General features: G+C 42.1%; 1 protein-coding gene, 1 non-coding gene and 1 pseudogene across 7 annotated transcripts; all 3 read left to right on the top strand.

Moving 5' to 3' along the window:
• The first annotated feature begins 99,304 nt into the window (after positions 1-99,304).
• Positions 99,305-99,411, top strand: LOC142460360 (U6 spliceosomal RNA). Its single transcript, XR_012786574.1, has one exon. It is a non-coding gene; the product is annotated as a U6 spliceosomal RNA (small nuclear RNA).
• Positions 99,412-103,200: 3,789 nt separating this feature from the next.
• On the top strand, positions 103,201-242,044 carry LPAR1 (lysophosphatidic acid receptor 1). Of its 6 annotated transcripts, XM_075560303.1 has the most exons (5): positions 105,106-105,335; positions 110,605-110,709; positions 170,921-171,073; positions 189,173-189,920; positions 239,484-242,044. In XM_075560303.1, the coding sequence occupies exons 3-5, from the start codon at positions 171,029-171,031 to the stop codon at positions 239,783-239,785; spliced, it is 1,095 nt and encodes a 364-aa protein (XP_075416418.1). In that variant the 5' UTR covers positions 105,106-105,335; positions 110,605-110,709; positions 170,921-171,028; the 3' UTR covers positions 239,786-242,044. The 6 variants fall into 6 exon arrangements, with proteins under 6 accessions (XP_075416417.1, XP_075416419.1, XP_075416415.1 ...); XM_075560302.1 differs by lacking the exons at positions 105,106-105,335; positions 110,605-110,709 and adding an exon at positions 103,201-103,674; XM_075560304.1 differs by lacking the exons at positions 105,106-105,335; positions 110,605-110,709 and adding an exon at positions 103,697-103,827.
• A 19,210-nt stretch (positions 242,045-261,254) lies between these two features.
• LOC142460402 (U6 spliceosomal RNA) lies at positions 261,255-261,354 on the top strand (annotated as a pseudogene).
• The last annotated feature ends 27,004 nt before the right edge of the window (positions 261,355-288,358 follow it).

The raw sequence follows: 288,358 nt of genomic DNA, 5'->3' as shown, positions 1-288,358 counted from the left end.
CTGTGACTTTTAGCTTCAGAAAGACGATTTACAAGGTTGATCCTTGACTGGTGTCTTAGGATTTGGATTTCAAGTGGGCTCTCATCCTACCCAGAACTGCTAAGGGTGGCTTACTGGCCTTGAACTGTTAGTACAAGCAAGACGGTCTATGCTGGATAACTACTTTACCTCTGTGAGTATGGAATCTCAGTATGAGCTAGGCACTTGTTGCAACAGAACAAGTGGGCCCTGCTTATTCTAAAATCAAGAAAGCTGTGCAGCAGGGTTGTATCGCTTCACCAAATTTATTCCGTCTGTATGCTGAGCCAATAATCCAGGGAGCTGGACTCGCTGGACTAGAATGTGGACTGGAGGAAGACTCATAAGCCACCTAACACCCTAAGGACAAGAACAAAGGCAGAGGGTACCTATGTGCTCAGCTCCCAATAAATACCTGTGAGTGCAGAATCCCCGAGGAGCTTTTCTTATAGATAAAATTCTAGGCCACTTGCAGTTGATTGTTAAAGGTATTCATTGTGCTCTGTGTGACCCCACTGATGGGAGGCTCTTGGAAGCTTGTCCTTGGTTTCCTTCAGATTTTGCTTTGCTTCTTTTGGCTATAATAAGTATAGCAAGTGAGCATGCCTATATGCTCCTAGCCATGAGTCCTCCTAGCCAATCATTGAACCTGGATGACTTTGGGGCCCTCAGTACAATGTGCCAACTACATTTTTATTTTGTTGAGTCTCTTCTCACAAAATTGTGCCTTTAAGTCACTATTAAAAAGCATGTAGAAGCTGTTTATAGAGGTGTAACTATAGGCATGTATATATGTAAATATATTAATTTATAATGAAAGGGGTAGAGGCCAATATATTTACATGTTAAGTATTAAAATAGCAAATGGACTTTGGGCTTCTACGCAAGGCCTCCCTTAACACAAGAACACTTTGTTCTGATAACCTGGCACTCTTTGATATTCACCTTCCTGAAGACAAAATGAATGCATAAGCAAATGTGGTGAAGAAAAGTGGATGGTGCCTGGCTATCAAAAGATATAGTGTCTGGGGTCTTAAAGGCTTGAAGTTAAACAAGCAGTCATCTCGGAGGGAAGAAAATAAGTCCACATGGAAGAAGCACACCAGCCTGTATGATCATGAGGTGTTGACGGGATCCAGTATCAAAATATCCCAAACAAACAACTATATCAATGTGAATGCAGGGGGGGGGGCTGGTGGAGACCCAAAACCCATCTGCAGACAATTGGATATCACCCCCACAGAAGCGGTATAAGGAAGGGATGATTTAACCAATGTGCAGTATAGATGAAACACACATCATTCCTCTAGTTCCTGAGTGCTTCCTCCCCCCAACTACCATGACCCAGCTTTACCTTACAAATCTGGCTAGACCGGAGAACACACATTGGTTCAGATAAGAGTTCTTGACACATGGAATTCGGGACAGATAAACCACTCAGGAACAGTAGTGGGAATAGCCTTATCATGAGGGTAGGGAGATGGCCAGGGAGGGGGAAGGGGGAGAAAGGGGGGACCCATTGCAAGGTTTGATATACCTCCCCCCTGAAGGGGGTGAATAACAGAAATGTGGCTGAAGGGAGACAAGGACAGTGTAAATATGAAATAATAATACATAATTGATCAAAGATTCATGAGGGTGGGAAGGGAAAAAAGAGGAGCTCAAGTAGAAAATGTTTTAGAAATGATGATGGCAACAATGTACAAATATGCTCGATACAATTGTTGTATGGAATGTTCTAAGAGTTGTAAGAGTCCCCAATAAAATGATTTAAAAATAAATAGAATAAAATGAAAGTCATTTATATTTAAGATTCCCTGGGGAAAAATAGACACGCTATATTTCAATGAAATATGATATTAGATTATTTTGCCTAAGGTAAGACATAGAAGTAGTTATGTTTATTTTAGTTACAATAGTATATGATTGGCTTTTTTGGGCACTGATGGTTCACAATGGCAATATAGTTGTATTTGAAGAGAAAAAACTCACACATATGTGGCAGGCCACCTCAAAGCTGATAATTTCTACCGCATCGTATTTTCCCAAAGGAATCTCAAGTGTCTATATTAACTGTAAACGCCAACCATGATGCTTTGTTGTCTAAGCAAATTTACTGTACAGATTTTTAAAGTTAAAAAGGCAAGCAAGGACTTAAAAAATTCATTGTCCCAGATGAAATAAAAACAAACAAAACCAAAAATTGATATAATTTTTGTGTTCATCTTGGCAAAGTAACTTTGCTTCCTTATCTTTTATGCGCATACACAGCTTTTTATTTTAAAAATGATTCAAATAGGTGTATATAATCTTTGTGTCCTTGTACATTCTGATTTACTCTTTCCGAAAATAAAGAAGTAGTTCTTCCTAACTCATATCTAAGGGTAGCATAAGTCTGAAACTAAAACTCCCATGTCCTCATTTATAAAATGTGAATATGGCACTTAACTCATAGGGCCATTTTAAAGTTTAAATAAAATAAAAATACAAACAATACTTGACACATAGACTCATTTAATAAGTGGAAGCTTTTCCATAAACCACAGCTGTAGCTACAGCTTCTGGTTCCACTATCATTCTTATCAAGGGTCCCAACTCTTCTGGCCATTGGGACCAGTAACTTCTTTCCACACAGAGACTGCTAAGACTAGAACGCCCATGCCTCTTTTTCCTTTAAAAACAACCAAGCCATAATTAAAGTCATATTGCTTCTTTCTTACTCTGGAACAGGTCTTCTCTAACCCCTCCCTGCCTCTTTCTCCTCTTGCTATTTTCTCTAGAATCCCCCCCCACCCTTGTCGAGCCAGCATTAGCTCCACCGATAGTTGACTTTTTGCCTGTAATGGAATTCTAGTTCTAAGAAGACTTTCGGTTCATAAACTCTACGTACCCTAGGACAAGAGGCTGGGACTGATACCTTCTTTGTTCGTCGCTGTGGCTTCTATGTCTCCACAATCTACGAAAAGCCCTCTCTGATGAGGCTTATTCTATTACCTCTATACTATTGCTTGCTACCATGTACCAGCTTTCCCAGTCAGGGGCTCTGGTGGCACAGTGGTTATGTTGGGCTGCTAACTGCGAGGTCAGCAGTCCAAAACCACTCGGAGGGAGAGAGGAGGTGTGAAGAAATGCACAGGGGCACTTCTACCCTGTGCGGCAGGGCCACCATGAGTTAGAATGGACTCAATGCCAGTGGGTTTGGTTTAGCTTTTTGGTCCCTTCTCACTGATCTAAACATTAAACTCTAGTGAGCCTTCTTCCCCATCCCGATTCTTTACTGGAGCACTCACTCTGTGGCTGTAATGTTTGCTCGCCCTTGTCTCTACTTCAGCCATAAAGAGCTCAGCTTTCTGCTCTTGTGCAGACTTACAGAACCCGAAACCCCAAGGCGCCCTCCAGGGCCACTATGCATCAGAATCAGCTCAATGGCTCTTTTGCTTTGGGTTTATTTTGGCGGTCATCTGCTACCACAGGGAGCCCTGGTGGTGCCGTGGCTAAAGTGATCAGCTGCTAACCATGAGGTTATGTTTTGAATCTACCAGCCACTCCGTGGAAGAAAGATGCGAGAGTCTGTTTCCCTAAAGACTTCAGCCTTGGGAACCCAGGCCGGTGTTCGCTGTCTTACAAGGTCATTACGAATTGAAATGGACCTGGTGGCAATGGGATTTGCTTTTTGTTGTATCTGCGACCACAGTCTTCTTGCCTTACAGTCGCTTGTTCAACATCACCACCAGAGTGTGTTTCAACATCTGCATTTCCTTCTTTGTTGCGGTTTACTTTAAAAACCCTCCTTCCTGTGGCCAGAATTATTTTACGTCTCGGTTTTATACATCATCTTCATGGCCACTGCAGGGATCCACTTCTCTGTTCCCTCCATGTCCACACAAAGCGCTACTGGGGGAGTCACACAATGGGACGAAGGGTTTATCTGTAAAAACCACCATTTGGGTCATCCGTGTTCTTACTTTACACATCCATTTCTACGCTGGTTATTTCAAACCTCCTGATTCGCTTCCCCCCGCACCTCCCACCTGCCCATTCTAGTTCTTGCATGACCAGGGTTCTGAAATCTGGGCCCAGCATTGGGTGAGAAATAAAGAGGCTCAGTTCAAGCCTTAGCCTCTGTTCATAAATGAGGCAAGTCAATGGAATCCCCTTCGCCCTTGTTCCTATAGGAACAACACATGCCCCGTGCCCACTTTTACAAGCAGAACCAGGTTCTTACTCAGCATCGCAGGTAGGATGTTGGTCTTTCCCACGTCCTCACAGGGCATTAAAATCTCAGCTCCAAGGGCCTGCATCTTATTTGGTTTCTCTATAAACTCTCTGACTGTAGATTTCTTTCAATGGGAGAATATGGTTCTCTCTTTTATACTCTAACATTTCCCTTTCTTTGTCTCTTAGTCTTGCACTGTATGCTTGAAACATTTTGTATGGAGTGCTTATCTTTAGTTGGAATAGGAGAGGATGATTTGGAAAGTATGCCGTTTGCCATCTAGAAACTGGAACCTCCCTTTGTAGCAGATACAATTGTCTTTGTAACAGATGCAGTTATATATTTGTATGATTATTTAATCCATGCTATGATCTCCACTATATTCTAAATTTCTAATTTTGCTCACCATTGTGTCTCCAGAATAGTACACAGTCCTGGTACTTTATAGTTACTCAGTAATTGATTAAGTAGAGAGAATATTTTTATTATTATATGTCTACGAATGTCGTTTAACACTGTAAGTGACTGCTGTTCCTAGACCTTTCCTCCTATGTGGTTAATTCCAAACTTCTCCTCCCCTAAGAATCAAGCTGTTTGGATCAGCCCATTCTAATCTTCTGCTTGTCATTTGCAGATTTAACTCCATGTTAGTTACTTACTGTTGTGAAAACATATTGTCATCATCTGAAATCACACTTGAACCATTTAGTATGCATTTATCTGCAATGTATTTATCAAATCAGCTTGATTTGACTTAAAGAATACGTGAATATATAGTTCACATAATAAGTTGATAGTTAAGGTGCCTTCAGGTATATCCATCTGGGCTTTGACTTTTTTTCTGCAGGTCTCTTGGGCTCTGTCCCCCTCTATCTATTGTCTTATTCTATAAATTGGTAGCAAGATGGGTATAGTGGTTTCTGGCCCAAATACCCCAAGACTACAGCACTCAAAGGAAGAAGAGGGATTCCCTTTTTTCCTGTGCCTCCTTTATTTAAATGAAAAACTTCCTCAGAAGTCCCAAGGCAGACTTTCCACCATGACTTTACGACTAGATTACAGGCCTAGTTCTAAATCAATGTTTGGAAGGGAGAATGAGATTACCATGCTTGGCTTAGAATCAAAACCAAGTTTAGGCTCTGAAGATGGGTTAGAATTCACAAACATTTTGACGTTCACCACTTTACTTTTAAAATCTGATTTGGAATTTCAGTTACGGTTGTACTTCCTTTTCTTTGACTTTAAAACAACTTCTCTACCCAATCCAATTTCTTCCTTGTCTTCACGGGGCCCTTTAACCTACCAACCCAGCTCTCTACTGCTGATAAGCCAGCCCTCACCTGGCAGCCCGGCTTCCCCTTTCTATCCTGAGTCCCTTCTACAGGGCTCTTCTGCACCGTCAGTTCTCTCACTCCCGTCCTGTTTGAGCCATAGAAACCCAATCCACCCTGGGTGAATCCAGCCCTTCGCTTTTTCCACTCTTCTTCTGGAGTTTTCAGGCCTCGCGTAGTTCTTCAGACGCATACCATCACACATTCATAGGTGGTAGGCTGCAAATGGACCTGCGGCCAAAGCAGTCGTTCTTGACTTCTTTCTAGCCAATTCTGATCAGAACCCAGTGGGCTGCGTCCTGATTCTACAAGTCACTGGGCTGTATGACATCGGGCAAGTCACTGAACTCCTCGGAATCCCAGTTGTTGTTGTTTTTTTTTTAATCTGGAAAATGAGAATAATAGTACCTACTTCAAAAGATTATTATTATTTTTAAAACAATTTATTGGGGCTGATACAATTCTTTTCACAGTTCATACATATACATACATCAATTGTATAAAGCACATCTGTACAGTCTTTGCCCTAATCATTTTTTTCTCTTTTCTTCTTTTACATTTTATTAGGGACTCCAACAACTCTTACGACAATCCATACATATACATACATCAATTGTATAAAGCACATCCATACATTCCCTGCCCCAATCATTCTCAAGGCATTTGCTCTCCACTTAAGCCCCTTGCATCAGGTCCTCTTTTTTTCCCCCACTCCCTCCCCTTTCCCCCCTCCCTCATATGCCCTTGGTAATTTATACCTCGTTATTTTGTCATATCTTGCCCTATTCGGGGTCTCCCTTCCCCCCTTTTCTGCTGTCCCTCTCCCAGGGAAGAGGTCACATGTGGATCCTTGTAATCAGTTCCCCCTTTCCAACCCACTCACCCTCCACTCTCCCAGCATCGTCCCTCATGCCCTTGGTCCTGAAGGTATCATCCACCCTGGATTCCCTGTACCTCCAACCCTCATATGTACCAGTGTACAGCCTCTGTCCTATCCAGCCCTGCAAGGTAGAATTCAGATCATGGTAGTTGGGGGGAGGAAGCATCCAGGATCTGGGGGAAAGCTGTGTTCTTCATCGATACTACCTCACACCCTAATTAACCCATCTCCTCTCCTAAGCCCCTCTATGAGGAGATCTCCATTGGCCGACACTTGGGCCTTGGGTCTCCACTCTGCACTTCCCCCTTCATTTAATGTAATATATATATACACATACATATATACATATACATATACACATATATACACATACATACACACACTTATATCTTTTTTTTTTTTGCATGATGCCTTATATCTGGTCCCTTGGGCACCTCGTGATCGCACTGGCAGGTGTGCTTCTTCCATGTGGGCTTATTTGTTTCTGAGCGAGATGGCCGCTTGTTCACCTTCAAGCCTTTAAGACCCCAGACACTATCTCTTTTGATAGCCGGGCACCATCAGCTTTCTTCACCACATTTGCTTGTGCACCCATTTGTCTTCAGCGATCCTATCATGGAGGTGTGCAGTCAATGATATGATTTTTTGTTCTTTGATGCCTGGTAACTGATCCCTTTGGGACCACTCGATCACACAGGCTGGTGTGTTCTTCCATGTGGACTTTGTTGCTTCTGAGCTAGATGGCCGCTTGTTTATCTTCAAGCCTTTAAGACCCCAGTCACTATCTCTTTTGATAGCCGGGCACCATCAGCTTTCTTCACCACATTTACTTGTTCACCCACTTTGGCTCCAGCCGTTGTGTCGGGAGAGTGAGCATCATAGAGTTCCAATTTAATAAAAGAAGGTATTCATGCATAGAGGGAGTGTTTGAGTAGAGGCCCAAGGTCCTTCCGCCACCTTAATACTTGACCTATAAATATCGACACAAAGATCTATTTCCCCAACCTCCTATATATATTTGCATGTACATGTCTTTGTCTAGGCCTCCATGAATGCCCTTTGACTCCTAGCTCTTTCCTCCATCTCCCTTGACCTTCCTCCTGCCCTACTACCATGCTTCATCGCCACCTGGGCTAGAGTATACCTCTTCTCTAAGCAACCTTACCCTTGATCATTTCCCACCAGGCCTGCCACTCCCCCTTCTCTACCCTTTGGGGTCCCATGTTTTTCCCTTGTCCCTGGGTTTGTTAACACCACTTCCTTACCCCCCCCTACCCCCCACCCCAAGTCCCCCCGGAACTGTCGGTCCCGTTGTTTTTCATCCAGATAGTTCATCCAGCCTGTCCTATTCAGACAGACCTGTGGAGTCACTAACATGCATGAACACTAGACAGAGGAACACAAAGCAACAGTATACAACCAGACAACAAAACAACCAAAACAAACCACTGAAAAAGAACAGAACAAAACAGTTCACAAGAGAAAAGCTTGTAGTTAGTTCAGGGATCTTTGCTGGCCCTTAGGAGCGTTTTCCAGTCCAGTCTGTTGGGGCACCATGCCCTGGCCCCAAAGTCCACTTTCAGCATTCCCTGGGGACCTTGCCACTCCATTCCCTTGCTGTTCCACTGCACTCCCCCAGTGATTTGCCTCGGTGTAGTGGGATCAGGTCAGGTGCAATTCCCACACTGTGTCTCCGGTGCTGTCCCCTGTATCGCCCTTAGTCACTGAGGGGCATCATGTCTCATAGTAGGGCCAGCCATGTTGTTCTCTCTGTGGACTGGCTGCTCTACTCAGGAACATCATCATCACGGCCTGGTGGGCCAGGCTGTGCTCCACTCTCTCCTCCTGCCCTTTCATCTGCTCCCGTGTGCTCTGATCAAATATGTCCATCTCCCATAGCTGCAGGGTCAATGTCGTCCTTTGGAACCAGTTCTTTTCGGGGGAGGGGCAGGAATCCACTTAATTTATGGTGCTGGGGCCAGCCTCCCAGACCTCTCCACCGGTTCCGTCCTCCACGCCGGGATATTGCATTCACACCTTGCGACACTGGGTTGAAGTCTGGTCCCACTTTCCCTGTGGAGATATAAACCATACCCTCCCCTTGGGTGGATTAATGCCCCATTTCTGTCATGCTGATTGTACTTACCTCAGGGGACTCATGTTGTACCTGTCCCTTTGGGTCTGGCTTACCTCGCTTAACATAATTCCTTCCAGCTCTTCCCATGAAATAACGTGTTTCATGTGCTCATCGGTGCTTTTTAGTGCTGCATAATACTCCATTGTGTGTATGTGCCAAAGTTTGCTAATCCACTCGTCTATCGATGGAAACTTAGGCTGTTTCCAAGTCTTTGCTATTGTGAATTGTGCCGCAATAAACATTGGAGCGCATATGACTGGTCGTGTTTTATTTGCTGCTTCAACCGGGTATATGCCCAGTAGAGGGATGGCTGGGTCGTAAGGTAGATCAATTTCCATTTTCTTTAGGTATCGCCAGATTGCTTTCCACAGTGTCTGTACAAATCTGCACGACCACCAGCAGTGGAGGAGGGTTCCTATTTCACCACAGCCCCTCCAACACTTGTTGCTCTCTGATTTACTGATCTGGGCTAGCCTCAGGGGTGTTAGGTGGTATCTCATGGTTGTTTTGATTTGCATTTCTTTTATGGCAAGGGACTTCGAGCACTTTCTCATATATTTATTGGCCATATTGATCTCCTCTCTAGTGAAAGTTCTTCTCATTTCTTTTGCCCACTTCCTTAGGGGGTTAACTGTTTTCCTCTTTCAAAAGATTATTTTAAGGATTAAAAAAGCTGTGCACATGAAGCAAGTTGGCCGCTGGCTGAGTTGCGTAATGCTCACCTTTATTTCCGTGACAACAGAGCCTACACTGTGCTCCTCTCCCAGTGCCCTCTGCTGGAACGGGCTCTTCTCCTCCTTAGTCCTCTCTCCTTTGAGCAGGTAGCTAGACCTGATGGAGACCAGAGGGTGGCATCTCTGGGTTTCCCCATTCCTCTCCAGCTCCAAGTCTACCAGGACTCCAGGATCTGTTTTCATTTTTGCACCCCTGGTGGCTAGCACCAGGTCTGGAACGTTAAAGTGTTTGCTTCACTCGAATTTAAAATGTCCTTATTTCCTATGTTTATTGCATGAGTTTGGAAGAAGATAAGTGGTGGGAATCACAATGCAATCGTTTGGAAATTAAGCTAAATATTTGCTAGTGGTGGTTCATGAGAAATGAATCTCTAATTATCAAAAGCTTCCGGGTGGGGACTTGGGAATCAGGCTGTATGTAAATGAAAAGACTCAGTTCACACAGATCACTATCAACGTAAACAAAACACGAGTAAGCAGGATTTCTTTGTGAATAACCAAGTATGGTTCAAATAACGTGCCCTCCGTGTCACAGCCGTCCTTCCTCCACATTGCGGCATCGCTCGAAGATAAACAGTGAAGCCAACTGACTACAGACAATAATCAACGTGTTTTATGATAGCACTAAGGAAGAGGACAAACATTCCTCTCCTAGCTAAACACAGCTAACCAAGCAAAGCCATTTTAACTTTGCTTGGGGCAGCGTCAGAATATAAGAAAGACGTTTCTCAAAATATGCTCAAATTGGATGTCGATGGCCAATTCTAACAGGAAATTACTTTTCTTTTCACAAAGTAAGTGTGGTCGTAGAAGAGCATATTGGAATGGCATTACTTTCTTGAAAATAGTTATTTTAATTTGTTAGATAAATTGTTTTCAGCTTAGATCTTGGTGCGGAAACCCGAGGCTCATAATTTTAGCAACAGAAGCTTACAGATTCCAACTCCTTTATAAAAGTATTTTTTTCTGAACAATCCAATCCCATCCCACCCCATCCTAAATCATCATTTTATTTCGCTTCTATCAATCTGAGTAGGTAGAGTTAAAAAAGTTTTAATAAGGTTATGAGGGAGGAAGAGGCGTCTGCTGCCTTTGCAGTGTGACTACACAGGCAAAGTGAAATCAAATTGGTTGTGCATCCAATACCCCGCCCTTAAAAAACATCCACATGAGACTGTCTACTTGCCTCATAAAATTTTATATGCAGAATGTAGTGGATGATAACTACCTATATGGATTTAACAGTTACCTGCTTTTATAGTCAAAAGTTGTGGCCCACTTCTACCCCATGTCTTTTTATGGGCTCTTCTCCATTCAGTGACTATATATATAGTTTCTTCTTTATTATTAATTTTTATACTAATTACTGTAAATTGAGAAGAAAACAATATTACACATTCTAACCATGCATTACTTTGTAGAAATACGTTGACTATAATTCACTGCACACACTCAAAATGATGACCAGTCAAGTTTACATTCTTTTGGCAAAATAGAAGAATTTGCTTGAAGGGTGCTAGGAAAGTTCAAGGCTAATTAATATATGGTGGGGATTCAGGAGAGGACTGAGCAGGACCTGCTTCCTGGGTGTTCCTTCTCCACCTTTTCCCAAGCTATCGTCGCACGTCTCTCTCCTTTATTCCCCTATCCTACTGCTTCTTGTCTTGCACTGCCTTTTCAGATCCCACTGGCAGAACAGAAAAGGAGGGTTCATTTTCCAGAAAAGGTATTGGGTTAGGATGACCCAAAAAGTAGTTGTCCACTAGGAGTCATTATCAAAATTGAGGAAATGTCTTCATGCATTTGAACTCATGGCCTGAATTCTGTTTCTGGTCATGACTCTGACTCGGATTTGGTATCCAAAGTGGCCCCAGGGTTAATTTTCAAGATGGGAAATTGTGGTCAAGCGGGCTCTCTAACTTCATAAAAGTGATCTTTATGTTTCTGAGTCGAGTGGACCATGAACAACGGACTCTCTACAGCCAGCTGGTGCCTCATGATTACTCAGTCTTCAGGGGCATGTCTGATCGCAATGTGGTGGCACTCCTGTGTGCATCAGTTATCTCCTGGCATAAGTGAGGGGGCTTCATAGAAAAGTACATGGGAAAATTCCATCATATTTTTATGCAGGTTTTGAAGACACCTTGTATCTGATATACAGCTATTGATCCAGAAAATAACACATAGTAGCCATTTACCTTCATTTGGCAGTTGGGGCAGTGCTCCTTCACAGTCTTGGTTTCATGTCGAAACTCTGGCTTTCTATTATCAGACAGCCTGGAGAAACTCGGATGTCTTCACAGTCACAGAATAATGGGGGCTAGCTATTATAGGTAGGACTTTAGGCTAACGTAACTTGATCAGCGTGATTTAGAAAGTCCCTGAACTGCATACCACATGATGAGAAAGCTCTGTGAGTGTTCAGGCAGCAGCTCTGGGACGTGGAATTAACCATATTGACAGTAAGGCAATTTGGCAGATATGAATGGACCTTGCAGAATGCTCAGAGTCTGTGAAAATAGGCATGTTCCACAAAATGGAACAGGAAGTGCTTAACAATCAGGTGAACAAGATGACCTGTACAACCCATTCCCTCAAGTAGCTTGCCTGGTGCACATGTATACAAAGTGATGATGTTGAGAGGAATGTAAGTTATGCCTGGGTTCAAGGTTCTGGACTTTCCTTATCAAGGCTAACTTGGCTGCTGCTTTGCTGTTTGTTATCTTAGTTATTTAGGGCTCTCATAGCAAAAATACCACAAACGCGAGACTTAAAAGAATAGAAATGTATTTTCACTTTTCAAGAGGCTACAAGTCTGAAGTCAGTGCATGGTCTTAAGAGGAGCACTTCCTTCAGTTTCTAAGTGCTATTGGCAATTTTCAGTGTCCTGACACTTACGGATACACCTGTCATCTGTCTGCTTCTACCCTCCTGTGTTAGTCTCCGTGTCTCTTCTGCTCTTGTTATAATTCAGAAGTGATAAGGTTTAAGGCCTATCCTCCACTGGTATGACCTCATTAATCTAGCATCATCAACAACAAAAATCCTATTTCCATCCAGGGCCATATTTATAGGTACCCACGCCATTGATTCAGGTTGATTCCAACTCATAGTGACTCTAGAGAGGGTTCCCAAGGCAGACGTACTTAGAGATAGCCTCTTCTTTCTCCCTCCGAGCAACTAGTGGATTTGAGTTGCCAGTCTTCGGGGTAATGATCCAATGCTTACTTGACAGCGTTACCAGGTCTCTAGTTATATGTACAGGTGTTCTAATTTCAACCTGTATTTTACGGGAGACACAGTTAAGCTCATAACAATTGTCTGCCTTTTTGGTAACATAGACCAATGTTAATGACTTGGTATGGCACCTGGGATCTAGGATCACCATCATGGAAAAATCAAAACCAAACCCACTGTGCTGGACACAATTGATGGATGTATGGATTGTGATAAGAGTTGTATGAGCCCCTAATAAAATGATTTTTCAAATAAAATATATAAACAAAAAGAAAAAGATCTCCTTTGAAATGTGTATGTTTCATAACAGTTTCCAAACCCAAATCTTAGTATATTCACCATCAACGGGATGAAACTCAAACTCCGCTTGCAACATTAAACAACCAGCTATAAGCAGGAGGATGAGGGGGCAGGTGGGAAACTGCTTGTTTTATTTTACCTTTTTTTTCTCTTCTAATTCTCGTGTGTCCTTGGATTTACAGACTTGGGTGGCATCATCTATCTCAGTCCTCTTGTGTTCAGCTTCGGTCATAAGGATTTTGTAGTTAAGGAAGATTGTCAAGTGAGTTTAATGGTTTTAAAAGATTGGCTTTCATGGATCTAGATATGAGTATATCCCAGGACAGGCATGATCCCTGGAGATTCGGAATGCGTTATTGGATAGGGATGCTGCTGACCATAAGAGCCTTGTTGGCAAGACCGCGACTGCCGTAGATGCTAGCTGTGATCTAGAACTCAGAGAAGACAATCCTGTATAGCAACAGGCCAACAAGAGGATTTAACACTGGGCTACCTCATCTCTGTGTACATTTTAGCAAACACGGTGGGTTGAAGGGAGTGGAGGGATTAATGTTGGTAGGCAGAAATCCCAATTGCATCTCCCCTTCTACAGAACTTTAGTCCTTGAAAGTATTTTGAAGTTACAAACTGTATGATAGAACCTGTGAGCAATAGGAATCTTTTGCAAACCTTACGGAGATGTTGTCCCAGGAAAGTTAAGTGTAGGTCAATAGCACTGAGCAGAAAGTGCTGGGTAGATACTCTGACCGGGTACTCTGCTCCTGGTGTTAGAGAACTTAGGTCCAACTCTACTTGGCTGAGTGTACATGTTCACTCTTCCTCTCTGGATCATTCTCTCCTCTTCTGCGAAACAAAGTGACCGAGGTTGGTTGCTTTAAAAATTATTGTAAAGCAATCCAAACACACTGCCACTGAGTCAATGCTAAGTCACAGCGACCCCTGTGGGTTTCCGAGACTGTAACTGTTTACAGTCTTTGTCCGGTGGAGTTGCTGGTGGTTTCCCACTGGGGACCATGAGGATTGCAGCCCCTTTCCCAGCCACTCCACCATCTGGGCTCCTGGATTAGTGAGAAGGATATAGCACACACAATGTTTATCCATAACAGGAGCTCAATCAATGTAAGAATCCATTCCTCAGTACAGTCTTGAGATAAATATCCAGGATAAGGATGCTCTTAACTATGTGGAGCATGTTAGGAAATTCCTTCCGTATATTAGATGGGATTATTGGTTTGTTTTACAGAAATGCACAAGATGGACTGTTCTGGGAGAGCTAATATTTGGAGAATGATGAGGGCCATGAATGTACAAATGCGCTTTACACAATTGATGTATGTATGGATTGTGATAAGAGTTGTATGAGCCCCTAATAAAATGTAAAAAAAGAAAAGAAAAAAAGAAAATGATTAGGGCAAAGAATGTACAGATGTGCTTTATACAATTGATGTATGTATATGCATGGATAAGAGTTGTATGAGCCCCTAATAAAATGTTTTAAAAAAAAAAAAGATGGACTGTTCTCTGCATGTTTCTGCTCTGTTTCAGCAGTAAACCATTGGGCAATCTGAAGAAGAAAGATGTGTGTGCCTTTCACCTCTGCTGGGTTGGGAACCTTGGAGGGGCACTGGGAAGCAGCATCCCAAACTGATCAATTATCTGGTGGTCATGTTAGGAGGGGCAGTAAAGGAAGTCCTGAATAAATGTGGTATATAGAGGATGCAGGCGTATGCATGTCTAATAGATAGACTGTTGCTATTTCCATGCAATGCATTTTTCTTTTTTATTTTAAACATTTTATTAGGGACTCATACAACTCTTATCACAATCCATACATATACATACATCAATTGTATAAAGCACATCCGTACATTCTTTGCCCTAATCATTTTCAAAGCATTTGCTCTCTACTTAAGCCCTTTGCATCGGTCCTCTTTTTTCCCTCCTCCCTCCCCACTCCTGACCTCTGTCAAGAGCCCTTGATCATTTATAAATTGTTATTTTGTCATGTCTTGCCCTATCCGGAGTCTCCCTTACCCCCCTTCTCTGCTGTCCATCTCCCAGGAAGGAGGTCATATGTGGATCTTTGTAATCAGTTCACCTTTTCCAACCCACTCACCCTCCACTCTCCCAGTATCGCCCCTCACACCCCTGGTCCTGAAGGTATTGTCCACCCTGGATTCCCTGTGCCTCCAGCTCCCATGTGCACCAGTGTACAACCTCTGCCCTATCCAGTCCTGCAAGGTAGAATTCGGATCATGGTAGTTGGGGGAAGGAAGTATTCAGGATCTGGGGGAAAGCTGTGTTCTTCATCGGTCGGTACTACATCGCACCCTGACTGACCCATCTCCTCTCCTAAACCCCTCTATGAGGGGATCTCCAGTGGCCGACAAATGGGCCCTGGGTCTCCACTCTGCACTTCCCCCTTCATTCACTATGGTATATATATATATATATATATATATATATATATATATATATATACACACACACACACACACACACACACACACACACATATATATAGATAGCAATGCATTTTTCACATCACCTTTGCTAGGGGTAGAGATACACTGGAGTGCCTGCCAGGAAGATACTTATAATTCTGAAAGTGAGACATGAAAAGAAACAACCACAACAATTCAGTAGGATATGTTCTTGGATAAATTTGCGCACATGAAGCTTTGGCTGCTCAAGGGACAGAAGGGGGATCCAAGAAAGCTTCCTGAACATGGGGACTCCCAAGTCATGAAGGGTGAGCTGCAGCCAGGTACACCAAGTGGATGGGGAAAACTCATTGCATAGATATTTTGGGGTGTGCTATATAAAGTATGAATTAATTTATCAAGGCAGATATTTGCAAGGAGAGTGTTCAATAATTGTTTGCTGAATGAGTGGATGAGAACTTTGTTACTGGCCCTGTTAAAGCGCAAACAAGTGATTTATATGGTCTTTCCATGATCAAGTTATCTGCAAAGTCCGTTAAAACAAAAAGGCAGTTAGTTCAGCATCACTCATTTTAATATCATCACAATGGTCTTGTTGTTGTTGTTGTTGCTAGGTGTCATCGAGTCAGTTCCAACCCACAGAGACCCTTTGCGCAACAGATCAAACACTGCCCGGTCCTGTGCCATGCTCCCAATTATTCCTGTGGCCGGGCCTATTGCCACAGCCACTGTGTCGGTCGGTCCACCTGGTGGAGGACCTTCCTCCATTTCGCTGCCCCTCCTTCACCCAGTGCGATGTCCTTTCCCGCGGACAGTTTGCTCCTAACGACATGGCAAAGCCAAATGGCCTTGGTGATCACCCCACGGTTTTTTAGTGCTTACCAGTCGTTCTTTTATTAAGAATCATTCATGAAACCCTTTGGTTTAGGATTTGCAGAATCTGTCTTTTTCAGGGTTAGGATTTCTTTATCCCCCCACATTTATTTTCCACAATTCAAAGATGTGCTGGTTTAGAGATTTCATATTTGGTTCACTTAGATCTGATAGATAATCATTGCTCTCTATTAGCCAACAGATTGCTCTGTATTGATTAGGTCCACACAGTACTTTTTCAGAATTATGGTAAAATATGGATTTGGGGAACTGGGTAAAAGCCCAGTTCTTTTACTTACTATGTGTTCTTATGTAAGTACTCTCTGAGCTTTAATAAACGTATTCAATGAGATTACAGCTCATAAAATAATTTCTGATTTTCCTTTCCCTCTCTCTCTGGTTAGTCAGACCCTGTTGACTTCTCTTTTTTCACTACATATACACACACACACACACACACACACACAATTATTTAGCACATGCTCTTCCCAATTAACCCATTCAGTGGTTTCCTTTTTCTCCCATATTTTATTTGAATTTTTCTCTGTATTCAGCTCTCTTATCTTATCATCAACTTCATGCTAGTATTGTACTGCTTTAATTACTTTATGAAATGTTTCACTTAGGGATATATTTATTGAAAACTTTTAAAATGTGTTTCATTAAATCTAGAAATCATTTTGAAAGTGAATTTTAATTAGTTATGTGTTGATAAGCTGACCACCACTTTGTCTATGTCTACACAGATCTGCAACTCTCAGATTTTTTTTCTTTCCACTCACCTATTTTGTCTTCTTTTTTTCTATTATTTTATTTAATCATTTGATTGGGGGCTTATACAACTCTTATCACAATCCATGCATACATCCATTGTGTAAAGCACATTTGTACATTCCTTGCCTTCATTCTCAAAACATTTGCTCTCCATTTAAAGCCCTGGCATCAACTCCTCATTTTCCCCCTCCTCCCCTCTGCCCCCTCCCTCATGAACCCTTGATAATTTATAAATTATTATTTTGTCATATCTTACACTGTCCGACTTCTCCCTCCACCCACTTTTCTGTTGTCCATCCCCCAGGGAGGAGGTTAAATGTAGATCCCTGTAATCGGTTCCCCCTTTCCACCCCACCCTCCCGGCATCACCACTCTCACCACTGGTCCTGAAGGGATCATCCATCCTGAATTCCCTGTGTTTCCAATTCCTATCTGTACCAGTGTACATCCTCTGGTCTAACCGGATTTATAAGGTAGAATTGGGATCATGATCGTGGGGGGAGAGGGGGATGAAGTGGGGGAAAGGAACATTCATAGTTACAAAGGTGTTCCTTTTACAAATGGAGAAATTGAGACTCAAAGGGATTCAATAGCTTGTATCTAGAAGTGACACAGCTGTATCCAAAGTTGATTCCACTCCGGCTTTACTGTGGTTTCATGCGCTTTCATGGTATTTATTCCTCTAGATTTTTATACCTTTACTGCAAATTTAGCATTAACTTAATTCCTAGCATTTTTCTGTCAGTTAACAAATCCCCTGTAGCCTACACCAGATTTAATAGATGTTGATTTCATGTCATGGTTGCTTCAGAATTTTTTTCTCTTAAAGAAATAAAATGTAACTCATGCATCTTCTCTCTTCCCACCCTCTCCGGTTCTCAATATGTTCATGCAAATCTTTTACAATCAGGTGGATCTCTAACCAGTGTAATCTAACGTTATTCTAAATATGGATAATGTAGCCATTTCCTCATATTTAGCAGAATTGGGCATAATTTCATCTTGAATTCAAGATGAACCAATAAGCAGATGTGTCACGTAGCAAAAATGTGGGAGTAAAATTTACCAAAAGGATTACATTTACACCAGATGTTCTGGCATCTGAACCGATTCAAAGAAAAGATGGTTTAGAAATTACAACAAACCTAAAAGAGAAGAATGGTCACTTTAAAAAAAAGTCCGTGTTACTTTATATTTCACAAGGGAGGGGTGTTAAAATATTTACTTTGGTTAAAACGGATCAAGGATGGAAAAACTGATTCTAAAGGAAATAGAATTTTAAAACAAACAAACAAAAAGCCACCTAAGGAGACGTCTGACGTGCTTTGCAGTCCTGAGACTAAAGGGTTTCCTGGCAGCTCTCTCCCAGACTCTCACTGGAAGAATCGCTGAAGAAACAGATGAGTACGGGGCATTTCTCCTTTGTCTACTTAAACTCCTTGAATCATGGACTCTTCAGTATACAAGGAGAGGCCCTGTCACGGTGACTCTGGCTTCTCAAGCAACGAAAGCAACTGGGTTGTAGCTTTGGGAAATGTCTGTGCCTGGGCACACAAAGGCAATGTACCTACTCCTCACCTATCAACTGTCTCCTCACCGGACACTCCAAATTTAATCTAATAGTAAAATATCTATTTTACACATCAACCCGCATTTTCCTCCCTGTGCCTCACTCCCAGGCGTCCTGCCAGCCACCCATGTGTCAGGCCAGCAGCAGAAACAGCCTGTTCTCCTGGAGGCCTCTTGCAGCCCCCTGGCAGCTCATTCTGAGCCAACAGCACAGAGGCAGAGTTTGGGTGGGGAGGCCTTCCTAGACGGACTTCTCGACTCGGGTACCCTGGAGGGCCCGGAGCCTGCAGCAGGCAGGATACTGGGGTAACTCAGAGTCTGGGGACACAGCGCTCCCCTTCTGCAGCCTCTGTAGCTGATCCCTTCCAAACAGCTGTTCATTCCCAGGCTCTGGCCTTGGATTCTGAGCCCAGCAGTGCATTGTTGGTTTCCCTGGGGTCCTCCTCAAGCTGTGAGGGGTGGGGGTGGGGTCATAACAGCAGGTGACTGGGACTGGAGAGGGGGCAGCTGCAGTGGGACAAGAGCACAAACAGCAACCCCCACTGACTGTCTTGATCCTTAGACCCCACCGGTGGCTAGAGCCTCAAAGCCATCAACTGTGCCTCTAGCCCAGCTGCCAACCTCAGGTCTCTGACATGCCAGCTCAGAAGGCAGGTCCTGGAGGCCCAGGGCATGGAGGTGCTAAGGCACAGCAGTCTGGAGGACCTGCACTCTAGGCTCGATGTCTCCTTCCCCTGCCTCCTCCTCTTCCCTCTTCCTGCTCACTTTTGTTTCTCCTCTTATCCTCCCCCCCCCCCCCACTTGTCCTTCTCCACTTCCTCTTCTTGCACAATGCAAGTTTTGACCTGATCGTGGGAGCATAGCCGTGTTGACAGAGGAGAAGTAATCCCTGGTCCCTCGGGTACATTGCGAAGTCACCCTTATTCCACATTGGGTCCAATTTTAATTGGCGTCAATTTACAGCACAATAAACCTTGTGAGGATGCACAGGATTGGGCAGTGTTTCGTTCCATGATCCATAAGGTTGTTATGAGTTAGAACCAATGGGATGGCACCTAACCACAGCAAAAACTATGCCGTGCTGTGTGCACTGGAATCGACTCTAACCCCAGGGCCGGTGACACGTCCCCAGAGGGTTACAGGGCTGCCATCTTTACAGGGGCAGACACCCCACACCACAGGTCTTTTCTCCTGCGGAGATGCTAGTGGGTCCAGTAGAGGACCTTCCAGTTAGCGGCCAAGTGCTTAACACTTTTGCCACCATCATTCCTTAAATTAAATCATAGACTTAGCAAAAATAAAGTTAGGGTGAAGGGAAACACCGTTTAAGCGTGCCTATAATTCTTGTATGTGTGTCTTGGACATATGTTGGCCCTGGCCCCAGGCTCGCTGCTACAGAAAGGACACGTTGGGGCTGTTCTGTGGGGCTGGAGGATTCTTTCCAGAGGGAATGCAGTCTCTGGAAGCCAGGAAAGATAAGGCTGGAACTCAGGTAGTTCGTGCCTTGGAATCTGAGACATGACAGGCCATCAGTCCTCTAGACAGTGGTGGTTTTCTCTCTATAATTGTTGCACAAAATGAGTCCAGGTCTCAACTTCCAGACCCTTTCTTTAGGTTTTGAAATGAGGGGAATCTCTTTTGATGAATCTTAGAATCATGTATTCAGGGCTATAAATATTTTGACCCTTTATGGCACATGGTTTGGGGTCCTCATTCAGAGATGAAATATATCACAGTCATTAGGATACAGATTATGTCTAATAGGCTATTGTGTCTCTGGGGGAAAAAAGATCTGGATTGTCATCATCCTCCAAGCAACATAGTTTTGGAAGCTAAAAATGTAGAAAGTTGAATGGCAGCTAACTAGACCAACCCAAAATTCAAAACCCTCATCAGCCAGTGACAGGGTAAGCTAAGACATGATCAGAATTATCCCACAAACCTCTTTGATTCTGAGCAGACGGCTATGGGTGTCAGTGAATGCCTAACCTGGTGGCATAGCAGGTGACAACTAGCTGGGTGGTCTAGAGAAACAAAACCAGTGACACACATATGTGTATAGGAAAGAACTTTATATCGCGAAGTAGTTTTATATCAAGAACACATCCCAGCCCAGTTCAAGTCCAGTCCATGGGTCCGATGCTAGCTGGAGCCCTCTTCAGACTCACACAGCTGTAGGTTGATGATGCAGAAGTTGAAGCAGGAAACTAGGAGCTCACAGGCTTCACCTTCCTGCTGTTAAGTCACTGGGAGAGCTGCCAGAGACACCGCCATTGGACCCACGCAACTCTGCACCCGCCGGCTGTGAGCTCCTTGCATTCTGCATCATTGCATGTGGTTGCATGTCAAGAGGGCTGTATGGACTAGTATCGGACTTCCAGTCTAGTATCAGACTTACGGACATGGTCTGGACTAGGCTGGGATGCTTCCTGGATATATAATTCCCTCTTGATATAAAGCCCTCTCATACACACATATGAGTGTCGTTCCGTTTTTCTCTAGCCAACCCGGCCTAACACACTAACACAAGTAGGTTCTGACATAAGTATCTCTTTTATTTTTTCCAGTTTTCATTATATTATTGCCTTTTTATTATCTGATTGTATAAATTTGACCTTTGAACATCTGTAAATGAACATTTACAAATGACAAACAAGTGGTATTTTCAGTCGCCTTGGGTGCATGTGAAAGTTGGACATTGAATAAGGAAGCCCTAAGAAGAACTGATGCTTTTGAATGATTGCCCTGGTGAAGTTCCATATTGAAAGTAGCTTGAACTTCCTAAAAAACCCAAGCAAATCTGTCTTGGAACAGGAACAGCCAGAATGCTCCTCAGAAGTGAGGATCGCAAGACTCTCTCACGCACAGGTTCCTAGGAGAAGACAGTCTCTGGTGAAGGACATCATTCTTGGTAAAGCAGAAGGGCAAGAAAAGAGGACGATACTTGGCAACATGGGTGGAAACAGTGGTGGCAACAATGGGCTCAAAAATAACAATAATTCTTTGGAGAGATGAGGACTAGGTAGTGTTTTGTTCCGTTGTACACGGGGTTGCTGTGAGTCGGAACCACCTGGAAAGCATCTAACAAGAAAATGAACAAGTGAAAGTGGTAACATCAGCAAATTATACATTGCAAGATTATATGTTATATAGATGCATAGCTGGATGGAAGATTTTTTTTAAAAAGTGGTCTTAAGTCCATTTCAGCCCTGTTCAAATATACTGTCATTCAAGGACTGCCTGTGTAGAGTGATCACGTTTGTCCATCTGACAAGGATGCTTGGCCTACGTAGTGAGTGTGGCTGACACTCACCCCTCCTTTGCTCACCACATAAGGGGACGTCCTTCGTACTCCGTTTCCACAAAGGGGACAGCTTTTTCTAATTCGTGCAAAGACGGCTCTATCAGGACCCATGCTGACCCAGCCTGGGTCTTGTGGGATGCTTCTTCCTGGCATGCTTTATCAGAACCAGTTCAGAGGATTATCTTAAAAGCCTTCCAGACACAAGCTCCTTTGTCCATTTCCTTCTTGCCCAGAATGGCACCTGCCTAGAGTCTTGGAGGATGCTGACCCCAGAGATGCACTTTCGTCCTGCTGAACACCCAGACTAAGTTCTGGAATGATCCCATTCCTGTATTCATACCTTTTCAGCAAAAATGAGGTATTTGTTTTGTGTATAAGAACAATGTGTTTATAGTATTGTGTATATGTTTAGTGTTGGCAAAGAATATTTTAAAATTTTTAATCATTTGATTAGCGACTCATACAACTCTTATCACAATCCATACATACATCAATTGTGTAAAGCACATTTGTACATTGATTACCCTTATCATTCTCAAAACATTTGCTCTCCACTTAAGCTCCTGGCAGAAATTCCTCATTTTCCCCTCCCTCCCCGCTCCCCCCTCCCTCATGAACACTTGATAATTTATAAATTATTATTTTGTCATATCTTTCCCTGTCTGACGTCTCCCTTTACCCACTTTTCTGTTGTCTGTCCCCCATGGAGGAGGTCAAATATAGATCCTTGTAATCGGTTCCCCCTTTCCAACCCACCCTCCTATCTACCCTCCCAGTATCGCCCCTCACACCATGGTCCTGAAGGGAATCATCCACCCTGGTTTCTCTGTATTTCCAGTTCCTATCTGTACCAGTCTAGCCAGACTTGCAGGTAGAATTGAGATCCTGATAGTTGGGAATAGGAGAAGCATTTAGGAAATAGAGGAAAGTTGTATTTTTCATCGTTGCTACATCACACCCTGACTGGCTCATCTCCTCCTCGATACCCTTCTATAAGGGTATGTCCAGTGGCCTACAAATGGTATTTGGGTCTCCACTCCACATTCCCCCCTCATTCACTATGATAAGATTTTTTGTTCTAATGATGTCTGATACCTGATCCCTTCAATACCTTGTGTTCGCACAGGCTGGTGTGCTTCTGCCATGTTGGCTTTGTTGCTTCTGAGCTAGATGGCCACTAGTTTACCTTCAAGCCTTTAAGACCCCAGATGCTATATCTTTGATAGCTGGGTATCATCAGCTTTCTTCACCACATTTGCTTCTTCACCCGCTTTGTCTTCAGCGATTGTGTTGGGAAGATGAGCATTATAGAATGCCAATTTAATAGAAGAAAGTATTCTTGCATTGAGGGAGTACTTGAGTGGGGGCCCAATGTCCTGCTACCCTAATACAAAACCTATAAATTATGCACATAGATCTATTTCCCCCTCCTCCTATATAAATATATTTGCATATGTACATGTCTTCAATTAGACCTCTATAAATGCCCTTTGCCTCCCAGCTCTTTCCTCTATTTCCCTTGACTTTCCTCTTTTCCCACTATCATGCTCAGTCTCCACCAGAGTGTCAGCAATTTCTCTTTGTTACATTACCCTTGCTCATGCCCGACCAGGCCTCCCACACCCTCCTCACCACTGATTTGGATCACTTGTTTTTCCTTTGTCCCTGGGTTTGTTAACACCACTATCCTCCCCGCCCCCTTTCCAGTGTCCCCCTGGAACTGTTGGTCCCATTGTTTTCTCCTCCAGATTGTTCATCCAGCCTATCTTATTTAGACAGACTTGCGGAGATAATAAGATGCACAAAAACAAGACAGAGCAAAACCAAGTAACAATATACAACAAAACAACAAACCACTGACAAAGAACAAAACAAAACACAACAAGAAAGAAAAGCTTGTAGTTAGTTCAAGGACTGTTTGTCGGCCTTTAGGAGTGTTTTCCAGTCCAGTCTGTTGGGGCACTACGCCCTGGCCCCAAAGTCCACCTTCAGCATTCCCTGAGGACCTCGCTGCTCCATTCCCTTGCTGTTCTGTTGCATCCCCTTCGTGTTTTGCCTTGGTGTGGCAGGGGCAAAGAATATTGAATAAACCTTGGGCTGCCTGAAGAACTGTCTTGGAAGAAGTGTAGCAGGACGTGCGACTGGCAAGATGTCATCTCATGTACTTTGGGCTTGTTATCAGGAGGGATCAGACCCCGGAGAAGGACAGCGTGCTTGATGAAATAGAATGTCAATGACAAGGAGGAAGTCTCTCAATGAGGGGGTCTAAAACAGTGGCTGCAACAGTAGACCTATTGTGCAACAAGAACAGCAGAAGATGGCACAGAGCAGGCAGCGTGTGTCCTGTTGTCCATAGAGTCACTAGGAGTCAGCGTCAGCACAATGGCACCTACCTACACAAAAGGAAGGGGTCTCTCATAAGCCAGATCAATAAACAGCTGACAAGCACCCAACACCCACTGAGGCACACTCATGAATGAGTAGATACTAGTGTAGCTTTTCTCTCTCCATAGCCAGATAACCCCAATCACACACACTCCAGGCAGTAACTACTCTGTGTCTTGTCATGGTTCCTGCTGGTTAGTCTCCCATTCAGAACTGCAGCTCTCACCCAGAATCTGACCCCAATTTCCCTCTCTCCTGTCGCTTTACTCTACGGGTGTCAATTGGTCTCTGCACTTGCTGTCTTTGGTGGTAGCAGTGGAGTTGATTCCGAGAGAATTGTAACTGTGTGTCTGAAAGAATTGTAACCGTGGAGTTTTCCATGTGTGTCCGAGAGAATTGTAACTGTGTGTCCAAGATATTTGGAACCATGGAGTTTTTCATGGGTGTCCGCGAGAATTGTGTGTCTGAGAGAATTGCCAAGTGTGTCCGAGATAATTGTAACCGTGGGGTTTTCAAGTCTATAACTTTTAGAAAACAAATAGCCAGGCCTTACCTCTGAGGTGTTCCTGGGTGGGCGCGAGATACCTACTCTTGGAGGAGTGTTCCAATGCTTAGTCATTGGTGCCTCGCAGGATGCTCGTGCCTAAATGCCTCCCAACCTTTCAGTTCTTTTAATGGCACCCTATGCAGTAGTTTCTTCATTAAGAAGCCTTTTGCAAAATTTCATCAGAGAGTATGACTTGGGTCCTGTTGGGCCTCTGGATGGTACCCGCATCATCATGAAGTTGCAGGACCCTAGGGGTAAAGAGTTTGGTGATGGAGGAAGGAGCCCTGGAAGCACTATTAGGTAGGCTTTAGACTACTAACTATCGGGTCAGTGTTTCAAACTAACTGTTGCTCGGCGATACCAATGGGTTTGAGTTTTGTTGTTTCAGGTGTGTGAGTGAGGGGCTGCTGGGAGGGAAAGAGGCTGGTCGATAAGTAGTTTGTCAAATCATCGGAAGGATTTTGTATTTCTCCACATCAATAAAGGAAACTAGACACCAGTGGAACAATTACTTGCGAGTTCTGGATGAAAATTATTTTCAATCTAGAACTCTATTCCCAGTCAGAATATCCATCGAATATGAGAATAAATTGAACAACACATTTTCACACCTTCAGGTGGTCTCGGAATTTATCATCCAAACACTTTCTCAGGAAGATCCTCCGGGGCATACTCCACCCAAAATGAGAATACTCAAGTCAAAAGGAGGGCATAGAACTCAGGACGTGGAGACTCCATGGAGGACGATGAAGAGAATCGTTAGAACAAGACCCAGGGCGATGACGCAGGGATGACAATTGCACGGCAGGCATAGGGAAAATGGATCCTGTGAAAACAGGTCAGCAAGCTCCACCCGAAAACTCCCAAAGAAGAAATTGCTAGAACATTGAAAAAAGGAGATCGCTTCTGTCTTTTGGCTAAGATCATGTGTAGACGATTGGGGAGAATTGGAGATTGTATTACAAATACGGTCAGAGAAAACAAAGTAAAAAATTTAAAATCACTGGTACGTCTCAGATGACCTTAATAACTATCCAAGGTCACAAAGACTAGGACCGTATTCATGCTGTATTCAATTGTTTCTTGAGGTGACGGGATACAGCCACTCAGGTCATTTGCACAATCAGAACAGAGCCAACAGCGACTTCATTGTGTCACCGCCCTCTTCCTTCTTGTGTGGCTGGTTTCCCAGGGCTAAATGGAGACTTCATCATGCCCTGGCTTTGTTGCTGGCCATAGGGACATCTATAGCTGACATTTGGAAGCTATGAGAGCATGGGTGTGTGAAAACTGAAACTATTATTTGTTTAGACACAAGGACATGGAGAGGGTGTGATCTCATAGGGTGGATTAAAACTGGCAGGAATCTTTGAAAGTCAATCTTTTGGGTTGTCTACATCTATGACCCCATTCCATAATGCAGCTCTCCCCAGGAAAAATCACTGCACATTCATCAGTTTGACATCACAGAAGAAAAGTTTCCTGAAAAATTGTTTTTCCTTGTAATTCAACGTCTACTTATTCAGGGAAATATTTCTGAGAAAGGCTTATATTTCCTAATCAAATAAAGTGTGACAGACAGTTTTTAGGTCAGAATGAATTTGACGGCAGTGAAGTGGGTTGGTATGTGTAATTTGATGAAAATACTTTTCCCCAAGTCATTAGCTTACTAATAAAACAAAACACTACAATAATATATTATCTAAAAGTCCCTGTTCTACTCTCCACTGCAAGGATTCATCTTCTCCCCTCATAGATGAATGGATTTTCCTCTTGACTCACCTATAGCCTAAGCATTAAGGATTCCCAAATATATACTGACTGTCTAAATTTTCTCCTGAAGGACCTACTGCCATTACTTCTGGGTCTTGCCATTCAACTTGCTATTTGACTAACTAGCTGTTGTCAAGGTCATTCTGACCCTTAGTGACTTTACGTGTATCAGAGTCTAACTGTGCTGCATGGGGTTTCAGTGACTGATTTCCAGGTCTTTCTTATGAGGGCCACTGCATGGCCTTGAACTTACTGCCGCGGTCAGCAGCCAAGTCTGCTAACTGTGTGCTACTTAGGAACTCTTAAACTTCGTAAATGCAATTCTGTGCAAAACTTGGGTTCTAGGTAACAAGCCTTAGAATACTAATTTGCCTCGCTTCCCAAAGAAAGACTATTCTGTGTAGCATCTACTTTTCTCCCACCCCAGACCCTAAGCCCTACTAATCTTCTGTCTTACATACATTTATTGGGTATGCTTTCCCTTTTCATTCTCTAAAAGCCAGGTCCCAAACATCGCTGCCAACCTTATAGCCTGTGCTGCCCAGGTGTCTCACTTTCTCTGGTTCTGGTAGTACCTCCTTCTTTCAGTGGAACTCCAAAGGTATCCGAATGAAACCTTCCAACCTCTGCAGTATGGTTTTCTAGGACCCTACCCAAGAATCACCTCTTCTCACATTAGCATATTCATTGCCATAACTATTTACAAACAATTTGCTGTTTCTTTTTCAGCATGGCCTCATGGTTCTAGTTTTGGTGTCTATACTTCGCTTATGTGCACTCTATCTTTCTGGCAGATTTATTTGAATAATAATTATGTTTATCCCAAGCATTGTATTTAGTGAAGAAATGAATGAAGGAATGCATTCCTCCCTTCATCCAGTCCAAGGAAAACGAAGTGAAGCCGTCTCACCTGTTGTTAGGTGCTGCTGAGGCGGTTCTGACTCATGTGCACAGAACCAAACTCTGCCCGGGCCTGCGCCAGGCTTACGGTTGTTGTTATGTCTGATCCCATTGTGGTGGCCACGGTGTCAGCTGTAACGCTGGGCATACACCTTCCATCAGAAATGTGGTCAGCAGTGTTTACCTGGAAGCACAATCCACCTTAGAAATAAAGATTTGGATCTCCCCATTTAGAAGAGATTCTGAACAAAGAGACCTCTTCTTTCCTAACATTCCCCATTTGCTCCTCGAAGAACACCCCAGTGCTCCGGCCTGACAGCAAGGGAGCCATCTGGATTCAATGAGGCTGTACTGACCACTGGATTTTCGGTGTTGTTTTGTAATTATATGTGATTTATTTTATTTTTTAATATGTGTGATTTTAATTATAATTTGGTGATAAGAATTATAAAATTTCTCTCTAAAATTAACACTGGCTCCATGTGATCAGTCATTTGATTTGCCTTCATTGAAGTTTCAACAAGGGGATCAATTGGCTTACATATCCAACGAGGGTGTTGCTAGGCACTCTAGAAAAAAAGTCTGCATTTATCGACATTCTCTGAGTACTATGGAGCTCCGTGCAGGGGGAGGTTGCTGTAGAGAACCTCTCCTCTGGACAGAAAATATTTCACCAGCATTCCAAGTAGCTTTAGCAGAAGCTGTCAGACTGGGGCCCTGCTGTAGGCTGCACCAGAAAACTGGGAGCAAGTGAGGAAGGATCCAGCTAAAGGAACAAAGACCACAGGAAGCAAATTAAGGAGGAAAAATCAGAAGCCTGCTGGGATTTCATTTCCTTAAGTGCTCCGAACAATTGTGGGTTGATTTACTAGGCTCTGCTGATGTCATCAGGTGGCCCTACTAGTGCAAATTCTCACTAAATGTCAGCTGCAGACATTTGAGAACACCCACTGTGACAGCCAGTGTAGTGGGGCCTCTGACCTGTAACCCTGGGGCTACAGGGAATAGAGATAGAACTCTAGGACTAGTAATGAAGGGAGAAAGTCCTAGCCTACATTTTCTAGCTACATCCGAGATGACGTAAACAGAGATGAACACAAGATAGACACCAGCATAGGAGAGTGCACATGGGGATGTGTTCCACCATGTCAGATTGCATAAAATAAAATTCAGAACCGAGAAATGCTACAATATACTCCTGTTCTGAATGTCCCAGAAATCATTATATTAGCACCCAGGATTCCTGAGGGCAAAAGCAGGGAGTGAAATTGGAGCAGCTGATATCAGACTGAAGAGTCCTGGTGGCAAAGTGCGTCAATCTTATATGTGTATGCATATCGAAAGATATGACTAACGTTGTTGTAGAAGTGGGTAAGTCCAGTCTGGTTCAAGTCTATGTCAGAGTTGGATATTAAGTTGGAGGCTTCTCCTGACTCATGTAGCTAAGGGATTGATAAACTATGAAGTCGGAAGGTGATATAGGAAGATCACAGGCTGGTAGATGCAAAGTCAAATGAACCCAAAATTTACAGTCTGCAGATGGCTCTTGGGACTGGCAAGCAATATGGCAGGAGGTCAAGGAACCAAACTCAGGATCCAGACCCTGCAGAAGTGAGAAGAAGCCTTTCCACAGTCTTCTTTTAAAGGAGTAGGCCACGCTCTTGAAGAGGCTTTCTTCCAATTGCATCAGGGCTGTGACCTGATCCCGGGGCCCGCACTCCACCATAGCTGCCGCCTGCTCATAGCATTGATTACATTATGTTAGAGCCTTCGTGGAGTTGATTATGTTGTGTTGGGTCATCAAGGCCAAACTATTGAAAACCTTGGCCCAGCCCCAGTTGACACAAAACCCAATGATCAGGATTAGCAACCATTACTTAACCAGCATGCCCACCAGGACGCCTTTATGAATGAATCACGTGCTTATTTTGATACCGAGGCAAAGAGAACCCTTATTGTGGGCAATACTTACTGAGGAAGGCAAAAGTATAGGCTGGTTACTGTGGGAATTTGAGTAGAGGCAGGCCCAAATTTGAGTAATGACTTTAAACTTTCTCATTTGTAAAGAGAAGCTAATAACAATCCTAAGGGCTGGGCTACACAAATTCCACAATATAATATCTATCATACTTAAAAATATTTACTACATGCCAGGGACTGTTATAATACTGAAATGAATGTTCTTATTTAATCTAATAATGTACCTATGAACTATCAGTATTAAATATGTGTGTCCTTTGTTAGGAAAGTAAGATATGCAGAAAGTATCAGAGGATTCTTTTAATTTTTTCCTTGAAGATGATTGAGGTATAATTTACTATTAAAGTCATCCTTTTTAAGAGTAGAGCTGTCAGAAGATCGTGCACAATCATGTAACCACCATCAAAATCAAGATAAAGAATATTTCTATCGCCCTGAAAAGTTCCCTCCTGCCATTAAAAATATGTTTTTCTCTGTCTTTTTAATGCCTGTTTATTTATAGAGCATTTATTGCATTCTTAAATAGGACCAGGGGAAGACAAGGGAAAAGCTCTGTTATCTAGATGGAGAGACCATTGCCATGGGGCAATAGTGATGTCCAAAGGTTTATTGATGAACAGAACTTTAGAAAGGACATGAGAGATTAAGGAAAACTGGGGAGAATTCTTTTAAAATGTCAAACCCTTTCCCCCTTCTGTAGTGACTTAATATCATTTGATTTACAAAAGCCTTGTATGATTTGTCTGCACACTTTATAAAAACAGCAACTTTTTATTGTGAACTAGGTGAGAGCTTACAGGACAGATCATAGTTTAACATGCAACAATTCACACACATTCTGATTGCACTTATCCACTGCAATTGCTTATCCCACTTCCTAGGTCTCCTGTTTCCATTCCTCATTCTTCCCTTTCTCAGAATTTTGTGCGTGGGCAAATGCTGTCATTTTGATCTTAAAAATAAAAACAATTAAAAAACCACAACAACCCAGTTTTACTGACATATGATTCACACAGCATACAATTCAATGGCTTGAATATATTGAAAAGAATTGTGCAATCATCACAATTTTAGAACACCTTCTTCATTTTCATATGCATTCTTATGAGCGCTCCATTCCCCCCACACCTCCCCTGTAATAATTCTAAGAAAGTATTAAGCTAGTTACTGTCTCTGTCTCTGATTTACCTATCCTGAATTTCATATCAAGAAAATTTTACAAAAAACCCCAAAGCAATAACAAAATAAAACACAGCAAAATCTCAGTCCAAAGAATGTTAAAAATAATAAAAAGTAGAACAAACTAAAAATGAGTCAAAAGGGAAAACAAGGGATAGAGTGTTAAAGTTTAACCTAACTGTATCTGCGTCAATCCACTTTCTAATGCCCTGCGAGGGCAAGGCTAATTGACATCTCTGGGCAATGGTCAGAGGGCATTCACTGGAGGCTTCATCTCCTTGGGGTCTCTGCAAATGAATTTTGGGCTTTCACTGTCATCCATAGCCTTCTGCAAACTGGGGGCACAGAATTTCATCTCTTATACAATCCCCTCCTCCAGGCGTAGATATATTATTTATAATCACTGGATAACACAGGCTGGTGTGCTGCTTCTAGTGGACTTAGTTCACCCCTCACTTGTTTTAAGAGAAGTTTTTAAGACCCCAGTCACTACTCTTTTTATTCCTCAATCATTTTATTAGGCCTCATACAACTCTTATCACAATCCATACATACATCAATTATGTAAAGCACATTTGTACATTCATTGCCCTCATCATTCTCAAAACATTTGCTCTCCACCCAAGCCCCTGTCATCAACTCCTCATTTTTCCCCTCCCTCCCTGCTCCCCTCTCCCTCATGAACACTTGATAATTATAAATCATTATTTTGTCATATCTTGCCCTGTCCGATGTCTCCCTTTATCCACTCTTCCATTGTGCATCCCCCAGGGAGGAGGTTATATGTAAATCCTTGTAATTGGCTCTCCCTTTCTACCCCACCCTCCCTCTACCCTCCCAGTATTGCCACTCACACCACTGGTCCTGAAGGGATCATTTGCCCGGGATTCCCTGTGTTTCCAGTTCCTATCTGTATCAGTGTACATCCTCTGGTCTAGCCAGACTTGTAAGGTAAAACTGGGATCATGATAGTGGGGGGAGGGGAGGAAGCATTTAGGAACTAGAGGAAAGTTATATGTTTCTTCGTTGCTACATGACACCCTGACTGACTGTCTCCTCCCTGAGACCATTCTGTAAGGGGACGTCCAGTGGCCTACAAATGGGCTTTGGGTTTCCACTCCGCACTCCCCCGCTCATTCACAATGATTTGATTTTTTGTTCTGATGATGCCTGATACCTGTTCCCTTCGACACGTCATGATTGCACAGGCTGGTGTGCTTCTTCCATGCGGGCTTTGTTGCTCCTGAGCTAGATGGCCGCTTGTTTACCTTCAAGCCTTTAAGATACCAGATGCTATATTTTTTGATAGCCAGGCACCATTAGCTTTCTTTGCCTAATTTTCTTATGCACCCATTTGTCTTCAGTGATTGTATCATGGAGGTGAGCACACAATGATATGATTTTTTGTTCTTTGATGCCTGATAACTGATCCCTTCAGCACATCATGATCGCGCAGGCTAGTGTGCTTCTTCTATGAGGGCTTTGTTGTTTCTGAGCTAGATGACCGCTTGCTTTCCCTCAAGTTCTTAAGACCTCAGATGCTATATCTTTTGATAGCCAAGCACCATCAGATTTCTTCACCACATTTGCTTATTCACCTGTTTTATCTTAAGCTATTGTGTCAGGAAGGTGACCATCATAGAATGCCAATTTAATAGAAGAAAGTATTCTTGCATTGAGGGAGTACTTAAGTGGAGGCCCAATGTCCTCTGCTAACTTGATACTAAATCTATAAATATATGCACATAGATCTATTTCCCCATTCTCATATATAAATATATTTGCATATGTACATGCCTTTAATTAGACATCTATAAATGCCCTTTGCCTCCCAGCTCTTTCCTTTATTTCCTTTGACTTTCCTCCTGTCCCACTATCATGCTCCGTCCCCACCTGAGTTTTAGCAGTTCCTCTTTGTTACATTACCCTTGATCATACCCTACCAGGCCTCCCACAGCCACCTCACCACCAATTTGGATCACTTGTTGTTCCCTTGTCCCTGAGTTTGTTAACACCACTACCTTTCCTCCCACCTCCCTGTCTCCCATGTTCCCCCAGAACTGTCGGTCCCGCTGATTTCTCCTCCAGATTGTTCATCCAGCCTATCTTATTTAGACAGACCTGTGGAGATAATAACATGCACAAAAACAAGACAGAGCAAAACCAAGCAACAATATACAACAAAACAATAACAACAACAAACAATGACAAAAAACACAACACACAAGAAAGAGAAGCTTGTAGTTAGTTCAAGGACTGTTTGTTGGCCTTTAGGAGTGTTTTCCATTCGAGTCTGTTGGGGCACCAAGCCCTAGCCCCCAAGTCCGCCTTTGGCATTCCCTGGGGACCTTGTCGCTCGGTTCCCTTGCTGTTCTGTTTTACCCCCTTAGTGTTTTGTCTTGCTTGGTGTGGTGGGATCAGATCGGGCAGAATTCTCACACTGTGTCTCCAGTGTTGTCCCCTGTAGGGCTATGGGTCTGTGAGGGACGTCATGTCTCATAGTGGGGCCAGCCATGTGGTCCTCTCTGTAGCCCAGTCACAATTCTTTCTGACAGCCAGGCACCATCTGATTTCCTCACCATATGTTGCTGTAGCACCCATATTTTCAGTGATCCCATCATGGGGTAAGTATTGAGCAGGGCCGCATTTTAAGAACTGATTATTTTTAGGATAGGGCTTATGGCCAAGTGTGAGCTTAACATTTATTCTTACATAGAAAGGCGTACGTATACCCCAGTTCCCTTTTAGTGGCAGCCATTTGGGCTTTCTGAGAGGTAATACAAGTAATCTTCATGGGGCGTTGCTGATAATGGTGGTGCTCAGCTAGCCGGTGGGATAGGATTTAAAATACCACATGGAGATGAGGAGGATATTCATATATGGAAATCATTTTAGATTAAAATACATGGCTGTTCCCTTACACATATTAAAAACAAAAAATCAAAAAGCTTAAACAACTGAGTCCTGTTTAAGAAAATAATAAGAGTTAGACAGGGCACGAATTTCAAGAACACTGATTCACCACGTCTCCAGAATTAAGGCATGGCTTTAAAAGGTAAAAAAAAAAAAAAGAAAGAAAGTGGAAAGTATATAGTATTCTGAAATATCTTATTATTGGTAACCCTCAAAAGCAAAAATTTTGTACCAAAGCCCAATGACCAAATCCATGACCATGGTATCGCAATTTTCCTCTTGGTTTCTCCTTAGGGAATTACAGTCCACAGGAAAACTCAGTTCCTTTTATCTGTAACAGGTGTGTTTAAGAAAAAGTATGGTTCACGTAGTGAATTTTCCAACCCAGATCCTTCTGATGTGGCTCATCTAGTATGCTGTACACCATGAGAAGACAAGATCTAAAATCCAGGTAGCCTATAATAGTATGGGTGCTGAGTTCCCAAGGGCTGAAATGACAATTTAAGGTACATGCTTAACTATCCAGTGCAAGGGAGATTCTCCCCTTCGGGCTTCCATAAACTCAATGTCAAATGTTGTCTCCAAGGGAAAGTTGACTTTCCCTCCCTCTTCCCACCAAAAGAAGTGAGTTAATCTTCTTTGAGATAGACACTTTCTCCCTACCTGCTTTGGTCATGAATCTCCACTGGAGTGCAATGAACACCCATGTAGGACTGTCCACCCAATAAAGGTGGCTATAGGGCCTGACACATGCCATGGACTACTTGGTCCTCTCATTCTCAACTCTAATAAACTGTCCCCAACTGAGGTTACACCTCCTATGGAGAAGTGGTCTTTCTGATGTACAAATACCATAAGGGAGTGATTAATGAGTTACAAACAAGTCTTATAACCTCCTGGTCTGGGTGGCTGTGTTGAATGACTACATGGCTTGGGAGCCACTGCCTGTCTTTTGTCCTTAGGGTAGTGAGTGGTTGTGTTAGACAGGGTTTTCTAGAGAGATAAAACTAGATTGCTGATAATTATATATATATGTATATATATACATACATATATATCACAAGAAATGAACTGTTAAATTATAAAGCAGTACACATGGCTCAGTGCAACTCACTACTATGAAAGAGTTGTAAGACACTGGCAGTCCTTCAAGTCTTGAGGGCCACCAGGTAGTCCTCTGCAGAGAGAGCTAGGCTATCCCAGCATAGGCAGCAAACAGCAAGGCAGGTCACCAACTGTCAGCCAGGTCACCAACTGTCAGTCCCTAGCTCCAGAGATGCACATTCAATTCTCTGACGAGGCAAGTCTTATAGGGACCTCAGATTACAGCGACACAGTTCACAGGTTAGGTGTCCCACAGGTAGTATAGCTTGCAAATTGAGACACAGAACAAGCAAGGCACACTGGTCTGATGATCAAAGAGTGAGAGGCAAGAAAAGTGAGGCTCACTGAGCCATTTATCTCTCTGCCCTTCAATTAATCCCACATGTGTTTATCAGCCAGGCTGGCACAATAAACTATCTCAGTGGTCTCATAAAAATTTTTCTTTTTGTTGTTGACTAACTTTGCTCTCCATAGTGTTCTCCAGGTCTGACCATGCCGTGAGGTGCTTCATGGTTGCATCATTGTTTTTTAGTGAAGCCCAATATCCCTTTGTGTATATGTACTAAATATTTTTATTCATTCTTCTACCAATGGACTTTTGGGGCTATTTCCAACTGCTTACGATTGTGAACAGTGCTGTGATGGACACAGGAATGCAGGCATCTATTTGTGTCATGTCTCTTACTTCATTAGGTACATACAAAGCACAAGCATTGCTGGATTTTAAGGGATTTCAAATCCCAGTTGCTTTAGGTACCATGATATGAATGGCTGTACATGCTTCAGGCTTTTGATGAAGTTTTTTGATGCACATAATAGTCTTACTTCTAGTAGGTCCCAGTCATCCTTTTTTCCTTCTGCTCTGTGTGGGTTTCCATTTTGATGCTATGTCTATGCCCTCTAATAGAACTGTTAAGTTTGTTCCTATAGTCTTATTGATTGTCATTATAGATCTGGATTTACATTTAGGTCATTGATTCATCTGGACTTCATTTGTGTACCTGAGGTGAGTCATGGATCCTGTTACATTCTTTTGCAGACAGAGATCCAATTTTGCCAGCACCATTTATTGGAAAGATTGCCTCTTTCCTATTTGATGTTTTTCGGTCTTTTGTCGAAAAATCAGTTGCCTATTCTGTTCCATTGGCCTGATCTTTGGATCAGAACTAGGTTGTTTTAACTACTGTAGTTATGTAATCAGTTTTGAGGTGGGGTATTTTGAGGACTCCTACTTTTTTCTGTTTCTTACGGAGTTCCTTGTTTATCCTGGGTCTTCTCCTTCCTTATGTAAAGCTGGTAATTAGTTTTTACATTTCTTGAAAGAATGAAGAAGGAATTTAGATCAGATTGCACTGTATTTGTAGATTGCTTTGAGTTGTATTGACATGTTCCCAGTATTAAGCTTCCTATCCATGACATAGACTATTCTTCCATTTGTGTAGATCTCGTTTGGCTTCTTGTAATAGTGTTCTGTCATTTCTTTGGTAGAGTTTTTTTGTTTCTCTGAATATATTTATTCTTAAGTGTTTCATCTTTTGCATGGCTATTGTAAATAATAGTTTTTCCCTTGATTTTTTTCATATGTATAAAGGAATGACTGATTTTGTGTGTTAATCTGGTATCCTGCCATATTGCCAAATGTTTCAATTGTTTCCCAAAATTTTGTGTGTATGTGTCAAGTCTGGGGGATTCTACATGTAAAGTCATGCCATCTATGAATAGTGAGCGTTTATTTCTTCTTTTCCCAATTGCATTCTTTTTTTTTTAATTGTCTAATGGTTCTGGCCAAGACGTCCAGGATAATGTTGAATTAGACTGGTGGGAGGGAGTATCCTTGTATATTTCCTGTTTACAGTGGAAATGTTTTCAGTCTTTCCCTATTGATCAAGAAAGATATTGGCTTTGGCTTTTCATATATGGCTTTTTTATGTTGAGGAATTTATCTTGTCTTCCTATTTTGTTGAGTGATTTTAATCAGGTATGGGTATTACATACTGTCAAATACCTTTTATGCATGGATTGACACAATAGTGTGGTTCTTATTTTTGGTTTTGTTTATGTGGTACATTACATTGATTGTTTTTCTAATGTTCACCTGTGTACCTGAGATGAATCCCACTCGATGGTGGTATACATGTTTAATATAGTGTTGGATTCTGTTGGCAGGATTTTGTTGAGAACGTTGTATCTGTGCTCATAAGGGATATTGGACTGTCCCGTGGAGTTGATCTGGTTTTAGTGTCAGGGGTACGCTCACTTTGTAACATGAGCTCGGGAGCTTGCGGTCCCTTTCTGTATTCTGGAATAGTCTGCGGGGAATTGGTGACCACTCTTCTCTGAATGGTTGGTAGGATTCCCCTTCGAAGCCATCTGGTTTTGGATTTCTCTTGGTTGGAAGTTTTTTTAATGATCTGCTCTCTCTGTTTTTGTTTTGGTTTGTTTTGTTATGGGTCTGTTAAGGTTTTCTACATCAGTCTGCATTAATTTGAATAGTTGGTGTGTTTCTAGAAATTTGTTCATATCTTCTAGGTTTTCAAACGTTGAGTGCCACCTCTTGTAGTAGTTTGTTATTCTTTTTATTTCATTTGGGTTTTTTATAATATCATCCTTTCCATCTGAGTTAAAGTTTATTGTGCCAACATGGCTCAGTGAGTCTTGCCTTTCTAGTTCTTGAGTCTCTTGCTCTCTGGTGGTCGGACCAGGGTGCAATTGCCTTAGCCAGTTCCCTGCTTCAGCTGGCAAGACTCACTTCCTGCAAGACATCCCTGAGGAGAAGCCACATGGATCTATCCTGATGCAGCCCTGGGTGCTGGAGCAGCCGTGTGGAGACCCCTGCCAGTGCTGAGATGCTTACATCACGTTCACTGATTCAGCTTTCCTCCTGCAGTCAGAGTCACTGTGTGTGTTTTGTGAGATGGAGGAAGACTTTGTGGATTGGTGTTGGACATGTGGGTTAACATTGGATTTGTGGGCTTGGGCAGCACTGGGTTGGGATGTTTTCTTGAATGTGCACTTAACCTTTATATAAAACTCTCTCTTATACATAAGAGTCTGTGGATTTGTTTCTCTAATGTACCCAGACTACCACACCATCTCTAATTCTAGATATTTGTACCTTTTTTTCCTTTAAATTATTTGCCAGTAGTTTTTCAATTTTGTTAATCCTTTCAGTGAGCCAATTTCTTGTCTTATTTTTCCCAATGTTTTTCTGTTTTCTATTTCATTTTTTACTCTAATTTTTATGATTTAGTTTTTCCTGTTGTTTGATGGTATGTTTTGTTGATTTTGTTCAAGTTGTTGTGTTAGGGTACTGATTTTTATTCTCTCATCTTTTTTCATGTGTGTCTTGATTGTTAGAAAGAGCCCTCTGATAACTGCTTTTGCTGTGTCCCAACGGTTTGATATGTTGTGTTTGTGTTCTTGCTTGTTTCAATGATTTTTAAAATTTCATCTTTTGATCTATTACCCAGTCATTCTTAAGTAGTATGTTTTTGAGATTTTTGTCCTTGTTCTTTTTATCATAGATTTCTAGTTTTATAGCATTGTGGTCTGAAAAAATGGGTTGTAGAATCTCAAAATCTTGAAATTTTATTCAGGCTTGCTTTGTGGTTTAACATATGGTGATTCTTATGAATGTTCTGTATGGGCTGGAGAAGAATGTGTACTGTGTTACTATAATTGTGTTATTTAGTTCTTTTGTGTAATTATTAAAATTCATTCCTGATGCTCTATCTTTCTTTAAGAATGGTTATATTGAAGCCTCCTACTATTATCATCCTACTGTGTTTTTCTCACTTCAGTGCTGTGAGAGGTTCATTGATGTTTTGGAGGGTCTTTCATTAGGAGAGTATATGCTTACTATGTTATATCTTCTTGTTGTACTACTCTTTTAGTCATTATGTAATGTCCTATTTTGTCTGCCATGATATTTGTCTGCCATGATATTTGCCTTGAAGTCTATTTTATCAGAGGTTAATATTGTCGTATGTGCTTTTAAAAATTGCTATCAGTTTGATATATTTTTGTACAGCCCTTGAATTTGAATCTAATTTTGCCTTTCTGTGTGAAGTGTGTTTCTTGCAGGCAGCACATGGATGAGTCTTGCTTTCTTATCCAGTCTGCTACTCTCTGTCTCTTGATCTGTGCATTGATATGTGTGGTCAAGAGAAAGGTGCCACCACAAGAATGGTGGGGTGCTTAGGTGGGTTTGGGAGCAGTTGCGATCTATATCCACGGGCAGAGTGAGCAGCCAAGTCAGGTGCTGGGCTGGTCAGGAATAGGCTTAGATGGAAGGCCAGCTGGAGGCCAGGGCCTCAGGTAGGTCAGGCTGGAGTGGAATAGGCACAGTGTGTGCTGTTGAGAAGGTGAAAAGGTCCAAGCGGAGGGGTGTGCCGCAGGCTGTTTGGGAGCAGGGGAGGTCAAGCGGGATGACCTAGGGCCGAGAGGACAATGCTTGCACCATGTAAGATATAACAAAGCCTCCAGAGAGGCCCAAGGAGGAGGGAGCAAAGCACCATTCGGGAGGAGGGGTTGTCGCTCAGCATGGCCCTGCTTGGAAGGAGCTGGTCACACACCTTCGGGAGGATAGGCAGTCACTCTTGGCAGCCTGGAGAAACTTGGGACAAAGGGGGAAGGGACACAGCTTTCAGAGAGTGAAGTGGTCAAACTCCTGCCATCTGGGAGGAGAGGCTATTGCTCAGGATGGCCTGGGGCTGTCTAAATGAGGTATTGGCTGGGAGGCCTAGCAGTTTGGCACAGGCTGGGATCTGTGGCGTAGGCTATGCAGGCAACCTGGGGCTTGAAGGGAGTGAGATGCTTGGTGGCCAGGAAGCAAGGCGGTCATTTTGGCCATCAGAGCATGGAGCGCATGACATGCGCACTGGCCAAGGGTGGCCACACATGCTTGCCATGAGTCCCATGGGCTGGGCTGCTAGAGAGGAGGATTGGGCATCTTCTGGGCACATTGACTCAGACCTCTTTCTTCTGCCTGCTCCCACTGCCTCTGGTCCTAGGAAGTCGGGCTGCTTATCTAGTCTGTCTTTTTACATGATGATTTGCTCCTTAATTCTTTTTTCTTGATGTGTTTCTCCTGATTTTTGGAAAGGACATCCACTCTCTGTGTGATTAGTGGGCGATCTTGAACTGAAACCTGTCTATACACTTCAAACAAAACAAAGCAACAAAACCTTTTTATTGGGAACTGGGTGAATGTTTACAAAGCTGAGTAGTTTCCCTTTAACGATCCATATACATTTTGTTTCATCTCATTGATTACAATTTCCCCAATAGAAAATCACTAATCCCACTTCCTCCCTGTGTTACCTGTTTCCCTTCACCCTTTTTCTTAACCCTTCTGAACTTTGTCACTGGCTAAAATGCTGTCCTTTTGATCTCAAATGGTTGATTGCTCAAAGGAGTGCCCGCCAGCTGAAAACTGGAGCCACAGAGTTAGATTCATTTCCAGACCGGAAGAGTAAATAAGGATCATCGTTTCAGAAGTTCCCCCAGTCTTTATCTGACCAGTCAGACTGATGAATATATCATGAGTTTGAATTTTATTCCACATTGTCCCCAACCACCACCCCTACACACACACTTTACCCAGAACTTTCTAATGTGATTCATCGCAGAGCATCTACACACAATGACATCTACACATTTCTATGGCAAACCATATTTATAGATTCTAGGCTTTACTCGTTTTCCTTCAAGTGGAGGTCATCTGCTTCTCCTAATCCTTAATCAGTCAAAATCAGGGAGCAGCAATTTAAGTCATAAAATGTCTCTTTCTCAGGACTTCCAGCCTGGTGCTCACCAAGAGTGGGCTGCTGCTAATGTTCCTTGGACAACTTGGAGTTGAACTTGGCAGAGTAGCTGGGCACAGGCAGGTCTTGTTCTTGAGAATTGTACCATGCACTTAGATCGATCATTTCCTCTTTCAGCAACATCTAAAATGCCATCTTTCACTTTTGCTTTTTTCCGACTCCCTCACCCAGCATCTCTGGGTCTAGACATGCTCTTCTTTCTCTCCCTATCACCATCATCGTCTGCTCTGGATTTTTCAGTCACATGAAAGCAATGATTTATCAAAATCTCATACAAAGACCAAGAACATCAACATCACAAAAGAAGCTGGTAAACAATGCTGATTCTAAACCCCATTTCAGACTTACCAAAGGAAATTTTTTGAAGGCAAGCCTTTGGGAAATTATATCTTAAATAAACAGCCTGATTGTTACTTTGCATATTAATGCTTGATAACCAATGCAGAAAAGTAGACAAAACTGTTTTTCCTCCCAGAGTAGTGAGATCGTAAGAGACACAGTCACCCTATGTTAAAAAGGTGTTAGATGAAAAGAAGAAAAATAGCTTTTTGCAGCAGTAGTTCTCTGCTCTGAGTTTATATTAAAATCTCCATGCCTGGGTCACACTCCAGATGAATTAAGTCAGGATGTGGGGGCAGGGTTCCCAAACCCCAAACTCACTACTATTGAGTCAATTCCCTGACAGTGTTCCTCAGACTGAGTCGTTACTGACGCAGACAGCCCATCTCTCTTGTGCAGAAGGGCTGCAGAGTTGAACCACCACCTTCTCGCTTCACAGGAAGTGCTTTGACCATTGTCTCATCCGGGCTCCTTGAGAAAGGCAACAGACATCAGTGTTTCCAAAAGGTTCTCCAGGACTGTAAACCTACAGAGGCAACAGCTTGGGGTTATGACAGGGGAGACTGGGAGGATTGGAGATGCTATTAATAATGGATGTAAGAACGAATAAAATGTTTCAAAATTGTTTGCGGTACAGATTGTGCATCTCTTTTAGCTCCACCGAACCATTGATTTACAGGATATGTGAATTATAGGTTCATAAAATGGTTAAAAAAAAGTCAACTTCTCCAGGATATTCCAATGTACATTCAAGGTGAAGAACTGCTCTGTGGAATGGAAGGGAGATACAAAAAAAGTAGAGTGGTATTTTTCAAACTTAATGTATTTACCAATCACCTGGGCATCATATTAACATGGACATTCTGATTCTGGGACTTTGGGGTATTGTCTGAGATTTGCATTTCCAACAAGCTCCCAAGTGATGTTCAGGCTGTTGCTCTTCCAACCCCCCTTTGATCAATAAAGCAACTCAGCCCAAGTTCTTAAACTTTGGTGGATATTGGAATCACCAAAAAAGCATTTTAAAATAACTTGAAGCCAAGACTTACTCCACTTTAACTAAATCAGAATCTGTTGGATTAAGACTCGGCCTTCAATAGTCTGTTAAGCTCCCCAGGGAATTCCAATGCAGGGTTTGGTACCAGTAGAGGAGGGGATCAGTAAATGCACAAAAAATTCCAAAGAAGATAGGAAGCTTAAGCCACATTGAAACACAAAAGAGCAGAAGAGGCTTATCCCTTAAAAATGATGCCAAAATTTAATATAAATGCAAAATTTTTTTAGTATCAGTTTGCTTAACTTGGTTGATGGAAAAGCTCTTCTGTTCTTCCTTTAAAGGGACCTTGGAAAATGGGACAATACATAAAATTATAAGGGAGGAAATAACAGTGTTACTCCTGAACCCACTTCGTCACACACTTATGGTGAGCACCTACATCCTTCTGCAGTTTCCTGGCCCAGAATTGGGTTTACCCCAATTATTAGGTCTTGTCACATGACTTTGCTCAGACATGCGCTGTGTTGGCTTTCTAAAACAGTTATGCGGTCCAGAAAATTTAAAGACATGTGAGGTCATAAGAATCTGTTTAAAACAAACAATTTGGTGCTCATGGAAACAAGAAGTTTGATGACATTGTCTAAGAAAGCTGTCTGGAAGGACTTCCCACAGATCTCAAATCGCTTCTTAGTTATCAGTTGTTGGGAGCGTCCCAAATGCCTGGAAGCACATCAGTTTGGTGACAGGTAAGGGCTACTCAACAGAAAGTTCTAAGATTGATGCTCTGTGTTTAGTGACAGGGGGACAGGCATTTCATTTTTCTCCTGGTGACCTAACATAAAATTGGTGGAACTTTGTTTTTCCACTAAAAAAGTCCTAAAAATAAATTCATATACCACAGCTGTTTGTCTTGACCTTATTTTTCCTCATGGTGTGCAAAGATGGATCTAGTCTGAGCTCTTCAAGTGAACTTCATTGCTTTGGTCCTGGGGGTATACAGCATCTATCATGTAAGTTGGTGAGTCTTATATAATGGTGCGTGTGCGTGTGTGCGTGCATGTATCTGTGGGGTGTGACCACCACTCTGACAGTTTGTCATCCTGTCATGGTGTGGTGGCTTATGTGTTGCTGTGAGACTGGAAGTCATGCCACCAGTATTTAAAATACCAGCAGAGTCATCCATGGTGGACAGATTTCAGCAGAGCTTTCAGACCAAGGCAGACTAGGAAGAAGGAGCAGGCAGTTGACTTTTGAAGTAGTAACCACTGAAAACTTTATGACTATCAAGGAAACATTGCCGAATTTCGTGCCAGCAGAAGAATGCCTCCAGTTGATGGGCATTCAGATTGGATTAGGGACACAGGGGCTGCAACAATGAACCGAAACATAACCATTGTCAGGATGGAGCAGGCGCAGGCAGTGTTTCCATCTGTGGAACACAGGGCCACTATGAGTCAACACACACGCCTCCTCACTTCCTTGCAGGTTTTAGTGCTCTGGCTTGTGTCTTGATATAAAGATCTCAGGAATGTTTGCTTACCGTTCACCTCCTCATAGAAACACACGGACAACAATGACATACTTCTTTTGAGAAGAGGGAATTCCATTGGGAAATGGGGCCACTCATATAAGAAGTTAGGAGACAATGGGACTGTTCTTAAAGCCTATACGTAACTTTCTTCATGGTAAGAAGTTAATCAGGACCAACGTACAAACTCAACACTCTTTCTTTGCCTTAGAAAAAACTTTATCCCTGCTGCCGAGACCTCTGAGAAAAAGGTCTTTCTGCAGTGCTTCGTGGTGAGCGTGTATCCTACACTGATCATAAGGAGCGATCCAAGTGCCAACTGGAAGTTGGTTTGACAGTTAAAATCCACTAATGTTGGCTTCATGAGAGAAAGGCTTTACAAAAAGTGTACAATAAAAGTTACAATCTTGGAAACCCTGTGGGACAGCTCTGCTCTGTTGTTACGAATTGGGATTGAGTTGGTGTCACACAACAACACACATTATAGTAGCCCAAGTTCCTTTGTCTGAGCTGAGCCATTGATGAGGTTTTGGATCATGAACCGGAAAAACGTGGTCTACGGCAGCTTCTCCTGACTCCTGGATTCACCAGCCTTTTTCCTTTGAGCTTTACTCTGCAGACTAAATTCTTTGTTCTCTTCTTTGGTCGGCTTCAGAATCCTCTCTCTTTCCCAGGGAAGCCAAAAAAAGGAAACCTGTAGTTATTCCACATCCTGACTATTAAAGATCTCAGTACAGGGAAGGTAATATGCCCAGAGCTAAGGGAAATGATCAGAATGAGGGATCGGGAAGAATTTATTTTTGAACTAAACTCCAACTCTGACTCAGAATTTCCTTTCCTGAATTTCTCTGACAGCAGGAATCCAGAATCCCTTAAGAGGATTAACCATGGTGCTGTTCTTTTGACTAACCGCTGGCTCTGACCTATGATTTTGAGGATAAGAACCTCCTGAACTAATCTGGGTGAGCTCTGTCACAGAAGTACAGAGTCACTGACATACCAACTCATCAATTCAATCAAAGTTTAAATGAATGCTTTTTCCTTTTTATCTGTCAGAAACAGTCTCAGAAAATTCACTGCACATTGGGTGATGTACTGTTTCTGGCTGTTAAGACAAAGTTTGTTTTTTATGCAACATACACTTATTTGTTAAATGCCTTCTATGTAGAAGATGCTTCTATTGCTCCTATGCACAGGAGACACATGGAGAAGGCTCTGCCCTGGTGTAGAGCATCCCTTTTGAGGGATGAAAAATGAGACACCTGGAAGGGGAGGGAGATACCCCTCTGGGCTACAGTGGTCAAGAGTCACTTCAGAAAGAGGTGGTAGAGAAATCTCTGAGAGATTAGGTATTCGTGGAGGTGTGGAAAGACAGTACACAAAAAAAAGGCTCTGATCTTTCATCTTAAAGCTAAGAAAGGACACTGGAGGTAGAGTCAGGCAACCTAAATTCCACCTGTGATTTCATGGCATGTGCGTGGACCGTGATTTTTCTCACTGTGGGTGACATGCTTCTCCTTTCTGACCTGTGCAGTACTTTTGGTGGTAAAATACAACAATATAAATATTAACATTTTAACTATTCATAGGGATATTCTTCAATTACTTTGAAGGCCGGTGAGTAGTTCCAAATCACTGGCTATGAGTGGAAAAAAGAGGAGGATTTCTGTTCCTATAAAGATCGACAGCCTCAGAAAACCCAGGGAGCAGTTCTGCTCTGCCCTTTACCGCACTCTGAGCTGCAGTTACCTCAATGGCAGTGGGAGGGAGGGTGGAGAGAAGGCTCGTTAAGTGCATTCACAGTGTTGGGCCACCAGCTTCATTCACTATATGACTCTGGAGTGTTTTCATCACTCCAAAGAAATCCCCCTACTTGCTAGGCTGGGGTTTTCCTTGTTCTCTCCAGGGACCCTGGCAAACACTAATCTGCTTTCTGTTCTTATGGCTATTCCTATTTCTGGATATTTATTATCAGTGGAATCAGGTGGCTTTTTGATCTGATTTCTCTCACATCGCATATTGTTTAGAGGTGTGTAAACATTGTATCACGGTTCAATGTTTGTTTCTTTTGGCTTTGTATGGTTCTACCACACTTTGCATATTTGTTTATCAGGTGATAGGTGTTTGGCTCCTCCCCACAGCCCCCAGTGTTGGCTACTGTGAAGTGTGCTATTATGAATATTTGGGAACAAGCTTTTGCTTGAACAATTGTTTTCAAGTCTTTTGGGTATATAACTGGAAGTGGAATTGCTGAGCCACAGGTAATTCTATGTTCAAATTATTAAGGAACAGTTGTTGCTTTCCTTTTTTAAAAAAGAAAATCTATAGCCATTCCAGTGGGTGTGAAATTTCATTGTGGATTTTACTTGCGTTTCTTTAGTGACTAATGACACTGAACATCTATAATATTTTATTGGTCATTGGCAACTGTCATATTACCTTTTGGATATCTTGGATTTTATTCTTCAAGACAATTTGTTTACTTCTGGAGCCTTTTGAGGTATTAAAAGAGTTCTGTTAGGCTGTACCCTGGTATCCAAGAAAATAGCTTGTCTTAAATCAAACAGCCATCTAAGGGAGGGGTCATTGAAGTCCACATGGAAAAATGCACCAGCCTGTGTGATCCAAAGATTGAAAATTATGAAATCCAAATCCAGAGGAGGGAATAGTATCAGAGCTTAAATTGTAAACTCTTGCTTTGCAGAAGGCTATGGATGACAGTGGAAGCCCGAAATAAATTTTTAGGGTCCCCAAAAGGATAAGCCTCTGGTGAATCCCTTCTGACTGTAATGGAGGGATGTAAATGGCCTTACTATCCGACAGAGAACATTATAAAGTCGATTATTGTCAGGGACCATGGGCCCCAACAGCCAAGACCTCACAAACAGGCTTTACTCTCAGCCTCAGGCCTCTGGCCAGGGTGGAGACTTTCCGTTTCCTTTGGCTGCCTGACAGAAAAGTCCAAATATGGCCTTAATCTTTTCCCTTACTTGTATTGGCTTACAAGCACCTTGTTAGCACATGTGCTGTTTCACCTAATTAGCATAAGGTGATGTCATTTTTGCGGACCTGATCGGAAACTGCTGACCTCTGGCACTGGGCTCACTTTTGTAAGCCTTCTGATTGGGTGTTATCAGTAGTAGCCTGATTTGCATGTCCCACGGGCACTTCCTTCCTTTTTGCCTATTTAAGCTGTGGCTTGTTGTTGAATAAAGAGAACTGTTCAGCTTCCTGTCTCATCTCCATTCTTCACGTCCTGCTCCTTCTATCACATTGCTGTTCCCGCTGGACCGGGACATTTTGGCGCCCAACGTGGGGCGTGGACACGAGGGTCTCAGTGAGGACAAGTACCCAGGGAAGTCAGCTGACGATTGGAAGCCTGCAAAGGTGAGAGGATAGGGTACTTAACAATGGGACAGGAATTAAGTTTGCACGAGGAATATGTACAGCAGTTAACGGAAGCATCGAGAACTCAAGGAGTAAAAGTGAAAAGAAAAAATGTATTTACATTTTTTTATTTTATAAGAGGTTTGTGTCCTTGGTTCCCCTTGGAAGGCACTATTGATATTTGTCGGTGGAAGAGAGTGGGGAGCGCGCTAAAAGATTATTATGAGGTTTTTGGCCCACGTCGTGTCCCTGTTACTCCCTTAACTTAATGGAACTTAATCAGAGATTTAATTGACAGTCAGGACGATAACCCTAAGGTCAAGGCTGTGGTCTCTCAGACAGAAGAAATTTTGAAAGGAACAAGTAGACCCCCTTCCGTGTGATCTAAACCTCCTTTGAACCCTGATATCCTTTCTCTCCATGAGGAGGGTGTAGTCGCCCCGGAAGAATCCTTTGCGGAGGCAGTAGATACACCTTCACAGCCTCTAGTTTTGCCAAAGCCTTCGTCTACAGATACCCCGCCACCACCTCTATCAGAACCAGGTGATTTCTCCGTTGACGAGCCTCTCCCCGACCCTTCTGAGGTTGATTGGGATGATTTAGAGGAGGAGGCCGCCAAATACCATGATCCCAACGGGCTACGTTCCTCCTCTAGGCCAACCCCATATGCTTCTCCGCCCCACAACCCACCTCTTCCTCCCAAGCCCTCTGCGCCATTATCTCCGGTTAATTTGAATTCCAAAAAGTGTCTAGCCCCCATAAGAAAGAGTACAGGCCTATCTCCTTTTTGACAGTCCTGTGTCACTTGGCTTTCCCAGTGGTTGTAGTTAAGAATGATGATGAGGAAACTAGCGGGGGCAAGGATCTTATCAGACGCCATGAAAGCTTTAAATTTATGCTTTTAAAAGAACTCAAAAAGGCTGTCTCCCCATACTGACAACTTTTTCTGTGCCAGCTTGGGTTGTGAATCCACGGGTAGTATCTATTGGACACCCCGGGTGCGTGGCAATTTTATCACAGTTGTTGGATTCATCTGAGGAAAGGAACCTTGGGTCAATATCTCCTTTACAACAGAAGAACAGGCATTTAAAAGCTGGGAAGACCCACAAATGTGGGGACTTAGACTTTATCAAACTGGATATGACCATGGGTGTCTGTTTAGTATTCGACTCAAAACTTCAGTCATCTCACGTGGGCCTGCTTTGCCTATCAGCCCCAATAAGGCTCTGGGAAAGAAAGTAGATGTTTTCAATAACACAGACACATGGCATAAACATCACCCGTATATTAACCAGGGTTGCAAATCCCCTTTGGGAAGTAATGGAAGGAACCTTTCAACGCCTTAATGTATCACGTCCGAACCTAATGGATTCTTGCTGGCTTTGTTACAACAACCAGCTGCCTTATTATGAAGGGATGGCTACTCTTGGAAGCTATAGTCTCCATAATGATTTGAGCTCTTGCCGTTGGGGTCATATCACAGGAATACTGACGTTGTCAGAGATCCAGGGCCAAGGCACTTGCATAGGTAAACCATCCTCCCCATATTTGCATCTTTGTAATAGTATATTGCCCCTCAACTCATCTGAAGGATTTTTTATCCCATATAATGACACCTGCTGGGCTTGTTCTACCAGACTGACACCATGTGCCAATGCCCAAATCCTAGAAAAGGCAAAAGGCTTTTGTGTCCTTGTTAGATTGTGGCCACATATAGTTTTCCGATCCAATAGAGAAATGATGTCAGCCTATTCGAACAGTGACCTGACCCTTAGGCAGAAAAGAACCCCTGACAACTTTTACTATAGCCCTCTTGTTGGGCTTGGGGGCTGCAGGAACTGGGACGGTGCAGCCTCCTTGATTTATCAAGAAGGTAATTACAAAATGTTAAGAACTGCTATTGATAATGATTTGAAAGACTTAACGGATTCTATTCAAGACCATCAGGAATCTGTATCCTCATTGGCTGAAGTCCTGCAAAACAGAAGAGGATTGGATCTTTTATTTCTCCAGCAGGGCAGCCTTTGTGTGGCTTTAAAAGAAGAATGTTGTTTTTTTGCTGATAAAACAGGCCTGATCAAAGAATCTCTAGCAAAAATACGGGAAGGACTGGCCAAGAGAGAACGTGAACGACAGGCTAACCAAAGCTGGTTTGAGGGGCGGTTTTCCCATTCACTGGGGCTTACTACGCTGGTATCTACCCTATTGGGCCCTCTCAGAATATTACTTTTACTCATTTCATTAGGGCCTGTGATATTTAATAAACTTAGGACATCCGTGAAACAGCAAATTGAAGCCCTCCAATTTAAGCCTATTCAGGTCCATTATCACCGCCTTGAGATGCTTGAATTGAGTGTCTCATACACATAGTTATGATAAGACCCCCTGCCCTTGTGTGCTGGACTGGACAGTCAGTGATGGGTAAGATCGGGTGCAAGTCATACCAACCTAAGACAGACATTGGTTTACCTTTATTTTAAGAAATCTGCTGCATTCCATTGATCAATGACGGGTAAGGATGACTTGTGATGCCCGACAACCTACGACAGACGCAGTCTCCAAAGGGTTGTTCTCTGGCTATTGATATATATAAAAAAGGGGGACCTGTCGGGGTCCATGGGCCCCAACAGCCAAGACCTCACAAGCAGGCTTTACTCTCAGCCTCAGGCCTCTGGCCAGGGTGGAGACTTTCCTTTTCCTTTGGCTGCCTGACAGAAAAGTCCAAATATGGCCTTAATCTTTTCCCTTATTTGTATTGGCTTACAAGCACCTTGTTAAAGGCACATGTGCTGTTTCACCTAATTAGCATAAAGTGACGTCATTTTCGCGGACCTGATCGGAAACTGCTGACCGCTGGCACTGGGCTCGCTTTTGTAAGCCTTCTGATTGGGCGTTATCAGTAGTAGCCTGATTTGGATGTCCCGCGGGCACTTCCTTCCTTTTTGCCTATTTAAGCTGCGGCTTGTTGAATAAGAGAACCGTTCAGCCTCCTGTCTCGTCTCCATTCTTCATGTCCCACTCCCTCTATCCACGACTCACGTTGGGGTTCCCGCTGGACCGGGACAGATTATGACTGATCAATTATGTTAAAATGTAATACCTTATCATTTAATCTCCCCCTTGACCTATTTTAAAGTTGTCAATTTTGAATGCTTTCTGCTTTTGAATTGAGTTTTTCTGTTTTGTTTGGTCATTGTTTTGGGGATTGTTGTTTATACACTCGAGACAGGAAGTGGATTGATAATTACCTAGACCCATGGCGGGGGAGGCTGGTGGGCAGCGGGGAACTAACAACAGTGCAGACTAGAAGAAAATGCTCAGGAATGGATTGTGGTGACGACTGCACAACTCTTCTTTTTTTTTTTTTTTTAACAATTTATTTGGGCTCATACAACTCTTATCACAATCCATACATATACATACATCAATTGTATAAAGCACATCCATACATTCCCTGCCCCAATCATTCTCAAAGCATTTGCTGCACAACTCTTCTTAATACGATTGAATGCTTATATTGTGTGATGTGTGAATTATATGCCAATAAATTGTATGCCAACATACTGTGAAGTATAGGCCAGTAAATTTTTTTTTTTAATTCTGTTAGGGCATGTCTGGGCTTTACTCCAGGGCTAATCCCAACTCCAGAGAGTGCTGGGGATGAGAGCTCGCCAGCAACTCAATGAGCGTACAGACCGGTGACCTGGTGCTATAAGCATTACAGCCTAGGATCGCTATTATTTGGGTCAATTGGTGGCAGACAGCAACTCTTTCTGCTAAAGTGTCGTCTTCTGGGGGCTCTGCTGAGTGCTCACCCTGGCTGGTTGCAACTGCATTTTCTCATCACATTATGCAAGCTCTGGGAGTTGTTTAATTTGCGGGTCCCCATTCGTTTTCTTTCCCCAGTGATTACTCTCGTGTCATCTCACCTTATCAAGGCACAGCTCATAATGCAGGCAAACATTCACGGTAATCTCCATGCAAATTTCTGAACCAGTTTGTCTACACAGCTCGCCCTATCTGCTACTCTACAAAAATTCCAATCACTTTGGCTTTCTGACCTCTGGTCCCTGTGGCCTCAGCTTATTCAGATATTTGGGCTTGGATTCTTCCACCTTATGTCAATGTCCAGTAAATGGCTCTCTCCGCAGAAAGCTGAGGTAATGGTTGGATTCACTGCATTTGTTCCCTTGCCTCGCTCCTGCTTCTGTGTTGTGCTGCCTATTTTGACAATGTCTGGAATCAATACTTTTAAAAAATATATTTTTCCTAGTTTCACAGTAGAAGGGCTTGTCTGGTACCAGTTCCTCCACCATCGTTGGAAGGGGAAACCAACTGTTCCTTTTGAGGTACTATCTGGAAAGAGTCAGCGAGCTTTCCAGAACTCCAGTTAATCTATAAATCTCTATAGCCTTTTAGGATGAGGGAGAAAAGATGCTTATTCTTGAACCAGTGCCTTGGGCTGTCAGACTGTGTCCACTGTAAACCAACGCCGTGGTCTTCTCATTGCCATCCATGCCGACTCACAGTGACCTCACTGTGCAGGCTAGAACGGCCCCTGTGGGTTTCTGAGTTTCTGAGACTCTACTACAGCAGAAAGCCCCGTTTGGGGTTGTTTTTTTCTACCACGTAATAGCTAGTGGTTTCGAACAGCGGACTTAGCAGGTGGCAGCCCAATGGGTCAACACAACGTAACCAGGGATGCTAATCACATGGCTGAGTGGATTCTATTCCTGATTTATTTAGTCTTTTCAAGTTTTCTCTTGAAACTGGATGTGAAGTCTGATAACGCATTCTACTTCCAGTGGAACAAGGCAGAGAGCTAACCTAAAGTTGGATGGTGACAGGAAGAGGGGAGATGGGATTTAGAGATCAATAACTAACTGGAGCCTTGGCGGCATAGTAGTTTCTCGCTGGGCTTGGAACCGCAAGGTTTGCAGTTGCTGCGGAAAGACAGGGCGTCTCCTCCCATTCACAGTATCGCCTTGGAAACTCACCAGGGCAGTTCTGGCCTGTCCTTTAGGGCCCTTATGAACCAGCGTCGGCTTGATGGCAGTGAGTGAGAACTACGAATGATCCTTTAATAAAGGATACAGAAGACAGCTCTGGGGACCTGATGAACATCTTATCCCCAGATAGTGACTCAATTAGGAATTAAATCTTGATGCAGTTGATCAATCTATTCATTAAACCTTCATCTAGTAGAGCTGTCTGATGCAGTTTGCTTAAATAGAACTTTATAATTTAAAAAATCAATGCACATCAGAAACATGGGTGAAAGGAGACAGTGGTTGGTATAAGATACGAAAATAATATTTTATAATTTATCAGTGGTCATGAGGGTGAGGGGGAGGGAAGGAAAGAAAGAGGAGCTGATACCAAAGGTTCAAATAGAAAGTAAATATTTAGAAAATGACGATGGGAACATATGTACAAATACGTTTGATACAATTGGTGTATGGATTGTTAGAAGAGCTGTAAGAGTCTCCAATAAAATGATCTTAAAAAATTAACTGATCTTGTTCTAATGCTTGTGGTAATCTAATGGATTAAGCAAGGCAGACACTATCTTCATTTTATAGATGAGGAAATGATCTCAGGAAAGTAACATATTCAAGAATGCATGGCTCATGCAGCATTGGGATTAAAATGCTATTCTCAGTGGGTTCTCCATAGACTATGCTATTTCTAATATTTCTTGAGTTATCTAAAGGTTTTGGTTCCCCCCTCTCTTGCTTAAAAGACAAGTGCCTGTGTTGCACATCTCTTTTCCTACCTGTCCAGCAGGACAGACTCCAGAGCTCCCTCATACACCATTTGGTTTTCGTTTCTCAATTTTACAGCTGAGCTCCTTTCACTGAGAATCACAAACCACATAACGAAAGATAAAGTGTTTGTTTTAGTCCTTTTCTGTGAAAGGTCGGAGGCGCCTGGGATAAGTTAGTGTTGTTTGATGACTTAAGATAATCAAAAATTGATTACTTGAATCATTTGACTCTATCATATCAATCTTTCATGCAAAATTAAGGATGGTCAGAGGGCAGGGATTGCAGTCAATAAAAAGCTGCAATAATATTTTTATCTACAAGTTTAAAAAGTAAAGAGAAAGACCAATTAGAAGACTGTGTCTTGGAAAGAATAAGTGTTTTGGAGTCTGAGACCTAACTGCAATCTCGACTCTGTGGCTTGGTAGTAATGTGGTTCTTGGCAAGTCACCCAAGTATTTGAGCCTCAGTTTTCTCATGAAAAAATGGGGCCAATAAAAAGCACTTGGCAGAAGTGTTTGTTTTCTTTTAGTTTTTATTCGATTTGGGTAAAAGTTTATGGGGTAAATTAGTTTTGCATCCAGCAATTCATACACACTAGATTCATGACGTAGAATGTAATCCCCACAATGTAATGGCGCTCTTCCCATTTCCTCCCTGTGTTTATTGTTCCCGATTCTCCTCCTTCCCTAATCTGTTTGTGGCTATCTCCGGAACTTGTTGCCCTTTTGATCTCAGGTTGATTGTTCTAAAGAGTTTACACATCCTTGTTGTTATTGTTTAGTTTATAAGTTTATCAATTAACCTATTAAAAGTTGAACCGTGGGTGAGAGTTCAGTACTAGTCTTGGAAAATGTCTAAAGGTTATTGTTTCAGGGGTACTACCAGTCTCTGTTGGATGAATAAGCTCGGTGTTTTTGGTGATTTTGAATCCCCCCTCCCAGGTTTTACTCCTACCCTATCCAGGGCCTCCCATTGAGATCCCTTTTAGAGGAGTCGGCCGGCAGTGATAACTAGTCACTATCTAGTTCTTATGGTCCTAGGAAGGTCATGAAGGTTGGGAATTATGTGGCCTGTGAATCCTTCAGACGAATTATTTCCTTGAGTCTTTGCGTCTTCTCGCTCTTTGTTGCTCCAGTTCCATCTTGTCCTATAGGGGCACTATGGATTGGAATTGACTTGAGAACAATTTGCATTAAAAAATCATTTTATTGGGGGCTCATACAACTCTTATCACAATCCATACATACATCAATTGTGTAAAGCACATTTGTACATTCATTGTCCTCATCATTTTCAAAACACCTGCTCGTGACTCAAGCCCCTGGCATCAGCTCCTCGTTTTTCCCCCTCCCTTTCCACCCCCACCTATGAACCCTTGATAATTTACAAATCATTATTCTGTCTTATCATACACCCACTTTTCTGTTGTCTGTCCCCCAGGGAGGAGGTTATATGTAGATCCTTGTAATCAATTCCCTGTTTCCACCCCACCCTCCCTCTAGCCTCCTGGTATCGCTACTCTCACCATTGGTCCTGAAGGGATCATCGTCCTGGATTCCCTGTGTTTCCAGTTCCTTTCTGTACCAGTGTACATCGTCTGGTCTAGCCAGATTTGTAAGGTGGAATTGGTATCATGATAGTGGGGGGGGGGGGAAGCACTTTAGAGCTAGAGGAAAGTTATATGTTTCATCATTGCTACCCTGCACCCTGACTGGCTCATCTTCCCACAGCCATTCTGTAAGGGGATGGCCCCAATTGACTACAGATGGGCTTTGGGTCTCCACTCCATACTCCCCTCATTCACAATGATATGATTTTTTGTTCTGATAATGCCTGATACCTGATCCCCTCAACACCTTGTAATCGCACAGGCTGGCGTCCCTCCTCCACATGGGCTTTGCCTCCAAGCTAGATGGTCGCTTGCCCACCCTCAGGCCTTCAAGACCCCAGATGCTACATCTTCTGATAGCCGGGCACCATCTATCTGCCTTCCTCGCCACATCCGCTCATGCACCCATCTGTCTTTAGTGATTGTATCAGGGAGGTGAGCACACAAGTTTTGTTCTTTGATGCCTAATAACTGATCCCTGCAGCACCTCTTAATCACACAGACTAGTATGCTTCTTCCATGTGGGCTTTGTTGCTTCTGAGCTAGATGGCCATTTACCTTCAAGTCTTTAAGACCCCAGATGCTATATCTTTTGGTATCTGGGCACCATCAGGTTTCCTTACCACACTTGCCCATTCACCCACTTTGTCTCCAGCAATTGTGTCGGGAAAGTGAGCATCATAGAATGCCAGTTTAATAGAATAAAGCATTCTTGCATTGAGGGTGTATTTGAGTGGAGGCCCAACGTCCATCCACTACCCCAACACTAAACCTATACATATATGCACATAGGTCTATTTCCACATCCTTACATATAAATATATTTGATATGTACATGCCTTTAATTAGATCTCTATAAATGCACCTTAAATACTAGCTCTTTCTTGTTTCCTTTTACTTTCCTCTTATCCCACTATCATTCTCAGCCTTCATTTGGGTTTCAGTAATTCCTCTGTTACATTACCCTTGGTCACACCCTACCAGGACTCCTACACCCTCTTCACCACCGATTTGGATCACTTGTTCCCTTGTCCATGGGTTTTTTTTTCCCCATCTTTTTTTTAACATTTTATTAGGGGCTCATACAACTCTTATCACAATTCATACATAACCAATTGAGTGAAGCACATCTGTACATTCATTGCCCGCATCATTTTCAAAACATTTTCTCTCCACTTAAGCCCTTGGCATCAGGTCCTCATTTTTTCCCCCTCCCTCCTTGCTCCCCCCTCCCTCATGAGCCCTTGATAATTTATAAATAATTATTTTGTCATATCTTGCCCTGTCCGATGTCCCCCTTCACCCCCTTTTCTGTTGTCTGTCCCCCAATGATGAGGTCACATGTGGATCCTTGTAATGTGTTCCCTCTTTCCAACCCACTCTCCCTCCACCCTCCTAGTATCACCACTCACATCCCTGATCCTGAAGGTATCATCTGCCCTGGATTCCCTGTTTCCAGTTCCTATCTGTACCCGTGTACATCCTCTGGTCTAGCCAGGCTTGCAAGGTAGAATTCGGATCATGATTGTTTTGGGGGGGGTGGGGGGAGAGGGAGGAAGCATTTAAAAACTAGAGGAAAGTTGGATTTTTCATAGGTGCTATATCACACCTTGACTGACTCATCTCCTCCCCTAGACCCCTCCGCAAGGGGATCTCCGGTGGCCTACAAATGGGCTTTGAGTCTCCATTCTGCACTAACCCCCTTCATTCACTATGGTAAGATTTTTTTTTTTGTTCTGATGATGCCTTATACCTGATCCCTTTGACACCTCGTGATCGCACAGGCTGCTGTGCTTCTTCCATGTGGGCTTTGTTGCTTCTGAGCTAGATGGCTGCTTGTTTACCTTCAAGCCTTTAAGACCCCAGACACTATCTCTTTTGATAGCCGGGCACCATCAGCTTTCTTCGCCACATTTGCTTATGCACCTGTTTGTCCTCAGCGATCATATTATGGAGGTGTGCACCCAATGTAAGATTTTTTGTTCTTTGATGCCTGATAACTGATCCCTTCAGAACCTCGTGATCACATCCGCTTTGTCTTCAGCGGTTGTATCGGGAGGGTGAGCACATATAATGCCAATTTAATAGAAGAAAGTATTCTTGCATTGAGTGGGTACTTGAGTGGAGGCCCAATGTCCTTCTGCTACCTTAATACTAAACCTATAAATATAGGCACGTAGATCTATTTCCCCATCCTCATGTATAAATATATTTGCATATGTACATCTCTTTATCCTAGCTCTTTCCTGTATTTCCCTTGACTTTCCTCATGCCCCACTATCATGCTCCATCTACACCAGGGTTTCAGCTATACCTCTTCATTACATTACCCTTGATCATGCCCTACCGGGCCTCCCACACCCACCTCACCACCAATTTGGATCACTTGTTCCCTGGGTTTGTTAGCACCACTTCCTTTCCCCCCCATTTCCCCCTCTCCCATGTCCCTCGGGAACTGTTGTTTTCTCCTCCACAACTGGTATTCTTAATTCAGCACCAGATCATTAAGAGAATAAAAACAGTAGACAAGGAGAAGTGATAAAGTGCATTTGGTAAAATGAGAACAATTATCAATCAACTAGGATTTTCATATACTGTAAATGCCAACTTGAAAACAATCTAAAATGGTTATTCAAATGAGCAGTTGTCAGTTGTGGTCAAGTCCGTTTTGAGTCATGTTCTCCTCATGGGTGCAGGATTGAACTTCTCCCTGTGGTTTCCAAGACCATAAACTTTCAAAGCAGTCAGACTTACCCTATCTTTCTCCCACACAGCAGTGGTGAGTTCAAACGCCCACTTTCCCAATAGCTGTTGGGCTGTCTTCAGAGGTCCTTCTGGGTGGGTTTCTCGGGTCAACCTCTTGGATTTGTCATCATTTGCACCCTGGGACTTCTAAATGAAGATTGCACACATTTAACTAATGTTTATCATAAAATATACAACTCTCCTAGTTTATTTGAATTATTAGGAACCTAGTCTTAGGAAGCTCATCCAGACCTATTTGGGAGTCAGAAGACTTATGGTAGACTTTCCAGAATGGCCCACTAAACTCCAAGGAGTCCCCGCTGATTATGTAGGGCAGCTTCTCTGAGTCCAAATCATTTTCTCAAGAGCAGGTCTTATAGTACTTAGAAGCTTAAAACATTTTTTTACCCTTGTATTCATTTTTCCTTGGAATCTATTTCTGCTTCAATGTACGTAGCCCAATAACAGACATCTAGGGCTAGCCATCCATGTTCCTTGTTTCACCATGCTCTAGAAAGTTGAAGGAAAATCCCACCCCAAAGTGCTCCTTTTAAATGACATCCTTCTCTACATGGCCGATGGCCTGACCAAAAGGCCTAAGAACTGGCCTCTAGCCAGCAGAGTATCCTCCCAAGAGCATGATTCCATTCTCTAAGTCGTCACCCCTCTGTCATCACTCTCAAAAGAGGTCACATCGTTCTAGCATGTTCGCCTTCTGAGCCTCTGTGGAGACCTTTGGGATAGGCATTTTCCATTAGGTCTCACAAAATTCTTCCCATAAAGGTCAGCTTAGCCTCTGAGAGCCCACAGGCTATCAGCCCTGTTTTGAAAGGTACTCTGCACCCACAGGCAAGTTCAAGTGTTCTATTTCTGTAACGTATGCCTGTTGCTTAGAATCAGTTGCTCCAACCATACTCTGGTTAAGTTAAACTTTCCTTCAGCTTCTCAAGTTTCTCCATAAATTCTTCAGTCAACAGCTGTCTTAGAGTTAAGATACCTCTCTGACATGGGCTGTCATTAATTTTTCAAGATAGACTACATCTTTCTAAGTTATCCCTTTCTCCCAGCCATCAACAAAGAAGGTGTCTGTGGTATTGGTAGTTTGGGGACTTCCTGAGAGTGTCCCCCCACTTCTTCCTTGGGCAAAGGTGTTACTGGATACAGTATCCCACTCCTGTACCAGAGAGGAAGGGCAGAGGAGGAGAATTCTGTAGTTGCCTTCTAGTGAACTATTATTGGATACAGCCTGCAATAACTTGGAGCCTCATACTCAACAGATTTGAAGTTGGAATATATTCAGAGAATCAGCTGTTCCACTGAAATATGCTGCCCAGTATGAGTTTGATATGTCCTAATTTTCCTATGGATCAAAAGGCTGTCTTTTTTTTATCATTTTATTGAGGGCTCTTACAAAGTTTATTACAACCCATACATCAGTTGTATGAGGCATATTTATACATATGTCGCCATCATTCTTTCTTAGACAATTACTTTCTACTGAGTCCTTGGTATCAGCTCCTCTTTGATCACCCGTTCCCCCACCCTGGTGACCCCTTGATAGATGATAAATTCTTATTATTTTCATATCTCACACCGACCACTGTCTCCCTTTCCCCCATGGTTTCCGTTATTCTTCCCCTTGGAAGGGGGTGTGTGTGTGATTGTGTCTTGATCATTATTATCGGTTCTCCCTTTTTCCTTCTACCCCCCAAAGGCTGTCTTCAGTATTTCCTCAAGGTCTGCCGATGCAACAGAGAAAAATATTTAGGGCTAAGTTCCCTCTCAAGTGGGATTTAGCTTTTTTAGGGGTGTGTGGGGTGGAGGGTGTTTATAGGCAATCGATGGGTGCTTTTATACTAAGAAGTCGTTGGCTTGTGGAACTTACTCTAAAAGTTGAGTGATACTTGAATGGGGATTGTGAATGTGCCTGAGGCTGAGCTGCTCTCCTGTAGTAAAAGCCATCTCTGGGGGCCGGGTTTGGACTGTGAACCCAGGTGAGAAAGAAGCGGAAGGGAGTAAGGGGAAAAAAAAGAGGAGGAGAAAGCGTGACAGGCTCCAGGTTTCCTTTGTTTTCCTTTCTGCAGCTCAGGGTGGAGTGCAATGGGAATGATCCGTACGACATCTACAAGGGTTACTGCTTTCAATGTCAGAGTTGGAATCCTTCAAATGAGCTGATACCAAGGGCTCAAGTAGAAAGCAAATGTTTTGAGAATGATGATGGCAACACATGTACAAATGTGCTTGACACAACGGATGGATGTGTGCATTGTGATAGGAGTTGTATGAGCCCCCAGTATAATGATTTTAAAAATAAAATAAAGTTATCTTTTGGCGAATTAGTTACTGAAATAGCTAGAGATAGCTGTAAGGTTTCATTCTCATTCTGTCTGAAGCATTATTTTACCATATATCCCCCAACCCTGATTCTCTTCATCCAGGGTTGACTTCGAAGTAGACCTGCAAGTATAAACCCCCAAAATATAGCAGTCTAGCTGAGTTCAAAAGTGACAGTGATCTTCTTTTTTTTTAACATTTGTTGTAGGTTTTCTGAGGAAAAATCAGAGACCTAAGCTTGCAGACAAGTAAGTGGTCTGATACAAGAGTAATTTTAATACAGGAAAAAACAAAACCACAAAACTATGACCTCCACGATTCAGATATAAAAAGGGAGAAATAATTTCCAGTCTTAACTCAGAGTTCAGCTGCCTTCTGCCAAGCCAAGGGCTTGGCTAGTAGTTATTTCTCTAAAAGTCATTTCTTGCTGAAAGATTTCTAAGGAAAAGGATCCCACCATTTTTAGGTTAATTTTTGTTGTTGTTAAATGTTACCAGTCCAAAGCTTTCAGCACCGCTGTGTCTGTGTTGGGGCAAACATTTCCTTGTTATGGAAAGACTTCCCCAAATACCCTCGTCTGGGTAGAGAGGAGAGGCCATGATGGTGTCGTGGTTAAAGTCCTTGGCTGCTAACCCAAAGGTCAGAGGTTTGAACATACCAGCTGTTCAGAGGCAAAAATATGTGACAGACTGTTGCTATAATAATTTATAAGCTTGGAAACCTTTCGGGTGGTTCTGCACTGTCCTAAGTGGTTTCTATGAGTCAGAGTCAAGTCAATGGCCATGAGTTTGGTTTGGTTTGGGGTGGACAGAGAAGAGTGAGACCATGTGGTTTCAAGGAATTAAAATCCGCTGCTATTCTTATGAAAGGTTGACTTTATTGTGGGCAGAGTTGGGTCTTTACTAATTTTTTTAAAGGAAAATCTGTGTAAAATTTTATTTAGACTGTATTGTTAGTGAAAATTATTCACTATTATGTGAAGTAAGTGTGTGTGTGTGTATGTGTAGTTTTGGATATATTTTCAATGTTATCCTAAAGCTGATGAGGGTAGAGAGTGGGCTTAGAATACTTCATCAAAGACCAACCACACTGGAACATATCCGAAGTCTTAGAAACGTTGTACTAAGAAACTTGGAGTGCGATTCCAATCAGGATAATCTAGATTGTGAGAAATATTTCTGTGTCTGATTATGGTATTCTGATGCCTTTGAATTAGAAGAAAAGTTTCTATTAAAGAAACTTCCCATAATCAAGAAGGAAAACAATACATTTCTGTATTATTACCAAATGAAAATATTTGGATAACAGCTTGCTGACATTTAATATATAATCCTCACTGCTGTCGAGGCAACACCGACTCATAGAGACCCTAGACGACAGGGTAGCTCTGTCCCTGTGAGTTCCCAGCACTGCAGCTCTTTACAGGAAAAGAAAGCCCCGTCTTTCTCCTGCAGAATGGCTGGTGGTTTCAAACTGCTGACCTTGGGGTTTCCAGCACAACGCATCACCACTGTGCCACCCAGGATCCTGGACATTGTGTTTGGAAAAGTGGAGGGGCAGTGGAAAAAAGGGAGGCCCTCCATGAGACAGACGGACCCAGAGCTGCCTCAGTGGGCTCAGGCATGGGACTGATTGTGAAGCTGGCTGGACCATGCCGTGTTTCTTTCTTCAGCACACAGGGCTGCTCGGGGGCGGGACCAACCGATGGCACCCAACAACAATAACAATATATAAGTTCAATTAGTTAAATCTAGAAAAATTAGATTACATGAGGAGAGAACAAAAGAGTTGTTTGATATTTAAATCAAAATGCGTATAAAAAATGACAGTAGTGGACTCACATTATTAAATTTGCAATTAATTTGAATTCTAGGAATGCCCTTTTCAAAGTAAGCCTCCTTTCACTTTTCACTCTGGTGACTTAAAATGGCTTGACAGCAGTTTGCAATTTCGTGGCCGCCTCGTCAAAATCTTCAGTCTCTCCTTGGGAAGTTGCCTCAGATTGGAGTCTTTGTAGAGCAGCGGTTTTCCACTTTCCTCAGGCTGCGACCCTTTCAGACGGTTCCTCATGTGGTGGTGACCCCCCCAAACCATAACATTATCTTCGTTGCTACTTCATCAGTGTCATTTGGCTACTGTGATGCCTCGTCATGTAAATATCTGATAGACAGGATGTATTTTCATTGTTACAAATTGAACATCATTAAACATAATTAAAGCACAGGGATTAACCACAAAACAATATGTAATTATATATTGTGAAATATTTATGCGTTTTCCGATGGTCTTAGGTGACCCCTGTGAAGGGTCGTTCGGCCCCCTAAGAGGTCGTGACCCACAGGTTGAGAACCCGTGTTGTAGTGGGTTGGCCTTCATTCCTGCTATAGACAGAAAGCTGTCATTGTTTTCCCAGCCTTCCTTGCAGCTAGGAAAGGATGCATGGCCTAATCTCAGATTATAACCAGAGTATGATTCTTCAATTTACAGATGTTCTCAAAGAAGCGTAGAATAGTGATTTCCCCCAGCTTATACGTTGCAATCATATGGAGAGGTATTTTTGGTTTGTTTTTAATGATAATGTAATGCTCCAGCCTTCCTAAGACATTCAACATTAAACCAATGTCTCTGTGGTCGGCATCTAGGAGACAGTTTTATTTTTAAAACTTTCAGGTGGTTTTAATGTCCCGCCAGGTTTGAGAACCACTGGTTTAGAAAGTTTGGCAAACTTTTTCTGTGATGAGCCAAACAGTAAAAGCGTTAGGCTCTGCGGGCCTTAGGATTGACTGTTCAGCTCAGCTCTTTCAGGGCAAAAATAGCCATAGAAAACACATAAACAAAGCAAAGTGGCTGTATTCCAATAAAACTTTATTTACAAAAATGAGAGTCAGGCCAGACTTGCACCACAGGCTAGAATTTGCCAAACCTTGAGTTAGAGGAATAAAAAGAAAAGCAAGGGGATTTGCTTTAAACTTTTGCTCGTGATTTGGGTGGGAGTTCAGAGGATAAATTGGTTTCCCATTGAACAAGTCCTGTGCATTTTAAGGCATGACGCTGATAGCAGTTTTCATACTCCGAGAACACTCTTCCCATTTCTTTCCTGTGTTTGCTGTTCTTTTCCGTTCCTTCCTGCCTTCTGATCTTGCTCCCTGGGCAAAAGCTGCATGCTAGATAGTTCTAAGGAGCACTCATCCACAGCATGTTCCTGAGTGCTACTGTTCATCTCACAGCTGCCTGTCTATTGATTGGCTGAGAGTTGAGCCATGAGAAAGAATTTAGGTCCAGCCTGTTGGGGCCATAGTCACAGAGGATCTACCAGTCTCTATCAGCGAACTAAGTCTAGTCTTTTCTTTTTTCTTTTTTTTTAATGATTTTGAACTTTGTTCCATAATTTTCTCCTACTCTACCCAAGGCCTTCTACTGTGATCCCTTTCAAACTGGTCAGCAGTGGTAGCCGGGCACCATCTAATTCTTCTGGTCCCAGGGCCAGAGACCCTGAGGTTGGCAGGAGCCAGAAGTTCTTTGGACTAATTGTTTCCTTGGCTTTTTTTTCTCTTCAAAGTTCATTGTTTTGTTTGTAAACCAAGAGATTTAAAGGAAAAGAAGTATTTCAACAAGGTTGTAGTTGTCCTCCTCTTTTCTGACCCTGTCCCCCTCTCTCATTAGCACATTTGACTCAGCCTGCTTTGACCATTGTTGTTTCATTGTCGGCTTAGAATCTCAAAATGATTAAAAACCATCAGCCTTAGGAAACAGCTTGGTGGCAGAGTGGGCTACATGTTGTGCTGCTAACCATAAGGCCAGCAGTTTGAACCCACCAGCCACTCCGAGAAGAGACAGAGAGAGAGAGAGAGAGAGAGAGAGAGAGAGAGAGAGAGAGAGAGAGAGAGAGAGCGCTTTCTGCTCCCCTACATATTTACATAGGCCTTGGAAACCCATAGGTGCATTTCCACTCTATTTATCATGTTGCTCTGAGTCAGAATCAACTTAGAGTTTGACTCTAATCTCAAACAACACAACAGTTGTGAGATAGTGCAGGACAGGGCAGTGTTTTGTTCTGTTGTACATAGCGCCACTATGAGCGAAACCCCACTTGATAGCACCTAGCAACAACCCAAACTGATGTAGTAGTTATGCAATTTGACTGCTATCCACGTGGTCAGCAGCTCAAAACCATTAGCAACTCTTCGGGAGAAAGATTGGGCTATTTATTCTCAAACAGTTAGTGTCTCAGAAACCCACAGGGGGTCACTAAGAGTCAGTATAGACTTAATGGCAGTGAGCTTTTTTTAAAAGGCATTTCTTGATATTAAATTATTATAATCATACTATCTCTTACATTAAAATGATAATTTTCAACATAGTGCATGTAGAATCTCTAGAGCTATATGCTGATAAACTGTGTCTAAATTGAGGTGTTATTTCAGTTTTAACAGTAACCATTATGATTTGGAAACATTCATAAACCATCAGCCTCAGGGAACAGCCCCACTATAGGTATTCATAAATATAGATGTTCAAATAGCAAACTAGCTCCCAAGATATGTGTGTGCGTCTTGAGGATCCCTGGTGGTATAGTGGGTTATGTATTGGGTTGAAAACGACAGGGTCAGTAGTTCAAAGCCACCAGTCATTACTCAGGAGAAAGGTGAGGCTTTCTACGTGGGAAATCACAGTAGCAGTTTTAGTCTGACCTACAGGGTCACTACGAGGCAGAGTTGAGTTGGTGGCAGTGCGTTTGGTTTATAGTATATCAGTTTGGAGACTAAGATGTGTCTGACCCAAACCATGGTGTTTTCAGTTGTTCCATATGGATGTAAAAGTTAGACCATGAATAAGGAAGACTGAAGCAGAATTTATGCCTTTGAATTGAGTATTCAATATACTAAGGATGGCCAGAAGAGCAACCAAGCTTGTTTGGGAAGATGTACAGGCAGAATATTCCTTAGAAGGGGGGATGGCAAAAATGAATTCTCATGTATGAGGAGGCTTCAAGATTTGTTTTCTATGAACTTAACGTATATTATCAGAATGGGCTGGATCCTGGGGAGGAATAGTATGCTTGGTAAAGTAGAGGGTCCGTGAAATAGAGGAAGGCCCTCAGTGAGGTGGATTGGCACAAAAGTCACAACAATGGGTTCAAACATGGAAACAATAACAACACACACACACACACACAAACAGACTCATTACTGTTTGTATCGATGACTAGGTCAGAACCAGGGACTTATAATATTATTTGTCTTTTACATCTGGGTGAAATTTAAGTTCTGAATTGGGGAGGAACAATTATTGAGCACTAACTATACATAACCCTTATATATATATATATTTTCAGGGCAGGCAATAACTTCTAAGCCAATTAGTCATAGATTTTAGTCTTTATTATACCCCTTTGACCGTGGGCAGATTAATTGGCTATTCTAGTTTCAGCATGTACAAAATGGGAAAAGCAAGTCTTCCTTACAAGATTTTTGTGTGAATTAAAATGAGACAGTTCTCTGACGTACAAGAGACTATTGTAGCTCCACTGTGAATGATGATTTTTCTCTATTAATAGTTCAGAACAGGGGTCATGGCAAACTGCGGCTCACAAGCCATGTGCAGCTCTTTTCTGTACATCCATGTGGCTCCAGAGAAAAACTGAAACCATGTAAATGATAGTATGCACAGAGTGGTGATTTAGTTCCTTTGTAAAATATATGTTTGTGGCTCTCGAATAATGTTGAACGTGTTGTGAGGGACAGGACCGGCTCTTTGTTTCAGAAGTTGGCCAATCCCCTGGGTTAGCCCATCGAAGCTTGGAGGTAGGTCAGGTGGTCATCTCAGATGGGGAACTTGGGCCAAGCTTACGTTTCCATTTTTTCCCCCTCTCTCATTACCACCTGTCACCACTCAAGTTCAAACAGCCCGGACAATCTGGACAAACCACTGAGCCCAGGTCTAGAGATTTCTAGACCTGCACAGAAAGCAACTCTATCAGGGAGGCTGGATGGCAGGTAGCCAACAATGGACCTGACTGTACATCACTTAATCCAAGGGTGGAATCAGAGGGAAAATAATTGTGCGATGTTGTCTGGCAGCAAATGGAATGCACCCAGCAGAGATAAGTGGAACAGGGAAGCCTTTTTTTGAAGAAAAAGAAGTGTGTCTGATAAACTCCTAAGATGGTGGATCTAAGTTTTGGAGTTTTGTGGATGAAAGCTATACCTCGGCTCGGAGATATTATGTCCCCTGTCATGTTCTGGACATTTCTGTGACACGTGATTGCAACTGTGGGCTTGCTGCCTGGAACTCAGCGCAGGAGCTCCAACTAGCCTGTGTCCCTGCCATCAGGGGCACTCTGAGGGCCAGGTGTTGTGTGAATCACTCTGGGGCAGATTTCAAGGACATTAGCCCAAGGTCCTTCTCCTTTGTTTTCTATGACATAATGTGTATGAACACGCATGCCTGTGTAGTGTCAAAATGGAGAGCCACGTGGCACGTGACTCTATGACCTTAACCAGCAGTTCTATCCAATGTGTGTAATGCCTGCCCGGCTCCTAGCAATCCTCCCTCGGAGCAGATGGGTTGACTTCTTGGTGTGGAGACCCCAGACATGGGCCCCTTTATGGATGTCGTGGCCGTGGTGGGCAGAGAGGAGCCAGACATGCGGAGTGGTGTGCTCTCAGGCAGTAGCTGGAAGGATCGGGGTCATTTGATAGTCCATCTTTCACAGTAAGGCACGATACCTCGCTCTCTATCCTCTCAGAACTGAACAATGTACCCACGCCTGAACACGGAAAACAAAAAGAAGAGCGTGCCTCCCACTCTAAGCTCTGGAGGGAGAGGAAAAGTTTAAGCAAGCGAATAACCGAATCGGTGTCAATGGTTGTCTATTGTGATCCCTTTGGGGGTAGCGAGGGAGAAAATACTGCATGATAGAAGGTAGATATTTAGCACATTCCTCCTTAGCCTGCTACAATGCAGGCTTTCGGACTTTTTCCAACTTGGACTTCAGATTACAGATTTTAATGCATAGTGCTCGACAGATCCCTGCCACAGGGACGGGAAACTGGTATAATCAGCAGGGAAAAGCCCATTTTATTTAGGATAAACAAGATGGGGAGAGCAATTTAATTGGTTCCTGATGTTTCACATAACACAAGCCAGAGCTCTTAAAGCATAGGGGCTTATTTTTATTTGTGAATATATTTGATTTTTTTTTTTTAAAAATGGGTTTTCCATCTGTGTTGGTGGAATTCCAGTCAAGAAACTTCAATTGCCGCTGCTTTGATCTGGTGCTCACCTTTCAAAGCCATTAAAAGGTCTTCTTTCTCCTTTATGTAAAAGTACTCCCCACCAATATTTAATCTGAAAGCGATGTTATCAGGCTTCGGATGGGCACAGTGAAGCGACTCCAGAGGGGCTGCTTTCCTTGTTCTTGGACTCTTTCTCGGGGTCACAGGCCCCCTCCAGCCCCTCCCCACCTGCCCCGCCTCTCCCCTCTCTTTTTTTCCCCTCTCCAAACTTGGGCCCTGGCATCTATTTCCTGTGGTGGGTTTGTTCAGCTGGGGGAGGAATAGGTGGCAATCAATCCATTTATTATGAAAGTGGGTAAAGCGAGCAGAATAAGAATTAGCGGGGCATTGCTGTGGAAGCCGTGCACATGAACCCATTTGCCAAACCTCTGACTGACAGTTGGCAGCAGTGATTCCTGTGGGCTGACAACTTCTGTACTGTATGTTGGCCAGATCTTGATGTGAATCTAGACTCACAGGCAGTATTTGGAAGACAATTCTCAGTGGGTGCTGCTGTGAACCTTTTTTTTTTCTTCCTTATCTCCTGGAATGCTGTCTATATAAGTTATTGATATTCAGGAAGTCAAATAGTGTTTTTTGGGTACTTTGGCAAACAAAAATTAAATTTGTTATTTGAAAACCCAACTAGCTATTGTGAAAGTGGATTTTTTTTTTCCTGAGTGAGAGAAGCACCGGGATCACAAAACCCAGTGATTTGAGTCAACTCTAAAGCAAATCCTAAAAACAGCTTTCAAAAAATTTAGTAGTAGCCTTATTTTTTTAGAGCAGTTTTTGGTTTGCAGACAAATCAAGCAAACAAGACTGTGAGTTTCCCTCTCCTTGTTGAAAAACGTTTATTTCAAGTCTGTTTTTCAGGGAATGTTTCTTATAAACTAAGATACTTGCTAATTAGTGTGTTTGTTTTTGTTTTTTTGATGTAAGGTAACCTTGGTTACAGCATTTGAGCTCCCCCTCCCTACGCCCGATTATTAAAGCAAAACACATAAAGAAAAACGCCTTCACTTTAAGAAAAGGGGATTGTTGATCAAACTCAATTTGCAAAGCAAGACACGTTGGGATGAATATTTGCACATGAAAAGCAACTCCTTATTGGATCAAACATGGCAGTTTAAAAAAATGCACACTCTGGGAATATAGTTTAAATATACTTTAAATACAGAAACATGAATATGCAATATTTCAGCAACAAGGCTGCAGTACCAAACAGTCTGTCTCTAAACTGTTTTCTTTCAAACTTTGGTCATCATTAAAAACAACAGCCACACATTTCTCTGTGTTTGCCACTTCTACAGCCAGCCGGTTTTGAAGGAATTTCATCATAGTCTATGAACTCAGAACTCTCAGATCACATGAAATAATATGCCTTTCTTCCCTCTACAGTCTAGAGGATGGAAGCTTTCACAGAAGATAACGAGTCAGTGAAATTGTGGAAAAGGATAAAAAAAAAGGCAGGACAATGTCAGCTTTTAAAGACCCATTTATCACACATTCCAGATGATGGAGAAATGCTAGAGCGAAAGGTCAGCTGTTTTAATGAACGAGGGAGGGGACCTTATGGATCCCAGCTGCGCCCACTTGCAGGTCGCCTGGCGCTGCCTCAGCAGTCTGCAGTCTCCACTTCCAAAGCCCACGGGAAATTTGAGCCCGGCAGCTCTTTCACAAGTTAGCTTTTTCCTTGGTCACTAATTTGTTTCATTTTTGTTGTGGTCGAAAACATACACAACAGAGGATACACTAATTCAATAATGTCTACATGTATCAGTACCAAACAGTGGCATTGGATAGATTCTTTGAGGTGTACAAGCTTTCTCTCCTTTTTTCCCCAGTTGCTCCTCCCATCTCCTAGGCTTCTTCTCTAACCTTTCCAGTTGCTATTGTCCATGGGAGACCATACAGACAGCGCTTTAAAAGGGCACAATGCGCAAGGCAGATAGCCTCTACTAATTAAGCTAACCTTATTGTTGGGTTTAAAGATTTCAAGGGATCTGTTTGGTCTAAAGTTCAAAGATTATCTTAGCATAAGATACTGCCAAGCATCCTGCTCCGATGTGCTTCCGTCTGGATTCCAGGTGCACAAAGGAAAGAGAGGTAAGAAGAAGAGAGGATGAGAAGGACAGAAGGGAGACTAGAAACTGGAAAGGGACCCCAGTGGGTTCCAGTCAGTTCCAAGGCAAGCGTGGAGTAAGACCAAGGGAGCAAAGAAGGAAAAGTAGCAAAGAAGGAAAAGGGAGCAAAAAAGAAAAAGGGTGGAGGAGAAATGAACAGTTTTATCTATCTCGGCTTCCTTTCTAGGTCAGTAGGTTTCAAGTTTTAGTGCAAACCATTACCATCTGGAGAGCTTGTAAAATGCAGATCCCCGGGATCTACTGAGTTTCTGATTTGTTGGAGCTGGTGAATGGTGACATTTGGGTGTGGCCTTCTGGAAGTGGCCTGAAGGTGGGCTGGGAAGTCAAATAAGCAGAAAGTAAGTAAACATCCAGAGGGAACTAGTCAAACATGGTCAGAGAAATGCACGATGAACAAAATGAAATGATTCCAAGATAGGCAATCATTTTATGTGTTTATTTTGAAATTGTATAATATTCAAGTTCTAGGCTATTATCTTGCGATTAGAATACTTTCACTTTTAAGTCAACTGATTTGTATTTTCTTTGATGGTATTAAAAATCCCCTTATATTTCCATTCATGTATTTCTAATAGTTTTGGCTTTAGATACTTCATTATGATATGATTTGATGTAACATGTTTCATTACTATTTCCTTTGTATAAATGATGTAACTTATTGATGTGAACTGTTCATGTATATATCTTTACATTTTACTTTGGCTATTAGTTATTGGGATCACAATGCCATCCATAAAGTTTTAAACTAGCATTTTCCTGGTATTTTCCCAGTCTGTTTATCTTTAAACTTCTATCTTATGTTTGTGTTAGGTATGCTTTTTATATATTACATTAATATTTTTGTTTCAAATACTCAAAATTTACTTTTAACTTTTAAAATTAAAATTATTTTCATCAATATTTCTGCCTACGTGCATCCCTCAATTATTTTGAAACATTTATGATACCGTGCTGTTTCATATTTAAATATTCCAATGTATATCTCAAAAAGAACTCTTTGGAAATAATGACAAATTGATCATTGTCCCCAAATAGCCACTCACAGTTCAAATTCCCCCAATTGTCTCATATTTTTTATGTAGTTCGTTTGTTTGGCTCAGGACCCAACTAGTGTCCATGCACTGCAATTGATCAATATGTCTCTCTTGACTTGTTAAATCTGAAATTCCAATGTTGTCTGTGCCTTTTTAGCCTTCTCCACCACCCACTGACTAGCCCAATTGCCCACCGGCTGGGCTGGGCTGCTCAGAGAATTCTTGGTCTTACATCTCTGTCAGTTACCCAACCAAGGAAATGGGAAGTACATTTCACTGGCAGCCTCCTACTTCATTTACATTTCTGGGGCTTCATTAACATACTGGACCCAAAGCAGAAGCCACAATTTATCTGCTGCTTCTGCTGTGTCTGTAGATTTGAAATCGTTTCACTAAATGATACAAATATTGGTGAGATGTACGCACATCCATTCATTTATGTAAATTCCCTGAATATGTTACATTCCTTCTTTCTCCAATTGTATACTGGGGCTAAAACCCAGATTATAGGCCCACCTCTACCTTCAAGTGATTGTGATTCAGAGCAACTTTATATAGATTTTCCAAGGTTTTCTAAATCTTTAAGGAGCAGGTAGCCTACTCTTTATCCCACAGAACTGGTGGGTTTGAACTTACAACCTTGTGGTTGGCAGTACAGCATTTACCAGACAGTGCTACCAAGTCTCCTTTGGTTAACAATGGTAGACCTCCTATAAAGAGTGAGGCTGCTATGAGTCCAGCAACTACTCAATGGCCCGGAGTCTGTTGGACTTTTTTTTAACTACAAGTCTACTTGTAGTGAGACCCTGCTTGATATTGTCTCTCTCTTAAACAGCAGGGACTCGACCCCTCTTAATTTTTAGCCACCAACCAGAGTTACCCATTATTGTAAAACTGGACAAGTTTTACCCAACACCCTCTTGGATGCATATAGCATTTCATTTCCTATATATTGCCTCCGTATTATTCCTCTTTTCCTCTAAAATAGTCTACTTATTTTCTTTCACATTATATTAATAATAGATAATATTTTTTCAGTATTCTATGTACCAGACAGTATTTTACATAAATCAGACCATTTCATTCTCATGACAACCTACAAAGAAGATATTATTAATTCATGGATGTGTCAGTCTGGGTACTTTAGAGAAACAAATCCACAGAAACTCATATGTATAAGAGAGAGTTTTATATAAAGGGTAAGTGGACATCAAGAAAACATCCAAACCCAATGCTGCACAAGCCCACAAATCCAACAACCCATATGTCTGACACCAATCCATAAGCCCTCCTCCATCTCACAAAACACATGCAATGACACCGACTGCAGGAGGAAAGCTGAATCAGTGAGTGTCTAAGCATCTCAGCTCTGGCAGGGGTCTCCACACGGCTGCTCCAGTACCCAGGGCTGCATCGAGGAAGGTCCATGTGGCTTCTCCTCAGGAATGTCTTGCAGGAAGTGAGCCTTGCCAGCTGAAGCAGGGAACTGGCTAAAGCAGCTGCACCCTGGTCTGACCATCACAAAACCCAGACCCAAGAACTAGAAAGGAGAGGCTTACTGAGCCATGTATCTCTCTGCTCTTCAATTGCGCCATCCTTACAAGTGCTATTGTGTTTACGTTCATTGTTGTAGCCACTACACCTGTCTACCTTGTCAGGGGCTTCCTCTTTTTCCCTGCCCCTACACTTTACCATGCTTGATGTCCTTTTCCAGGGATTGGTCTCTCCTGATGACATGTCCAAAGTACCAAGGGTGGGAGGGGGAAGTCTCTTGGCTTCTACAATATTCTGGCTGTACTTCTTCCCAGACAGATTTTGTTGTTGTTCTTTCAGCAGTCCATGTGCTTTCAATGGTTTTCACCAGCACCATAATTCCAATGCATCCATTCTGCTTCAGTCTTCCTTACTTCGTGTGAAACTTCCACAGGCATGTGAGGCAACTGAAAACACCATGGCTGGGTCAGACGTCTCTTAATCTTCAGAGCAACACCCTCACTGTCCCACATTTTAAAGAGGTCGTGTGCAGCAGTTGTACCCAGTTTAATGCGTCATTGGGTCTCTTGACTGCTGTTTCTATGAACACGGATCCAAGCAAGACAAATTCTTTGGCACTTCAGTCTTTGCTCTATCATGATGTTACCTTTTGGTCCAGTTGTGAGGGTTTGGGTGTTCTTTCCATTGAGTTGCAGTCTACTTCGAAGGAGGCCATTCCTTATCTTCATCAGCAAGTGTTTCAAGACTTCCTCACTTTCAGTAAGCGAGGTTGTGCCATCTGCATATTGAAGATTATTAATAATCCTTCCTCTACCCCTGATGCATTTTTCTTCATACAATCCAGTTTCTCTGATTATTTGCAGTGTACAGATTGAAAAGGCCGATGAAAGGATACAACCCTGATCCTCACTTTTTCTGATTTGAAACCATGCAGTGTCTCCTTGTTCTGTGGTTCAGAGCATAAGGAAGTGTTCTGAAATTCTTAGCCTTCTTAAGACTGTATATAATTTGTTATGATTCACACAGTTGGATGGTTTTCACATAGTAAAACACAAGTAAACATCTTTCAGGCACTTCCAACATCAAAATAAAATGGAGGGGGAGCGGGGAGGGAGGGGAAAAAAGAGGACCTGATGCAAAGGGCTTAAGTGGAGAGCAAATGTTTCGAAAATGATGAGGGCAATGAATGTACAGATGTGCTTTATACAATTGATGTATGTATATGTATGGATTGTGATAAGAGTTGTATGAGCCCCTAATTAAAAAAAAAGAAGAAAAAGAAAATGGAAAGAATCCCCCAAACAACTAGTCAACATGCAACCATTTCAGGAGGTAGTATTTGGGCAAGAACCAACGATACTGAAGAAAGACATCCAAGCTGCACGGAAAACATTCACTAATAACCAGGCTCCAGAAATTGATGGCATATCTATTGAAATGGTTCAACAAGATGAAGAGGCACTGGAAACACTCATTGATGCCAAGAAATTTGGACAACAGCTACTTGGCCAGCTGACTGGAAGAGATCTATATTTGTTCCCATTCCAAAGAAAGGTGACTGAACAGAATATGCAAATCACAGAGCAGTATCATTGATAAAGCATGCAAGTAAAATGTTACTGGTGATCATCCAACAATGGTTACAGCAGTACATTGACCGTTAGCTGCCACAGGTTCCGGCTGGATTCAGAAGAGCAGGTGGAACAAGGGATAGCATTACTGATGTCAGATGGATCTTGGCCCAAACCAGAGAATCCCAGGCACATGTTTACTTGTGCTTATTGGTATACTGAGCTCTTTTGTGGTAGAAACTTCCATTTGGCAGAATATTTGATTCCAGAATATTTGATTCAACTCTTTATGTTCAAAGCCTTTCATACAGATTTCTCCAGTGTATCTACTGGGGCTGTCCTCACCAATTGAAGTCTGAGACAAACACCAGAGTACTCGTTTTGAGGGGCACACAGTTTTGGATTTATACTCATTTTGTGGTATACAGGTTCATCATAGTGCTAACTATCCTCATGACCATGGCTAAGATAAACTGTCCTTTCCCTATGGATGGGATATAGCTCTGGACAGATGTGTTTTATATTATCAAAAACTCCCCTCCTTTTCTATTATAGGGTATTGAAAGGGAGAAGGCAGCTGATCTGAGGTAGGCTGCCCTGCCAGCCCAGTGAGGAAATTTGGGGAAAAGATGTTTCATCTAAAATGGGTTGTGCTAAGAAAATCAGACTCTCAGTGCAAATGTGGGGACTGCATTAATCTCCCCAATTTGGTGAATGGATACATCCTGATTCTTATCCATGAAGTTACTGATGAACCATACAACTTTCTGAAATTAAAAAAAATAGAAAAAGCCAGATATTTTTTGGAAAATATATCTGATTTCTTTCTTTGCAGTGAGGCATAGTGAAAGGACATTAAAAAGTTCATGGAAAAACTGAATTAAAAGATCAAGGAATTTGTCCACAACCATTTTGAAGCATCCCATATAGGTATTTTGTTATGAAAGTTTTCAGTGAGAATAAGGAACAAAGTGGGTGAAGATTTCCTCTAGGTTAAGATAGATTTTTTAAAAACCATGAATTCAGACAGGCGAGACTTTTAGGAATGAATCAAAGTGTCATTCTGAGGGCTGAGGTATTTCTCCTTTAATATGGAACATTCTTTGAGCAGAGATGTTTTCTCAGATGTTTCAGTTGACAAAGTCTCAACTTTGTTGTGAGAAGAAAGCAATAAGAGGAGAGCTGGAATAACCTATAGAAGCAAAGAGGGATAGAAAGATCCTCGCCAGATGGCATGCGATAAAATAGACATTATGGAATGGAAATAATCTGTCTGAAATGGTGAGAAGGCTATGACAGACAATTCATAAAATACTACAATAGGTATTAAACTTCTGTCATAAAGAGGCCCCATTGGTACAGGACTTAAATAGTGTATAAGTTTATTTCTCCATCTGGTACTGAGTTATTGAGATTAGTTGGGTTGCTCTCCTCTTTGTAGGGAACTGGGAAGTGGCTCCCTTGATTCCTGTGGTGTTGGCCTCACCTCATTGAAATTGGATCGAACAAAAAATGAGAAAATGTAGAGATGGAGGGCAAGCAATTTCATTTTAAACAAATAACGTAGAAGTTCACACATTTCTTCTCTCATAAGACGTCCTGGTGACCCTTTGGGGTAATTGTTACACTGCTAACTGTAAGATTGGCAGTTCAAACTCAACAGCTGTTTTGAGACTCTCTCCTTCCATAAAGACCTATAGTCTTGAAACCTCAGGATTTCTATGAGTCAGAATGAACTAAAGGTGGGTTTGGTTTTTGGTTTGGTCTTTCATTCCATTGATGAGAACTAACCACATGACCATAACTAAATATAGGACTTCCCCATGCAAGGGTGTCTGGGAAGCTGTGAGTCTAGCTGGACAGACAAGTGTCCAGATAAAATTCCACTGTTAGGTAAGAAAAGAAGAGGGGTAGGGGTGGAAAGGTGGCTGCTAGCAGTCCATCACAGCATGTAAGGCACAAATCTCTTTAAAAAATACGGAGATACAAATCAGTAAGGTTTCAACTACAGTATCCAAAGCTATGTTGGTGGTTTTCTGGCCATAGGGTTAGTATCCTGAATTCTGACCAACAATACAAATGGAATCTCTTGGTTACCACCATGAAACTTCAACTATTGTTAAACTGGATATCTCCTTCCTCTTTATCCTCTAGGTTTCTATTTCAAAGACTCTAACATTTTCTTTGCTTTCTAAAAGAGGCAGTGTAAGCTTAATACCCTGAAAGATTATCTCTGCTTAGAAAGGTTCTCAAATCCCAACCAACTCTTTTGTCCTCTGCAGCACTTTTCTGATTGCCTCCCTTCACAAAGCAGCACAAGGTAAAGTTCTCCAAAGGTGCCCAGGATGCAGTATGCTCTCCTTCCATCAGCTCAATCGCCTCAGGTAGTAAGTTCTAATAAAAATAATAATATGCTTATGTGAAGGTTGGGATTTATTGGCTTCAGTAATTTGTCCATTCAGGGGCAGAATATAAGCACACCTTGAACATCGGGCCTCCACTCAAGTACTTCCTCAATGCAAGAATACTTTCTTATATTAAATTGACTTTCTATGATGCTCACTTTCCCAACACAACTGCTGAAGACAGAGCGGGTGAATAAGCAAATGTGGTAAAGAGAGCTGATGGTGCCCAGCTATCAAAACATATAGTGTCTGGCGTCTTAAAAGCTTGAAGGTAAACAAGCGGCCGTCTAGCTCAGAAGCAACAGAGTCCACATGGAAAAAGCACACCAGCCTGTGAGATCACGAGGTTCTGAAGGGATCAGTTATCTGGCATCAAAGAACAAAAAAACATCATTGTGTGCTCGCCTCCGTGATATACTCACTGGAGACAAATGGGTGTATAAGCAAATATGGCGACGAAAGCGAATGGTGCCCATCAAAAGATATAGCATCTGAGATCTTAACGGCTTGAAGGTAAACAAGCGGCCATTTAGTTCAGAAGCAACAAAGCTCACATAGAAGAAGCACATCAGCCTGTGTGATCACGAGGTGTGGAAGGGATCAGGTATCAGGTACCATCAGAACAAAAAAATTTTACCATGGTGAATGAGGGGGAGAGTGGAGTGGAGACCCAAAGCCCATTTGTAGGCCACTGGAGATCCCCTGGCAGAGGGGACTCAGAGAGGAGAAGAGCCAGTCAGGGTGCGATGTAGCAATGATGGAAAATACAACTTTCCTCTCTAGTTCCTAAACGCTTCCTCTCTCCCCCACCCCCTACACTATCATGATCCGAATTTCTCCCTTGAAAGTCTGGCTAGACCAGAGGATAGACACGGGTACAGATAGGAACTGAAAACACAGGGAATCCAGGGCAGATGATCCCTTCAGGACCAGTGGTGTGAGTGGCAATACTGGGAGCGTAGAGGGAGGGTGAGTTGGAAAGGGGGAACTGATTACAAGGATCTACATGTGACCTCCTCCCTGGGGGACAGACAACAGAAAAGTGGGTGAAGGGAGATGTCGGACAGGTCAAGATATGACAAAATAATTTATAAATTATCAAGAATTCATGAGGGAGGGGGGGTAGTGGAGAGGGAGGGGATAAAAATGAGGACCTGATGCCAGGGGCTTAAGTGGAGACCAAATATTTTAAGAATGATGAGGGCAGTGAATGTACAGATGTGCTTTACACAATTGATGTATGTATGGATTGTGGTAAGAGTTGATGAGCCCCTAATAAAACGATTTTAAAAAAAGCACACCTTGATGCAGAGGTTTAAGCTATGCCATCCATGTGTTATGTTATTTGCCATCTCCCTGCTACTTTTCTTGCCTCTCCTGTGTGGCGGTCTCTAACAAGGTCGGAGAGTGGAGTGCTTTAATTCTACCATTACTAGTGAATGTGGCCTTTTCTCAAAGCTCAAGCAAAAGCACACAAGAGTGTAGATTATTGGCTAATAGCATCATTGGTTCATCTTCGAACCCATCTATGTTACCATCAGATTGAATCCTTTCATGAGCAGGATGATCCAATAGGCTCACATCCAAAGCAGAGGGTTAAATCAATACTCTATGAAACAGTAGGAAGGAATATCAGAGTGCCGCTAAGAGAAAAGAGCACAGTTGCTGGCAACAAAGTAACAAATGCCTGGTGGTGGTGTTCAGACACATAGTTGAAGACTCTGACCCAACAATACAAATGGAACCTCTGAGTTACCACCATTAACTGTCAATTGATTCTGACTCAAACCGTCCCTGTCCACAACAGAACAAAACAGTGCTCCGTTCTGTGCCTTCCTCACAATTGTTCTTATGTTGGAGCCCGTTGTTGCAGCCACTGTGTCCATCCCTCTTGTTGAGGGCCTTCCTCTTTCGCTGGCTCCTCACTTGACCAAGCACGATGTCCTTTTCCAGGGACTAGTCTCTCCTGATAACTGAGTATGTGAGACAAAAGCTTACCATTCTTTCTTCGAAGGAACATTCTGACTATACTTCTTCTAAGACAGATTGGTTTGTTCTTTGGGCACTTAATAGTACTTTCAATATTCCTCCCCAGCACCATAATTCCAATGTATTGATTCTTCTTCGATCTTCCTTAATCAATGTCCAGCTGTCACATGCCTAGAGAGAGATTGAAAGTACTATGGCTGGTCAGGCTTGGGTCCTCACAGTAACATCCCTGCTTTCCAACTTTTAAAAAGGCTTGCGAAGCAGATTTATCCAATTCAATGTGTTATCTGCCTTCTCAACTACTGCTTCCATGAGCACTGATTGTGGATCCAAGCAGGATGAAAACTTGACAACTTTGAACTTTTCCCCATCTATCATTATGGTACTTACTAGTCCAGTTGTGAGGATTTGGGCTTTCTTTACAGTGAGTTATAATCCACTTTGAAGGTGGTTATCATTGATCTTCATTGGCAAGGGGTTCAAGATTCCTTACTTTCATCAAGCAAGGTCATGTCATCTGCATATCACAGGCCATTGATAGATCTCTCTTCTATCTTGATAGCACATTCTTCATGCAGTCCACCTTATTTGATTATGTGCTCAGTATACAGATTGAATAAGTATGGTGAAAGTACACAAACTGACACATACTTTTCTTGATTTTAAACCATATTTTAAACAAGTTCTCTTCTCATAACTGCTTCTTGATCCATATACAGGTGCTGCATGAGCACAATTTCGGGTCCTGGGATTCCTGTTCTTCTTAAGACTACCCATATTTATGAAGGTCCACACAGTTGAATGCATAGTCAATAAAATACAAGTAAATACATTTCTGGTATTCACTGCTTTTAACCAAGAGCCATCGGACATCATCAATGATATCACTTACTCCATGTTCTCTTCAGAATCTGGCCTGAACCTCTGGCAGGTCTCTATCAGTGTGCTGCTAAAATCATTGTTGAATGATCAGCAAAATTTTACTTGCACCTGATATTTATTATATTATTATATAATTTCCTCAATCTGTTAAATTACCTTTTGGGGGGAATGGGTACAAATATGGACCTCTTCCAGTCAGTTGGCCAAATAGTTATTTTCCAAATTTCTTGGCATAGATGAGTGTTTCCAGTGTTTCATCAATTTAATTGGTATTCTATGAAATCAATGTCCAGTATGTATCCATATAGAACTGTAGAACTGACATATCCAAACTATCTTAGTATGACTCATGCACACATGCTCTATAGCCCCATAAACTACTTAATTTCTCTAAGTCTTCCAGAAAATGCTTGTGTATAAATGTCCACACATCCTTTTACCTTGAGCACAGGTATTTGTCTTCCCCCTCACACACTCCCTACCCCTCCCCTGCCACTGCCAGCACCTGATTATAAGTTATATCACACTATTACCAATTTCAATGGAAACATCTTGTACTTTCAACTTTACAACTCACTTCCAATTTTTCTAATGCCAAGCCAGACTTTACTTCTAATGCAAATGAATTCTTTTTAAATTTAACTACTCTTTTGAGTTAATGTGGGGCAGCAAGAATAGGGTAATTTTGCAAGTATCTCGGGGAGAAAACCTCACTTATTGCCTAAGTATTTGTGCTAGACAGGTTGACTACAGAAACAAATTCAGAGACACTCATGTGCGTGTAAGAGAGAGCTTTATATCAAAGAGCAATTGAATACTGAGTAAACAACCCAGCTCAGTCCAGATCAAGTTCATAACTTGTATATTAGCCCATCTGTTGAATACCAGTTCATAAATTCCTCTTCAGACTCATAGCATCTACAGTGATGCAGAATACAGAAAGATCACAGGCTGGTGGATGCAAAGTCTTGTGGATCCAATGGTGGTGGATGCATCTTGAGAGCTCTGACTGCCATCAGCCTGGCTCCATGTGGCCCTTCAACAGGAAAGAGAAGGCAGAGAGAGAGAGAGAGAGAGAGGAAGGAGACGTCTGCCTTTCCTTATGGCAGAATCAAGAGAGAGGGAGTTCCCAGAATCCTCTTGAGAAGGCCACCCCACCAGGGCATCATCAGGCTGTGACCTGATTGACAGACCAAACTCCACCCCTTCACTTTATTTATCAAGTTGACATGAAATTATATAAGTACCACAATATTATGATGGGCATCTTCAAGAATTAGAATAGGCGCATCCTATTGATCAGTAGTTAGACACCCTAGGCTATTGTTTTAGGATTGTGAGAGACATTTGCCAAAGCAAGAGCAAGAGACCCTGTTCACATTAATGAGAACTAAGAATGGGGTAAGGAATCTCTTTTTACCATTGCTCTTTGGGAACAAGAGAGATTAAGAGAAGCTTGCACAATACAGTGTGTGGTGAGGGCATTATGCAGACTCCGAAATTCTTCTCTCGGGGTTGGAATCCTAGTTGTATCACTTGTTATCCATTTAATCTTTGCTAAATTATTTAATATTACAATTCTTACTTTCTTCGTTAGTAGGAGGGAAGTAATAGTACTGATCTCATGGAGTTGATGTGATGATTATATATCTGAGCTAATCTATACAAAATGTTTAAAAGCATGTAAGAGCTATGAAAGTAATACAAGCAGTACATAAGCATACTAATAGCTATGCTCAAGATTCTATTTTAAAATGAATATTTATAAAAAACCTTCAATTAAAAAAAAGCAAAAGAAGTGTTATTCAGTAGCAAGTTCCTTGAAGAGACAACCAAAACACAAAACCCACATTTTCTTTTTTATAAATCCTGCTACAATTATTCACGTCTGAGTAAGAAAGTGGGCATGACATACTGATGGAAAAATGGGCTAATAAGCCTACCTTTGTTTCACATTCAAGGAGCGGAATAATTTATGGGAAAGCTCTCAAAGCTTCTAAATGCTGCAATCAGACCATTATATGGAGAAAGCTACAAAATCAAATTCCAAACAATGAAAACATTAGTTCTTGATGGAATAGCTCCAACCATCTGGCATTCATATGTTGTTTGTTGAGGCAGTTATTATGCAGACATAATGACGAATCCCACCTCTGGGCCAGACGCTTTCATGAAGCAAGTTTACCCTGGCCACTTGTGACTGCTTAACATTACCAGGAGGGTCTTTTTACTCTTGCACCATTCATTTCCATTTTATCTCTTTCTCAAATGAACCCAAGAAGAGGGGCTTTAACTCCACTTGTGGTGTGCAAGAGAGTGGAAAGGAGATTTCAAGGAATCAGGATTTTTTTCAGAGCATTTTTATTAGAGGTTCCTGTTACACAGGCTGGATACATTCATAATGAAAATTAGCTATCTATCCTAAGTAGATTTAGACTAAATCTGAAAAATTCTTTTACAACACTCAATATTGGGTTTAAAATAAAACTTACCACACAGTAAGGAATATCACTTTTTTTCTTTTATCAAACTGCTAGTTTTGTTAATTTCTTATATTTTTCTTTAATATAGAACTTGACCTATAGTCAAAGGTTCTTTACTCATTCAAAATGAATTCATACAACAAAGATTTACTGAGTTCCATCCACTAAGAACCAGATACTGAATTATGAATCTTTAATATTTAAAAAGATGTTTTAAAGGGAAAGGCAATATTTTTAAAAAGGCAGATTTGTATGAACTGCTAATAGCAGGAGAAAATTTATTTAGAACACATAGTAGAACATGATGTACTGAAATATGTGGGGGAACCAATCACAATGATCAATATATAACCCCCTCCCAGGGGGAAGAATAACAGAAAAGTGAAGGGAGACAGTGATTGGTGTAAGACATGTAAAAAAATTATAAATTGTTAAGAGTTCATGAGGGAGGGAGAGTGGGGGCAGCGGGGTGAGCTGATACCAAGGGCTCAAGTAGAAGTAAAATGTTTTGAAAATGATGATGGCAAAATATGTACAAATGTGTTTGATATAATGGATGAATGTGTAGATTGTGATAAGAGCTATCAGAGCCCCCAATAAAACAATTTTAAAAAGAAAAAGAAAAACACAAGACAAAAAAGAAATACAAGACAATTTAGAATGCAATGTAAGTTAATCTACATTAGGTTGACTAAAGATATAAAGTACTGGAAAATACGATCAGTAATGTGGGTTTTAAATAGTATAGACTCTCAAATATGGGTAAAAATGTCAAAGAGATATTTTTCAATGCCAAGAGCAACTAATGTAGAATAGGAAGCATAGAGTGTGTTAGACAGGGTTCTCTAGAGAAACAAAACCAGAACACTAATAATTTTATATATATTTATACAAATAGACATATAACATAAGAAATAAACAGTTAATTAAATTATAAAGCAGTACAAATAGCTCAGTGCAACTCACTCCCATGAGACAGCTGTGAGACACTGGAAGTCCTTTAAGTCTTGAGGGCGGCCGGGCAGTCCTCTGTAGAGCAATTCACATTATCCGGGCACAGGCAGCAAGCAGCAAGGTAGGTCACCAACAGTCAGCCAGATGACAGGGTCCGACAGTCCCCAGCTCGAGACGTAAATTCCAATGGTGTGTCGAAGCAGCTCTTGAAGGAACCTCAAATTACAGCGACACAGTCCATGGGTTAGGTGTCCCACAGGTAGTGTAGCTTGCAAATTGAGGCACAGAACAAGCATGGCAGCTTCACACTAGACCAATGATCAAAGAGCAAGAGACAAGCTGAGCCATTTATCTCTCCGCCCTTAATTAATCCCACATGTGTTTATTGGACAGGTTGGCACAATAAACTAAGCACCTCATAGAGTAAATGTAAGAACAGGCTATTCTTGAAGGAGACAGAAGTGAAACTGAGACAACAATTAAAGATAGAGTAGAAGAAAATTCTCCTGAAGTATATGAAGATTTATTTTGAAATGTGAAAGGGTTCCTAGTTTATAAGATAGTTTTATTTCTTGCCTTCTTTTCCAAACAGAACAGAAAACACTAAAAGAAATGTCAAGTCTAAAATATATCTCACTGCCATGTCCCTGTGGGTTTCTGAAACTGTAATTATTTTCTTCCTGCTTATATTTATAGCAGTCTTTTCCCCCCTCCTTTATAATTTTTTTATTAGTTGTGATTTAATACATACATCATTCCTTATTTCATCAAGTAGAATTGTACAATTGCTACCACAATCAGTTTCCAATCAGCCATTCTTTTTCTACATGGACTCCCTGACATCATCTGCCTTTTATGCCCTCCTCTCCCCGACTGTACCCCTCTCCCCCTGAACCCCTTATTTTACTTGCTGTCTCTATGGGAGTAGCGAGCCTCCTCTTTCTCTGGAGGAATAGCTGGTGGTTTCAAACTGCTAGCAGAACAATGTATAACCACCATACCCCCCTGGACTCCTTTAAAAAAACCCACTCATGAAGTCTTGTTAAGAGATGCAAAGATTACCAAGGTGAGAGCTTTTAACAATTGCTATTATAAAGATAATAATTTCATTTACCAACCAATTTAGTTAAACCTCAGACACTGAGATTGAGTTATGGGTATAAAGGGTTTATTGCAGAGTAAAATTTATGAAAGGATAAGTTAGAGAAGCAGAATGGAGCAGAAGGTATCATCCGATCATGAAGCAGACCTTCAATGTCTCTGCCACTCCATTAAAGGAGTCCCTAGTTCAGCGAATGATCAATCTACTAATGGAGGCGCATTAGACCACCACCATGCTTAGTCATTGGCCTGGGCCTACCCTGAGAAGAGCATACTCTTGATTATCCCATCCTTATTCAGTCTTCAGGCTTAGAGAATTCCCCAAGAAAACTCTCGCCCCAGTTCAAAAGATGTACCTAACTAAGACCCATAAGATTTTCAGCTGTCCAAGAAGTCCCTTTTGAGAAAGAGGATCTGAGTGGTACGTCTCTATGTCTGACATACTCTGCCTTTGTTCCATGTCATAGTTACATAATGTGGTGTCCATTTGGGACTTGAGAGGATTAAGAGTGAAGGGGTAGAGTCTAGTCTGTCAATTGGATTATAGCCAATGAGGACGCTGTGTGAGCATGGCCTTCTCCTGAGAATTCTGGGAACTCTGGCATTTTCCTTCTAGGATGTGGGAGATACACTCTCTGCTCACTCCCTGGGAGACATTGCAGCTGACAAGACACATGGAACTACCCTAGTGTCCTGAGCTGGAGAAGTCACATAGATCTACCCTGATGCAACCAGACCTCTAAAGCCAGAGAAACCATGTAGAGACCCCTGACAGCGCTGAGATGCTTACAACATCACTGGATCCAAAGACTTTCTGCCCACTGGCCTGTGATAATCCTGCATTTGGTGTCATTGCATGTGTTTCATGAGTCTGAAAAGGACTTTATATATTGGTATCGGACATTTGGGCTAATATGGGATTTATGGACAGGGTTGGGATGCTTTCTCAATCTGTAATTGTTCTTGTATATAAACCTCTTATATACATATGAGTGTCTATGAATTTGTTTCTCTAGTCTACCCAGACTAACACACTCCATATGGATCAAGTTTTCCAAGTGTGTTGACACTGCAGCACCTTGACGTGTCATGCCATTCATCCATGTGTACCTGGTGTTAGCATTTGGCTCCCTAAGCTGCCTCAGTAGTTCATCTTCTAGAGATGAGCACCCAATCCCTCTTTTCTCTCCTTACCATTTGGAAGAGTCATGAAAGAGGAGTTCATTCAAGTTTACTTGGAGTGGATTATGATACTCAATTCAACATTTGCCAAAACCTGACTCTCATGGGTCAGATCCACATTCCCTAAGACCCAATCTCTACAAGTCAGTACGTATTTCTCTCTGGGAAGAAGTCCAGTGATTGTTAGTGTTGTTAATCATTCAGAAACCTAAAGTTCCAGAAATGGCATTTCCCACCCTGTCCTTTCTATCTCCAGGAAATGGGAGATAAAGATACTTCTTCCGTAAATTCTATTCTTTCTTTCTTCTCATCTCCCTGAATCTCCCCAGGGTTTTAAAGAAGTGTCCTGTGTGACCGATTTAGATGTAGCCCAGTTCATTGATACTTTACTAATTAGCAATGGTTTATGCAAGGTTGCCTCATCTCTACAGAGTAATCCTCGCAAGGTTCTGATCATTCTCTTAAACGGAACTGATTGCTATTTTAGAATTTGGAAATCTTTTCATGACGCAGACAGGAGGTCCGTGAGGACTACTATCAATCTCCACCTTCAGTGGCTATGAAATTCAGTCTATAAAAGTGGATATATTTTCTATATTTCAGACAAGCTTTCCCCCCTGGCTTTTCCATTGTTGAATGTTGGTGGGAAAACATGACCTCAGTTCTTCTAAAGCTTGCTTCCATTCTGTGAGATTTCATTACACACCTCCCCAGCCTGGGCAGTGGTCCAGAGTTTTACACAGTGGCAACATATTGGAGAGGGCCCATTTGGCATTGATCCTTAGCAGTCACTTTGGAGGCTTCCTTTGTCCAAGTGTTTTGCTGCTATTGCCACCCATGGGGCACAAATGTCTGCTGCTAAGCTAGTCTATGGTCCTATCTACCTAAAGACTTCTTGTGGCTATTTCTTCTCTGGACGATTATTATCTCCCCCCAAAGCAGGGCAGAGTTACACATTGCTCTCTGGACACACAGAGCTCTCTCGGTCACTGCCAATCAACAGTAGAAAAGGGGAAGATGGAAAATACAGGGAGAAGGAAGCATGGGTTAAATATTTCAAAAACACAGTCCTATAATATATAACTATTAAGCTTCATTTTTTTTGTATTTCCCCTTCGTTAAAAAAATTTTTTTTACTGAAGCAACTTTTTAATGGGTCAATAGGAGGATCAAATAAGATGTTATGTTTTTTTTTACTGTAAAGCATTTTATTGATTTTGAAAATAGATGCTATTTAAAACTCCCCTTTAGACCAAGGGGTCATATAATCTTTTTTTGGAAATCATTTTATTGGGCCTCATACAACTCATCACAATCCATACAAACATGAATTGTGTAAAGCACACTCATACATTCATTGACCTCATCATTCTCAAAATTCGCTTTCTGCTTGGGTTCCTGGAATCAGCTCCTCATTTTCCTTTTTCCACTTCCCCTCCCTCCCCGCTGCTCCCTCCCTCATGAACCCTTAATAATTTATAAATTATTATTTTATCTTATCTTAGCCCAGTGTCTGCCTTCACCCACTTTTCTGTTGCCCATCCCCCAAAGAGGTTATATGTAGATCCCCGAGATCAGTTCCCCCTTTCTACTCCCACTCCCTCCCGGTATTGCCACTCTCACCCTTGGTCCTGAGGGGTTCATCTGTCCTAGATTCCCTGTGTTTCTAGTTCCCATCAGTACCGCTGTGCATCCTCTGGTCTAACCAGGTTTGCAAGGTAGAATTGGGATCATGATAGTTGGGGGGAGGAAACGTTTAAGAACTAGAGGAAGGTTGTGAGTTTCATTATTGCTACACTGCACCCTGAGTGACTCATCTCCTCCCCACAACCCCTCTGCAAGGGATGTCCAATTGTCTACAGATGGGCATTGGGTCCCCATCATGTACTCCCCTCATTCACAATGCTATGATTTTTACCCTCCAGCCTTTGTTGCTTGAAAACTGGTCCCCTTGGCCCTTCATGATCACACGTGTTGATGTAAGCTACATTAATGATAGATGGCACTATATACTACTGATTATAGAAGTGTATTTTGTGGTTATGTAAAATTGGAATGCCAACCACGGGAAATCACACTTTATGCATAGATATAAAATATTGATGAATTTATTATACACTTAATAAGTAGCCATGTTTACAGTAAGTCCCTTGTCTTTACACGGGGGAGCAATAATTTTCTATGGGTATCTGTCAATGGGCAGTTAATCACAATAGTAGCCCCCAGAGGATCTGACTGGATATTGTTCCATGTTAGTTTTCTTCTCTAGAAATATCATGTGGATAGACATAAATCATTTCACTTGCAATTAAAAGTATTTCAAGGTAGAAAATGCTTTGAGAATGATGATGACAACAAACATACAAATATGCTTGACATGATGGATGGATTGTGATAAGAGTTGTATGAGCCCCCAAAAAAGGATTTCAAAAGGAAAAAAATATTTCAAGGTATAATTAACAAACAATAAAATACATTGCTCTTAAATATTCAGTTCAATGAGTTTGGACAATTATATACACTGTATACCCATCATGCAGCTCATTCTAGAAAGTTTCCTAGCTGCCTTTTGAGTCAATACCCAATTCATAGTCAACCACTCTGCCATTTTCTAACATCACAGAATGGTTTTCTCTGTTCTAGAATGTCATCTAAATGAAGTCATATAGTGTGCATGATTTTGTGCCTGTCCTCTTTTGCTTTCCATGTTTCTGAGGTTCATCTAGGTTGTATTGTATATCCATAGCTTGCTTATTTTATTGATGACTTTTATTTCATTGATTTTTTTGGATAACTTTTTTGTGACCAATGGAACATAGATGGCCGACCTATATCTTCTTCCTCTGTTTCTTGGTGAGAAGCTGTGTTCCACTTTTAATCTATGGTGTTATCTGACAGAGACCAGTACAACTCTGTAAACCTGAACAAATGACCCCCATGCCAACATTCACCCCATAAGAAGACCCTTGGAACATATGTGTCCCACTAATTGTATAAAAAATCACCTTAGTTCAAATCCATCCGCCGCTCATGGGAGAAAGAAGCAACTTTCCATTAAGTGTAGAAAATTTCTCCCTATTCTTAGTATGCTAAGATGAAAAACAAAAAGCATAAATTGTTTTACTTTTCCCTCATCTATTAAAAGACTTTATTATTAATTGAGAGTTGATACATTCATTATATCATTCCGTAGTTCAATCACATCAATCAGAATTGTACAATTGCTACCACAATCAGTTTCCAAACATTCTTTGTCTTCCTGAACTCCTTGACACTGTCTCCCTTTTACCTAACCCCCCACCACTGTAACCCCCTGCCCGGAAACTCTTATTGTACTTGATGTTCCCGTAGGTTCATCAATCCTGGGTTTCATGTACCAAAACACAGAAAAACAGAGCACAGCTTCGTGAGGTGACCTCTAATGACATCCTCATATTCATGCAATCACCTGATATTCTTATGATGTATTTTAAAAAATACATTGTTGAACTTCGCTTGATAATACTGTGTATAAAACTTTTTTTCTTTATGAGGATTGAATTCTTTTCCACTCTCTGTATTTACCTTAGTTTGGTATCAAAATTATAATTTATCAAATGACTGGAATGTCTTCATTCTTTGAAACCATTTGAATAAAGGTCATCTGTTCATTAAGATTTTGTGAAAATCATGCCTGCCAACATTTTTATAGGTAGATTTAATAATGCAAGTTCAATTTATTTAACAGTGCTAGTAGGATCTGTGTTAGGCAGGGTTTCCTAGAGAAACAAAAACAGAACTCCTATGATTATATCTATGAGGATAGGTTTGTGCAGCGAGAAGAAATATAATAGCTAATTGGTCTACACAGCAGGACAGAGGGTTCTGTTCAATTCACTTCTGGGGAACAGTTAATATACTGGAAGTCCTCAACTCACACGGTTGTGTCCAAGGTCAAGGAAGCAGACAGTGGAGTCCTCCCTTGGGCAAGGCAAGCAGAATCTGCCCACAGGCAGCAAACAGCAGGGTGGGTCACCAACAGTCAGTAGCTTGGGAGTTTAGCAAAGCAGGCCCAGATGGGATATTGAACGCAAGCAATGCAAGGTGGCAGGATCCACCAGTTTCAAGCTCAAGTGATGTACGCACCAGCAGCGTGGCTAAGAAGGTCTTGAAGGAGCCTCAAGCTCTAGCTGCACGATCTATGGATTGGCTTGACGCAGAGGTAGTGTAACTCAAAGGTTGAAGCAGAGAACCAGCAGCAGCATGCTCTAGCATATTTATATTTCAGTAACATTCACTCACTAAGACAAAACTATTAGTCTCTATGGAAACTTTTTATCAGTCAATAAAACCAAGTTGCTAGTGTAAGGTGGCCTCACAAGCAATAAAAACTTGAACAAAGTCCAACGACCTCAAAGTCTATGACCTTTGGGAAGGTAGCCTCTGTTTCTGCCCACTAAGAGTATCTCAGCTTCGGGTCCAAATGGATCCTTCAGTTGTTTTAATATGTGACACATGTCTAAGGTTTAATATACTTGTTCAGGTGCCTAGAGATTAGTCAGGAGAGCAAAGTTCATCCTGTGCCAGTCAATCTTAACAAAACAAACTCACTGCCACTGAGTCAATTCTATAAGACAGAGTGGAACCATAGGTTTCTGAGGCTGTAAACCTTTGCCTCATCTTTCCCCCATGAAGTGCTGGTGGGTTTGAACTGGTGACCATACAATTAGCAACCCAACATGTAACCCACTATGGCACAAAGGTCCCTTCCTATACCAGTTAACTTTCAAGTGAGTTTCCTGTAATATATCAAATTGATGTCCCTTTAATATATATCCCTGGAAATCAGTCAGTCCAAGGGATTAAAAGCCTCCATCACCAGTGAAAAGTGGTATGATATTTTGCAAGATAATTTAAAGTCTTGGTGGTTTAAGACATAAAAGCTCCTGGATCACCAAAAGAAGAAGGTAAAACATCGAGAGAGACATGATTCACAAGATGATACGCAGTGGACTCCACCAGTTGGAGATCTGTTTTTAAAAGGCTAAGTGTTCTTTCCAAAGAGCCCTGGTGGCATAGTGGTTATGCGTAAGACCAACAGTTCACAACCACCAGCTGTCCACAGGATAAATATGGGGTTTTCTGCTCCCATAAAGAATTGCACAGTCTCAGAAACTCCCCAGGGCAGTTCTCCCCTGTCCTATAGAGTTGCTGTGAGTTGGCATCGACTCAATAGAAGTGAGATGGTGTTGGCTCTTCCCAAGGAACTCTGAAGGCATCGTGCATTATGTGCTGGCTGCTAATGACGCAGTCGCCATTTCAAACCCACCAGCCACTCCACTGGGAAAATATGAGGCTTTCTGCTCCCATACGTTTTTTACAGCCTTAGAAACCCACAGAGGCAATTCTACTCTGGTCTATAGGGTCAAGGTGAGTTGGAATCAATAGCATGGCAGTGAATTTTGAGAAATATTCTACTCACGGGCAAATTGCCCTTCCTTGGTTCACCCGCCAATAGTTCTGAGTCATTTTCTCTGCCAAACTCTGTGACAAACATTTTAGTTAAGCTGAGTGTTCCAAGAATTGTTCACTGCTCTCATGCATCTTCTCTTCCTCTGGTCATGAATTTCCATGGAAGTGCAGGATAAGACCATTTGCCCCTTACCCCCCAAAAACACACCACAAACAAACAAACAAACAAACAAACAAACAAGTGACTCAGGTGAAGCTGATATTCTCCAAAGACCGAGTTTCAAGCTATGCAGCAAGGGGATGACCGCTTGACTATGAAAACTAAACACATTTCAAACAACATTGCCTTGAGGACCAAATAAAATGATTATTGATCTGCCTTGATACCCAGTCCAATTTTAAAAATTTTTATTTATTTTATTTTTTTCCCAGTCCAATTTTTTATGAGAAACTATTTCTCTAAATAGACTGAAGTCTTTAAAGGAGCCCAATGCTCAGAGTAAAATGGTCTCGCCAGTTTTCTGGGTCATTGTTCAATTAAAAAATGGCTTTGAGACACTTTTTTTTTTAAGACTCAAGGTTTAAAAGGACCCTTAGGGACAATGGTTGTGTGGGCTACCCCAACTTCCATTGTGGCCAGAAGTGGAACAGAATAACGTCAACCCAATTGCCTGAAAAGCCCACAAAACTAAGACCCTACGGTCTCTGTAGGAAGTCAAGCAGCATGACGCATTTGCTTGTATGTAAAGAGCATCACTAGCAACTGCATTCTGTGAAACCACAGGTTGAACATTAATAAGCCCAAATCTACAGGTAAGAACAACAGATCCATTAGTTAGACAATTTAGGAGAAAGGAGAAAAATGATTTCTTGCATCCAGAGCAGAGAACTTTCAATCAGCTGTGACAGTCCCAGGAAATAATAATTTAATCTATTAAGTAAATTTACTCCTTCCTAGTGATTTGGGGATCAGTTTTAATTTGTGAACCCCATCACCTTCTTCACAGTTCTGAAAATCTTGATTCAAGTTCAAATTATCAGCCTTTTTCATAAGTCCAATATCGACCATCTTTTGTTGGAATATTTTGCTCAAACTTTACAGCAAGACAGTGAAATGAAAGCTTATCTATTGATGACAAAATATGGCCATCATAAACTTAGACTATTTTTGAGTTGAAAGACCTGATGGGAATTAATTATGGAATGATTACAAATCCAAATAGTCAAATTAAAATTAGAAGGAACGTTAGACAAACATCACTAAAAACAATGATCAACCGTATTTCTAAAGAATTTCAGGTATAACACATAATAATTCTATTACCCTAAAACAAGTTTCTAACCAAATTTCTAAACACTGAAACCAAGCTTTATATAAGTAGAATAATTCCCCCAGTTAAACCCACTGCCTTTTGTTTCAGTAGACAAAAAAGAAACAAATATGCAACCAAGTTAGCAATTAAAGTAACTAAAATTATGACATATTATGTGTTTGTTGCTTGGTATTATGTAAACATCATGAGGAAACATGAATATGTAAATTTTAACCCCAAAGATAATCAAGCATGTCTCTTCATCAGAATCGATAACCCATTGAGTAAAACTTTTAGTACTTTTCACATAAAATAGGGAAGATATTTTGTGCTTTTCCTTGAACTTTCAAATTGTCAGTAATTTATGATAACTTATTTGGAAAAATCACGTGAGCTATTTTAACTAAAATCTTGAGGTTAAAAGCATTAGCTTTTTTGAAACTATGTGTCTTAGTAAACCACCTGAACTCCTGCTCCAGAAGTACATAATATAAAGAATGGATTAACTCGTCAAGCTGTAATCAAAGAAACCCAATCATTTGGTCTAGATGTTATATAATCTTAAAACCCCTGAAAAAGTAAACTCTAAAACTTTAGCCTGATGGATTAAACGTCAACTATAAATACGTGTCTTTTAAATAAGTCTTCTAAACATTGTTCCTGTTGCATATCTTTTATAACACTGCTGCTGTGGAGTTGACTGAGACGCACAGGAACCTGTAGGACAGAGGACAATTGCTCCATTGGGTTCCTGCAGCTGTCTGGCTTTATGGACACAAATAGCCTTCTCTTTCTCCCCAGGAGGGCTTGGTGGGTCGACACACTGAACTCGCTATGTACATGACAGCACCCCATCTGACCCCTTCTGGCGTCTCTATTGTCATAAGGCTGGGCTCACGTATGCCTTGACCCTCCATCTTTCTTTACCCTATTCTGACACCAACCATGCCTCCCATGGCACTCTGCTTCCATGCCGAGTTCACTGATTTATTGCAATGGCCACACAGAAACTCACAGATAATACTCATAATTATGGGGGCTTATTAGGGAAGTTAATAGTTCATTATCACATGTCAGTATCACTAACTAGTGAGGAGACAGTCATTTGTCCACAGCGACACCTCGCTTTAGCCAGCAGCCAACTCTCTGTCCAATCCTCAGCCTCTCAGTCTTACTGTCCCTTGATCTCCGTCTCCCTGGATCAGAGAGCTCTGTCTCATAGTTCCACACTCTTGGCACTGTTCCTCTGTTCTGTATTGTGGTTTCCTTGTCTTAGCCTCTGGTCTTGGCCTAGCTCCTTTGCTCTGTCCCATATTTTCCATGCCTCTCATCGCAGTCTCAGTAAGTGCTTCAAACAGAGATTTCAAATGTGTTTGTCTTCCAGTGGTTCTGGGAGTTTCTCTCTCTTCTTCTGCTTCAAAAATGGGTCATCTATGAGAGCTATGGGAGTGGCAACTAAGACAGACTCATCCCCTTTATTAGTATTACACATGTCCTATTAGCCAATCATTTGGTGGGAGTTACAGAGATACGGATGAAGCCATACTAAGAAATTTCACATAGTAAGAAATTTTATCATATCATGCCAACAGAGATCCTATCTCATGATATAACCCATTCAATGGCAAAATTGAACCCACTTATAAGCAGATTTGAGTATATACATCTTTCTCTAAAAACCAAAGCATATTAATTTTACATTTTAACAAGTATTTTAACTCAATGAATTACTTAAATATATAGAAATTGTCTGGATGCCACACAATATAATCACAGATGAGATAAAATTGGTTTAAATATTCCACGTTTTCATTCACACTTTTACCTAGTTTCCCAAATCTAAATTCAGCATTTGAAGATTTCTTAAAATGTCTACAGCTAGTTAGGAGGGCTGTTTCCAAAGTTTCTGCCTTGGCCTCCCTCTCTCGGGCTCACCTTCAAAGACTAGAATGAGTGATCCTAATTTATTTGCATGTGTTTAACCTGGCCTGAGGATTTTGAAAGACAATAGATAACCAGTTTATTTCCCTTTTACTATTTTCTCTGTAAGATATTTTTTTCTTTATCAGAGCTATGGGAGGAAAAGCCCAAGGCTACAGCCAAGTTTTCTTTTTTTAATATTTTTATTGGGGGCTCCTACAACTCTTATCACAATCCATCCATCCATCCATTGTGTCAAGCACATTTGTACATTTGTTTCCCTCATCATTCTCAAACATTTGCTTTCTACTTGAGCCCTTGGTATCAGCTCCTCACTTCCCCCCTGTTCCTGTTCCCCACTCCCTCATGAACCCTTGATAATTTAGAAACTATTATTATTTTGTCATGTCTTACACTGTCCAACGTCTCCCTCATCCACTTTACTGTTGTCCATCCCCCAGGGAGGGGGTTATATGTAGATCCTTGTAACCGGTTCCACGTTTTTTTCTTTCTAAGGTGTGTTGTTCAAAGCCTGTGGGAATACTAGTTTCACAATCAAAATCACCGCTATTCCTTAAATCAATTATATCTTCTAATGTCTAACTTGAGTTAGTTGGAAAAAATTTGATTTTAAGGTTTTTTTGAAACACAAAACATGTTGAAAAAAACTCCTTTGGGTTAAATTAACTCATTTAAATACTTCTTTATAAATATCAAATCTTATTTGATACAGTTCTTGTTAGGTGTCATTTAGGTGCGACTCTCTGCACTGCGGAACGAAGCCCTGCCCGGTCCTGTGCTGTCCTAACAACAGATCAAGCTGGTGTCCACCACTGTTCATCCGCTTCCTGGGGGCCTCCCTCTTGTTTTCAGCCGCCCCTGCACGTTACCAACCATGGTGTTTCCCCCTAGGACTGGCCTCTCCTGACAACTGCCCAAAGTATGTAACACAAAGTCTCACCATTCTTGCCTCTCAGGAGCACTCAGCCCGGACTTCTTCCAAGACTGATCAGTTTGTTCTTTTAGCAGCCCATGGTACTTTCAAAATTCTTCTCCAGCACCCCAATTCCAATCTGATGCAGTATAATGGAGTAAAATATTTGTGGTGAAGTGAAATTATTTGAGATGGCTCTTCTATCTGTAGTTCTTATAACTCCCTCCCAGTGACAGGGTGTGAGCCTCTAAATATCTTTTGTTGTTGTTAGGTGCTGTCTAGTCAGTTCTGATGCATGGTAACCCTATGCAAAACAGAATGGTCCAGTCCTGTGCCATTCTCACACAATGGCTTTTGTGCTTGAGTCGATTGATGCAGCCTCCGTGTCAAATCCATCTTGTCAAAGGTCTTCCCCCTTTTCTCCGCTCTGTTACTTGATCAAACATGATGCTCTTTCCAGGCACTAGTCTCTCCTGACAACTTGTCCAAAGTACATGAGAAAAAGTCTCATCATCCTTGCCTCTAAGGAGCACTCAGGCTATACTTCTTGCAAGACAGAGTTGTTTGCTCTTTGATAGTCCATAGCACTTTCAATATTCTTCGCCACTACCATAATTCAAATGTACCGATTCTTCTTTGGTCTTCCTTATTCACTGTCAAACTTTCACACGCCTAGAAAGAGACTGGAAATATTGTGGCTTGGGTCAAGTTCACTTTAATCCTTAAAGTAACATCTTTGATTTTCAGCACTTTAAAGAAGCCTTGTGCATCAGATTTACCCAATGCAACGTACCTGCTGCTTCCATGGGCAACGTACCTGCTGCTTCCATGGGCAACGTACCTGCTGCTTCCATGGGCAACGTACCTGCTGCTTCCATGGGCAACGTACCTGCTGCTTCCATGGGCAACGTACCTGCTGCTTCCGTGGGCATTGATTGTGGAAACAAAGGAGATGAAAATCTTCAAAACGTTGGTCTTTTCTCCATGTAGGGCTATCGGTCTAGGTGTGAGAGTTCTGGCTTTCCTTACATTGAGTTGTAATCCATGTTGAAAGCTGCAAACCTTGATCTTCATCACTAAGTGCTTCAAAGCCTCCTCACTCAAGGTTGTTCCTTGCATATCACTGGTTGTTAATAAGCTGCATTCTTCTTCATATAATCCACCTTCTCTCTTCAGCATACAGATGGAAAGGTACGGTGAGAGGATGCAAGCCTTACACACACCTTGCCCGATTTGAAACCACGCAGCATTTCTGTACTCTGTTTGCACACATGCCTCTTGATCCATGTACAAGGTCAACAGGAGCACAGTGTAGTTTTCTGGGATTCCCACGCTTCTCATGGTCATCCAGTTTATTCGTTCCACACAGCCACATGCCTTAGCATAGTCAATAAAATACAGGTGAGCATCTTTCTGGTGCTCACTGCTGTAGCCCAGATCCATCGGACATCAGCAATGATAGCCCTTGTGCCATGTTGTCTTCTGAACCTGGACGGACGGAGCCTCTGGTAGTTCTCTGTAAATAGACTGCTGTAACTGATGCTAGATGATCTTCAGCAAAATTGTACTTGCACATGAAATTATATTGTTCTGTAATGTGAGAATAGTGTTCAGTCACCTTTCTTTGACCTGAGTATAAATAAGGTATACAAGATTCTAACCCAGGGATCAGTCAATTTGACCATTCAACTGGATACAAAAGCGAGCCATCACAAAAGTAGGAACAGACGTCAAGAACTAAAAGCCACCAGTAGGACTTGTGTGAGATCCTTGCCTGAAGCTGCAGAATTGAAACCAGGAGAAAGAGCAGAGGCCTGGCACCAAGAACTTGAGCCAGAATGGTTGGTGGGCTCTTTGGCTCACGGAATGAGACAGAGGCCAAATGCACGAGACTTAGAAGCCAAGGACAAGAGAAACATGGCTGCTGGCGTAGGCCGAGAAGAGAGGAGCACAAGAAAGAGCTGGACCCTTAAGGTTGTGTAATATGTTGTAACCCCATCATCCTGCTGTGTGGCTACTGCGATTAATTACTGAAGTTGGCAGAGAAGCAGAATGTTGTGGGAGTGATGGTTGCTGGGTAAAGGAAATTCCAGGATGGAGAGATACTGACCTCTATCATGGGAATCAACCTTGGATATATATGGATTTGGATTCTCTTTCTCTTTTATGGAGCCAGAAGAGGTCACGTGTGCTTCCCATGTAGTTTCTACCGATATAATACGAAATATTTATTCTTTATAATATCAAAAAAATTTAGTTCCTAGGCATCAACTTATCACTAAACCAAATCAGAGTGTCTTGAAGAAATGTTATCTAATTTAATAATACCATTTGGAGGTAAAATAAATGTTTATACCTGCTTTTCCTTGGATAATTTGTTTTAAGGCCTAGTTATACTAATCAAAATAATTCCCCCTGCATTTCACTCTTCATACAGACTGTCTAATTAATAAGACAGTAACAAGAAGCAGTCTATTTGTCTATTTGCAGCTGAAGCTCAGAGTGACCTGAGGGAAGAAAAATAGATTTCGTAATTTATGTTTCACTAAAGAGTGTCTCAGCTAAAATTTCAAAGGTTTATGGTATTCTCTTAGTATTATAAAACAAATGCCACCAAAACTACACTTAGAATTTCTCATTTTTACCTTTTTGTTTTTTTATGGCAAGTCATCAGAAATTGAAGTGTTTTATTACTGTTTTATAGAGTCAGTTTTTAATTTTGTTAGCACTTTCTATATTTTTTGCATGTCAGTCTCTTTTGGTAGTCTTGGTAATGTGGTGGTTATCTATTGGTCTGCGATCTTCATGGTCGGCAATTCGCAACCTCCAGCAGTAGTGAGGGTGGGAGAAAGGCTGGGCTTTTTTACAGTGTCAGAAATCCACAGGGGCTTCCTATGAGTCAGCCTGGACTGATGGCAGTGAGTTTAGTTTTTTGGAGGTCTAAAATTATATATACCATTATAAAACTAAATATATATAGAGAAAGCACACATGCTCCCTGGTGGCACTGTTGGCTATGAATTGGACTACTAAACTTTAAGATTGGCCGTTCAAATTCACCTACCACTCCTTGGAAGAAAAGTGAGATTGTCTACTCCTGGAAAGATGTCCAAAGTCTTGGAAACCCCATAGTGGGAACTATGAGTTGGATTCAGTTGCATGGTCATGACTATCAGTTGCATGGTCATGACTATCAGTTGCATGGTCATGACAGCCTGTCTATCTCAAACTTGCTGCTGTTGAGCCAATTCCAACTCATTGCAATCTCATGTATTTCACAGTGGAGCTGTGCTCTGTAGGGTTTGTGATGACTGTGTGACCTTTCATACATCGATTGCTAGGCCTTTCCTCTGAGGTGGCTTGATCAGATTCACCCAACTTTTGCACAATAGCTGAGTATTTAACCATTGAAACCACCTAGTAGCAAATAGGAAATGTATATGACATATATATAACATATATATAACTTCTTTTGTGCATTCAGCAGTGTTTTATAGAGAATATCAGTTTTCCATTCAGTAATTCATCTCCATTTTGTTTCATATCATTGATTGCAATCTCCACAATGTGGTATCACTTATTACATAAACTCCTTCCCTGTGTTTCTGGATTTCATTCCTTCTCTTTCATAATTCTTCTCAAGTTTGCCCTTGGGTAGGTAGTGTTGCCCTTTCAATCTCACATGATGGATTATTCTAGGGTGTTTGTAACTCCAGAGGGCTATTGACTTGGCTATTGTTTGGCCAAAAACTGAGCCATGGGAATGAGTTCATTTCTAGACCTGAAAACTGACTAAGGTAAAAGTTTTTTTTTTAATTTTATTTATTTATTTATTTTAATTTTAACAATTTATTAGGGGCTCATACTAAGGTAAAAGTTTTATGGGTACCTCAAATCTCTATACAACCAGTGATTCTGGTGTCTTCTTTGATTTCAAAATTTGTTCCACATTTTCCTCCCACTCTATCCAGAACCTTCCAATGTGATCCCTTGTAGAGCAGTTGGTAATGGTAGCTGAGCACCATCTAGTTCTTCTGGTCTCTGTTATTTAGACTCATGTTCATGTGGCCCATTGCACTAATTATCCATTCATCTTTAATTTCTTCACTCTTCTTTCCTATGGACACAGAGAGACCAATGGTTGCCTTAGATGACTACTATGGTTCTTTCTCAGATCCTAGTTGTTACTCACCAAAGTAATACATCATGACCACACACACATATCACTCATTCATGGATGATTTGTATTAGAAATGCAATTAGTACCATCAACTGAATAAAAACTCATATTGATTAATGCAGAAAAGAACATTTGATGAAATACAACACCCATTCCAGATAAGAAATACTCAGCAAAATAGGAATAAAAGAGAAATTCCTCAACATAACTAAGGGCACCAGGCCAACATTAGTCTCAAAAGAGAAATATTAAAAGCATTCCTCTTGTGAATGAGAACCAGATAAGGATGTCTATTTTCACCACTTCTATTCAATATTGTACTAGGATTATCACTGGACAATTCTAGCAAATGTACAATTCTACTGAAACCATTGCAAAATATAGAAATGGAATGAAATTCTCTTGAATTCATTTCATGAAGAGAACATATCTCTGATATGAAAACCAGGCAAAGACATCACTTAAAAAAGAATATTATAGACTAATATCCCCCATTAACAAAGACAAAATCATCAACAGAACCCTAAACAATAGAATTCAACAACCTATAAAATTACATTATGACCAAGTGATATTTATGAAATATATTAATATGTGTACATATACTTGTCTCATATATATACTTTCCTTTTAAAAACTAGTAAACCTTTTACTTGGGTGAGGGAGATAGAGAAGGTCAACTAACTCTTGATGGAGTTCAGATATTACACTGATCATTATGCAGATAAATATGGTAAGAAAAGTGACTTTCTGAAGGGTTAAGGTAGTTAACATATAGAAACAAAGCAGAAACAGTTCTATTCCTTAAGAAAATGTGAGACAAGAGGAGTATATTGGAAACTTTATATTATGGTGTAGGCAAGAAGTATTTTCATATTCTATTTTTTCTTTATGGGGAATTAAAAAATAGTTTGTTGGCCAGTTACTATTTTAATGTTTTCCTTGCTCTCTTATGACATGTATTAATTTCATAATCATGGTCTGCCTCTGTGAATTAATTTTACTGACAGCTTTGCCCTATCACCAACCCCTATTGTTTGTGCAAATAGTGAGCAGTCACTTAAGAGTTTAATCTGTATCAGTCAACAATCCATGTATTGCCATCTGAGGATGGCCTATACTTGTTTATTTTCCTTTTCTTAACACTGTTTTAAATTCTGTACCATTGGCTGAATTAATGACACCATCAATAGAATTACCTTATGCCCCAGGGGGATGATTTATAATGTTCTCTATCATAAAATGATAATGATGTCACTAAAGGGACTAGATACATATATAAACCATAGATATATACATGGATTTTGGTGCCAACCTATGAACAATTAGTTCTTAGGACATGGTCTTGCTTGATATTCACCCTCACGAAGAGACCATTGAAGATGTGAATGCTAAAGCAAAATGTAAAGAAACCAGACGGTGCCCAGCTATCAGAAAGAACAGCATCTGGGGTCTTAAAGACTTGTATTAAGACAAACAGCCATCCAAATGAGGTGTCCACTAACTCCACACGGAAGAAGCTTACCAACTGGCATGATCCAAGGAGTGTAGATACTAAAACCCAAAGCCGAAGGAGAGAATGGGATCAGAGCTTGAACTGTGGACACCTAGTTTGCAGAAGGCTATGCATGACAGGGGAAGCCCAAAATCCATTTGCGGGGTCCCCCATGGATTAAATCTCCGGCGAATCTCGGTCTGATCATAATTGCGGGATGTTAACAGCCTTGCTATCAGACGGAGAGCAATTTGAGGAGCTTTGGGCAGATGTGGTTCGGTTAAAATGTAACACCTTATCATTTGATTTCCCTGTTGGCCCATTTTAAAGTCGCTTCAGTTTTTAATAATAATAAAGGGCTCGTGCTCGCTTCGGCAGCACATATACTAAAATTGGAACGATACAGAGAAGATTAGCATGGCCCCTGCGCAAGGATGACACGCAAATTCGTGAAGCGTTCCATATTTTTGCAACAAGACCAGAGATATACCAAGGTAATAAATGCTGTTTATGATTCCTTGAAAAAAAATAATAAAGGGCTCTTGGAATCACCTTGTTTAAGGCTTTCGATTCCTTGCAGCCCAGTCTTCATGCAACAGCTGTAGCACACACAGTCCCAATCTGAAGCCCTCATTGTGAGAGTCTCCTTATGACACTTGGACCCTTCAGAGTGGTACTTTTAGTTGTTGTTGCTAAATTGGATGTCCACACCTCTGCCACAGGCCTTTTAAAATAGAAAGGTTTTCTAAGGAGAATCCTTTCTTTCTAGCCAAGGGGAAAAACACCAGGGACTTGCAGATAGCCCACAATAAGAAGGAAGAAACCCATGCCCCCGAGGCACAGGTTAAAACACTTCCTTGAAGGCTGCCTTCTCCCTGGGTATTGTTTCACCTAAATCTAGTTTGAACCTATCTGTACTTTAATAGACTGGAGGGAAAGTTTCCAACCGATCTTTTCTGCTGATAATTTTGATGACTGCTTGAGTAGAAATTTTAATGACAGTTGCCAGACAGAAGGGAAAGTGGGGAGGAAGAGAGAACTGGCATGACCAACAAACTCCTTTGAACAAGGAATCGGGCCACAGGCAGTGACAGCCAATTTTTCAATGCTAAATGCTTCTCCAATTGGAGTCCTTGAACCATCAGATAAAATCAACACTCTGACAGTCTATAGTGCCCTCTAAGACACCATTGTTAATGCCACTTGAAATAGCCCTTATCAGCTTATCTTTATTTCACTGAAGATATTTTTCTTCATGTGTGACAGTACCAGTGGTCTTTGGGGTTTGGGCACTATTGAAGTCATCTGAGGAAACAAATTTAGAGCACCACTGGTTGGGGGAGCATGGGTTAGAATGACAGAGAGCACCATAATGGCAGTCTAAGAAAGAGAGTCAAACTGAATGACAAGAAGGCTACAGACTACTAAAAACATTAAAGAAGACATATTAAGGAGCTCTTTGCTTTTCTCGAAATAATGTCATCCACTCTGGTGTTTTAAAAGAAACTTCCAAATAGATTATCTTACTTTAATTAAGTCAACTAGGAGCCCTATAAAATAGCGTCATTTTTTCATTTTGCAGAAAAGCTCATTATGACTTAATACTAATTTTGATGATATAATTTACATGCTGAACTGGACTCTATATATTATATTCCAGCTTCTCTCTCTGTTTACCCTGACTGCCTAGCTCTCATCTGATTTTTAAGTCATTGACCTGAAGCTGGCTGCAGAAGCATCCCCACATAAACAGGTCAGCACTTGTCAGGAAGATGTGTCTGGCCAGGCAGACCTTGTTTGTGCCCCATTTCATTTGAGGCCATGGGGGACCAAATAAAGAGGAAATAAAGTGTTTCAGAGAAAATAACTTATATCTCCTGAATGCAAATAACAGTGTGGACAGAATTTCTCATTTAATCTTAGAAGAGAACACAGAATAGTTACCAAGCCAAAGCCAACGCCATTGAGTCAATGCTAACACAGTGTCCCTATAGGGCAGAGCAGAATGACCTCTTTGTGTTTCAAAACTGCAAGTCTTTACTGGAGCAGCGAGTCTGTTCTTTCTACCTTAGAGAACCAATGTGTTCAAATTGTTGACCTTATGGTAGCAGCCCAATTTAATCCACTACACTACCTGGGCTCTTCTGAATAGGTGAGATAGTGAACATAGACAAAGCAGAAACAGCTCTATTCCTTCAAAAATAGACAAAAGGAGTATATTGGAAAATATTTATACTGTGGAGTAGGCAAAAAGCATTTTCATTCTCTACTTTTTCTTTATGGGGAATTAAAATATAGTTTTGTTAGCATATAATTCACATTATCATACAATTTAATTTCAGTAAGGTAATATTAAGTCGGCTAATGTAATAATCACCACAACGAATTTCAGAATATTTTCTTCTTTCTCATACTCACTGCTGTTAGTTCCCATTCCCTCTACCCCCCAACTTTTCCTGCATTGTCCCTTGGTAATTATTAATCTAGTTACTTTCTCTAGATATCTATCCTGGATTTCATACACAGAAAATCATACAAAACAAAAACAACAAACAACCCAACAATGACAAAACAAAAAGGAGTACAACCTCAATTGAAAAGAGAGCAGAAAATATTAAAAACGGGTACAACTTTAGAATGAGTCTAGAGAAAGATCAAATGATAAGGAGTTACACTCTAACCTAACTGCTATAACCAACTTTACAATGCTCCCGGTCTGATAGCAAGGCCATTCACATCTCTCGACTATGGTCAGAGGATATTTACCAGTGGCTTAATCCCTAACAGGACACTACAAATGGATGTGGGGTTTCTGCTGTCATTCCCAGCCTTCTGCAAATCTGGTTTTCAGAATTCAAGCTCTGGATGGCGTTCCCTCCTTCAGATTGGGGTTTTATTATTTACCATCCTTTGATCACCAAGGCGGGTGGGCTTTTTCCTTGTGGACTTAGTCGATGCCTCAGTTAGATGGCTGTTTGTTTTAAGACAAGGTTTGAGGACCCCAGACTATTCTTTACGATTGTGGCACCATCTGCTTTCTTCACCAGGCTTTGCTATCGCACCCGTATCTTCTGTGTTCTCTTCATGAGAGTGAATATTGTGTAGGGCCAGTTCAGAGGAACGAATTATTCTTAGATTGAGGCTGGAAATAAGTGAGAGTACAAAATCCATTCCTATATCTATGGTTTATAGTTGTCTCTGGTTCCCTTTGGAGACATCATTGCTATTTGATAATAGATCCCATTATAATTTCTCTTATGGGAACATTCCTAATATTTACGTTTTGAAAGATTCTTGGCATCAGATATGGAAATATTGGTATTGAGAACCCTAAGGCATGAGTCACAATCAACTTGACGCCAGTGAGTGAGTTTGAACAGTAAGTAGAGTGTGTAATGGGGAGGAGACAAGAGAAAGCTGATTACTAAAGCTCACAGTGAGATGGATTGACACAGTGGCTGCAACAATGGGCTCAAACATAGGCAAGCTTGTGAGATGGTACAGAATCAGGCAGTGTTCTCTGTTGGCCATAGGGTCGCTGTGAGTTGGGAAGGCACAAGGCACCTAACAATAATGTGGTTGAAAAGGAAATCTCTTCAGTATATATTTTTCTTTTCTTATAGCGATATAATACTTAGACCTTATAGTGAACATCCCCCCATTCATCCGAATACAATATTTTTTAAGAGTTTCAAAACCAATCCTTCCAATTATTTGTGAGACAACCCCCAAACCAAACTCACCGCCATCAGGTAGATGCTGATTCATAGCGGCCCTGTGGGACAGGGTAGAATTGTCCCTGTGAGTTTCTGAGAACATAACTCTTTATGGAAGGAGAAAGTACTGTCTTTCTCCCTGGGCGCAGCTGGTGATTTTCAAACTGTGGACCTTGTGGTGAACAACTCAGCGAGTAACCCTTACACCACCATAGCTCCTATTGGTGAGCTAAGGGAGTCGCTTTTTATTTCTAGGTTTATGTATGTGAACTTTCTGCACGAGCATGTCACACTCGATATAAACAGTTGTAATTTCTCTTATTCTAAGGGGGTTAAAGGAAACGACTCATACGCTGGTAGAAAGGATGGGCAAGCCGAAGCAGGGAAAGTTGCTTTTCGAGAAGGGAAAGGAGATTATTTAAAAAAGGAAACGGCTTTAGATAGTCCTGACTTGCTGCCAGGGCGCAGCCTGGAGCATCCGGTGAAAACCGCTGGCGAGCTCGGTCAAGGTTCTGAGCAGTCCACTGGCAGGAGATGGTCATGGTCCCTTCAAAGCAAACCTCACTGGAGGCTTGAAAACTTTCCATCTCCTTCCTGAAGGCCTGCCCTCGCGGCCTCTGCGGTTTACCGTGCCCTCTTCCTCCGGCGGGGCCCGCGATTATCCGGTCACCGCCACCGCGGCAGCCCGCCCCGCTGTCCTGCATTTTCTTGCGGGTCCCGTCGCGCCCCCTTGGCGCTCTCCTCCGCGTGGTTTCCTAGGAGCTGCGGGGAGGAGGGGGTTCGCTAAGCCGTGACTCCCATCTTGCTGCGAGGGATGTGCGGCGGCCAAGACAGCGGGGCTCGGCAGCGCGTTTCCAACGCTCCGGAAATCCCGGGGAGCCAGGGGTGCAGGGTGAGTGGGGTGCCGTGGCCAGAGAGCACCCCCCGACGGACGCGGCGTTGCCAGAGAACCTGGGCGAAACCCGGCGACTTGTCCTCTCCAGAGAACCATCCCGGGCCTCCGCCCACAGCCCCAGGTGCGCGTTCTGCCCTTCGCCACGACCTTTTGGCCGGGGCGAACTTGGCCCTGGCAGCGCGGCCGGGGCGGGTCCGGGAGGCGTGGGGAAGCTCGGCGACGAGGCGCGAGGGGAGCCGAGCCCCTCGCCGGGGTCTGCGGACTCCGCGAAACGGTAACCGCGGGCCCCCAAAGACTTTTTCACCTTTCCAAAAGCAGCGTCCCTGACTTCTCTGCTGCCTCCGCCCGACTAGGTGCCTTCGGGAAAGTTGAGAAACTGTATTCCGAGAGAGAGACAGAGAGAGAGCGAGCGAGCGAGCGAGAGAGACCCCTCTGGAGGGGGTGGCGTGTGTGTGTGTGTGTATGTGTGTGTGTGTGTATGTATTGGGGGTGTCCGTGATGTGTGTGTGTGTGTGTGAGAGAGAGAGAGAGAGAGCGAGAGACCCCCTCTGGAGGGGGTGGCGTGTGTGTGTGTGTGTGTGTGTGTGTGAGAGAGAGAGAGAGAGAGAGAGAGAGAGAGAGAGAGAGAGAGAGAGAGAGAGAGAGAGAGAGAGAGAGAGAGAGAGAGAGAGAGAGAGAGAGAGAGAGAGAGAGAGAGAGAGACCCCCTCTGGAGGGGGTGGCGTGCGTGTGTATTGGGGGGTGTCCGTGATGGTCCCCGGCGCTCCCCCGAGGCGGGAGCAGAGCGAGACAGAGCCGGGGCGGCCTTGGGCGGTGCTGGCCGCGTGCGGGGGGCGGGGGGCGGCGGGCGCGGAGGGGAGCGCGGGGCGGGGGCGCCCGGGCCGGTGGGGGTGGGCGAGGGAACGCGCGGCGGCGGCGCGGGCGACCCGCCCCCTAGGCGGGCGGCGGCGCGGAAAGTGGGGCGGGGGCAGGAGGGGGCGGGGGTGCAGGTGAGCGGGCGCGGCGGGCGCGGGGGTCCGGGCGGGGGCGGGGCGCGGCGCGCGGGGAGGGGGGTTGTCGAGGGAAAGAAGGCGGGGAGCCCGGCGACCGCGCGGCCCTCCCTCGGCGCCCCCTCCCCCGTCGTCTCGCCCGCGCGCCAAAGCCGGAGCAGTCGGGCCCGAGCGCGGCGGCGGCGGACGACTCCCCGGGCCCCTGCCCAGCGCTGCCGGGACCTCGGGCGAGCGGAGCCGCGGAGCCCTGCTCGGCAGGGCGCGGAGCCGGGCGGGGCGGGCGCAGAGGGCCGAGCGGCTGCGGGGCGGCCGGAGCGCAGGTAAAGGGGCGGGCAAGGCGCGGCCGGAGGGTCGGCGCCCCGGGGGTCCGGGGGCCGCGGCGTGGCGGGTGCGCGCGGCGGAGTGCGGCCGCGGGAGGACGAACGTGGCACGAGGCGGCCGGCAGGAGGCGAGGCTCTCCTGCGCCCTCACCCGCCGGTGGCCCGAGCCCTGGGAGGGGAGCCGCCGCCTCAGCCCGGGCCGCTGGCCCGACTGCCCCGGGGCCAGGTTAGTGTGTCCCGCTGCGCCCCAGTGACACGTAGGAGGTCCCCAGTTCCTTGGGGGTGCTCACGCCGCCCCCTCCCTCGCCCCCCGCGTCCCGGTGGCCACGAACCACCTGGTGGTCCCCCTCGCCTAGGGGTGCCGAGCTGCTTGTTGGCGCAGGGCTCGGCCACCATCATTCGTCCCTTCTGGACCGAGGACTTCTACTAAGCTTTCTTCCCAGAGAAGAAACAGGCTTAGCAAGTAACAACTGGGTAAGGCCAGGGAGGGACCTGACTTTGAGTGGATGGTTTTGAAATCGGTGGGCTCCTTTGGTTTGCGTGCAACTAATTGGTTGTGAATGGAATTTAAAGTTGGTTCTTGCTGCCATTTGGCCCCTGATGTGCAAGACCGCCGCGTCCAGGGCTGCCTGCCGCCTTGCAGACTGGGGCCTGGGATGGTTGCCCCTGGCGGGGCACCTCCTTTCTTTCAGTTGAGGTCTATGGGTTTTCCGTAATGTGAGTTTCCAGTGAGTGCTAACTTCTTACGGTTTCACTGTGAATGCACTGTTTCCCCTGGGAAGCAGATATGTATATGTAAACATGCATTTTGAAGATAATGTAATTGCAGTCATTCTAGAAACTCTATTCCTCCGGGCTAGGCCAGTCTTTGCTTTTCATCTGTTTGCATAAAGCAGGGCAGTGAAGAGAAACGGTTGGGATTCCGAGGCCACAGCTCTGGTGAAAGGAAACTGAAAACGGGGACGTTCTTGCAAGAAGGCAGCTATTTGGCAGAGGGGGAGAGTGATTCCCCAAGGGAAAAGGCAGTGTATTAGCATTCTGGTTATTTGGTTCAAACTATAGTTGAAATGACAGTTAAAACAGACACACAGAGAGATACGATGCCACTTCGTTGTTTGTGTTCTTCATTCTCCAAGTCGGGGCAGGCAAGCAAGCATATTGGCCCAAATGCAAACTCAGAGATATTGACCAGATATGGTAGGTATGTCAAGCGACATTTCTTCTGACGTTGCTTAATGTTGCAATGAAGGAGACACCTACCGAGCAAGGGAATAGGTCGTGTGGATTGGGAAGGCCGGGGCTGAGGAATGAGGCTGGAGGCCAGGGTTGTCAAAATTTGATTCCTTGAGTGGGGAGACCGTAAGAGCCCTGGTGTTGCATAGGGTTACCAGTTGGACTACTAACCACAAGGTCAGCAGTTCAAATCCACCAGCTGCTCCGTGGGAGAAAGATGGGGCTTTCTACTGGTAATACAGTTAGTCTTGGACACCCACATCCGGAAATATACCCAGTCCTAGCTGAGCTGGAATCGGCCTGATAGCAGTGAGTTTTTAATGAGTGGTGGGACAAGCATGTCAGTTGGTAGTCCCACGCAGTCTTGCTTCCCTCCTCTGGAAAATGACCGGGTTTGCTGCTCTGCACTGTTCTTTGGAGCTCCCCAAATAACTCAGAACTGGTGGACGAATACCCCAGGTGAGAACAGGAATAAGTGAGCATGGAGAAACATGGCATGTTTGGTTTGGGAGGGACGTGAGGGAGGAGGACCAAGATGGAAGACAACCAGCCAGACAGGATGCCTGGAAGGAAAGGGCTATGCATTGGGAGTCGATTCTTTTTCTCCTCCTCTTTCATGAACTGTTCTTTCTCCAGGAGGGACTCCTCACAACAGTTCCGCCCTTTCCATCAGCCTTCGACTCCTTTTATTTGAACGTGTGCGCCTGCTTACCCTTCACATTGACATGAAGTCTGGCTTTTAGGTATCACCTATATACTTTCCCTTTCACCTCTCCTCCTCTTGGGGGATCTGCTTCTGCGCAGTGCTGCAGGTACTGAGGAAGGCGGCTAGTGTCCTGGTCGCTGATGGGGTGGCTGACAGGTGGGCCATGCGATTGGCAGCCCTTTCAATAGCCTCCAGTTTGAAATTTCTATTTTTATGTGGAGCTAATAGTTTCGAAGAAGTTTCTACTGACTCTAGTCTGACTGTTAGATTTGGTGAAAAATCCAAAGAAAGTAAAATTTCACTTGCTACATCTTGTGATACACAATGATCTTCAGTTTGAAATTTCAAATGCTTAGTTAGAAACGTTGCAATCTGGACAGAATATGCTCTATCATTTGCCTGGGCCAGCTCCAAGCGTTCCCCAAGTGACACGACTTATGAAATGTAATGTGAGGTCATGATTCTAATATCCGTGCCTGATAATAAGATCTGCTTGCTTTCCTTTTCTTTGTTGTTATTATCTTTGGTATTAAAATGCATATATAATTAAGGAATGTGATTTATTTTAAAAGTGAAATGTCCTGTCATAAAAATGCCAACATAAGCTAGGGGCTTAAAGTCTGAAATTCTACTCCAGTTTTGCTCACTCCGCATTATACTACATTTTGGCTTCATATTTTGACATATCATGTTACCCCATGAAGTTACTATAGTGTTATTACTTAACTATAACACGGAGAATATCTATGGACACTCACATGGTTGGGAGAAGAGGATGAAATTTTAATTTAATAAGCAATCATTAAATTCCTTTTTTGTGTGTGGCAAATACAAGGATGATGGGGAGACTTTAAACCATTATTGGGAGTTCCCGAGCGATGCCAATGGTTACTGTTTGTGGCTGCTCACCAAAAGATTGGGAGTTTGTGTCCACCTGGAGATGCCTCCAAGTGAATGCCTGGCAGTCTACTTCAGCAAAATAAACTTTGAAACCATCGAATATCTGCAGCGTACAATTTTACTCTGACACACGTGGGTTCCCCTTTACTGTTTGTGGCTGCTCACCAAAAGATTGGGAGTTTGTGTTCGCCTGGAGATGCCTCCAAGTGAATGCCTGGCAGTCTACTTCAGCAAAATAAACTTTGAAACCATCGAATATCTGCAGCGTACAATTTTACTCTGACACACGTGGGTTCCCCAGGGGGTGAGATCTATTGGACAGCACCTGGTTAGACAAACTATGACAGTGCAGGGGGCAAAAGTTGTAAGTCACTTCAATACATAGCATCTGCATAGCACTCAGTGGTCACTCCAAGAGCCAAGAAAGCTGGCAGGCCAGAGAGTGGTGCCGAGAAAGACCTAACAGATGCATTTCTGAAAAGATGAGAATGTGAAAAGCTAAGATCCAGAGGAGGAGGAAGGTACTGTATCCTAATTCCAGGGAGAGGAAGCTGGGAAAGGTACAAGGTGTCCAATTATGGGGAACATTTGGATGTTGTTTCAAGGCATTGTGCTGTTGGAGGAGCCCTGGGAGCAGTTGATGAAAGCATTCGGCTTCTAACCAGAAGGTTCCAACTAGAAGTTTGAGCCTCCCAGCTTCTCCAAGGAAGAAAGATGTGACCGTTTTCTTCTCTACGGAAGGAACCTTAAGGGGCAGTTGTATTTTGTGATGTAGGGTCTCTGTGAGTAGATTGACACCATGACAGCAGATTTGGTTTAGATTTTGGTGCTACTGGGGGGTGGGGGTGGGGGGAGTACTATTTAAGCCTGAGATGCAGGAAGACAACTAGGTAACACATATTGAGGGACTGTGATGGGTGAAACAGTGGAGGGATGACTGGGCTTTTATTTGATCACATTCTTCAGTAATTTCTTGCTGGTGGGTTTTAGGAAACTGCTACCAGATGGGTCTGGATTATACAAAGGAGAAAGAATGAGCTAATATATGGTTTCTTGCCCTATGCCTCCAACTTGATGGTGCTCTTTATATGTTTGAAATACTTAATGTAGCCAAAAATTGATGCTGATATTTTGAGCTTGATGGTTCATATCCATCTATAGTTGTTATTTATTTTTTATTTTTTTTGCTGAACAAGGCAATATTTGTTGTTGTTCTGTTAGGGTAAGAGCCTGGCAGTTTATGCTAATTTGACATGACTCCTTTGACAACGTCATTTTTGGTCTGCTTCTCAAAGCCTGCTGGCAGTGTGGGTTAGACTTGGGCTGCTGGCTGCAAGGTGGACAGGTCAAACCCATCAGCTGCTCTGATCCCCAGGAGAAAGCAGAGGCTGTCGGCTTCCTTAAGGTTTTACAGTCCCAGAAACCTGACCAACGGGAATCAATTGAACCACAGTGGTTAACCATTTACAGTGCAGAATAGAAGTTATTATTATTAGTTTTCAAATGGGATTAATAATAGTATTAACTGTAAAGGATGAAAAACCAAACCCTGCCCCCCCAAAATAAACAACCCAAACCCACTGCTATTGAGGCAATTCCAACTCCAAGCACCCCTATATAGAGTTTCTGAGGCTGTAAATCTTTGCAGGAGCAGAAAACAATCTTTTTCCTTCTGAGCGGCCGGTGGGTTTGAATTGCTGACCTTTGGACAGCAGTCCAGTGCCAGCAAAGCTCCAGATGGTCAAGAATGGATGGGGGGGGGGTGGGTTGCGGAGGATAGGGTGGGAAGAGGGTGCTGATCCGTGTGCCCCATGAGGACCGACACAAAGGACAGCCTTGATTGAGCTGAATGGCCAGTAGAAGTAGCTTGCACAACCCAGTAGAGTGATACTCTTTTAAGAACAGTTTTCCCCTAATCATTTGTGTTTTAAAAATTTCTAAAACTAAGGGGTTTGGCTCATTATTTCTGTGGGGGTCCCTCTCACAATCCTTAGACCTCCTTGTCACAGGTGGGGTGGGGGGCCTATGAGAAATGTGGGGCAGATTTAAGTAAGCCCTCTAATTGTTCTTCAACTTGGAGATGCTAGACTGCTAAGGAGACAGGTGAATAAAAGAGACTGGAGAAGGGCGAGGCTGTCTGCTCCTACAAGATGAAAAATCTCAGAAATCCACAGGGCAGTGCTCGTCTGTCCTTGAGGGTCGCTGTGAGTCAGGACTGACTTATTGGCAGTGGGTTTGGTTTCGGAAGTCCACCTGCCTCTTGTCTTCTGAATACAGTTTGCATGATTTCTTGGCAGTCTGTATTACTTTCTCAAGCCATCTTGGGTTTGTCATGTTTAACAAACTAAGTCCAAAGGACCCAGGATGAACATAATTCATTTAGAATGACGTGGGTTTGTTTTTTTGTTTGTTTTGTTTGAGGGTAGAGGGGTGTTTAATTTCATTCCCTGGTATTTGTTTCTTCCAGCAGGTTAGTATGCATTCAAACACGTGGTTGTTATGATTATTTATCTCCTGTGGATAGATCAAACACATGATGAAGCTTGTCTGACTACTTTGACATTAGCGCCTGTTGGCTGATCAAAGCTATACATTTGTATCTGGAAGTTCATTTAAATTTCGCATTTCTTTCTGAAATGCAAGAACATGGTTTGATTGCATGCATGGACTTAGATTATAATTCATTTTATTTTGATGGAACTGTTTTAAAAAAATAATATAATGTAATGACAGGGTAGACTCTTATCTTTAGTCCAGTGCTAAAACAAACCTGTACAAGACTGCATGAGGTAGACTGGGCTGTGTCTAAACATTTAAGAAGAATATTCTCCTTCATATCAAAACCGAAGGAGCAAGTCTGATTGTGTGGAAGTCTCCTGTACTCTGTTTCCTTTTTATGTTCAGTTGGTTCCCTGTGACCAGTTCCTAAGATGACTTCATCCTGAAATTCTACCCCACCATGCCTGTCCTTGGAGGAAGGTCTGTGAGCAGACAACCTAGGTAGATCAGGTAAGCATAGGCTTACGTGTGCTTAGTTACCAAAGTGTCATGAATAGTTTCGTATGTTTGTTCACTACAGATTAGTAAATCCACACAAGTAAAGCCAGGCTTACCTGTTTGCTGAGCAACCCCACCCTGGGAGCCAAGGAAACAAACTCTCTTCAGCTTTGGGAGCATCCAATTGACAGCCTGCTGCATTCCAGCCGCCTGGCCAGGCTTTAGGCTATGGGAGTGACATAGCAGGAGTCTTACCCTGGAGGAAGAGCTCATAGACCATCCTGCATCACAATTGTCTTGAGATATTGACACTCTGAGAGCACCCAGGAAAGGCACCTGACCCTGAAGTGTTGGGCTGTGAGGGTGGAGGAAGTTTCTGGAAAGATAGGGATCTGAGAAAGGGGTGGGTGATGGGGGTAGTAGTAAAAAAAGGATCAAGGTAAAAGGTATTATGAGACTTTGTATCTATCTCTGGTTTTACGGCTCCCGGGCAAGTAAAAGTGCCGTTTCCATCTGCAAAATAGGACTAGAAAGGGACATTACTCTAGTTTCCATTTATTTGCTCCTTCCTTCATTCATTCCACATTCAGCTGTTTCTTGAGCACCTACCATGTAGCAGCGGCCAGTAGAAAGAGGCCCCTTCTCTCTCTCCTCATAGAGATGAGCCCTGGCTGGGTAGTGGCTGTGAGTTGGGTTGCTGACCACAAAGTCATACGTTCTAAACCACCAGGTCCTTTGTGGTTGGAATTGACTCGATGACAGTGAGTTTGATGGTACATTTTTTGGTCTCATGGCGGGTGAATTCTGTCACATGATGTTAAATCTGAAGTTCTCTTCCAACGCCTTCAAAGTCTGGCAGTGTTCTTCACTTGGAGTCTTCAGTGTTGGGAGTACTTTCTTCGGACGAGCCTCAGTTCTTTGAGGTCAGTTAATTTTTTCCCTCTTAACACAGAGAAGGAGACACAGATTGGTCCTCTGATCTTTATTTCCTAAACCGGACATGTTTTGCTCAGGTTTCCCTGTTTTGCAAAGCCTACAGGCAGACACTGCAGTGCCTTTATTTGTAAACCTTCTTATGTTCATGTAATTTTGGGTGTTTTTGTTTTCAGCCAGTTTGTATTTGAGTTTCCATGTTCGGCTTATGGCTGGCTTCCTAGAGTAATCTGCATCATTAGAGAGAGACAGGCTGCTTAGATCAAGAGAGCCAGTCGAGTTCTCTCGTAAGCCAGACTGATTGTGAGGTCACGCTATCTGATACTTTGCGTTTAAACAAACGTATTGTGATCTTGCTTCAGTCTCTCAGTGACGGAGAGCCACACAGGAGAAAGGGTCCCAACTGGAAACGGTAGCCCCGTGCCAGGTTCTGTCCACAGCTGTTGCTTTAATTTCAGTCATTTTATCGATCAAACCTTGCAGATCGCTGCATGATTCAAACAGTGTAGACATGGTGGTACAAATAGCTACACACCGAGAGGTTGGCAGTTCCGATGCACCCAGGGGCATGCAGAGAAAAGACCTGCCAATGGACTTCCTTCTGACTGCAGCCCTTGAAAACCCCATGGAAGGCTATACATCCTCGGTCCCTGCACATGCTAAGTAAAATAAATGTAATAATCTCCCTTTGCTGAATCAACTTTACCCGTCTGGTGTAACCCCTTTGTAATCAGTTTGTTCACATAGCTTTCCATACACGCTCTTTTGCTTACATAAACCTGCAAAAGTGTCTGTGTATTATGTAAGTGTTTACATGTGTGTGGGATGAGTGTATGATATGTGTGCTTATGTGTTACATATGTCTATGAGTGTGCGCACGCGTGTGTGCAGGCCTCCGCCCTCTACTCCCATCACAGTAGAGAGACGGTTACTGAGGCTGCTCTTGCTGGGTGGGTGGGTGGGTGGGTAGTGGGGGAGACATCTGAAGCCAGAGGAGCCTGCCCGGGCCCTCCTGGATCAGCGCAACCCGACACGACTCAATTAAGTGTTCCTGCCAGTGATACCAGTGGCTTGCTGTTGGGAAAACCACTTCCAGCTGTGTGACGACCGTGCCAACCAGTGTCACCGCACAGTGTTACTCCCACGAGGGCTCTGCTTCGTCGGGCTCTCCAGCCAGGGGCCCAGAGGCTTTGGGGGTGTGTGTGCAGATTTGGCATCAGTGAGCCTTTTGTTAGGCCTTCCATCCGTGCCTGGTTTTCTACCGATCAACTGCTTCTTCCGGAGCAGGGCCGATAGGTGGGGCCACTCAGACGGGCAGTTTCACTGCGGGAGTATTGTCTGACCCTGTCAGACTCAGCAGTCACCAATGATAAGATGGCGGCTCTTCCTAAGGGAGGCACGCCACTGAAACAGAATTGCCCTTTGTTAAGGGGTGGCTTTGCCACCGTGACTATGATTTGTTGGGAGAAACGGAGGCATTCGTTCTGTCCCCAGTGCTTGCTGGTGTTCACAGAGACCTGCCTGCTGTACTTGACGCAGCGGCCTGCCGGGTCCAAGGCCAGCGCGGGATCCTGGGCTTCTCTAAATTCAGCAGGCTTTGCCCTGTGAGCACTTTACAGGGACGCTGTCAGCTCTGTTCCGTGTAGCTGGGAGCTTTGAGCGTTTCTGTGCGCAGGTCACGGTGCGCGGACCGAGAGCCCTCGTGCACAAAGGAGAAAGAAAGAGGAAGGGAGGGGAATGGAGGAAAAGGAAACCGAGGCACGGCCCCGGATGACTAAGAGCAGGCAGACTGTGATAAATATTGTGAAGCGAGGTCTACACAAAGTGCCGTCTCGGGATCTGTGGATAGCGAGCGTCATTCGTACTTAACATAGGAGAACGATGTGTGGCACATGGTAGCCTGGATGGGCAAGCAGACTGAGAAGCTCCCTCCAGGCAGCAGACAGAACACGAAGGAAGCCCAGAGAGCTGTGTGTGGGCGAAAGGTGCTCGGCCAGCGCCTGGAACATAAGGCCTGTGGTGATGTCTTTTGGGTTAGTCAGGAGGGTGACAGAATCGAAGGTTTCTGGAGCCTGTTGGGGACCCAAATTAAACAAGGAAATAAAAGAAAAACACCATGTTAATGCCACTAGCACAGAGAAGGGAAATTGTCTGAGAGTTGTTGCTGTGAATTTTAGGATGTGTAGGAACCAAACGGCTAGAGAGCGCCAGCTGGAGGCTAGACATTTGATTTTGAAGGTCAGCTGGGAGGTCAGAACATGCAGTGCATTGGGATGATTGTTACACGTTGAACTAACTCGCTCCCTGCCATCGAGTCAGTGCTGACTCATAGTGAGTCCCTTTTTTTCTGAGACTGTAGCTGTTTACAGGAGTAGAATGCCCAGTCTTTCTTCCTCAGAGCTGTTGGTGGTTTTGAACTGCCAACCATGTGGATCACACAGCCCAGTGAGTCACCACCACATTACCAGGGTTTCTTCCGTTGAAGTAAACCACTGCTGAAATAGATACAATACGATCTTTAGAATAAGAGGACTCGGATATGGACAACAAGAATTATTTGATTCCTTTAGGCTATGTTTTTTATATCAGACAAATTCTCAGCACTATTGACATTTTTGGCTCATAGTATTTTCTCTTCAGTGATTTTGAAAGAATTCAACTTTATGTCAAATTTTGAATCTAGCTGTTGAAGGAAGGGATGTGTTCAATATCCAAGTGGCATTTTAAAAAGTAACTGGGCAGAGGGTAGGGAGGAAGGCAGCCATGACCACTGCCTGAAGGCACACAGCAGGGTCGAGGGGGAGGGAGGCAATCGACCCACTGATCACCCAGATGTGAAAACATGCACTGTGTAAAAACACTGGGAGGGGGCAGAAGAGGAAGTTTCAAAAGAGATTAAAAGGGGAACCTCCTCTGACTTTGGGGGTGATTCAGGGCTTCCCTGAGGAAGTGACATTTGATTAGATCTGCAGAATAAGAACAGGTTCACTCTTGTAACGGGCCACGCAGGGGTATGTGTCTGAGATTGGAGGGTCATGGTGGGAGAGTTATGGAAGGCACTCAAGGATGTGAATGACAGGTAGAAGCAAGCCTTTTATTTGGATGAGTTTCCACTTTCTGAGATACTTAGTACACTTCCAAGTTGTTTTTATTGTTTCTTTGTGTCACTAGATGGGCATCAGATAGGAATTTTTAAAAGTGTATACGCTGAGTAGGTTTGTATTGCATCAGCATTGAATGACAGTGATGTAATATATTGCTGGAGTTGTGCGTGGTACAAATAGTTCATCCTTCTGCTTAGCTGCTAATCAAAAGGTTGGGGATGTGAGTTACCCAGATGAAGGTACCTCAGACAAAGCACTTGGTGACCTACTTTAGGAAAAGCAGAGACTGAAGACCTTGTGAAGCACACAGCTCTACGTTTGCACACATGGAGTTGGCGGAAACTCGACGGCAACTTGAGCATTTGCTCTGTCAGGATGTGTAGGACCACTTAGTTGTGTTTGGATTAAAACATTCTTGTATAATGTTGCTACTAATTTAGTAACTCTACATAATTTTAAGTAATCATTGTTGTTAAGTCCTGTTCCGTATGCACGACAGAACAAAAGACCACCAGCTTTCTGGTTTTTCCCAGTATTCCTACATTCGTACCTCATGCAATCCAGGTCTGATTATTAACGGATGTTCGCATGTGTCTCTTCTCAGGGTGACTTGTGCCCTATCAGCAAATGAAGAGCCCCAAAGCTTTACTCCATCCAGGTCACAGGTCACAGGGTAGAGGAAGAGAGGAAGGCCTTGAAGTGATGCATGGACACAGTCGCTGCCATGATGGGCTCAAACGTAACAACCGTGAGGTGGGCACTGGAGCGGACAGCGCTGCCTTGTGTTGTACGAGGGTCGCTGTGAGTCGGAGCCCATTCAGGGGCACCTAACAGTCAACAGCAGAGAGGAGGCAGCCCTTCCCTGGTCATCTTTTGATTGCCTTCCACCCTCAGGGTCTCACTCAGAACAATATTCACTCTTTCTGACAATATCCAGATTTCTGAGGTTTTTCTGTGGCTAGTTCTCCAGGAGCGGATAGTCCTTCTTCATATTCCTGTTCTTAGTCCGGAAGCTCAGCTGAAACCCGTTGACCATGGGTGACCCAGTTTATTTGAATTCCTGGTGATACAGCTTCCAGCATCATAGCAATGTGAACGGCACCTCAGCATGACAGACTGACAGATGAATCGTAGTTTAAGGAATTAGAACTTGGATATTAAATATGGGGATGTGAAGACCAGTGTGGGTAAATATGTCCTTCCTTCTAGAAGCATGACTGCTCCATGATTTTTTAAAATCTGATTTTCCGTGTAGAGTTTTGTGGTTGTTGTTAGGTACCATGGAGTTGGTTCTGACCCACATGGACCGTATGCACAACAGAACGGAACACTGCACAGTCCTGAGCCATCCTTACAATTGTTCCTGTGCCTGAGTCCATTGGTGCAGCCACTGTGTCCCTCCATCTCATTGAAGGCCTTCCTCATTTCCACTGCTCCTCCACTTGACCAAACATGACCTCCTGCTCCAGGGACTGGCCTCTCCTGACAACAGGTCCAAAATCTGTAAGATGAAGCCTTGCCATCCCTGCCTCTAAGGAGCACTCTGGCCTTATTTCTTTCAATACAGAGCGGTTTGTCCTTTTGACAGTCCATGGTCCTTTCAATATTCTTCTCCAGCATCACAATTCAAATGCGTTGATTCTTCTACGGTCTTCCTTATTCACTGTCCAACTTTCACATGCGTATGATGCAATGGAGAACACAGTAGCCAGGGTCAGGCACACCTTCCTCCTCAAAGTAGCATCCTTGCTCTTCAATATCTAAAGAGGGCTTGTGCAGCTGATTTACCTAATGCAGCTCGTCACTTTACTGCTTCCCTGAGCATTGATTGTGGATCCAAGTGAGACAAAATCCTTGACCACTCTCACCTTCTCTCCATTTATCATGAGGTTAGCTATTGGTCCAGTTGTGAAGATTTTGTTCTTCCTTACGTTGAGTTGTAATCCATACCGTGGGTTACACGACTTGAATTTCATCAGCCAGTGCGGAGACAGGTGGCGACGTAGGGTTTCAGAGGTCATCTCCCCTTCCCCCTCCCCCCTCATTCTCACCCTTAAGGTTATGTGAAGAGGTGATTTAAATATTTAAATCAGAAATCCAGTAAGTCAGTTTAGGTCCATTTTTGCGAGCAGACCATTTGCTAAGTACCAGTTTTCCCACTGCTGCCAATGGGACCATTGAAAGTCCACAGCCTTTCTAGGCTTCTGAATCCTTGTCTTAAAACATCTCTGATCTGTTATCACAAGTCATTCTACTAGTCCTGTTATTCAGTGACTCTCAATGTATGTAAATCTATATATATGTGTGTGTATATACATATATACACATCAGCGACTCTCAATATAGATTTATAAATATGTGTGTGTGTATATACATATATACACGTTTGCAGTGTGAATTAGAAAGTTTAAAGAGAACATCCTCAGTTTTACATAAAAGATGCATGCAGCTTCTGTGACAACTCATCCTTGGCAGTCCCTTCAATGTACCCTCACTTATCCCACTTCCTCTCTGGATTTCCTGTTTCCTTTCCTCTTCCTTAACCAGCTCTCGGAACTTTGCCCTTGGGTCAGTGCTGCCTTTTGATCTTAACTGATTGACTATTCCATCCCAGGGGAAAGTTTAATTCCAGACCGAAAGAGTAAGGGGCCATAGTCTCAGGGGGCCACCTAGGCTGGATTCACCCAGTAAGACACGTTTCTCTTATGACTGAGTATTGTTCTGCATTTTTACCCAGGATCTGCTCAGATGATCAGAGCAGTTGGTGGTGGTAGTTGGGCACCGTCTAGTTCTTCTGGGACTCTGTTTTTTTATTTTTAAGTTAGCTCTGTGGAGGCCATGTTTGATCCCAGGCTCATTGGTTAATTTAGTCCACAGGGTTAAGGCTAAACTTGCGAGAATTCAATGGGCTTGCATTTTGATGCCTACGACTGGCTGCAGTAGAACAAGCACCTTTGCGTTGAGCAGCACTGCTAATGTGGATCTTCACAACAAGGAGGAGGAGGAGGCAAAGCTTAGAATTTTCCTGAGCAGCTCTTTAAGATTTTGACCCCGTTTCTAGTTTGTTCACATTTGGAATGAATTTTTTTAACCTTTCAGTTGTGCGTACCTCATTCAGGTTTTATAAAACCATGTTGAGCCGTAGGCAGTGCTATCTCAACAAGATTTGGAGGGCCCGGCAATCACCTGGTGAGTGAATTCCGTCTTAGTGACGATTGCAAACTTGAGGTGAGTTTGTGAGGCATGAGCTTATGTGGGAGGGAATAAAAGGCAACTCACCTTTTTGTTCCTCTTCCAATTCAGCCGACTCACACATTAGAAAATACCTTTTCATAACCTTGAAATAATTTTCAGTCTTTTAAGTTTTTATTTCAATACAGATACTCTATTATTCTTGTTAATTGATTATGGAGAAAAAAAATATGCTGTATCTTTTGTCTAACCTAGATGGTTTACCTCATTCTTAACAATTGTTTCGTTGGGAAGTCCAGGTGGTTGTGGGCATTTCACTTGCTGTGTTTGGTCCCGCTTCATCGACTCATATTCCTGTATCTGCTGGTGAAAACGTTCTCCTGAAGCGTGTGTGTGAAATCCTGGCCAGGACTTGAGGCTCTTGATCAGAAACAAAGCAGGGTCAGGTCACACAGGGCTGGGCAGCATTGGGATCAAGTGAGGTCTACGTTCAGGTAAGTAGTAGGCACGGGATTGTGCAGGCTGGCACTAGAAATAAGCTGGCAGAGGCAGAGGGTGTTGAAAGCTATTACTAGGAAAAAGTTGGGTCAGGAAGAGACAGAGGGTGTTCCGAGTTCCAAGAAAAGACATGCTGTGGAGCCAACCACAAGACCGAAGCTATGTAGTATATATAGACAGAGTCCACAGCTCTGGAAGACTTCATTTCAGAGTGGAAGGCATCAGATGAACTGTTTGCTTTTTCTAGAGAACCTTCACAGACCAGCAGGGCTTTTTTACTATGGTCTTGGGAAACCCATTCCTAACTCCTTCTCAAGCCTTTGATCTCCACAAAGTGGAGGATCATACATCACAGTTTCTGATCTGGATCATGGATTTGTTATAACCAACCCACACCCACTGCCACTGAGTACATTCTGACTCACAGCACCCAGGAGGGTAGAGGCGAGCTATCCCAGAGTGTTTCCAGGACTAATCCTTACAATGCCAGGGGGGAAGCCAAGGGTTTAGTTAACTTTTTATGACCTAGGAGCAAGAGACAGTCCAGATTTCATGTCTAAATATATTATTTTTGAGAGAGATTCACTGTAATACATATATAACATTCTCCTAATTTGGGAAAGAACAGTATTAACTTTGGCCAGTGGATTTCATGGCAGATGCTAGAAAACGACTGTGGTGTATTCCAATACAGCAGTGGTTCTCAACCTTCCTAACCCTTTAACACCGTTCCTCATGTGGTGGTGACCCCTCCCAACTATAACACTATTTTCGTTGCTACTTCATAACTGTAATTTTGCTACTGTTATGAATCAGGCAACCCCTGTGAAAGGGTCGTCACCCCCCCTCCCAGAGAACCCACAGGTTGAGAACCACTGTAATATAGGGATAAGTAGGAGCCCTGTTGGCATAGCGAGTTATGCCCTGGGCTGCAAGCTCAGAAGTTTGAAACCACCAGCCTTTCCACTCCCATAAGGATTTTTTGTCTCAGAAACCCACAGAGACAGTTCTACTCTGTCCTTTAGGGTCACTATGGGTCAGAATTGGCTTGATAGCAGGGAGCTTGAGTTTGACCCCATTGTAATGTCAGGATGACTCAGCAGGTAAAATCTGTCTACTCAACACATCTTGATTTAGAGCTATTCAAGTATTTAGCACTATTCAGCTCATTCAAACATATTTCTTTAGAAACAGAGGAAAGAACTAAGAAGCAAAGGACATTTATCGAGGTCTAAATATAAGCGTGTACATGTGTAAACATATATGATCAGATAGATCTATGTACTTACATTTATAAGTTAAGTATTAAGGTAGCAGAAGGATATTGGGTCTCTATTCAAGTATTCCCTTAATGCAAGAAAACTTTGTTCTAATAACCTGGTATTCCATGATCCTCACCTTCCCCACATGATCGCTGAAGACAAAGTGGGTGCATAAGCAAATGTGGTAAAGAAAGCTGATGGTGCCCAGCTATCAAAAGATATAGCGTCTGGGGTCTTAAAGGCTTGAAGATAAACTAGTGGCCATCTAGCTCAGAAGCAGCAAAGTCCACATGGAAGAAGCACACCAGCCTGTGCGATCATGAGGTGTCGATGGGATCAGGTATCAGGCATCAAAGACCTAGAACAAAAAATCATATCAATGTGAATGAGGAGGAGTGTGGAGTAGAGACCCAAAGCCCATTTGTGGACAAGTGGACATCCCTTTACACAAGGGTCACAAGGAAGAGGTGAGCCAGTCAGGGTGCAGTTTGGCACTGATAAAAATGCGGCTAGACCAGAGCATGTACACAGGTACAGATAACAGCTGGAAACACAGGAATCTAGAACAGATAAACCCCTCAGGACCAACAATGAGAGTAGTGAGACCAGGAGGGTAAGGGAAAGGTGGAGGGAGAAAGGGGGGAATCAATCACAATGATCTACATATAACCCCTTCCCAGGTGGATAGACAACAGAAAAGTGGGTGAAGGGAGACATCGGTCAGTGTAAGACATGAAAAAATAACAGTAATTTATAAATTATCGAGGGTTCATGAGAGAGAGAGGGAGGATGGGGGAAGGAGGGGAAATGAGGAACTGATATCCAGGGCACAAGTAGAAAGAAATGTTTTGAGAATGATGATGACAGTATAAATGTGCTTGACACAATGCATGTATGTATGGATTGTGATAAGAGCTGTATGAGCCTCTAATAAAATGATTTAAAAAACACAAAGCAAACAACCTAATCCCCTGGGTAAATCTACTGCTAAATATTTCTTTAAAATATTAAAAAAACAAGAGGTCACTTTCAGGACTAAGATGCACTTGACTCAGCCATTGTATTATCCGTCATCTCGTGTACATGGACATTGAATAAAGAAGACTTAAAAATCCAAAAAATAAATATATAAAAAAGAAAATATTTATTTATGTAAAACCCTGCCTAGCATAGTCCTAACATGTTTTAAACTTATTTTTTGAAACTTATTAACACAGTTTTTAAACATATAAACTCAGGTTCCTAATGCAATGTATTTTTCATTTAATGGTATTAGTTTTATGGTCTGCTTCCATTAGGGTAGAGTATATGGCCACTTTTACCTAGAGAAGACAAATGACTCTTTTGTTTCTACTGATCTTTTTTTTCCTAGTTCCATATGTAATTATAAAGTCTGAATAATTATATTTTGAGTAAACTACAGTCCACTAAAATGTTAAATTGTTAATAATTTGACCATTGTTCTACATTTGGACATTTAGTTTAAGTTCTCATTTTCTTGTTAGTTTAAATACATTGTATTTAACTGCTTTATATGTATTTTTTTTACTAAAAAAGAAGTGGCATCACTAATTTAAGAGTAATATTAGATTTTAAAGTAGGTTTTAAAAAGGATAACTTTTTATTTTATTTTTTGAAAAGGAAAGATTTTCCTAATTTTATTTTGTTGAGAACATACATAGTAAAACACAGTTTCTACATTTACAATTTAGTGATACTGATTATGTTCTTGCAGTTGTACCACCACTTGCCCCTCTCTCATAAACAAACTTATTACCCCATAAAGTCTCCATTTAATCTTTCAAGGACGTGTTGTCCACATGACCCCACAGAGACTGGTGTTCAAATAGCACAATGCTCGGGCAGGCAGGCTAACTTTAAGATGACTCCAGGGTATATTTCTGAGTGAAGAAGAACGATTTTAATAACATTCCAGGTAAGTGAGTATTTTAACTTGAGAAGTGTTCTCTGTAGAAAAGAAAGCAATAAAGAAGGGAAAAATAGCAGTAACTCTACAGCCCAGAGATTACTATGATAAACTTTATGATACATCATTTTTAATACTTTCACTGGATGTTTCACATAGTTGAAATCTTGCTGTGTGTAATCACTGTCTTGTCCTTTCTTGTAATCGTGTGTGATAATTAGTGGTGATACAGTAGCTTAGGCATTAGGCTGCGAACTGCTAGCTTGGCAGTTCAAACTCCCTAGCAGCAACTTAGGAGAAAAATACAGCTGTCTGCTTTTAAGAAGATTTATAGTCTCAGGAACCGGAAGGAGCAGTTCTGTGGCCTGTAGGCTCACTATGAGTTGTAACTGACCTGCAGCAGTAGGCTCAACTTCACTCAGGAGTCCTGGTGGCATAGTGGATTAAGCATTTGGCGGCTTACCAAAATGTCAGCGGTGCAAAGCCACCAACCACACCACAGGAGAAAGATGAGGTTGTCTGTTCTGGTAATGCTTTTATTATAGTCTGGGAAATCTCATGAGTCACCTACTCTGTTCTGAAGGTTGCTGAGTTGTAATTGAGGCAGCAACAGTGGGTTTGGCTTTCTTGTTGTTTCTTTTTAACTTCATTCAGTTGCTGCATCTAACTTTAGTAAACACCTTTGTATACAAGATATTTCCCCTGCATTTCGGAGATTATTATTATTCTAGGGTAGATTCCTAGTACTAGAACTGACTGCTCAAAAAACCAAGGGGGATTTTTATGGCTGGTGATAGGACTGATTCCTCTGATTTCCAAAACAAAGCAACTGCTAGGTGACCATTCTTGCTTCCGCCTCAGAGTCCCAGAAAAATGAGAAATATCAGTTATTAGAAGCAAAATGTGCATTTGTAGAATGGGTTTTAGAACTTGAAAAAATAACTTGAGTAATGGAAGGTGTTAGTGATAGAATTAGTCCCGGGGGCTGCCTAGACCTCACTGCCACATGTTGTTCTCTGTGCCCGGGCAGCACCCTGCACACCCCTAGGTGTTCATTAGCGCAGAGTTCTGCCCGCTCTGCCTTCTGAAGGCACAAACTTGAACATGTCACAAGAGTGTTGGTATTCATGATCTCCGTTGTGTCCGGTAATGGTGGCTTATCCCTGGTTAGTACACGTCTGAAAAATAACAGGTGCTTGCTAGTCAATACAACCAGTGCTCTAAAAATGGGGAGCAAACATGAGAAACAAAATTGCCTTTGCACCTGCCCTTTCTGGTAGTTGTTTGTTTCTGACAAGTCAGTTCTGACTGCTGGTGACCCCATGTAGGTCTGCTCTGTGGGGTTTCAAGGTTGTGATCTTTGGGAAGCATATCTCCAGGCCTGCTTTCTGAGCCATCGTAAATGCAAGAGCTGAGGATCGTGTGGCTGTCAAGGAAAAAGAGCCACCAGCGAGCATGTGTGAGATCCCGGTGTGCAGTGGCTGTGGCCCAGCTTGTGGTGTGGTGGCAACGCAGCAGAAGTACCAGCTGCTGCAGCACCACGGCCAGGAGACGGAGCAGGAGGCTTCCCAGTACTTCTGGGTGCCTTAGGGCAGAAGGCTGGCCTGCAGAGTGAGGTGCCCTTTGGGCGTTTATCAGCATTAGAGGAACTTTGTAACTTTGGCCCCAGCAGGGCAGAAGTCTGGGAACTGTGTGGCTGAGAGACTGGACCTGAGAGAGACATGTCTGCTGGCATGGCTGAGAAGAAGCCTTGCTGCAGACAGCACTGCACCCTTACAACGCTTTCTGACCTTGACTTGGGGTAACCCGTTGCAGGGCAGTGCGTTTTTTAAATAGAGCTCTTCTAGCTTTGGTACTTCCATTAGATGACCTTTGTTTTCCTGATGGATGTGGGTAAGAAGACAGGGGAGATGATGATTGGATTATATGTCTCTGTTGTGCGTGACTGTGAACAGGGTTAATTGTGATGGTAATCCTGCGGGGTATAAAATGAGCCATCTCAGAAGCAGGAAGAGGGAGGCACGAACTCCCAGTACAAGAGGAAAAGCCAGGAGGGGAATATGTCCTTTGGCCCATGTGATCCCTGTGCATTGAAACTTCTGGATTCAGGAGACAGCTTTGACACCAGAGGAGGATCAGGGGAGCAGAACAAGGAGCCAGAGCATGAGAGAGAGCGGTGGACTTTCCAGCCTACAGACCAAGCAAAGCCGGACGCTTTCATACTGGAGGCAGTCTTGTGGAGTGAGGTGCCTCTAGGCACTTAATTGGGGGAGCTGAAGCTGAATGCATGTGGGTTGAGTGCCTTACAGTGCAGTGAAATTTATTGGCAGCCTGAAAAGATCTTGTCACATACACCGAGCTGGGCAGAGGCCAGAGAAGGGCCTGTGTGCACAACAGAGAAGAAAGTGTTCTGAACGAACAGCTGTATCCTGCGCATTTCTCACCTGCATTGTAGCTTGTTAACATCCCTAATAAACCTCAGAATTATGAGTATCATCTGTGAGCTCAGCATAGCCATTGCAATGAATTATAGGACCCAGCTGAAGAGCACAGCGTGCGCCTTGGGAGGGTGAAGGCAGGTTTGACCTCTACCTTGTGGCAATCAGTTTTGGGACACAGAGGAGGTCAGACTTGTACAGCCCCCCCTTCCCTCCCCACCACATTAACTTCCCTAATAAAGAACAAAACAAAACCAAACAAAAGCCAAACTCATTGTCGTCCAGTCTATTCCAACTCAAAGGGGAATAGAATTGCATCTGGATTTCCAAGACTGTAGTCGTCTATAGGAGCGGAAAGCTTAGGCTTTCTCCCTCATGGTGGCTGATGGTTTTGAACCGATGATCTTGCAGGTCACAGCCCAAATTGTAACCAGTATGCCACCAGGGCTCCTAACTTCCCTACCAAACCAAGCTCACTGCCATCGGACTCATGGCAACCTCCCCTGTGGGTTTCTGAGACTCTCGCTGTTTCCAGGAGTAGAAAGCCCAGTCTTTCTCCCAAGGCACTGCTGGTGGTTTGGAACTGCTGACCTTATGGATCGCAGCCCAACTCATTACCATTGCACCACCAGGTCTCCAAAACCAACATCCCTAATAGACCCCCCAAATGGTGAGTATTACCTGTATTATCGAACCCAGCAGAGTAGTGTCGTGGGAGGGAGAGTTGGTTTCAAAACAGGATAAAGAAGGATGTAGGTTGGAAGCATGTCTGACCTCTGCTTCATAGGAATCGTCCTGGAGCAAATGTGAAATTGGATTCTCCTTGCTCCTGATGCTGATGGAGGTCAGATGTGGCCCTCAGCTGTTTTGTTCTAGGTATTAAACCCTGTACCCACAGAAGGGTTGCATTTTCAAATTGAGGTGAAAAGGTAGTTCATGCTTGTTGTCATAGTTTCAGTGATGGCTTCACAAATTTCCTTTCCTTCTTCTTCTGTATTATTATTATTTTTAACAATGGTCCTGACCCTGGATGTATTTATCTTGAATTGGGGGTCTGCTGCAGCTGCAGATGTCAATCTATAGTACACATCAAGCAATTTTACTTTCTCATGTAATTTCATGACTTTTTTCTGATTTTTGGGGGGCACTTCCAACAGATCTAGGGACATTTTGTATGGGTCACAAGATATTATTCAAGGTCGAAAGTGTTCTAACAGGGTGAAAAATTATGCAATAGTTACGAGAGGTCGCTTTTTACTTTGACACTGATTTGAGTGATTAGCATCATGACATTAAAAATCTGTGTCTAAGGGGACCCACATATTGCAGACTTGTGTTATTTGGGGGTCAACTATATTGTGTGATAATGAGTAGAAGTATGTAGAAAAAGAGCACCCATTTCACTGTACTTACTGCTCTTCCTACTAGTTGGTGCAAAGCAGGAAGCTGGATTCTCTCTGGATGATCCTCCGAATCTGTGAGAGTAAAGACTAACCAGAGAGTACAACTCTTCATGGTATTGAAGGCAGAGAGGGTTTAGCTGATGGCTCTTCAAACACCATTTTACTGCAATGAGTGATGTCTCCCAACACAGGCTTTACAATGAATAGGACAGGGGAGTTGATGGTTTCTTTTTTATTTTATTTTGAGAGTAGAGTTCAATGAGATTGATGGTGCAATGGCAAAGCTTAGGTGCTCAGGTAAAGCAGTTCGTACCGGTAGCGCTCTCTGCTGGAAGATGCTTTTGGAAGGGCTGCACTGTCCAAGGTGTTTATTACTTAAAAATTTCATATCTCTGAATATTTTTGAACAGTTAATAAGTAGTAGGAACTGTAGGGCTATACAGCCCGACACTGCAGACATTCCTAAGATCAGTTAACTGTGCATCTATGTGATTTGAGAGCCAGTTCAGCTGAGGGCATCAGTGAGTATCAACCTGTGACCACAGGTATTCTAGGCTAAGAGAATACCCACGGGCAAACTCAGGAGTCTTTCCACATTAAGGAGTAGAAAGAAGAGAAACAAGGCCCCACCATTTTATGCCTTTGCTCAGAGTTTGCACACTAACCCACTGTGGGCTGAGTGAATTTGGTCCCCTGTGCATTTTATTGTTTAGCGATAAAGCTAAGCATGCGTTATAATTGGTCCCAGTAAACGTAGACCTAGTTTCTGTGTCATGTAAATTGAGTGTCTGTTTCTTTAGGCACTTCATGTGCCTATGGTACTCCTGTGGTCTCTGTGGGCATTTGTGTTTGTGACACCTGCCAGGACCGTCCCAGTAGGGCGTGAAGTATGTATAAGTGTCAGAGGCAGCATAGAATAGGTAGTGATTACTGTATACACTCGAGTATAAGCTGACCCGAATATCAGCGGAAGCACTTAATTTTACCACAAGAACTGCATTAAAAATGTGATGAAAAGCTCGGCTTATACTCGAGTATATGTGGTAATCTGGGTGGGGAGGAGGGTCATGAACGCCTTCACTGTGGGGGTGATTCTGAGGCTGGGATTAGGAGGGTCATACGGTGTTTTCTTGCCATATGGCTTGGACAAGGGAAGGTATTGCAGGAAGAAGCAGATGTGTGTGCAAAGATCATTGTATGAGTAAGCATTATACGTTAGGGGAATTCTACAAAGTTCCGGAGTTTAATGAGCAAGTGTGTCATAGGTGAAGCAGGAAGTAGTGTAAGAAATCTGCTGGCTGGGCTTCAGGCACTGGGAACCATGGCAAGGTTGAAACAGAGCACTGACATCTCAAGTTTGTGTCTCAGGAAGACCCTTTTCCACAGAAACCCACAACTCACTGCCATTGAGTCAGTTCTGACTCATAGTGGCACAATTGGTTCCAAGTTGAAATACTAATTACAAGGTCATCGATTCAAACTCAACCGGGTACTCCCTGGGAGAAATATGAGGCTGTCTGTTTCTATAAAGATTTACAGCTTTCGAGACTCTGGGAGCAGTTCTCTTTTGCCCTGCAGGGTCAGTACGAGCCTAGTGTCCACATAACCAGTAGAAAAGATTATAGGGAGAAAGGACTGGAAAATTCCAGGAAAGATACTGAAGTCCTTAATGTGATTTTGGAGCAAAGGATGATGTGAAAAATATTTAGGTGAAAGAATTGATACGACTTAGCAAATGTGTGGTGCAGTGGTTACTGGCTGAGCTGCTAATCGCAAAATCAGCAGTTCAAAATCACCAGCCTCTCCTCGGAAGACAGACGGGGCTTTCTACTCTAGTCAACAGTTATACTCTCGGAAACGCAGGTTGCCATTAGTCTGCCTTGACTCTTTCTGTTTTCAGCAGTTGATTTAGAAGGGGAAGGTGATGTCGTTGACTGAGATGGAGCAGAGGGGCATTCTTATACCCATCCAAGGGTGAGCGGACTGGTGAGTGTGCAGAGTGAGTGAGAGAAGATAGGTGAAAGAGGAGCCCAGATCATTCAAATGGTAGGTGGCGGGGCGGGTGGTGGTGAGTGGGTTGGAGAAGAGAGTCTTTGAGCGAGCTCCCGCTGGTGTCTACTGATTTCTCCATTACAGACTCGATGGCATTGAGGTGTCTTTGAGGAGGTGAAAAGCTTGGAAGAAGTGCTGTCAGAAATGGAGGCGAGCGGAAAGAAATGCTGCTATGGTGGGCTCAGGTGAATGCATAGATCAGTAGTGATACCTTCACTTTGCCCTAAAGCTTTCAGCAGGGACTTCTGGAGGCCAGGAATGCCATGGAACAGGCAGTTTGGTATTTGATCAGGACTGAGTTGTTAAGGACACTTAGCAGAAAGAACTCGTGTGTGTGAGGGAAAGTCAGGGGGTGGACTATGGCCTTTAGGCTGGGCCTTGAGCGAACTGAGGCAAGATGGGCTGATGAACAGGGGTGTGTTAGTCTGGGTACTTTAGAAAAACAAATCCAGAGAAACTCATGTAGAAGAGAGAGTTTTATATAAAAGTTAAGTGCACATCAAGAAAACATCCCAACACAGTGCTGCCTAAGCCCACAAGCCCAACATTAACCCATATGTCTGACACCAATCCACGAAATCCTCCTCCATCTCACAAAACATGCACGATGATGCCGACTGCAGGAGGAAAGCTGAATCAGTGAGCGTGTAAGCATCTCAGCACTGGCAGGGGTCTCGACACAGCTGCTCCAGCACCCAGGGCTGCGTCGGGCTAGGTCTATGTGGCTTCTCAGGGATGTCTCGCAGGAAGTGAGCCTTGCCAGCTGAAGCAGGGAACTGGCTAAGGCAGCTGCACCCTGGTCTGACCATCACAAAGCAAGAGACCCGAGAACTAGAAAGGCGAGGCTCACCGAGCCACTGATCTCTCTGCCCTTCAATTGACCCCATATGTGTTTATCGGCCAGGTTGGCACAATAAACTGCCCAAAGGGGAAGATGGGGCGGGGCCAGAAAGGTGGATAACCGGATGTGCTAGGGCACCTGAGTACAGGTGAGTGAGAGCAGGTGTACAGATGAAGAGCTCCAGTTAGAAAGGGGGTGTGAAGTGCCAGGGGGAGTTTCTGGAGATGCAGGTCTAAGTCGAGTGGTCAGTTGAGGAAGTCACTGAGAGGCCAATAATTGGATATATTGACATCACCCTTAAGAATGACTCACTTGATGATCATGTTCTTTGGAGGAGAGGATGGAGGGTAAAAGGGGCTTCCTATATGCCTTTTAGTATTTCTCCATGTTTAAGATTTAATAAAGTGCTGTTTTGTAGAGGAACTGCTTTTTTGTTTAGGAATCACAGAGCGGAGCAAAATAATAAAAATAATCCAATAAACAGTCTCATTTTTATGATTTGCCAATAATCGTACATATTTGACAGAGAATGGCCTCTATAAGCACCACTGAAATCCATTAATGACTGATTCCTAGAGTTCAAAAAGGGTCAAATATTACATTGGCCAGAAAATTATTGCCTCTATATCACCAATTTGGCTCACCATGGAGCTGGCCTCAGTAGGCGAGGGGTTTTTAATGTTTCTCAGGTGATATTAACTCGCTACATCTTTTACCATACAATAATGGGGCATTGTTGTGACACTTGTCATTTGGGGTTTGGCTTATAACCTTTTATTGTGGATTTGTTGGTCCTGGACATTTCAGATTTAGCTTTGTGGTAGGATGTTTTGTCTACAGTGTGTATCTGTATTTGGAAATGGAATGGGGTGTAATTTTTAAAACAAGGGCCCAAAGCAACGGAAAGAATTTCTTTGAGCACAGTTTGTGTTCAGTTTTAGGATTTCTTCTTGTTTTATGAGAAAATAAATTCGATATTCATTCTGGAATGTAAGAATGATACTTGATTTCTTTTTTGTATTAAAGGCAAATATCAATTACTTTCATTGTGACTTTAATACGGAAACAATGCTCTCTTAATCATAAAAATTTGTTATAAAAAGTTAAAAATTGAAATTCTAAGAGTGAAATTTCAGAAGTTTCCACGAAGTTAAGGGCAGAATCCCAGTAATCTGCTCTTTAGAGTCACAGGAATTCCTTGTCTCCACTGTTTGGTGGTTCTCTCCTTCATTTCTCTCTTTTCTCCTTCCTTCCCTCCTCTTTCCCTTCTTGTCTTTTGGAACATTCCTCTAAATTCAGCAGCTTTCAAAAATTTTTTTTTCTTTTTCCCATCTACCTCCAAGAACCAAAGTCCTCATGTGAGTGGAAAAATTCCTTAGGCCATTTATTTATCCAAATTTAGTGCTCTCCAACCCCCCTGGGCTGTCCTCACCCTCCCAGCACATCCCACATATGTCTTTGTTCTTAGGGCGCAAGAGTGGACTTGAACTAAAAGATGTAATCACCAGAGCCTGGTTGTAAGCCCGGCTTTACCATCAATGGGAATCAGTGCCAGATTGCCCTAGTCAGTTCATCTCTGCCTTTGTCCACATCAGACTGAGAGAATATACATGTATGTGTTAAAGCAATCAAAGTTCGACAAGGTGGCGTAAGGCTTTTCTTCCTGTGTTTTACTGTGCATCAGCATCATCAGAATATATATATTCCAAAACCATTGCGAGCTAATACAGATATCATATTGTATGATTGTTCACATTAAGCAGTTTGTACAATGGTTACCACAGTCCAAAACATTCTCTTCCTTGAACTTCTTGCTAACAACTCCCCTTTACCTTTCCTTCTCCAATGTACCCCAAGAACCCCTATTCTACTGGCTGTCTCTATAGGTATCTCAATCCTGGGTTTCATATACTGAAAATCAGAAAAACATTAACAAAAATTCAAGGCAGTTACCCCCACTGATAAAAATACCTCTGAGATAAATACCAATATTGAAAAACAAAACAAAACAACACAGAAAATGTTGAAAACCAGATGAGGTGTAACATGTATTAGAGAGGAATCAACTGACAAGGTTTTAGCCATTCAAGTCAGGTTTATCAATTTGATATCCTATAGTCATTGCTCAGTACACTTTTGTTAACCAGTTTCTTCCCATCCTCTATTATGGATAGAGGGAAATCATTTGGAGGCTTATTTTCTATGAAGATCTCACAAATATATCGTGGGTGTCCACTGCCATCTGTAGTCTTCTACAAACCAGAATCTCACAATTTGGGCTCTGATACTATTCTCTCCTTTGACTTCAGATGATATGATTTATAGCCATTTGGTCACTGATATTGGTGTACTTCTTCTATGGGGCAAAGTTGACAAAGATATATATTTATATTTTGGGGCCAGGGCATGACACCCCATCAGACTCAACCTAACAATACTCTGAAAGGTCAACAAACAGATCTGGAACTATTTATAGGCTTTTCTTTTTTGTCATTATTATTAAAAAATTTTTTGTTTTGCTCTGCCTTGTTTTTGTGCTTATTATTGTTTCTGTATGTCTATCTAGATAAGATAGGTGGGATAAACAATCCAGAGGAGAAACCCACGGACTGAAAGTTCTGGAGGGACATGGGAGAGTGGGAGATAGAAAGGAAGGGAGATATCAACCAACCCAAGGGCAAGGGAACAACAAGTGATCTGTATTCAATGGTGAGGAGGGCATAGGATGCCTGGTGGGGCTTGATCAAGAGCAATGTAGCTGAGAAGAACTACCGAAACCCGAATAAAGGCCTAACATGATAGTGGGATAAGAAGAAAGTAAAAGGAAATTGAGGAAAGAACTAGGAGGCAAAGAGCATTTATAGAGGTCTAAATGCAGGCATGTACATATGTAAACATAGCTATATATAATGATAGGGGAATAGATCTATGTACATATATTTATATGTTAAGTATTAAGGTAGTAGATGGACATTGGACCTCTCTACTCAAGTGCTCCCTCAACCCAAGAACACTTTGTTCTAATAACCTGGCATTCTATGATGCTCACCTTCCTGACAGGATCACTGAAGACAAATGGGTGCATAAGCAAATGTGGTGAAGAAAGCTGATTGTGCCTGGCTATCAAAAGATATAGCGTCTGGGGTCTAAAAGGCTTGAAGATAAACGAGCAGCCATCTAGCTGAGAAGCAACAAAATCCACATTGAAGAAGCACACCAGCCTGTGTGATCATGAGGTATCACTGGGATCAAGTATCAGGCAACATCAAAGATCCCGAATAAAAAAATCATATCAACGTGAAGGGGAGTGTGTAGTGGAGGCCCAAAGCCCATCTGTAGACAATTGGACATCCCTTTACAGAAGGGTCACAAGGAAGAGATGAGTCAGGGTGCAGTACAGCACCGATGAAACATACAACTTTCCTCTAGTTCAGTGGTTCTCAATCTTCCTAATGCTGTGATCTTTAATAGAGTTCCTGTTGTGGTGACTCCCAACCATAAAATTATTTCCATTGCTATTTCATAACTAATTTTGCTACTGTTATGGTTGACCCCTGTAAAAGCATTGTTCAACCCTCAAAGGGGTCACGACCCACAGGTTGAGAACCGCTGCCCTAGTTATTTAATGCGTCCTTCCCCCCACTATCATGACCCCAATTCTACCTTAAAAATATGGCTAGACCAGAACATGTACACTGGTACAGATAAGAGCTTAAAACACAGGGAATCTAGGACAGATAAACCTCTCAGGACTAATAATGAAAGGTGCGATACCAGGAGGGTGGAGGGAAAAAGTGGGAATTGATCACAATGATCTACACATAACCACCTCCCAGGGGGACAAACAACAGAAAAGTGAGTGAAGGGAGACATCAGTCAGTGAGACATGAAAAGAAACCAAAAGATAAATTATCAACGTTTCATGAGAAGGGGGAGAGGGTGTAGGAGGGAGGGGAAAATAATGAGCTGATACCACAGGCTCAAGTAGAAAGAAAATGTTTTGAAAATGATGGAAACATATATACAAATGCACCTGACATAATGTATGTATGTATGTATTGTGATAAAAGCTGTATGTGTCCCCAATAAAATGATTTTTAAAAAAGAGGTATATTTTAAATGCAGATTCCTGAGCTGGCCCATGAGATTCTGATTCAGAACTCTACTGGTGGACCACATTTTGTTGGAGAAGCAATAGATTTGGGGGTTTCAGTTTTTATAACTTTGATTCTTATAGCTTGTCCTATCGTGGTGGCTTGTTTGTTACCATGGTGCTCAACATTAAGGTACCATCATTTCAAATACTACTAGAGTCACGCAAGGTGAACAGGTTTCAGCAGAGCACCCAGACCAAAAGCAGACTATAAGAAGGAATGGCTTATCCACTTCTGAGGGATTAGCCACTGAGAACCTTATGAATAGCAGTGGAACATTGTGTTAGTCTGGGTAGACTAGAGAAACAAATTCATAAACACATGTGTAAAAGAAAGAGCTTTATGTACAAGAACAACTGAATATTGAGAAAACATCCCAGCCTAGTCCAGATCAATAACTTGGATGTTAGCCCATCTGCCCAATACTAGTCCATAAATTCCTGTTTATATTCACACAGCCATGCAGGAAGATCATGGGGCCAGTGGGTGGAAAGTTTTGTGGATCTAGTGGTGGTAGAAGCATCTCAGTGCTGGTAGGAATCTTGATGTGGTTCCTCCAGCTCCCAAGGTGCTGGTTGTATCAGTGTAACTCTATCAGGCTCCTTGTCAGTAATGTCTCACAGGGAGTGAGCCTGTGTCCCGCCTCCTTTAGCCTCTCCAAATGAGGTTATCAAGCTGCGACCTGATTGACAGGCCAGACTCCACCCCTTCACTCTTCAGTCTCAAATTGACCACAGCTTATGTAACTACCACAAACACCATCCGCTCTTTAGGTTGGAAGACACTCCAAATATACTGAGGAAGAGCTGCCGCCTCCAAGGAGAGTCGACGATAATGATGTGGATGGATGCAAACCGTCAAGACCCTTGCTGATAACACACATGCACAGCAAGAAAAGAGATATTTGAGCCCATTCTAAGAAATCGACGCAACGGTGTGGAATTTATTGGACATTATCATTACTATCACTTGAAAGTGAAATCTTCTCATGATTATTCAACAATGGTTACAGCAGTAACCGATAGGGAGCTGCCCGAAATGCAAGACAGATTCAGGACGATGTGGCATGAGAGTTATCATTGCTGATGACATGTGGATCTTGGTGCAAAGCAGAGAATACCCAGAAAGTTGGTCACTTGAACTTTATTGGTTATGCAAAGGCATTCCACAATGTGGATGATAAATATGGAGAAAAATGGGAATTCCAGAACACTTAATTGTATTCATACAGAACCTGTGCATGCCAAGGGCCAGTCAGTTGAGCAGGGAAAGGGTATATAAATTGTTTAAAATTAGGAAAAATATTTACAGGGCTGTGTCTTACCATATTCAATCTGTATGCTGATGAGAATCTGGACAACATGAAAAAGAACATGCCATCAGGACGGAAGGAAGTTTTTAACAATCTGTGGTATGCAGGTGATATAACTTCGCTCGCTGAAAGGGAAGAGGACTTGAAACATTTGCTAATGAAAATTTTAAAAACTTTAACCTTCAGTGGGGATTGTAACTCAAGTGAAGTACACCAAAATCCTCACAGTTGTCAACTTCATGATAAATGGAGAAGAGATTGAAGTTGACAAAGACTTAATTTTGCTTGGATCCACAATAAATGCACATGGAAGCAGCAGTCAAGAAATCAACCAATATATCGTATCGGGCAAATCTGCTGCGCAAGACCTTTTCAAAGTGTTGAAGAGTAAAGATGCCATTTACTTATTTATTAAATCATTTTATTGGGGGCTCTTACAGATATTATAATCCATAAATCAATTGTATCATCCAACTTGTACATATGTTGCCATTGTCATTTTCAAAACACTTTCTACTTGAACCCTTATCAGCTTCTCTTTTTCCCCTCCCTCCTCACCTTGTGAACATTTGATAAGTGATATATTATTATTTTTTCATATCTTACACCATCTGCTTTATTCCTTCAACCTTGTTTCTGTTATTTGTGCCCCTCATGGGGGGACATTCATCATTGCTATCAATTTCCCCTTTCTCCCCCTACCTGGCCCCCCTTACCCTTCCCTTACCCTCAGGGTATCGCTATTCCCATTACTGTTGCCAAAGGGTTTGTCTGTCCTGCCTTCCGTGTGTTGAAAGCTCTTACAAAGATGTCATTTTGAGGACTATGAAGCCCCTGACTCAAGCCATGGTGTTTTCTTGCATGTGAAAGTTGGACAATAAATGAGGAAGACTGACGTAGAATTGATGCATTTGAATGATGGTGTTGGTGGAGAATGTTGAAAGTGTTGTTGGCTTCCAGAAGAACAAATTGTCTTATAAAAAAGTACAGCTAGAATGCTCCTTAGAAGAGAGGATGGTAAGACTTCATCTAACATCCTTTGGATCTGTTACCAGCAGACAACAGTCCTTGCAAAAGCGATATTTGGGAAGGTTGAAGGTCAGCGAAACACGGGCAAACCCGGAATGAGATGAATTTGACACAGTGGTTGCGACCATGGGCGCAAACATAACAATTGTGTGGGTGACACAGGACTAGGTGGTGTTTCATTCTGTTGTACATAGGGGTCACTATGAATCAGACTGACTTGATGGTACTTAACAAAACAGTTTATATATTCATCTGATAGTTAAAATGATAACAAGTAAGAACTTGGATCTTGACTTACTCTGGAACAGTAAAAACCACCCGCCAAGAGTATTGTATCAGATTCCAGGGAGCATCCTTTAAGTATAGAATGAGTAAACTGTAGTATACTCAATGGGGCGTGGAGAAGGAATTGTACAGTGGGGACTATTTGTAAAATAGGAATTATGAGAAGAAAGAGAGAACTAAATGGGCCACCCAATCTCAATCTCTATCTGCCTGCTCATCCCTCCAGCATGAGATGGCTTCAAAGACTTCATAGCAAACTGGAATTAAAAGATAATGGAAATTTTCCATAAGCATTTTGAAGCCTCCTTGTAGTGAAAGGATAAAATTCGGTTTCATATTAGGAGACTAATGGACTTACCCTGCCAGAGTCCGGTGAAGGGCTGGTTAGGTTTGCTTGAACTACATTTCAAAGACTTTCAGTGAGTGCACTGTCCAAAGACTTGGTGAACCGTCCTGGAAGGCAGTGGGTTTCCTGCCACTGGAAGCGTCCCAGCAGGCACTGGAGAATGAATGTGGACAGAATTAACGCATGGGAGAAGTGCAGCTAGACCATTTCAGGAGTTTCCTTCTAGTTGTGAGATGCTGTAACATTTTGAGTGGTACACTTTGAGGACACTGCAAAAACCTGAGGGTAAGAGTAGTTAAGCTATAACTGGGCAACTGAACTATTAAATTATTAAAACCACACATACTTTTGCCTACAAATGACAAATGCCACGGTGATTTTGGCTCTCTGAAGTTTATTTGCAGCTATAGACGCTCTGAGTTTTAACTTGTAATGTTTCTAGAAGTGAAGTTCTCTCTTGGACTGTCCTTGATGATTTTGGTCTTTATACATTATGTCTGTTGAAAATTTGGAAAGAACTGTAAACCCCTTGCTTTACAGATCAGTGGAGCACTGGGCAAAACGAATGGAAAGTTTTGTCTCGATACCTTGTATTTTGGTTCTCTGGCTAGAGATCTCCCCTCAGAGCTCTGATAATGTGAGGAGAAAACTTTGACCTTTTGTGCAAACTCAACTAGGCATGGTGAGGTTTTGGTATCCAGTGACATATTTAAAGTCACATGAAAGTATGCTGTCTGCGCTCTGTGTTATTATTCCTGATGAAATTAGAGATTCATGTAGTATGTGGGTTCTAGCTCATCGATAGTGCACATAATAAATTGTGGAGTTGTGAAGTTGTTGAAGACGAGAAGGGGCAGCAGCCAACCGCTATGTTGTCTGGGCTGAGCTGGTCCTTCCCCTTAGCTGGAGAGGCCACAGTCAATGTTGGCTCTGCCCCCTACCTGCCTATGGTGGTCGGTTTTAATGTGTTTTAAGACAGGTGATTTCAGCCCCTACCTGATTTTCCTGGTTCTCTTGCTTCCACTACTCTGGCTCAAAATTGAGGCCAGATGTGTGTCACTATGGAGAAGCCCCGACTGGCTCACTTGTTCTCTCTCTTGGTATTAATAAAAGAAGGAAACCGTGACACCAAGCTCGGCCACTGTAACTTCTGCCCATTATTCCTTGCAGGTTCTTTACGAGATCTGCTTTATTTTTGTTCCGTGCTTTACAGTTTCAACAGTTTAAACTCAGTGCTTTCCTGTCATATTACAAGTCTCTGAAAACCTTGTCAATAGACTGCATTTTGTCTTCAGTTTTGATTATTTTAAAATATCTTTTCTTGAGTAAACTGTTAGTTGTAATTTTAGATAGACGTAACTCTGTTTATACATATATGTAATTTCCCCTCTACTTATGAAGTGATAAATGAAGATACATAAAATGTCAATATAGATAATACTGACAAAATGTATAACAAAAAGATATATGTTATTAATAAGTGAAAATTTGTAAAATATAAAAATTGGAAAGCATACCATTATTTAGCATCCACAATAAAACCATTTTTGATGTTTTAACGTAAAAGTTCTTTCTCTCTCTGTATTTAGATGTATAATTTGTTTGGTCACCAATTAGAAAATTCAAGTAAAAATGATCGAACTAGAAATATCAGCTGTTAACATTGTTAGCATGTTGATAATGTGTCCTTTTGTAACTTGAATACACCATCAACATTTCATTATAGTTAACATTTTTTCCTACTAGGAAAGTTACATCTACATATATAATTCAGAACCCTTGGAAAATATAAATGCTTAAATAAAAATGGACTAAAATCTTTCTACTAATAGAAGTTTATGATTTTGACCAGTTCTTCGAAATACATACCTTTAAATCTGTTAACCCAAACTTAAAAAAAAAAAAAAGACTCCAGACTATTTCTTGCTGAGTGTGTGTGTGTGTGTGTGTGTGTGTGTGTGTGTGTGTTAGGTGCCTGCTAAACATTTTTATGCCACTAAACACTCAACTGAATCTGTTTTGGTGTGGATTTCTTGTTGTTTCCTGAATTGGAGGATTCATGCCTGTTTACCAATTCAGGCATATTTTTTCCTTTATTTCATTATTATTTAAAAAAATCATTTTATTAGGGGCTCATACAACTCTTATCACGATCCATACATACATTAATTGTGTAAAGCACATTTGTACATTCATTGCCCTCATCATTCTCAAAACATTTTCTCTCCACTTAAGCCCCTGGCATCAGCTCCTCATTTTCCCCCTTCCTCCCCGCTCCCTCCTCCCTCATTAACCCTTGATAATTTACACATTATTATTTTTGTCATATCTTGCACTGTCCCATGTCTCCCTTTACCTACTTTTCTGTTTCCATCCCCAGGGAGGAGGTTATGTGTAGGTCCTTGTAATAGGTTCCCCCTTTCCAACCCATCCTCTGTCTACCCTCCCAGTATCGCCACTCACACCACTTGTCCTGAAGGGATCATCCACCCTGGATTCCCTGTGTTTCCAGTTCCTATTTGTACCAGTGTACATCCTCTGGTCTAGCCAGACTTGCAAGGTAGAATTGGGATCATGATAGTGGGTGGGGAGGAAGCATTTAGGAACCAGAAGAAAGTTGTATGTTTCATTGTTGCTACACGGCACCCTAACTGGATCATCTCCTCCCCACGACTCTTCTGTCCTTTATCTTTTTGAATAAGAATTTTGTTAGTTCTCAGCTTCCGTGTGTTCCTTTAGATGTGTGTTAGACCTTTCCACTATCCGCCCTGCTTTTGGACCTCTCTCATAATGCCTTTGTCCTGCATTATGTTTAATTTCTGAGTAGTAATTTTTGGCTTATCAATTTTCTATTTGCGCTCAGGGCTTTGAACTGGTTTTTTCTGGTTTGATTACCTTCTGAGATTTAGTCTTTCCACCCAGATGTCCTGGATGAGAATCTACTCCAAGTGATTCCTGTTAAAATATAGATTCTGATGCAATATATCTGGATCGAAAAGCAAAATTTCAGCAGGGGTCAAATCAGAATCACCTGAATCAGTGGCTCGATGTTTAATTCACTCTTTATTTTCCTAAATCCAAATTCTGTGTTTTCCATTCCTAGGAATCTTGTTTGGATATTTTTTCAAATTTGTGCATTAATTTGAAATTCATATTTTATCCTTGTAATTTTTTAAGCAGAGCTCTCGTGGCATAGTGGTTAACTATGGCTGCTAACTGCAAGGTCAGCAGTTCACAACCACCACCTGCTCTTTGGGAGAAAGCTGAACCTTTCTAATCCTGTAAAGCTTTATGGTCTCAGAAACCAGAAGGGTAATTACCTTGTCCTACAGGGTTGCTATGAGTTAGAATCAACTGGGAGCAATGAGTTTGTATTTTTAAGCATATTAAACATTTTTATTTTATAATTTGTATCTCTTAATTCTAGTACATAGACTTTGCAGGTCTGGTTCAGCTATTTTTTGTTTGTCTGATTTACTATGACTTTTGTATATATTGGCTTGTTTCATTATTGTTTTTAAATGTGAGTCATACTTATAATTTTTTCTGGGAATTCTTCGGGAGGTTAAGGGGAATTATTTCTGAAATACTTGTTTCTACCTTATGTCGTAAGGATACTAGCAACCCATTCCTACATCCGTTTAAATATTGAGCTTGAAATGTTGGCTTGATTCACAAAAACAGATGAATCAGGGCACTCAATCTATATGAGGCCAAATATTTGGATATAAATTCTCAGGGGAGACTTTTTTCCTAGCTCAATCCAACTCTGACAAAATCATTTTTCCTTACCATCTTCCTATGTGACGTGGGTCAGTCTCCCCCTCTAGTTTTCCTAATCAGGGGTACATTTGGGAACATCCTAGTTTATTGCAGGTGGGTCTTTGATCTGACTTCTTTGCTGCCTAAGTCAAAACTCCCACCTGGGATTGGCATAGAAGCAGCTGCCCGATTCAGTGCTCGTTACCCTGATTGATGCCTATTTCTTGACATATTATGGCTTCTGGGAAGATTCATTACTGGCTTTGCGTATTGGCTAAGCTTTTTACAAGAGTAGAAATGTGTGTATGCGTTGTGAGAGGCCACCTGTCCAGTCGTTATCGATGCTTTTGCACCGGAAGGGTTTGGATTTATTATTTTTTCCAGAATATTTTGCTAGAAGAATTCCTGGAAAAGAAAGTCTACAGGATGACTTCTTACCACGACATATTCCACCCTTGGAATATACTTTTATTTATTTAAAGAATTCCCTTCCTTGGACGCATCAGCTGGCTTTCAATTTCACTGTCACAATGTTGCAGTGGAAGTTCTCACATAGAGATCTTAGTGTGGATCTTTGGTGATTTCCTCGGTAAATATGTAAAAGTAGAATTGTAAGGTCAAAGGGGATGCTTGTCTCGTGCTTGATAGCAAACACGTGTGTGGTAACTGGATCGCGTGTCAGGATGATGTTTCCAGCAGAAACTCGTGATTTCAGGGATGGAAAGTACCGCTACTCATTTTAGAAAGCTCTGGTGCTGCAGTGATTAAAGCGCTTAGCTGCTACCCAAAAGGTCACAACGGTTTGAACCCGACAGCTGTTCTAAGAGATCGCTGGGAGTCTGTTTCCTTCAAGATTTCCATCCTTGGAAATCCGATGGGGCTTTTCTACTCTACCGTAGGCTGACTGGAGCTGGAATATAATCAGTGGCAGTAGGTGTAGTTTTGGTTTTAATTATAATTTTTGAAAATCAATATGTTGGGGGAAATGATACCTTAATTTTAAAATGAGATTTCTTTGATCATTAAAGAGGTTAAGCGGAACTTTGTCTTATATCCATTTATTTTCTTCAGCATATTCTGTTCATATCCACCAGTCATGTCTCTTTGGTCATTTAAAAAAGCTGTATAATATGAGTTTTAAAAAATTTTTAAGATAATCATGTTTCATATATTTATGTGATCTATGAGTCTTTTTACAATTGAGCATTTGTTTTAATTTTTAAGGTAAATAATGTCTTCAATGTCTAGATGACTACCTTTATCAATCTTATTTTGTTATAAAAGGCTTTTTGCTTCAATATTGTAGTAATTTAGCCTCTCTTCATTCTAAGCTTATGCATGCATTCTATTATGCTTTGTTTTGGATATCTTACAGTTTACTTTTCATACATAATTTTAATGCACAGAGAATTTGGTTATGCAATGTAAAGATCAATCTCACGTGCTGTAAATGTCTTACTTGCCCCGCTTTGACTAACTGGTACCTATTTGGAAATATGACTTGGAGAAGGCCACATCATTTGGGAATTTTGTGTCTATGTGTGGAGGCTGAGACCTTTGAACATTGAATTTGGCATGGCATGGGATTGGTAATGTTGCTGTTTCAATAGGCAACAGGGAACTTAAAATTTATGAGCCACAAATAACAGTATTAACCAGGAATGAGTTAAGACGCGTATTAAAGAAGGTTAACCCATAATGGCTGACTATGGGAACAGCATCTGCTTGCAGGATCATCTTTCACCTATTGATGTGTGTCCTTCTCCTTCCTAATGGCCATGGGGAATGGAATGGAACTTGTCTAAGTTCTTGTATTCCCAGGGTTTGCAATGACTTAAAGTTGAGAAATCCTTATATTTCTATCTCTTTGTGTTTCGGGTGGTAAAGCCTTTTTGTGGGCAATGGGTACTCAAATATTGGTTACATGTGTGATTGGATGATAGAGAGCCCTTGATCAGGAAATATGAGGGGGCTTCAGAAAGTTTGTGAAAAAATTTCATTTTTGAATTCCATTTTTCCAAGAACTTTTTGAAACTTCTTACGCAGATAATTTGAAATGTTTTGTGCTTTGGGGCAAACCATTTCTTTAGTTCATGTTTTCATCTCTAGTGGCCATGTCTTCGTAATTCCATTTTGCTGTGGTTATTCACCAAACTCTTTCTTGAGCCCTGTCTTTCTGTGAGGTTCATAGAGCCTTAGGCAAAAGGATGATTATGGTGCTGACTTTGTGCTCAGGAAATTGGAGGTTTCCACATAAATGCATAGAGTTCATGTGATAAATATGATCATTCACGTGCAAGGGCCAGAGATGACGACATCTAGAGGACACAGCCAGCTCACTGCTGTTGATGTCGTGAGTGGGTGGGTGCCTTACAAAGACCTCTAAAGCCATGTGATACTCAAACTGAATGTTAGATGGTAAATAAAGTTCACCACGAGGGTAGCAGTGGCAGAGGACATTTCAATGATGAAAGCAGAGTATGAAAGGCATGAAATAAATTGCATTTACCTAGGAATTCTAAGGGACTCATGGAAGATTTGCTCCTAGATGCAGCCCAGGCCAAATCATGGGACTCTCACGGTGTGTGCAAAGCAATCTGCATTTTGCTCCCTCTCCCTGTAGTAGCATTGGGAAGGATTGCCAAAGGGTTATTAAATTAGATCATTGCGGAGGGTTTAGGAGGTGAGTGAGTAAGCAGTGGAGTAGGCTTAGTGATAGAGACCCATGCAGTTGTCCGAGGTAGATGGCAGTAGGGGCTGGAAGAGAGAGCATGGATCTGAGTGCTGCTATAAGATATAGCAAACAGGATTTAGTGACAAACATACGAAAATAATCAATTGGGTTTGAGGTAGTTGTACCTCTGCGATTCTTACGTGGCGCGTGAAACTATGCTCTAGATCGGGCCTCCTAGTCCAGAGTCGTCAGCATGTAGGTGTGTGCAGAACCCTCGGAGTGAGCACAAGTAGAATTGAAAAGATCTAGTTAAGGCTCGGCTCCTAACTGAAAGCATGCCAATTTGAATGAGCCCGGCAGCACTGTGTGAGAAAGACCTTCTGGATTTGCACCTGTAAAGACGATGGCCATAAAGACCCTATAGGGCAACTCTACTGTCCCATGGAGCGACGAGCTGGAATTGACTGGACGGCATCCAGCACCATCCTGACACCTTGAGGTGATCACCAGCATCCCTCCCGGGTGGCAGAGGAGGGTCGTGCAAACATGCCTGGGAAAGAGCTGTCAGACAGTTGGCAAGTTTGCAAAGAGAATGATTTTCCACGTAAGATACCACTTAAAAGGTCAAGTCTGACCGATAAGGAGAAAGTCCCTATTTATCAGATCTTTTCTCAAAGCTTTGAGTGGTAGAGGCAGAAGCCATGCTGTAGAGTGTGAAGATTCAAAAGCACAGATGGTTCCGTCAAGTCTTGGCCATAAACAAGAGAGGGTGGGAGGAAGAAGAGCAAGAAAGAGATGAAGGGAGAGGAAGACGGTGATATCAAGGTAAAGTTTCTTTTTTCTTTTAGGAATTATTTTAGTATGTCTATATTATGAGGGCTGGCAAGTGAGAGAAAAAGCTAAAGGTACGGAAGAGAGGATAATTGAATGAGGGAAACTTTAGTTCAAATGTAGCCAATTGAGGACTAGGACTCTCTGTCATTGGAAGATTCAGGCTATCAATACAAGCTTTCATCAATGTTTATGGACAGCTGTCTATTGAGTGTATGATAGAGCCTTGATTATGGCCTCCTAGTATTGTTGGGATAAACAATATTGACGTGATTGTGACCTTTGATACCACTAACAACATAAGAACATTCCATCAATTGGAACCATGATAAAAATATTTGGAAATGTTACTATTGAGTCATTACTACTTATTCGAATGTTGATTTTTGTTATATTCTGATTTCTATGAGCCACCCAAATCTTAGGTACAATGGGAGGTTTGGGGTGATCACTCCTAAGATATATGCTTCTAATATCTCATCGTCACTGTCACAAAGGCTGGTTGAGATGCCATGCTGCAGTCCCAGGGGAGGGCATTCCTGGAAAGACGGGCACTCCTGAGCCCACCATATTGTGTTAGGACCTGGGTGGCTTCTCACCTCTTTTGTGATTGCTGCCATCATGTTTTTAGTTTTATTCGGTCCTTGCTTTTCTCCACCTTCCAAATGGAAGAGGTTTTTCTTCTAAGAAAACTTTTGTAGGCATCCTTAAAGATACCTGTGTTTATAACTCTTATCAGTACCCATAAGAGAGTCTGTACTTTAGATATGTGGTTTTTTTCATTGAGCAAAGTATATTAGGTTTCCCCAGACTCTAGGATGTACACCATCCTGATAGCCCTCTTCCTGGCCTTTCCATGAACAAGTCCTGGACATGAGTGCAGGCACCTTTGAACTCTCCCTTCCTGCCCTGTTGGACAGTGAGGATCAATGGTTCTCATTCTAAATAGGCTCCTAAGGACCTGCCTAGAACCCCAGAGTCCCTGATCTCTGCAAATTAGACTTCCTGTAACCAATACTTCCACATTTTAAAGAGAAGTTGCATACCCACAGTGTTTTAGACATCTGTTAGATTGATTTCTAAAACCTGGTCCTTGTCTTTCCCTTTAACTGACAATGTTGATTACTCCCTTAGCTGGAAATAGCCTTTATGCATGGCTGTAGTCCAGTTTGATAGAGATAAGAGAATAGCCACCTATGTGTCTCTCAGAAAACCCAATGGATACAGCACTGAGTTCACGTTCTTGTTACCACTTTGCACTGTGGGACATTTCTCCCACTTGAAAATTTCCTTGGGAAACGTGTTCCCATTTTGAGTGGTATTTCAGGCATTGTGTTAGATTTAGTACACAATGAGTATTATCTGGTAAAAGTAAGTGCCTTATTTTGCTTCAACATAACTTTGCTTCACTCATTATATTTCAATCATTAGATTTTGCCTCAATCATTATATTTCATTATTTAGTGTGCAGTCTGATATGGTTGAGATGTAAGTTTGAACATTGTTCTTTCAGAGGAATTTTACAAGGAAAATATAATAGGTCCATATGTAATTTAAATCCTATTCTAAGAAATATTATTTACAACAGCTCAGAATTTACATGCATTTTAATATATTAAAAAAGAAGAAAGCATACAATGGACAAAAATGATGTAGTTGTGATCTGATTAGAATGGGTTTAAAGTTTACGGTATTAGATGTATTAAGTTCACAGTCCTGAGTGGCACAAATGGTTAAGTGCTTTAAGCCAAAAGTTTGGTAGTTTGAGCCTACCTGGGTGCCTGGCAGACAGGCAGGCAAGCCCCTCTTGAAAGGGCACAGCTGTCCCAACCCTGTGGAGACATTCTGCTCTGCACCCATGGGGCCACGTTAATCCAGACCAACCCGGCAGTGACTGTCAACACCAGATGCCTGAAGTTGGGTGTAATTGTCTCCATAATGACAACCCTGTCTGCATGCTACATTTTTTTGTAGGAGAGAATATTACTGCCATTGTAATTGAAAAGTAACGTAGCTTTCTCTTATCACACAATTTTTGCGTGTGGCAAGTATGCCAGCACTGATCAATAAAAAGTGTCTGCCACGATGGGCTGTTCTGTTTCCACACTGACCACAGATGGCGGATAACGACCATATTTGACAATGCAGGTCTACACTGCAGAGGGGAAACCACCGCCCCTTCCCAGCTATGTAGCTCTTAGCTGCATTGAGAAGCCTTTTCCTTTTAGGTTGACCCTTACGGAGTGTGTAACTTGTTCCACTGTGTGTAGTGCTTCTGACAGGGGTGATCCCCACAAGTGCCCCCCAGGGAGAGAGAGAGAGAGAGAGAGAGAGAGAGATGTGTGTGTGTGTGTGTGGTGGGGGGATGGGGTGGGATGGGGTGGGATGGGGGGTGCAAAGTATACAAATGGCAACATCTGCCCTAAGATCTTGTCTTCACTGCTCTGTAGAGTTTCAGCTTAACTTTCAATTGAATCATTAAAAAGCTCCTTCCTAATTTTTTTCAGTCTTCACTATTGAAGCAGTGAAATGGTGCACATTGGAATTAAAACTCAATTTATTTTAGTTTTTTAAAAAGAATTTGTTTGTTTTGCCCTGGTATAAAAAACATGAAACATTTTAACCCCAAACTTTCAAATCTATACCCTCTCTGAAATAGAAAAGCTTGGTTCCATCTTGCAGGGGGACGGGGGGTAGGGGACACCATTATTTCCTGTTATACATCAATACTAACAGTCCTGGGCAGTGTAAGAGGATAGTTTTCATGTTAGAATTCTTCCAGTATCCAGGAATTTTAGAAGTGTCTGTTTCCTCATATGTAGGAGACCATAAGCCAGCCCAGTGCGTTACTTACTGTGCTTGATGATTTGCATGCGTAGGGGTGGGGAGGGAGGATTATTTTTACACCGAATTTCTGAATGCGATGGGAGAAGAGTGGATGATTGGCTGACGTGTCAGGACGCAGCGCCCCACAGACCAGGGTGCTTCTTGCTGCTCTCTTCTTCGGACCTGCTCTTTACTGGGGAAAAGGAGGAATCCTGGGGAGGTCTGAATTTCTAGCTGTTCTTTCTCAGCAGGCAAACATTCATTGGACAGTGATATCTTGTGATTCAGCTTCATAGCATGGTTTTTCATAGACCTTACTTCCCGGTTCTTATACTCGTAAATGGCTGCCTATTATTCTTGGCTGCAAAGCCATTTGGAGTTTGTCTTTCGGTTTGTTCTTCTGTGTGTTTTAACTGGAAATCAGGGTGGGGACACAGCAGGGAATTAGGGTTGACGCCTTCCTTTTCCCGAAGCTCGTTTATGACCACTTATAGGATTTATTCATTTAACCACATCTTTCAGTCCTAATGACTGACTGGTGTCAAAGTTTTTTGACTTTTGTATCGCCTGAAGGATTGACACAGCCTTCCCTGAGAATCATGGAGCTGCTACATTGTAGCACATAGAACTTATCTTTTGACCAATCAAATACCATTTCCTAATGATGTGAAGCCTCTGTAGAGCCATATTCCTCTACCTTATATATAATTCGATTTCATAACCTAAAACCTTTTATATGAATTAGATACTGCCTTCCAAGTTTGGCTGTGATATGATCTTATGTGTAAGAACAGGAAATGAATTTAAGAAGCCTCAGATGTGTTGACTACTCTGTTGCTATTGACTTTATCAGAATGAAAACTGTTGCTTTAGGCAGATACGTTTCAGCTTTGAAATGGACAATACCAAATAGCCTCATCCCACTGGTCAGTTCATAGCATGATGTGGTGCGTACATATTTTTTTTGCAGTTCTCCTGTTGCGGATATACACTGGAATGGAGTCCTATTCCAAACAGCATGTTCTTGGGAATCTGTGTGTGTGTGTGTGTGTGTGCGCGCGCAACATGTACAAATGACAGTGCCTGCCTGCCTTCAGATCTTGTCTTTTCTGGTCTACCCAGTTTCAGCTAAACTTTCAAGTGGATCAATAAAAAGTTCCTGCCTTTAAAAAAAAATCATTTTATTAGGGGCTCATAGAACTCTTATTACCATACATACATACATCAACTCTGTAAAGCACATCCGTACTTTATTTTTTGTCTTCACAATTGAACCAGTGAAAGGAACCTCACTTGGAATTAAGACTCGATTGATTTTACTTTTTTTTAAAGAAACGCCCAGCTTGGTATCAAAAGCACATGAAACTTTTAAATCAACAACAGTGGACATGTAGACCTTTGCCAATGATAAGAGACTTTAGTCTGAGATAGCTTGTTTTCTCGATCTGTCACAGACCATCTGGGGTGACTGGCATATTAAGTGGATGGTGTATGGAATGCTTCTCAGAGTGGGGTCTCCAGGTCAGCAGTGTTAGCATCCCTTGGGAACTTGTTACCGCACTGCCATCAAGTCAGTTCTGACTCATAGTCTCTCTTATTAGTGGGTGCACATTCTTTGGCCCACTCTGAACTCATGGCATCAGAAACTCAGTGAGATGGGGGCCCAGCCGTCCTTGTTTGAACAAGCCCGCTACTGGATTTTGATGCATGCTGAGGTTTAGGAACCACCGATCCAATGGATTTTCTGGAACAAAACAGGGCTTTCTACTCCTGTAAAGACGTACAGCCTGGGAACCCGATGGGTCAGTTTATCCTGCCCTGTAGGGTCGCTCTGAACCAGCTTTCACTCGTTGGCAGTGAGTTTGGCTTTTTCTCAATCCAGAGTGTGGCGACACCTGGCTTTCAGCCTAGACTCCTTTTGGGCAATTGCTAAAATACATTTCTTCAAGGCACACTTTCTACGTGAGTTGGCTCCAGAAAGTTTGGATGTGAAATTCTGTTCCATTGTGCCTCTTTTTTGATCAAGATTCTTCTATAGAACTTTTGATGAACATGTTCCGTGCGGATGGCCAGTTCCTTTGGCTCGTAGCAAAGAGCTGGATGCTCGCGGCTGCAGGTCATGCAGTGCTACTGTTCCTCTCCTCTTCCCGGCTCTTCTTTCTCGCCCCAGGAGAACAGACACCAATCGCATTTAAAACCTGAGGCAAATAGTTTAAAACAGTAATAGCTTCAAATAGCCAAAAAAGAATGCCTGGCTCGAGGATTATGCCCTTTGAAGAGCCGGGTTAGTGGGGTGGTGATGAGCTGGGCTGGGACCAGCAAAGCCAGCGGTTTGGAAGCACCAGCCTCTCCAGGGGAGAAAGACGGCTTTCTGTTCCCCTCAACAGTTACAGGCTCAGAAACTTAAAGCAGGCAAGACCAGCCGGTCCTATAGGGTTGCTGTGAGTCAGCATCAACCTGATGGCAGTGATAACTGGGTTTTAAATTACAATAGCGACACAAATATTAGGGACTAATACATTTATTTAATGGGGGAATAACACAGAAAAAATCACAACACTTGTAGAATGGTATCAGTATTACAGATTTGTACAGATAGAAATGGTTGAGTTGGTGTAAGTTTTGCTGTGTGTATTCTAAACAATCATAATTAATAAACTAATTCTTGGTTCTCATCCACCGCAGCCTCTGATTCAATAGGCCTGGATCAGATCCAAGAATCAACATTTCAATATTTTATGACACTGTGTCCTTGGGGAATCTTCTTTATGGCCTCATATCAGGGTAGATCCCTCAGCACTTACACACATAGGGTGTTTGTTCCCATGTCAATGCCCTATGGACCTGTAGTTTAAGATAATGGAACATGTCAGGGCTGTGTGTCAGGTCAGGATTACTTAAGACTCTGGATTCAACCAAATCAGAAGCTCAGGTTAGGAATGTGGGGAAGTGTTAGTTTTTGTTTGTGTTGAAGTTTCATGCATGGTTTATTCTTCAAGAACTATGGATTTTAGCTCCAGCATTCATTGAGGGTGGATAGCAGAAGTGCCCATATTAATATGTCTATATTTTGTGCAAATGAATAATTACTACTGAGATGTGATAGAAATCACTTTTCTCTCATGCTAGTTAATATGCAATTCTGCTTTATAAAGCATTTTTAACCAGAGAAATGTTGCACTCATTCTGAAAGGCCTGTTTCTGTAGTCCACTTTAATGGACTATGTTTGTTGTTTAGGAATACGCTTCTTTTAACAGGTTGAACATCGTTTCTCAAACCATTGGCCATGTTGAGGTTAAAGATTAGATGGGAACCTATTGGCCCTTTGGTTTGAAATGGGCTTCTTATTGGGAGAGCTTTTCCAACTCTCAGTCAATGTCTCCTTTGGGTCTTTTCTCTGTATAACGACTTAATTCAATTGCTAGCAGGTCAGGAAAGAGTTAATGCTTCCCAATACTAGGCACTGACATAGGCAGTGGGGAAAATCTGGTTCATTTTGTTTCAAAGCACACCCTACCTCAAATAAGTACAAACAGCTGCAGCGTGGGATCAGGGCCAAAAGAAATCACTGTGGTGCCATGAACTCCAACTGAGAGGAGTTCACGTAACATGGGCCTGTGATCAGGCTTCGTAATGAAACCATCAGGCCCCGCAGGAGAGGGGTCCTTACAGCTCACCCCAATCAGCTCCGCAGCCACGACCCAAAGGGTAGCTTTCCAGAGAAGCTGCTTTTGGCTTTTCCCTGGAGCCGGCTTTCCACACTGGGCTGAGCACACACCCTACCTCACGCCCTTGCAGCTCTGAAACACAGAACAGTGAACTGGAGAAGTCTAAGACTATAAAAATTTACAGCTATGTCTCCTGCTCCTTTATCCTCAGGACTTGTCTTAAAACCAGGACTTCAAACTGGTTCTGGAATCTTGTTAAAATTTAGTGCTGATTCAGTATATCTGGGGTGGAAATGGAAATTCTCGGCAGGGGGTCAAACCGGAATGAACCAGTTTAAAGCCCTTTGAAAACAGCAATCTCATCAACCCCAACCCTATAGCATTCCTCCTCAAGCCACAAGTACTTCTTGGCCATGTAGAAATTGTAAGCATGAAGCCTATTTGTTGTTTCTTCTTTTGTATTTGGGTAATATTAGTTTAGCAATATTTAATTTTCCCCCTTTAGCTCATGACTTTTGTACCATTGTGGTGCCCTGAATTACTTGGTGTGTTAGTCTGGGTCGACTAGAGAAACAAATCCACTACACACTCATATGTGTGTAAGAGAGAACTTTATATCAAAGAGTAATCGTATATTAAGAAAATATCCCAGCCCAGGTCAGATCAATTCCACAAGTCCGATATTAGCCCATAAGTCCAATACTAGTCCATAAATTCCTCTTCAGACTCACATAGCCACTCACAATGATGCCTAAAGCAGGAAGATCACAGGCTGGTGGGTGAAAAGTCTTGTGGATCCAATGGTGGTGGAAGCATCTCCGGGGCTCTGGCTGCCCTCAATGGGAGGGTGGCTCCATGTGGCTTGTCGACAGGCATGTGAAGCAGAGGGAGAGAGTGAATCCTGCCTCTAGGGAGGAAGAGAGGAAGTTCCCAGAATCCTCATGAGAAAGCTGTGCCCACAAAGAGGCATCATCAGGCTGTGACCTGATTGACAGGCTAGACTCCACCCCTTCACTCTTAATACCCTTAAGTTGACATGAAATTATATAACTTACCACCCTTGGTATGGCTCTTCCGACCACAGTCTTTGTTACTTCACCCAAACGACTTTTTGTTGATGGATCTGGGTAAGAGAAGGTGTGGGGATGGATGCTGATCAGGTTATATGATTCAGGTGTCAGTAATTGTCAACAGGATTAAGTGTGATGGTGAAAAAGTGGGATGCCAACATGGGGATGAGTCAAGTTTGCCATCCCACTCAGTGCAAAGTGAACCATCTCAGAAACAGGAGGAATCTCGCTACCATTAAGAAAGAAGAGCCACCATAGAGCACATTAATTTGCTGGAATCCCTGAGTGGCGAATCTCCTTGATCTTGGAACAGAGAGCTCTGGTATCAGAGAATTGGCAGCTGGAGAACCAAGAGCAAGATGTGAGGAAAGCCGTGTGCTTTAGGTCAGGAGGTGAACTTGTGAGGTGGGTACCTGCAAGGATTTAGTTAGAGAAGCTGGGTTTCTGTGGCCGGGGACACCAGCAGAGTGGAGTCCTTTGGGGGCATTTGGAAGCTCTGTAATATTGCTGGAGCAGGGCAGAATTCAAGGGCCCATGTTGTGGAGCGCCCAAGGACCAGAGAAAGGTGGGCCTGCAGGCCTGACCGAGAAGAGGCTGTCCTGATTGGAAGCGATGTGTCCTGAGCATTTCTGATCCTGAAATGTTACCTGTTAGCTTTCTGAATAAATCTTATACTTTAAAGTCTGGCCTGTGAGTTCCGTGTAGCCACTGCCATGAATTATTGAACTCACCGGAGACGTGGAGAGGGCTGCGGGAGGGCGAGTGTCAGGCCGGTCAGGGAGGTTGGAGGGTGGAGGCATGTCACTGCAGCCTCATAGGAATCAACCTCGGGCTGCAGAGTTGGACTCTCCTCTCCCTTGTGAAGTCAGAGAGGTCGAATCCGGCCTCCACACCCCTTTCTTACAGTCTCACCTCTCTCCTCCTATAAGCTTCAGCTCTTTGGGGTGCCCCGTTAGAAGCTTCCAGTGTGCCACATTTCATTCTGCACATGTCGAGGTCTCGTGTTTTCTTCTGCACAAATAGGACGGTATCTTCTAGGCTGGTGATTAGAAGTCTTTAAAGTGGGGGCCCTTCAGCTGGTTTTTAGGTCATGCCTCAGGTAGAGGGGCTTTGTGGCTACTTTGTGGTTTTACTATCTCTCCATCGTTTATAAAAATGGCTCCCCTTCTCTCCTATTTTCTGCTCCTTTCTTGATAAACAACTCGAACAATTATTTTAAAAAGTCTCTACTATTACATTTAAGGCCTTTCCATTAAAAATGAGTTTATGTTAATGAGAGGAACAAACAGGAAAAGAGGATGTGAACAGTTTAATGTGAAGACTATAGCCAATCTCACTATATTGAATATGTAGAAATTCTTGAATTGGCGTATTTCATATAGTTTATATTTTAACAACACAAGGGGGGGATCCCTTTCAGAAAAGCAAATCAGGAGTTAGAATTCCATCCACATGTGAGAAAGGGGCCCTTTTCCTTTGTTTTCATAGTTATGACTGTTAGGAGCAGAGAAGGGTCACTTAATTCCCTTTGTTTTAATTTTCTTATTCCTCTAACCAAGGTGAGACTGTTTGAAATGTTATCCATAGAATTATTATATTAAAGAATAAGACCAGCTTTGCCTTAATGACTTCGTAAGTTGGCAAAATCATGCTTCTGAAATCTCAGGAAGTTTGAGTATTTATATATCCTCAGCCCAGCTGGGAATAATTCAGCCTCTAGCACAATACTAGTTCTCTTTAGGGTTACACTTCCTTGTACTGGCTGTTTGTAAAAGAGTCTGTCTGAAAGAGGTATTGCCGAGAGGGACTTCATTGATGAAGAATGATGTACAGTAGAAACAGGAAAGGAAATGAAATTAAGCGCCTCGTTATTTTTCCCAAGGCAAAGTAGATAGGTACTAGGATTGTATTCCACAGGTATTTTTTTATCCCCCCCCTCAAAAATTTGTACAATGTTTAAGTTTAGATTTAGATGGTACACTAATGTTTTACAAAGATAACTGGAATCTTCATTTGCTTTAGAGGTTGGTGATGGAAACTTGGTTCCTAAAATTTGACTTTTGGATTTAGAAGATTGAAAAAAAAAACCAGAAAAAACCCCCCCAACCTCGTATTTTTGAATAGCGCATTGTGAGCCAAACAACATCTGGAAGAGATTATCCTCACTGGTCGGCAGAAGAAATTTCAAAATCTCTTTTCAAAAGTCGTGGTACCTTGTCACATTTCCCTTATTCTGCGGGCAAAAGCCCAGCACCTTGATGGAGCATCTGCCTCTTACAGTTTTGTATTGGATGCAGCTATAGCTCATGCTAATATGCGTGTGTAGCTTTTGAAAATGCAGCAGACCTTGCTGCCTGTCCCACTCACTGTGCTGTAGGCTTCTCCTTTTTCAAAAGACCCCCTTGGCTGGTGGCCTGTTATACGTTGTGATTTGTCTGTGATGTCTTTTCCTGTCTTCTACAAAATCAGACACATATGTGGCACATATCTGGGATAGTAATTTCAAACCATATTTTCTTTTTTAAAAAGGTTAAATTTATTCTTGGGCATGAGTAGTATTAATACACGAGCACCCTCTTCCAGCTAAAAATATTTAGAACACTTTATTGTATGTGATGGTTTGCTCCACTTTCCCTCCCCCACCTCCTCTTCCTGTTCCCTTTTCCCTCCCACCTTTTCCAGTCCTCTACCACCCCCTCCCCCTCTTCTCTCCACCCTATAGAGAAAAGGTATAAGTACAGTCACCCACTGCCAGCAAGCTAGCTCTGACTCACGGTGACCCTTTAAGGCAGGGTAGAACTGCTTCGGAAGGTTTCTGAGACCGTAACTTTAGGGGGATAGGAAGTCTCACTTTTCTCCTTCAGAGCCACTCCTTAGGACCTTACTGTTAGTGGCGCAATTCATAACCATCTGCCACCAGGATTCCTGTAAGGACACGCAACCTCGGCAAGAAATTGTGGTGATGTCATCTCTCTTGCTCTTAATGATAGTGATGTGTCTTCTCTCTCTTTTCCTGGCCAGTCTGGTTAGAAGACATAAAAATTCTTGAAGAAATAACTTGGTTTTATACTTGTTCTACCGTCTACTTTGCGCTGACTTTTACTACGACTTTTGTCCCAATGAAATGCTTTCTGAGTGTCTGAAGATAAAAGGCGAGGTTATTTGAGACCGCAGGCATTTTGTTCTAGAACACTCCAGTTCATCTCTCATCGCTTTCAAGGTCATTTGAACACACAGGACAGGGTAGCACTGCTCCTTTTGGTTTCTGAGACTGAATCTTTATGGGAGTAGACAGCTTCAACCATTGTCCCACAGGGTGGCTGCTGGGTCCACACCGCAGACCTCCTTTGATTAGCAGCTCAGTGAAGCGGGAAGAGGAGGTGGGGAGGGAAAGTGGAGCAAACCATCATGTACAATAAAGTGTTTTATATGTTTTTAACTGGAAGAGGGTGCGTATGTATTCCTACTAATGCCCACGAATAAATTTAACCTTTTTAAAAAAGAAAATATGGCTTGAAATTACTATCCCAGATATGTGCCAAATATGTATCTGATTTTGTAGAAGACAGGAAAAGGCATCACAGACAAATCACAACGTATAACAGGCCACCAGAAATCATGTCACTCGAATTCTTTCAAATTTATGGAGATTTGATTGTGGTCCATCTTGGTGAAGTTCTTTTTTGCACTTGTGAGGAATGTAGGTATTTTCTGTGGGTTTCAACCCTTAGCAACCCTATATGCAAGAGAATGAGACGCCACCCTCTCCTGGGCCATCCTCCCCATTGTTAGGTCTGAACCCATTGTTGCCGACACTATGTCAATCTGTCCCCTCGAGAATCTTCCTCTTTTTCACTCTCCACGAAATATGATGACCCTTTCCAGGGGATGGTAACTTCTGATAGATAGCATGTCCATAATACACGAGTCTTGTCTCCTCTCCTTCTAAGGATGCGCACTGGATTTTCTGCCTCCCAGACAGATTTGCGTGTTCTTCTGGCACTCCGTGTGTAGACCTTCAGCATTCTCCAGTGGCGCCATACTCCCAATTCGTCTTTGCTTCTGCTGTCTTCTTTAGGCAGTGCCCAGCTTTCTCCTGCCGATGTTGTGGTGGTCCATCAAGGGAGTTCACACTCCTGCGACCCTGTCGACAACAGAAGGAAACTGCCCACCCGGAGCTGTTCTCATCATTGTTACCTTTGAGACCATATTTGCAACCACGGGGCCACTCCCTCTCATTGGGCATCTGCCTTTCGCTGTCTCTGGCAAGCATGGCGCCCTTTTCCAGATCCTCGTCTCTCCTGGGACGCGTCCAACATAAATGAGACACAGTCTCGATATCCTTGCTCTAAGGAGGTTTAGTGGGCCCACAGAGACTCAACCAGGGGTGGGGTTTTGTTTGAAGGAATTTGATTTTTTTTCTCTAAATTTCTCCTCCATTCTAACCAGGCTCTTCTGCGGTAACCCTGATAAGAAAAGTTCAGAGTGATAGCCCGGCACCATGTAGTGTTTTTGGTCTCTCAGGTTAGAGAAGACTGTGGTTCATGCGAGTTTCTGGTTCAATAGATTCGTTTCCCTTTTCCACTCTGTGATTCTCTTCGTTCTTGTTTGGCTCCGCATGAGTGGAGGCCTGCAGTTGTGTCTTATGCCTGCTTGCTAGCTTGATAAGATCCAAGGTGGTACTTGCCAATCCACAATCCAGAACTTAATCTTTGTAAACTATGCTATACCAATTAACTAAATTGTCACCGAGACTATTATCATAAGCCGGGTAACCCACTAAGTTAGTGGCTTGGCTATTTCTAGGGATCTTGGTAACCACCCCTTACTGGTTTGTTATATGTATATGTGGATATTCAATTGAGTGTCACAGTGTTTGTGGAAAAACGGAATTCAAATATAATGGAATTTTCCCATGAACTTCTTGAAGCCCCCTGGCATATTCAGTTCACATAAACATAGATACACCTGTGCCTATAGATTTTTCTATAAATACATCTCCATTTACCTCCAAATATCTCTCTATACATATATACACCCATGTCTACTTCTAAAACTATGTACCCATAGTGCATGTTCCCATGTTTTCTGGGTATTTTTACTGTTGTTGCAAAATTGTATGTCATTGAAAACTCCCCTTTCACGTGTGTGCTTCTTAGTGTCTTCAGTTTCTTGGCTAGGTTGTCTTTACTTCACCTTGGTCTTGGTTGTACTCATTTCACCTGGGTTCACCTTTGGTCTTGGTTCCCTTCACCCAAACAACAAGTGTCTACTAGGGCTAAAGTAATTCCACCTCTTCCTCCCTTCCATTCAGTCCATGCACACGGAACGGTTTTCTACGTACATAGCTTTTTGCAGTTATCTTTTATAGTTTTCTTGTAGACGTCTTTTATGTCGTGGTTAGACTTACTCTTAAGTAGTTTATCTTTGGGGTGGACTATTGTAAATAGTATTGCAGTCTGGGTTGTTTTCATAATCCTCTTATTGGTGTAGAGCAGTGGTTCTCAACCTTCCTCATGCTGCGACCCTTTCATACAGTTCCCCATGTTATGGTGACCCCCCAACCATAACATTATTTTCGTTGCTACTTCATCACTGTCATTTTGCTACTGTTATGAACCAGGCGACCCCTGTGAAAAGGCCATTCAACCCCCCAAAGGGGCCGTGACCCACAGGTTGAGAATCACTCGTGTAGCAGAACCCAGCAGGTTTTTCTGTGTTGGTCTTGTACCCTGCCTCTTTGTTGAATCCTTCTATTAACTTTCTGATGAAGTCTCTGGGGTTTTCTATGTAAATTAGCTGGTGGTCACAAGTTAGGCTGCTAACCCAAGGTCAACAGTTTGAATCCATTAGCCACTTGCTGGGAGAAAGATGAGGCATCAACTCCCTGAAAGATTTGCAGGCTTGGAATTCCATTGCGGCAGTCCTCTTTAATCTTGTCCGGTCTCTTGAGTGTGCATTGACTCTGGCTGTGACTTTGTTTTGAGCTTTGACCATGCCATGTGAGCACAAGGATGCAGGTCTTTCCAATGTAGGTCCCCTTACTTGCGCCAATGGCCACGGGAAGCCTTTATTACAACGATGAGTAAGCGGTAAGAAAGAGCATCATCCTTTAGTCCTGCTTTCCAGGCACAGGCTTTCAAATTTTCTTCATTAAGAATAATGAGGGCTGTTCTTTGTGCATGTAGCCATTGTGTTCAGAAATTTCCCCTCTATTTATATTTTACTCAGAGATTTTATCAGGAAAAGATGTTGGATTTTCTCAAACACCTTTTCCGCATTGATAAGATGATCATGCAATTCTTTGTCTTTGTTCTATGTATGCTACATTACATTGATTGTGAATGTTAAATCACCCTTGCTTCCCTAGTATGACTCCCACATCATCATGGTGTATAGATATTTTATATGCTGTTGAATATTCTTGGTTATAATTTTGTTGAACTTTTGCATCTATATTCATGAAGGTCTGTAATTTCTTGTTAAGTGGTATTTTTGCTTTGGTATCATAAGTTGGCTGGATTATAATTAATTAGGGAGTAATTTTTTTTTCTCTGATCTGAAATAGTTTGAGTAGAATTGATGCTGCATCTTCTCCAGACATTTGGTTGAATTCTCCAGGGAAGCTGTGTGGACAAGGCCTTTTTGGGTTGGGACTTTTAAATGAGTGCTTCAATTCTTTCTTTTGTTTTGGGTCTGTTCAATTTTTTTGCCTTTTACTTGTAGAGTATTAAGCTTTTAGAAATTTGTCTGCTCTATTTCTTCAAATTTGTTGGAGTGTGATTTCCTATAATCTCATAAGTTCCTTTTTATCTCAGAGGTTCTTTTGTCATGTTATCTAATCAGTTATTTTGCTTATTTGAATCTTTTCACCGTCAGTTTGGCCAATAGCTTGTTGATTTTATTGATCCTCTCAAAGACCCAATTTGTAGTTCAATTGATTCTTTTTCAATTGTTCTCAGTTTTCTAATATTTCTGCGTATTTTGACAATTTCCTTCTGTGGCTTTCTGGTGATGGTGTGCTTCTTTGGCTGTTCCTGTTCTATTTGGAAGAGTTGTAGGATTAAGCTACTGATTTTGACCCTTTTTGCACTTATTGCTATAAATTCTTCTCTGAGTACTGCTTTTGCTGTAGCAGAGGTTTTGGTATGTTGTGTTTTCATTCTCATTTGATTCAAGATTTAAAAATTTTGTCTTTATTTTTTCTATTACCCAGTAGTAAGGTGTTGCTTCATACATACTTAATCTTTTCCTCATTTTTCCTGTTACCGATTTCTCGGTTTATAGCACTATGACTAGAGAGAGATGTTATGTATCATTCAATGTGTTGGAATTTTTAAGGCATGACTGTGGTCTAAAACATTATGGAGAATGACCCAGTGTATTGGGGAAGACTGTGTGCTGTACAGCCATTGAGTGGTATATTTGGTTTTTCTGTGAAGTCAAATTGGTTGATTTTGTTATTTAGGTATTTTGTATCTTAATTCAATTGTAAAAATACCATATATACTCGAGTATAAGCTGTCCTGAATATCAGTCGAGGCACCTAATTTTACCACAAAAACGGCATAAAATGTGCTAAAAACCTTAGCTTATACACGAGTATATATGGTAGTTCTGTCCATCATCAAAAGTGATGTATTACAGTTTCCTGTTATTATAACTGAGTATGGTGAGACTTCAACTCATGTACTTTGGACGTTATCTTGAAGAACCAGTCCCTGGCAAAGTACAGTCTGACCTGGTGGAACAAACTCCAAATGCCCTATGTTCACATTAAAAAACCAATAAGCATCATTTTTGTGGGGATTGGGTTACCCCTTCATTGATTTGGTATTAAAGTCTGTTTTATCAGAAATTATCATTGCTACGTATGTTCTCTTTTGACTAGTCTTTGCTTGACATGTATTTTTCTCTCCTTTGATTTTTAACCTATTTACATTTTTGTGTCTAAGTTGTGTCTTTTGTAGGCAACAGATTGATCAGTCATTTGCTAATCTCTGTATTTTGACTGGTGCATTTAAACCATTTATATTCAGTGTGGTTATCCATAAGTACAGGTTTATGATATCATTTTGCTTTTAATGTTGTGCATTGCTAACAGTTTCTTTGTTTTGCTTAGTTTCTGGGTGCTGAATTCTTTTTGTTTATAGGTTTTCTTTGAATTTTCTTCATTGTTGTTGATTTTATGATTACTGAATCTTTTAAAATGGTTTTATTCATTTTGGTTAACTTTTCATTGTGATTATCCGGAAACTTACCTTTATATTCCCACATTCAAAATTTTAAATCAGTTTGTTAAATCTTTCTGTCGTTGTAACTGTGTGGAAAGGTGTGCACCATTTATTCCATCTTTAATAGTTTTTTTTAAGATTCTAGTTTTGTTTTTTTTTACAAATTCCCTCTAACTTCTTATTATCATGAATATCTTACTTTAATATTGTCTGTGAAAGGCAGGTTTTGCTCCATAAGTTATTCTTGTTTGGCAATTCTTTGTTTAATTTTTTTTATTTAAGCCTTTCATACAAGAGGGCTTCAAAAATTAAAAGATGATGGATTTTTTCCCCACAAACTTTTTGAAGTCCCTTTTATGCATCCCACTGCCTTTTTTTCCTGCATGGTTTCTGTCAAGAAATCAGCACTTAGCCTTCTAGTACATTAAAATTATTTTCTTTCATGAGATACTTGCATAAGTTTGTCTTTGGTTTTGCCAAGTCTGAGTTTATTTCTTGGTGAGTTTCTTTTGAGATTTAGTATCAGGTTCATTGAGCTTCTTGATTGTAAAATTTATTATCATTCATGATGTTTAGAGGGAAGTTTTCTTTAAAAAATCATTTTATTGGGGGTTCTTACAGCTCTTATAACAATTCATACATCAGTTGTATCAAGCCCATATATAAATATGTTGCCATCATAATTTTTTAATTAAATACTTTTATTGGGGGCTCTTACATCTATTAGCACGATGCATACATTCATCCATTGTGTAAAGCATATTTGTACATATGTTGCCATTATCATTTTCAAAGCATTTTCTTTCTATTTGAGCCCTTGATATCCCTCCTCATTTTCCCCATTCCTCTCCCAACTTCCCTCCTCCATGAATCCTTGATAAATTATAGATTATCATTTTCATATCTTACATCATCCTCTGTCACCCTTCACCTCCTTTTATATTGTTTGTCCCCCTGGGAGGGGGCTACATGTTGATCCTTGTGATCAATTCTCCTTTTCCCCACCTACCTCCCCCTTATCCTCCTGGTATCTCTGTTCTCATTGTTGGTCCTGAGGAGTTTATCTATCCTGGATTCCCTGTGTTGCGGGCTCTTGTCTGTAGCAGTGTGCATGCTTTGGTCTAATCCGATCTGTAAGGTAGAATTGAGGTCATGATGGTGGTGAGGAGAAAGCATCAAAGAACTAGAGGAAAGTTGCATGTTTTGTCTGTGCTATACTGCACCCTGACTGGCGTGTCTCTTCCTGTGACACTTCTGTAAGGGAATGTCCAATCGTTTGCAGATGGGCTTTGGGTCTCCACTCAAGTCCTTCCCCCCTGCCCCCAATTCCCATTGGTATGATTTTGTTCTGGGTCTTAGATGCCTGATACCTTATCCCATCAACACCTCATGATCACACAGGCTGGTGTGCTTCTTCCATGTGGGTTTTGTTGCTTCTCAGCTAGATGGCCGCTTGTTTTATCTTCAAGCCTTTAAGACCCCGCTATCATCATTTTGAAAATATTTTCTTTCTACTTGAGTCCTTGGTATCAGCTCTTCTTTTTTACCCTCCCTCCCCTACCATCCCATCTTCATGAACCCTTGATAAATTATAAATTTTAATTTTCATATCTTACACTGTCTGGTGTCTCCCTTCACCCATTTTTCTGTTCTTTGTACCCTGGTGGGGAGGGTGGGGGTAGGGAAGTTTTCTGCAAGTAAATCTTCCACAATTCTCTCAGTACATCCTTCAAAACTCCCCATCCTGTAATTCTCGTTACTTTGAGATTTTTCTTCTTTATAGTTGTCTTCCTTCATAGGTTTTCTTCATTCTTTTCCCTCAGAATGGTCCTCAAACAAATTAGTACCAAGGGATTTGCCCTCTATTTCACTCACCCTTTCTTCTGTTAATTCAATTCTACATCTATGCTATTTCTGACATTTTAGTCTTATGGATTTCTAGTTTTTTGGTATGGTTTTAGTTGTCTGTTTATTTTGTCATTTTATTCTTGTATTGTTTTCCTGAATTCAATTATCTTTGGTTTTGTCTGTGTTTTCCTTGACCTCTTTTCAGGAAAATTTTCTGCGCTTTTATTTTGCTCATCTGTTTGAGCCATTTTCCCCCGTTTCTTCATATGATTTGTTATTATTTGTTGTCTTTGAGGCATTACATTTGATGCTCTCTGCTAGTACCCCCTTGCCGGGGTGGGTGGGGAGGGGCAGGAGTTCTCTGTATCCAGATTGAGGAAATGCTACACAAATGGATGGGGTATACTCACTGCACATGACATGTCAGTAGGTGGTGAGGTGCATCAAGCGGGGTCAGTCAAATGCAGAGTGCCTGCAGGTACTATTTGGATGTGGAATATGCTCCTGCACCTGGATGTATCTTAAATAAAGGCACTAGGGTGTCATTGGTGTCTGCCAGGAGATGACTGGCATTGGTAGTAAGGAGATGTGTCTGGCAGGTTACCTAGGTGTGGGTACAGGGAACTTTCACACTGGTCTCTGGGTTGAGTACTGTGTGTTTGCATTGCCAGATACCAGGTGATTAGGTCAATGGTATGTGGGTCACCAGTCACCAGTGGTTTGCATGGGAACTTGTATTGCTGGTTCTGAGCAAGCAAGACTGCAAGGGTTGTTAGAGTATGCATGGGCTTCTATTTAGAAGGTACCATGTAGGGGGAAAAGCAGAGAATCTAGTCCACTAGGTTGTGATGTGCAGGAGTGTACTCCATTGGTCTGCAGGTCCCTGGTGTGGTGGCTGGGCAGAGGAAGAGACATTGCTATGAACCAACAAGTTCATGGGTCCCAGTGCAAGGGACATGGTGATGGTAGTTGCTGCCAGTTCATAATTGCATGTGGGGACATGGGTTACAGAGTGGGACCACTACCAGTATGAGGAGTTGAGACGGTTCACAGTGAGGGAGGTGAGTGTATTTTGCTAGCCTGGTTCTGGCTCTGGGTATAGAGACACTAGTCCTTTGTAGCACCAGGTGATGGGGGCATTGACTGGGAATGTTGCCTGTTTTGTTTCAGTGTGGTAATGATGGACAGGTCTACCAAGGAGGATGTTGACAAGGCATCATTGTCCGTGTCTGCTGCTTTTGTACAGTCTCTGATTCTACCACCTTCCTTTTGCTGCTGATGGTTCCCACGTTGTCATCTATATGAAATTCACTTGTTTTCTTGAGATTTGTTATAAGGAGTATTTTATGAGGCACCTGACAATACTGCCATCTTGGGCCATCCTCTCTTTCTATGTTTTTGCTATTATGAATTATGCTGTTATGTAAAGTCAGTGTACATTTTCTTATAGGCATATATTTTAAATTCTCTTGGGTATTTACAGGCAGTATAGGAAGTCCCAGGTTATGAAAATTGTACTTATGTATAAATTATAAACTAACTCACATACAGCCTATTATATGAAACACTTAAGTATAATTTGTACCAGCAGTTTGTGATAGCAAATGGATGCTATTTTCAATGTCCACCAGAACATTGTTATTATAATAACTGCAGTATGTTAAAATGTTTCAGTATAGCTGGAAATGTATCTTTAATTCATAGGAAGGTCCACTCCATAATCTACATGCACACAAATATTTGTTATATGTGAATCATACTAACTGCTCAGACTTATATACAAGTGTGAGTTAAAGGCAGATTTAAGAATGAGAACATTTTTGTAATCTAAGGACTGCTTATTACCTAGTGGTGACATTGCTGGGGTCCTATTGGAACTGTATGCTTAATGTTGAAAGGAATTATTTGGAAGTTGTCCTCAGTGGCTGCACTAATCTGCAATCCCAGCAGTAAGATATAAGGTGTTTAATTTATCCATATCCTTCCCAACACTTGTTATCTGTCTTTTAAATTATAACCATTGTTGTGGCTTTTATTTTCATTTTCAGTTTTATAAGTTTCTAAAATCATAGGCTCTGGACTAATAGATATATGTGTGTGTGTAAATCTATACACACACATATATATATGTGGGGGGGTTACTTATACTTCTCTTTCTATAGTCAGCATGAAAACTGTGAGCTAGTTGGGTTCCCTCCTTTTAATGCATCAGCTGAGTGCCACAGCTAAAGAATGGTAGGTTTGGGGCCCAAATGTGGAATCAAAGGTCTGAAATGAGAAGCTGGAGAAGCAATTGTAAACACTGATCCAACCTATGTGCAGGGAAATAAAGCTTGAAGGGCATGAACTGTGTTGTCTTCTATGACTAGTACACTGACGTAAGAACTTGGACTTGATTATTTGAGAAAGAGAAGACAGTTTCTGGTGGAGATTGCATTTTAAAACAAGACACAAGGAACGTTTTATTTTTTCTAATGCCTTTTGTTCTAAATCTGCATGTGAGGCAAAGTAATCAGTGTTCACCATTCTTTTTTTTTTTAAACACATTTTATTAGGGGCTCATACATCTCTTATCACAATCCATACATATACATACATCAATTGCATAAGGCACATCTGTACATTCTTTGCCCTAATCATTTTCTTTTTTTACATTTTATTAGGGGCTCATACAACTCTTATCACAATCCACACATATACATACATCAATTGTATAAAACACATCCATACATTCTTTGCCCTAATCATTCTCAAAGCATTTGCTCTCCGCTTAAGCCTTCTGCATCAGGTCCTCTTTTTTTTTCCCTCCCTCCCCGCTACCCCCTCCCTCAGGAGTCCTTGATAATCCACAGATTATTATTTTGTTATATCTTGCCCTATCCGGAGTCTCCCTTCCCCCCCTTCTCTGCCGTCCATTTCCCAGGGAGGAGGTCACCTGTGGATCCTTGTAATCAGTTCCCCCTTTCCGACCCACTCACCCTCTACTCTCCCAGCATCGCCCCTCACATCCCTGGTCCTGAAGGTATCGTCCACCCTGGAATCCCTGTGCCTCCAGCTCCCATATGCACCAGTGTACAACCTCTGCCCTATCCAGTCCTGCAAGGTAGAATTCGGATCATGGTAGTTGGGGGGAGGAAGCATCCAGGATCTGGGGGAAAGCTGTGTTCTTCATCGGTACTACATCGCACCCTGACTGACCCATCTCTCCTAAACCCCTCTATGAGGGGATCTCCATTGGCCGACACTTGGGCCTCGGGTCTCCACTCTGCACTTCCACCTTCATTCACTATGGTATACACACACACACACACACACACACACACATATATTCTTTTTTTTGGTGCATGATGCTTTATACCTGGTCCCCTTGGCACCTCGTGATTGCACCGGCTGGTGTGCTTCTTCCACGTGGGCTTTGTTGCTTCTGAGCTAGATGGCTGCTTGTTCACCCTCAAGCCTTTAAGACCCCAGACACTGTCTCTTTCGATAGCCGGGCACCATCAGCTTTCTTCGCCACATTTGCTTATGCACCCGTTTGTCTTCGGTGATCATATCATGGAGGTGTGCAGCCCATGATATGATTTTTTGTTCTTTGATGCCTGATAACTGATCCCTTCGGGACCACGCAATCACACAGGTTGGTGTGTTCTTCCATGTGGGCTTTGTTGCTTCTGAGCTAGATGGCTGCTTGTTTATCTTCAAGCCTTTAAGACCTCAGTCACTATCTCTTTTGATAGCCGGGCACCATCAGCTTTCTTCACCACATTTACTTGTTCACCCACTTTGGCTTCAGCAGTTGTGTCGGGAGAGTGAGCATCATTGAGTGCAAATTTCATAAAAGAAAGTATTCATGCATTGAGGGAGTGCTTGAGTAGAGGCCCAAGGTCCTTCTGCCACATTAATACTAAACCTATAAATATAGACACATAGATCTATTTCCCCATCCTCATATATATATTTGCATGTACATGTCTTTGTCTAGACCTCCATAAATGCCCCTTGACTCCCAGCTCCTTCCTCCATCTCCCTTGACTTTCTTCCTGCCCCACTACCATTCTTTTTTAAAAGCATTTTATTAATTTCTTAACAACCATTGGATTGCATTTTAAAAAATTTAATAAATCATTTTATTAGGGCCTCTTACAGTTCTTATCACAATCCATCCATCCATCCATTGTGTCAAACACATCTGTACATATGTTGCTATCACCACTTTCAAACATTTTCTTTCTACTTGAGCCCTTGGTATCAGCTCATTTTTCCCCTTCCCTACCCTCCCTCCCTCATGAACCCTTGATAATTTATAATTTTTTTTATGTCATCTACTGACCACTGTCTCCCGCCACTCATTTTTCTGTTGTCCATCCCCCTTGGAAGGAGTTATATGTAGATCATTGTCATCGGTTCCTCCTTTCTCCCCACACCTTCAACTTACCCTCCTGGTATCACTACTCTCATTATTGGACCTGAGGGGTATATCTGTCCTGGATTCCCTGTGTTTCCAGTTTTTATCTGTACCTGTGTACATGCTCTGATCTAGCCAGATTTATAAAGTAGAACTGGGGTCATGATAGTGGATGTGGTGGTGGGTGGTGGGAAGCATCTAAGAACTAGAGGAAATTTATATGTTTCATCTTCCTTGTGACCCTTCTGTAAGGGGATATCTAATTGTATACAGATGGACTTTGGGTCTCCACTCTGCACTTGCCCTCATTCACATCAATATGATTTTTTGTTATGGGTCTTTGACACCTGATACCTGAACCCATTGATACCTCATGATCACACAGGGTGGTGTGCTTCTTCCACGTGGACTTTGTTGCTTCTCAGCTAGATGGCCGCTTGTTTATCTTCAAGCCTTTAAGGCCCTAGATGCTATAACTTTTGATAGACAGGCATCATCAGCTTTCTTCACCACATTTGCTTATGCATCCATTTTGTCTTCAGCAATCTTGTGGGGAAGGTGGTGAGCATCATGGAATACCAGGTTATTATAACTAAGGGTTCTTGCATCGAGGGAGTACTTGAATAGAGGCTCAATGTCATTCTGTTACCTTAATACTTAACATATAAATATATGTACATAGATCTATTTATCTATCATTATACCTAACTATATTTACATATGTACATATCTATATTTAGACCTCTATAGATGTCCTTTGCCTCCTAATTCTCTCCTCTATTTCCTTATACTTTCCTCTTGTTCCACTATCATGTTCAGCCATCATCTGGGTTTCAGTAATTTGTTTCGGCTACATTGCCCTTGATCAAGCACCACTAGGCATCCTATACCCTCCTCACCATTGATTTTAGATTACTTGGTCCCTTGTTCCTGGTTGACCACCCCTCTTTCTTCCCCGCTCCCATGTCACCCTGGAACCATTGCTCCCATTGTTTTCTCCTATGGATTGTTTATCCCTCCTTCCGTCTCCCTTTGCTCCTGTGTGCTCTGATCAGAGGGGCTGTTCTCCGGCATGAAGCAGGAAATTAATAGAGAGCTCTGTGGGCCCGGCCCCAATCTAACGGCGTGAACACCCCTGCTCCCCCCAGAGGAATTCACTTCAGAGGACAGTGTTCTCCATTCTTGCGGGATTGTTCGCCTGGCTGTTTATTGTGGGGACAGTGGGAAGGAGAAAGAACCTAGGAAAGAAATGTAGCATGCCCGCTCTTTTGTTATCCTGTTTTCTCTTTTTCCATTTTTAAAATTCTTTATCAACTTTAATAAGAGAATGTTTTGACTCCTTTTTGAAAAAGGTAGAAAGTTTTCTCCATTTTTTGCTGTCATATTTTGGGAAAATTTGTACCTTAGCTCATTAGAGTTGCCGTATATACTTGAGTATAAGTCATGTTTTTTTTAAGCACATTTTTTTTTTATGCTGAAAAAGCCCCCTGATTTTTTGTGGTAAAATTAGGTGCCTTAGCTTATACTTGAGTATATACAGTATGTGTATTTAATAGGATAGGTTTTCTTTTCTTTTAAAAAATGTTTTATTAGGGGCACGTACAACTCTTATCACAATCCATACATACATCAGTTGTATAAAGCACATCTGTACATTCATTGCCCTCATCATTTTCAGAGCGTTTGCTCTCCACTTAAGTCCTTGGCATCAGGTCCTCTTTTTATCCCCTCCCTCCCCGCTCCCCCTCCCTCATGAGCCCTTGATAATTTATAAATTATTATTTTGTCATATCTTGCCTTGTCTCCCTTCACCCCCTTTTCTGTTGTCTGTCCCCCAGGGAGGAGGTCGCATGTAGTTTCTTGTAATCAGTTCCTTCTTTTCAACCCACTCTCCCTCTACCCTCCCAGCATCGCCACTGACACCCCTGGTCCTGAAGGTATCATCCGCTCTGGAATCCCTGTGTTTCCAGTTCCTATCTGCACCAGTGTACATCCTCTGCTCTATCCAGACTTGCAAGGTAGAATTCGGATCATGATAGTGAGGGGGTGGGGGCGAGGGAGAGGAAGCATTTAGGAACTAGAGGAAAGCTGTATTCTTCATTGGTGCAAATTGTACCCTCTGGGTTTCTGAGATTATAAATCTTTACTGGAGCTAGAAACCCTCACCTTTCTTTTGCAGAGCAACTTGTGGTTTTGAACTGCCAACCTTGTGGTTAGCGGCCCAACATGTAACACACAACATGATAGTATTACTAAAAAGTTATATGTGCAGACTTGAGCAACTCTACACTCTTATAAAGCATCTTGCAAGATGGGAACAAGTTCAACTAAAGACTCAGAACTTGATATATCTTAAGTACTTTAGGGGAAGACACCCTTTTATTTTTTTGGAAAATTATAATACTAACAATCTGTATTATTGTGTATCTCAAGGATATGGCACATAAATCAAAACTGGGGACACATATTAAAGTTTTATAAGGATGAGAGTAACACAAGGCTCTCTGTGTCAGGGCTTGGGGAAAATAGTTACCCCGAACGACAAATGACCTTTACTCTCTGCTCGCTTCTGGACTGTGATATTTCTGCTTATAAAGACTCTAAGTCATTTCCATCTCTTTTTTTTTGAATTTCGCTCACATGGGGAATTAGTCTGTGGAACATTTGGGCTGTGGAGTTGATCCTGTGGTTTGGTCTCAGCACTTTCAAGTTTTTTAGCCAATGAGATGAGCTAAGATAAACTGCTTCAAACTGTATGTAAAATGACTCTTTCAGTACCCAACACCTAGTAGGTTTTCATTAAGTTGAACTTCTCTGCTTTCTCGGCATGTTAGCAAGAGACCTATAATGTGTTTATTTCGTGAGTCACACCCACAGCTATGTAAAACCCCTTCCTACCTGCAGGGTGCTGTGATTAGGTGCCATCCAGTTGGTAGTAACTCTTGGCAGCCCAGTGTTTGCACAGGGGAAGGGCTCCAACATTTTCAAGGCTGTGACCTTTCGAAAGCACATCACCAGACTTGTCTTCCAGGGCCCCTAGGGTGGGTTCTAACTACCAACCTTTTGGCTAGGTGATTACTTAACTGTACCAGCTAGAGACACCTGACTACAGTGTGAGTCCCTGGTATTCCCGCTTGAGGTAATTCTAGAAAACTAGTGCATATTGAAAGTAGTCTAAGCATATATTGCTCAGTGGCTTAGTTTAGCAGAAATGATATTGGACACAAGCATGCTATATGAATCTTAAGAAGGGAACTTCACCTAGCTGCTTTTTAAGTTACCCTCTAATTCTGTGCACCGTACATATAATAAGGCAAAAGGAAGCCAGTTATAAATACATGACAAGGAAGACACAGGGGTTGGGCACAGAATGATGCCTGGGCTAAGTTACGACACATGAGAAGGCCTAGAATTTTTGGTGGGTAGGCTCAGCACTCTAGCAACCATCATTAGACAGGAAAGGGCCGCCCATGTATGTAGATGCTTTTTCTGGGCTATTCATTACATTTGGTGGGATTTTTTTCCTCCCCCTCTGGAAATGGGGCCTACAAAGAACATCGATGTTTCTAAGGTTCCTCAAATTCTTGTTGAATCTCATTTCAAAATAGATGGACAGCTTTACTACATATTGCTTCATAAAAATAGTTTCCCTGATGGAGGGGAAGAACATAGGAAGTTATAAAATGAAAATGAAAATCTTCACAACTGTACTGATAGACGAGATTATGGTAAGTGGAGCCAAGTTTGAAGTTGTCAAGGATTCCATTTTGCTTGGATCCACAGTCAGTGGTCACGGAAGCAGCGGTAAGAAGCCAAACAGCACATTGAACTGAGCAGATCTGCTGCACAAGCCCTCTTGGAAGTGCTGAAAAGCAGGGATGCTCCTTTGAGGGGTAAGGTGCCCCACCCCAAAGCTCTGCTGTTTTCATTTGCATGTGAAAGTGGACAAGGAGTAACAAGCTGAGGAAGAATGGATGCATTTGAATGATGGTGCTGGCGAAGAATACTGAAAATACCATGGACTGCCAGAAGGACAGACGAACCTGTCTAGGAAGAAGCCAGCAGGCTCCTTGGTCTCATGAATGTTGGACATGTTATCAGGAGAGACCAGACCTTGGAAAAATATAGCATGTTTGCTAAGAAAGAGGTGTGAGAGGATGGGTGAAATAGAGGGAGGCCTTCAATGAGAGGGTTGACACAGTGGGTGCGGCCAGGGGCTCAAACATAATGACCCTCGGGGGCATGTTTTGCCCTGTTTTGTACATAATCTCTGTGAGTAGGAACACACTTGATGGCATCTAACAAGAATTCTAAACAGCTACATTGGAACCATAGTATGAAAGATAGTACACAAAGGCAGACTGAAAATTCAAATTTAAAGTTTAGGGGATTGGCTACCAAACCTCTGTCACCTCTGTGGAAGACTGTTCTTGGGAGGTTATGTGGCTCATTCAATGTCATCCAGCTAACCTGGAGCAGCACTCTAGGATTTGCACTGCCATTGTGAAGATGGCGAAGAACAAGGCAGTGTTGCATTCCATGGACCAGCCCAGGGTCGCTATCGGTCAGAACGAACTGAATGGCACCCCCAAACCACAAGGAAGACAAGGGTTGGGCATAGAATGATGCCTGGGGGAAGTAGCTACACATGAGAGGGCCTAGACTTTTCAGTAGGCAGGCTCAGGTAACCCCTCGGGATTTGGGGGTTAAAGAACTTTGACAAAATATCTGAATCTACCTCAACTATTGAATGGAGCTTTGGTCTTCTGATTTTGGGTCCAATACTTTGACCATTGTGAGAAGAATTGTTTTTCAAAGTCTAAAAGCTTGGGTGGTGTCGTGGGTACAGGGTTGGCTGCGATCGGCGTGGTCGGCACGTGGGAGAAAGACTGGGCTTTCTCGGAATCCCACAGGGGTGGCTGTGCGTCTGCATGGACTCAAGGGCAGTGAGTTTGCAGATGTGTTTAGAGATGCGCTTGTATACTGGTGAAGCTGGAAACCGTGTGTCCAGACATGGACTCCCTGAAAAGGGGCTACCTTTGCTCATGAGGCCCCTCGCTCACTGTAGCTGCTCAATAAATAATTTTTAAATAAGGGGAATGATATTGTTAGGTAGGCAAGCACTCTCTTAAAGTAAACCTTTTAAATGTTTCTCCTCTAAACTAAAGTGAAGTGGGACAACATCACTTCTGTCTTTTGACAAAACTAGGTGATGCTTTACTGTAAGGAATTTAGATTCTTTCTGAATTTTCTTAATATAATAGTAATGGGTGTCATATGCTTATTGTGGATACTCAAAGGATTTTAGACTTTTCTCACACATTAGAAAAACGAGGCTTGGAAAGACGAGGCTTTCTATGCCCATAAAGAGCTACGGTCTCAGAGACTCACAGGGGCAGTTGGTGCTCTCCTACAGATTGCTGCCAGTCAGAATGGACTCCATGGTAGTGAGTGAGAATTCCTTATTTTGTAGCTCTGGTGTTTTAAGCTTCCCATCTGTCTATCCAAGTGCTTCCCTGACTCACTCCTTTGGCAAACTCCTCTGACTTTCCCATGTCTTCTTGCCTTTTAAATCTTGAAGTGGTAACTAAGTTCCTTGGGGGAATGTCATCATGGAACATATTAAATTATGTTTCATATTGGTCTGGGAATTGGGCTTCCTAGTTCTGCCATGAATTAAATGTGTTCTAGTCCTTTCTTATCTGCAAAAGGACAGGGTTGAAAGGGGTGGGGTTTTAAGACTCTTGATGGCATTATTGTCTTTGTTCTTTGTGCATAGAACAGTCAACTCTGCACTGTCCCATTCCTTTCTTGATTAACAACAGGATGGCCTCACCCCTGCCCTTTGCCCAACCCCCACCACGTGAAACGGCCTCTCAAAACATGAAAACATATCCATTTAGTATCATTTGGCAAAATGGGACAGGATTTATGGTTTTATGTTTCAGAAACTGAAATATAGATGCTACCTACGATTCAGCATCTAAAATTTAGATGCTACTTACCAGAGTCAATCTTTAAATTGACCTGAAATTTTCTTCGGTTAAAGGGATTTTGCTTCTCACCAGTGAATTAATCCTTGTAGGCTAAATTGACTTTTCCTCTTTTTTTTCTGGTCCTTTTTTCAGGTACACAGTTTCTCCTGGCATGACTGCACTCTGAGTAGCAAAGAGAGAGATTGAGTTCTGTGCCCAGAGCTCTCGTGCTGGAACCGAGGCATCTCCATTAACACAACCATGGTGGCCGACCCTACTTCAACCCCTGTCATTTCACAGCCCAAGGTAAGTAACCAAGTTAGTAAAGGTGTGAGCTAATGATGGTTTGTTCAATGCACGATGCCACTGGGATTAATGCCCAAGTGTGTCTTTCAATCAGACTTGTAGGTAAATTGGGGCAGGTGTGGAAGCTCATGCAGTTGGTTGCTAACTACAAGATGAGCAGTTCAAACCCACGAGCTGTTCTGTGGGAGAAAGTTGAGACTTTCTGCTTCCACAACAATGTACAGCCTCAAGGACCCTTAAGAGAGCAGTTTTGCTCTGACTTCCCAGGGTCACTCAATGGCAGTGAGTTGGGTTTTTGGCTTGCAGTGCAAGAAAAGCCTTTCCAATGATTTACAAGCTGCATGTGCAACAAGTAAAGGTGATTGTGATCAAGCATTTTTGATCTGATTGAAAGTGAGGGCAAATGTATATGACCTTGAAGGGTAAGTAGGAGTTTTCCCTTAGTCTGAGGCTGGCTACCTGGAGATTTGTTACATTTAAGTTAGGTTTTTGAGAGTGTATTTGACTCTAGGGATCATATGTATCCCTTTATTATGTGGTGCGTACTCGGATAATAGTGCTTTTGTGAAGGAGCTACCATTGAGTTCAGGAGCCAGCTGGGACAATGAGCAAGTGATTGTGGTCAGCTGGTCTCTGTCCTAGTCGGCCTTGGTTTTCAATGCTTCTGTTGCCTGATTACTATTATTATTGGAATCAAGCTCCAAATCAGGATGATCAGTGGTAAGTCCTGCTGCTTTCCCTCGCTTGACCTTTTGGAAGTTAATGAGACATAACAGATTGATTCATAGTGTTTCATGAATACTGTGTTATCCTGGTCTCCCCTTCCTTTTTCCTCTCTCTTAACTCCTCACCTCTCTCTTTTGTTACATTTCTGTATTTTGCCTTGACCTTTTCTAGAAGTATTGAAAGCAAAGTGTAATTCCCGAAACTTCTGAACAGCCGTCATATAATATTACTTTTTCTGCTGAATGAAGTGGAAGTCATATGGTGGGAGCATTGTCTTTATGCAGCTTATTTTACACTCTGATCTAGCCGGGTGTTATTGGACTCTTTCCGCTTCAGCACAAAGAAGGGTACAGTGGGCGACCGACTTTGGAGTCAGTAGGTCTGAGCTCACATTCCTGCTTCTCTAATTGCCACATAAGGAGCCTTAGTCCCACCAACTTCTCTGAGCTTCAACTGCCTTTATGCACTCACACCTTCCAGGGTGGTTTTAAAGTCTTGGAAGAAGTACAGCCAGAATGTGCCCTCGAAGCAAAGCTGCTGAGGCTTTGTCTCATGTACTTTGGACATGTGTTCAGGTGGGGTCAATCTCTGGAGAAGGACATTTTTGCTTGGAAGATGAGGTTTCACACACACACACACACACGACCCTCAATATTGACACAGGGGCTACAACAACAGGCTCAAGCACAGCAAGGATTGTGAGGAGGGAAGGTGCAGGATTGGTTTTCAGAACTGACTCAATGGTATCTGACAACAACAACAGAGTTGAGTCTGTATAAAGCATAGCGGGTGCTGAACCCAGGCACATGGGCTCCCTCCCATTGACCTGCCCTCTATCAGGATGAATGTCAGTTCCATCTTACTCATGATGGTCAGGTTTAGGCCTAAGTTAAAGAAAAGGACATTTTGATAGCAACCTTTTAAAACTTGTTTCTTGTGGATTAGGTGAAGGTCTACAGAGCAAACATCAGTTTGATACGAAGCAAATCATGCATCCTTTGACTGCATTCAGTGCAGTCCCTTTTAATGGACCAACGCTTACCCTTTTCCCCCCTGCTACCTGCGTGTGTTCTTCCTTCTTTCTGAACCTCTGCCCTTCGGTGAATACTGCTCCTTCGATGCTGAATGCTTGATTGGTGTGGCACGGAGTGAGCTTAGTTCACATAAGCAATGAAGGGTGACTAGGCCACAGTCTTGAGGGCTTCACTAGTCTCCATCCCAGCAGCAAGCCTGGTTTCTTTCAGGATTTGGGGTTGTGTTGCGTACTTCTCTCCTGCTCTAGCCAAGATCTTCCAGAGCAGTTGGTGCAGTGGTCGCCAGTTCTAGTCACCATCTACTTCTCCTAGTCTCGTGGTTGTGGCGTGCATTGGACTACATTTTTCCATATGTCTTGATTTTCATCAGTCGTGTCTCCTCCAGATGGGGAAAGATCAGTAGATGTACGTACCTTCTATGCCTGCTAATGAGCTTTAGCTCCCAGTCATTCTCACCAAAGTAGGACATCGAGCGTGATCTTTGTGATCTATATTACATGAATGGATCAAGACAATGCTCTTGACACCCCCCCCCAAAACAAAACAAAACCTCATTGACTCTTTTCTTCAAGGAACCTGGTTTGGGCTCAGTTTTCAGAACTTTGCCCATGTGTGCTCCCCCACATGCATGGGCATACTTGCAGCAAAGGTAAACACAGATGCACTAATCCTCTCCCAAATATGTATTCATGGGTATACTCCCGCTCTCATTCCCACATCCCTTCCACTGTGTGTCTATCCAAGCATCTGCACGTATGTAAATCACCACGATCACAGGATTGTGCACATGACAGTTCTTGCCTCTGTTGTTGTTAACTCTGAACCTGCTCCCTTCAGTTTTCGCCAACCTCCCTTTTCTTGTCAGTTGCCTGCCCCTTCACCCAAGTTATCACTTTATGTTCTTGCTTGTGACGTCCTCTCCCGCCCTTTGACCTTTTAAGAGAGTGATATATTTGTATTTTTGTGGTTAGTGAATTTTGTTCAGTAAATCTCTACATTTATCCATATTATGAGGTGCCTTGTATATTCGTTGTTATTCATTAATGTTACACAGTATTCTGTTGTGTGTACATATCAAAGTTATTTTCCATTCTTTTAAGACCATTTTAATATAAAGGGCTTAAGTGGAGAGCAAATGCTTTGAAAATGATGAGGGCAAAGAATGTACAGATGTGCTTTATACAATTGATGTATGTATATGTATGGATTGTGATAAGAGTTGTATGAGTCCCTAATAAAATGTTTAAAAAAAAAGACCATCTTAATGTTACTAATACAAAATGTTCCACATTTAAAAAAACAAAACAGTTTTATTGGGATCTAATCCACATATCATATGATAGTTCAATTATATTAAGAGTTGTACAATTGTTACCCTGCTCAATTTTAGAACATTTTCTTCTTTCTTGAATGCGTGGTTATTTCCACACTTTTTTTTCCTGTATCATTTTGTGGCTACTAAATTTGTGTGTGTGTGTGTGTGTGTGTGTGTTTGAAGTAGGTGTGTGTATGTGAGAGAAAGGGAGACTGAGATGGGGAAAGAGAGACTAGAGAGGCACATTTTAAAGACTGATTTTATTGTAGATGTTACTGATTTTGTAAAAGGCCTTGGGATTTTGACGTGTGGGTGTCTTTGCTGTTCTTTAACAATTGAAAGCTGGATTGCATCCCGACGTATTTAGTGTTAGGACCGCCATATGCATTCCTCTTTCTGGAAAGAGCCCATTGCTATTTCAACACTTCATTTACCTTGAGCCTTTTATTTCCCTACCCTTGAATATAAATTTTCGTTTAATTTTGACACAGGAAAGACTTTATGAATGAGTAAAGGGATTTAGTTCCTCTCCCCTAAGGGTACCATTTCAAAGCCCAGTGCTGCTATTCCCATGTAATGACGGTTCTTAGCATTTCATAAAGTGAGTTAGACCCTAGCACAGGTTTGCTGGGCAAAGCATTTTAACATCCCAGCCTTGCTACTCTCATCTGTCAGCATTTCCCCAGCCTCAACTTGTCTTTACACAAGCTACTATCAGTTGGTGAGTAATATAAACATTTTTATATGAGTCATTTAATTAACATGTTTAACACTACCAAAGGTAGAAAGAGGTCATATTAAACATAAACACCTAGGGAGATGAATAATGTTGAAAATTCTTTGTGGGAAGGCAGATTGCTACTGTCACTCTAGAGAATACGTTGATTGTATTTTAAAATTATACATTGACACGTACCCTGCTCCTATTTTGGTCTCCACATTATCAAGGAGGTATGCATAGAAATGGTCATGAAAGCAGCAGTTGAAGACCAACAAGTAGAAGAAAACTTGTTAAGAGTGAGATGCTTGTGGGACAGCCAAGTGGACATGTCCAGCAGAGTTGGATACAGAGGTCTGGAGTCAGGAGAGAGGGCCAGACTGGAGATAGATTTGTAAGCTGTCAGTCCATTTATGCCAAGCTTATAAGTGAAAGTGAAAAAAGAAAAGAGCTATAAAGACCGAGCTCTGGAACATAATGACGTCAAGAAGCTGGTAGCAACGCAGCGAGACCAGAGAGTAGCCAGAGTGGAAGGGAGACAGCGAGGCGCAGTCTTATGGAAGCTAGATTAGACAGCTTCAAGAAAGACTCTGCATCCATGTCTAAGGCAACGGGCAGTTCCTCCTAAAATCAGAACTGAGATTTGGCCGTTGAACTTAACCTTCTGTTCTTGTTTCATACAAATTACAAATGAGCTTATATTTTGAGCTTTATCAGCTACAGTTTTAGCATGGAATTTTCCTTTTCTCCATTCACTTTCACTTGTTTATTTGTGAACTTACTGGTTCTGAACAATTTTCCCGGTCATGACATTTTGTACTGCTTATACTCTTTAATATGCTGTTGGATTTTATAGCATTTATAAATATTTTTAAGTGAGAGTGCTTTCTTTTATTGGTTTTAGTATCAGATGAGTCTAGAGTAATTTTACTTTGCTTAGTCATACTTTATCATGGAATTTGTTTCTTGAAAGTTTGAAAGAACTTTAAAACCTTTTTGGGTAAGTTTTGGACAGGCCACTGGTTTGGGAAGTAACTGATATTTTAAACTTTTTCTACTTGGCAATTGATATGTTCCATTTGAAAAATCAGTATAATTGGATCAGTTTGGTAATTTTTATAAAATTATTGATTTTGCCCATAATTTTGAATTTATATATAGTTTGATTTTTACTTGATATTTTTCTAATCTCCTCTGTCTCTATAGGTAAGTTATTCTTATTCTTTGCATTAGCTCTCCTCTTTCCTGTTGATTAAAGTAGGTAGATGATTATCTACTTTATTGACTCCTGTTTTTCTAATAGAAAAGAATAAACTTTTCTATTCCACTGGTGGTGCTGTGTGGTAATCATTGGACTATTAATCACAAGGTCGGTGGTTCAAATCCACCAACGACTCCATTGAAGAGCGATGAGACTGATTCCATGAAGATTTGTAGCCTCAAAAGCCTGCTATATGAGTAGGAATGAACTCAATGGCAATGTTTTTCCCCCCATATTCATTTGCCTATTTTAATTTATTTCTAATTGTGTGGTTATTAAATCCTTCTCTTTACTTTCTTTGCACACACTCACCCATGCTCATATATCCATATACGTTATCCTTTCTTGTTTAAAAAAATTACTAAGAATATGTGTTCCTTTTTTTTTCTAATTGTTTTATTAGGGGCTCATACAACTCTTACACTATCCATACATACATCAATTGTGTAAAGTACATTTGTACAGTCATTGCCCTCATCATTCTCAAACATTTGCTTTCCACTTAAGCAAATGGCATCAGCTCCTAATTTTTCCCCCTCCCTTCCCACTTCCCTTTCCTTCACGAACCCTTGATAATTTATAAACTATCATTTTGTAGTATGTGTTTCTTACAGTTTTAGGTGCAACCTTTATATTTGGACAGGTTATGCTATCGATGTTTTCTTCAAATATTCTGAAATGCTCTTGATTTTTATATTGCTCCAAAAATTGTTTAGAACTTCTTCAATTTTTAGAGGATATTTGTGTTTGTTATTAATTTAAAGTAATTTTTCTTTGAGTTATTGTGATTTATATTTTATTGTGGTGAGATTATAGTAAGTCTTTTACTAATTTGGGTCTTAGAATTTATTAAGATTTAAAATTTTGTCTTCACATCATATTTCCTTAAAAAGTATGTGACCAATCCAAGAAAATTACTAGTGTTTATAAATTTATTACTTGCTTTTACCTATAAGAACTGTCCAGAAATGAGATTTTCTGGTTGTATACTTTTCACATTTTATAATAGCCTTTTCTGTGTATGCATCTTATTTTAACACAATGTTATTTTGTACATAGCTATTGGATTTCTTCACTATGGTTCATCAACAAAGGAAACTCCCTATGTTTCACTTTAATACTTTTGCTTTAAACTTAACTTTAAATGATATTAAACCTTTCTTTTAGTTTCTTTTTATTTAATTTGCCTTTATACATATATAACGTTAATGTAACTGGGTTTGCTCTGAGAGTTTTGTAGGTAGGCTATTTGTAGTTAAAATATACAAGAGGGTACCCCCCCCAAACCGAAAATCTGTTCTCAAAGCTATGTATTTTAATTTTAGTAAAAAACCCAACCTTATCTCCTTCAAAATACTCTCAATTACACTTAATCCATTTGTCAAATCGGCGATTCCACTCTTGGAAACATTTTCAAACTCATCTGTTTGGATGGCTGACAGTACCTCCCTCGTTTTTTCTTCACCTTTTCTGTCATGAAATCACTGTCCTTTCATGTCCCTCTGCATCCACAGAAAGAAAGAGAAGTTAAACAGAGTGAGTTCATGTGAGTAAGGCACATAAGGCAAGAGAGACATGCTGGTTTTTTGGCAAAACTGGTGCGCTGCATTGGCTGTGAGAGCAGGTGCATTGTCATGGTGGCAAAACCAGTCCCCCATCTGCCACAAATCAGGCCTTTTTGTCACACACTGTTAGGCAATCTTTTTAGAACCTCTAAATAGAAAGCTTGATTAATAAATAGTCTGACCTGGTGGAACGGACTCCAAATGTACTGTGAGTTGACATTTAATCTGTTCATGAAGTTGATGGATGTCCAGAATGAGGTTTGCCAGCAATTGACATTTTGCCTTTTTTGAAACGAGAAAAGCACTCATACGTTTGAGTTTTTCCCACAGTGCTGTCCTCGTAAGCTGCACAGTTTCTGCGGCATTTTTTCTTGAGCAGGAAACAACATTTCACAGCCGCACACTGTTCTGCTAAATCAGCCAGCAGGTAAAACGAGGTTTGAGTGAAACTGCTTTTATGAAAAAATTCACTGTGACCGGAGAGAACCTTCCCAGGTGAAGCCACTGGCTGCACTGACTCTGAGGGAGTTGCGATTTCTAAATTTAGTCCTCAGACGTCTAAATGTCCTCAAAGTGCACAAGGGTTGGTATTTTTGTTTTAATTTATGTTTCCACTATGCAGTCAACCTTTCTGATAGGCACCTACTGATTCTTTTAACTGAGGGTGTGAGTACTTCCTATATAGAAATACAAAGTAGCTAAGAACATGGACTCTTGAGTCTTACTGGATGCGTTCAGATTGGGGCTCTAATATTGCCTGATACTTGGGGAAAGAGCTTCACTAGCTCTATCAGTGCCTCCATGGCTGCCTCAAAATGAGCATCATAATAGTAAACCCACCGCATAAGGTTGTTTTCAGGATGGAATGAAACATGTTAAATCATGGAAGAATGTCTGGCACAGAGTGCTCAATATATGATAGTTATGAAGTGATTGTCCAGGAAACACAGTGGCCAGTCTGGAGACAAGAAAAAAAAAAACCACACCCAAAACCACAAGATAAACAGACTCAGGCCCCCCAGGTGGAATGCAATGAAAGATATTTACATAAGGAAAAATTTCCATTGAGTGTTATAAATGCTATGTTACAGGAAGTAAGTGCTGGAGGAATAAAGCAGAGCAAATTTGGAGGATTAGGGAATACTTGTTGAAGGGAGACTCTCAGGCTGGGCAGTAATGTCTGAGGAGTTATTCTGGCAGGAGAGGAAGTAGCATGTGCGAATGCCAAGTGTACCAAGATGAGAAAGAGCACAGCATTTAGAAACAAGGTAGTTCAGCATCGTTGCAGTTTAGTGGGGTGTGGGGCACGAAGTATGGGTGTTCTGAAGGTCAAAGGAACTAATAGTTGCATCGTTGGGAATTTCATAACCTGATAAACTTCATGCTGGTAGTTTGAAATCAACTGTGTTGGAGTATTTACACCATGGAAGTTGGAAAATGCTATAAATCAATTCTTCACCTTCAAAACCTGGATGTTAATACTGGGCGCACACTTCAGGTAGTAGGGGGCTCGCTGCATTAAGTTATAAGGCTAGAGAAGATTTTGAAGTTTATTGCAAGCCATTTTAGGGAATACAGTATTGATTTTGAAGAAACCCACATATTATTAATTAATATGATTTTGAACTTTCACCTTTGGATTCAAGCCCTACTCTGACAGTTTAGTTGAGCAAGTTTGTTAACTCATCGCACCCAGGGTAGTTGAATCCCATTTTTCTCGCCATATGTTGGGGACATTGGTAACCTCGGCTAATCGGGAGAGTCAAGCCCTTTTGGAAGGAGTCAACTATAAGCTAGGAATACTAGCTCAAAGAGGAGAGAGTCAGCTTTTCTGGAGAAATAGGCAAACTATGTGGTCATTTGGTTCCCAGAATCCTTTTGTGAACAATGGGCCTTCCAATTATCCATATGTCATTTTTTAAACAATGCTTTAATATACAGTGTAATTTTAGGTTTCTAGAAAATTTCCATAAAGTATACAGTTCTTATATACCCTCCTTAACCCTTGCATAAGATTTCTTTTATTGTTAACATGTGGTATTTGTGTGTAGCATTCAGTACAGTTGATAAACCAATATCAATATGTTATTATTAATGAAAGCTCATAATTTATATTAGGGTTCACTCCCTCCCATCACTTTTCAAAGGTTTTTCCAGTTGTCTCTTGGCTGGGGAATGGTTATCTTCTGTACAGGGCTCAGCACACCTTTTTTGGTAGCAGTAAATAGTTTTGGCTTTATAGGAAAGATGATCTGTGGTTTCTATTAGCAACACTAGACTATTACTATACTAAGCTACAGTATATGTGTCAACTCTTCATGTATCGTTGCCCAACAATGATGTTCATTTGCTCCTCAGCAGAGGAATAACTGCCCAAAACAATGCCAATGGCAATTAGTTATACGTTGCTGAGTGACCCCTCACAGCTGGCAAGAGAAACTTCCAAGGCCAATAGAAACTGCTCACTGGTGCCCTCCCTCCGCCCTCAAGTGGCGTGCAAGGCACATGCCATACCCTGGATATGCTTCTGCCCCCAAACCTATCTTGATGTATTCTTCCTGGTACTTATTCTCCCCAGGTACAGAGAAGGTAAAAATAATGTAAATACAGCCTCTCTGTAGGCAAAGCATAATACATTGTTCATGATAAATGAGTGCACATAGTCTGGTGTCATCTGACATATCAACTTACATTCTTTTAGAGTGATTTCAGGGACCTGTATAAAGATAACCCACATTGACATGTGATAGGCACCCAAATCCTTCTCTGAAGAAAAAAAGAGAAAAAAACCCCAAAACTTTCGGTTTTGTTTGCTACCCTATTCATTTGGTAACAAAGAGCATTTTTTACACAAGGCTGCTTAGCATCAGATATAAACTCATTAATATGAGCAAATAGCCTTCGATTGTTTCACCCAATAATAGGAAAGAAAGCTTTCATTGTTCCTCCTGCTCAGCTTGCTGTTTAGTCAGCGAGAGACAGGGCTTGTACTTTGAAGTGGGGCAAATTTGTATTCCCTGTGTTACTCTGACTATAAGGATTTTTGCTTTTTCGTACTGAGAATAGCCTAGATCTTTTGCAGGTGGGTAAAAACAGAGCCGGAACCAGATGAGCAGCAGTGCTTGTAGCTGATTTATAGTTTTAGCCATGAAGAAGCTGATAAAGAGCTTCCTTGTCAGTATGAAGCTTGAAAGGAAATGTTTGTAGATAGGAATAGAGACACCAAGACACTGCTCCTCTATCCGTCTCCAGGCGGGTCCGCCCACGTGCAGATACCCCCACAAACGAGTACCAGGAATGATGACATCATCGCGACAACCCCATCACATATGCCCCATACAAATACAGGTGCATGTGGCAGGGTTGGCGCCATAATGTACTTATGCACACCAGTCACATGTATAGGGAGCAGCTACTGTGTAGAAAGCAGCTGCTGTGTTGAAAGCAGTAGTACTGGAGGTAAAATGACACTTCATGAATTGTAATTACTGAACAAATGCTTTAATTAATGCTTTAATCATATTCAATTTGTAACAATGAAAATACATCCTACATATCAGCTATTTACATGACGATTCATAACAGTAGCAAAATGACAATGATGAAGTAGCAACAAAAATAATTGTATGGTTGGGGGGGGGTCACCACGTCATGAGGCTCTGTATGAAAAGGTCGCGGCATGAAGAAGGCTGCGAACCCCTGGCCTAGTGGTTTCCTAGTGCTGATCTTGCAGTAACCACTGATTCCACCATAGGTCCTTTTCTCTACCACCACCACGTCCTGAAACAGAGTCTACATTTTAACAAGATAGATTCTGATCCAATGTGTCTGAGATGAAGTACACGTTCTCAGCCAGGGGTCAAACCAGAATGATCCAGTTTGAAACTCTCTCAAACCCACAGCTGCTCTTAGGCGTCAGAATGAGAGCCTGAGAACTTCAAAGGTACTTAGCTCTCACACCTCCGAGCCTAATAAGGCATCTTTACCGTCAGTCTTTTTCAAGGTATTTTATCCTTCTCTTGTTTGTTAAGTGAGTATTTTGATTTGATGTCAATGGAACAAAGGTATGTTGACCTTACAATTTGACTTTTATGAACTTGAATAGAATCTTAATCAACAGATTTCCTTTTAATTCTTTGCCAGCGCCCATTTCCATAGTAGATCTGTTGGAAGACACATATTTGGAGACAGTGTTTCCTAAAGATTTTTATACCAAAATATATTACATTGCCAAAAAAACCGAACTCACTGCCATCAGGTCAGTGTCAACTCATAGCAACCCCCTATGGGGCTTTGTCACACGTGTTTCATTTGTTGCCATATTAGAGGGCTAGAGAATTCCATAGGCTATTCTATGTTACAGCCAGATCTTCAGTATTGGCATCTCTTCCAGCTTTTGCTTGTTTACTCGCTAAAGTTAAAACTAAACATGAGCTTAAATGGCCTGGTACGTGCTACATGTTTTGTATAGAAACGACCCTTTGATAGTTTCTTCCTTTGCCCTTGTGATTATTCTAGGAGTTCTCCAAGGGGCGACAGCAGTTCCCCTGCATGTGGTCCGTGTAGATGCCGTGCTTATGTGTTGAGCCAGGAGATCCATCCAAGGAAGGGAAGCCAACTTAGATAAACACTTCATGGAAAATGCCAAGGCGCTGCCAGGAATAAATGCATGTGGGGATAAACATTTGAAATTTCTGCTTTACTTACCTTGAAGCATGTTTCTGTTAGAAGTTAAATCTATTTTCATATTGCGATCTAAATTCATCTAGTCCCCATTGGTGTTTAAACGCGATGATAAAGGGGGAGAGGATGTCTTTAGGGATCTGAGGATACGTTTTGAGCTTTCTATTCATAAGACACAATTGTACAGGGCACCTAGGGTAAACCACAAGTGAGACCTATCACTTTGTTTCTTCTTCTTTCTAATTGAATTGTTTGCAATGAGGACTAGAGCTGCTCCTTTATCTTTTAGAGAGGGTGTGGCGCCCCTCTTACTGCTGACTAGGGTGCACTCTGCTTGTTCTTCTTTTCATGCTGCTGCTAAAGCAGTGGTTCTCAACCTGTGGGTCGCGACCCCTTGGAGGGGGGGGGAGTCAAACACCCCTTTCACAAAGGTCGCCCGATTCATAACAGTAGCAAAATGACAGTTATGAAGTAGCAACAACAATTATTTTATGGTTGGGGGGTCACCACAACATGAGGAACCGTATGAAAGGTTTGCAACATTAGGAAGTTTGAGAACCACTGGTCTAAGGCTCTTTAGCAATATTTCTTTGAACCTTAAAGTCGCAATTTTGGGGGGGAAGAAACACTAAGGTGGGCCAACACCCTGCTGTTTTTACCAGCCCTGGAGATATAATCATAGAGTCTAGACTGTTTCTGTCTTTCGTGAACTGCACCTTGCTGCAATAAGACTATCATTTTAAGAATCAGCCTTCATTTACTGTATGTCATTTGGCAATTATATAGCCTCAATTATGAACTCATCTTAAGCCAAACTTATCCTGATTGCATAGATGATTCTCCTAGGTAGGCTGAGAGAGAAGTGAACAGAGAATGCCTGCTCCTTAGCATTGGACACAAAGATTACGTACAAAAGGGCCACGGAGCCGATTAGTTCCTGAAAAGTTAGGTTGGCAATAAAGCAACTGTCAAATATCAGGCGACCCTTTGTATTAAGTGCTCGAGTCCCATAGGAAAACAAGTAGGAGCTGGTTGTTAGTGAACGGAGTGACTACCTAACTCCAGAGTCACAGTGTGTAATGGTTGGTCTCAATATTTCTACACTTAGACGCATCTCCACAAGCTAGCAGGTGGAAATTAGGGAGTCTCCTTCATTCTACATCTGCTGATTTGTGTTGTACCTTTTCTGGTTATGTTGTAATTGATCTCTTCTCCAGTTGATGGATCTATAGCTTGCTTCTAGGATGATGGTATTATAAAAGAGCAGAAATGAAAATTTTTGTACATATAAGTTTTTCTAGAACTTAATTTCTTGGTCTAATGTCAAAATGTACGGGTTCTTACCAAGCTGACTTTTAAGCCATTTGAATACCCTCCCTGCCAGCACGGTATGACAGTTTTCACCAATTCTTCAGGTTTACAGGTTTGTTCAATTTTGCCAACCTGTTGGAAATAAATGAGATGAAATAAGGTGATCAGGTTGAAACATGTAGAAAGTCTAATTAAATTTTTTTTACATAATTTAGGACAGGTCCCAGAGATCATCAGTAGTTTTACTAGTAATACACTTGAGCCTCAGAACAATTATGGAACATAAATAATGCCCAGCTAGCTGATAGGCATAAAAATTTGGCAGAGAACTTTCCTAGTGAAGGTCCCAAGCACTTGGTTATACTTAAGCAGATAGAAGAAATGAACGTGGCTTGATGTATCTTGATTGTGGCTCTTGCTGTTAGGTGCTCTCAAGGCAATTCTGACACACAGCGATCCCATATCACAGCCCTGCAACATCCTCTCCACCCTATTGTGACAGCCACTGTTAGTCCATCGCCTTCAGGGTCAACTTATTTTTCATTAACTTTCATTTGACCAAGCACCAAAGTGTGTCCAGGAACTGGTCCCTCCTGATAACTTGTCCAAAGTATAAGAGACAAAGTCTCCTCATCTTCTCTTTGAAGGAGCACTCTGGCTATGCATCTTCCAACATGAGATTTGTTTGTCCTTCTGACACTCCATGGTATATTCAATATTGTTACAACAGCATCATTGCAGGCATCAATTCTTCCCCAATGTTCCTTATTCGCTTTGCAGTATTAACAAATAGAGGAGGCGATTGACAATACCTTGGGGTAGGTCATGCCCACCTTAGTCCTCAAAGTGGCATGCTTGCTCCTTAATACTTTGGAGGCCTGTGGCAGCAGATGTTTCTCCAATGCATTATGTCCTTTGAGTTCAGATGACTGCTCTCATAGACACTGACCCTGCAGCCAAGTAAAATAAATCCTTGACAACCTCAAATTTTGTCTCCCTTTATTAAGATGTCGCTTATCGGTCCACCTGTGAGGTTTTCAGTGTTTGTTATATTGAAGCGTAAGCCATACTGCAGACTGTACTCTTCAGTCATTAGTAAGTGTATTGGGTCCTCTTATCTGTCAGCAGACAAAGCCCTAGAGGCATATTCCAGTTTGAGTCGTTCTCCATTCCAGCCATTGCATTCGCTTCATAGAGTTTGGCTTTGTGTATTATTTGCTCTGTCTATGGATTGAATGGGATGGATAGATCCATGGCTTACATCTTCCTTGATGTGAAATCATATAACATTCCCTTGGTCTGTTTGAACTGCTGCCTTTTGGTCTGTCTACAAAAGGTCATTAAAAAGAGAGGAAAGAAAGAAAAGACTCAAGTAGAAGTCAATAGTGACTCTGAGACTTTGCTCTGGTACAGTGGTTCTCCACCGTCCTCATGCATGACCCTTTCATACAGTGCCTCATGGTGTGGTGACCCTCAACCATAAAATAATTTTTGGTGCTACTTCATAACTGTGAGTTTGCTACTGTTATGAATCATCATGCAAATGTCTGATATGCAGGATGTATTAGGCGACCCCTGTGAAAAGGTCATTTGACCCCCAAATGTGTTGTGATGGACAAGTTGAGAATCGCTGCTCTAGAATACAGCTAAAACCGACGGAAGAAATGACGTAGAACTCAACAGAAGAGTTCAAACGTGGCAGTTGCTGTCAGGTGCCATATAGTCGGTTCCAAACCATAACAACCCTGTGCACAACAGAACAAACCACCGCCCATTCCCGCGCCATCCTAATAAATGTTCCTGCTTGAGCCATTGTTTCAGCCACGTCAATCCATCGCCTTAAGGGCCTTACTCTCTTTCACTGCCCCTGAACTTGACCAAGCAGAATGCCCTGCTCCAGGGACTGGTCTCTCCCGACCACATGTCCAAAGTCTTTCCATCCTTGCTTCTAAGGAGCACTCTGACTGTACTTCTTCTAAGACAAAATGGTGGCTGGAGAAGATGAAGTGAAGTCTTTTTAATGAACTATGCAAAGACCAGGAGCTCGATTATCGAGATGGGCCCAGTGTAAGCACAAAGTTCCTTGAATGTGGAAATTGAAGACCAAAGAGCCAACTCCGGAGTAGCTGGATCTGAGAAAGGATCATACTGGCTTTTAAGACAAAAGAAGAATATGAACCAAGGAATGTGGACAGCTTTAGAATCCGGAAAAGTCGAGCAAATCGATTGCTTTAGAAACTTAGGATATCTAGATTTTAGCCCAGTGAGACTCATATTGGCCATATGACCTCCAGGATCTTAAAATAATAAGTTACAGTTGTAAGTCTCTCAAACTGTAGGAATGTGTTACAGCAGCAAGAGGCAACCAGTAATGTCTATATGCCCTTTCCCAGCCTTTTCCTCATAAAGACGAGCTATTTTCACAGATAGCGCCCTAACAAAACACGATCAGAAATGTAATGTAATTTAATCTGTTCCCCCCTTTTTTGTTCTTAAGTCAACTTCTAAGGGAAGAATTTTCTCCTCCCTTTTATACTCAATCATCCCCATTGGGATTCCAGTTTTTTTCCTACTATGCTGATATTTGTTTCTGTTTACTGTCATTGTAGCGATGACTGTTTTATTGGTGTATAATTCAAGAATGGTTGTACTGGATTCTACCCGAGCTTGGTATGAGTTTCTGCCTAAGCCCATTGGATCTGGGAGAAGTAAAGAAGTCTGTTCAAACTGCCTTCTCACTGCTGTTGGTGGTTCGGCCAACTCCTCTTCCAGTCATCCTTCAAATCTGCTGCTTTTTGCAGACAATTTTTAATTCCTCTTTCAATTCAGTTCTATTGTCCTAAATATAGCTAAAAATCCCCTAGATTTTCTTAAGTTTATGAGGGGGTTTCAAAAAAGTTTGTGCAAAAAATTCTGTTAGGAGGAGGAGAAATAGAAGATGCGGAAGGATACATGAAACTATTTATAAACCCAAACTCTTAAACTAGTAAACGGGAATGGCATTCAAAGCACTTACGAGGGGAGAGGGCATATCCTACCCATTATGACCGAAGAGGAAGGCAGGGTGGGTTCTGAACAGGTAATTCTGGCTCCTAGGAGAAAGTGAAGGCTCCGATCTGATGGTTTCTGTTTTCATCTTTGGCCAGCTGCTGATGGAAAGAGGAATAAAGAGCTCAAAAGTTTGACAGCTGTAGATCATTTTAAAGTTGTCACCATGAACAACTTGCAAACTAATAACTAGGGGGAAATCGGTGAAAGAAAGGGAAGGGAGGGGGGTGAAAGCGACTGGGAAGAAGTACAAGGGTCAAGGAAAGACCTGCCTTAACCTAACGTAACCTAATGTGAAACCTAATGTGGAAGAATCAGAAGGTGTGGTTTGTCACTGTTAGGTACCAACAAGTAAGTTCCAACTTAGTGACCATCCTGCGTTCAACAGAATGAAGCAATACCTAGTCTTCCATCATCTCCACAATTGTTCTTCACGTATGAGTTCTTGGAGGCAGCCACTGTGTCCACCCACCTTGTCCAGGGCCTGCCTTTTATTCACTGGCCTTCTGCTTTACCAAGCAGGATGTCCCTCTCCAGGGACTGGTCTCTTCTGACAAGTCCAAAATACTTGAGATAAAATCTCACCATCCTTGCCCCTAAGAAACATTCCGACTATATTTCTTCTTAGATAGATTTGTTTGTTCTTTTATATTTTATATATGTATAGTCACCACTTGTGTTATTGGAAAAGGTGTTTGTGATAAACAATTTGTTGGTCTTGCAAAATTCAGTAAGCAGTCTCCAGCTTTGTTTCTGTCACCAAGCCGTTTCCCCAACTATTGTACCTTTCTCTCTGTTTCCAACTTTGGCAATCCAGTGCCAGTGATGACCAATGCATATTGATTGCATGTTTAATCAATTTCAGTCTGAAGACATTGGTCAAATTCAATTGCTTCATCAGTAGCTTTTGTGATTGGTGCATGAATTTGAATAATAGTTATATTGACTGGATTTCCTTGAAGGCAGATAGATAGGATTATATCACAAACAGCATTATACTTCAAGATAGATATTGAAATATCCCTTTTGATGATGAATATAGCTGTAAGTCTGTTTTTACAAACAAATTAAATCACCACGATCGGAGTAACATCCTCTCAGTTTTTTTTTCAATTTGGCTGCAGAGCCACACGTTCTGTACCAAAAGCACAGCATTTGGCTCATGGGCCGCAGTTTGCTGAAATCCCCCCCCCCCCTGCTTTCGATGAGTCAGAAGAATGACAAGTTAGTATGCATATCCTCCTGTTTGGGAATGTTCATGACTTTGTAGGCATTTGTCCATAGATATTTGATAAATGAGGTGCCGAAGTGGCCTTATGTGCCAAGTAACTTTTGTGAAACAATGCAAGAGATAAAGGTTGAATGTGAATTCTACGAACTATTTTCTAGTAAAAAAAGTTTTAGGGAATCTTTAAAGGTAAAACATGATTTATACTATTCGATGTATAATTTTCTAGTGTCTCATTATTTTTCCTTTTGCAATTTTATTTTCATAGCTTTACTGAAAGCCTATATTATGCTACTCTATGATGCCTCAATCTTTTCAAATGAGAAACTATTAATTGGCAAATATAATTGATGTTGAAAAAGATGGCCAATTATAAAACATGTATAACTTTATATATTGAAAGATACACTTCATAGAGTAGAAATATGTTTCACTTCTTGTGTAGCAGTATCAAGCGTCAGCTACTCTTTGGTAGCTACATTAGGTAACACACTTATGTACCTCCAAATATGAAACATAGAAGTTTTCAAATGTCATCGATGGGTTGAGGAAGGCTATTCTAGGGATAAAGAGCCCGGGGGTAGACAGAGCTGACCACAGGAATGCCGGTAGCAAATGCTGGCTTTGCCAAAGGAACCTCTGTTGCAGAGTGACTGCTTTGGAATGTTGGGACTGACGGTCCGTGTGGGGTCTTGCAGTGCCAAACTGTGTGTCACAGATCGAATATTTTATGTGAAAATATAAATATAGCATAATAGGGCAATAATACCCTACCTATAAACCAGCCATGTTTATGATCCCCTAAATAACAGGGCAAAATAGATCTCATTATGACAAATATCCCAATTGCAATGTTCAGCGAAATCTTTGTCCATCTCATGTATTTTAAGTACGATTTCTGGGTCATGTGGCTTTTCTAGTGGACGTCAATGAAGTGCAACCACGAAGCAAAGACCTTGTCATTTATTTAGGTCCCACTGTCTTTAATCTAGAGAACACATCCTATGAGAAACTTGGGAATTTCAGTATAATCACAGAATGGTATGCAGGATCTAGGGGTCATTTTGTTTCTTTTCTTTTTTGGCTATATTTATTGTAGCTGTCTGTCTAAATTCAGATCTGTGGTTTCTTTTAGGTTTGTTGGGGGGTGGCCTGGGGGGAGTCCATTTGCTTTCCTGTATTTTCACCCTTTCCCTCCTTTCTCTTTTAGTTCCCAGCCATGAACGAACCCCAGTGCTTCTACAACGAGTCTATTGCGTTCTTTTATAACCGGAGTGGAAAGTATCTCGCCACAGAATGGAACACAGTCAGCAAGCTGGTGATGGGACTCGGAATCACCGTCTGTGTCTTCATCATGCTGGCCAACCTCCTGGTCATGGTGGCGATATACGTCAACCGCCGCTTCCATTTTCCTATTTATTACCTAATGGCCAACCTGGCGGCCGCAGACTTCTTTGCTGGTCTGGCCTACTTCTACCTAATGTTCAACACAGGACCCAACACTCGGAGACTGACCGTCAGCACGTGGCTCCTTCGCCAGGGCCTCATTGACACCAGTCTGACAGCGTCTGTGGCCAACTTACTGGCGATAGCCCTCGAGAGGCATATTACGGTTTTCCGCATGCAGCTCCACACGCGCATGAGCAACCGGCGGGTGGTGGTGGTGATTGTGGTCATTTGGACGATGGCCATTGTGATGGGTGCTATCCCCAGCGTAGGCTGGAACTGTATCTGTGACGTTGAGCATTGCTCCAACATGGCGCCGCTCTACAGTGACTCCTATCTAGTCTTCTGGGCCATTTTCAACTTGGTGACCTTTGTGGTAATGGTGATTCTGTACGCTCATATTTTTGGCTATGTTCGCCAGAGGACTATGAGGATGTCTAGGCATAGCTCTGGACCCCGGCGGAATCGGGACACCATGATGAGTCTTCTGAAGACCGTTGTCATTGTGCTTGGTAAGTACTGTCTTGGCTATGTAGCATACTGTACAGAGTCCCAACGTATTCATTCATCATAGTGGGACCGTAGCAGTCGGAATATTCGCCACACGTGTGCAGCCAGTAGAAAAGGCTGAGGCACCTCTATAGCAAATGTCTGTGATGGTAGCATATCTGCCTTACAGTAGATAATAGAACTGACTGTAGGGAAATATAAGGGGCTTTAGAACATTTATTGTAAGAATCGCATTGCTTTTCACTAGATTATTTTCATGAACTTTTTGAAGCCCTCTTGTAGAGGTCTCGGTGGTGCAGTATCGATGATGGAAAAGATATCAGTAATGAGCTTAGTTTTATGATGTTGAAATTTCCTGAATAATCAAATCTCTTTTTAAAGGTTTCCTTACAATCTGAAATGTTGACCTTTTGCCTTGCGGTCTCTGTATTATAGTTTTACAGATAAAAAGTGTTTTTATGTAATTTGTTTCCATACATAGTTATATAGTTATTTTATTTTAAAATAAGCTATTTTTTATATTATATGACTCTCAGTGTATTGTTTGTGAGGATATCAGGGTATTATGTAGATTTAGTGCTAACTAGGATATTGGAATGATAGCATTCTGTGAAAGCCATAGCTACTTCAATGAAATCAATTTTTCCATCATTTTTCTGGATGTGCTTAAGAAGTTATTCTTGTTTCCAAGTGAAGGGCAAGGTTTTATTATTCATCCAGACCTAAATAATAATTTTCAATGTTTGTCTTTAGGATTATTTTATCTGAGTGAAAAAAAAACCTTTTTGGTAGTACTCAAAAAGAATATGTTTTTATTAATGTCTGTTTGGTAATTTATTTCTTTAGCAAACAGGCAATGAACATCTAAGAAATTCCAAGTCCTGTGATGGTCTTGGGAGATCTTATCAGTAATGAAACAGATCAGAGCTTTTCTCTTGACTTAAAGTGGGGTATCTTTTTATATGTCTACCCAATGTTTAAATTATTATCGAATTGAACTTTTCATTTTCTAGAGACTGTAGTCCAGTTGGGAGAAAGGCAAGGCTTTCTATTCCCATAAGGAGTTCGAGTCTCGAGAACCCATAGGGGCAGTTTTACCCTGTCCTGTAGGGTTGCCATAAGTCAGAATTGACTCGAAGGCAGTCAGTTTTTGTTTGTTTTTCAATAGTCCAGTGAATATTTGATCATATTTTAAAATTTTTTATTTCATCTTTCACCTTGAAAACTCAACAAAAAGCCCCCATAGTTCTCTTGCTACAATTAGTAAAGCAGTTTAGTGTCTGTAACCCGGGGTTGTATGTCATCTCTGAAATTCTGGGCATGACATTAACATTAGTCACTGGAATGCCTCTTATGTATGTAGGTTAGGGTGATGCATGACCGAGACAATTTCTGGTTAGATGGATCCTCCTGTAGATCTGTGAGGGGGACGACTAGCACTTGGGTCATTGCTCCAGTTCCAACTAGATAACATCCGCAGGACATGCCCGGCCACATGTACGTGCAAGATTAGCTTATCTATCTAAAGTTTAGTAAAACAATGAAGTTGCCCAATCTGGCTACACCAGAGGATGTTTACTGGTACAGAGAGGAACTGGAAACACAGGGAATCCAGGACAGATGATTCCCTTAGGGCCAGTGGTGAGAGTGGCGATAGCTGGGAGGGTAGAGGGAAGGTAGGGTAGAAAGGGGGAACTGATTACAAGGATCTACATTTAACCCTCTCCCTGGGGGCCGGGCAACAGAAAAGTGGGTGAAGGGAGACATTGGACAGTGTAAGACATGACAACATAATAATAACTGATAAATTATCAAGGGTTCATGAGGGAGTGGGGGTGGGGAGAGAGGGAAAAAATGAGGAGCTGAGACCAAGGGCTCAAGTAGAAAGCAAATGTTTTGAGAATGATGATGGCAACAGATGTACAAATGTGCTTGACACAATGGATGGATGGATGGATTGTGATAAGAGTTGTACGAGCCCCTGATACAATGATTAAAATAAAAGTACCGAGTTGCCCAATGTGGCTAATGATCAATGAAAACCATAAGAACATATTGAGTTAAGTACATTTGTCCATGGTCTGACTGACACACAGTTTGATTTACCATGAATGCTGTTTTTATTAAATTAAATAACAGATATTTTACTTCTATGGTAGCTCAAATATAAATACACACATATATATACACATGTATTTGTGTGTATCTATATTTATTTAGTTATCTGAATGTTGGTTGACACCTTTTATATGACTGTGATTTAAAAACAATTTTTTTGCATCCTGTGCTGCTTATAGTTCACAGAACCACCAGCAGCAAGTGACTACTGAACTTGGACTGTGAATCTGCCAAGTTCTTGTTTAATTTTGACCTTTGTATAATGCCTAGCATAGTTTGCTGTCCAATGCTTAATGATTCATGTCAAATTAACTCTTGCTCCTCATTGGTTGTTTGGAAGATTAAATGGGATAATTAGTTTGAATGTTTTGGGGGCAGTGGTTTGAGTGTACAGTGGCCCTCGATGCCCTTGTCACTCACTCGGACCATAAGCTCTAAAACCAACAGATACGTTGGTGCCCTCTGAGATGTAAACTAGTGGACTCCACAAAGATTGAATGTGATTAATTACTTCTGGAATAAATGACATGATTTACATATATGTGTGCTGAAAGAAGTTTTAGAACACGGAAAACAGTCAGTGTGATATGTAAATAAATTGTGTGAGGCAAGAAAGACCATAACATAAACCCATAGCCAGCGGGTCTATTCTGACAGCACCCCTAAGGTTTCAAAGCATTAATCTTTATGGGACCCCCCAGCCTCGTGCTTCTCCCAGAATTATGCTATCGGAAGCACCCTGGTAACCCAAAGGACATAGTTTCAAGTCCTAATTAGAAGTGATTTCAAAGAAAAGCCTGATGATCTTCTTCCAAAAAATCAATCATTGAAAACTCACTTGAGCTCATTTCTGCTCTTGACAGACACGGGCTTATCATGAGTGGACATCAACTCAAGGGCAGTGTGTTTGAGTCACGCCTTTCTGAAAGGGATAGTATGACAGATTGTGAAAAGAAATGAATCATCTTAAACAGTAGATGTTTGAAGGATGTGGCCAGCAGCTTGCTGTTTGCAGCAGGACGCCCTGGTCCTCAAGCTTAGTCTTCAGATGCTGTAGCATTAAATACATCACGTGATGATGCCTGATGACTGATATACCTCCAGGATGATAAATTTCCATCCCTGTGTAGGTCTGATTTCACCGAAGGGGGGTGGGTTAGTCTCATAAGAACAAGAATTCTGATCTACTTAAAGCTTTACTCATTGTGAACTGCCTTATTGACAATTTGGGTTTTTAACTTTGGTTTTTAGTGTCTTTCTTCTCTGCCGGATTGCCAGCTCTGTGAGAACAGGCAAGGGCTACACTTGTCTCTTGTCCATTTTCTCACCCTTCCTGCCAAAACCTATGGTACGAAGTAGGTGTGCAATCATTAATCGCTAAATGAATGACTGGTGACCAAACCGAGTGGCTGACCCTCCCAAGTCCAAGTGGACTTTTAAGGTCAATGCCTGTGCTACAGGGTTGCTATGAGTCAGAATTGACTCAACAGCGATGATCTGCTTTTGGTTCTATCAAAAAGCCTCGTTAGCCCATTGGTTTCTCCATTGCCTAGCATTGCCTGCACTCTATTTCCATGGTCAGAAGAAGGTTGTGAAAGGGCATTCCTTTCCTGTTTCCGAAGGCGTCTTGATTCTCATTTGGTCTGCTCCTTGTGCTGGCGGTCAGAGCATCGTCACCGCCTCCAGCAGAGGGAGTGTTTTGTTGAAGGTGCAGTTCACCTGAGGGTTCACCGGCCCAGCAGGAAGTCCTATCATCCTTCCCAGGATGGAATTCTCCTCTCGTGACATTTACCAAGGAAATCCTTTTGAGGCGGTCTCATGGTTGAATCAGTGTCGCCGTGGAGAAGTTCTTCCGTCTTTGAAACCGCAGTCTGTCAAGTGGCACGCCTATTTCTTTCCTGCCCCTTTCTTTCTTGATCCTGAGGATAATTGGAAAAGAAAACAAAAACCCTCAGCTTAGGGCAGGGAAAATAATGGCTAAGGTGTGGTAGTTTTTGTATCTGAGCCAGGGCAGGGAGGGGAGGACATGAGGCAAAATAAATCCCAGTGGGACTTAGGCCTCAGGAACCGAGGAGACACTGTTCTTTCTAGTGTGATCTGCACGGGCTGGACACGATCTCCCTTCTGAGGCTAAATTAACTCTTAGTATCACCGCACTGGGTGCTGGGCTCCGGATTCAATATTGTCTCTCATGTACTATTTCTAACCTTAAACAGAGGGACATTGTTGTTTCCATTCTCTCTGGAAAGAACTGAGTTGTCATGGAGTAACAAAGTTGTCCAATTCCACTATCGTTCTAAGCGACAGAACTAGACTCCTGGAATAGAAAGATACAGGCGGTCCATATGCTGTATGGAATCATCCACCACTCCTTTCTTGGTGGTTATACTAGTGGTGGGTGTTTCCAAGGTCCAATCAAAATGTCCCCCCCCTCTCTGATCAGACAGGTTTACAGTAATTTTTGTTACTCGCATTGATACGAGAATACTGGCCAGTAATTTGTTGACAGCCCTTTATGTACTTTTCTTTCAAAATATGTTCACTAAATTTGCTAGTGCTAGTTGTGAGCCAAAGGATAAAAATAAATATGGTAAAATCAGTTGTGCACAGAGCGTATTGTTTAGTCAGCAGAGGTGATTTAAGAAAGAGATGCAATGATTAGCACATCGTGAATATCTAACCTGGAGCACTGGCCAGAGATCACCGTCTACTACAAAGGGACTTGGAAATGTTGTGGGAAAATGGAAAGCTAATGGAGGTTTTTCATGAACTTTTTGATACCCCTTATACTAAGGAGTTTGGGCTTCCAGTTATGGTCCTTGGAAGATGCTGAAGGACACTAGATGATAGAGCTCACCAATTCCTTATAGGTAAGGTGCTCTCATATAGCCTGTCATCCCAACCGAGACATCTTGGTAGAGAAATGGGCACCAAGGGGCAGCTGGGCCTGCAAGTGTGAGTGAAACTGCCGCTGAGACCGAGGACTCTGGGTGTCAACCAAGACTCTGCTGGGCAACCAGGATGCCTGGTCTCCCTACCACCAGGCTTTGCTCCATGTGCGTCTGTAGCCCTCCGTTATGTTCTTTCCAGGTTCCTTAAGTGTAAAAATGTTTCTGCGTGCTAAAGGAATATTTCTAAAATTTGAAAAGCAAAGATCTATGCAGGTTTAGAATGTCAGTGCCTAGAGGATCCTTAAAAATCACACTGTCACTTGAAAAGATTGAAGTCACCAACTGAGAAATCAACTGGGAGTGAGATGGTGGTCCAAACCAGGACCTAAGTTTTCTGATTTCCCGTAGGCGCTCCTTCACTGACTGTGGCTCCGCCTTGCTCTATTCCATCCACACCGTCCTCGACTTTCTTCCTGGTGAACATGGACATGTATTGGTGGAGCTGGCGAGCAATAGGTGTAAACATTGTGGCTGTAATAAAGATCCCCGTTGACTCAGGCCTCCTCCTAGAGAGCTGGGGTTCTCTGTAATGAAGCCTTACCATGAGCCACCGGAAATGGAATTGCTGGCCCCTTATGCAGCTTTTCACAGATTGGAATCCTGTGAGCTTTTTAAAAGACAGTATTGCATTGTTTTCATTCAGCTTTTTAAAGTGTCTGCCTTGCCCGGTGTGTGCACGTGTGTGTGTTCTCACGTATATTCATCGAGACGTGTGTCCCTGGGAGAGTCTCGCCTCTGCCCCTGAGGAGCTGGGCCATTCTTGACAAGCGGACCTTGTGTAGTAGTGTGGCTGTGGCTTCATCTGTAGGGTGACACTGACCAGTACCATTTCCAAGATTATTATTCCACCAATTTAATTATAAGAACAGTAACTACTGTGATTCAGCCTTGTCAGTTTTTCTAATTTTAAACAAAGCAGCGATAGGGAAATGGAAGAGTACAAGACAAAAGCAGGACACAGTGACCTTTGCCTGTAATAAACAGTGCCTCAGCCGCTTCAATAATTAGCTTTAGCTCTATTTCCCCCATTAAATAATAGTGGCACACATATAGAAGGTGATAGCAAATAAATAAAGTTTGCGACTTTACTTTTCTGTGGAAAGCTCGATGACCATTGGAAGGATGGCTTCTCTGTTGATCCTGTTGCTAGGGAAGCGAGTGGACACAGGGTCTCCTCTTCCCGCGCCTGAGGTGACCCGTTGCACATCCTGTTGCTTTGAAGAGGAACCGAGTCTCCTCAGGTCCCAGTGGCATCCCTGTGCAGGCCTTTGTGTGGTAGGAGCTGAGGAATATTCATGAGAGCACCGAGTGTGTGGCCAGCCAGTGGGTTGGCTTGGCACTCCGGCTGGCGGTCAGAAAAAGTCACTCTGCAGAAGGCCCACAGGGCTGCTCACATGCAAATCCTGGACCTCTGTCAAAAGTGAAAACAACTTTTAAACACCGGCTCTTTATACCCCTTTGTTGCCCATCTCCATTCAGATATTTTTAGTCGGAAGAAATGTTTCAACAGAAACAAAACCTAAAAACACCACATTCACCGAACAGAGTTCCTTTAAAGTGTAGACAGAGCACCCAGAATGTGAAACTCTTTTTCATTTTTAGGCTAGAGGAGAATGATTCAGGCTTTGGCTAGCTGTCAGTCTTCAGACTTCTATCCATATGAATACTGCAAAATCCTCTCTCCTAATCAATGAAGGTGATCAGCGATGGGAAGACTTCCAGAAGGGCTATAGTGACCACTGGGAATTATTGCTGCTTAGGGATTGAGAGTTTCCATTTACAGGAAGATAGAATTTAGAGTCAGGAGTTTGCATCTAGCTCCCCACTTACTAGTTTCATAATACCGAGAAAGCTCCTATTGAATCTCCATTTCCATATGAATAAGAGCAGGATAAGCAGACTTCCTCATCAGGTGGATGTGAGCCTAGAGGAGCTAGCTGATACATGTCTGGCCCATGAGCAAAGCTTTCCTCCATGTGCTTACAGTGGTGGATTTGATTAAGTTGGTGCTTCATTTCCATCACATAGTATACATGCACTTTTGTATTCAGCTATGAATCAAACACTTGGCTTTGACTTTTATTGCACACTTGACCTTCGCTTTTCCAAAGACCCTCCTTTATTGCAGAACTCTTATGTACTACAAGTTCCGTTGGCGTTCCAGGGGATGGTGGGTTTGATCTCCCGAGATGGTTGATTGGTATTGACTCCTGCAGTGAGTTTTGGAGTAGAAGAGGCCACTTTGTTTAGACCACACCATCAGCTCCTGCAGATGGATCGTTTATGCTTAGGGCACATTTGGTAGACACCTCATCAGTCACAACACTGTTGTCCCTTTGATCAGCATTGAAAGACTTTATGTGTTCTGCACCAAGGAAAAGGCAAATGGATGATGACATCTGACTGCCCTTCTCCAGCCAGTCTTAGCTGTACACGGTGGCCACCGATGAATCCCTTTGTCTAGAGTTCATCATTGCTTCTGTAGGAAAAACAATTACCCCCAAGATTTTGCTACTACTTCACGGATCTCTTTGGAAACTCTGTATTCGTGTCCCTTGGTAGCAAGGCATGTTTTCTGCATTTCAACTCCTAAAATAGTCTTGCACTTAGTAAACTGTACACATATTTGTTAGATTGTTTTCTAGGCTGTCTAATCACAATGGAGGGAAGCTGGTGATGCAGTCGCTAAGCACTTGGCTGTGAACCAAAAGATGGGCAGCTTGTATCCCCTGGTCACTCATGAGGAATTGGCAGTCTGCTCCTGCACAGATGACAACCTTGGAACCCCCCTGGTGGTACAGGTCTCCTCTAATCTGTCCTATAGGGTCACTGAGCCATAGGTGGTTGTTTTTTTACAGTTACAGTAGAAGTACACATATGTAGCTTAATGTTTAATGTGACTTAGTAATGAGAGGGAAATGTTATAAAGCAGTTATAGTAATCCAGTTCCAAGTCCTCCCTGCCAAGGACACATTTTTTAGCTATGTTCCAGTGTGAACTTGTTCATTCTAGTTTAGGAGGGGTACTGAAACAACAACACAAAACAAAAAACAGATTTTTTTCAAAGCTATGTATTTAAGGTTTTTTTTTAAAAAACTTTTTATTAGGGGCCCATACAACTCTTATCACAATCCATACATATACATACATCAATTGTATAAAGCACATCTGTACATTCTTTGCCCTAATCATTTTCTTTTCTTTTTTTTTCCTTTTCTTTTTTTACATTTTATTAGGGACTCATACAACTCTTATCACAATCCATACATATACATACATCAAATGTATAAAGCACATCCATACATTCCCTGCCCCAATCATTCTCAATGCATTTGCTCTCCACTTAAGCCCTTTGCATCAGGTCCTCTTTTTTTTCCCTCCCTCCCCTTTCCCCCCTTCCTCAAGTGCCCTTGGTAATTTATATATCGTTATTTTGTCATATCTTGCCCTATCCAGAGTCTCCCTTCCCCCCCTTCTCTGCCGTCCCTCACCCAGGGAGGAGGTCACATGTGGATCCTTGTAATCAGTTCCCCCTTTCCAACCCACTCACCCTCCACTCTCCTAGCATCGTCCCTCACACCCTTGGTCCTGAAGGTATCATCCACCCTGGATTCCCTGTGCCTCTAGCCCTTATGTACCAGTGTACAACCTCTGCCCTATCCAGCCCTGCAAGGTAGAATTCGGATCACCGTAGTTGGGGGGAGGAAGCATCCAGGATCTGGGGGAAAGCTGTGTTCTTCATCGGTACTACCTCGCACCCTGACTGACCCATCTCCTCTCCTAAACCCCTCTATGAGGGGATCTCCATTGGCCGACACTTGGGCCTTGGGTCTCCACTCTGCACTTCCCCCTTCATTCAATATGGTGTATATATATGTATATATATACACACACATACACATATATACACATACATATATTTTTTTTGCATGATGCCTTATACCTGGTCTTAAGGGTTTTTTTTTTTTTAACAAAATTTCCTTATTGCCTTCAAAGTATTCTCCATTACATGTAATGTATTTGTCAAATCTTGCCATTCCATTCTGTAAACATTTTTCAAACTCCTCTGTTTGGATGGCTGACAGCACCTCCCTCGTTTTGTTCTTCCCCTCTTCTGCTTTGTCAAATAGCTGTCCTTTCATGTCCCTCTTCATTCATAGACACAAAAACAAGTCTCACAGAGTGAGGTCAGATGAGTAAGGTGCATGGGGCAAAAGAGGCATGGAGTTTTCTGCCCAAAACTGGTGCACGGAGATGGCTGCATGAGCAGGTGCATTGTCTGGTCAGTCCCCATCTGCCTCAAGTCAGGACTGTTTTGTCACACACTGCTACACAATCTTCTCAGAACCTCTAAATAGAAAGCTTGATTAACAGTCTGACCTGGTGAAAAGAACTCCAAATGAGTTGACATTTTCGTCCATTTGGGAAGTTGATGGATGTCCACAATGGGGCTTGTCATCGATCAACATTGTACCTTTTTTGAAACAAGAAAACCACTCTACACTTGAGTTTTCCCCATAGTACCGTCCATGTAAGCTGTGTTCAACATTACAACAGTTTCTGTGGCATTTTTCCAGAGCAGGAATAAAAATTTCACAGTCCCACACTGTTTTCTTAAATCGACTATCACAAAAAAACGAGGTTCAGGTGAAACTGCTTTTACAAAATAAATTTCCTGTGACCAGAGAGAACCTTCCCAGGTGATGCCACTGGTGCGCTGACTCAGTGCTTGATGCTCGCCTAGTGGGGAAAATGCAGACTGTAAAGCTCCACCCAGCGGAATTTTTTCCATTTTTGGGGCACCTTTCATATTTTCTCAGGAAGCATGTTGAATGTCTACTAGGTCCTCCACGAGGGAGTGGAGCTGACAGGATCAATGAAAATATGAGCCCTAATTTCGAAGAGCTCTCATTAAATACATTGTCTCTCTATATGATTACAATTTTAAAAAATGAAACTATAACACAGTAAATAAAATATGCAAGGACTATGGGCTTGCTGTATGACTATTCTGACTGCTTCATACCAGCAAAGACTTCAAGGAATAATTTCTCTTTGTAGTCATTTTCTTTCTGTTGCAATTAATGTGTCAGATAAGTAAGGTAAGATGCTTGTTGGGCTTGTAAGACTCCAAAATTCTTGGGGAGGCGGCAAGGAAGGTTTAAATAATGCTAAGATGATCTTGTGCTTGTTGTTTTGCCTGTAGTTTTTGCTGCAAATTGCTTTTCAGTTTTTAATTTAACTGATGATAATAAAGAAACATCATTAAAATGGTTATGGAGTGAATCGGTTTTGAATGGTTACCAACATATAAGAAAATTTTATATGTACAAATAAGTAATATTTGCTCTATAAGGGCATGTATTTGTATCAGGACCTGAAGGATCATTTTCCCAGGAAATGCTGCCGCCTATGCATGAGGCGTGATGGGAATATAGTTTCCTATAGTACCTTCCATCTGCAATGGGGCTGTGGGTAGGTAGCTTTCAGAATAGCTGCAGTTGGTATGTATTATTAAACAACAGAATTCAAAGGCAGTTGTACATGTGTAGATTTCGCAGTTTTGTTTCTAGTGTCTTACTTTTGGTGGTCGAAACATCATAACGTTTCTGAGTACCCGATACAGATGTACCACTTAGGAACGGACACAGGGTGTGCATGCCTGTGTATGCACATGCACTAGATGGCCAGATTTAGCAAAGATGATTGCACCGGACAGAGTTAATACCAAAAAGTTCTTTATCTGAAATTCAAATTTCACTGGGCATCCTGCATTTTACCTAGCATTCTTTATACATAGATGCACATGCACACACACATGCAAGGGGAAGTAGGTGGGAAATTAAAGCATTTTGAATGACAACCAACCTTTTGTTCTATAGATTTATTGTTTTACAAGTTTCCGTATTATCCTAGAAATCAATTTAAGTACACAGGGTTTTCATCTATTGCCTGATATTTCTTTCTGGTTTTCCATGTCAGGAAATATATGTTTTGCTGATCAGAAATGTGTGCCTATGGACAGGCAACATTGTACATGCCCAGTTTAAAATGGAATGATTCCCTCTTTTCATATTTTCTTTGTCATGATCTTTGAAGAAGGCATTGCAATGCAATCTGGTTTTCTTGTAAACAAGGGAGTACTTTTAGTAGGGTTGTCCACTGGATAGCTCTTCTTTGAGATTAAACTGGAGCCTTGTGCCTCTGAGAAGCTCCTTTGTATTCCTGGGTTTCAAGGAAGATGACAGTGTCTAGACCAAATGTGGTCACAGCTTTACTTAAACCCTGGCAGGTCTCCTCCGCCAATAGGAGAGTTATTGAAACGATCCAAAGCAAATAGGGGGTTCGAATAGGGTGACACACAGTCTATTTGAAGGGCTGGGATTTTATCTGGCATCGGGAGACTGGAAATTCATGGCTTCACCTATTTATCCTGCCCGAGGAGAATTTGTTTATCCAAAGAGGCTGCATCTTAAGTAGGGTTTTCCATGAGTTCATTCTCAAAGTGTGTTTCAGCACATCAGAAAATGTCTGAGGCAGGCATGCACTTATTAGCCCAAGTTATTTTCTTTTCTCTTTGGGGAGACAAGATAGTCACTTAGGGACTCGCCTTGGGCAGAAACGGTAATGTGAAAAATTGGGGACGCTTTCGCGGCATGCCGGGACGCTGGTCATCGGGATGCGGCAGGGGCTCGCACCCGCTTTGCTAACCTTGTCGAGCACTTGGTGCGCTGGGAGGCGGCTCTGTGGATGGATTCCGTCAAGATGGAATTAAAATAGGAGAGGCTCTATTCAGACACGCTAAACCATGGAGTGATTAAAAAAACCAGAGAGATGAGAGCTCTACCTTGATCAGTTTGGAAACTAGTGTCTCTGGAAAAGCATAAAGATGTGTTTTTTTTTTAACACTGCTTTTAAGGCACAAAGCGTGTGTTCTGGAACGTTTGCTTCCACCGATATACAAGAACAACCTACTTACAATGGAAGAGGATGTGTCTGGGATGACATTTAAGAACTATGACTGATGTCTACATTATCAATCTTATTTTACCATAGCCACCTAACAATTTCCTAATTTTTAAGTTAGATCTGAATTAGTTTTACTGCTTTTAAGGAAGTAAATCTGTCTCTAAAACAAGCACACGTTAAAAGCACATTAAAATTAGAAACAAGGACACATATACATTTTATTTATGAATGTATCTCCTATATGAATGATTGAATGCTATTACATTAAAATACATGTTATGAAAAATAAAAATTATAAAATATACTATGTCCAATGTTTTGTCCCTCAGCAGTTTATAATTTTTAACAATGTATGTAGCTTAACTACTAGATGCTAACCGAGATGAGCAGATATTGACTTATTATTTTGTGTAGATTTTGAGCACATTTTTATAATATCTTCACAAATAGAAATACTTAGAGTTACAGTAACATTTTAGTGCTTTTTGTTTTGTTGGAGAAAGTATTTTCTGGAATGTATATTATTCTATCTTAACCCTTGCAACAATTGAATAGGACACAATTAAAACATTTCCAGTTGGCTACATTTTTCAGATTTAGTTCATCAAACGTATTCATAAGAACCAGCTCTTTGTGTCTAACGTAAAAGGACAGGTTGATTTATTGATTGTTTTTTCCCAACATATTACATCATAGCAATGACAGCATCCACCACTGAGCTTCCTTTGTGCCTCTGATGTTTACTTTCTTGTTGGCCCTTGTTTTAGAGCTAAATTTCTTTCAGAGATATTTGCTGTTTCTTTTTAAGTTTCAGTAGTGAGGACCTTTACTGTGTACCAATGGAGCTGTTTGTTTTTATTTTTCATTCATTTCTCCCCACCAATTTTAACTTTCCTGGGTCAATATTTGGGCCCGGGTTGTGCAGTGTCTTTGAGCTGGGCCGCTCGCCACAGGCCAGCAGGTAGAAACCACCAGCTGCTCCACTTGAGAAAGACGAGGCAGTCAACTCGCATCAAGATGGACAGGGGTGTGATCCAAGGGGGTGTGATCCAAGGGGGTGTGATCCAAGGGGGTGTGACTGTGCTGCGGGGTCTCCCAGGGTCAGAGGTGACTCTGTGTTAAGAGTTACAAAGTAGGATTGGTACTCATGGTTAACATGTTAGCATTTGCTGCTTATCAGCATTTATGAAGCCATACTTTGCTCCAAATTGAGTATAATTTTGAGCAAGAATTCTTGAGTTTAAGCTCTCTGAGTTTTTGCTCCTTCACCTGCCAAATATGGATACGATATTGACAATCATATGTGGTGATTGCAGTGCAAGCTCATTTTCAAGGGACTGTCATATAAATGTCAGCTATGCATGTTTCTGCTGCTGCAGTTGCAAGTAAGACATGCGATGTAGGGTGGCTGTAAAGACATTAACAGTTTTTAATCTCCAAATTTATTATTTATTTATTGGTGTGACTTCCAGCAACTCACTTGCCCCTGGAGACAGTGTCCTCATCTCTAACAAGAAGGGCTTTGCTCTGCCAGTGGTTCTCAATTGCGAGCCAAGGACCACCTGCATCTCAATCGTCTGGGTTGCCTGATGAACAAGCCAAGCCTGAGTCTCAGCCCAGACCTGCTGAGTGCGTAGAATGCTTGTGTTGGCACTTGGATGGACATCTATACTTCAGTCACACACACCTGGAGAATGACAGAGCTGGAGGCTCTGGCTCTGGCTTACATTGTGTGGCAGTCATCCTCTCCTTCCTCTTTTATAACCACCCCCACACCCCCGCCCTTGCCACTGAATTGTTGGTACCACTTAAAGGACGATTGAGTGGTTTGCATAACACTTTGTAGGCTAGGGAGTCAGGACAGAGTATAATTCCTAAGCTAAAACAGTAACAACGAACAAAGCCAAGCCAAAACCAAACAAGAAAAACACCCCTGCTTGCCATAGACTTGATTCCGACTCATAGTGACTGAATAGAGGGTTTCTAACACTATCCATATTTACAGAAGCAAATAGCCTCGTCTTTCTCCTATGGAGTGGGGGTGGGTTTGAACCACCGACCTTAGAGTCCGCCATAAGATGATTACCTGACAGTGCCGCATGAGCAAAAGAAGGGGGAGTAAAGGGGAACATAAAATTATTGGCCTTTAAGAGCTTAATATCAAAGAAAGTAAGTATTTTCACACAAAGTAGTAGGTAAGTAAAGCAGGGGGTCAGTGAGAAGCAGTGACTGATGGAGGGACTGCACCAGTGGGCTCCCACATGGTGGTGAGTACTGCCCAGCGCCTGCCACGGCTCTGTTTGTCGTGCATGGAGTCGGTCAGCCGGCATCTGACAATAGACGTCTTTCTTTCAAATTACCGAAGCACTTCTGTTATTGATATCACCCTAGGAAAGTGGGCCGCCTTTAATGAGTAAAAATTAAAGACACCCACTGCCATCGAGTCAATTCTGATCCACAATGCTCACATAGAGCAGAGTAAGCAGACAGCCTCATCTTTTTCTCACAGACTGTCTGGTGGGCTCAAACTCCTGACCTTAGGGTTACCCACTCTGCCACTATGCTACTGGGTCTCCTTTATGAGTGAAACATGCAGGTGACCTGTTGTAAAGCTATCTTGAGATATTACGGCCTATCTATGATGGTTGAAGGTAAACTGTGATTTTCTATTATTCCAAGGTGATACCTTTTGTCCTCAACAATGTTTGTTTCTGTTTACATTAACCCAGTACAGCTGTATGAATCTGTGTGGAGAGAATTTGGCAGAAAAAGGGTAAAATCAATATCTGGTTTCTTACAGGCTCCATCAGTGAGGCACAACATCACCCCTCCTCCTCCTCTTCCTTTTTTCCCGTGGTGCATGGCATAGGCTAAGGCGGTGGTTCCCAATGTGTTAGGCTGTGACCCCTTTTGGGGGTCAAACTCCTCTTTCACAGGGGTTGCCCGATTCTTAACAGTAGCAAAATCACAGTTATGAAGTAACAATGGAAATAATTTTATGGTTGGGGGGTGGTGACATTAGGAAGGTTGAGAACCACTGGTTTAAGGAGCTTGGCATTTGAACACATGGGTTGAAAACAAACACAGTCCTGCTGACCTGTTACCTGTATGGCCCTGGACAATCGATTTGATCTTTCTGAGCTTCTGTTGTCTCCATAATTGAGAGATCCCTGCTTAGCACTCACCGTTTTCTATGGGAGACGGTTATGAGAATGATGAGCTAGGTTAAATGCTTAGAATGCCTCCTGACATACGTTAGGGTGGACATGAAGTTCTGTGTCTTCCCTAATCTGCAACCAGGAAAGGTTCTTGGTACAAACGGTTTAAACTCTTTTCCTGGGATGGGCATTTCTCGGTGTCCTCGAGCCTTTTTATAGCCCTATTTTCACTCGCGGCATCCCCCACTGTCCATAGAAAGAAGTGAAGAGTCCTATATGGTGGTTTGAATCCATCGTTTGTTCCTTTGACCAGCTCTTCATCCTTTAGGCATTTATCCAAGCGAAACACAGAATCCCAGGACTTTGGTCAGGATGAGACAGACACCAAGGACTATGGCCTGACTGCGCTCTCCCGAAGTCTGCTGTGGCTTGTCTGTAGCTGTGGGGTGTGGTTTTTCGGCTTGTGCTCCAGCATCTTGGAAACCAGCAAACTCTTCACCCTCCAGAGGCCAGACTACCTTCAGAGAGATGGACTGTGACATGTTTTGAGCCAAAGTCTAGGAAATATGTATTTTCTGGGGTCTAGATCTACTTCTGAAACCATGGATACACTGGAAAGTGTACAACCCCCTTTTTAGTCAAGTGATATACATTGCCTATTGTGTGCTAAGAATTCCCATTCATTTATAACCGTGACTACAGTACAAAGATAGAATGAAATGATGCTGTTAAAAGCAATAGTTATGAAGAAAACATGGCTCTTCCCTCCTCGGGCCTGCAGCTTAGGAGAAGAATGCCGCATGTGTGTAGGCAGTGATTATAAAAGGCAGGAGTTAGCAAACATGCCACAAAGAAGTCCAGGGAAGTTTGTGCGGGAATTTAGTGGATGAAGAGACTATTCAGGAATGCTTGAATAAGAGATTTTTTTGAATTGGGTGTTGAAGTAGCTATAGGTCCTGTTCAGGAATGAGAGATCCCGTTGCATTGCATTGACTGACCCCTCTGCTTGCTGAATCCTACTTAGTCATAGTGACTGCTCTTTCCTTCACTGGACAAAATGGAAAATTACAAAAAATTAAAAGCGCTTAGATTTTTACCATCTTGTGAAGAAATCAAAATAATAAAAACTGATTTCTTCCCAAACTGTGTGCTAATAGTTTATAGTTGAGATCATACTCAACTCTAAAAACTCAAGGCCAAATTATAGGATCCCTGTTAGATGTCAACCAAGCAGGATAGAGAGAGGGGTAGAGGAAGTGCGAGTGGCGGTAGGAAATGGGCTGGGGTATTTTCCGCCATTTTAATCCCACCAGACTTCACAGATTCTTTATCACAATCCTAGTGCTTTAATGATGTTTTGTCACTAGTCCTTGTAAGATAACATCGGATCTCTCTCTTTCAAACAACTCAAAACCAGCTTAGCTAATGTTAAACTCAGTCTAAACCAGTGATTTCTAGAGCAAATCCTCAACCCAGGTGGCTTCCTTTTGAAATCTTTCCCTGGAATCCCTTCGGAGTGCTTTCCATTCACTACCTGTTACATCACCGTCTCACATCGCCGTCTCAAAAACGGCTTTTGCCATGTTGGCGTCATCTCCCTCAGTCTCATTGTCTTTTCATTTTAGAAATTCAAATATTTGAGTTATATATTATTATAAATTATATATTCATAAGATTATGGATCATTTTAATAGACCTGGATTGAGAAAAAGGAAATGTAATGATTTTCTAGTCAAACTTTGTAAAAGGGTCTTCGATGAGGAAATGGCAGTCACAAAAGTGCCTTACCAATCTAAGCTAAAACTAAAAATATATATTTTAAACTTTGAAACATCATTTATTTGAGATAATGCAGGTGGAGATTTGGGAGAAAGGAACACAATAATGGGGGAAGAACAGGAGAGCAGGGAAGCTAGTAATTCTTATCTCTGAGAGGAATTCATTCACAGTACTGACACCACTGGGAATGGTGACAGCCATTCCTCAGGTGAACTTATGTCAGCAACGGTTCTGCCTTTTGATGTAGTTTTATAAGATAGGGTGTGAATCTAACAGCCACATTTTAGCATTAACCTCGTAAAATATGCTCGAACTTGGTTTTCTAAGTCTGCATTCCATGGCCAGGAACAGGGTGCAGCGGTTAAGTAATGTGCTATTTATATTAGTGTTGGGAGAGAGAGATCCCTGTGGAAGGTCATCCACACCCCTGAAATTTTACCAGTAATTATTTCAACACATGGAACCGAACATTTTTAAAATGGCAGAAAGAAGAAAAAAGAACTCTCGGGCAGAACGTATGCTAGCCACATAAGATATAGTTAATGGTGGTGGTGGTGCAGATGTGCATTTACTTTTGAAGAAATGAGAAAGATAAGATGTGTAGATATTTGCAGGCAGTATACTTTGGTCATCGGTTATCAATTGGCATTTCTGGCACCCAGAAGACTTAAAACCTCATTGACTAGCCCTGGGGATTTTCAATATGGCCTCATTCTTTACTTGAAGACATAATGTAAAAATTTTAGGCCACCTTCTAAGTCTTTGTTGCCGTAGTTGGAACTGTCGATTAAAGAGTAAACATAAAAGGATCGATTGGAAATAAGAGGGTTGGAAGAAAAAAACTGGACTCTGTTGCTTTCTCTACCCTTGACAAGTTAGCTATACAATATGTACTTTGAGCAAAACATCAAGCTTTAACAAATATTGAAAAACAGAAAATCACAATAAGATGCCAAGAGTCTCGGGTTTTGTGTGCTTTAAATACTTTTAGGGCATAAAAATAACAATTTAAAATGTTGCTTGCAATATGGTTGGCTTGCTAAATTCTCCACATTTATAATCTGCTTTATTTCTTTGGGTATAAAGCATTGTTGCTTCATATACTGTGGTACTGTATAGATTCTCCCCTCCCCCATTACCATATATACTTGTGTATAAGCTGAGTGTTTCCACACATTTTTATTGCAGTTCTTGTGGTAACATTGGGTGCCTCCGCTGATTTCTGGGTGGGCTTATACTCAAGTGTATACGGTTTAGAGTAATGTTCAGTCCATCATCCAACTTTGACTGCTGAAAGCCAACAGATTTGCCTCTGTTTCTGGTAGATTGCTTCTCAGTTCTGTACTGATCATCTTTGGTGCTGTAGGACAGATGGCACTGCTTTCTGTAAGACTTTCTGTAACACGTATACAAACTGCAATTTTGCTTTTAAAGAAAAAGCATTCAAGTATAACTATAGTCTACCTGTATTTTTACCATTCCCAAAACACAAATGAAAAACCCCATTGCCATCATGTCACTTCTGACCCCTAACGACCTATAGACACTGCAGAGCTACCTCCTGGGGTTTCCAGGCTCCCACCTTTATGGCCGCAGACGGCCACACCTTTCTTCCAAGGAGCCACTAGAGGGTTTGAACTGCTGACTTTAGAGTTAGCAGCCAAGTGCTTAATTACTGCGCCTTCACACAGTAGCTGCAATTTTATTGCATGACTTGAACCATGTATTTTGAGCATCTTATCAAGCCTTTAGTAATATTTTAAATATGATTTTACTAGACAGTTTAGCACATTGATTAGAATGTTAGCAGTAGACATTTAGGTCTTTCTATAAGATTTACCGTCATTTAGGAAAAGGTTGCTATATATTGAAATTCTCTCGTTGGCAGTGAATGAGTATAAAATTCTACTCCTTTTACTGAGACTTCATAGACCTCACCGTTTCATTTCCTTCACAATGTGTGTGTCAAACCTTACACACTTGCCACAGACGAATGAGAATTTTGTCAGAATCAAGCCAACATTGAATGCCATGCTTTTCTGCCTGATGGTGCCGTACTGTAATTTGCAATTTTATTTGTTAATTAGTTTTTATTGAGGATAAACAATAAATTTGGAAAAGATGAAATTTTTTTGAGATTTACCATTCATACATTCATCTCTCTCTCTTTTTAAATCATTTTATTGGGGGCTCGTACAACTCTTATCCCAATCCATCCATCCATCCATTGTGTCAAGCACATTTGTGATTTGTTGCCACCATCATTTTCAAAATATTTTCTTTCGACTTCAGCCCTTGGTATCAGCTTCTCATCTCCCCCCGGTTCCCCCTCCCTTCCTCACCCTTCCTCTTTTTAGGGATTTAAAAACTAAGAAAACACAAAGACAGGAATGCTTTTGCTTACCTGCAAATAAATATATAACACTTCTAAATATTTGTTACATATAAATGTCTAATGAACATTTATTTCTTTAGACCCTAAAGGTTTGGAGGGTGGACAGTGTACTCTAGACTCTAGAGTCTGGAGGTTAACCCATGTGTTACCTTGGGATTCCCAGCTGCCTGGGTTCTAAGCCTGACTCTATTGTGTACTAGGTAAGAGCCAACTTGGGCAAGGTATTCATGTGCTTTAAGCCTCAGTTTCCTTGTCTGTAAAATAAGGGACAGGGGACAAGAAGTAGAACCCTAAAAGGTTAAGTAGGGTTGTTATAGAAAATATTACTATAAAGTTCATACTCTGTAATTTGTGTTTTTATGGTGATCATGTGAACCCGAGAGTGCCTGGATCAATCCTCTTTGCACTAGAGCTTCCTTTTATTGCAAGAAGAAGGGTCAGCCCCGAGGGTCAGGGCCCATCTAGCTTGGGTTCAGTGGGCAGGGCAGCCTTGGCCTGGTGATGTTGTTATTGCCAAAGCCCCTCAAAGCAGATCCTTTGATCCCGAGATCCCTGCTACTGCTCAGGTTCTCAGGCTTTCTCTATGCACAACATCCTTAGTGAATAATTTTCTCACAGTGCTCCGAGGTCAAAAGAAATACCCAGCAGTTTAGTAAGAAGCTAATCAACTTAAGGATCAAACCCAAACCCACTGCTGTCTGTTGACTGACTCATAGTGGCCACGCAGGACAGAGTAGAGCTGCCCGCATAGGGTTCTAGCTGTCAGTCTTCATCGAAGCTGACTGCCTCACCTTTCTTCCGCAGAATGACTGGGCTTGTGAGTTTGTATTGCTGATCTTTCAGTTAACAGTCCAGTGTTTAACCCACGGTCCCACCAGGGTCCAGCAATAAATCTATTCCCCAAACCAAATCCACTGCCTTTGAGTCAATTCCGACACATAGAAGTTCCGTATAGGGTTTCTGCCATTGTAATTCTTTATGAGAACAATCTCATCTTTTTTCTCACATAGCAGCTGGTAGATTTGAACAGCTAACCATGCCATTAGCAGCCCAACGCCTAACCCACAGTGCTACCAGGGATCCTGTAATAAGTACCTAGAAAAATTTAACTCACTGCCATTGATTCGATGCCAACTCAGAGAGACCCCGTAGGACAGAGTACAGCTGCCCCTGCGGGTTAATGAGACTGTAACTTGAGTTACAGCGGTAGAAAGCCCCGTCTTTCTCCCATAGAACGGACAGTGGTTTCAAACTACTGACCTGGCGATTTGCAGTCCAATGAGTGGCCACTTTAGGTCTTGGTAAATTAGTAGCCACTTGGTAAAAGCAACAATAACAAGATCCCACATAAACTGAAAGAAAAATGTTTTGATCTCATTCATAGCCCCATTTACTTATTAAAGGAGTGTATGTGCCTGTTGGGTATTGGACAGCTTATCTTAACTCGAAATCAGACGAGACACCATCATCCTCGCTTCCTGTTCCCCAGAGGTCGGGCAGATGTACTTTTATCGCGCAGTCAGCGTATCTGAGATCAGGACCTCAGTAAAGGGAACGCAATGCCATCTAATGATGAAACTGTGAACTACCTCCCGTGAGGTCCCGACATCTGGCAGATGTGAGCAGTCTCAGTGCCCCTTAATTGAAATGCTCATCTTCCTCACGGGGCACCCCAAGGTGGCTCAGGGCACGTTGTAGGAACCCGGGCCCCAGTGGACAAGGTCTCGGCTCGGCTTGTTTCCTTCTAGCCTGGTCCCTCTGCGTGTTCTCTAGAGTTCCTCTTTCCGTTTCTTGGTTCTGGCTCGTTAGTCCCCTTCCGCTTTTCCAGCGGGTCACCATCCTCTGCAGCCGCTCCTGGGCCTGTGCGGATCTGCATACTGACGTGCACGCCTGGGGAACAGGCTGGAAGTCTGGACGATGCTCCAAATGCTCCAGACGATGCTCCAGTTCACTTCCAGAGCACCGCTTCTGTCCTGTCTGCCTGAATGACATGTCTGTGATGGGGTTCCCCTCTGGATGTGTCTGCGCTGGTCTCCCTGTGGTTGGATGAGCACTTCTTCCATACTGAACGCCTGGCTCCCCGGGAGCCCCCTGTCCTGAACACCACCGCCTGTGGCCCCCGCCCATCTGACCAGGCTCCTTCTTAGATTGTGAACCCAGTCAGTAGTGGGTCTGAAAATGTGGACAGAGTAGCTAACCATGGTCTCAGCATCCGAAGACTTGCCTTTGTATCCCAACACAACACAGTGCTTCATTTTACAAAACGTGTTGTCAAATAGAGGACTAGACCTTGCTGCTTGAGACAATATGTGTGCCCCCTTAGCATAATGGTTCCCATAGAAGAGGCTTTTAATATTTTATGGGAAAATTCTGTAATCTTTTCCTTCGATTTTTTCATGATCTTTTTGAAGCCCATAAATTAAATTTACTATTAAAAACATTTTTGTTTTTACAGAACTTTAAATTTAGTTTTGTATCCTTTATTTTCTATTAGGAATAAACTAACAAAGACCTATTTTTAAATTTTAGAAACTTTACCAGTTTGGGAGAAAATATCTTGCAGTCACCTATTTTGTTTATCTGATTCTAAGTAACTGCAGTGAACAGCAGTGGAGGTGCACACCTTTGACCTCCGCTGGCTTCCTTATTGCCCTGAGGCAAGGATCAGACGTGCCTCCTTGCTCCATTACCTATTTTGACATTATTACTTATTACCTACTCTGACACCTTCATTACCTATTCTGACACCAGCCATTCTTCCCACGCCACTCCACATCTGCACTGGGTACATTGCAATGGCATCACTAAACTCAAAGGCAATACACTATGAAGGGGATTTATTAGGGAAGTCAACAACAATTACCACAAGTCAGGATCGGGACAGGACAAGGATACCGTCATTGGGCTCCTCGGCCAGCAGCCACCTCTCTCTCTTTCTCTCTCTCACTCACTCTCTCAGCATCTCAGCCATGTAGTAGCCCACTCTCTGGCCCATAGTCTCTCAACCACAGACAAGAGTCTCTAGGCCTTTGCCTCCATGGGCCAGGAAGGCAGCCCACCTGTTGCATTGTCTGAGAGTTCCGTAGTCTTGGGCCAGATGCAGAGAAGTTACTCCATAGTCACTGAGTTGTTCCTGTGAGTCCCCATGCCAAAGTCTCTGATACATCTGCTCTCAGGAGCCTCTAGCACTTCAGAGCTCTTGAACCTGCTCTTCCAAGGCCCTTGGCATTTCTCTCGCTACCTGCTGCCTCAAAAATGACTCATCCCTACAGCCAGAGGGTGCTAACGATAAATGACAATCCCCTCTTGATGTTATATGTGCCCTGTTTGTATCGTCCCACCCAGTCATTGGGTGGGAGTTGCAGAGGCTCGGGTAGAAGAAGCAGATGAAGAAGGTTCACTTCACCATACTCTCTTCCTAGCCTGCTGCCATCCAGTTAATTCTGAATCACAGCCCCCTTCCGTAGGATTTCTCAGGCTGCAAATCTTTCTGGGAGCAGATAGGCTGACCTTTCTCCTGTGGAGCAGCTTCTGGGTTTGACTCGCCGGCCTGTAGCTACCTGTCCGTTCTTTAATTGACAATGCCACTGGGGCCCCTCTGGTGGCTTCTTAGACATCTCTAGCATTGATGATGCAGTGCGTTAAGCATGAGACTGCTAACTCCACGCACTGCCATGCCCAAGCCCACCAGCTCTGCAGGAGAAAGCTAAGATGGTGTGCTTCTGTAAAGAGGGAAGGTCTCGGAATGGCTCCAGGAGACTGTTCTCCCGGAGCACTGAGTTGGCATTGACTCACTGGAAGTGGGGTGTTTGGGGCGTACGCATGGTAGTACAGATATTTTCCTTATTCTAGAGATACAACGGAGGCATCAGCATTGTGTGAATTGCTGAGGATAATTCAGTATTTGGTGAAACCCATGCTCTAACGCAGGCGGCCTCAAACTATAGCCCGCAGGCCACATGCGGCCAGCCGAGGGCATTTATCCGGCCTGCCGGGTGTTTTTGCCCCATTTTTTGAACTTCAAAATAAGATATGTGCAGTGTGCATAGGAATTTGTTCATAGTTTTTTTTTTTAAACTACAGTCTGGCCCTCCAACAAGTCTGAGGGACAGTGAACTGGCGCCCTGTTTAAAAAGTTTGAGGACCCCTGCTCTAACGCATGCATTGTAGTTCCAGTGTTGGCGAGCCTCATTTGCTACCATGTTGTCTTTAATAATTTAAAGTTAAAAATGACGGGGGTGGGGGGACGAGGAAGAATGTTTTTCTCTAAAAGTTAGCCATTTCTGTCGCATTGGGGACATGTAAACACTTTTGTGGTTATTGCCACTGGATTAGTGTATGAAGTCTGTGGCGATTCAGTGATAGAATGGTTGCCCTTCCTGTGGGAGACGCAGGATCAGTTCCAGGCCAATGCACATGCATCGCCACTGGCTCTCTGTCGGGAGAGGCTTGCATGCTGCTTTGTTGCTGGACGCGTTTCAGAGCTTCCAGGTGCAAATGGATTTGTAAGAAAGTCCTGCTCCTATACACTGACCATGAGCATCTTTGAGATTGCACCCGTGTCCGTTGGTCCTGGGCTTGCACAGGGAGGGCTAGTGGTTCGTTCTGTTGTGCAGGGGGGTGGTCACAGGTTCGAAGCTGTCTGGATGGCCATTAAAAACAACAGTCATGGTACAGGCAGTCCCGAGCCTACAAATAGCCAGTTCCTACTTGCTCTTTTTTTTAAATTAGGGGCTCTTACGGCTCTTAAGCAATCCATGCATATGACCATTGTGTCAAACACAGCTGTACATATGTTGTCATCATCTTTTTCAACATATTTTCTTTCTGCTTGATCCCCTGGCATCAGCTCCTCATTTTCCCCCCTCCGTCTCACACTCTCCTTCCCCCAGGTTCCCTTTGATAATTTATAAATCATTCCTTTTTTTTCCTATGTCTTATACAGACCACTGACTCATTTCACCCACTTTTCTGCTGTCCATCCCCCTGGGGAACATCCCTACTTGCTCTTTAAACTAGCTTTGTCATGGCCGATGAAGTGAAACGGATATAGATGGACCGTTTGACAGTTTCGCAAAGGCATCTCAGAATCCAGATCCAGAATGGTTATGGGTCAAAGCCCTGTAATGGGAGACTTGAAAGAGGCGTACTAAGCCCTTTTAGGGGCCTGAGAGAAGAAAAAACATTTATTGAAAGGACTCTATTGGTAGGAGATCAGCACACGTGCTAAGCTGTGCGACCAGCGGCATGTGTGAGCAGGGCACACATCTCAGAGTAAGTGAGCACTGCTCCAGGTTGTGCTCATGATGTGAGGACAAGAAGGTTGGGTGTTATGTAATATACCTACTGCTCTTTCATAAGTGGAAGATGAAGTCGCAGCAAGGCACCAACCCATCATTTTTCCTATTCGAGCTATCTTTCTGGTTTATCATAACTTTGAAAATTTTCTATTCTCGTGTGCTTCCCTGGGCAGGATGGGTATGAAACCCTGACAAATCCTTAGTGACACAAATAGAAATGGATTTGTTATGTAACTATTAGAAATCTTAATTTGGAAAAACATTTCCTTTTTTTTGATTGCCAGAAATACACCCACTCCACGTTTATTGACATGGCTAAAATTCCTAACACCATGCCACTGGCAAAATTGGTATTGTGTGAAAATGGAAGATGACTACTTCAGATCACAAAATGTATTTTGGATTATTACTTAACTGCCAAATTGCATTATTATATAACTTCCAAATTACATCATTCCATACCTGATAAGCCACTGAGCGTCGTGGCCCAGTCAAGGTGACACTTAGCTGTAGCCATCACAGGCAGCAGCACCATACTGGGCCTGGACCTTGCCATTCCTTACTGCTAGGTATGCATCATTCATGTACAACATTGTTGGCTAGTGGATTTTTTACTATTTTTGTAAATGTGCAGTGTCAGAAAACAAGATAATTTGTAGGTGGGGATAGTGTGATCACAGGAGAAAATAAATACTTGGTGACTTAGGCTGGATTCTCTGGAGAGGCAAAGACAATGGAAATGATATACTCACATAAGAAATTTATAAAAAGTAAAATGGCTCACAAAGTTATAGAAATGGGCAAGTCCAAGTCTGGAAAGGTTCCATTTCTGTGGAACAGATGTCAGGCTGGAGGCTTCTTCTGGCTCATGTAGCTGTGGGGACAACAGGCTGTGTAAAGGCAATGGAATCCATGGTCCAGTTTGAGCCTGTGAAGGGGAATAAACCCATGGTAGACAGGTCAGATGACAGGCCATTCACAATTCCCAAGAATAGCAGGCAAAGAACTGGGGTCAATGATCCAGACTAAGCAAAAATCAAGCAAGCTTTCCCATTGTGTCCACTTACATCAGAACAGGTCACACCCCCAGGGAACGTCCTTCAATTGATGCATCAGGGCTGTGATCTGAGTAAGGCTGTTGCATCCCACCCTAATTTTCTCCTCACTGCTCATAACACATCCCACTCTTACAGTGATTGCATTTTGTTAGGTCACATCATGGGGAATTACTAGGTCTTAATTGTCAAATCCAAGGATTCTGGCCCAGCCAAGTTAATACCAAACCTAACTGTCACAAGTGGCCTTGGATGAACACCTGTCAAAATAATATATTTGTCACTCAGAAAAGTATCTTGCCAGACTTTAAACATTTGGTTTCTAATCAACAAGACAAATGCTTCATAAAATGAAACACAGATATCTCACCTCATGCTCTTTTTACCCCCGAGGGTTCACATGCCTCACCTTTCACCCCTGTCAGAGCCAGTGCTCCCTGACCACATGCTGGGCACAGTGGCATGGAGATAGCTCATCAGGGTATAATTTTGCATACAACAGACGGAACATGCTATTACAGAACTGAGTCTCGGCTGAATGCCCTGGCCTTGAAATGTTTTGATTTCTATGTTGAAATGGAAATGAATGTTCAGCTCCTGCTTTCAGGTCTGTAGGGAGTTTGCGGATTCCTTCGTGTTCAATCTTTTTCATGCTCAAATAGCTGGTTTGGGAGAACAAGTAGTTATGTAGTTTTGAAGTTGAAGGCACTGACTGGAGTGTGCTGAGTCACTGTAAGGTTCCCAAGATGCTACCTGACTTCCTGGTGACGGATCAGAAACTTGGGAAAGTCACAGGATGGGTTATGCTAAATATCTCCTGGCCTATTAACAGGCATGTTTCTTTGGGCAAACAAATATGAAACCCTAAAATGACACTTTATGACAATCCTCCCGTCAAGAATAATGGGTATGAAGGCAGCAGCTTTCATTTAATTATGTGGAACATGTAATGCAAAAGCCGTTTTCAAGTTAGGGAGGCAGCTAGACAGAAGACAAAGGTAAACATGGTCAGAATCCATAACCTTAGCTAGGTATGGCTCAAAGATAACAAGTCTGAAGTTCCTTTACATTTCTTTTGTTCAGTTAATATTATAAGGTAGTATCCATGCAAATTGATCTTAAATTCAATTAATATTTTTTCTTTATAATGTTTGCCATATAATGAAACCTAATCAGGAAAAAGATATCCCATGACCTTGGCCATATTCCATTTATAAGAAGCAAAGTGCAGATTCCACCTACACTCAAGAAGAGCAAGTGTACCAGAGCGAGCTTCGTTGTGAGGAGTATATTCGTCGGGCGTGTCCACCACTGATGAACCATGGGCTTTCCTGGAAACTAATCCTTCCACTCCTGCTCCTTTCAGCTCCGTGGGCAAGTTCTTTAACTCTACTACACCCAATGTTTACTTTGTAATTGTCTTCATTGCAAATTGATACCTCTGGTTCCCTATTTTCAGTCTTGTAACTTTGTTTTCCTTTGGATACCTTTATTTTATATCTGGGGTGACTTTGGGGTGGTGGTGTCATGTGTGTTAAGCTCAGGATGGGGCCTGATACTGATTCGCTGTCCAAAGAACTCCCCTTGACATTTCTGGAAGCTTGGTCTGGTTTTTACAAGTTTCTTAAATTTCTGTTTTTCTGGAAATGTCCTAATTTTACTATAAGTAAATTTAAAGGCAATTTCAGGGTATATGTTTCTTGATTGACAATTTATTTCTTTCATACATATGTATGCCCTTTTTTTCCTGTGTGGTTTCTGCTGAGAAATTATTTGCAAGTACCTTTTGTTTTTCCTGAGGATTTTTTTTTTTTTGCCTTTGGTTATACAAGGGTTGATTATATGTCATGGTGACTTTCTTTAGGGTTTTATCCTGTGTGGGGTTTGTTCAGCTTCTGCAATGTATGTTTTTGTAACTTTTCATGATAAAATGTTAGAAACTTTTCTTTCAACAACTCTTTGACATTTCCCCCCCAAAGCTTCCTGTTCTGCAGTTCCAATCACACATAGATTATTTATATTGATGGTGCCTCAAATAATTTTTAGACCCTCCCTGGATTTTTAGAAATTTTTTCTCTAGTGGGTTAGTATTTAATTATTCATCTACAGGCTCACTAATTGGTTCTTTATTTATTTAGTTCGACTCCTTTTTATTTCAATGCATTATCTATTTCTGAACTCTTAGTACTAATCTGCGTTTTGATTTAGTGTTTTTGTGTAGTAGACATTTTAATGAATTGTTTCTTCTTAGAGTGTTTTCCTGGATTCTTTTAATTTTAGTTTGTGTTTTCCTTCATTTCTTTTTCAGCTCTCTTGATTTTACTCCCAACTCTCTGATAGAATCTTTTCTTACTCTCAAACCACTGAAAGTACTTAAATGTTATTCTTTGGAATTCCTTATCAGGTAGTTCCAGTGTCTCTTCTTCCTAGAGGATGTCTTCTGGCTCTGTACATTGGTCACTTGTTTAAGCCACGCTATCATTTTCTTTATGTCAACTGAAATTGCCTTTGGTCTCTGAGACATAGTGGTGATGTTTATTTGCAGTTATGGACATGTTTGCTGTCTCCATTTGGGTGGAACAAGAGAAAAAAAATAAGGAAAACAAAAATAAGCAACAACTAAGGAAGAAAACAATTTTAATGAAATGGATTAAAAAATACAATTGGGTATGTAGGCAAACAACAACTAGAATACTATAAAAACCAAAAAGAAAAATGTTAAAATGAGTACACAAATTAGGAAAGGAAAAAAAAAGATGAAAAATACAACAAGCAGAATTAGGGAATGGGAAACAGAGAAGTAAAAAAAAAAAAGAAAAGAGAGTAGTAAATAGGAAAAAACATCAAAGTTAAAGAAAACATCAGAAGGGAAGGGAAAAGACAAGCAAACAGAAATCAGAGAAGGAAAAGATACAGCAAAGAAAGAAAGGAGAAAACTGAGGCAGGGGGTGGGTTCCAGAGAGGACACACACAGTGGGGAGCGGGGGGTAACTGCCATGGAGCTCACAGAGTAGCGAGAGCGGGTGGGAAGCCTATATCCCATGGATGTATCTGGCCTCGCTGATATCTGAGATCAGGGGCCAGATCCAGGAGACGTTCGCAGAAATGGTGGTAGGGTTAGGGTATTGTTTCTGGAAGGGAACATGTTTGGGAGACTGTGGGGTCTGAGGGAAGCGAGGGTCCAGATGGGTGGTTATGGAAGGAGCTCCTGCCCACCCAGGGTCACCGGAAGCAGGCAGCTTGTCTGGCCATGTGCTTTCTGCTGCTTCGTTGAGGACTCAAGTGTGCAAACTATGTGCTTCCATCTGCGTCCAGTTGGAAGAAAATGAGCTTTTACAGGTACCACTTTCAAGGGAACGTTATCAGAGTGAATGCGTAAAGGTGATTTTTTTGCTTTTTAATGGACATTCATGTTTTTGCAATATATGTACACAAATATGTGAGTCTTTTTAGCAACCTGCACTTCCTCCTGAACCTTTTCTCTTCCTCTGGCTTCCATGTCATTACTCTTGACCAGGGTCTTCACCTGCATTTCCTGCACATCTGTCTGTTGGTTTATTGTTGACATGTCACATCGCTGACCTGATAACTTCCTCTGTCCACCCACCTCAGGGATGGCTACAAGTCTCATACCCAAGACCATTTATTTCCTGAACACACGGTACAAAAACACATGTGCACTGTGTAATTGTGACCCTGCCGATAAGCCAACAACCCTGTCTGCAGCATTGCCTGCAAGAAGCAGACCACAGACTGTGAAAATGTGTCATATTCTCCATGGGAATCATACTGTTCCGCTCCAAGGTTTATTCTTGTTGGGTGGTTTTCTGTCCAAATAGTCGTGTTACATAAATCATCTTCTAGACGTGTGCAGACTATATGCCTCTGTTTATTTATCCTTAACCTTGTGTTAAAAAAGATTTAAGGCCGCTTTAAAAGATGCATACAGTTCAGAAGGGCAAACTTTAAAATAAGCCACAAAAAAAAAGAAAGAAAGAAAACACACATGTAAGATAGTCATATGAAGGCAGGTAAGGACATGCTCTCTTGCAGGTAATGCAGATACAGCCAAGTACAGTGTACTGGACAAATCATGACCTTCTTTATAGTACATGCAGAACCATTCCCTGTAAGGTCTTGTAACATTCTTCAATGAAGGCAGGTGGGCTGATGCCAAAATGCAGTTCAGTGAAAGCATTTCCATGAGGCATTCGAGTTAGAGCTCAGCCACTTGACTTTCTAATCCATGGGGTTGGTTCAATTGGGTTCAGGCTAGTGTTCAGAATCAAGCTTAGCCTACTGTTTCTTAGCCTTTGAAAACTTACTGACCTGCTGTCGGCCTCTGCTCAAGCCCTCCCTCAACACAAGAACACTGTGTTCTAAAATCCTGGCATTCTGTGATGTGTTTCCCACCTTACAAAATCGCTGAAGACAAAATGGGTGCATAGCAAATGTGGTGAAGAAAGCTGGTGGTGCCTGGCTATCAAAAGAGATAGTGTCTGGGATCTTAAAGGCTTGAAGTTAAGCCATCTAGCAGAGAAGCAACAAGCCCACATGAAAGAAGCACATCAGCTTGTGTGATCATGAGGTGTTGACGGGATCAGGTAGCAGGCATCAGAAGATCCAAAACAAAATAACATTGTTAAAAACTAGGGGTTCAGAGCAGAGACCTCAAACCCATTTGTACACATTGGACATCCACACACAAAAGGGTCACAAGAAAGGGATGAGTCAACCAGGGTGCAGTATGGCACCGATGAAACACACAATATTTTTCTGATTCTTTGAGGCTTCCTCACTCCCCACTATCATGACCCCAGTCCTACCTTTCAGTTCTAGCATGTACACTGGAACGTATAAGAGCTCATGACACACGGAAACCAGGTCAGATAAATCCCTGAGGAATAGACATGGGAGTAGTGAAACTAGCAGGGTAGGGGGAAGGTGAGGGGAGAAAGGGCCGAAGGGGGAACCAATCTCAATGATCAACACAGAATTCTCCACCCCCGAGGGGGATGAACAACAGAAACCACGGGTGAAGGGATATGAAAAAATAATAATTTCTGATTTATCAAGGGTTCACGAGGATGGGAGGGTGGGGAAAGGAAAGAAAAAAGGGCTGATATCAAGGGCTTAAATAGAAAGCAAATGTCTAGAAAATGATGATGGCAACATGTACAAATATGCTGGATACAATTGATGTATCGGTCGTTATAAGAGCTGTAAGAGCCCCAATAAAATGATCTTTAAAAAAACAAAAAAACTCTATCTTGTCCCCAAATAGCCAAAAAATGTTTTAAATTTTGTTTTCTGTACTTAGATCTTGTTTTGAAAAAAATTTTCACTTTGAACCAAAAGGGTGACTGAAAATGAGCACTATTACCAATAGTTTCCAAGAATCTTGATTTGAGCTTGTCTACAAATATGGTTTCTGTAGTTCACTGTCCTATTATATTGCAGTTTGTTGTGGTTTTTTAAGGTAGTGGGCTGAAATGAGTTTTGTTTTTTAATTCCTGACAGCTTTTAGACACTGTTATTTTTTTGTTTCTAGTTAAGTGTAGAGTATTTGCATTCTGTGGAGTTTTTTAGAGTGATGGGCTTTTAACATTCTCCAGAGAAAACCCGAAGGGCTTACCAGACGTTTGCCTCACTAGAAGGCTTTCCATTCCAAAGGAAAGCTCAGGCCAACAAGGAAGTATGTAATTCCTAACTAAAGGTTCGATGGTTCCCATCCACCCTCGGAAGAAAGGCCTGGTAATCTACTTCCAAAAGATCACATCCTGGAGAGCCCAGTGAGTGTAGTTCTGTTTGGAAATATATGGAGTCACCATGATTTGGAGTCAACTTGATGGCAATTGGTTCATTTCAATTGGAATGAAAGAGGAGGGAGAACCCATGACTAAGGCCAAGGGCCTCTGTCTGATAATAATGAATGTTGTGTCGAGGGAGCATCTGGGTGACCCACCATCGATCTTTATTCATTTATTTATTCTGGGTGACAAAACCAAACCTCATCCAAAGCCAGTGTTTTATGAAAAACTCTCCAAACTCACTGCCATTGGATTGATATCAATTCATATTGACCCTGTAGGACAGGGTAGAACTGCCCCTGTGAGTTTCTGAGACTGTACTTCTTTAGGGGAGTAGAAAGCCCTCCCATTTTCTAATAGAACCGTTCAAGGAGCACAAACATCATCCTAAATTGGACCACCAACATTCGGCATCTTTCCATTCATAATGTCCCCCCACCTGGCAGTAAAGCACTGCGACTGGGAAATCAGGCCTCTAGAGACAGGCCTCCAGTCTGGGGCTACCATTTTCTGGTTGTGTTGCCCACATAAGTTTCTGCGCTCTCTGATCTTCAGAGATAGTAGGAGTGCTTATCATGTAAGGTTCTGTCTTACAAGGACTACCTGAGAGTACATCTCATGAATTTAGCCCTGTTCAAAGCATACAGAAAAACTTCAGAAGAAGCTGGATATTATTTATATGTATACATACAGATAAATATAGATTGCACTGTTAAAATGGCTACTGTACTCGACAGAGTTTTCTTTATCTTTAGCATTTACAACCCACATATGGTATCTGTGATTACACATCATTCAACATTTACCTGGTTTTGTTTTTTTCCCTCCAATTACCTGCTTTCTGACTTGGGTTATTCACTTCGTTGCCATGGTTATAAAATTTGCATGTGGGTACTTTTTTATATTATTATGTGACACCACTCGTCAGTCCTTTACTGTATGATGGCTTTCATGTTGCTATGAGGCCAGCAGGTTTGCCCTCAGGATTTCACATATCAGCAGTGTCATCCGTGGTGGGGAGCTTGCAACAACATTTTCAGGACTATTATCTGCTTTAGGACCGCAAAAGGAGGCCTCTAGGTCGGGAAGGCACTGCCCAGGGGTTGCAAGAATGGACCCCGACATTCTGCTTATCTTGAAGGTGGCACAGGACCAGGCAACATCTTATTATTCTGTGCAAAAGGCCACTGTGGTTTGGAGCCGAGAGAGTGGTTTCTAGTAACAGCAGCAATACGGTGAGCAGGAAGAGATGAGGGAGGGGCGGCATCTGCTCAATGTCTCTTCTTTTTTCAAGGAATGGTTATTGTTTCATTACCGATGATAATAAGTATGGAAAAGGAAGCTAAGATATACAGCTGAACACGTTAAACTACGTATAGCTTGTTAGCCATCTTTTCTACTGCTAGCACTTTGCCAAAGGGCGGAGAGTATATCCACAGATGAGTGTGTGCTTACATGTATATATACATGTATGTCATGCAGTGTTCATGTATTACATAAATGTTTGCACACATATTCATACATAAAATAGGTCGAAGAATCCAGTTGTTTCAAGTATCCCCGAGGACACTGCCAGTGTCCTAACTGTGTGATCCATGAATGCGCACTAGTGTAGCTTGCACCAAGGGACCCTCGTCATTCTGATCATTGACATCAGCCTTTTTCTTTTTTTTTTTGGTTTAATGAGATCTTCACACAAGTTACCATGCAAACCAGGTGGTTAAAATTAAGTATAGAAGCCCCCAAAGCTAGAGCAGTCATTTTTTAAAGGTGGATACATGAAGTACAGAAGTGCCCTTTTCATGAGCAAAGGGAGACTGGCTTCTTTGGGAGACTCCAGTGAAGGAAGGAAGCGGAAAGTGAGAAAAAGAAGTCTTCTGTATGCTTCCTTTTCCAAGCCACGTTCCACAGAAAGATCAGCATTCTGCCTTTCTTGATACGAAGTCTGCCATGCTGGGAGAGAAGGGAATCCGGAGCGCGTCTCCAGGATTCGAGATAGTTAGTAGAGATGTTTAGGAAAGGTGTTTGCACAGACAATGAAGAAACGGTACAAAAGCATGTGAGACAGCGAGGTGAGAAGCTGAAAGGGCGCCTTAGAATCAAACAAAGGCGGGACGCCTGTACAGTCTTGCCTGTGGACCTTGTTTTCCTCCATGCAGATGCCTTTTGACGTGGCGGCATCCTTTGTGAGCAGGAACCAAAGGAAACGCTTCCATTTCTTCCCTCACGTCCTACCAAAGATCAAGGGCAGTGATCCTTAAACTTGAACTTGTCTCCTGAGTACAGTGGAATCCACTCCCTAGAAACTAACAGTGAAAACTCACCAGCTCATCTACCAAGAGGGATAGAGCCAGAAGCCCGTCGGGCTCCTTAACCGCCTCCGCTGTCAGCATCTTGCCCTCCTCTTAATCCTCCTCAACAGTCACTTGGACTGTCCTAGTCAGTAACTGACACTGGTGCCGCCGCTGACACAGGAAAGCAGCAGCCTCTCTCCGGAGTGTTCCCAACTCTCTGCAATCATTTGGCCCCTGCCCTTCAGTCTTATTTCTTGAACTTCGCCCCACCAAAAGTAGGTTCATTGTTCCTGACGTATATTATGGTGGTGGAGTAGCTAATGCACTGGGCTTGCTCTCCCAAAGATTTAAAAGTCTCAGAAACCCAAAAAAGCCAAGGCAAAATGTTTGCCATGAGGTCCTTACTTAATGCCTATTAGCCAGCTCGCCTTTTTCCTGTGCCTGCTTTCCAGAGCCTGTGTCTGACCTTTCTAGGTGCGTCCAGTGGTTCAGCCCACTTGAGGTCAGCCCACTTACTCTTAGGGCAGTCCCAAAGAGGCAAGAGCAACACAGTGAGCAGAAAGAGACCCTCCCCATTCGGAGGATGGAGAAGAGGGTCACAGTGTCCCGTGACATTTAAAATGGAATCTAGTTCTTCTCTCTGGAAACAGTTTCTGCAACGAAAAACACTTGTCCTGGAGACATTGTCCTCAATGAGAGACATAGGGCTATATTTCAGTAGTCGTAATTTAGACAAGGGCAGTTTCCATCGTTGATGAAAGCTTGCATATTCAAACACTGGCTCCATTAATAAAATTTTGATGCTCTCTGGATGACTGGAGACGGGTTTGATTGTGAAAGGGGGAGGTCATTTAGTCTTTTTTCTTTGCTTTTAGAAGTGAAAACAATTAAATCACAACTCCGTAGGCAGGAGAAAGGCCTCTGACCCGTATTAATTCTTCCTTCTTCACCGTCGTTCAAAGAGCAGGGTTTTACTTTTCCAAAGTTTTATATTCTATCTAGATCTCCGATGAGACATTCGTTTGCATCTGTAAAAAAGTCAGAATGCCTCAAGGGAGTGGAGCTTCTGGGCAGCTTTTCAGGTCTCCTGGCTCCAGCGTCTGCGATCTGCCGTTGTTGCAGTCACATGGATCGTGGAGAGGGTGCCGGCGAAGAGGCATGGCTTCATGGGTGGTCAGTAGCGGGGTGTGTTTGGAAAGGAGTTATGTTTGTCTTCCCATCTTCCCTTGCTACGTATTTCGAATCAGTGGCTTCCCTGTTCTGTTTCTACACTGCTCGGGTGCTTTCCATTTGACCTTTCCACAATCCACTGCTTTTCATCCTGCGGGCCACTTCTGCTGTCACTTGGGTTTTCCTGCCTCGGAGGGCTGCTTCAGACGGACATACTGCCTCCTCAGCCTTTCTGCTTGTCTCCTGTCTGTCAAAATTGCCCCAGACAATTTGTGTCTGAAAGCTCATCCAAGACAGGGCAAGGGGCTAGGACTCTGGGAAAGGTACAAATGACAGTCCTTGAAGAATGCTGACTATTCTGTGGGCAGTCTTAGAGATTGTGTCACCAGAATGCTCCTGAGCACGATGGCAAGACTTGGGCTCCCTTACTTTGGACGCATCATCACGTGAGACCAGTCACTGGAAATGGTAGAGAGTCAAATAGAACTGAGGGAATCCATGAATGAGATGAATGGATACAGTCGCCACAAAATGGATTCAAACATAGCAACAATCTTGAAGATGGCGCCCGACAGGGCAAGGTCTTATCTGATGTAGGTCTCTGTGGTTCAGGACTACCTGATTGGTGACTCCCAAGAGCAACAAATAGTCATCATGATCATGCAGACTTTAGCACATACGTTTCTCAGCTGAACTACTAGTCCCATTGAACATCCGCTCTCTGCTCTGTTCCCGTGGGTAGAGCACGGCAATTGACAGGACACAGGGTGGTGCTTCCACCGTTTCCTTCAGCGAGGTTCTTCCCAGCACCACGGAGCGCAAATGACTCTCAAAAGCCATCCTATGAAGTTAGGCCCACAGAGGAGAAGGCACTTCTTCACAGTACCTAGCCAACCCGGCTATTAGTAAAGCATCTAGGTGAGTAGAAAATGTTGCTGAAGTACACTTAGGAGGAAAAAAGGAAGAGGAGGAAAGCACACCGATTAGTTCCGCCCCAAGAACAAGAAAAGAAAAAGCAGCCGATGGAAGGCGGACTTCCTTGACTGTGCAAAGGACCTTCCCTTACTGTGTGTGGTCTGATTGTGTTTTGAATCCTATAGCTTTTTTTTTATTATTAGTAAAGGTGTGTGTGTTTTAAAGTTAAGATTTTTCTGTTTCTCTTCTTTTTAAAATCATTTTATTTGGAGCTCATACAGCTCTTATCACAATCCATCCATCCATCAGTTGTGTAAAGCACATGTATACATTCATTGCCCTCATCATTCTCAAAACATTTACTCTCCACCTAAGCCCCTGGCATCAGCTCCTCATTTTCCCCCTCCCTCCCCGCGCCCCCCTCCCGCATAAACCCTTGATAATTATAAATTTATTATTTTGTTATATCTTACACTGTCCGACGTCTCCCTTCACCCACTCTTCTGTTGTCTGTCCCCCAGGGAGGAGGTCACATGTAGATCCTTGTAATCAGTTCCCTCTTTCCAACCACCCTCCCTCTACTCTCCCAGTATTGCCACTCTCACCACTGGTCCTGAAGGGAATCATCCACCCCGAATTCTCTGTTTCCAGTTCCTATCAGTACCAGTGAACATCCTCTGGTCTAGCCAAATTTGCAAGGGAGAATTGGGAGTCATGAAAGTGGGGGGGAGGGGTTTATTAAAATAATTTTGGAACAATTAAACAAACCCCTAAACCAGAAATCTCAAATGTTCTTAGAAGAGCCAGAAATCCCTCTGCCCCCTGTACTCCTTGCTTGTTTTCTCTGCTTTGCTCTCTGCGTTTGTTTCCTGTAAAGGTGATACAGGAGAATCCCTTCAGTAACAAAGGGCCACTCAGGCTTCTCTGCAGGGGGGCATTGTCAAGAAACCTGTTTGTCCCCACTGGCCAAAAGAGCCCACTGTATTCCACCTGAGACATCAGGGTCTAGTAAAGCAACATCTGAACGAATTTGTAAGAAATATTTAAATCCCATAATTCTGTATCTTCTGTCATTCACATGTCAGGGCAAGAGGAGGACCTTGTCAGATAAAGGGTGGGTCTCTGTCCCTGTCATGGTTGGGGCTAGGAGTGGCTTTTGCTCTCTTTGATTGACTCTATTTCCCATCCTCTCTGCTCTGATCATGCATCACCTTTACAATGGGAGAACGTAGTGAACACTGTCCTGTCTAGAACAAAGTCTTATTCAAGGACCCCTGAAGGAAAACACTCTAAACCAACCCACAATGGAAAACGGGAGACAGATGGGACTTTCTACTCCTGTAAAGAGTTCCAGTCTTGGAACCCGGCAGCGGCAGTTCTACCCGCCCTATTAGGGCTGTTATGAGTCAGCATTGACTTGATGGCAGTGAGTTTGGTTTGGGGTCTTAAAAGAAAACTGCATGTGGCCAGTGGCTATGTGCCAATAGAAATGCTATCATATGTTCTCAGGTAACAATGTGCTTGCAGCAAACAATAATATTCTAGCCATTTTTCTAGGGGTTATAATAAATAGTCACTGGCACTTACTTGAATGAATATAATTAGCACCCAAGGTTTGTTTCCATCCCATGCCTGTAAAGATGAATAAGCAGAACTAAATACTAGTCCTTCAAAACAATTCGATTTTCTTTCATTTTCATATTAAATCTATTCAATGGAGGGGCAGTCTTCTTTCCTCTGCCTCAAGGATAAGAAATGGGTAGATTCCATTAGTCATTAGTATTCAAATCCCTGCTCTTACTAAGCCAGAAAAAAGCCTTCCTCCGGTAACTCAAAGCCTCCCGCCCAACATATTCAGCAGTACTTTATTCCTCCCCCGCCCCCTCCACTCCTCAGGTAAGGCTGCTTTCCTGCACCGCCTCCTTCCTGGAGGAGCCTTCTGATCTTTGCCTCCTTCAGGCATTTCTCCTTGGCCCTCAGCTTATCGGTGGCTGTGAAGAGGATAGGGAAGTTCTTGCTGCACTGACAACATCATATCACGCGGTGTTTCGAGCAGATGTTTCCAGCTGGCTCTACCTTGTGGGTGCTCACAGCCGTCTCCGGATAGTTTCCCTTCTCCACTGGCTGCCTGGGCCACCTCCGTGCAGCAGTTTTGAGCAGGCCTCTCCGCAGGCTCTCACACAGTTCGAATACCCTTCCAAGCAGTCATCCACAGCAGCATTTAAAATGGCTCCCCCCCCACCCCGGCTTTTTCTCTCTTGCAGTGTCCACCTGCGGTCAGTCAGCACCATTCCTACACCTTGGCCTTGAGTTCCGAGTTGTAGACCGGTTCTCATACCTGGAGCGTTCTCTTGTAGTGGAGCCCTCAGCACAGCTGGCCGTCTGTCTGCCGCCCTAGGTTTCCCAGTGCCGGGCGCACTGTCTGATCGGCTGTGAGGACACTAGAAGGACCTCTTCCCTCTCTCTTCCTGTCAAGGGAGGGGAGCTGGAGCGAGCCAGCAGTTTGCTTCAAACAACCATCTTTCCAACATTTAAGTTCCTGCTGGACCACTGTGTATCCTGATATGGGAAAGGGGCTTCCCGAGTGCATAATTAGATGCCATATATACTTGAATATAAGCTGACCCAAATTCAGCTGAGGCACCTGATTTTTCCACAAAAACGGCATTAAAAATGTGCTGAAAAATCTGGCTTGTACACGAGCATATCTGGAACTCCCTTAAAAGTGACTAATCTCTCACACAGTGCACATTGGTTTCTGATGCCCGTGCATCTAAGCATTTCAACTTAACTCAGTTGGAGGTTGGCATCTGTGTTAGCTGAAGAATAGTATTCCTATTTTCAAACAACGAATTGCAAGAGCTCTTGAAGGATTGTCTCATTATACTCACCTGTTCCTTCCTGGCCTTAGAAAGATTCTGAGTTAGATAGCATGCTTCCTCTTTTACAGTAAGGAAAAGGACATGTGAGGAAAGCCCTTTAGCTTGGTCACCATCACCCTCCGCCCCCCCACCCCCAACTAGTAAAGTGACAGAGCCAGGATTAAACCTTAGCTGCTCTGTGATACCCGTCTCTCGTTAACGACGGTGATAACGGTTTCCCCTATAATTTCGTGGTGGCCGACGAACCATGACCATTCAATTCTGCTCCCAGGCCCCCAGGGAAGGAAAGTCGGCACCTCCAAAGGCAGTCTCCTCTAGCTGCCAGTGTTCATCCTCCACCTCTAAAACCCATGATGCCCGGTGTGGAATTTGAACTACCTTTCAGGTCCACTCAGTGCGGCTAGCCTGGACTATACAGCTTCTATAGGGAAGGATATCTCTACCTGCCATCCTCAGAAAGGCCTTTTTATGCATATACAAAGTAAAACCCCAAACCAACCCAGCACCACTGAGTCCATGCGGACCCCTGGTAACCTGGCAGCGGGGAGTCAAAGAGCTTCGCATGGTATCAAGGCTGGAGTCTCTGGAGAAGCACATGACCACAGCTTGCTTCTGCACAGCGCTGGTGGATTCGAACTGCTGTCCTTTTAGTTCATAGTTGAGGGCGTCACCACCATACCACACCGACAGGACTTCTCTCCAGAAAGATTGCTATCTAGTCAATCCAATATTCTACTCTGTCAACAGGGGGTCACTCCGAGTTAAAATCAGCTAGATGACCCAGCAACAACAAACCCCACCCACGGCCTCCTGCCCTGGCCATGACCTACAAGAAATGGGAAGTCTCTGTCCAAATCCTTGAAAGAAATGTTCTCTTAATGGTTTTTTTTCCCCCTCAAGTATATATCTGGCTCAGATAGAGGTCTGAATCTAAGAGCTGAAAAGGAACCACTCATTTTCAACTTTAAGCAGAAAGAGGGCTGGACCTAGAGTTTGAGTGCCCATCAAGAAATGCTGGCGGGTTGCTTGGCATGCTGTCCGGCCTCAGGAGGACAGCCGAGAGAGGAGAGTGAAGGGGCGGCTAGTGTCACAGGCCTAGCAGGGATGCAACACTTCCATTTTCTATCTCCAGGTAGGGACAGCCAATCCTTTATCCTAAATACCCAGATATCTTTTAAGAGTATGCCTTGGCTATGCCCCGAAGCAGGGGGTGGGCAGGCAACCTAGTAGGCAGCCCTGTGCTTTGGATTCTCTGTGTACTGTCAGTCCTCGCTGCGGGGTGAACATGGAAGCAGAGGTGACTAACGTTCCAAGCTGTCCAGCTAGTCGGGGAAGAAAATAGTACTTGAACTCAGGTCTACCTCTCTCAGTATTCTTACATAGAATAGAAATATATGCTCTCAGCTAACCTGCCCCCTTTCCCAAGTATTTCAGCTTGCTAGTGAAAACGCCTGTCCAAATGGGGGCTGCAAATAAAATGTCGACAAGGCTTTGTAACAGTTTTAAGTGCCGACTCAGCTTCACACGAGACAAACCGGAACTGGTATGCAGTGCTTTCTGAGTGCGCCTTTTACTGGCAAGATGGCATCGCGCTCCAGTCAGTAGATGCATATTGAACTAAAAGGCCTTGGCTCTCTGTCAAAGGTCTGCGAAATAAATATTAATTTATACTTTAAGGCCGACACTGAGGGTATGATTTCTATTGTAAACATTTAAAAATTAACTGACTGTAGCTCACTTGGGGTTTATTAGAGGGAATCTGTCTGTAAGTACATTTGTTGTTGCTGATAATTATTATTAAAGCATAATTTAGGCATATTTTACAGACGAGGGGGGCTTTCAGTGTTCATGGAAAAGTGGAATTAAAGATGGAAAGTTTTTAAGGCCCAAGAGGTATTGCAGATCTTGCTCTTTTTAACTGAACAATGGGTCTGAGTGATCATTCTGTACCAGGAAAGACAGATAGGATATTTGAATACAATTCTTAGAGATGACTAGGGTTCCACTTTATGGATGTAGTTTAACATATCTCTTATGATTATCTAGATTATTTTATTTTTTTCATAATATATGTGTCATGAATTCCTTACAGCGCGCATGTATAATTTCTTGTGTGTGGATCTATAGGATAAGTACTATATGTGACATTGTTGCAGCCTATTTTGAAGCCTTTAGAAATGATTGGTTTTAGATTAGGATTTCTGGAATGGAATTTGGATTATGATGCTTAGACTTGGCTTTGTCAGGTTTTCTGACAACATTTTTTTTTTTACTCAACTTGGAAAAGAATTGATATCCATGTAGGAAAAAAATACATTTATGATAGTAAACCTGGAACCCTTTCGCTGTAGCACCCATTTCCCAACTGGATAGTCATTGTTATCGCACCATTTTTATAATGGGAGGAGTCTTAGGCACATAGCCATGACATTATATTAGAACAGACTGTCCTTCCCGCCGCCCCCGCCAAGAATCTGTGCTTTGTACATATCAGTCCAGGACATTTGGCGATCATAGGAGACATAACCGGCCTCCGGAAGAATGGCCACAATGACAACTCCTGCTTTCGCTTTTCTGCTTTCTGCTGTTAAAGACACACACGCCTATACAGGTGCATAAAATGTGCACCGAAAGGTGATTTTAGTTTGTAAACCCCCCCCCCCCGCCCCTGCCACACACACACACACACCCTGACTTTGCTTTTGGATTAAGTTGTAAATATTTTCCCCAATTTGTTGGTAAGGAAATGAGTGATAAATGACATTTCCATTATGTTTTTGTCCTGCATTTCCTGAGCAACACAGAGTTGGTGCCCTGCAGAGGACAGGCTGCTGCCACCCCTCAGCTGGGCTCTAGGAGCACTCTTGAGCGAAATGTTGGCATTCATTTAGACGTCTCTCGTTAGGGGAGAAACAATTCATTGCTGAAAATTAAGTATGTTGCGAAACTAATTATAAACTTCCTGTTTGTGTTGAACTTTTGTTAGAGTAAGGTTCTTCGGGGGAATTTCATTTATCTTTTAAAGGGGTAAATATTATTCCGATTGCCTTGGTAACGGCAAGTCGCGCAACCAGTTTTGTATCACACTGTGAGATGGATGGTGCTGGTCAGGAGTTGACAGCATTGATTTTCTGCACAGGGGAAGATTTATTACTTTTAAGATAAGGAAGAAATAATATGGTTTTTAAAAATCTGCAATTTATTACTAAGTCTAGGAAACAACAGATTTGACCATTCTGAGAATGATGAATTGGTTTCTACATGAAGAATAATAACTGGTACCGTCTTTGGTTGTGTCTCATACTCTACTGCAAGTGAAAAGTTATACGTTTCAGGATCTTTCCGAGAGTAAAATACCGTTAACTGTATCCCTACAGATGTTTTATATCTGTGTTTTATCAGTTAAATGCATATGCCTATCTCTCATTTGAAGATAGGCAAGGTTTATGGTCTAGTAGACTTTTGGAGTAGCGTTGATCCTTGGTTATTGCTGAGTAATCATTTACACTCTGCTGAGCCCGAGTTAACCCCAACCCCAGACAGAGTTGGCCATCACGCAGAAGACCTGTTTAGGGAGTAAACGACTTAGCATTGTTCGAACGGCATTGGCTTTGCTGCAAGCCAAGAGAAGCATTTCCTTGTGGTGTGCTTAGCATGTACAGAGACCTCAGAAGTCGGATATTGCCATGGAAGAACATTAGCTATGCTGGGAAGTATGGTGTATGTGTTTATAAGAACACAGGACTCCGTGCATCTTGAATTTCATTTGCTAACGTCAGTCTCTTGCTCGTGCAGAATTTGGAGCTAACTAGAAGGCTCCATGGGTTACTCGGTGTATAATTTAAGCATTATAGAGATTACATTTTTCTGCATCCCCAGATCAGCACGCTCCGAGAGATACACATCTCCTGGGAGGTTACCTAATACTGCATTTTGCCTGTGCGTTAGATGAGATTCACTCGATGTTTGGGATACAAGAAATAGCTGATGTTGGAAGCAGTTTGTTAGACTGTTTTCCCAAATTAATGGAGGCCTCGATTTGGGGAAATCTGTGTAACGATCCGATGTTCCCTGAGCAATAGTGACCTCCTTGTTTTTATGTGCAGCCCAGCATCTTATAGGGAAACATAGAGCATAGGAAACACAGCATAGCATCAAATAAATTTTAATTAATATCCTCAGAGGTTCAAGAGGATATTGTATCCACTACAGTAGGACACACATTGTTCTATAGAAACATTAACCAGAGGATAAGAAAGTGCTCCTGAAAATAAAACATGGATTGCCTGCCTTACTTTCCCACTAACAAGAAGACTAGCAAGCTACCATGACAAGTGATACTGCAAAACGAACACCATTAATGTTATGGAAGTTACGGAGTTCCCAGCATAGGCTTACTTGTGTCTACATACTAGTCTTCAGTGAATCAGTTTCCCCCCACCTTTTTTTAAACCCACCATATGTGAACTCCATGTGAATGTATTCACAACAGATTAATAAATAAACACAAGTAAACCCATGCTTAACTTGCTGTTATCCAACGACCCACCCTAGATTAGTGAGCTAGGTTGGGTTGTCCAGAGATACAAAAGCTGTAACACTCATCTATGTATAAGAAAGAGCTTTACATCAAGATGGATGCTTAGCCCAGCCCAACTCAAGTTCATGAGTCATCAGACTCAGGTAGCTGCAGGCCCATGATACAGAAGGTGAAGCAGGAAACGGAGCTCACAGGGCGGTAGGTGCAGAATCCTGTGGATTCAAGGTCAGTGGGATGTTGGCAGGGCTCCAACAGTTCCCAGGGTTGGCAGCCCACACGTTCTGGGGTCAACTGTCAACCACAAATATCAGTGACTCAACACAGAGAAGTTTTTCTCTCATTCACACAACATTTGTTGCAGGTCCAGAAGCCCTGCAGTCATTCCTTCTCGCCCTCAGGGTGTAGGCGAAGGCCAGCCGCAGCAACAGAGATGGAGGAACATGGACTGGCTGCTGGGAGACGAACAGACCTTCCCTGGAAAGAACACATCACTTAATGGCATTAGAAACTTTTATTATTATTGTTTCATTACCATCACAAGTCTCGGAGCTAGGGAGGACTGTTCTGAGACCCCATGAGAAAAATGAGCTTAGGAGAGGTTAACTTGGGCACAGCCCAGTGGAGAATTGGTTTATCTTGATTTGTTTTTAATCTGTGGGGTGTCTGATTTTGTGAAAAGCACACATTTTCCAGCCAGACTGGGAAAAACTCTGATTTTTTCATCAAAAATCTTGAGCTCTCTCCCTAGAGGTCCTCTCTGTCGAGAACATTTTTTTTTTCTCCTGGTAACTTTGGTTCTTAAGTTCCATATGTAGGCAAAGTTAGGAAAAAATCGCTCCAGAAAAAAAGACTGTAATTGTGAGCCCAGATGGTAAGCATTATTCAGCTGATGAAGTTGTGTAGATTTGAGAGAAGGTGTGGTAATCGGATCTTGTTCTGCAGCTGTGACCTGTTGTTCCCAAACTGCCTCCTTCCTCTCTGAGTCTACATTCCAGCACTCTCCCTCTTTGTGGGCAAGGCAGCCCCCACAGATTGATTTGACAGATGTATAAGGGAGTGAAGTTTGCTCTAGGAAGAGCCGCTTCTTCTATGCGTGCCTTGTATCTATGTTGTTTTAGGTACCATTGAGTTCTTAGTTCCTTGAGTCGGTTCAGACTCACGGTGACCTTATGTACAACAGATTGGAACGGTCCCCAGTCCTGCTCCATCCTCACAGTTGTGCTTATATTTGAGCCCTTGTTGCGGCCCGTCTTGTTGTGGGCTTTCCTGTTTTTGCTGCCCCTCTGCTTTACCAAGCGTGATGCACTATGGGCTGCGAAAAGAACCAGCAACTCTATCTTGGAAGAAGTACAGCCCGAATACTCCGTAAAGGAAGGGATGACGAGACTTCATTTCACAGACTTTGGACAGGTTGTCAGGAGAGACCAGTCCCTAGAGAAGGACATCATGCTTGGTAATGCAAGGAGCTGACTCAGCTTTATCCTCAACATGCTATATGAACTAGACAGGAAACTATTCTCCGCTTTAATGCACCGATGCTAAGACAGGAGTTCCTTACATTCTTATTAACCCTCTTACATGTATGCACTTGGCTTTGTACTGATTAGGTGTTGATAGGGTCTCTGATACACAGCTTAGATTCTACCAATCTGATTGAGTTAGGATTGCCTATGATTGCTTATGGGGCTTGAATATGGCATGTTTTATGTTTTTAGAAGGGGGAAAATTCATGATTTGAGCAAGGAGTTTCAGAATGTACATTCCAGGTTGATTAAAAGCCTAATTACACCTGATTGATGTGGTACTGTTGCGCTCTCCCGAGCCGGACCTAAGCCGCGCCAGACGAGGGACGGACATTCACAGCGAATGGGACCGCTCCTCTCACTCTGTCTGCGGGCCCCTAGTCTCTTCCTGCAGTCCGCTTGTGCCCGGGGGGGAGGAGGGGGGGAGGCTAGGAGTGCGGAGTCGGCTTTGCCCTCAGCACGCTCTGCCTCCCGGCGTGAGCAGCATGTGGCTCCGTATTTGTTTTATGGCTTCTGAGAGATTGGCTTATGAGTGTGTGGCTCTTTCCTCTGAGAGTCTAGGGGAGGCCATCCTGTGTGAGGTTTCTCTGTGTCAGTCTCCCTCTCATCCATCCATCCATCCATCCATCCATCCATCCATCCATCCATCCATCCATCCATCCATCCATCACCTCTGTTTACAAAGGAAGAGGGCCTGGCTGAGGTGCGGAATCAGGCTCACCTATCTATCCATCCATCCATCAGCTCTCTTCACAGAGGAAGAGGGCCTGGCTGAGGTGCAGAATTCGACTGGCCCTTGCACATGGCTCTCTCTTTTAAAATTTATATCTATCTATCTATCTGTCATCTATCATCTATCTTCGCGCGCTCGCTGCTGTCTGCCTCCCGGCGTGGGTCTTTCTGACCCAAGGGCTGTTATCATGTTCATACTCATGATCACGCGTGCTCCAATCCTTTTATCCTTTGTAGTTTGAGTTATTTATTTTTGGATGGTGTGATGCGCGTCTGCAGTGAATAAACCGAGCATTCGAAAACATAAAAAAAAAAAAAAAAAAGAAGCCTAATTCCTTGGAATTTTGCAGGTCCCATTTTCTATTTCTTTAGTGCATTTTCATCTTTGGCTGATTTAATCTTTGACATCTCTGTAGAAGGGAAAGAAGAAGTGGAAAAGATTCCATAGAAGGGGAATTGAAAAAGTTTGTTGACAGTTATATTAAAAGAAAATGGAATTTTCCTTCAACCCTTTTGAAGGCCCTCCTCATATGACTGGTTTTAGATGTTGATTTTCTGAGTCCTGTACCATGATTTTCTGAAGTGACTTGAATGGAGGCCTGAGACTAAGCACAGAGTGTTGTGAGGGTGTGGTGGCTCCAATCACAGTACTGAAAACTAGTTTCTTATAGTAAGGGAAGGAGAAGATGCCCAAGTTCGTGAGTGTATGAGTTCACATGTATTCACTTGTATGCCAGGCCCTGGGAGTTTCCCACTTCAGTCTCTAACCCCGCAAGGGTCCTGGGCTTGCTAGACCAGTTCCTAAGACCTGGATTCTGTTTGGAAAGACTTTGCCCATTTTTGAATTTTAAATTAGAAGTAAGTCTATACAGCAAATAAGGAGCAGTGTGGTATAGTAGTGGCACAGTTTGTGTTGGGCTGCTAAGCTTTGGGGCAACAGTTTGAACCCACCAGTGGCTCTGAGGCAGAATGATGATGCTTTCTAGTCTTGAAAAGAGTCAGCGTCTCAGAAACCCGCAGGGACAGTTCTCCTCTGTTCTCTAGGGTCGGCGCAGTGAGTTTGAGTTAGAGTCGGAGTGGTACAGTGCTGAATGCACTACTCTACTAACAGAAAGGTCAGAGGTTCGAACCCACTAGCCACTTCAGAGAACAAAGAGGAGGCTGTCTGCTCCCATAAGAGTTACAGCTTTGGCAACCTTGTGGAACAATCATGATCTTGTCATATAGAGATGCTAGGAGTCAAAATTAACTCGGCAACAATGATCTTTAAGTATCAGATAACCGCATGTACTTTACTCCTGTCATTTTTTAACAAGGACAGTGAAGTTATATGTGAAAGTAAAATGTTGGCTTCCTGTCTCCTAGAAGGAGAAAAGCACCGTTTTATTTAAAATTGGTCTTCTGGGCTGCACATTGCTGCTATCTTCTCAAGCTCTGAATTGGAACTCAATCGGAGCTTTGATAAAAGAAAGAGAAAAAGAAACTTGAAAGAATGCTCTCCCATTCATGAAGGGGCTGTGTGTTTTTCGTTTCCAAGTAAATGGAATAATGGGACCATGTATTTTCCATCCAGCCATTTTCCACCCTGAGAGAATAATTCCCTTCCTGGCGTCTCAGTGAGTAATGCATTATTTCTGAAACCCAAGAGGCATTCCTTTGATTTTCCTTTATGTTTAGCTTGCTGAGTGATTTTCAAGCAAGGAAATTCAAGGACTTGGACTGAATACTTTATTAACATTTTCACTTGAAGTTCAAGTCATTTCTTGGCTATTAGCTCCTGATATTTGAAACATTTTTTTCCTCTCTAAGAGAAATGTAAGGTATTGTATTTATCAGGGAATGAAGCACCGTAGACTTTCTTCAAAGCGAACAACAGTTTAAAACCAGTACACGTTCATGTTGTAGAAGAAAGAGCTTCCTGGGGGTACTTTTCGCCATTCTTTCTTTTCATTGCCCTGCTGAAAAAGTTCGAAAACTAAAATGCAAGTTCACATTCAAAACTGGGCTGTCTGGAGGCAAAGTTTCATTTGCTTACATTTTGTGAAACTCTTTCCTTGGGGTTGGTCCAAAGCCAAGTGACCAGGTCAAGCCTATGTCCACCTATGGTAGCCCCCATTTAAACCCAAAGATGCCAGTGGCATGCTGGGATCACCTCTTTCCCTCTTGGTGATTGTGAAGCCTGATAACACATGTGGCACCTATTAGGTATTATGGAATAGGAAATGATGGATCCTTCTGGGTCCTATTGGCGCATGCCCTTTCCATTAAAAAAGCCTAGAAAATTCTGGGGTCACACAGAAATGAGTTGTGATGTGATTTCACAAGTAGCCCAATGAGAAAGTGATTTTAAAGACTAAATAAAATGGAATTGAGAATCTAATGTGTAATCCCATCTTTTACATCTAGAGTAAAATCTCCCTGATTTAGAATAGTTGGGAGAAGAAAGCAAACCAAGCAGAACACGATTAGAAAAAACAGCTAAAGCATAAATAACATTTGGTTTAAGATATTGTGTTAGTCTGGGTTGAGAGAAACAAGCTCAAAGACAAGAGCAATTGAAGATTGAGAAAACACCCCAGCCCAGTCCAGATCAAGTCCACAAGTCTGATATGAGCCCATATGTCCGATACCAATCTATAAAGTCCTCTTTACACTCACGAAACACATACAATGACTCCGAATGCAGGAATATATCACAGGCCAGTCGGTGGGAAGTCTTGTGGATCCAGTGGTGTTGTGAGCATCTCAGTGCTGGAAGGGATCTCCATGTGACTTCTTGGGCTCCAGAGTTCTGGCTCCATCAACCTCTCGCCATGTGCCTTCTCCACAGGAATGTCTCGCAGGGAGTGAGTAGAGAGAGTCACCTGCCGCCAAGGAGGAAAATACAGGAGTTCCCAGAATCCTCAGGAGAAGGCCAGCCCATGCAGAGGCCTCATTGGCTATATCCTGAGTGACAGGCTAGACGCCACGCCTTCACTCTTAATCCTCAAACTGACACCCGATTATGTAACTACCGTAACAGATATGTAACTTTATTAGTTTCAAAAAGTAGAACTATAAGGTTGTATTATCCGGACCGTGAACAGAGGAGCCGGCTTCAGCCTCTAAGACCGGAAACTCAAGGACTGGTCTCCTTCCTGCCATTTTCCAGTTCTGTGTGTCCAAGCAGGTTACTTGACCTTTCTCTAGGTCTCATGGCCTTCATCTTTATGATGGGAATACTGGTTTCTACCTCACACAGCTAGGGCGGAGATTAGGTGAGATAGTTGTGAAGTGCAGAGAAAATCATTGCTGTTATTAATTGTTGAATAAGCAAACATATGTGTCATCATTTGAAATTGCTATTTCTTAGTAGCCCTGTGCTACTGAGCAGATAATAACAATGTTGGTAATATAGACTGAGTGGTTATTAGCACTTAATCCTATAACAAAATTGACGAGGTAAATATTGCCATCTATATATTTCAGATTAAAGAAACTGAGGTTGGAGAAACATTTACCTAACTTCAGCAAAGTTGCTAAATGGCATAGCAAGGATTTCCGTGCAGGCCACCAGAAGTCAGGTTTTCGTAAAGTTAAAGAGCGTCTGCCGTTCATGCTTATAGTTTCCCTGGTAACTGTCATATGGCTGTACAAACCATGTCTGTCGGTGGAAAGGTGTCTCCTGAGTGCAGGCTTTCATGTCTCCATTGCTTTTCAAATGCTTGGTGTTTTGCCCAAAATAATCAACATCAATACCTCATCAATATTTTGCAGGACCTGAATGAATGACATTTTACCGACCCCTTTTTCTGATTATTTCAGGAAATGAACATTTGATTCGAAATGATTAGTAGCTTTGACTTGCAGCATCTTAGTATTTGGATCAGTACCTGAAAGTCTATGGTCACGTGCTTCATAGTAAAGTTTTCCTTTTTTCTTTTTTTCTCTCTCTCTCTCCTTGAATCCCGCTGACGCCCTGGGCATCACCGTAGGTGCCTTTATCGTCTGCTGGACCCCTGGACTGGTCTTATTGCTGCTGGACGTGTGCTGTCCACAGTGCAATGTTCTGGCCTATGAGAAATTTTTTCTTCTCCTTGCGGAATTCAACTCGGCCATGAACCCCATCATCTACTCCTACCGAGACAAGGAGATGAGCGCCACCTTCCGACAGATCCTCTGCTGCCAGCGCACTGAGAGCACCAGCGGCCCCACGGAAGGCTCCGACCGCTCAGCTTCCTCCCTCAACCACACGATCTTGGCTGGAGTTCACAGCAATGACCACTCTGTGGTTTAGAAAAGGAACTCGGGCCGCAAAGCGAGCCGTCCCTCACGGAGGAATGGGCAGCCTTGCCTCCCCTGCCGAATTGTGATGGCAAGGGGGGGTGGGGGGAGATTGAGAGAGGAAGAATATGAACTCGTGTACTTAAACACTAACCAACGACAGTATTTGTTCCCAGACCCCACAAGACTTTACATAACTTAGTTTCTGTGACGACCCTCATCCTAATCCCCATTCCTTTGGGACGTCGGAAATGGAATCCCTGTCACGGGGTTCATGCACAGACTCTGGAGTGCCCACGTAGATTACGTAACTAGACTTTAAGATGGTGTGTGCTTTGGTGCCAGTCAGGAAAGAGTCTGACTTTGTGAATCTGCAACTTCATTTACATTCAAGCCCCCAGCTTTTATTACCAACGGATACATTTCATTTAATGAACATGTTTATACCTATCAGCATGCTTGTGATGAACAAGACTATATGTAGCCTTTTTCTTTTATCTGCCATAACTCTATTTTTCCTTATGTAGAAAAATTGTAAATTAGAATAAATCTTAAAGCGTTGCATAGAGTATATGTATGCTGTATGCCTTAAAGAGATAAAAGTGTATGAGTTGTAAAATCTTGTAGAAAACAGAAGAACCCAGATGTCAATACCAATTCTCGTCAAGGTCATGAAACACAGAGTGCTCTAGTCACATTACTACTTTGTTATTAAATATTGTATCAGTCTATACCAATGATTACCAAAAGAATATGTACTCTAAAAACAGTCATTTCAAGATGAAGACCAAGCAGTATTGTTCCCATGTGCATTTATGATACCGTGAGCAATATTGACAGGTGAATGTTTAGTACCCTGTGTTTTTTTAGATTACAGAATCAAACATATTCCTTGTAGAAAATTTACATCTATTTAGAGATATAAGAGAAAAATTAATAATAATCTCATAACCCAGAAAAAGCTCCCATTAATAACTGTTCCTCTATGTAAGGAACCCTGATGGAATTGTTGAGTAAGTGTTGGACGACTAACTGCAAGGCCAGTGGTTCAAACCCACCAGGTACTCTGTGGGAGAAAGAGGAGGTGATCTGCTCCTGTACAGATTTACAGCCTCAGAAACCCTGGGTTCGGCCACTATGAATTGGAATCAACTGGGTAGCAGTGGGTATGACACTGGGATTTTGAAGCTGGTATGTATGATTGTATCCATGCGTACATCATTGGGATCGTACGCTAAACCAATTTGTAACCAGTGTTTTCCAGCCCAGCACTGCCGTATTTCCCTCTGGCATTAAAACTTTTACAGAATGCCATTTTAATCACTCTATACTATTCCATTTAATCGTTGCCAGTCAGTTTATTTAACCATTCCAATATTATTGACTATTTAGGTTGCTTCTAATATTCACTATTATAAATGGTGTTTCAAACATTTTGTATGTATAAAATTGTGTCCATATGATTGATTGCTTACTTAGGACATATTACCATGAAGGATTTTTTTCTTTTTTCAATGTGAAGTGTCGCTTTCTGGTTTTTCCTTTTATGAAAAGGGGTTTGCAGCTTTTGCACTGCATGCATGGCGATTGTGAAGAAAAGCCAGTAATAGTCCCTTTTTACACCAGAAAGGCAGTGGCTACTTTGAGAGTAGCTGCTTTATACCAGAAGAGGGACTGGGTCAGTCAACTAGTACAAGTAACCAGGGCGCCCTGATAATCTGTCCAGGACCTCCGAGTGTTGCTTGAAAGACTGATGATCCCGTTCTTGGTAGCCGCAACTGTAATGTAGAATGGAAGGAAATGCAGAGGATCCAGCTGCGCCAAGGGAATAAAGGACGATTCTATTCGATAGCTTGGGTGGCACGTACTCTCCCGGGAATCTCCAGATTGCCGGGCACCTGTGTTGTGCGTTGTCCACATCGACTAGTGAGCGAATGCAGTTTGCAGGGCAAGGGACCCCTGACGAAGCAAGTCTGGGAAGGCAGAGTACGTTTCAGAGAAGGATAGCTGGAAGAAGAATGGCGGCTCAGGAGGGAGAAAGCTGGCGCGCAGTCAGCCTTCGTGCAAGGAGCAGACTGGTACAGTGCCCACAGTGAAAAACGTGTCAGGGAGCCCCCACCAGGTCACACAAAGGTATTTGCACGTACTTCATAGAGCACCTTCTGTACTGGAAGGGAACGAATGAACTTGGATTTTTACTCATGCGCATATATGGACTTTGAAATGAACAATATATATACTAATTGGACCTTAATAAATCATTGTCAATCGGTGTTTGGTAATGTGTGGTCTGTGGGGTTTCTCCGGAAGCATCTTCAAGCTTACCTGGCGCGGTGCCTTCCCTTTCCTGGCACCTGTTACTCTCCGCCGCAAGGGCTGCTCTTTCCAACTTGTCTTTTTCTTCTCACTGTGCCCGATGGCAGCCGCATGTTTCGTGACAAGGTAGGAGAAGACAGTAGGACAATACTTGACTTCAATGAGAAAACTGTGAGAATGGGTTTCTTTTGGGAAAACTCTGATTCTACAAAAACTTAACTTGTTGAAAACTCACTATGTTTATATAGTCATGGTGGCCTTTGTACAGATTTAATAAGTAACAAGACAAAAGTGTATTTTGTATACATATATAGCTTCTGATTATCTGTCAATTTTGTCTTCAGTTTATCTCTAAAATAATTGGGAAAAAATAAAATACTGACTCAAGTGAATGTCTCAATGACTCTTCAAAAGGGAACTCTGAATCTTATTTTAGGTGGATTTAACATTGTTAAAAACCCAATGTCTTAGAACTCTTCCTCACAAATTCACTTTTTCAAACTTCTGAAATTGGAAGCCTGCACAAATTACGCCTCACAAACCCTCTCATTTTAATTTTAAAACTGTCATTCCCAAGACTCAAACCCTCAGCTAACTTTATGCTATTAGGGAGTCCTATTCTGTTCTTTCTCTCGCCCAGACACATATTGTCTTAGGCGCTACTGCCGTTCCTCGAGAGGAGCCCCTGACATCGTAGTGGATGTACAGCAAAACCACCAGCTGCTCTAAGGGAGAAAGTTGAGGCTTTCTACTCCCATAAGGAGGTGCGATCTCAGAGACCCACAGGGGCAGCTCTACCCTGTTCTAAAGTCTCACCATGGGTTGAAATCAACTTGATGGTAGCGAGTTTAAATATTGGTTTGGTTCATCCTTGACATTTATTCTAAAGGTTTCTCAGCCTCTGAAATACTGTAATTGTGTGTTACTACTTCTCATCCCTTAATGCACTCCTGCTAAATACTTTAGAAATTCTTCAACCAAATCCCTTCCCGTATCAAGGTAAGCAGACTGTTTTTGTCAGTAGATATTTTGACACACATCACTTATTTTTTTCAATCCCAAATGAACTGCTCTGATTCCGCACCCTCATACGAATTGGAATTTGTGGGTGAGGAGTTACATGCCATCTGATAAGTGAAATATGGATAACCAAAGACCTAGAAGGGTAATGTCATGGGGTCTGTTCCCTCCTTAAGTAATTACCTGTGTCTTATATGCGTGGTCTATGCATTAGAGGCTCTGGTTCACTTGAAGTCATAATATAAAGTCATAGTTAAAGATTTATTCTTAATAGTTTTATTAGGGGCTCATACAACTCATCACAATCCATACATACATCAATTGTGTCAAGCACATTCATTGCCCTCATCATTCTCAAAACATTTGCTCTCCCCACAAGCCCCCGGCATCAGTTCCTCATTTTTCCCCTCCCTCCCCATAGTTAAAGATTTTTAAAAATACTTTATTGAGACCACATGCACGCAGCACAAACACACCAATCCACCTTTCTACGCGTGGATTTCAGTGATCTTAATGACATCCTTCAAAGCGCTCACCTTCCTCACCCGCCTTTCTGAGGTGTTCCCGTTCCGGTCACATAAACTCGCTGCTTCCTGAGGCTTCCAGGCAATCTTGTAATTGCCGTCGTCAATTTGATCTCATAGATTTCAAAAGAGCATGATGCTCGAGGCAGACCTTCTTAACATGTCCGCCAAACTGATGATTGGCGTTAAGATTTCAGTAGATATTCTGGTTTAAGTTTAGGGCAGTCGTTTTGAAGGTTCATCCAGCCTGGACTCCGTGAGAATTTGGAATTCTTGTCTTCGTTTTCCCCATTTGGATCAGGATTCTTGTACAACATCTTTGGTTAAAATGGTCAGTAATGGGAGCCAGGCGTCTTCCCATTCTACTCTTATGGCAAAGGAGACTAATAATTTGTTTAATGATGCGACCCTTTCTCACACCCATTTGAAAATCTGAGGGAAGGCCAAATTAAGGCTCATAGTCAAGTCCATCTATTTTATACAACCCGCACACTGAGGATGAGTTTTTGCAATACATGAAAATTATGTGACATTCAAATAGCAGGGTCTGGGAAAGTTTTGTAGGAATATAGCCACAGTATGTGTGTCGCACGGTTGCGTTTGCAGTACACTGGCAGAGTTGGGTCATTATAACAATACATGACTCCTAAATTCTAGAATATTGTGTATCTCACCCTTTACAGAAAAATTTCATCAACCCCTGATTTAGAGGGTTCCATTTCAATCACCTTATCCTTGTTTGACTATGGATGTTGAGTGGTAGAGGAAGAAATGGGGCTACCATGTGATCTCTTAATCTCACCAGCTATAGACTACAGAGGAAATTCTCCATTACATTTTTTTTTATACTGAAAACATTGGGAAACAACTGCATATTTTCAGGAAGAAAATTAGTGAATGCACAGCGTGGTTTTCTTGAGTAAGTTGACATTATCATGCCTCTTCTCTGAAATTTCTAGAAGAAAGAAAATTCTCTTTCATAATCACAATACAACTACTACAATCAGGAAGTTAGCATTGATGTATAAACAGTTATAGTCTTGGAAACTCAAGGGACCGTCTACCCGATCCTGTAAGGGCATTATGAGTTGGTATTGACTCGATGGCAGGGAGTTTGGGGAATGAATGAGAATGTAATGGATGCCAGTGAGCTTGGTTTTTGAGATTTTATAGCATGATTTGACTTTTTATTATATATTCTATATGTTGAAAGCCATGATCCCTTATGTGTATCTATCTTGAGTCCTCAAGTGACAAATTCCTTGAGGAATGGTACAATATTTTTTTAATATTTTGAAGAACTTAATACAATAAAAATAATGGAAAATAACAGGTCATGAAAGATGCATAAATTGTCCTGTATGTTACTTATGTTGCAATTTGACCAGATTCCAAGTTGAATAATAAGTTGTTTAAGATAATTGTGAATTCTAATCCGTGTTTGTAGGCCAAATGGTAGAATATGACAAGAAATACATATTTTACTAAATGGTTATTGAGAACTATCAGACCCTAATTAGGCATAGTAGCTATTCTTATCACTATAATGTATTCAATCACAAATAATTTTTGAAAGCCCCCAAGATAGCTGGCCTACAGGCTGCTACTGTGAGTTAGGTCAAGTAGACAGAGCTGTGCTCTCATGGAGCTCAGTCTTGTAGGGCCAAAGGAGACATAGACATGTAAATAAGCAAATTAAAAATAAAGTGAGAATTTATTTCAAGTAGAGAAACAGTGGGCCCACATAGAAAGTAAAGGGAAATGAAATGGATAGGAAAGGAGGGACAAGAAACACTTTCAGAAAGGTAGTCTAGGAAGGCTGCTTGGAGAGGGACTGTCTTTTCAAACCCATCATTTTGGACCTGAGTTGCACAGAGGGGTGGTTTTGTCAAGTTCTCAAGTTTGTAACCGCTCTGGTGATCAGTGCACAGCAAAGCATTCTAATAGAAAGACAGGCATGCAGCTAGCATATGCAGCTGGAAAATATGCCAGGGAGATTCCAGTGTCTACTGTGAGAAAGGCAAACAGGCAAGAGCTCTCAGGGTGACTTCATCCTGAGAATGGGGGCGGGCAGTGGGGGGCGAGGAATGGTAACAGATTTAAGAAAATTTCAACACAATTTTGTTTACCCTCCTTTACACTGCATTAATGAATAGACATATTGGAAAAGAAGCAGCAGAAACTTACAGCGTTCACTGTATTAATGACGCATTGGTTCACCCAACCCACTTACAAGGAAAGGTTTCAGCCTGTGGTGAAGGCAAACCTAACTAAAACCCAATGCTACTGACTCTTACGGAATATTTTGTCTCTTTAATGACCAAAGCACAGGTCCCAAGGAGAGGTAGAACAGTTTAACACAGTGAGTGTTAGAATCAACCTCTAACTTTTTAAAAATTAATCGTTTGGGTGCGCTTACTGAGAGCCTCCTGTAGTTCATTGACATCAACCAGTATTATACAATTGCTAACACAATCAGTTTCAAGACCGTTCCTTCTTCTTCAACTCCTTGATATCAGCTCCCCTTTATCTCCCCCTGCCCACCTACCCCACAGGAGCCTTTATTGTTTTTATTAGTATTATTATTGCTGTATCCTACAATAGCCAATATATCCATTCACATACAATGCTATTGTTTGCTCCCCTAGATTAGGGTTATACAGTCATGAATGCTATCAGCTCCTTTTCACCCACCCCCTTCTTGTACCCTCAGGGAACCATTACTCCCATTACTGTTTCTGAAGGGTTATCTAGCTTGGTTTTCATGTATCGAATGATTTTAATTATACAAATTAACATATGCAAGTCTAATAAGATTAATGAGGCAAAACAAAGCCATAATAGTAAGGGGAGGAAATATTAAAGAACTAGAGAATAGTTATGCTATACCACACCCTGGATTTATCATCATCTGTTCTGTGGGGCCCTTCTGAGAGGGACTGTCCAATTATCTTTTTTTTAAATCATTTTATTGGGGCTCATACAACTCTTATCACAATGTGTAAAGCATAAAAGCACATCAATTGTGTAAAGCATATTTGTACCTTCATTGCCCTCATCCTCAAAACACTTGCTCTATAACAAAACCTTCTAAGTACTATAATTTAATTTATTTTGTGAAGAACTAACTTGACAATCTTTTTTAGAGTGATTACTATCCACTTGAAAAAGACTAATGATATTTGAAGTCCCAGTATTACTTCATATCTGTATAGTTCTTATGGGAAAATAGAGAAAACAAACAAATTCTAATGGGGCTTTCTACTCCCATAAAGAACCACAGTCTTGCAAACCCACAGGGGCAATTCTATTGTATATCATAGGATCGCCATGAGTCAGCATTCACTCAATAGCAGGGAGAATTGCTTCATAGTGTCAAAATTGTAACCAAGAACCGTGTAAAATGAGGAAAAGACAAACCACAAATGGAACTTCCTCCCTGATATTGAGTGTCCCAAACTAGGTGTCAAAGACCCCTGTTGGTGCTGTGGGCTCTGTTTTGGGCTGCTGATTACAAACTCAGTGGTTCAAACCTACCAGGTGCTCCAAAGGAGAAAGATGAGGCTGTCTGCTCCTGTACAGATTCATAGTATAGAGCTCTTATGAGCTCAGATACTCCATGATGGTGGCTGTGTTTTATAATTGTGTCAGATTCTGTTGTAGGGGTGTTGTATATATGTCCCCATTTAATCTCATAGCCTACCTTCAAAGGGGGTATTGTTACTTTCTCTCTTCACAGATAAGGAAACCAAGACAGAGTAAGACAGGTAATTTGGTCAAAATCACGAAGTTAACAAATGAAAAAGCTGGGATTCAAACCCAAGCCGTCTGTTTTTAATTTGAACATAAATAGTATTTTATAGAGGAACTTGGCTGTTATTATTTGGAGTTTCTTTTCCCCCCCCAATATTTTATTAGGGGCTCATACAACTCTTTTTAAAAAATTTTTTAAATTTTTATTTTTTAACATTTTATTAGGGACTCATAGAACTCTTATCGCAATCCATACATATACATACATCAATTGTATAAAGCACATCCGGAGTTTCTAAAGCAAATTATTCTTCCAAAAAGACATAATGCTAGACCATTTCCCATGAACCTTGTTGGCTTAGCCTGCTGATAAGACATTAAGTCTTTTGTTGAAATTTCTACTTTGTCTAACAAGGGAAATTTAGGAGATAATTTTAAAGCTTTTTAGACTTTCAAGACAACAAAAAATATGAGGCCCAATCTCTCAGTATTCCTACATAGTACCCTAAGACCATATTTTTTAAGAACCAAAGGTTATATAATAGGCCTTCAGCCAATAACATTAGGGGACCCAAGAGAATAAGGAGTTTCCGCCCCCTAAAAAAACTGTGTGGAGGTAGAATAATGCTTCTCATCCTGCCACTGCTGAAGCTTTGTTTCAGGTCTGTCATGCATGTTATACATTGTAGGAATGTAGCATGTTCTGATCTGTGTTCAGTATTGCTAGTAGCACAACTCAGTTGTGTTGACCAACAATGCCTACAGACATTTGTCAGATGTCTCCTGGGACTGGCATCCAAATTGCTTCTGGGAGTGAACCACAGATGCAGGACCACATACCGTATATACTTGAGTATAAGCTGAGTTTTCCAGCACATTTTTAATGCAGTTTGTGTGGTAAAATTAGGTGCCTCGGCTGATAGTTGGGTTGGCTTATACTCAATTATATATGGTGTATTTCTGGATGCTGTTTTGACTTGGAAGGAGGACCTAGGGGTTAGGAAATTAGACTCAATAACGGCCTGGCCATTTCTAGTTGTGAATTTTAATAACTTCAGAAAAGCTCAGACTTCCTAGAGTTTTTCTAAGGCTATGTGTGGTATGCCCATAAATGACATGGAACTGTTTTGCATCGATTTAAAAATAAGAGTAAAACTTGAACACTTTCCCACATTCTAATTTCTACCTTTTCTCTAACAACTAGAACTAATACAGTGTGCTTTCCATTAGGGCCTGGGAGGACCGCTTGATGAGAATTCAAGACACAATAGATGAATGGTTGAAAGCACAAGCTCAGTGGCTGTATTCGGAGCCCACCTTTTGTTCTGAGGATATTATGCTACAGATGCCGGAAGAAGGGCGTCAGTTTCTCACAGTAGACAGACATTGGTGGGATATCATGAGGTTTTGTGCGAAGGATCCAAAGATGAAATGTTGATTTTTCTCTCTTACATAAGATGAATTCTTTACTTTTGGCTGCTAGCATAAGTTTTTGAGCTTATGCTAGACTTTCAAGACAAGAAAAACATGAGGCCCAATCTCTTAGTACTCTTACGTAGTATGAGTACCCCCCACCCCAAGTACAGAAGTGAAGTCTGACCATTGTAAACAAATGGAGAGTTCCAAAAACACCTTTTAAACATTTTCATTGACATAACATAAAATTCAATAGCTTAAACATATTAAACAGAGTTGTCCAATCATCACTACAATCAATTATAGACCCTTTTCTTGACTCTTGTCTTCATTAAAATTAGGTCCCCATTTTCATGCTGCCTCCCCTTCCATAACCTTTTTTTCGTTCTCACTTCCATTCAGTGGGTGCTGACTCATGATGACCCTGTAGGACAGGTTAGAACTGCCCCTGTGAGAGTCCAAGACTGCAACTCTCTACAGGAGTAAAACGCCATGTCTTTTCCCCAGAGGGCCTGGTGGTTTGAACTGAAGAACTTTCAGATCACAGCCCCACATGTCACCATTCTGCCAGCAGAACTCCTGTCGTCACTCTGAGAAGCTGTTGATTCAGTGACTGTCTCTGCATGCACCTGTCCTGGATTTAAGAAAAACTTAAAAAAAAATCATTTTATTGGGGGCTCATACAATTCTTAGCACAATCCTTACATGCATCCATTGTGTCAAGCACATATGTACATTTGTTGCCATCATCATTATCAAAACATTTGCCTTCTACTTGAGCCCTTAATATCGGCTGCTCATTTACCCCCTCCATCCCCACTGCCCCCTACCTCATGAACCCTTCATAATTCATAAATTATTATTATTTTGTCATATCTTACACTGTCCGACATCTCCCTCTTATCTTCTGTCCATTCCCCAGGGAGGAGACTATACATAGATTCTTATAATCGGTTCTGTCCAATTATCTTAAAGTTGGGTTTGGGGTCTCCACGATATCCATGCTTCTTCACATCAATTTGGTTGCTTGTTTCTGAACTTCTAATACCTGTTCCCATGGTCACCTCATGATCACACAGACTGGTATGCTTCTTTGTTGCTTCCCTGCTAAATGGCCGCTTGTTTCACTATAAATCTTTAAGACCCCAGGTGCTCGATCTTTTAATAGCTGGATACCATCAGCTTTCTTCATCACATTTCCTTATTCACCCATTTTGTCTTCAACGATGATCATGTTGGGAAGGTGAGTTTCATATTGGGACAAACCGTTCTTGTACTGAGGTAAGATTTAAGTAGAGGCCCAAAGCCCATCTGCTACTTTGTATTTATATACATATGTGCACGCATATAAACAAATACACCTATACTTATATATTTACATATATAAATCTATCTATCTATATATATTCTTTCTTCTTCTTTCCCCCTGTCCATTATCATGTTTATCCATCATACATCCCTCAGTAATACCTCTCAAATAAAATTTGATGTATCAAACACTACCAAAAAGCTATACTCACCCCTTGCTATCAATTTTAGAATCCTTACTATTCCCCTGTCCCCATCATTATTGGCTCATTGCTCATAGGGCTCAACCCCTATCTTTATTCACATATTTTGTTTAAAAATTAATTGTTATCCTGAAATAAGTTAATTAGATAATGCAGCCTATCTAGTTTATATTTTTTAACAAATACATTTAAGTCTCCAACTATAATAAAATGGAAAAGATGGGAAAGAAAAGTAATCTATAGAAATATTTCAATATGTAAATGATCATAAAAACATTAAAGTTGAGAACATAAAGAATTAGTCATATATTTGTACTAATGTTGAATAAGCTTAGCTTTCAAAGAGCTACATTATTCAATCAAATATAGTCAACCCATCAATAATGCAATTAGTAAAGTTTAAGTTAATTACCTAAAAAGCAGAGTCACACTGTTAAACATCCATAAAAAGACTAAGGCAAACCCACAAGCTCTTAAATTACTGGAATATCCTTGTGTCGGCCTTGAGGAGAAAGACCTTCTCCTCCCAACTGAGATTTGGAACCTCCTGGTGGCAATTGCTCTGCTCAAGTTAATATTGATGCGAAGAATTCCAGATTCTACAATACTTCTTCTTTTATCTGTATTGTGGCACCTTATTGGGGCCCTCATTCATTCATTAACTTAATACAGTCTTCGACACTCGATCATTTGATTTTCTATAGGTTTTATCATTTCACCCATTAGAAAAATTACAGAACACCATCATCTGTTTTCTTCTCTCCCTACAACAACTACAACAATATAAAACAAAGCCACCTTTTAGTACTCCACAAATGGTCAGAGACCTGGTGGGTGGGAAGAGACTCATAGTTGGCAGAAGTGAAATTTCAGGAATTCCTGGCCCGAGGACACACTGGGAACCACAGGCAGCAGGAGTGTGTTGCTGAGAGCATCCCAAAAGCAAGGGCAGGACCTGTGAACCTGGTTAGCAGCTGCTGTCTAGTCTTTGCAAACCACAGGGGACAGACGTGGAGTCCTTTGGAGCCACAGAAGTAGACTAGTCTCCTAGCATCAATTCCATGAAGCTAATGAGCCTTTTTTTTCCTGTATCCAGATGGATGCATGCAGAAGGAAGTCTATTGGGCAATAGAGACAAGAAAATGGATGAAGAGAAATGTCTGAGCATTTACGCAAAAGAAACTTTCAGCAAATTAAATTTTAAAACAAACTTTGAAGTTACCTAGAATAAGCATGCTTGATTTCCCCCCTACCACTGGATGGAAATAGGACCTCATAAGAAGATAGGATTTAGTTATAAAAAAATTAAGTTATATTTTTGTACCTCTAACATGTGATCTAAATCTCAATCACACCACACAAAAGTTTGATCATGGAGTACCTGTTACCCTGTTTCAACATATTTTAGGAAACTTTCTATGAATAGGCATATATATCTAGCTATGTTATTCTTTAAATGGTTATATAATAATCCATTGAGGTCATTTGGACATATTAAAGACATAACTTATTTTGATATTTATGTACTATGACTTAAATATTTCTTTTTAAAAAATTTTTTTATTTTAACAATTTATTGGGGCTGATACAATTTTGTGCTTTATACAATTGATGTATGTATATGTATGAACTGTGAAAAGAATTGACTTAAATATTTCTTAATGAACATTTACGTTTTTATGGTTTTTCCTCAAAAGAATTGCCTGGATATGATTTTTATGTGTCTGTGTGCAGTTTTCTAATTACTTCCCTAAAATAAATTTCTAGAAGTGAAATTGCTGCTATAAGAAGTATGTGTTTCCATTTTTTTATAGTACTTGTTAGTTGTCCTGGAAGTTTTTCAGTTACTAGACCACTCATTTTCCCTTTCATCAACGTGGTCATGAATAATCTTTGGTTCTTAGTCATACTGGTTTGTGTCTTTTATTTTTTTTCTTCATTCTATTTGAAAATTTATTATTGGGATTATGAGTTCCCTGTTTTTATTTGAACATATTATATTCATTACTGGTCTTTTTGTTAATTTGGAAACTATTCTGTGTTAACATTTGCCTTATATGTTAATCCTTTGTCTTTCTATATATTGGGAATGTTTTTGTTGTTGTTGTTTTCTCTAGCTTTAAATGTCATTTTTTTGTCTACATAAATTTTTTTCCCTTAGCCAATTCTACATTATTTGTATTTTATAGATTTTGTGGTAAGTTTAAAATGCTTGTCCACTCCATTTTATAAGTATACTTGACTATTTTTGTTTCATTTATTTTGTGCTTCTATTAGATATTTAATCCCATTGCAATTTTTCAAATCTATAGTAAAAAGTAGAGATGTACCTTCTTAAGAAGCGATTCAGTTGCCCTAACAGAAATTAGGACATATTGCCAATCATTTATATTGGCAAGGTGTAAATTACCAATGTATCTGTATAGAGAGAAAAAAAAGAAAAAGAACCTGTTGATCAGAAATCTTCTAGTTTATTTTAAAGTAATTTATGTATCATTTGATATTCATTTGAATTGTTTGAGTGCCCTGCTGCAAACACTTTTTAAAGAGGTTAAGAATGAAGAATTCCCTTTGAGGAGTAAGGTGTCTGACCACAAGCTCTGGTCTTTTCCATGATCTACATGTGAAATCTGGATGATGAATCAAGATAGAAGAAGTGATATTTTTGAGCAAAGACTATGAAGTCTACCCACACTGCCAGAAGAATAAACAAATATGCCTTGGAAAAATGCAGTTGAAATATTCCTGAGACATGAGAAAGTGGGCATGTTCTCAGGAAGGAGAACATACTTGGTGCAGAGTCATCAAAAGAGAGGAAGACCCGGAGATGGATTGATGGGCTGCAGCAGTGAACTCAACCATAGCAGTGATTGTGACGATGGTACGGGACCTGGCAGTGCCTTTTTCTGTGTTCATAGGCTCACTATGAGTCAGAACCTGCTTGGTGACCTTAACAACATACATTGTAACACCTGAGATAGGAACTTATCCCTGCTCTTCCAAGATTTTAATATTATGCTAATATTTATAGGTATTCTCAAACCTTTGTTCCATGTATAATTGAGAATTAATTTATCAAATTCCCAAATATTTGAAAAGTATGTGCTTTCTTTATTTGCCAGGTATATAGATCTATAATTTTATCTAATTGTGTTTGTGATTGGTATACTTAATTTGATAACTCAAATACTAATTTTCTAATTTAGGTATCAATTTCAGTTAATCTTGCTATAGTCTACTACTATGATTTGATCTTGGCAAAGTTAAACACATCACATTTTCTTATTAATATGCCAAAGTAGGTTTGTGCTTGTTTGCATTTAGATTTCTCTGTACTAGTATTTCTAAAACTGCTGTTATCTTTCTTACTAATTTTCCAACTGTATCATTTTATTTGGGAGCCTATAGCTTATCAACACCAAAAGCTTGATTTTGCTCTACTCTTAATTCCATGATGCTTTGCATAAGAAGTTTATTTAGATAATTCTCTTAATTTTTAATTTGAAAAATGTTTTCTTTCAGAAACCCATTAGCCTCTTTCAATAACAAGAATGTGATAAAAATGTGGGCTTCCCTTTATCAAATTCAGAAATTCAGTTTTACTAACTTCCTAACCTTTTCTCCAAAAATCTTTCAACTGTCTGAAAACCTTGCATTTTTATTTTGAGATTCATTTTTCAAAATGAATTTTATCTCTCAAGGATCTTTTCCCAAAGCATGCCAACCAGTACACATGTAACTTTACTTTGCTTGTCATATTATTCATTACATTTTTTAAAAATACCACATAGTCCTCTTTCTTTACCTCATGCTGAATCATTTTTCTTTTGGCGCCAATGAATCATTTCCTTCCAGAACGCATACTTTGTGACTACTTGTGTGTGTGTGTGTGTGTGACATGGTTCATTTTCTCTCTCACGTGAAAAATTGTGGCTGAGTGGAGAGTTCTTGGGTAATAATTTTTTTCCCTAAGAAAATTTAAAACATTGCTCAATTGTCTCCAGGATTGCATGTTACAGGGCTGATAAACAATACCAGTCTAGTACGTTATTTTAGTGTAGGATTTAATGTTTACTTTGGAATTCAGAAATATCAAGAGCCCCTGTTAATAACCATCATTCTGTACACCTTGTGCATGCTTGCGAAGAATTGATGTCTCTCTGAATAAATCCTACCTGTTTTCATTAGATTCAGCCTGTGAATCACACTGGAAGTCTTTGCTATTTTCTGCCCACTTTTCTGCTTTTCTTATTAACAATTCAGGCTTCACATTTTGATGGTACATTTGTCACATTTTCTCTGGACATTTATGAATTTCAGCTTTATATATCTTGAGACTATTATGTAGGGCATTTATGTTTTAAATGACTCATCTTCCTTTAAAAAGTTATATATCTTTATCTTCTTCATGAATTAAATATTCTAGCATTATGAAGTAACCCTTGGTATCTTGAAAATGTTTTTTTTTAAAGTTATTTGGTCATTTTCTATCCTTTTTTAATTATTTACTTTGGTTTTGTGAATTAGATAAAGGTTCACAGATGATCAGTTTTACATTCAGACACATTTTATTTCAACTCATCCTTTGCATTCCCTCAATGTACCACCACTTATCCCACTTCCTGCCAATGTTTACAGTTTCCATCTCTCCTTTCTTACCTCTCTGGATTTTATTCATAGGTAAACACTACCCCTTTTAACATAAATGGTTGATCGTTCTAACACAGAATTCATTTCTAAGCTGAAGGGTGACCAAGGGTCCTAGTCTTGGGAGTTCCCTTTTATGATTTTTCTTGCACTCAATGCTAAACCTTTTAATGTAGTACTTTTCAGAGCATGGTAGTAGTGTCTGGGCACCATCTAGTTCTTCTGGTCTCAGGATTGTGGAAACTTATGTTTACATGGTCTCATTAGTCCACTGGACTAATTGCTTCCTTATGTCTCTTGTCATAAGAAGGCATCAATCTTCTTTACCTAGATGGGGTGACATCATACTTGTATGACAACTGTTCAAGAGCTTTTAAGACCCTACCCTTGACTCACTAACGTAGGATGTGGAACACTGTCTTTATTAACTGTGTTATGCATGTTGACCTTGGTGTCTCCCAAGACTACAGTCCTGAACCCCTAGGCCCAATGACTTATTCAAGATGTTTGGTTATGCCTAAGAATTTCCATAACTTTGTTATCTGCATGCTCCACCACATTCCTGGATATATTTGCAGCAAAGGTAAATAGCCATGTACAAATATTCTCTGCGGTATACCCCACTCTCCATCACGTCTTATCCAGCACATGTCTATGCAGATATTTACTGGTCCATCACCACTACGGCAGGGTTGTGTGTATAATAGGGTTTGCCTCTGTTGCTTTCAACTCTTATAAACCTAACACAATTTTCCTCTACATCCATCATTTTCCCCAACCTCCTTCGTGTTGTATAGTGCCTTCCCCTTCACCCAAGTTACCTCTTGTCCAATCACTCACTGGGTAGAGGAATGCTTTTTAAGGTAAAGTTTTGTATTCTGATATTAACATAGCAAAATGCTAATATCTTTATAATTTCTCCTCAGGTATCTTTTTTCTTGTGTACTTAAAAATAGTTTTATTGGTATATCGATGTAAGCCTCAAGCAGATCAGATAACTTTCCTTCTACTATTTCTTTCATGTGGTTGCTGGTTTTTCAAAGGACTGAATTACGTGGTCATTAGATCATATTTGTGACATCTCACATTATGATTCCCATCAATGTCTCCTTTTGTTGTTGTTTTGTAAATCCTGTGAATAATTTCCACGGAAATGAAAGCTTTGTGGAAGTCCGAGTTTCTCTAGCTCCCGGTTGGGTCCCCACTGCCTGTGGAAGTGTTCAATCATGAAACCAAGGAGGTACTCGGGAATATTTGTTGAAGAGGTGAATGAATTAGCTTGGGGCAAAACAAATGTACTACCCTCAAGCAACCCCCTGTGGGTTTCTGAGCCTCTAACTGCTTATGAGAGTAGAAAGCCCAGCCTTTCTCCACAGAGCTGCTGCTGGTGGTTTCCAAACTGCCTACTGTGCGGATTACCACAGCGCCACCGGGGCTGCTATATTAGTACTTCTCCTAATTTGCTTTTCAGCAGTTCATTGTTCATTTAGCTATTTCTGGTCTCTTTGATTTATTTTTTAATTTTTAAGACATTGTCTTCCCGCCGCCCCCCCCCCTTTAAGATCAGTCGTATGCTCTGCTTTCTCCTTTCCTGATGTATCCAGTAGCCTATGAAATTGCACTAGAAACTCACAATGCAATTAAGAAAAAAATCTTTCCTACGCCTGCTATCAGCTCTGTGTTTTTTGTTTGTTTGTTTTGGTGAAGAGAGACTTTGATGCTGAGCTAGTGACAAAAAATCTCTTCATACAAGATGGTTTTTTAGCAATGAAAGGCATGATGTTTCTGTATCAAAACTGACCTAAGCCCCTTCAGTAATTGCGTATGGTGCTCCTGTGTATCAGACCGCTGACCTCAGGAATCTGGCAGTTCGAAACCACCAGCAGCTCTGTGGGACAAAGATGAGGCTTTCTACTCCCATAAAGAGTTACAATCCGCGATGGAAGAAGATGGTGTCTAGTTAAGACTTACCCGCCCGGGGCTCTGATACCAGACCATACAATTGGGAGCAAAATAAAATTTTGAGCAATTAAAAAAAAAAAGTTACCATCTTGGAAACTCAGAGAAGCACTTCTTTCCTGTGCTACAGAGGCGCGATGGGGCAGCATCGACTCGTTGGCAATGAGTAATAGCTTTAACCGCTGAGCTGGGGTGGAGTCTAGTACCATTTCAGTTGGCCTAAAAGGCGGGGGCACTGCTAGTGGTAGTCTGTAGCCAAGAGGACTGGTCACCAAACACACAACTTCTTGTGAAAAAGGCGGGAACCTCGTGCCTAAAAGGTATCTGCAACCACCAGCTCCAACAGAAAGACAACTGTGAGATGTCGCTGAGCCGCAGGGAGTCCTTGTGCTGCGTGTCGGCTTGCCAAGGGCCCAACCGGCGGCTCACCGGCACCTGCGAACAACAGGAACCAGTCCTGAGGTGGCGTCCGATGAAATACTGAATGGTCGGCGTTTGCTCCCAACGATCTTGCCCATCCTCCAGCGTTTGGATTAGCACGGAAGGGCTGTGGTTGTTCACCTGGAAAATGTCCAGAAGCACCATGGTCGATATTGTCCTCCTCACCCCCAGAAGAGGGGGGCGTTAGCCCTTTCTGGGGCTTATGGCGAGTTTCATTGAACAGTTTCCGGGCACCAACCAGTGTTTTATAGTGAACAATCACGTGGAGGACACAAGCACTCCTCCAGTGTCCGTTCCGAGAACCGTCACGTTTCTAAGTGTTTTGTTCCACACCCTGCACACCTGGAGCTTCTCGGTGCTCTCTGCGAAGGAGAGCCACATCCCCAAAGCCTGGCCCACTGCCTCTAAGAATCGACATGTCAAATATCCCGTATCTAAGGGGCTACCAGGATTTTACGCTGAGGATGCAACAAGACAAACTATTAAATGATCAAACTCATCCAAATTGCCCGTGCGTGGAAAATGCATGTATTCTGACCACAGGGGACCACTAACGTGCAGGGAAAGCACAGGCTCTGAGCAGGCAAAGCAGGAGGACTTCCAAGGAATACCTGCTGGTAGCAGTTCCTCGGGAGCTATTGCTGGCTCCGTGGCAGGATCCTCACCTGCCATGAGGGAGACCTGGGTGTCCTTCTCAGCCAGTGCCCGTTGTGTGTGGCCTGTCCGTGGAGGCTTGTGTGTTGCTGTGGTGGTGAATGAGTTTCTGAGGAATTGAAGCTCCAGAAGTAGACGAGCTGGTAGCCTAATTCTGAAAATCAGCCGATGAAAATGCGTAGCTGACAAGAGAACATGGTCACATGGTTTGATGTATAACCGCAGGGTGAGCAGCCTGGGTGGGAGGCTCTACACAGTGAGGGCGACATTGGTCTCAAACACACCAATGCCACGAAGAGGGCATGGGCCGGCCACGTAGTCTGTTGTATTGGAGGGTGCCGTGAGTCAGAGGCCGCCTGAACAGCTGGCTGAGACTGGACTCTGGGTCCCCCGTTCAAATCGTTAGTCCATCTCTAAACTGTCCTTTTCACTCTGGCTTCTGGTTCTCTCACGATGTTCGTCCCCCACTCTGCTCCTGTTCAAATAAGTTCGTCAACTCAGCCAAGCTAGGGGTTCGCTCTCCTCCTTTTGTCTTTCCACCTTTTTTATTTCCTTTCATTGGTCCCAGATTTTTTTCCCTGAATGGTTCTCCTGCCATTTGGTTATTCCTAACTCATAGGACTACTATTGAAATTTCTTTCTGATTAAAAACTGTTGTTTTCAATTCCTTCTACTTCCAGTCCTTTTTTTTTTTTAACCCCTTCTCGCACACCGGTTGTACTTATTGCATAACATGATGCATATTTTAATTTCCTATCAAAGAAACCCATTTCAACTGAGAGCAGTCTCATTCCTTAACTCTTCTTCCCACCCGCTGTAAACTTGGCTTTACAGGACAGGCAATTTCATGGATATTTGCACCAAAGGGCACCACTCCCTTCTCGATATCTCCGATTTAATATCAACCGAGCAACTTTCATAATTTCCAAAGGGTGGAGTGATCACGGATTTCCTGGGAAATCGAGCTTCATTTGACCATGCAGCCTGCAGACAGATAGCAGTGGCTGGAATGGTTGCTCTCACTCTTGCCTGTCAAGAGCCACGCAGCTGCAGAGAGTGCTCAGAGCTCCCAGATTGAGGGGAAACGTGGGACTTATAGGCCAGGCCTGAAAGTCCATACTCTGGAATAACTCCGAAGTAAGCACCTGTTCTGTACACAGGTCACTGGATGAGTTTGTGGTGAAATTAATTCTCTCGTGTGGCACTTTGCCTTCGTTCACAAAAATGGTTCCAAAGACTTCCCTTCTGAGCACTAGGGGGTTATCTTTTCCCTAGCTTTCTGTGTCAGTCTGGGTAGGCTAGAGAAACAAATTCATAGGCACTCATATGTCTATAGGAAAGAACTTTCTATACAAGAGCAATTGAATATTGAGAAAACATCCCACTCAGTCCAGATCAAGTCCATAAGTCTGATATTAGCCCATATGTCTGATACCAATCTATAAATTCCTCTTCAGACTTATGCAATACCTTCAATGATGTTGAATGTAGGAAGATCACAGGCCAGTGGGTGGAAAGTCTTGTGGATCCAGTGGCAGTGGAAGCATCTCAGCGCTGGCAGGGGTCTCCATGCGACTCTTTCAGGTCCAGGGCTCTAGAGTAGCTCCATGTGTCTCATCTGTAGGAATGTCTCACAGGAAATGATCAGTGTCCTGCCTCCAGCTATTTATCTCCTTAGCACCTCCAAATGAGGTCATCAAGCTGCGACTTGATTGACAGGCTAGACTCCACCCCTTGACTCTTAAGTCTCAAATTGTCAACAGATTATGTCAATACCACACTTTCTTTCCCAGAGGGTTTATTTCATTTGTCTAGGCAGATGGGACATTATCTGAATAAACTGTAAATTATTTTATGGCTTGATGCTTTTTTGTCTAGCTTCAATAGACTATAACACAAAAGCCTACTCCCACCAAGTTTTGAAAATATATCCCAATTTTTCAATTCCAAGACATAGCTTCTTCAGAAGGGTTATAAACTGACCAGTTCCTTTGATGGACCACAGTCACTTCATTTGTGTGTGTGTGTGTGTGTGTACATGAGGGGGTACCCCCCAAAAACACTCAGAAAAAAATCTCTGCCCAGAGGAGCTTTTGTAGTAAGCACTGCCCCCAGCCCACCTTATGCTAGGCGAGCAGCCAGCAACTTGCTCTGAGTTAGTGCACCCAGTAGCGTCACCTGGGAAGGTTCTCTATGATCACAGTGATTTTTTTCATAAAAGCAGTTTTGCTTGAACCCCTTTTTTTGTGAAGGCAAATTTAAGAGAACAGTGTGTGGCTTTGAAATTTTGTTTCCTGCTGAGGAAAATGCCACAGAAACTGTTGTGATGTTGAACACATCTTACAAGAACAGTGCTATGGGAAAAACTCAAGTGTACAGTGGTTATTTTGTTTCAAAAAAGGTGAAATGCTGATTGATGACAAGCCTCCTTATGGGCATCCGATAACTTTCCAATGGTTGAAAATATTGGCAAAATTCATGCACTTGTGCTTGAAAACTGACAGTAGACCATTGAAGAGATGGGGAAGTTATCTGGACTATCTTCAGGCTCTGTTCAGCGAATTTTAACCAAAGATTTGGGAATGAGAAAGGTCACTTCAAAATTTGTGCCTCAGGTTTGGACTGACCAGGAAAAACAGTGTCAAGTGGAAACATGCTGTGCTTTGAAAGAACAGCTCTGAGTGACCCAGACTTTTCCCCCAAGGTCATTACTGGTGATGAGACATGGTGCTATTCTTAGGACCCCGAAAGCAAACATCAGTCAAGTTAGTGGAAGACACCATCATCACCTTGCACAAATAAAGTTCATATGTGAAATCAAAGATCAAGAGGAGGCTCATTTGTTTTGTTTTTTAATGGGAGGGGATAGTGCATTTAGATTCCATTCCACCAGGTCAGACTGTTAATGAAGCATTCTATTTAGAGGTTCTGAAAAGATGCATAACCATGTGTGACAAAAAAAGGCCTGATTTGCAGCAGAGTGGGCACTGATTTTGCCATCACAACAGTGAACCTGCTCACACAGCCATCTCATTGTGCCAGTTTGGGGTCCCAAACAGCATGCTTCTCTTGCCCCATGCAGCTTACTCACCTGACCTTGCTCCGTGTGATTTCTTTTTGTTTTCTTGAATGAAGAGGGATATTAATGGACCGAAATTTGACCATGTAAAAGAGTTGAAGAAAAAAACAAGGAGGTGCAGCCAGCCAACCAAATAGGTGAGTTTGAAAAATGTTTCCAAGAGTTCTCATTTTGGCAGCACATATACTAAAATTGGAACAATACAGAGAAGATTAGCATGGCCCCTGTGCAAGGATGACACGCAAATTCATGAAAAATGTTTCCAAGAATGGAGTCGCAGATTTGAAAAAGGTATTAAGTGTAATGGAGAGTGCTTTGAAAGTGATAAGGTTGTTTTGTATAAAAATTCAAATATATAGCTTTTTTAAAAATCCGGGGTTTTTTGGTACCCCTCATATACACATCTATATGATATATACATATACATACATATAAAAGGCATGGAATATAGATAGAGCTATAGATGATATAGATATCCTACAGAGGCTACAGAAAGAAGTAGAAAGGAGTGAAAGCACAAGAGATAAGTGAGAAAACCAGAGAAATCAGTGACGAGAAACATCTAAAAGCTATTGCCTGGTTAAGGACTCTTAACATCGAGGGGAGTGAGAAGCCTGGAAGGGACCTTGTGGCAGAACTGGTAGCAAAAGGCACCATCCTGTGGCAAGGGTGATGACAGAAACCTGCTGCTGTGGATGCAGCTAAGAGAGCCAAATGATACTGCTACCCTGACTAAAAGCTGGGTCCGTTGGCCGTGGAGAGATCAACATCCGGTCTTGTCTGAGAGAGGCCTTTCCTGAGTGGGCTGAGAGGGATCTGAACAGATAAAGGCTGTTGTACACGGGAGAGCGAAGGGCCTGCTCCCTTGCATAACAGAGAGGAGGTGAGGGAACTTTCCTGCACAGAAGAAAGGCGGAATGTGCTCTCTGCTTCCAGGCAGCCTTCCAGACTTTGCCTACACACACTGTGATTCTGATTCTCTGTTGTTCCCATAATGAACCAGTGAACTGATTTGTGAGTTCGGTGTGGCCGTTGCATTGAAATCTTGAGCCCAGATGAGAAGCAGAGGGTGTCTTTGGGGGAATGACTGGAGCCAGAATGAGTGAAAGATTAAAGAGTAGAGATGTGCCTGACTTCTGTCTCCTAGAGCTCCCCTGTGTGTCCATGGTGATTCTTGCTTGTCCTCCCGAGGTTAGAGGGCCAGTAGGTGAGGAGTTGAGGGCAAACTTTTTGCCCCACCCAGGGTCCTATTCTATTCAGATCATCACTCAATCAAAAAGCAGAATGGTTTTGTTAATAAGGCAATTAAAAAGTCCCTAGCAAAAAAAAAACTACGGTCCCCTGCTCAATCAAGAAGACCAGCCATGAATATGTCATTGGCATATAACGGAAGTAAATAGTCATCGTCTCAATTGCAGTGTGTCGGCGATATTTTAGTTTGCGTGGGGTCTAGGAAACTAGAGCCCAAAAGTGAGTCATTTGCCTCCAGCTCAGGTTTAGGACAGGGCTGTGACGCAATGCAGGAACTCCCAAATGTTTCCACTGCTCATTTACTTATGTTAGTTTTCCCATTTGTTAAATGTAAGCCATTTTAAATTTCTACCAGAAAGTTATATTTCCACACCCAATATTTTGAAAATAGTAGATGGGAAAAAAATCACTAATTTTACTACCCCAGCAGCTTCTGAGGGTCTGTAAGAGTTGGCTGCAAGCAACTACTTTCAGCATGAAGGGGGCTTTAAAATGTCCATGGAGAAATGGAATTAAAAGATACTGGAAGTTTTCCACCAACATTTTGAAGCCCCCTCATATATTTTTCCAAGCTGGTTTCTAGGAGTATGCCCGAAATCCTTGACGTTGGCAATGGAAAACTCACAAAATCCTGGGAAAAGAACATCATTTTTACTCACAAAGTTTTCAAGGTACTGTATGCTTCAAAAAAGCTGGAACCTCTAGGTACATGACAAAGTAGGTATTTAAAACATACATATGTATACACAAGACCTACTCAAGGTAACCAAGGTTACAGTTCTTAGTCTGCTCATGGCAGAGTACCAGAAGTTTTCTCATAAATCTTACAAAAGTGACATAAAATTACTTTAGTTAGAAAATTAATAATTTCAAGGGAAGGTCTCAAGGCATCATTTAGTTGGAGAAATAAAGCCAGATGGGGTGTACTTGCTTAAAAAAAACTTTATCATATTGCAAAGATGATTTTCCCCCCTGACTGAAACGTGTCACATGCTTAGGAATAATTGTAGCGGACAACTTGCCGGCTTTGTTCTCTCATCGGTCTGGAGAGAAACTGGCTGGAAATATGTGAAAATATTATGGGAGAATTGAGGGGGTAGGTACCCCTCGTCTGTTACCGCCATATGCCAATAATAACCATGAAATCTCAGTTTCATATAACAAGAAACATCCAGTGGGTATGTCTGTGGATTTGTTGAGGGTCAGCGATGGAAGAAAACTGGGTTGGATGAGCTGATTGGAGAGGTTCTGCTCCATATGTTTCTATGCTTCTTGGATATGCTCAGACCAGCACCTCCATGAAGTCATGAACTTAAAGGGCCTCAGAACAAACACACTATCATTTTGGCTTTTGCATCATTGGTCAACGTAACACACAAGGCCAATTGCAAAGTGAAGGTGTCAGTCAGTAGCTCTCATTTAACATCGAGGCAATGGAAAGAGTGTGGACATAGCAAATGGTGAAGAACTGAGGCCTGGTAAACAATGTATTGCAATCAGAGACGGTGTGAAGGAGGAGAGAAGAGTTAGCTAGGGTGTAAGGCGGCATTCCAGTCAAGGGAAAAGAAAGTAAGAAGGCAAGAATGCTGGAAGGGCTTGGTGTGCTTGGGAAAATACAACTGATAACTAACTGGGGAGCAAGAGTCATGGAGAAGGGGATGGCCACATGGTCCAGTGGTTCAAACCCATCAGCTGCTCCTTAGGAGAAAGGTGAAGCTGTCTGCTTCTGTAAAGATTTAAAATCTCAGACACTCACAGGCCAGTTCTATTCTCTCCTATACGGTCACTATGAGTTGGAACCAGCTTGCTGGCAATGAATTCAGTTTGGTCAGAGGAGCCACAAGACTTATTGATTTAGTGGTTGGGATTATAAAAGTGAAAAGAGTTTGCTTCTTAAACCTTGTGACTTAAAGTGTCATCCACAGACTCGTAGCATCTGCTTCAGTTGGAACTTGTTAGAAATGCTTTTCCAATCCCAGATCTCCTGAATTAGACTCTGCATTTTAACAAGATGGCTAGTAGATAGGAGAAATATTGGTCCAGGACTCCAAATGATCAGGCTTAGACAGCGTTGGAAAGGAGATGGTATCTGTGCAGTGTGGGGCCTGTTGACTGTATTGCCCTTGGTTTGGGGATCAAGGTCTTGGACTTGGAACTGTGGCTTTGGCTGAGGATACACAAGGGAAAGGATTCAAATCCAATGAGAGTGCTTGAAGACAGATCTGAGATAGAAGGTGTAGTTGAAGAACCCTGTGGCCGGCAGGAGGAAACCCAGAAATGAAGTGTATGAAATCCCAGCATGAAGACCGTTTCAAGCAGGAAAGGTGCTCAGCAGCGCACAGTCATAGGGATCAGATGAAATTGGAATGGACGTGGGACACAGAAAGTCATTAGTGTGATGAGGCCATTCGAGTGGGGCGATAGGTTATGTACCTCAATCAAGCTCATAAACAATCATTCAATGGCTAATCCGGGACTCATACCAGGGCTTCTGCTTCCACGTCAGCGGCCACTCCATGTACCCAAGAAATTGAGCTAAAAGTAAACGGGGGTAATGGCTTCTTCGCCACCAAAGCCTTCATGGGGGAGAGTAAAGATGCATTCGTGAATGGAGGGGTTTTACTTTATCATAAAGCCTCTGGAGAGTTTAAGTGAAAGCTCTCGAGTATCGTGAGAATGAATTTCTGCTTCCACGGATACTGCTGGGTTCCTGGCTATGCAAAGCTGAGGAATCCCTTCGATCTGGCTCCCTGGAGATTGCAGCAGTCTGTCCGAGGCTGGGAGACAGTCCCACTCTGTAATCCTTGCAGCCACACGCTTCAAAGGAATCTGGGGTCCTTTCTTTGAACACCACACAGTGGAAGGTCTGAACTGCCAGCAAGAAGGGAATGCATGCTCTCTCGTAGCTTGTTCATTTTCCCTTTGCAAAAGGTTTTCCTTTTCCTCCTGGGCAAGACGTCCTGTAACTAATAAAACATCAAATCAATACAACATAGAGATCCATAAAAACTTCCCTTTTCTAGTTAAAATACACACACACACACACACACAAACACACACACACACACACACACACACACACACACACACACACACCGAGCCGAAAATTGTAGGTTCAAGTATTTTTCCAGGCAAAATAGGCAAGCCAAAGAATGTGAAGAATGTTAACTGGTATGCCTCCTTGGGAGGTGGTCTAGGGCTCCGTGATTTCCAGTTCATGTGAGCTGCTCAGCCTGACAGCAAAGTTCAGCTCCGACTCCCTCTCTCATGACCACCCCCACGTGCAGATTCCTTCTTCCCCAGTCCTCACAGGCTTGCAATCACAGTTGTTTTGTTTAGTGAAATGTTTATTACTGAAAATAATTTTGAAGATTATTTTTTTTGTATTTTTCTATTTATAGAAAATATAGGGATATCTGTTTTGTATTTTATCGAGAGAAATTTCTGATTTTTTTCTTCTTACTAACTTACTGTCCACATCCACTGCCATTGAGTCAATTCTGACTCATAGCAACTTCGTGTCGTGTTTCTGAGATCTTTGTATATCTTTATGGGAGCACCGTCTCATCTTTCTCCAGCTGAGTGGTTGGTGGGTTTGACTGTTAACCTTGTGGTTAGCGGTCCAAGATGTACCCAATGGGCCTTATTGCAATGGTTAAAACTTCTAGAATAAATTTAAATGATGACAATGGATATTGTTTCTTTGTATTACTTATCACTATCAGAGATTATGGCTATTTGAGTGAGATAAATGTGCATGAATCCGTCTATTTTTTGGAGACTATGAGGACCTTCGTTTTTCCCATTTTCCAGTCCAGAAATATTGCATATTGCCTAATACTTTTTCATATATGATTCAATTAGGATTATTGGCATGATAATTTACTAGGTTTGTTTGAATTGAACCATCTTTATATTTTTGGAGTAATTCCTACTTGTTTATGAGTTATGATGCTTGTAATGTGATATAGTGATGATGACATAACATAGCAGTTCAGAGAATATGTTCTGACAGGAAGGTGCCTGCATTGATGCCCCGGCCATCGCATACTAATGGTGTGATTCGGAGCTTTGAATCGACCTTCCCAGTTGAATCATGACTGATAACACTCAACCAGAAATGACCTGATTTTGAGAAATGGAAATGCATTGAAATGATAACCAGAATGGAAAAAAGTTATAAGTTGATATCCTGCTAGAAATTTAACCTCTCGCCTAGAAAACAAAGGAACAAAGACAGTAGGTACATTGCATCGCAGCCAAAGCTCTTGATGGACAGATAACCGTGACCAGCTCAGCGATGGCCGCCAACCACACCACAGGGAATGTGCTGCGTCCGCAGTCCTGGCAATGATCCCCCATCATGCGTCAGGCTCCTCCAAGGGCTCACTACCTCCCTTCGGAGTCTTTCCTTTCAAGGCTTCCATCCATAATTTTTTCCCTTTTGAGTTACTGCTCTTCTTCACATGGATTTAAACATTCAAGTCTGTTGCGATTTTGCTGTGTCTGCTCTGAATGAACTGGTTTGAACTAGTTTGCAGCTCTGGTGTGACTTTAGACGAGTTTCTTATCCTTTCTTCCTGTTTCATCCTTTGCATATTAAGGACAATATTATCCCTGAAAGGATACAGTCGATCATATAAGCAAAGTCTTGGTATGATGACTAGCATACGACTGGCAGCCCCCAAATTGACTATCAAATTATTGCCGACAATTATATTTATTATTGTAATTAGGAGTTCGGGTTCCATAACTAGATTGCTTGGCCCACTCTATGATGTCTGGGAAGTTACTTAACCTTTACTTGTCTTGCTTTCGTTTGCATTCGCTGCCATGACATTGATTCTGACTCACTGCAGCCCCATGGGACAGAGTAGCACTGCCCCTGTGGTTTTCCAGTGCTGTAAGGAGCAGAATGAGGAGCCTTATCTTTCTCTTGCTGATGGACTAGTGGTTTCAAGTTGCTGACCTTGTAGTTAGCGGCCCAACGCACAACACACAGCACCACAAGGGTCCCTTGTTTTAGTACACTCAGTGTTGAATGGACCTACGAATAGTATCTACCACGTGCCTGTCCATTTGCTGTTGGGTGGTGGATTATCTGTTGCTGTCATGCTGGAAGCTATGTCTTTAGTATTTCAACTACCACACAGGGCCCCCCGAGGTAGGCATGCTTCAGTGGAACTTCCAGACCAAGAATATATCGTGAAAAGGAACAAGCTGTTCCCTTCTGAGAGAGTAGCCACTGAAAACCTTAGTAGCAAAACACTGTGAGCTATATGCAATGCAGTAAACCCCTTGGGTGGGAAGGCACTCAAATCTGATCGGGGGAGGGCTGCCCCCTCAAAGTCGATCGGACCATAATGAGATGCATGGACGAATGCTTTCAGACCCTTCATTTGGTGAGGGCTCAAAATGAGAAGAAACAGTTACAAACATCCATTAATAATCAGGAGTTGGAATGTATGAACATGAATCTAGGAATACTGGAAGTCATCAAAAGTGAAATGGAATGGCTAAAGATCACTATCCTAATGATTAGTGAGCTGAAACAAACTAGTATTAGTCATTTTGAAGCAGACGATTGCATGATTTGCTATGGGGAAATGATCAATTCAAGAAGAATGATATCACATTCATTGTCAGAAATGAACATTGCACGATGTATGAGGGGGGTGTCACAAAAACTGGAAGTTTTTTTCAAAGCTATGTGTTTAATTTTTTTTTAACAAAACAACCTTATCTCCTTCAAAGTACTCTCCATTACATTTAATACACTTGTCAAATCTGTGATTCCATTCTTGGAAATATTTTTCAAACTCATCTGTTTGGATAGCTGACAGCACCTCCCTTGTTTTCTTGACCTCTTCTATGTTGTCAAATTGGTGTCCTTTCATGTCCCTCTTCATTCGCAGAAACAACAAGAAGTTGCATGGAGTAAAGTCAGGTGAAGTGAGTACGGTGCGTGGTGCAAGAGAGTCATGCTGTGTTTTGCCCAAAACTGGCACACTGAGATGGCTGCATGAGCAGGCTCATTGTCATGATGGCAAAACCAGTCCCCATCTGCCACAAATCAGACCTTTTTGGTCCCACATTGTAATGCAATCTTTTTAAAACCTCTAAGAGGAAAGCTTGAATAACAGTCTGACCTGGTGGAAAGAACTCAAAATGTACTACGTGTCGTCTGTTCGGGAAGTTGATGGACCAGAATTAGGTTAGTCATCAATCAATTTCACCTTTTTTGAAACAAAAAACCTTTACGTTCAATTTGCTTTTGAACATAAAGTAGCTAAAGTCAATGGACAAAACAATGAAGTGAAAGAGCTAAATAGAAACTTTCATTCAGCTCATAGGAAACCTGTACATGGACCAAGAGCCAGCCATTTGAACCACACAAGGAACTACTGCATAATTTAAAATTAGGGAAGGTGTGTGCCAGGATGTGGTTACATAACTTCACAGAAACTGAAGGTATATCAAGTGTAGGGATGGTATTCAACTTGTCAGTCAGGTCACAGCCTCCTTGTGGGCATGACTTCCTATAAGGAAGGCCCTGGAAACCCCCCTCTCTCTTTGCTTCACCTTCCTGCTGGCTGACCCTGATGGCTGCCACCCCTTAGAGATGCATACACAGCCATTGCATCCACAAGACTCTGCACCCGCTGGCCTGTGATCTTCCTGCATTCTGCATAATTGCATGTGACCACATGAGCTTGAAGAAGAACTTATGGACTTGAGTTGTACTGGGCTGGAGTGTTTTCTTGATATATAATCACTTCTTGATATAAAGCTCTGAGTGTCTCTGGATTTATTTCTCTAGTAAACCTAGCCTAAGACACAGGATTTTATCTTTCATTGTACTTATTCAATCTATGTGCTGAACAAATAATCCAAGAAACTGGATTATTTGAAGAAGAATTCAAGATCATGTTTAGAAGAAGGTTTAAGCAACCTGCTGAAAACTAGAATTTGAAGCACTCATTGGTAAAGATCAGGGACTGCAGCCTTTAATATGAATTACAACTCAGTGTAAAGAATATAAAAATCCTCACCAATAGCCGACATCATGATAACTGGAGAAAAGGTTGAAAGATTGCTTTTTCCTTGGATCCACAGTCAATGCTTAGAGAACCAGCAATCAAACAACACATCGCATTGGGCAAATCTGCCCAAAACTAAACTGTTGAAGAGCAAGTATATAATTTTGAGGATTAAGGTGAACTTGATTCAAGCCATGGTGTTTTCAATTGCCTCATGTGCATGTGAAAGTTGGACAAAGACTAAGGAAGAGCACAGAAAAATCTATGCATTCGAATTATGGTGTTTACAAGGAATATGGAAAGTACCATGGGCTGCCAAAGAACAAACAAATCTGCGAAGAAGTACTACCAGAATGCTCCATAGAAGCAAAGATGGTGAGGCTTCTGCTCACACGCTTGGGTGCGCTATCAGGAGAGACTAATTCCTGGAAAAGAACATTTTGGCTGGTAGAGAGTCATCCAAAAAGAGGCAGAGCCTCAACTAGACGGATTGACCCATAGCTGGAACAATGGGCTCAAGCATAAGAAAAATTGAGGCAGCCACAGAAACAGATAGTGTTTTGTTCTGCTGTCCGTAGCATTACTATGAGTTGGAAGCAACTTAATGGCAACTAACAAGAAAAACAAAAACCTCTCAGATGATGGCAAGGAATAAATGTATTAATAGAAAATATATTCTCATGCACTGAGAATAGTCTCTTGCAAATGGTCCCTATTAAATATTCCTTTTTATTGAAAATACTTGTTAACTATTATTTTACTTGGTACTAAGACATCACTGTTCTAGATTATGTGGGAGAAATATGAGGCTTTCTACTCCCATTAAGAGATGAGCTCAGACCTTCACAGGGGAGCTCCAGTCTGTTTTATTAGGTTGCTGGGAGTTGGAATCAACTCGACGTCAATGTTTGTTTTGGTTTTTGTATTCTAAATTTTTTTTACATTTTATTAGGGGCTCATACCACTCTTATCACAATCCATACATTTACGTACATCAATTGTGTAAAGCACATCTGTACATTCTTTGCCCTAATCATTTTCAAGCATTTGCTCTCCACTTAAGCCCTTTGCATCAGGTCCTCTTTTTTTTCCCCCTCCCTCCCTGCTCCCCCTCCCTCATGAGCCCTTGATAATTTATAGATTGTTATTTTGTCATATCTTGCCCTATCCGGAGTCTCCCCCCACCCCCCTTCTCTGCCGTCCGTCTCCCAGGGAAGAGGTCACATGTGGATCCTTGCAATCAGTTCCCCTTTCCAACCCACTCACCCTCCACTCTCCCAGTATCGCCCCTCACACCCCTGGTCCTGAAGGTATCATCCACCCTGGATTCCCTGTGCCTCTAGCCCTCATATGTACCAGTGTACAACCTCTGCCCTATCCAGCCCTGCAAGGTAGAATTCGGATCATGGTAGCTGGGGGGAGGAAGCATTCAGGATCTGGGGGAAAGCTGTGTTCTTCATCGGTGCTACCTCGCACCCTGACTGACCCATCTCCTCTCCTAAACCCCTCTATGAGGTGATCTCCAGTGGCTGACAAATGGGCTTTGGGTCTCCACTCTGCACTTCCCCCTTCATTCACTATGGTATATATATATATATATATATATATATATATATATATATATATATATATATATATATATATATATATATATATTTGCATGATGCCTTATACCTGGTCCCTTTGGCACCTCGTGATCACACAGGCTGGTGTGCTTCTTCCATGTGGGCTTCGTTGCTTCTGAGCTAGATGGCCGCTTGTTTACCTTCAAGCCTTTAGGACCCTAGACACTATCTCTTTTGATAGCTGGGCACCATCAGCTTTCTTCACCACATTTACTTGTTCACCCGCTTTGGCTTCAGCAGTTGTGTCGGGAGGGTGAGTATCATAGAGTGTCAATTTAATAGAAGGAAGTATTCATGCATTGAGGGAGTGCTTGAGTAGAGGCCCAAGGTCCTTCCGCCACCTTAATACTAGAACTATAAATATAGACACATAGATCTATTTCCCTATCCTCATATATATATATATTTGCACATGCATGTCTTTGTCTAGACCTCTATAAATTCCCTTTGACTCCTAGCTCTTTCCTCCATCTCCCTTGACTTTCCTCCTGCCCTACTACCATGCTCCATCCCCACCTGGGTTACAGCTTGTATTCTAAATTATATTGGCCCCTTTACTCTTTTTGTATTTTAAAAAAATGACTTTCTCTCATCACAAATGAGATACTGTTATTATGTTAAAAGAAAAATTAAAGAAATAAAATGAACCCACAAGTTCACTGTCTGAAATAGTAATTGTTATCATTTAGTTGTATAATCCTCTCTCTCACAGAAAAATACGCATATTTTGTTATTAAGAATGTGTATTACATGTAATTTATATATGTATACTTCTCATGCGATAACTTACTTTCTGCTAAATCTAGCTAGTGCACATGCTAAGTTTTTGCAACTGAATGCGACAGTGTTTCTAATTTTATTTTCACTCCAATATATATCATTGACTAACCCACCCTCTTCCCACTCATTTAAAACATTACCTTTATTATATGCCCAATATTTATATTGACTGGTTCTTTTTAAAAATTGATTTTTCTTCTTTCTTGTTCTACTGCCAATGTAGTTTTGTTTTCATTTTTGTAGTTTTGTGACAATATTTTAGATGTGTTTTTGGGGGTAAGTGCCCCTAGTAATGTGTTTTATAAACTTCATGGGCCTTTCTTGCAGATGCGTATGTTTGTTGAGCTCTAAATCTACCTTCATTGAAATCTAATTGAATTCAGGGGATAGCTTACATCTTATAATATTAAAAAATCTCATCTCAGAACATTTATTACAACAGTGTCATTTCTATAAAGAGTTTAATTTTGCCATAACTGCTCTGCTATTTATAGTTTTTACATATTTCTTTTTATGACATTCCTAGATACTTTATATTTTTTATGATTATTGAGAGTTCTAGAATCTATATTGTATATTTAACCAGTTTTTAAAACTATATTAATGTGTACACATTTATTCTTATCTAGCCACCTCTCTTTAAGTTATCATGATTTTAGTTACTCAGAGGCCATGAGAATATGTAGTTAGTATTCCTCCTTTCCAACATTCCCACATCGTCTTGTCTCTGTAAAGTTGTAAACATGTAGTACCATGAATGATGAATCAATTTTGCACAACCGGGAGGTCGTTAGAAGTTGACATCTTGTGGGGTGGGCAGTTTCTTTGATAGCCAACAGGAACCTACTGGGCTTCACTTCCTCTCACTTATGATGAAGCAGATATCCTCCCATTCTCTGTCCACTTATCCAAAGACTTCTTGGCCAAACATGATTTTAAAATTCCACATTTAGCCATAAACAATATCATCATTTTCCTAAAGGGAAACAACTAAGATTTCTATCAAGAGGAGCCTCTGTTCTCAGAGTCCAGAATCTCTTCTTGGTACCCATTCTTTCTGTAATTCTAGGGGAAAGCCAGACATAGTCAGGCAAAGCTATTTCTGAGATCAAGGGCTCGAGAAGAGAAGAGAATTTATAAAGGTTTGGAAGAATGGTCGTATCCAGAGTCAGTAAGAGTGAAGAGAAAGAGACACTTGTTATTGTGTAATTGAACCCCCATGACCTTTCTGGAAAGCAATTGTTCTTCAAGATCTTTAGAATGTGCATAGACCAGAAGGAGTTGCTATTTATTTGATTCTGACTCATAGTAGCTGTAAATACCAGAGTAGTAGAACTGTGCTTTATAGAGTTTTTATCAAACCAGACTCACTGATATAGCATAATGCCCGCGCCCCCCCCCCAAGGACTTTCTGAGCCTGTAACTGTTTATGAGAGTAGAAAGCCCAGTCTTTCTCCCTTGGAGCTGCTGGTGGTTTCGAACTGCCGACCATACAGATAGCAGCAGAATTCATAACTACTATACCATCAGGGATCCTTCCTTACAGGATTTTGAATGGCTGTTTTTTCCAAAGTAGATCCCCAAACCTTTCTGTGAGGCAACTGTAGGTGGCTCAAACACCCGGCCTTCTGGATAACAGCTAAGCAGGTTGACTACTTACAGCAACTCAGTAATGTGCGTGGAATAGTAATTTAAATGCTTTGGTTGCAAGTTAAAGGGAGCCATTTTGGTTGACTTCAACAACCAAAACATGTGTAGGTGGAGATGGCTTGGGCAGCTTATTTTAAGAATACAGAACAGCATTGTACCTTGACCTTAAGAAAGTCTGAGAAACAGGCAATGAGAGCTGTCCAGGGCTCAGGATGTACACTTCCCAACTCACATGCCTCTCTTCTCCATACCTCTATTTCCTTTGTTTGCACCTATCTTTTGTTCAGCAAGTCCTGCCATGGGACTTGCTTCCCTGAGGTAATGCACATGACTTGGTCACTCAGAGGCTATGTTTCCAAATTCTCTTTCTGTGATATTGAATGAACCCTTTTGATAGACAGTTCTACTGTCTTACATGGGGTAGCTGTGAGTTGAAATTGATTCAATGGTACCCAACAAAAATAAGTGTTCAGTTAGACCCTGATTCGGAAGTGACCTGCCCCGAACTCCATGTCACATGTAATGTCCCATGTTGGTTACTGCTTGTTTTTGGACAAAACAAAAGTATTGCATGGAGCGTACCACTTTGTTACAGGTCAACATTTAGGGTTTAAGACATTTCATATGATTGTCAATGATTGTGACTCCATGGTGTAATCAACTCTTTTTCATTACTCTGGCTTTTTTCTTATGTTCATCTTCAGTCTCTAAAACACGAGAAGACTGGACTTCTTTCCATCCTCTAATATAATATTAATGGTATATATATGTATATATATATGTGTGTGTGTATATGTATGTATGTATATATATATATATATATATATAAAGAGTTTTCCTTAAACTATAGTGGAAAAGAATTTCGTGACCTCTCTGATTTTAGGCAGGCATAAGAATATCTCTCTAGTTGTTTGTTTTCTGGAAGACTTGCCCTCATTAATAAGAAACACACTCTTCTCTGGTTACTTTTATTTACTAATATTTCACATTCCCTCAGTAGGATAAGGAACTGCACATCCTAGCTTCACTTACAATGAGCTGTTTTTATAAAACTGCAGAACTTCATTCATTCATATTAAACTAATTTGAGGTTTTAATCATCATATCATTGTGTGAACTAATATTTCGAACATTAACATAGCTAGAGAAAGACATTTCTAAGGAGAAATAAGAAAGCGTACTTAATCAGTGGTTCTCAGCCTGTGGGTCGCGACCCCTTTGGGGGTCAAACAGCCCTTGCACAGTAGCATAATTACAGTGATGAAGTAGCAACGAAAATAATGTTATGGTTGGGGGTGGGGTCACCACCACATGAGGAACTGTATGAAAGAGTCACGGCACTAGGAAGGCTGAGAACCACTGACTGAGATAGTGGTAACAATTTGTTTTTAAAGCATAGTAAAGTAAACTAGACATAAAAATGCAAGGTCATTAGCAGTGTTTCTTATTCATTCATGGGAACAGCTTTTCAAAGGACCTTTAATAGTTACCCTTGACCATTCACTAAAAAGGCCGTTTAGAGAAATTAACCACCCTCCTCTTTAAAAAGTTAGCTCTGATTTTGGAAGCATTGTTTTTATGTCAAGTAATTGAAACTTTATAACGTTGATGATTTTTATTTTGGTGAAGTTGACACTTGCCAACTATGGTTAGCACAAATTTCATATGGAAAATGAATGATTGTTTTTAATCCTTCAACTAGCATTCTTCCCTATCACCTGAAAATTCCAGAATGTTCCTTTGGATGTAGTGAGCTATTCAGAACACGTAGTCTGCTAATCTTCTCCGATGTGTGTCAGTTGCTGGTCCCTCTCCAAAGGATGAATTCATTTGACTAAGCACTGCCAGGGCCTTTTCTGTGGGACTTTCCCCCTTTGCTGGAAGAGCTCTGTTCTTCTTGAATGCCCCTGTCTGGGAAAGATTATCTTGGCAGAGAAGGGGAACATTGGGAAATACGAGAGGGCAGCTTCTTTGTTGCCAAGCGGGATGGGTGCCTAAGTGACTTCAGAGAAATATGAGTGGGAGAAGTGGGAAGTTCAGTTTTTCAGAAGCGTGAGCTCATTGCTCTCCTTACGTGACTTCAACCCTGTGAGGCAGAGAGGGCTGCCTGAGGGTGCCACATCCAAGCTGTTCTTTGCTTTTTCCGCACAGCATCAGATCCACTGACAGCAACGCGTGGTGAAGGGCATCGCTATGGTAGCGCTGAGCACTGAAAAAAGCCAGTGTCTCAGGGTATGTATGTGCCCACTTTGGGGGGCTGTTACACTCACGTCTTGTAGCTGCCCTTTGGAGCCAGCAGAGTGGTGGTCAATGGTACTCACTTGGGGACCAAACATTGAGACACTTCCAGGATCCTCTGAATCTTCTCTAGATCCAGTAAATGTTATAATATAGCAAGACAGGGGCATCCACGGCTCCTGTCAATAGTGACCTTTCTAATTTGTCAGTGTCTGGGCCATATCATTTAGAAAATACTCTGATGATCACTGTTAATAACCATTCTTCTTTCCAAGCCATTCACTGATTTAACAAATACTCCCCCAAATAAGAACCATGTTCACTGCTAATGAGTTGATTCCAACTCATAATGGCCCTATAGGATAGGATAGAACTGTCCCTGGGAGTCTCTGAGACTTTTTCCAGTATAGAAGGTCTCATCTTTCTCTCATAGAGCAGCTGGTGGTTTTGAACTGCGGATCTTGAGGTTAGCAGCCCAACACGTAACCACCTGGCTGCCGGGGCTGTTACTACTGATTAAATGCTAGGCACTGTTACACATGCTGTGGAGACAGGAGTGCAGACGATAGGCATGGTATCTGATCTGGCAGAATTTTTATTCTAGTTGAAAGAACAAGCAATAAACACGACAATTTAGATGTAGACAATTTCAGCTAGTGGTGAGTACTATAGATGTAGCATGAAGATAATAAAATAATAGTTAAGGAAGTTTTCTGTAAGTCGAGGGATCAAAGAAGACCTTTCAGAGGAAGAATATTTAGCTGATTCTTAAGTGGGAAATTCTGGCCTTTCTTAGACTTGGTAATGTGTTCATGATTCAGCAGGCCTCCAGCTGGGGATCCATTGCATGTGTTTCCCATAGATTTCCCGAAGTTTAGCTAAGGTTGAGTTCAGAGACCAGTAGAGATCACAGAACAAAGCTAATTTGTCAGGACATTCATAGGTGAGGGTTTAGAGAGCCGCGTCTGTCACAATGAGGAAGGCCCTCACCCAGAGGGGCTGAAAATATGAATAGGCGTAACTGTCGCTTCGATCTGCTCAGCCGTTTGCTTGGGTGCAGTGTAGATGTAAGCGTTAGCTAAACATTGCCCCTCCACTGGGTCTCTCCCCTGAATTGGAGGAGGTTGATGTGTTCGGGAAGCTGTAAGTTAGAGGTTTTAATTTAGAGCAAAGTGATGATCAGACAGGCAAAGGCCAACACGAGGTTCGTTTTATTGTGAGGTACCGCTATCCTATGTAGGGAAGTCATTTCTTATTAGAGATTGACCTCTTATGTTTTATTTGGGGTCAAATGCTGGTGTCCTCCCCCCGCCTCCCCCTGATCTTTAGCATCCTGGAGAAGGCGTGGATGGCTGAGAGGAACGGCATTTTTCTGTTTCTTCGTCATCTCCTTCCACTCTCCATTCCGACTTGCCTCTGCCGCGCCAGACGCCTCCCAAGGGCTTAGCCAAGAGAATGGCTTCTACTTCTCCGCACGGGTCTCTTTTTTTCCTGTGCTCTGTTCTTTTTCAGAGGAACTCCATCTGCTTTCCCTCTTCCAGAAAAATGTTCCTCTCTGTAGTCTACCGAGACCCCAGATGGTGAGGCAAACGTCTGCTTCCTCTCCTTCCTAAGTAACCTCACACTGAACCCCTCCTCAATGAAGATGAGCCTGTTGCCCACTGAGACTATTCTGACTCATGGCGGCCCCGTACCACAGAGGAGCACTTCCCCATGGGGTTTCCAAGGCTGTGAATCTTTTTGGAAGCAAACTACCACATTTTCCTTGCACCCCACGCCCCCTCCCCCCAGCGCTCCTTAGCTCTGATTATCAAACGTTAAACCCTAAGTGAAGACATAGAAGCAAATGGATACATATTAACCTCCATTTTGTACGGAGCACTTAATATTTTTTTCTTTTGTAACAAAAATATATTAATTACTTTTTTTTCTTTCAATGGGCACACACATGTAAGATCCATTATTGGTCACCTTTCAGTGCTGGGCATTAGAGAAGCAAACTGCACAGAGAGATTCCAGTCGGATCCTAATGTAGCAGAATGTGCTATCCTTTAATCTATTCCATGGCTCTTAAAAGCACCTGTTTTCTGGGAAACATGTCTAGAGATAAGTGAGCAACTGGGGGGATGAAACTCCTTTACTGAAAAAGTACCCCCAGAAAAGCAGAGCCTCCTGACCCCGCAGGCCCACCCTATCTGCCTCCAGCAAAGAAATTTCCTGGAGCTAAACTGTTCTCCAGCCAACGACTCTGCCCAAGAGATTCCAGCCGCTCAGCTGCTCCAGGCACCGTGCCCACCCTGCACTGCTGGTCGCCTGCCAGGGGTTATCCAACAGCAGGAAGCTCCAGGTTCATCGCTCCCATCTTCAGGACTCGAGATTTGAGAAGGGCGAGCCATGATTTCATCTCTTCACCTGAAGTTTGGGTGGGAGGATGCCTCCTTTTTCCTTGCTGTGGGTAGTGAGAAGAACATCTCAAGTAGATGAGGGCTTTGAAAAGTTGCAGGGAAAAAATCGATGATCTTTTCAGTACATTTTGTCCATGAATTTTTTGTAAGCCTGATCATATGTACCCAATATCATGGCAAATACGAGGTGGGATGTTAAACTGTTCCTGGGAAACTGCAATAAAAGGATAATGGACTTTTCCCTCCAGCTTTTGGAAGCCTCTTTGCAGCGCTAAACACATTGATGGCCGCATGCCAACTTTTCAGACTCTGGAAAAGCCAACTCTGCATACATTTTGGGTTGACAATCGACAGGATACTGGATTGTCTTAATTACTGTTTTCTGTTTTACATCTACAGTCCATTGCACTGGCTACAAAGAACTCGTGGGCAAAACCCATGGTTAATGGGGTTTATTAAGGAGGGGAACAAGTGGACATGCCTGTGAGAAAACTCACGGTTGAGTTGTTGATCAGGACATGCTACAAAGTCCATTCAGGTCTGCTAATAAAAACCCAAAGGGGCTACGACTCTGCTGGAAGCCTTCATCTAAAGGCACTCATCTCAAACTCCAGGGGTCAGCAAACCCAGCTCCCTGAATTAAGTGCCCAGAAGCACCCTACTCCAGTGCGCCTCGGCCCTAAAGCACCCAGCTCCACTTCTGTGGGTGAGCAGAGATAAGTGACCTAAGGCTCCCTCTGCAGAGGCCAGCCACCTGCACAAAACACTTAGTTCTGTAACTGCCCCTGCAGTTGGCATTGTAGCTCCTAGAACTTCAACCAACTCCGTGTAACTTGTTTTGGGAATCTCTGAAGTTCAGTTTCCAGGGGCAGTGAATTATTAAAGTGTCTCTTCTAGCCAAAGCCTCTACCTCGCACCAAATGATGGGGTGTTTTTTTGTTGTTTGTTTGTTTTTGGTGTGGGTCTGGTAAGAAGGTAGCAGAAGATACTGGTCAGAGTCACTTGAATATTGGAAAGCCGTTCTGCTGTGCACAAAATTAGCCTTCTGCGAAATAGGAGGAGGAATCTCATCCTCTGGACCCAAGGACCTTGAGTAGTGAATTGCTTGGATCCAGGAGAGAATTATGATATCAGAGCAGCAGCACAACCCAAAGCCAGAGCAGGGAATAGAGGGATGGATTTGGCAACACATGGAGCATGTAAAGCTGAATGTTGGTTTCTGGAGTGGTGTGCACCTGAGCACTTAACTGGGGGAGTTGGACTTGCTGACTCACAGAAATGGAGCTGAGTGCCATCAGTTGCAGGATTACTGGAGAGGGGTGCCTCTGGGCACTTAACTCAGGAAGCTGGGTTTGCTGACCCAAGGAGCTTGAGCTGCATGCTTTTGAGTTAAGGCTTCTAGCAGAGTGGTATGCCCCTTTGGGCATTTATCAGCAGACCCGAAGGAACTTTGTAATGGGTCCTGATAAGCAACTCAACCCTGAGCATTTCTCACTGGAATTACAGCTGTTGTTCTGCTTTTATGCACACTGCAATTCCATTACTACCCTATCGACCGACCTGAACTATTTTCAATTAAATGATTTCATTATTTCTAAGTGAAATTTATTAAATTATTCCATATAAGCTATTTTTTAAAAGCTATAATATTGACAGGAGCTTCCCATGTTAGCTGCCTGATGTTACAAAACCAGCCTCCTCTCCACTGTCTCATTTTCCTATGTTGAACACCAGTTACCAATCCAAGCTTGTCTTTGGGTGAATGCTTCTGGAGGGGCGATGACATTCTTTCCTGCCAGCTTAACATCATAGTCCTTTCTAACAAGGTTTCCTAACTTTGAGTCACCCGGGAAAGGAATTGAGTTCCCATCAGGAAGCCATTGGCTTCCTCAAATTAGGCTGTGTGTTATTCAGAACACAGCCAGGTGTTTCTGGGAAAGAGCATCTTTACCAAGTGAACAAAAATGCCTGTTATGCCCTAGCCATGAGAAGGTAGGGCGCCATCCTATATTTGCTGAATGACGTCAGCTGCCGGCAGCCAGTTGCTGTGGATACACGCTCACGGCGATTCAGGGTGCCAGCGTAACCCATGCTCTCCCGCATCGTCAGTGGCTGACGTTTCAAGAGCACAGTATCAAGACTTTCTTCTCGGGTGCCTCTGGGTAAACTTGACCCATCAAGCGTTCCATTGGCAGCTGAGCTTCTTAGCTGCACCCCATAGGGACACCATCAATTTATGACCTTGATGTTATTTTTAGTCTTCACATTTTACAAGCGAGGAGACTTGTGCCACAGAACCAGAAACCACACCTACTGCCATCGAGTAGCTTCTGGTTCACAGGGCCCCGAGGATTTTAAACTTTATCAGAGCAGATATCGGTACTGCTGAGTAAGCATGGGACTGCTAGTCACAATATCAGTAGTTCAAATCTACCAGCCCATCCCCAGCAGTAAGGTGAGTTTGTCTTGGTCCAGTCAAGATTTCTAGCCTCAGAAACTAGGATCTAATGAACTGAAATAGACTGCATGGCAATGGGTTGGCTTTTCTTTTGTTTGGTTTTGGTTCTGTCTTCTACTTTGCTGAGTAAAGCCAGCAATCTTAAAGCTTGTCCGGAGCCATTCACTATTTGGCCTCTAGTCAGCTGGAGCTAGAGAGGAAGAAGATGATCCAGGAATTGGAGGCGGAACTAGGCTACAGGTCAAATGGCCTCTAAGAACTACTGCGTCCTTTGTCATGACACCAGAAGAAGTAGAAGTTACCATACCTGGGCATATTAATACAGGATTCAATAGATAGGTCCTGAGTATAAGACAGAGAAAGAAAGACGAAAAAAAGAGAAAGAGGATAGGATTTCAAATTCTTTTGGAATCCAGACTTCCGGTACCCACTGTTACTGAAGGAACCCCCCAAGCTCTGAGATCATCTTTAAACCTTGAGCCTAAATTATCCCATGAAGTAATTTTTAGCACCCCACCCATAGCTCAGCTCAACTAGTAAAGAATGCTTGTCTCGACCAGTTCACACTTTAAGATTTCCCTCCAAGAGATCAAACCGACAACAGTCACTCTAAAGCCTAGATGAGACGTTTAGGTGGCAGTGGGCTTAAGTTAATGGTGGAGAAATAATCTCAGACGGGATATCGTGGCACAATGAGAAGAATGGCGCCAAGGTCACGGAGTTGTACTTGTAGAAATTGTTGAATGGGTGTCCGTTGTGTTGTGCACATTTTCACCCAAAATAAAATGGTTGGCCAAAATGAAAACAAAACCAAGATAGCAACACTGGCATGGACATCGAAGCAGACGTTTATTTCAAGGTCGAGCGAGCATCCATTGGCATAAGCAGTAAACAGAGCATCACACACTCCACTGTGGTGTCAACATTTCTAAAACAGAAAGTTAGAGCAGCGTCATGCCAGCCCCTCTTATTTTAATCAGCGGTCTCGTCAGGCGCACACCCTGAAAATGACAGTGTCTATCTCCGTCTAGTGCTTTGTGGTTAGCATTCCTCTGAGAGTTTCTTAGTATTGCAGGTGGGTTCTCTTCTTATATGCAACATTCTAAATGTGGTATCCACATTCGAAAGGCTGTGGTTTGAAAAGAAAGGAGTGATGGCCAGTTGGATAATTATAGGTATGATAAGGTTTATAAGAAAAAATATCCCTGTTGGATCTTTTTGACATTTTCGATTAAGAGGGACCCAGGAAAGAAGTCATGTCGAGGTTTAGAAATTCATTATTTTCTTTCACCTCTATTTTGCTTTATACTCAGACAATTTTATCTTTAGAAAGGCAAGTCAAACATCTAGACACATCTATCCTTATGTGTAATTATAAGAATGTTGGTTTGGGATCCCACTTTCCTACTGACATTGCTTCTGATCACAGTCTGTACACTGTGCCATCAATATGTTACAGCTGACAGTACCAAAAGCCATGCGAGTGATGTGGGGGTTTCTATGGTGCCTTACACCAAAGTAAAGTTTGAGAAGTGTCCACCTGTAAGTGATTATACTACTTACCTTGACCTGAGATTTCTAAAAAAACAGGTGCACTTCATTGGTTGTAGAGGTTGGAATATATAAAGATAGGGTATCATTCTGACCACAGTGAGCAAGACTTGGGTTAAGGTTCACTCCTCCCAAATTTTCCGAGTGACTCAGAGACAAAGTTCAAAAAGGAAACAGAGATCGGTATTCCAAATAAGAAATGGGAAACGGGTACTTGCAAAAGGCTGGAGAATGACTATCAGCTGAAATAACTTTCAAATGGACCAAAAGGGAGATCAAATGATGACCTAACGATGTCTGTCACAATCAGCTTCACAATGAATGCTCACTGTGTGATAACATGGCATTCTTATCCCTCCACTATGATCAGAGGAGACTCACTGGAGGATTAATCCATGTGTATTGCCTGCAGATGGATTAGGGCATCCACTGTCATCCACAGCCTTCTGTAAACTGAGTGCTTACAATCGAAGCTCAGATACCCTTCCCTCTTTTGGTGTTGGATTTTATTAGAATCCTTGGATCACACAGGCTGGTGTGCTTCCTCTATGTGGATTTAGTTGACACCTCACTTAGATGGCTGCTTGTTTGAAGACAAGCTTTTAAGACACGACACTATTCTTTCTGACAGCTGGGTACTCTCTGATTTCTTCACCACACTTTGCTATAGAAACCATATCTTCAGTGATCTCTTCATGAGGGCAAGCATCAAGCAGGACCCTGTCACAAGAACGAATTGTTCTTAGATTGTGGTTAAGATTAAGTGCAAGCTAACAATCTATTCATATATCTATGGCTTATGTATGCCTCTGCACTTTATATGCACCATTTTCATTTAGTGATCAAGAACATTATCCATCATTCCCCTGGAGTATAAGGTAATTCTATGGATTGTGTGATTAACTTAGCCTATGGTGTAGAATTTAAAATGCTGTTGAGTAAAGAAAATTATATAAGTATAGGCTGGCTACAAGTCACAATATGTGAATTGTTGACTTGTATAGATTTAACTCTTAAGCGACTTGATACTATTTACATAACCACCAGGGTTGGTGATAAGGCAAAACTTTTCAAAGTATTTATTCCCAAAGGCAGAACCATGCCTACCAGATGAATGCATGTCATATTAAAGCAAAGAGGGTATTAAAATAGTAGACATATGCTATCCCTAGGCCACCATTCATTGGACACCCTGAAGGCAAGGGATTGGAGCCAAAGTCCAAGATTGGCAGTTCTATATCCTTGGGATAGCAGTCATCTGTTCCTTCTCACACTAGGAATTTGGGATAAAACCCAGCTCATTAAGTGAGGTTTCCAAATCGATTCCTTCTGGTGTGGCCAATAAAGGATGTTGTATGCCATGAAAGAATAGGGTCTAAAGTCCCCATAATAACGGGACATGGTCTCGGTCACCGAGGGCTCGAAAGAAACTAGGTCAAACGTATCCAAATAGGAACATAGTACTGGGCATATTCTCCCATTGGCTTCTACATAAGCATTAAGTATTTTAAACATTGTTAAGCAGTTCCCAACACCCACCCATGGGACGTTCCCCCTCCCCTTTACCCACCAGCAGATACTTAATACCCTTCTTTGAGACAAACATACCTCTTCCCTGCCATCTTGATTGAATTTCCGGTAAAGTCTATGATAGGTGTGTCAATTGAGTTGGCTAACCTTAGCACAACTGTGGATGGCAGCAGCTGAATGGTCTTTTTCCCTCTCCTCTGTCTTGAAAACCCTCCGGCTTACATGGAGTCTCCTCTGTGGAAATGTTCTTAAGGTGCAAATATAGAGGGGGTGATATTTGGCTTGTGAATGCTAGGCAGGCTCTCAAACTTGTTGCTGGGGAGTCCAGATTAGAAGATGACGTGACCCGAGAGCAGAAACTTGCCTTCATCTTGGTGTTGATCCTTATAGTAGTGGACTCATGCAATATTCACTCTTCAGTGATTGACTCACTTCACTCCGCATCAAAAGTCATCATCATTTATGAAATGAAATTTAAACTTTAAATGTATACCTTTTAGAATTGACCACAGAAGGAGAAATGTAAGAGCATTTGTGAGAATTGCATGGTATTCATGGCAAGAAGTGAACCCAGAAATGAGAAAGGTGGTTAAACACACAGGTTTAACCAATGACAGAAATGGGAAGAAGGAGGCTTTTATTATTTTATTTGTAACATTCTTAGTAATTAAAAAATATGCACATGTATTGCTTTGATAAAAGAGCCATTATTTGAAAATAAACCAACCAAGAATATAAGGAAACTTTCACGTTTCTAAAATCATCATTATGTGGATATCAAATTCTTAACAAAGAAGAAAATGAGAAATGATTTTGATTTACAAACTCACATATATTGATGCAAATCAAATGTTAAGAAAATAGATAAATAAGTAGTAAAGTCAAGGATCGAGAAACCCAAATAAACCCTAAAGGAATTTACTCCCAGAATGTAAGTGTATTTCAACAGTAGGAAATCAAGTTCTCCAATTCCGCAGGTTAGGGCCATAAGCATACCCATGTCCATAGACTGAAGATTCAATGATCTTCCCTGATTAGTGAACCCTTCTAGTAAAGTAGACAGAAGTGGACATTTTTAACATGGCAACAAGAGTCAAAACATGAAGGTAAAGTGCTTTTACACAGCAACAAGGAAAAAATGCTCTCATGGAAAAGCAAGAATAGGAGGCAGACCACAGGTGAAGTCAGCTGTCCCTGAAACATTTTTACAACGTTCGGTCTTATTACAGTGTCCTTCTTCTGCTCCATCACAAGGCCAGAAATGTGCTCTTTGGTGCCATGTGCAATAAAATTACCCTGGTACTTGGCTAAATGTGTATTCGGTCCATTTAAAGCAATTTCTAGGTGCCTGACTGATGCCTGTTCAAGCCTGTGCTATTCTGTTCCAACAATGACCCTGTGGGCGTCTCTCCTCTATATTTAAATGTACACATTGGCTGTACAATGGAGAAGTGTTTCTTATGTGGAAAAGGAAACAATACTGATAAATAATGCGCCCATGTTTCTGAGAAAAGCAACATGATGATGAGTTTGAAGGAAAAAGGTAACAACCATAACATTTCACTACTTGAAAATGCAACTGAATCTAAGGAAACAATACCGATGCCACTTATCTGAAAATTTTATTAACGTAAATATAACAATGTCAAATATATATTTTTGGTGTTTATTTCTTAAACAGAGCTAAGAGACACAATTGATAATATAAGTGTGCTTTGAAACTCTATATACAAATCACTTCCACAAAGTCACGGGTGTTGAGTCATTTCTTCCCCAATGTACTGCAGCCGCACAGCATGGTCGATGAGAACTCAACACTGGTGGCTGGACGCTCCTGGTCAGAAACCAGCCTCTGCTGCTCGATGAGCTTGGGCCACTTGCACACTCTATCCATACCTGTTCCCAATCCTGAAAAATGGGTATAATGATAGCACCTACAATACAGGCATTGTAAGGTTTAGATCAATATAGATAACGCCCTTGGAATAGACATATTCTATCTAGAATATTCTATATAGAGAATGTTCAGTAAATGCCAGCTGGTGATATTGCTGTCACCATATTGGGAGTTCTACTCATTACTTGTCTATTGCTTCATATAATGAATGTGTATCTCTCTGTGTTCACCTATGCTACTATTAGTTTGCTCTGAGATCTTGGAATCTAAAGAGTGGCAGACACGAAAGTTGAGTACATGGACACCTGGCTTTGCGGGGGTAAGGCTATACCTGGAGTACAAGCCACACAGTTCTCTGAGAACCTGCCACAGCCCTGCTTTCCTAAAAGTCACCTTGGGTAGTTTGGAGCGTGCTGCTTAATAATTTCTTTTAGAAAGATTGGTGCAAGGCTAGTTTTGGAGATTAAAATGTCCCCAAATCGGACTTTCTCAAAAGGCTCTCCCACTCTGTTATTGCAGGTATCAAACACCACTCCTCTTCTTAGTCTAGTTCCTTACACGCCAGGCTTCTGCCCTCCATTGCAGTATCTCACAGAACTCGCACACCATGAAGAAAATGGCTCACATGTTGCGGACACTCGTAAGTCTCAAATCCAAAATTCAGACATCTGTCTGAAGGTTCTCAACCTTCTTCATGCTGCGACCCTTTCATACAGTTCCTCATGGTGTGCTGACCCCCAACCATAACATTATTTGCGTTGTTACTTCATCGCTGTCATTTTGCTACTGCTATGAATCGGGTGACCCCCGTGAAAGGGTCGTTCGACCCCCATAGGGCTCCTGAACCATAGGCTGAGAACTGCTGGGAAGATCCTCCTCATCCACGAGGTAGAGGAAGCTGGTGAATCAGGTTACGTGACACACCACAACTCAAGTCCAGGGAATGGAGGTCAGGACGCGGCAACCGGATGCAGGATACAGAGGAAGGGAACCAAATGTCCCAAAGTGGAAGTAGGTCTTGTGTGTTGAGCCAGGCCAACAAGGATACTGGGCCTCTCGTATCAAGAGGACTCGAGGGAGGTGCTGCTTTTTGTTTGTTTGTTTTTTAGCTTTTGCAGTCCATACCCCCAAGGAAACAAAGACCTGTGACTGGGATTGTGAGCGTAAGTGTCGAGGCTAGAATTGACAATACATCACATGATGGAGGACAGTGCCTAGAAGGGCTCCATCTGACCCCCTTTCCGTGTATTTCCTTTACATGAACACACATCACACGAGAAATCTGAAGGCACCTTCGTACTTCACAGAGTGTGTGGGGTTCAGCTACAAGGCCAGGGAAACCCAGACTCGTACTCCCAGCTTACGTGTTCTCTTGACCCTATGTCTGGACTCATTTTGAAACTTGATCGCTCTATCCCTGTGGGAAACTGTCTCAAGTTTGGACTTACTAGCCATGACTTAAAGTCGGACTTCTGTATTTATGAATCAAAGCTGTGGTTACGTACAGCTTCTCTATGGTCATCCCCAGGGGCTAGACACAGGCCTGCAATGAGAGGTCGGTCAGATAATGGGCAGACGGGATGGAACCTGTGATCAACAGTAGAATTGAATAGGAATGGATGAAAGCAGTAGATTTTTAGGAACTAAAAAGTGTGAACAACGCAGGTGAAGGACAGGGCAGAGACTAGAGTAATTCCTACTTTTTGAGTGGGAGGCACTGATTGCTTAGAGAGGGTCTATGCATAAGAAATGACATGTTTCTCAGCAAAGAGGATAAATTACCCCAGTAAGGTGGCTTGGCCATTTCAGGGAGAACTTTCCAAATGACAATTGAAAATCTGCTTTCAAAACTGTAGACCATTTTTTTTCTATTCCCCCGATGGCCAATTAGTGTGTAGAGTAGACTGCAATTTTCTCTGCCTTGTGTATTTGCTTTTCAGGAGGATATGTCTTTGTGCTGTACCAGGAATAAATTCATGTCATTCATCTCAGAGTTAGCTGCACATGGGCTTCTCTGAGCACCAGGATTCTGATCTCCAGAAGGTTGCTATTGCTTAATCATCACACATAACAGGCACATAAGCTAATAAGTCATGCAGAAAGCTGGTAAGCAACCCTTATCAATTCTACCGCCACTGCGTTTAATTTCTAAAAGGGAAAAAGGATGCACAGAAATAACAGCCTTTCATTATTCAAGGGTTACAGGAGCAGCTTCTGGTGTTCTGTACTAGTAAAAATGGTAGCTTCAATAGTAATAAAGTCATCGAATGACACACTTCATGCCATGGTCTTAAACACAAGTACAAGAAGAGAAGATGGCAGTATTTCCCCCAGAGGTATTTGCATATTGGTCTGTAATGTTATTAAAAAAAATAAATTTCTGCTAGGTATTGATGGTTTGCCTAAAATAAAAGAAAATGGCTAAAGAGCAAAAAGAAAAAAAGAAAGGCAGAGAAGTCTGGAAAAGAGGAAGAAAAGGGATTAGAATAAAGGGAAAGGTGTTAATTAAAATCTCAAAGACAAAGGCAAATTCCGAATACGCATTTTCTTAAAAGCAGAAGACATAAGCACCTCAAACACACAACAAACACACAAAATGGAAGAACATCTTAAGGGGAAGAATAACACAGAATCAGAAGAAGAAACTGGAAATCACAATAAGAATCCAGCCTTGCTGATTGCCAATTTTAATCCTTAAAAGCACTCTCTCAATAAAGTGTGATCACAGCTCTGTAGAATATAACAAATATAAAGTTATGCATGAAAAAGTGAAGGTAATGTCAAAACAAAACAAAAAAAAAACCCTAATACCTTTCTTTGGTGGATGAAGCAATGAATGGG

Source organism: Tenrec ecaudatus, chromosome 10 (genome assembly GCF_050624435.1).
Source record: "Tenrec ecaudatus isolate mTenEca1 chromosome 10, mTenEca1.hap1, whole genome shotgun sequence".
Classification (NCBI taxonomy): domain Eukaryota; kingdom Metazoa; phylum Chordata; class Mammalia; order Afrosoricida; family Tenrecidae; genus Tenrec; species Tenrec ecaudatus.
Note: the sequence above shows the minus strand (reverse complement) of the source record. Positions and strands in the feature narration are given on the sequence as shown.

What these genes read in the sequence shown, in the direction of transcription:
- LPAR1 (XM_075560302.1), top strand. Translation starts at nt 171,029, where the DNA reads ATGGTGGCCGACCCTACTTCAACCCCTGTCATTTCACAGCCCAAG. An exon ending in CTGTCATTTCACAGCCCAAG is followed by an intron (nt 171,074 to 189,172) that starts GTAAGTAACCAA and finishes TTTCTCTTTTAG; the next exon opens with TTCCCAGCCATGAACGAACC. An exon ending in GACCGTTGTCATTGTGCTTG is followed by an intron (nt 189,921 to 239,483) that starts GTAAGTACTGTC and finishes GCATCACCGTAG; the next exon opens with GTGCCTTTATCGTCTGCTGG.